At 38.0% G+C, this 288,358-nt stretch overlaps 2 protein-coding genes across 3 annotated transcripts; both read right to left on the bottom strand.

Moving 5' to 3' along the window:
- Nucleotides 1-93,500: 93,500 nt before the first annotated feature.
- On the bottom strand, nt 93,501-276,184 carry LOC131077994 (uncharacterized). Of its 2 annotated transcripts, none has more exons than XM_058015609.2 (10): nt 275,935-276,184; nt 275,778-275,840; nt 224,242-224,264; nt 224,065-224,144; nt 223,600-223,766; nt 196,551-196,646; nt 162,598-162,734; nt 162,369-162,475; nt 94,040-94,127; nt 93,501-93,883 (listed from the first exon to the last, which is right to left on the bottom strand). In XM_058015609.2, the coding sequence occupies exons 2-10, from the start codon at nt 275,806-275,808 to the stop codon at nt 93,818-93,820; spliced, it is 795 nt and encodes a 264-aa protein (XP_057871592.1). In that variant the 5' UTR covers nt 275,809-275,840; nt 275,935-276,184; the 3' UTR covers nt 93,501-93,817. The 2 variants fall into 2 exon arrangements, with proteins under 2 accessions (XP_057871592.1, XP_057871593.1); XM_058015610.2 differs by having other exon boundaries at nt 93,501-93,696; nt 93,827-93,883; nt 275,778-276,152.
- A 2,478-nt stretch (nt 276,185-278,662) lies between these two features.
- Nucleotides 278,663-280,627, bottom strand: LOC131875688 (uncharacterized). Its single transcript, XM_059220295.1, has one exon. The coding sequence runs from the start codon at nt 280,625-280,627 to the stop codon at nt 278,663-278,665; it is 1,965 nt and encodes a 654-aa protein (XP_059076278.1).
- Between the last annotated feature and the right edge of the window lie 7,731 nt (nt 280,628-288,358).

Here is a 288,358-nt window from a genome sequence, read left to right as displayed (position 1 = left end):
AAATAGAAACTTGTGTAGAGTGATAATACATGGATTGCACTTCATTTTGAGGTTGTAGTGTATAATTTTCAGCGAAATCAATGATAGAGACAATGGTGCCAAGAGGAAATGTGTCCTTACACAACTTGAATTGCTCATCTAACCATCGATCTCTATGTGTATGCATTATGTACTCATAAACTAGTTTCTCTTGAAACATTTTCATAAATTGAGCTACACATATATCATTTTTCACTAGCTCACATCTCTTCAAATCTTTTCCATCTTTAACTCCATATGTGAGTGTCTTGTATTTTCCAAAAGAAACTAGTTTCGTACCAATTTCATGTGTGCTCTCCAAATGTATGCATCTTGGTAAATGTTGCAAACCACCATATATAGCACAAGAACCTTCCAAATAAGGCATCTTATAATAAATGCAACCATCATGTCTATTACATAACACACTTGAAATAAATTCTCTTGCCAACTTAGGAGGTGCTTGTATATTACATTCCTGCAAAACATCGTTAGTGTGCAAAGTAGAACAAATATGACGAAAAATATCATAATGCATGGAAAATTCAATATGCATCCTACAACAACACGTGGTGCATACATGATTAATCTTAATATAAAAAGGTTTTGCCATTTCAAAAAATATTTGAGAAATTTTTATTTGAGGAAACTTTTGATGGAATCTTTCATAAAATTTAGTTTGTGTCATATCTAGATAGTGTTTCGCATGTGGCTCACAATTTTTAGACCCAATTCGCCTTCTAACAACATCTCTTTAGTTGGGCAATACTCTTGTGTTGTCATGCCAAAAATTTTCAATTAATGTTTTTAGTGCATCTACAACAACCTTGTCTTTGTGTGGTAGTCTACCCGAGAATGCCCAAAGAGAATTATTGTTAGGTTCCTCTATTTGTTCTCGCCTCTTTAATGCTTTACTTAATGTTGTTCTGCTAACGTTCAATGACTTGTTTTGCTTATCAAACGATCTTTTTTTATTTTCTTGCTCATTATGGTTGATATAATGACACATCGAGTAGCATTAGAATCTTTACTAGGTGATTTTGAACCAATAGATTGATATGCATCAAATAGATTTCTAACAATAGTTCTTTCACTGTTACTTTCAAATGATCTTAGGCCTAGAATTTTCATTGTCTCTCTAAAATTCAAATTTTTAATCATTTGAACAATTAATTGACATCTTGCGGTTTGATTTAAGTTTTTAAAATAGTTTTGCCATATTCTTTTAACCATTCTCCTACAAGTTCGTTCATTCATTTTATTGGGCATTGACTTCAATATATTCTCATCAATGTCAATTAGATACTTTGGTTTCCTACAAATGATTCTAAGAGGTGTTAACATCGGTGCATTATGTACATTCAATTCATCAAGTAGAGAAGGTGTAATATGTTCATCATTTAATTGATTATTCAATGCGGTATCTTCTTCAATTGCATTAGGTTCAAATGGTAAATTATCAAATGTTTCTTCTTCAATTGCATTAGGTTCAAACGGTAAATTATCAAATGTTTCTTCTTCAATTGCATTAGGTGCATTATATTCATTTGGTAAATCAAATTGAGATGTTGAGGTTGACATACCTTCTTCTCCCATTGTTCTTATGTCACGCAATTTCTTCGTACGCTGCCTTTGTCTTTCCTTTTGAGCCTCTTGTTGTTCCATCGTTCCTCGCTTGTTCTTTCCCATGGTTGAGATCAGTTGACCTAAATAGAATCATATTACATATATATGTAAAGAAAAGTTCAAAAATAAATAAATAACCATAAGTATGCATCTTATCACTATTTTTTGGAATCAAACTATTAAACAATTACAATTTAATCATTTGAAACAATGCAAAAACATAAAACTAATAAAAACAACAATTCAATCATTTGAAATCATGCAAAAAACAAAAAAATCACTTACTTTTATGTATACAACAGTGATAGAAGTGCAGACACAGTTCTAGTGGGGCCTTCAACGACCTCAAAAACTTCTTTTGAGGCCGTTGAGGCTCTTGGGCAACTAAAACTATGTCTATAAACCGCGTACGCGCTGCTAGGCCATAAAATGTTGGCAAGCCCAATGGTATTATCGGTTGATAAGTAGCGCATATGTGCTACTAAGCCTAAAAATGTTATCCCAGGGTATCGAATAATGGGAATAGTACCCCGTATGCGCTTATGAGTAATAAGTACTGTGTATGCGCTACTAAGCCTTAAAAAAGTTATAAAAGGGGTATGGAGGAAGGGAGAGGGAGAGAGGGAGAGAAGAGGGGGGGAAGGGAGAGAGAGGGAGAGGAGAGGGGAGAGGGAGAGAGGGAGAGGAGAGGGGAGGGGGAGAGAGAGGGGAGAGAGGGAGAGAACTTGGGGGGAAGGGAGAGGTAGAGGGAGGGAGAGAGGGAGAGAAGAGGGGGGAGGGAAGGGAGAGAGAGGGGAGAGGGAGAGAGAGGGAGAGGAGAGGGGAGAGGGAGAGAGGGAGAGAGGTAGAGGGAAGGGAGAGAGAGGGAGAGAACATGGGGGGAAGGGAGAGGTAGAGGGAGGGAGAGAGGGAGAGAATAGGGGGGAGGGAAGGTAGAGAGAGGGAGAGAGGGCAGGAGGGAGAGGGAGAGAGAGGGAGAGAGAGAGAGAGAGAGGGAGAGGGAGAGAGGGAAGGAGGGAGAGGGAGAGAGGGAAGGAGGGAAGGAGGGAGAGAGGGAGAGAGAGAGGGGTAGAGAGAGGGGTAGAGAGAGAGAGAGAGAGAGAGAGAGATGTTGGCATTATGTGAACCGTTATGTGGACATAATGACATTGTGTGTTGTCATTGATGTCAATATGTTGAAGAGGTGTGAACCGACATATGTGAAGAACCGGTATAACAGTGTGAACTGACATTTGTGCCAAAGTGAAACGGTGTGCTTGTTCAAGGTGAACCGGCATATGGTTATGGGAACCGACACATGGAAGCATTGTATGACTACCAGTTGGTAGTCTCAACTTTAGGGTTTCCGGTTGAAGTGCTTCAAATCTATGTGGCTCAACCAGTGACTTTGTGTGATGAGTTAGCATGATAACAAAGAACAAATTGTGTTGCCACGTAAGCCTTGTGTGCGTGCAGAAGGATCTTGCATGAAGATCTTTCCTATCTATCTCGGGAATGTGCGAAGACTGTAAAACGGTGATAACGTGTGATGGGTTATCAGCCGCCATGAAATCAGTGGAAAACGAACGATGGAGATTAATGCAGTATTCTCAATGGTCAGAATTGAACCATTTGAATTCCTTAACCTATTAGGTTTAGGGTTTAGGGTTTATGCTACCAACCTAACTGTTTTCCTATAAGGTCAATGTTGTGACTCTTTTTGATGTTGTAGGCAAAAGTTGTGTGTGAGTATCCAAGAGAAGGGATACATGATTCTTGCTAGACCAAAAGGAGAGAAGTGATACCTACAAAACCTACAGAGTGTAAGTGTAGAAGGTAAAGAGGAGGTTAAGCGGATTTGCATTGGCATTGAGTATTGTTACCAGATCATTGTAATACCTGTTGATCTCTAACCACCTCAATAGTTGGAAAATCCCTTAACAGGGTAGCCTTAACCGGCTTGTTGTAAATCCTTTAAAAGGGTAACTCAAAGCTACTGAGTTTGAGGTCCTTTAGCTATTGAGTTCTTGAAATCCTCTAACAAGGTAACCTTTAACAGGGTTTAACCCTTAACCAGGTATTGTAGCCATCCCTTAACCAGGTGATCTCTAACAAGATTGGTTCCTAGCAGAACCTATTGTAATGTCTCTAACCGGACAAGGCTCTTAACAGAGCGGACTTCCAAAGAGTTCAAAAATAGCTTGTGGGTAGTCATCCCCATCGTGGTTTTTCCCAGTTGGGTTTCACGTGAAAAATATGTGTGTCGTGTGTGATGCTTTGCTATTGTTTGTCAAGCATATAATGGTTCTGTGTTTTATGCCTGTCAATAAAACATGTTGAACTAGCTGTTATTATGATCTGATGATAGATTACTTGTTTATGCATAAGGGTGAAATGGTAGTGCGGTCTCGAGTTGAGTGAAAAGTTAAGTGAGTAACCGGTTAATGCTTGTCTCAGACATTCTTAGCTTTACCGATTGCACTCTATTTCAAACCGGTGTCACTGTCTGCCAGTCATTTGAAGTGTCTGCTATCAAACCGGTTTAGGACTATATTTTTGTCAGTATTGATTCACCCCCCTCTCAGTACTGGTTTGGTACTATTTGCTCATCATTGAGTTATCAATTGGTATCAGAGCATCCTCCAGGTCCTATGTATTTTAAGCTTAACCGCTTGAGGTAAAGATCCCAGTCAAATGATGAAGAGGGAAGGTCCAAAGTTTAACAGGAAAAATTTTAGTATATGGAAAGACAGGATGAAGATATACATCAGAAGCATGGGTGCTCAACACTGGAGCTATGTTGAGAACATCTATGTTTCCCCTACCGGTACTCTCATCGATGACCAAAATAGAGAGATACAGGAGAACGGGCAAGTCATGGAAGCCCTAATTAGTAGTTTATCTGACATTGAGTTTATTGATGTTCAGGATAAGGTAAATCCCAAAGAGGTATGAGATACTCATGAAAATATCTATGGCAGTGATGAACATGTAAAATAGGCTAAGGAAGAAAGCCTTAGAGTGAAGTTTGAAGATATGCGGATGGTTGAAGGTGAGACCATTCAGCAGTATGGAATAAGAATCAAAAATGTTGTTGGAGATATCAAGAGTGCAGGTGGTAAAATAGAAGATTCCACTATGGTTAGCAAAGTCCTGAGATCCCTATTGTCGGTCTATGCAATAAGGGTTGCTGCTATTCAAGAGCTGAGATCAATAAACAAGATTAAGGTATCCTTGGACTCCATCATAGCAAAGTTGACAGCCTATGAGCTAAATAGTTTTAATGGCAGTGTTCAAAAGATTGAGTCAACTTTTAAAGCTTCTGTTGTACCATCCAGAAAAGGAAATGAAGCTAGCACTAGTGGTGAACCAAGACAAAGCAGAGAAATGGATGATGAGGAGATTTTGATGGCATTTGAAGCTCTCCTTGCTAGGAAACTTCCTAAAGGAACCAGAAAATAGAAAGGGAAGCTACCTTTGAAATCTTTTCTTGCAACCATATAGAACATATTACTGTAAACTATCCTAATGGCGACAACAAGGACAAACCAAAAAGGTTCAAGAAATTCAAAGGAGGAAACCAAAGAAACTGTTTTGTGGCAGTTGATGAAGGTGTCACAAATGAAGAATCAGAGGATGAAGAAAATGAAGATATTGTGTTTGTTGTTGTCAAAGAAGATGTGTCAGACAAGAAGGCTCTTGTCTCCTGGTTTGATAATTCCAATGAGTGGATCATTGACAGTGGTTGTTCTCACCATATGACTGGTGACCAGAGCAAGTTTCTATCCTTGGAGGAGTATGATGGTGGTGTGGTTCGCTTTGGCAATGATGCACCATGCATGGTCAAAGGCAGAGGGTCCATCTCTCTGACTGGAAAGAGTAGTGCTGACAATGTATACTGGGTTGATGGTCTCAGACACAACTTTCTAAGTGTTGCCCAGCTGAATGACAGTGGCCTCACTCTGGAATTCAAGAATGGAGTTTGCAGAATCAAAGGAAAAGATGGTGAATTGGTGGCCACCGGCATGCAGACCAAAGGTAACCTATTTCATCTGAATGCAAGTATAAGTACATGTCTTATGGCTAAATTTCATGATAGCTGGATATGGCATAGGAGACTCTGCCATGTAAACTTTGATAACATTGTGAAGGCTAGTAAGATCAAGGCAGTTAGAGGGTTGCTGGTACTAAGAAAACCGGATAACACCTTGTGCAGAGAGTGTCAACTGGGGAAAATGTCTTCCTCAACCTTTAAAGGTAAATCTTTCATTGCTGACTACTTGCTTGATCTTGTGCATACTGATTTGTGTGGTCCTATGAAAACTAGAAGTGTGAAGGGTGATAGGTACTTCATGATTCTCACTAATGACTGCTCAAGAATGATGTGGGTCACATTCTTGAAAGACACGTCTGAAGCCTTTGTAAAATTCAAAGCTTTCAGAGCATTAGTGGAGAAGGAAAGCAGTAAAAGGATCAAGTGCCTAGGAACTGATCAAGGAGGGGAATTCACTTCCGGTGAATTCAACAAGTACTGTGAAGAACATGGCATCAAGAGGCAATTGTCTGCCCCCCAGACTCCATAGCAAAATGGCCTGGCAGAGAGGAATAACCAGACTGTGGTTGAAGCAGCTAGAGCCATGTTGATTCAAGGAAAGGTAGCTCACACCTTTTGGAGAGAAGTGGTGAGCACTGCAGTCTACACAATGAACCGGGTACTCATCAAGAAAGGTAAGGATAAAAATCCTTATGAGTATTGGACCGGTAAGACACCTGTGGTTAGCTACTTTAGAGTGTTTGGTAGCAAATGTTACATCAAGAGAAGTGAACACTAGAGCAAATTTGATGCGAAATGTGATGTGGGAATATTCTTAGGATATTCCACCAAGAGCAAAGCTCTCAAGTGTTTCAACAATAGGACTCAGAGAATTGTGGAAAGCATCAATGTAAGAGTTGATGAAACCTCTGAGAAAACTAAGGAAACCGGTAGTGAGCAAGCCGTAAGTGAACCGATTGCAACCTTCTGGGAACTGGTTGTCAATCAATTGAGTACTAGTAATAGTGTTCATACACTGGCAGATGTAGATGATGATACTGATGGAGATGAGGATGAAGAAGAAAAGAAAGAGGAATCTACCAAGACCATTCCTCGGTATGTCAAGCTGAATCATGATCCTAAGCAAATCATAGGAGATAAGGATGCAGGAATCCTTACAAGAAGAAAAGTCAGAGAAAACTAATGTATGATCTCTGAATTCGAGCCTAAAACATTCAAAGAGGCACGTAAAGATGAAGACTGGATCAAGGTAATGGAAGAGGAACTTGACCAGATAGAGAAAAATGGTACATGGTCCTTGGTACCCAGACCGGAGCACAAAAATGTCATTGGTACCAAATGGGTCTTCAGAAATAAGCTGAATGAGGATGGCATAGTGATTAGAAACAAAGCCAGACTAGTGTGCAAAGGATATGCCCAAGAAGAAGGAGAAGACTATGGAGAAACCTTTGCTCCTGTAGCCAGATTGGAAGGAGTTCATATGCTTCTTGCATATGCAACTTTTAAAGGCTTCAAAGTATATCAAATGGATGTAAAATCTGCATTCCTAAATGGTGTACTTGAAGAGGAGGTGTATATAGAGCAACCAGATGGGTTTACCCTATCTGAAGAAAGTGACATGGTGTGTAGGCTACATAAAGCCTTATATGGTCTAAAGCAAGCACCTAGAGCATGGTATGAATGCCTGCATTCCCATCTTGTGAAGATTGGATTTGAGAGAACAAGTGAAGATAGCAATATCTACTTGAAGTCTGAAGGAGATAAGATCCTGATCTGTGAGGTATTTTTTGATGGCATTATCTTTGATGGAGATGACAAGATTATAGGAGTTGAGAAAATACAACACCATAGGAGCCCAAATAATCTCTGCAAGCTGAAAAACCTGTTACAAGGAGAAGCAATGAAGCAAATCACAGAAGGAAAGAATACACAGGAAAAATATGCTCCAAAAGATAAGAGCTCAATAGTCTCCAAAATGTATTGTCAAAATAATCCTTCTTCATACAATGAAAAGAAAGAACTCAACCTTTAATAGGTCAAGAAACCCTAAAAGGGAAAACCTAGGTTTGCACATAATAATTAATTATATGCACCTAAAGTTAGCTTAAGTGTAAAAGAGATAAAGGGAACTTAAATAATTAAACAAATAATATTTAATTAATCAAGTAAATACCCGAATACTCTAACACCCCCCCTTAATCTAGACTTAGGGAGAAGCTAAAACCTAGAACAGCTACTGAAAGCAATAAAGATGGGTCCCGACAATAAGGCCTGATCAGGTACCCAAATACAATGAAATCTCTATGAATTGAAGAAATAGAGAAAACCACGTGGGAACAAAACTCTACTCCAAAAAGAGATGAAAAATAATATCACTGAAGCATGAAGAACTTGCAAACTCTGTCGAAGAATAACTGCCGATCTGAAGAACATCCACTGAACTAGAACATGACCAAGATAAACCTCCCCATAATGCGGAAGTGGGAGAGGGACAAGAACATTGAAAAGGATAGCCAAGAACACATCATCATGAGGTGAATGTCATGGAAAGAACACTCACTGGACAAAAGAATATGGCAAACAACAGGCAAACCTCAACCCCCTCATGGCACTTGATCAATAGTGCATGTACAACAAGACACAAAATATGCACGATTCCAAGTAAACAATGCATGATGGAACTTTATCTCAGTGCGTTTGCATAAATACAAGCTACAATGATAAGAAGATTGGAAAAATAAATGAGAATCAAAACAAAGACACCCTACTCAGAGAAGAGATCCCAGGACCTGAAACAACCACAATATCCACCAGAGTGCTGAAAAGCAAAAAACTAAATAAAATATGCATGGAGTAGAATATGGAAATAAAACTTAGATGGCTAGAAAGTACACAGCACACACTTTCCAAAAATATAAATTTTTTGAAAAACGGAGGTCGGATGCTCATTCTATGGCTCTTGGAGTGCAAAAACTAGACCTCACTTTGACTGAAAAAAACATAGTCAAACAACAAAATTAGATAAAACTACCAACACCATGAGGTCGACCTCGGAACCAGCTTCTCGACACCTATTTGTTTAAAAAAAAAAGACTCTGTATGCCCAAGATAGGGCCAAAAAACCAAACCCCCCCTGAAAAAAGCCAAAAAAGAGGTTTGGTGTCTTGTTTGGGTGGAGGTGGCCAAGAAGCGGCACTCCGGTGGTGGTCGGGTGGAGCTCCAGTGGCTGACAGTTGAGCTTGGTGGCTAGGTGGCGCAGGGAGGCTACGGGCAACGCCAGGGGGCCGGGTGAAGAGGGGTCGGGCAGAGTGGCGACCGGGGAGCAGAGTGGTGGCCGAGCGTGGGCGACGAGCTAGGGAGCTGAGCGGCGGCCGGGGAGAGGAGCGTCCGGCAGGGGTGGCGGTGCAGCGGAGGCCACCGGCGGTGACGGGGCCAGAACTGGCGGTATGGAGACCGAGGCCGGGCTGAGCACAGGAGCAGGCAGGCGGTGGCTGATGGGGAGCCAGGGAGGGCGGAGGCCGGTGGAGGTGCAGCTGGCGGTGCAGGGTCGCCGGAGGGGGCCTGGAGCCGGCAGCTGGTGGGGGTCAGAAAGAGGGCCGGTACGGTGCCTGCAACACGACAGGGGCCCCATCAGCCCCCTTTCAGGCCCCCACCAGCTGCCGGCTCCCGACCCCCTCCCTCCCCTGCACTGCCAGCTGCTACCACCTGCAACCTCCAACCCCTGCCGGCAGTGCCTCCACCGGCCTCTGCCCTCCCCGGCTCCCCATTGGCCACCGCCTGCCTGCTCCTATGCTCAACCCAACCTCGGTCTCCCCGCCACCAATTCTGGCCCCACCGCCGCCGTCGGCCTCCGCTGCACCGCCGCCCCTGTCGGACGCTCCTCTCCCCGACCACCGCCCTGCAGCTCTTGACCGCCGCTCAGCTCCCCAGCCTGCCACCCATGCCCAGCCACTGCTCCGCTCCCCGATCGCCACTTGGCCTGACCCCTCTCCGCTCGGCCCCTTGGCACCACCCGCAGCCTCCCTGCGCCGCCTGGCCATCGAGCTCAGCCACCGGCCACCGGAACTCCGCCCGGCCCCTCTCCACCCCTTTAGGATCTTTTTGAGGATGATTCTAATGATGGTGTTGATGATCCACCATCCCCACCTCCACCATCCCTAGCTCCACCATCCCCAGCTCCACCTGCTCCACCTTAGATGCCCAAGTGGGCTTGCCTTACTATTGCGGCGACAGGTCCTATGGCTGGTGATCCTTCAGATACTCATCGCACTCATTCTCATACTGTGGGTTCTAGTCTTTGAGTCATGCTATTTCAGATGATCCTCAGAATTTTTTTCAGAGGCAACAGGTCACCCTGAGTGGGATTGTGCTATGGAGGAGTATTCTTCTTTGATGAGGAATCATACTTGGGATCTTTGTCCTCTTCCTAAGGGCAGAAAGATGGTTAGGTGTCGCTGGTTGTATTGCACTAAATATGTTGCTGATGGTTCCATTGATAAGTACAAAGCACCTCTTGTTGCGAAGGGATTTTCACAAGTTGAGGGTATTGATTACTCCAAGACATTTGCCCTTTTTGCCAAGATGAATTCCATTCGCTTTGTACTATCTCTTGCAGCTTCTTGGTGTTGGCCTGTTTTTCAGATGGATGTGAAGAGTGCCTTCTTGCACGGAGATCTACAGGAGGAAATCTACATGGAACAACCTCAGGGATTTGTGCAGGATAGTTCTTTGGTTTGTAGACTTTGGCGTTCATTGTATGGTCTCAAACAGGCCCCTCGGGCTTGGTATGAGAAGATGGAATCTTTCTTGCTCTCCATTGGGTTCTCCCATAATCATTCTGATCACACCGTCTACATTCAGCTTCTTGAGGGTGACATCTTGATTCTTGTGCTATATGTTGATGATCTTCTCATCACGGGTAGCTCATCCTCTATGATTCAACATATTCAGCGTGACTTGATGGATCAGTTTGAGATGACATATCTCAGTCTGTTGCACTATTTCCTTGGTCTTCAGGTGATTCAGTCTTCTGATGGGATCTCTCTCTACTAGTAGAAGTATTCTCTTGACATGCTTCAGCGCTTCGACATGCTTGATTGCAAGCCTTCTCCCACTCCATTTTAGTCAGGGGTTGTTTTGACTACAGCTTGTCCCACTCCTTCAATCAATTCTACACTTTACAGGCAGTTGGTTGGCAGTTTGTTGTACCCGACTTACACCCATCTTGATATTTCCTTTGCGGTTGGTCTTGTCTCTCGATTCTCCCATGATCCTCATGAGAGTCATTGACAAGCTGCCAAACATATTTTGAGGTACATTCAGGGCACTAGTTCTCATGGCATTCATTACACATAAGAGGAACCTCACATTGTTGGCTACACTGACTCAGATTGGGCTGGTGATGTCACTGATTGGAAGTCTACTTCTGGCTTTGTTTTTTGTGTTGGCTCTGGTCCTATCACATGGTCTTGCAAGAAGCAGACTGCTCATGCATTATCATCTACAGAGGCTAAGTATCGAGCTACTGTGCTCGCTAGTTAGTAGATCTTATGGCTTTGACAGTTGATGACTGAGTTTGGTTTTCCTCTTGATAGTCCCACTGTTCTTTGGTGTGACAATCAGAGTACTATTCATATTTCCTGCAACCCAGTAGAGCATCAGCAGATGAAGCACATTGAGCTTCACATTCATTTCATCCGTCAGTTGATTTAGGATGGTGTTCTCATTCTGGAGTACATTCCCACTTCTGAGCAGGTTGCAGACATCTTCACGAAACCTTTTGCATCACCGCGCTATCTTCAGTTGTCCTCTATGCTTGGGGTGAAGGAAGTTGTCCTTGGGGGGTCTTTATGAGGCCTTCCTTCCTTCTTCTTCTTTCAGCATGTTCTTTTATCTCTTTTTGGAGAGGAATTTTTTCCCACTGGGTTTTCTCCTTTGTCTCTGTTTCATAGAGATTTCATTGTATTTGGATACCTGATCAAGCCTTGTTGCCGGGACCCATCTTTCATGCTTTCAGTAGTTGTTCTAGGTTTTAGCTTCTCCCTAAGTCTAGCTTAAGGGGGGGTGTTAGAGTAATTGGGTCTTTACTTGATTAATTAAACATTATTTGTTTAATTCTTTAAGTTTCCAATTATCTTTTTACACTTAAGCTAACATTAGGTGCATATAATTAATTATTATGTGCAAGCCTAGGGTTTTCCCTTTTTAGGGTTTCTTGACCTATTAGAGGTTAATTTTTCTTTTCATTGTATTATCTTTTTACAATACATTTTTGGTGAATTGGAGCTCTCATATTTTGAGAATATTTTTCCTGTGTTTTGTATGTTCTTCAGATTTTGCTTCATTGCTTCTCCTTGTAACAGGTTATTCGGCTTCCAGAAGATCTTTAGGCTACTGTGGGGTTGTATTTCTCAACTCCTATAATTTTCCCTTAAAAATTATCTCATCTGTAATCCGTGATATTTGCGTAAGATTTTAGTTATCTGGGTTTTATCTTTTTTTCCACAAAAATGATGATTTGTAACCTTAGATTTCTTGGTTTTTTGATTTTCTCCTCAAAATCGTAAATTCTCTTTTCGAGGGTTCCCATTTTAGGGTTTGACGGTTTTTTCCTCAAAATCGTGCTTTGTTGTAGTTAGTTTGGGTCGCACCTGCCAGGGTGAACATCTGCAACCGTGGTATCTTGCAATCAATTTTGGAGTTGGTACTCTTCTGCAAAAGGGTTTGCTATTTTTTTCCTCAAAATCATTGTTTCAGGCTTCAGTAATTCATGTGTGCCAGATCTCTAATTCGCGTGTGAAGGCTACATTAGCTTGGATGGCTTTTGGTATTCTTGGTCATTAAAAATTTTCACATCCAGAAGGGTCTCCACCACCACAAAGTGTTCTTTTCATTTGTGATCAAAAGACCTGCAATGTCTTTTGTAGGTGTGTGGGAGAAAAAGTGACACTAAGCAAACATGCCCTAATCTCACTTTCAACCACACACTTGTGGAATACGAAAGAGCCTAGAGGTATGACACAATTGGCTACTTCTTCTTGTGGAAGAGAGAGCCACGGGCTACCTATTAGGATTTCTATTCCTTTGTTGTAATTGAAAGATAAAATAATGCAAGCTCAATCCCTAACCCCAAAGTGCAAGTATGAACTAATAACAAGATTGCAGAATTGAACTTAAACAATGGAAAGCGGAAAGCTGTAAACACAAGGACAAGACAAGAATGTAAATGCGTACCCGGTGTTAAAATCTGAGTGAAAATGTTCGGGACGGGGGCGCGGGCGCCACTGTCCTGATTCTGCCCCTGAAACTGCTCCGGAAACTGCTATTTTGCAAAGTTGTCAAAAATGCTGAAAACTGCTGTCAAAAGGACCAGGGCGCCTAGCGCCCCTGTCCCAGGGACCAGGGCGCCCAGCGCCCCTGTCCTGGCAGGACCAGGGCGCCCCACGCCCCTATCCTGGTCTTTTGCTCTGAGATTTGGTGTGAAGTTCGGTCTTCGTCTGCTTCTTCCAGATCTGCAACTTGCGGCGTCGTCCGAATTCCGAAACCTGCACTTATATCTGAAAAGGTGTGGTGGGCGGCTATATAGGGTTTTGCCTTAGTCAAACCCCCGCTTCGGTGATTTCCACCTCCACGAATAGCCAAGTTGTATTGTAAATGTATTGTGTGTGCAGACCTAGTGTGTGTGCAAGGTCCTAAAATGCAAGAAAGCAAACTAGAGCAACCTAGAAAGTAAACCCTAATTGCTTGTAAATGATAATGTAAATGCTCTAAATCAAGATGCAAAGTGATCTAAAGCATGAATAAAGGATATATTGAAGCTTATGCAAAGACATGAAAACAACATGAAATCATACCCAACCCTTAGGGGAGGAGTACAAGCCAATCTTCAGTCGGTAATCTCCTATTGTTCTTCAATGTCTCCCAAGCCCTAAATGAATGAAATTGATGAATGCTTGATGGATGGATGTTGAATGTTATTGAAGTCTTCAAAGATCTGCTCTTTCGCTGCATAGAAGGTCCTCCAAAGCCAAAATTCCCCTTCCTTCAAATGAAGAAAGAGAGCTCTTATATATGAAACCCTAGGTCTTAATTTCAACTTTTGGCCGACCTAGAGATTGAATATCCCGCCAATTTATTGGGGTTAAGCTTTATTTTATGATTGGATCGCACCCCTAAAATTTCGGAAAAAATGTCCGGGACCATGTGCACTCCGGGCGCCATGGTCCCGACAACTTTTCACCAAATTTTCAGGGCCGTCGGATACGACGATTTTAGAGCGAATCCCGAAGTTACAACTGATTTCAAGATGTTTTGACCCCCGAAATCAAGCCCCCAAGTTCAAAATAGGACCTAATTAGGGTTTTTGATTAAATGATGTATTGGAAGAATAAAATGAAAGGGGCACACTTTAATGAAAGGGCCCAACTTTATGATGTGGGAGATGATAAAATAGAACCTTAGACCTAATTAATTTGATTAATTAAGTGCTAAAGGGGAAATGCAATGCAAAATGCAAAATGCGCCAAGGCGGGTGCTAAACTAGGTGTGAAATTGTACCACCCTAGCAAGTGCGTACAATTTACGACACTACAGTAGGGTAGTTGGGTATTTACTTGATTAATTAAGCATTATTTATTTAATTATTAAAGTAAATACCTGAATACTCTAACAAAGATGAGTCATGAGTTTGCAGATGAGATGAAGAAAGAGTTTGAGATGTCACTCATAGGGGAGATTAAGTTCTTCATTGGACTGCAGATCCAACAGATGAGAGATGGAATCTTTATCACTCAGTCCAAGTATATCAAAGAGGTGTTGAAGACCTTTGGCATGGAAGATAGCAAACCGGTTGGTACACCGATGGTGACCAGTTGTAAACTATCCAAAGAGGATGACTCGACATTGATAGATGAGAAGGAATACCGATCAATGATTGGTAAATTGCATTATGTAGTGCATAGCAGACTGGATATTGCACATGTAGTTGGCATTAGTGCAAGGTTCCAAAAAATTCCAAGAGAATCCCACTTGGTTGCAGTCAAGCGGATTCTTAGGTATCTGAAGGGAACTGTTGACTATGGATTGTGGTATCCATATAGCAAGGATTTCAACTTGAAAGTGTTCACAGATGCTGATTGGGCTGGTAATGTATATGACCAGAAGAGCACAACCGGTGGTGCATTCTTCCTTGGTGGTAGACTAGTCTCATGGATGAGTAAGAAGCAGAGTTGTATCTCTCAATCTACAGTGGAAGCAGAGTATGTTGCAGCTTTCATGAATTGCACTCAGATAATTTGGATGAAGCATGTATTAAATGGCTTCAAAGTTCTTGTATCTGAATCAGTAAGTATATTTTGTGACAATACTAGTGCAATTAATATCTCTAAGATTCCGGTTTTATATTCTAGAACCAAGCACTTTGAGCTTAAGTATCATTTCTTGAGGGAAAAGGTTCAGAACAAAGAGATTGCACTGGAACATGTTTCTAGTAAAGAGCAGTTAGCAGACATATTCACCAAGCCTCTCCCAAATACTACATTTATATACTTAAGAGGTGAATTAGGGGTACTGCCCCTTTAGGAGGTGAACTAAAGGTATATGCTCCACATCAGTCATGTATTGCATAGACAAATTTTTCTTCAGGATTGATGTGTTGAAGGATGCTACTCCTCAGGGGAGCACCATAATGGAACAAGGAAGCTTGTGCCTCCACTTTGGCATTGTTGTCAAAGGGGGAGAAGATGTGAAGTGGAGAAGATATCTACAGAAATTGGAGGAGAAGATGTGAAACAGAGAGATATCTTTGTATACTGCCATCAATGCCAAAGGGGGAGATTGTTGGCATTATGTGAACTGTTATGTGGACATAATGACATTGTATGTTGTCATTGATGTCAATATGTTGAAGAGGTGTGAACCGGCATATGTGAAGAACCAATATAACATTGTGAATCAACATTTGTGCCAAAGTGAAGCGGTGTGCTTGTTCAAGGTGAACCGACATATGGTTATTGGAACTGGCTCATGGAAGTATTGTATGACTACCAGTTGGTAGTCTCAACTTTAGGGTTTCTGGTTGAAGTGCTTCAAACCCGTGTGGCTCAACCGATGACTTTGTGCGATGAGTTAGCATGATAACAAAGAACAGATCATGTTGCTAGGTAAGCCTTGTGTGCGTGAAGGATCTTGCATGAAGAAGATCTTGCCTATCTATCTCAGGAATGTGCGAAGACTATAAAATGGTGATAACATGTGATGGGTTATCAGCCACCATGAAATCGATGGAAAACGAACGATGGAGATTAATGCAGTATGCTCAATGGTCAGGATTGAACCATTTAAATTCCTTAACCTATTAGGTTTAGGGTTTAGGATTTATGCTACCGACCTAACTATTTTCCTATAAGGTCGATGTCATGACTCTTTCTGATGTTGTTGGCAAAAGTTATGTGTGAGTATCTAAGAGAAGAGATACATGATTATTGCCAGACCAAAAGGAGAGAAGTGATACATGTAGAGTGTAAGTGCAAAAGGTAAAGAAGAGCTTAAGCAGATCTGCATTGGCATTGAGTGCTATTACCAGATCATTGTAATACCTGTTGATCTCTAACCACCTCAACAGTTGGAAAATCCCTTAACAGGGTAGCCTTAACCGGCTTGCTGTAAATCCTTTAACAGGGTAACTCAAAGCTACTGAGTTTGATGTGCATGTCAGACACTATGTTATGTTTTTTTAGAAAAAATAGGGTCAGTTTTTCGTGCGCGAAGGATTTGACCCCCTTAATCTTATCCAATTTTGAAAATTTTTAGTATTTTGGAAACTAGATTCAGAGTACTACAATATTTGTTCTTTGATTATCTTCATATCTTGAGTGGATGACTTTCAAATTTTGCCTCTAAGTTCAGGTTCACTTGATTTCAAAAAAAAATTCTCCACTTATACCCCCCATTTTGACCACCATCTTTGTGCACTCACCCCAATTAATGTATATTAATATGATTTGAATCAAATGTCTAAACTAATCGCTATTTTTGGAACCTATGACCATAATTAATTATTCCCGTGATAGGAATCATTCATTGCTTAATCTCGCACACAAGTTACACTATTCTTGTATCATGCAAATTACTTATACATTAATTACATTTATTGACATTTTCATCTCCATGCAAGTTACACATTTAAATAGTAATATGCAATTTTCATAATTGTCATTATTATGCAAGTTATATTTCAAGTTTTGAATAATAAATAATTTCAGTTATGGTTTTTATTCCACATAGTTCATCAAGTAGTTATTTCAATTAATTAAGTTTTGTTATGTCTAATTTTGCATGTTCAAGTCATAATTGTTTTCAAGCATGATGTTTTCATAAGTTTCTTAGTTAAGAAAACTAAATAAAGGAAGTTGGAAAACCAAAAACTAGCAGCGTTCGGTATATACAGTTCCTCTGGGTCATGCTTACGGGTAATGCCGTCATGTTGAACTACTGCACTTAACGCCTAATAAAGCTGCATCAACGACGTATGTGGCATCATCCCTATAAATCGTCGGGGAGTACTAAGGGGTACTTGGAAGTTAAAATCCAAGGGGCGGGTAATCCCCCTTGGATCGATAATCTAATAAGATAATCCTTAAATGATTTTTCATCCGCTGAGTTAAACCATAGTAAACTCCCTTAAGGTTGTTTGAGTGAAATGCTTTTATGAAATTGATGTAATCTCGGAAAATTGTTGGTGATTGGCAATTGGTCAAGGGTGACGCTTATGATAAGAATTAGGATCTAGTTGTTTTAGGCCACAAGCAATAGGCCATCTTGAGCCTTTGCTTAAGCGCTACCACCGTGGGTAGCAACCACAGAGAAACTATCTAGGACATTGACCCTAGAAAGGGTTGCGTACCCACTAATCAGTTTACATCAAACCATAGAGTAGAAAATAGAACTACATACTTTACGCCTTGATCCCGTGCCAAAATGGGTATGTAGGCAGTCTTGGGACGGAGTTGTCCCTAGTACTCAGGTGTTTGTGGGCGGGGTCTAGGCTTTGGTAAGAAGAAGGATTGAGTAGAATCCTAATTTGAAAGATAAGTATAAATAAAAGGAAAAAGTAATTCAATGCATACTCGGAAGGAATCCCGTATGGATTCGCTTGACTTCCCGAGGCTTTAAGCCAAATTTTGAGGTAGATTTCAAGCTTGTATTATGTTATTTTAATTTCTCCTAAGGATGGTGACCTCAGTGCACTCCTCTTAGAAAAGTGTACTACTTAGTGAGTGACTCAGGACCCGAATGGTCCCAATGAGTCTAAGTCTTTGGCCAGAGCACCTCCTATCCCAATTGGATAGATGCCTACCCCATATGGGTAGATGCCTATCCCATATTGGATAGATGAAACCTTATGTCCCATATGGATAGATGCCTAACCCGTATGGTTAGATGCTCATCCCGAATGGATGAATGCCTAATCCAAATGGATGGATGCTTAGAGTATGCAATTGAATCAAACACAAATGATTAAATTAAATGCAAAAAAAAAAAGAGGTCACATTTTGTTAAGTATAGTGGGTTATTACATGTGGTATCAGAGCAAAGGTTCAAATCTAGGCCTTGTGCTCACTTCAATTTACACAACTAAGGGAATGTCTTGCAATGGTAGAGATTAAAATATAAAATATTAAATCAAGAACTAACTACATAATTTAATTTTCAGGTAAAACCTTAGAATGGCTAGAGGAAGAGGAAGAGGACGAGGTAATGGAAGAAGTGCTACCACTAGGAGACAAAGGGAAGCTAACCATGAGGAAAATCATGAAGAAAACCGTAAAGAAAATCATGAGGAAGACCATGAAGGGATCAACATAACCTAGGGAATAACGAAGATGTGGTAGGGATAAAATCAACTTCTTGGAACAATCAATGTAGGACCTTAGGGCAAGGCAGAATGACATTAAAAATTGAAGTGGTACTGAAAATGGAAACCCTGGTAGCAATCAAGGGAATATGATGGGTAATAGAAAAGAAAATAACATATTGGAACTCTCTAAGGACTTAAAGAAAATCACCCCTCCTAAGTTCGATGGGAGGCAAATTGGTGAAGGGGCTGAGAATTGGTTAAATGAAATGGAAAAGTATTTTGAGCTAAGAGATTTTAGCAAAACAACCAAGGCCTTATGGGGTTCCTATCAACTCACAGGGGGGGCAGCTAGTTGGTGAACCAACACCAAGGAACAAAATGGGTATAGCAAGGATACAATCACATGGGATCAATTTGTTCACCACTTCCGAAAAATGTGGCTCCCTCAATTGTTCTTTGATGAGAAGGTGGCATAATTCCATAATCTACGTCAAGGTCCCCTATCAGTCCAACAATATTGGGATAAGTTCACCAAATTACTTAAGTACGTACCAATGTACCAGAAAGATGAAGAAGGCCAAGCGAGGAAGTTTATTTTGGGGCTAAATACCAACATAGGGGTAGAGGTCGACATGCATGGACCCAAAAACATGAACGAAGTACTTGAAAAGTCCCTAAGGAAGAGAGGAAGATCCAAACACTAGCAGGGCATAACTATAATGGGAACCACTAATTTAAAAGGAAGCAAGAATTCAAGGGGTACACAAACTTCAACAAGAGTCAAAGGGATAATTCTTCCGAAAGAAGACCACCCCCTAATCAATATCAGAGGGATGAAAATAACAATAATAATAGGGGCAATAATAATAGGGGCAGCAATAATAGAGGCAACTATAATAGGAATAACCAGAAGAATAGGATAACTTATCCACCTAGTGCCAATGAAACAAGGAATGATCCCCCTAGGAACCAAGGCAGGAGGGGTCCTCTAGGTGGATGCTTTATGTGTGGGGGAAACCATTTTGCTAGAGAGTGTCCTAGGATGCAAGGTCAGATTAGGGCCAATCAACCCCAACAAGGGCCCCAACAAAGGATTCATGTAGCAGTTAGGAACCGAAGAGGAAGATTCCATAATGTTCCCGTGGAAACCACGTACACTATTTGAACAACCAATTTCAATTCTAGTTGACACTGGGTCATCTGAATGTTTCACCTCACCTGAATTAGTAAGCAAATATACATAAAAATATAATCAAATGGAGTCATCATGGATGGTTCAATATGGGGATAAGGCAACTAGGGAAGTAACTAAGTGCTTGCCGAGGGCAAGGGTACAATTTCCTGAGTTTGAAACAAGGGTAGACCTCTATGTGGCACCCCTAGGATTATATGATGTAATTATTGGAATGAGTTGGTTAACAAATCATCAAGCTAATGTAGATTTCTATAGAAAAGTTGTTGAATGTTTGGATGATGAGGGGGAAAAGGTCAGAATCCAAGGAAAGTATAACCCCATTAATAGAGAAACCATATCAGCCATGCAATTAAAGAAGGGAATAAGAAGAGGAGGCCTAATCTATATGGTTGAAATTGATGAAGGAAAAGAGGAAGATACCCCAACCTTTGAAAATACCCCTTTCCTAAAGGAATTCAAGGATGTATTTCTAGAAGAATTGCCCGGCTTACCCCCTAAAAGGAAGTTTGACTTTTCTATCGACGTACTACCGAGAGCTGAACTAGTATCAAGGGCACCTTACTAAATGAACACAACTGAATTACAAGAGCTCAAAATAAAACTAGAAGAACTCTTAGCTAAGGGATTAATAAGGCCAAGTGTATCACCATGGGGAGCGCTAGTCTTATTCGTTAAGAAGAAGGATGGAACCTTAAGACTATGCATCGACTATAGGATGTTGGACAAGGTCACAATAAAGAATAGGTATCCCTTACCTCAAATAGAGAATCTTTTTGACCAAATGAAAGGAGCAATAGTCTTCTCAAAGATAGACCTCCGATTAGGATATCATCAACTCAGAATTAAGGAGGAGGACATTTCGAAGATAGCTTTCAGGACTAGATATGGGCATTATGAATTCACAGTAGTTCCTTTTGGTGTAACCAATGCCCCAGCTGCATTTATGAACCTAATGAATAGTGTACTCCATGACTACTTGGACAAATTTATTTTGGTATTTCTAGATGACATATTGATTTACTCTAGGAATGAAGAGGAACATTTAGTACACCTACAAATTGTTTTGCAAAGGTTGAGAGAACATAAGTTATATGGGAAACTGTCAAAATGTGCCTTCTTCGAGGAAAAGATTCACTACCTTGGGCATATAATATCAAAGGAAGGAATAGCAATTGATCCAGATAAGATAAAGGCAATAGTAGAATGGCCGATCCCTAAAAACGTTTCAGAAGTGAGAAGCTTTATGGGGCTAGCAGGGTACTATAGGAGGTTTGTGGAAGGATTCTCTAAGATAGCAAACCCCATCACCTCATTATAGAGGAAGGGTAAAAGGTTTGTGTGGACAGAACAAAGTGATAGGGCATTCCAAATTTTGAAAGGGAAACTAACTTTAGCACCCATTCTAAAAGTACCAGATCTGAATGGACACTTCATAGTCATAACTGACGCTTCTATTGAAGGTTTAGGAGGAATACTTGTCCAATATGAAGGGGTAGTAGCTTACAAATCCAGGAAGCTAAAGACTCATGAAGTTAATTATGCACCCCACGACTTAGAGTTAGTAGTGATTGTGCATGCCCTATAGAAATGGAGACACTTCTTACTAGGGAAGCCCTTTGAGTTAAAGTCAGATAACCAAGGACTAAAGTACATCTTTACCCAACCCCACTTAAATGCTAGACAAAGAAGGTGGTTAGAGTTTCTAAGTGAATATGATTTTGAAATTGAATATATTAAGGGGAAGGTGATAGTTCTGATACTTAAAGATAAGTACAGATGCCAAGCTAATAAGATGAGGGGGGAGGGGGTGAATCATACAAACTTAATCTTCCATAAAAACATCAGATTCAACCTCGGTAACATATGCTTCAGTAATATAACCAAAACTGCTAAACATGTAAACTCAAAAGCATATAAACATCATAATACTCATAACACTAGATTTAACGTGGAAACCCAAATAGGGAAAAACCACTGTGGGATTTCAGACCCACTAAGAAATATACTCTTCTAGAGTATGCTCGGTTAAAAGCAAATCCTGTTAAAGATTACAAACACATTGCTAGATGTGACCCAGTTAAGAGATTTCCCTCAGATCTGTTAGGATCTTCACCTTGTTAGAAGTGACCTTGTTAAAGGATTTCAAACACTCAATCAGAATGTCACCTTGCTAGAGGGTTTTACAAATAAGATTGTTAAGTCCACTCGGTTAAGAGATTTTCTGTCACTTCACAAAATAACAGTAATAAAAATCTATCTACAACTTCACATCTAAAATGCTAAAGCAGATTCTTATTTTCTCAATACAATTTAGGACTTATCTTGTCCATCTGCTGGGCTCTATACTTTGTTATTCAAATAGGTCTTCAAGCTTCTGTGCTCGGTAATCACTATGTAGCATCCATGTGCATACACTTGCCTGCATACATTGTTTATCAACAGTTCCTTATTTATAAACAATACCTAACCGCTTAATCTCCTTGATCACATTTCCCATGATCAATCATAGCCATCAGTTCTTCAAACTTTGACCAGGTTCAATGTATCCTTTGATCTGAAAATGTTTTACCTTGCCTTGGAACTTGCATATATTTCTTGGAACTTGTGCTAGGGTATTGTGGTTCAATCTAAGCTGTAGATCTTCCTACCGATTTTACTTTGCCATAGATTCTTTAACAAACTTCATTCACGACATACCAATCATTTAATCATAGCCAGCTCATCAACTTCCTTCATTAAATAATGCATGTAAACATTTAATGCATTCTGTTATTGCTCAATTGCAACTCGATAAATACTAAACTTCACTCGGTAGACATTCTACCTTCATTAACCAATAGCGATAACCTTAGGGTTTATCGAGTAGGTTCCTTAGGGTTTACCGACTAGGTTATTGCTCGGTAACATAGTATAGTATTAACCTTACAAATGTATGATATCAAAAAAATCTAAACATCATGATCTCATCATTGTCTAACTTGGTAATAGTTGCCCATTGAATAACTTATTTCTCCCCTTATTCATCATATTCTTTCTGTGTCTTTTACCGACATCTTTATACTCATCAAACCATACTTCTCAAGATATGGCAACATCATACTGAATTAGAAAAACAATTTCTTGACATCAATGAAAAAATAATAATATTAAGATAGTAAAACTTCCTTAATCAGTTATATCCATAATCATCAACAACCTTCTCAATATCCTTATTGAAATGCCAATAGAAGGAAAATAGGGTGGCAGATGCTTTAAGTAGGAGGAGACACTTGATGACTATAGCAACATTCAAAACTTCTTTCAAAAGGCAGATAATGGATGAGCAGGAGCATGACCCATGGTATGAACAAGTCAAATTGACTTTAGAGTACAATCCAACTGATCCTAAGGTTGAAGGGTATACATTAGATGAAGATGGGTTGCTCAGATACAATAATAGAATCTATATTCCTAATTCAGGAGACTTAAGGGAAGTAGTCTTGTCGGAGGCTCATAATGCCCCTTACTCAGGGCACCCGAGAGTTAGAAAACTTTATGCAGACCTAAAGAAGTTATACTTTTGGCAAGGGATGAAAAATGGCATAGTCAAGTATGTGGCTAAGTGTTTGGAGTGTCAAAGAGTAAAGGCATAACATAGACATCCAGTTGGATTGTTATAGTTACACGATGTACCTCAACACAAGTGGCAAGTTATTAGCATGGATTTTGTGCAAGGATTACCCATCTCACCTTCTAGGCATGATACAATAATGGTGGTAATTGACAAACTCACTAAGGTGGCACACTTTATACTAGGGAATCTGACAGATGACGCACCTACCTTGGCCAGATGCTTTGTTAAGGAAATATTTAGGTTGCATGGAATGCCAACGAAAATCATATCAGATAGAGATGCTAGATTCACTTCAAGGTTTTGGACAACTCTTCAAACAACTCTAGGAACTCAGCTAAATTTTAGCACTGCATACCATCCTGAAACCGACAGTCAAATAGAAAGGACAAATCAGATTTTGGAAGACCTACTTCGCATGTACTGCATGGACCAACAAAAGAAATGGGAAGATTACCTACCTCTGGTAGAGTTTGCTTACAATAATTCATATCAAACATCCTTGGGAATGGCACCTTTTGAAGCATTGTATGGTAGGCCATGTCGAACTCCTTTGAGTTGGGATAGTCTTGAGGATAGAGTAATTGTCGGACCAGATATGTTGAAGGAGATGGAAAGGAACACTAAGGAAATTAGACAGAGATTGAAGGAAGCCTCAGATAGGAAGAAAAGTTATGCAGACAAGAACAGGACACCAAGGGAGTTTGAGGTGGGAGAGAAAGTCTTCCTAAGGGTTAGGCCACACAAGAGTTCCATAAGGTTTGGGAAAAAGACTAAGCTTGCACCTTGTTATGTTGGACCCTTTGAAATATTGGAAAGGATTAATCCAATTGCATACCGGTTGGCCTTACCTCCCCAGTTGAGTCGAATCCATGATGTCTTCCATGTATCTCTTCTTAAAAAGTATGAACCTAATGAGAAACATATTTTGAATTGGGATGCTTTACAGGTCCAGGAAATAGGAGGAATAATGATAGAGCCATTCAAAATCTTGGAGAGGCGCCATTGCCAATTGCGCAATAGATAGGTTGATCAATGCAAAGTGCAATGGAACCAGTATGATGAAAATAATGCCACGTGGGAAGATACTAAGGAAATACAACAGTTGTTCCCTTTTTTGTTTTAAACTAATCATGAACTATACTCTTTTGGATACATTCAATAAGTGCATCGGGACAATGCACAAATTAAGGGGGGGAGGATGTCACAACCCTCCTTTATCACTTTTTGATTTGATACAATTCTATTATATTTTTGGTTGAGCTATTGAAAATGATTGAATAAATGTTATAAAAAAATAAAATAGACACACACACACACACTTGGAGAATATAATTCAAAAGGCATTATTTTTATTTTATTTATTTTCCACTCCCAATTATGGCACATGTTGTAGGAGGAATTAGAAGCTTCTAGAGGAATCTTCAATGCCTTGCATGTAACTCCCCCACTAGGTTTTTAATCAATTTGCATGAGTCCAATATTGGAAAAGAATCTCATTTTTAATTAAATTCTCTAGATAGTGGAATTGAGGTATTTTTCTTATAAATTGTAAGCAAGTTTTCAAAGAAGGGGGTTGATTATGTTTTGAAGAAAATTTCCCAAATTTCCTTGTTGTTAGTAGTAGGATCTTCCCTGGTAGTTACATTTTGGTTGTAGGATTGTTAAATTGTTTGGAAGATTTCTCTCAAGTTGCAAGGAAGGATCTAAGGAGGATAGCTAGAAGATTGGAGAGGATTCAACATTGAACTTCGATAAGCTAGGTTCTCTTCTTGTTATTTCACATTCACATATGAGAAAATGGTATTATCCAAAATATAGCTTCTAGATCTTCCTTTATAAAATTTTAGTGGTAAATCCTTCTTTAGGGATAATATTGAAAAAGATAGCTTTATTATTTGTTTAATTTTTTTTTAGAGAAGAAATATCAGATCTTGCTTGCATGTGAAAGATAGCTTTATTATTTGTTTAATTTTTTTTTAGAGAAGAAATATCAGATCTTGCTTGCATGTGAAAGATAGCTTTATTATTTGTTTAAATTTTCTTTAGAAAATATCAGATCTTCCTTTTCTTCTCTCAAATTCATTACTGGATTGGAAATTTAAATGTAATTCTTTTCTTACATTAAAATCTTACTTCCCTACGAACATAAAATGCCTAATAATAAGATATAAATCTCTCTATGAATAATCCTTCATGTTATTCATTCCTGTGAATAAATCCTTATTCTCATTTGTTTACATTAATATTTTTATTTCACATATATCTGGTTATATACTTCTCTCTGTGAATATTAGTTGAAATTAAGGTATAAATCTCTCTGTGAATATTAAATTCCTGATTATGCGAAATCAATTCAAAGTATTTACCCACCTCTGTGATAATCTAATTATCTGTTTTATTTGCTGAAGCAAATCTCTCTATTTTCATTCCCGTGGAATCAATTTAAACATTTTCCTGCGTCTGTGATAATCTGATTTTCTGTTTTATTTGCTGAAGCAAATCTCCCTATCTCATTTCATTCCTGTGAATAAACTCTTGTTCTTATTGTTATTATAACTTCTTTAATATCACTAAATAATATGGGAATGAAAAACCATTATATATATATATATATATAAAATTTAAAATGATAGTGAAAATATAAAATATTGTAGGGGATTATAAAAAAAACATGGTCTTCGGAATTTATTCTGAATGAGTATCAGGCAGTGTGCAGGGGGAGGCAGTTATTGTAACCATTAGGGAAGTGGTACCCTCCACTTCCCCTGCGGTCACTGTCATGGTAGTGACCACAGGGTAGTGGAGGGGACCACGGGGTCCCCTCATCACTGAGGGCCTACTTCTGCAGACCCGTAGTGGTGATGGGACTTGTGGGCCCCACTCCCACTTGCCTCCCCTTTTCTTTTTAAAAAAAAATCATGCCACTATAAAATTTAACTTGTGGCAATATGGACTTGCTTAAATTTTTCTTTTTAATCAAAATTTTAGTTTAATAAAAACTTAGGTAATTTCGAAATGTATTTATTTTTTTTGCAATTTTCTAAATTGTAAATTAAATTTTATAATCGTCCTTAGTTAAATTTATAATAATTAATTTCTTTTAAGCAATTTTCTAATTGTAGATCAAATTGTGTTAAATTTTACAATTGGAATTTTATAAAAACTACTTAAAATTCGTTGGGTTACTTAGTGGGCATTTTGGACTCATTAAAAGCAATTAATGTATATTAATATGATTTGAATCAAATGTCTAAACTAATCGCTATTTTTGGAACCTATGACCATAATTAATTATTCCCGTGATAGGAATCATTCATTGCTTAATCTCACACGCAAGTTACACTATTCTTGTATCATGCAAATTACTTATACATTAATTACATTTATTGACATTTTCATCTCCATGCAAGTTACACATTTAATTGTTAATATGCAAGTTTCATAATTATCATTATTATGCAAGTTATATTTCAAGTTTTGAATAATAAATAATTTTAGTTATGGTTTTTATTCCACATAGTTCATCAAGTAGTTATTTCAATTAATTAAGTTTTGCAATGTCTAATTTTGCATGTTCAAGTCATAATTGTTTTCAAGCATGATGTTTTCATAAGTTTCTTAGTTAAGAAAACTAAATAAAGGAAGTTGGAAAACCAAAACCTAGTAGCGTTCAGTATATACAGTGCCTCTAGGTCATGCTTACGGGTAATGTCATCGTGTTGAACTACTGCACTTAACGCCTAATAAAGCTGCATCAACGACGTATGTGGCATCGTCCCTATAAATCGTCGAGGAGTAATAAGGGGCACTTGGAAGTTAAAATCGAAGGGGCGGGTAATCCCCCTTAGATCGATAATCTAAAAAGATAATCCTTAAATGATTTTTCATCCACTGAGTTAAACCATAGTAAACCCCCTTAAGGTTGTTTGAGTGAAATGCTTTTATGAAATTGATTTAATCTCGAAGAATTGTTGGCGATTGGCAATTGGTCAAGGGTGATGCTTATGATAAGAATTAGGATCTAGTTGTTTTAGGCCACAAGCAATAGGCCATCTTGAGCCTTTGCTTAAGTGCTACCACCATGGGTAGCAACCACAGAGAAACTATCTGGGACATTGACCCTAGAAAGGGTTGCGTATCCACTAATCAGTTTACATCAAACCATAGAGTAGAAAATAGAACTACATACTTTATACCTTGATCCCGTGCCGAAACAGGTATGTAGGTAGTCTTGGGATGAAGTTGTCCCTAGTACTCAGGTGTTCGTGGGCGTGGTCTAGGCTTTGGTAAGAAGAAGAATTGAGTAGAATCCTAATTTGAAAGATAAGTATAAATAAAAGGAAAAAGTAATTCAATGCATACTTGGAAGGAATCCCGTATGGATTCGCTTGACTTCCCAAGGCTTTAAGCCAAATTTCGAGGTGGAATTCAAGCTTGTATTATGTTATTTTAATTTCTCCTAAGGACGTCAACCTTGGTGCACTCCTATCAGAAGAGTGTAGTACTTAGTGAGTGACTTAGGACCCGAATGGTCCCAATGAGTCTAAGTCTCTGGTCAGAGAACCTCCTATCCCAATTGGATAGATGCCTACCCCGTATGGGTAGATGCCTATCCCATATTGGATAGATGAAACCTTATGTCTCGTATGGACAGATGCCTAACCCGTATGGTTAGATGCTCATCCTGAATGGATGAATGCCTAATCCAAATGGATGGATGCTCAGAGTATGCGATTGAATCAAACACAAATGACTAAATTAAACGCAAAAAAAAAAAAGAGGTCACATTTTGTTGAGTTAAGTATGGTGGGTTATTACATGTTTGCCGACCCCTCCTCCGAGCTAGCAATCTGCCATGAGATAGGATACACTTCTCTAATGGTGACTATAAACTCATGGATTAGCATACGCATCTCACAACAGATAACTCCCTTCATTCCACGAATCCTCGGTGATAACATAGAAGAAGACCTCAGTCTTAGGCATATAACTGGAGGAAGATATAAAGTAACAGGCACGTGGTGCCATGGTATTGAGAATATCCATGATAAGAAGCAGATTCATAGTCGATTCATGCACTTAAACTGCATCTAGAATTACCATCTCTTTTAGACGTGTAGACATGAGAGAGAGAGAGAGAGTTAAATAAGAAGACTCAACGTAATGAAAAGAAGACTTGAAATCAACAACCATAACCGAGCCTCTATTTTTGGAGAGATCATAGGAGAATTGAGGATAAATAGCGATGCAAGATTGAAAAGAAAGACACACACACAAGGAGAGACGATAGACACACGGAGGGAAGAAGATAATAGTAGAGGAAATAGTGAGGATATTCATATAGTATCGAAGAGAGAGAGAAATAGAGAGTTGTTTAAGAATAAGAGTGAGAAGATAGATTGGTGATAGTTTTGCAAGCGTTCAAGGAAAGTGTAGGTCTATTTGGAGGAACCGTGTCAGAGATCTCTCAATCAGTTCAAGCGTACAAAGAGGTTAGAATCTCTTTTAGTTTGGTTATTATTTGAAATAAGGAAGTGAGAAATTAGAAGCTTTTTATATAGTGTACAATTTCTTATATGATTTTGCATATGTTATTTGTTTACTAAAAATGTGTTATTAATCTTTTGAAAAGATGAAAGGAAATCATAGGAGAAATAGATGTTATTTAATTTAATTGCTTTAAAGTGATATTTGTCAAAATGATTAGTTTATATTTTCAATTAAAGAACATGTTCACATACCTTATGCCTTATATGAAATAAAAATCATTCTTGTGTAACACCTTCTTTTACATTGTATCCTGATGCAGAGCATCCACATCCACACACACAAGCCCTACACCTTTTAGAATCTACTTCATATTGTTGAGGTTTCATAATGATTAAACACTTCCCCTTATGAAGGTTTTCCATAATATTTAATAAAACTCCACACATATTGCTCTTGCCTATGAACTCAATCATACCTTCTAGACCAACTAGGATAGGTTTCTTGGCATTGAGGACAGTCATAAACCAAGGGAGTTTAAGTTTGTTTGAAGGATACCATAAATTCCTACAGGGCCTTGAGACTTCCACACACCCTCTCAAAGCTCATATCAACCCTTTATTATCAAACACCATGTACTCTGATCCAACCCTCAACATGTACAAAAGATCACTATTAAACAAGAACTTACTGGCCTCTTTGACACACGTGCACTTAGAGATGAATAAATTTTTCAATTGGACACATTTTGCAGATCCCTCTAGTGGGACTCTAGAAAACTTGGGTATGAAGAACATATAAAAAAATCAGAAAGATCCAACAATTAAATATTTAGATATTGACACCGTATCGGGACTATATTTTCTTATGACAGTCAAACCTTCCCAAGACAGGTTTTCAGTCACTTTCATGCCTCAAACCACATGAAAACCTATCATGGAACCTTGAAAAAATAATGGAATGATAATATACATAATATTACATGTTTCCACCAATTTTTGTGGCTTGATAAACCAAGAACAAAAAGATATAGCATTATCTTTGTCTCGGTTTGCCTCAGTTGTGGGTTTTGACAATTTTTAGGACATATGACTCAACTGACTCAACCTTTACATTTTATTGGCACTATTGTCCTTATTACATCATGTTGGGTCTAAATAGACCTTATTTGAACAAAACAAAAACAAACTAAATCATGCCCCACATATGGGCCCTTGAAAAGATGAGGTGCTCCTGCACCATACTCCCCTTGGAAAAGAACTCATGCCCCATGAGTATCCATCATGAAAGGGATCTTGAATCATCTGATATCCTACAACAAAAAAAGGATAAGAACCTACAATCCAATTCACACAATAAGGATCAAAAAATAACTTTCCCATTGGTAGGCAACCGGTATGTGCATGTGTAGAAACTTGAACCGGATGGCTTGGTTCATGTGGCTTCTCTAGAACACTCTGATTTGGATCTCTTTTCATAATAGGTGTACTGATCTAAGTGGGTTTAGTAGGACACCAAATAGAACCAATCATTACCCCTACGCTATCCTTGTGGTCTACCTTCTCTTGTGTAGGTTTTGTTTCAATTTCCTTGGCTTGAACCAATGTCTTCTTACCAAACATCACAATCTTACCTTTACCCTTAACATCCTCACTCATGGGAAACAATGTATATTGTAATCCATTCTTCTCAAGAGTACAAGTGTTCTCCCTACCATTGTAGAGTGTACGGTTGTCATATTGCCATGGTCTACCAAGTAAGATTTGGCTACACTCCATGGGTAAAACATCACATAGAACACTTTCCTTGTATTCACCAACCTGAAAATCAATTCTTGCCTGCTTTTTAACCAACAAACTAATATCATCATTAACCCAAGATACTTTATATGGATTCTTATGAGGTATCCTCTCTAATTGCAATTTCTCAACCATTTCATTTGAAACCATATTATCACTTGAACCTGAATCAACAACCAAAGTACAAACTTTACCTTTGCACTTACACTTTGTCCTAAAGAGGTTTCTCCTTTGAATGGGTTCATGTTGTGTTGACATCTTCAACAAGGACTTCTTTATCATCAAACACTCACCAACTTCTCATGTACACCACAATTGCCTTTGGACTATCACTAACCTCTTCCTCTTGAGAATATGCAACCCTTCTAGAGGATGATGATGATGATGCTCCCTTCTCAGGACATTTGAAAGAAGGATGCCCATACTCATTACAGTTGTAACATCTCCCTGAAAATTGGTTAAAACCCCTACCAAATCTGCCTCTATTACCACCAAAACCACCTCTAAAATCAGAAAATGACTGCTCTTTACCTTTATTTACTTCACCTTCTTCCTCAGTGTTTGGTTTATGTGAAGGAAATATACCTCTACCCCTGCCATTGTTATTGCCTCTACCTCTTGCAGCCTTATCTTGTCTCCTCTTCATCTTTTCTTCCACCTTGAGAGGTAATTGATAACATTCCTTGACATTAATGGGGTTAGCCACAACCAACTCATCTTGAATATTAAATCTCAAACCTCCTAGGTATCTAGCAACTTTAACAACTTCATCTTCTTCTCTACTAGACCTTATACTCAACTTTAAAAATTCATCAGTATATACCTTAACATCTTGTTCCTTTTTCCTTAACCCTTGCAATCTCTTATACAATTGAATTTCATAGTCTTTAGGAAGGAAATTACCTTTTAGTTTAGCCACCATCCGATCCCAAGAAGTAACCTTGGTCTTTCCTCTCTTTCTTCTATCAGCTTCTTCAGTATCCCACCATAGGAGTGCATGCCCCTTGAGTTTTGTCTTTGCCAATCTGACCTTTTGTTCATCAGGTATGCCTTCTCCATCAAAATAAGCATCCATTGCTGCTATCCAATCCAAAAGTTCTTCCTCTTTCAAACTACCATCATACATTGGTATATCACCCCTTACCTTGTACTTGTCTCCTTTTACTACCTTAAGAAGTTTGAGTGTTCTTTGTTCTTCAGGGTCTATCTGCTCTTCAGTTTCATCCTTTGCCTCATGGAACTCTTCATCTCCTTCCTCTTCTTCACTAACATCCCCTACATCAAAATTTCTTCTCTGACTAGTCTCCAAGGCTTCAAGCCTTGCTAATAGGGCATTATAGGACTCTTGTAACCTTGTGTTCTTCTCCTTCAATTCTTGGATCTCCCTTGCTGTACCTGCATTCTTTGGAGGCATCTTGTCTCACTCCCTTCAACCTTCAATAATAACTACTCCCTTGCTCTGATACCAATCTGATGCAGAGCATCCATACCCACACACACAAGCCCTACACCTTTTAGGAATCTACTTCACATTGTTGAGGTTTCACAATGATTAAACACTTCCCCTTATGAAGGTTTTCCATAATATTTAATAAAACTCCACACATATTGCTCTTGCCTATGAACTCAATCATACCTTCTAGACCAACTAGGATAGGTTTCTTGGCATTGAGGACAGTCATAAACCAAGGGAGTTTAAGTTTGTTTGAAGGATACCATAAATTCCTACAAAGCCTTGAGACTTCCACACCCTCTCAAAACTCATATCAACCCTTAATTATCAAACACCATGTACTCTGATCCAACCCTCAACATGTACAAAAGATTACTGTTAAACAAGAACTTACTGGCCTCTTTGACATATGCACACTCAGAGATGAATAACTTTTTTAATTGGACATATTTTGCAGATCCCTCCAGTGGGACTCTAGAAAACTTGGGTATGAAGAACATATAAAAATATCAGAAATATCCAACGGTTAAATATTTAGATATTGACCCCATATCAGGACTATATTTTCTTATGACAGTCAAACCTTCCTGAGATAGGTTTTCAGTCACTTTCATGCCTCAAACCACATGCAAACCTATCATGGAACCCTGAAACAATAATGGAATGATAATATACATAATATTACATGTTTCCACCAATTTTTGTGGCCTAATCAACCAGGAACAAAAAGATATAGCATTATCTTTGTCTCGGTTTGCCTCAGTTGTGGGTTTTGACAATTTTCAGGACATATGACTCAACTGACTCAAACTTTACATTTTATTGGCACTATTGGCCTTATTACATCATGTTGGGTCTAAATAGACCTTATTTGAACAAAACAAAAACAAACTAAATCATGCCCCACATATGGGCCCTTGAAAGGATGAGGTGCTCTTGCACCATATCCATTCGAAAAATTGTTTATGAAACTATATTGCTTATGAAATTTTATTGTTTTCCAAAATATGAAAGATTGTCTTTAATTAGATGAAATAGACAAAATAGTTTTTATAGGGGAGATGATATTTCTATTTTTCAAAAGATTATATTCTCAATTGTATTCGTGTTTGTGGGAACCAAGCTAGGGATAGTCTTGTGTAGAGAAAGTTACTTTCCGGGACGGGTGCCGAATGTGGATTTTTAGAGAGAATAGTTGTTTTTTCCAACTATTTATTTGCTATGCATGGCATTATACTCGACTGAGTAATTATTTGAACCATTCATAGAGTGAATGGAACTCTTTACTTTATGCTCTCTATCATATCCTTGTTTGATAATGAATGCTTGTTTCTTAAAACATTTAGAAAAATGAAAATGTTTGTATCATCTAGGCATGCACCAAATTCCCTCTTGCCTTTGAATTCTTTGGTTAAAACAATTCGTGCAGGGTCGGGTATTCTTGATTGACCAATAATTCCGGGGAAGCGTAAGCTTTATGGTTGGGTGGAAAAAGCGCCTGAATCTTGTTCTTGTCTTCGTTAAAAGGAATGAAAGGAAGTGACTCAGAATGGAGATCGACGGATGCATCCCACCTTCTTTCTTTTTGTATATACTTAAGGCAATATGAAAGCCTATGTAGGGAATAAGGACTTATATGTTGAGAGATTTGTATTATTCATTTTACATGATAATGATATATCTATGAATATTTTATAAACTTTTTGATAATTCCCTATATTTTGTATGAAATAGACTTATTAATTGACTTATGGGTTTATTTATGAATAAAGAGTAGATTAGGTTTTATATCCTAAATTTACATCTTTATAGATGATGAAAATTATCATTTATAAGCTCACCCTAATCAATATTTCGTTCTTAATGAAAAATGAAAATATGATACGAATCAGGGATGGAGGGTTTTTACAAATAGCCATTCAAGTAGGAAATTTAAGGCATACAACCTCTCTAACTATAACATGCAAGTTGCTTAAATTAGTTTTTAAGAGATAAACTCAAAAATTTTAATGCTTTTGCAACTCAACAAAATATGCAAGCAAAAATATCTCATTCAAACATAAATTTTGTTTCAAATTCTTTTCTTCAAATACAAATCATATTTATTATTTAAATTAGCAACACAACACCTGCACAACATCTCTCAATCCTCTACTACCCTAATCTTGGGTATTGGATTCATCTTCTACAATCTCCCCTTGCAACCTCATTATTGGAACCCTTCATTTGATTTTACTTTCTCAACACTTCAGAATTAAATTTTGTTGTTCTTGGCTACAAGTAAATATAACAAATATTCCCAAATAAGGCATTGGAATCCTCTTGGCATCCACTTCCTGTAATGTGTCAATTTTGGAAAGTAATTCCTCAATTACATTTGATTTTGAAACCCCTGGGCTCCATAAATGCTTATGTAATCATTGTAGTAATTCCTTAGGTGCCCAATTCGAACCCTAACATGAGTGGGATGTGGAAACAATCCCCCAAATAAATAAAATTAATATTTAGCACTTATTTTTTTATTGGATTTGAACTTTTTAATAATTTGCCCTTTTCAACACATTATAATTTTTATTTTACAAGTCATCAAACTACAAAGTTTGGGCCAATAAATAAAATATCAAATATTGTGAGACATGGACCAACTCTGATACCATGTGAGATTTTGCCAAGATCAAGAGGCAATGGAAACCACAAATAAGAGAGACGAAATAGATAATAGAAATAAACTGCATTCTATCAAGATGAAAATACTGATCAACTGGATCATCAATCGATGTTACATACAATGAATATGAGCTTGCTTATATAGGCAAGGCTATATGGATATGTGAGCACACAAACATGACATGTGGCTCAATAAGAAACAAGGGTAGGTAGGAGAAATAATATAATAGTCCACATGAGGTGGATCACCCACTGAATGTGGAGTGTAACAACAAGATCAACACCATAAAAGGTGGAAATTCCTACACACACTATCCCAATGTTGGCACAAATACCCAAGTATCTCATACCCAAACTACTATGAAATGCATTTCCTAAGTAAACTTAAGTAAAGTGTAATAATATCCATGATGAATAATTATTTACACCAACACCCCCCCTTAAGTGCAACTTAGGGGAATGCACTTAAGTCTACAATGCAACTATGCAATACAAGATGAGTCTCGGCTACTAGGCCATGTTAGGTACCCATGTACAAATGCAAATGCATGAAAACCAATGCAATGAAATCTCTCACAAAGTGGGGAAAGAGAGAAAAACCCAATGGGAAAAAACCCTCCCCCAAAAGAGAGATAAAAACTAGATACAAAGAACTCTCATAGAAGTATGTGAAGGACAAAACCCCATGTGAGGAAAAAGTCCCCCCCATATGAGAGAAGAAGAAGAGAGACTAGGAAGCCCCCCCTCAATCTGGAATCTGCACCAATGATAGAAGCTCGAAGATGGATGAAGAAACTGCTCCATGAACATCGAACAACATTCCTCCCCTTAGGAAGAAAGAAAACCAAAGGTGTATCCATGAAGTCTTCCCAACCAGGAAGGGAAGATGAAGCAAAAATACTCATGATGAAAGGAATCTCTGAAAACTATTCAAGTGTCCCCATGTCGATGCTGAAAGGTACCCCCTCCAAAGGTGGTAAACTGTGCCACGCTACTGAAAAAGGTACTCCAAGATCTAGTGGAGATGAATGTAGAACAATATCCAAAGACTCATATGTCTCCTCAAAAGATAAAGAGACCTCCTCCAAGTGTTGTACAAACATATCCACAATCATGTCAACCTCTAAAGATTGATCATGTAGAGAATGCACAAGAGGGTCAGATTGATCCCTCACAACAATCAAAGAAGGATCATCTTCATCAAAGAGAAGATGAATGTCATCAATGGTATCTCCCAAATCTGCAATGTAGGAGTCCACAAACAAACCTGCAATGTCTGTCAAGTAGGCATCCCAATCAACTGAAGTTGGAAGACATGAAATATCCTACTGCACTGAATCATAAGAAGGCAAAACTGTCGCACTAGATGCATCATCAGGTGCAATAGGTGGTGTGATATCAATAGAAGGAGATGTAATGCAAGGCTCAAGAACAGGTTCACATGTGAGAATCCCCAAGTTCAAATGCCCAAAGTTCTCCTCAAAATATGAATCATCAACATAGGAAGAACCAACCTTATCAATATGACCAAAATCTGAAAAAGAGTACAACCGAGATGAATGATCAACCACCCCAGTCGCAATGATAGCTCCACTCTCCAAATTTCTAATGATAACTGAATCAGGTGTGAACTCCATAGTTTTCTTAGTTGCCCCATGTGTGATTTGATAAATGGAAAGAAGATTATTTGTCAAGTGGGGTACACACAACACATCATTGAAGGAGTTATCCCCAATGGTAATAAATCCTTTCCCAATCACATCCATGTATGTATGATTGCCCATCAAAATCTACGGCATGTGGCAAGGCTCAAATGTAGAAAACATAGACTGCGAAGATGCCATATGATGAGAAGCCCTTGAATCTAGAAGCCATCTCCCTGAATCATGACTTGTAGTAGCACAAAGAGCTTGTCCCTTTCCTTTATCTGTCCCAAAAGAGTGATCCTTTCCTTTATCCTTGGAAGAAGAAGCCGATGTAGACATTCTAGAAGGTAGGTTGATTCTATTCTTCTCAAGAAGATTCTTCAACTTATCAATATCCTTCTTATAACAATGATGTTCATCATTTCCTAACTTCTTGCAATATCCACAAAAAAGATTGTCCTTATATGATTTCCTCTTAGGTGAGAATGGTGAGTCACCTTGTTGTGGAGAGGAAGATTGTGCTCCATCTTGTTGTGGTTTAGACTTAGGTTGCTTTTGATTCTTGCCTTTTCCTTGATTACTTTGATTCCCTTTGTTAGCCACCAAAGCTTGTGACTTTGATGATTTGAGAATCCCCAACGTGGTCAACTTAGATTGCTCAAGTATCAACATCTCTGTGAATGAATCAAATGAGGGAGAAGTGTATGAGGAACCTTGAGCTAACCTATGGGTGTGAAAGTTAGATACAAAGGCTGCATACTCTAAAGGAAGCTTGTCCAACAAGTTATAAACCAATTGAGCATATGTTTTGTCAATTCCACAATCCTTTAGCTTTGCTCTTAGCTCAGTTGCTTTTGTGATATAATCTTGGATTGTATCAAAATCCTTGGGATCCAAAGTTGTGAGTTCACTATCAAGTTTGTAGCCCTTAATCTCATCAACTTGACCATACAATTTCTTAAAAATATCCCAAGCCTCTTTAATTGTTGTACACTTGTCAATGTGAAAAATGAGGTCATTTGATACATACTTTCTAAGTGTTCCAAGTGCCATAGCATTCTTAGTAAGTCATTCAATTTGAGCATTGGGATCAACCTTAGGATCAGGTGGTGCTGTAATAGTTTCATTTACATAATGAATGAGTCCTTTTTCCATTAGTTTACTCCATGCCTTAATTTTCCATGATGCATAATTATGAGGAGTTAAAAGTGGAAATTTTGGAGAACCCATAGCACCAAAATGAAAAAAACACAAGATAGAGAGAGGCACAATCACACAAGACACCCCCCCAAAATACTCAATCAAGAAATCCCCCCAAAATGGTGATTTTGGCACTTTATACTTAGTGCATACACAATGGGCCACATGCAAAATAAGACAAAGTGGACTTCTGATTTCAATTTACAACTTCTCAAAATGAGATCTAAGAGACTTCAACAAATACTGCTAGTGATCTAAACTGAGATCCAAGCAAAATGCAAGTACCAAATATGCCAAGAATGGACAAATATAGAAAGTACAATTTCTACTTAAAATCACTGCAAATAGATGGCAGATTATGAAAGTAGATGAAAAAATATGCACTTTCAAAAAAAATGGCACCTGAAAAGGAGTCCATATGAGCCCAAACGAAGCCTCCAAAGTTGTAAAAATCAGGATTTTGCGATTTCTGAAAAACCTGTATTTGAAAATTAGAAAAATTCTACACCACTATATAGATCACGAAATTCTACCCCAAAACTAAAAAAAATGCTCAAAAAAACGAGTCCGGATGAGTGAGATATCGCTATTTGAAAAATTCCCACAAAATTATAATTTCTGGAAACTTTCCGCCGCAGCGTCAAACTTCAAATGCCTCTAGATTTGGCCTCCGAAGTCCGATTTGGATGAAACAAAAGGAAAAACTGACTTTCTTGGTCCTCCTCAATCCAATGGTAACCTCAGATTTGACCCATCAAGCTTCAATAAAAACCTGCAATAGAAAGTTCCAAAATACACAATACCAAATAACATCAATTTCTCTCAATTAGCAAACCAATGACACTCTAATGGATCTGATACCATGTGAGACATGGACCAGCTTTGATACCATGTGAGATTTTGCCAAGATCAAGAGGCAATGGAAAGCACAAATAAGAGAGGCAAAATAGATAATAGAAATAAACTGTATTCTATCAAGATGAAAATACTGATCAACTAGATCATCAATCGATGTTACATACAATGAATATGAGTCTGCTTATATAGGCAAGGCTATATGGATATGTGAGCACACAAACATGACATGTGGCTCAATAAGAAACAAGGGTAGGTAGGAAATAGGTGTGGGTAGGTAGGAGAAATAATATAATAGTCCACATGAGGTGGATCACCCACTGAATGTGGAGTGTAACAACAAGATCAACACCATAAAAGGTGGAAATTCTCCTACACACACTATCCCAATGTTGGCACAAACACCCAAGTATCTCATACCCAAACTACTATGAAATGCATTTCCTAAGTAAACTTAAGTAAAGTGTAATAATATCCATGATGAATAATTATTTACACCAACAAATATAATAATTTAGCCCAATTTATATGTTGGCGATACTTCTATTATATGTTGGCGATGCTTCTATTACAAATTTCTCTACATGTATATTTTATTATTTTGCTCTATTGAATAATATATTGGATTATTTTGATGCAAGGAATTTTTATACTAAAAGTGTTTTCCTCATGTACATGTGTGTTATTCGATATTACTGATTTTATGTTCATATATAGATTTTTTACTTTTTTGTAGGTAAAAATATTTAAGAACTTGCACAATACTCTCCTTATTAGATTAGTGTAGGAAGTGTTTCCACATGTATTGCTTCCTTTCACTCATCACTATTAGGAAAGATGTGGACCTCAACCTTACAATTGTAGACGTATAAATCTGACCACTTTCCTAAGTGAATATTTAATATTCATTTTAAACCCCATTCTTCCTATTAATTAAATTCTATTTAATTAATTTCTTTATATTCATCTACTTGATTAAATAAATTACTCAATTTATTTAATTAAGTTCACCTAAGCCTTTTCTAGCCTTTGATTAAATAAATCACTTTATTTAATTAATTCTCCTTTCTCCCCTTTTAATTAAAATTATATTTAATTAAATTGATCCTTGCAAATAAATAAATCTAATTTATTTATTTAAATCCTCCACTTGTATTTATGCAAGTTGCATCTATTTGATTGAAATAAAGTAATTTTATTTTAATTAAACTCCTTTTTCCTCCACTTGCATTTTCCTACATCTCCCACTTGCCTCCTTAACCCCCTTCTAGATTCTTCTAATCACTTCCAATTTAGCCTAATCCATCTCCTAATTATTGTCACAATCCTAAGCAAAAGAGAAGTCACTTCTCCAAGCCTCCAAAGTCTTTGAAAACCATTAAAGGCTTTATGTCCTCAACAAGTTAACCCTCAAAGTCTTCTAGACCATTTAAGGCTTTTACATAACCATTAATGGTTAACTCAACCTTCTTGTATGATTAGAGACTTTCTCTCTAACTCAACCCTCATCTAACCCAAGGGTCTCATCAAACATTCATGGCTTTAACCTTGGTTATTTCTTTAACCCTTGTACAAGAGTTTACCTCTTGGATAAAATCTTTATCCAATGGATAACCCTAACCTAACCTTAACCCTTATCTCCTAGGGTAACCTTCATGTCTTCTCAAGCATTTAATGCTTCTTTCATTTCCTCTCAAGCAACCTCTTGTTGAAAATTGTCACCATTTCATTGGTGAGAATTGTGAACATGGATTGATTAACTTTCAATCCTAGCCCTTGTTAAGATTATCCAATCTTGACCATCCATTGCCCTATTTTCCTTATAAATAGAGATCTCATTCTCTCATTTTCAAATATCCAAGTCTTCATGCATCAAACTTATAGTCTAATTAACTAAGCATTTTAGCCTCTCTTTGATAAATTGTCTTAATAAGCATTTAGAAGCATTCTAATATCATAGAATACCCATGTTAGACTAGTATATCATTGCTAGGATAATTATCTTATATTATCATCATCTTTATAGTAGCTTAATCATCATAGATTCAATAGCATACATATCTAGGAATGCATTCATGCATAATAATCAAACATCACTCATTCTTGGAGTTATCATTCCTAAGTCACTTTGCTCAGTGATCTGAGAGCAAAGGCATTGACTTTAGGGATCCTGTGAGATAGAGAACAATGGGACACCCCTTGGGAAGTTGAGTCATTTCAATATAGTTCCTATAACTTGCACCAAGAGTCTCATTGGTGTGTGAGCCTTTTGAATTAGACTTTTATGTTTCTGTTCCCCTCATTTCCTGCACACAAAAATTACATTAGGTCATTGTTGATAGGTGATTGTGAAGGGGTTGTAGGGGGAACCATCCCCTAACAAATGGTCTAGGGGTTGTCTGAATCAGTAGGGGTTTTGGGGGAAGTGCCCTCAAAAGCCATAATTCATGTATATTTTACTATTGTAAATCGATATTTTTCATCATTAATTCTCAGATCTAATGGTAGAAATTCTCAGATCTAATGGTAGATATTATGTTGGCTTATATTTCCCTAGAAGACAACCCTATTTTTTGAGGAAATTTATAATGGATATGCATTATGATGTATTTTGAGAGTTTGATAATTGTTGTAACTGTCTGGGCCCTCCCCTTCCTAACTTGCCCCTTTGGAACTTTGGGTGGTGATACTATTGTGATAAGATTTCTCTATAAGTATATGCTAATCTTTGTGATTTTTGAATAATATATTGTGTAACTTTTGGAGTGTGGGATTTTTATCCCAAAAGGATTTTCCCTACATAAATAATTGTTTTGTGATATGCATGAGATTTATGTTTAATTTCTATAACTATTGTAAAGATCTAAATATTTTTGCATTACCCTCCTCTCAAGATTTGTGTAGGAAGTTCAGATGTTTCACTACCTTGAATTCCTTGCAATCACTAACATCATGGTTGGTCTCCTCACCACATGGTCATTCCTCTTCCTCTTAAAATGGTCATTTTTCTTAGCTTGATAGTGATAATTTTCCCTGCTTGGACCTTGTTATTTTGTTATTCATGTAGATCTTTCTCAAAAAGAAGAAAAATATGGTATCATTACATCTTGGAAGCTCATTTAAGATGGTTGGGGTCCCCATCTTAGTAAGGATCCCCATCCTTCTCTCGATCATATTAAAATATCTATCTATGTGATTGCTTCTTTTCATTCTTGAGGTTTATAATTTTAGAATACTTTTGGGGTGTGATGACATTTTACCTGCTCTTTATGTGAATATTACAATATATTTTTGTTTTATTAATATAAAAATATAGAAATATTCATCATATTTTTTTATAAAATTCTTGATTGTTAACTTGAGTTTAAAGAAAGTTATTAAACTTCAAGAATTAAATTTACACCTTTTTCCTTTCTATTCTTGTATAATATATCCAAACTAGAATTTTTTTTGTTCTTTTACTCAGCCTATTATGTCAAAAGAACTTAGTAGAATTCTGGTCACACAATTAATAAATCTACAAGACAAAAAATTGTATAACATTTTTTACTTTTAGTTGAGGAAGAATCTAAAAAATATGATTATTTGAAGGCATTTGAGTGTTATAGTGGTTGTTTCTATATGAATTGATACACATTCACAATTACACTTACTATGAAATGAGCATGTCAATAGGTATATACATTGAGTGTATTATGTAAACTAATATGAGATTTGAAAGAAACATAAACTTTGTTAAAGTTTGGAAACAAAAATCAAGGTACAAAGGTAGTCACGGAGGGCTTGGAGCACATTGTTTAGAAATGTTTAGTAATAAAAGACTATGCTCATGTTTTAATGACTCTCCTCTCTCTTCCTAAGGGATACATGCATTATTTTTCATACATTTTACATATAGGTAGGAATCTCGTCTACTTCTAGTTACATGCAATTGTTTCTTCTATCTAGTAACCATGTGTCATGTCTCTATGTACCCATGACCCTAGCTTGGGCTCAAAGTTATGCTTAGTCATGCTTTATTTTCTCCTTTGTATTTGAATTTAAATCACATAGTACATTGCAAAACTTGAGCAATGGCTAAATATAGTTAATTAGGGAATTTTTATTTGTTAGACATGTTTCAACTTTGGAATTGAGTTGCCTATTAGAATCTAATCGAGTGATGCTTTCACATTTTCAAACATAAACTTAATTCAAGCCCAAAGTTTTTCTATATTATCTACTTCACTTAGACTATCACATTTGAATTTCATCTCATGTCACATTTCACATTCTTAAACTCAAGAATGTGAATGTCATGACTAATCTAATTCTCATGTCTATTAGTTAAAAATCTCAAATCTAGCATTTAATCTATCATGAGTTATCTTGTAGAATCAAAGTTGTATTAAATTCTCTTTATTTAGATCCTCTTAGTCGTAGTATGAAGTGCTTACCATCTATATTATTTAATATAAGCCAATGTCCCTTAGCATTCTAGTTGATTGAGAGTTTCATGTCAACAATCAATATGTATTTGGATTGTATAACCAAACCCAAGGTCCGATGTATTATAGCAAATAAATTGTTTCACATTCATAATCAATGTCTTCCATGTCTTGGCCTAGAAACATGTGTGTTGTACCGTGTTAACTTTACTCTTGAGTTCACCTATGTTAAATCTATAAATAATATTATTGCACCTTGGACCCTATAATGACCCAAATGAAATAAATTATGAACTTAAATAATTTTTAGAAAAGGTACAAAAGCATTAAACAAGTTATGAATTCCAACTCTCCCAGCAAAATAATTTATATAAAATTATGCACCGTTGAGAGTAAATTCTAAATGAAAAGAGGATTTGAAATTTACCAAAACATGCAAACAAACTCTAGAATCGTATTATTAATGGAATTTGATAGTTTTCATACATAGTGGATTGTTTACAAGAAACCCACAAAATCATGTAGCTAGATGAAATTTGGAAATCAAACTAAAAGTTTACTACTCGAAAACCTTGTCGCACTCAATACTCAAAAATACTTCAACCACACATTGCAAACACACAAATTTGAAAACCCACCAAAATACAACATCTTTAGCACAAAGGAAATCTATGGATGAGATTGATCATTGAAGGCCTCCCATCCACAAGTGAAATGGAAACCATGAACATTCATGCACAAAACTTTGACTCCAATGGTTTATCAACCATTGAGAGTTCCATAAGCAAATGCTTTGTGAGATAAAATGGGATATGTTGGAATGAGAGCAAATTAATAATTTTTTGATTTTATATGTTGCATATGCCCAAATTAGGCACCCAAAATCTCCACACCATCATTTGGGAGGGTAAACCAATTTGAATTGAGAATTGGGTCTCGCTTGATAACTCTTAGTCAAACATAGTAATTTTCTTCTTTCTTAAAGATTCTCTATTAAATCTGAAATTAATTCCAATTGACCCCAAAGGATCCAATGCTCCTCTTGTGCTAGCACCAAAAAAATAATATTAAATTTAATATTTATTTGTCCAAAGGATGTAATTTGAGCTCAGACAATATAAATATTAAATAAATGATTCCTTCCAACGTATCCCATCACAACTGGCATACTATTTTTGGTTGATGAGGACTTATTATTTTTAGAAAGTGTTATTTATAGAAAATGAGATATGATAGACCTGACTTTAGTATTAACTTTAGTTTATTTTGAATTCAATGTACAAGGATTAAATGTATCTAGAAGTTTAGACTTGAGTAGTTTATTAACTCAAATATATCTAGACCCTTGTAACTAAAAGAGAAGTTATTTCATGTTCAATGGATCAATAGATCCCAAAATTACCACATAATCTAGTTGATTAGGCACTTTTATGTCAATGATATTATATTGTTCGCAATCTAACATTATCAACTCTAATTTAGTGGCTCCCTCATGTCTAAAATATCACACTTCTCAAATCCATCTATCCATGCAACTTGTTTCTACAAAATTTCTCTCTTAATTCATGTCATATTTTATATCAATAGCCCATAACCACCTTATTCACTTAACACCACATTATAACACTAAAACAATCTTCCAACACACTAAATTAGTACCACTCAAAACCTTTGTAACACTCACACACATATATATAACATAATTTAAACTTAACCATCTATTACCTTGCATTCATCTAATCACAACTACACCTATTAGGTAATAAAAGGTAAAAAGTGTGGTACCATCTATCCAACTCAGTGTCCTTTCACATGCTTAATTATTAAAACAAATGCTCTTAAATACGAAAGGTATCAATGGCTTCACTTGGATAAATTTAATTATTGTTAATGATATATATTATAATGCTATATAATTTAATCAAGTGTAATGACAAATGGCATATATGTGAGGAAAGCAAAACCAAATATTTGGAATAGTTGGGTATAGCTCACGCAACACCCACATTGGATACAATAGTTAGAGTAATATGATTAAGTGGGACATGGTATTTTTTTCATTGTTTTAAATTGAAAGCATCTTATGAAAAATAGTTGTCTTCCAACTTTTATTTACAATAAATAAGAAAGGATTTGAATATACTAATTGGATATGGAATATTTTTTTCTTTACATTTACTAATTCCATCATAAAATTATTATAATATTGTATATAAATAGAATTTAAATTGATATTTTAAATTATTGCAATTTGAATTTATATTTAATAATTTAAAACAAGATAGTGAACAAAATGAAATTAATATATTTTATTTTACAATTGGTTACATATCATATTATAGGAATGATTATTCTTCATTCTAATAATGATGAATGAGTGAATGTGATTTGAAACATCGATACATAATTCTTAATAGAAAGCAAGTTATTCGTAAGACTACCATCAATTATAAGTTGACACATAGCCAACTCTTATGCGTTGAGAATAAAGGAATCATTAGGTGAACAAGATAATGAATGAATACATGTTTTAAACAACGTCCATGAGGTCAAACAGCCTATGGAACCCACTCGTAGCCAATATATAGAAAAGCATGCAAAGCCCAAAACACCGTGCCTAAATATCCTTTTCTTTCTGCATCTTGGATCTTCTACTCTGTATCTTGGTGAGGAAATCTGCAACTCTTGTTATCTTTTCTTTTTCAAACAAATTACTCAAGTTGTTTACTTTCAGTGTCTCTATATAATTGATCTGAATATCCTTGTAAGTTGAACACTCCATGTTGTAATGTCATTTTGTCTCCACCACTTCTTGAGTGCAATAATCCTTTTGTCTGTCCACTCTTCTTTAGGTATCATCCATCTTCCAGTTTCACATCTAAATTGATACAAACAAGTTATCATCAGAGCAATTAACATTATTGTTTTTCATTTTATTTCCATTCCTATAGAATTCTTTTATGTATGATCATATCGAAAATTGAAATGTTTGATATAATACTTACTCTATTTTATTTCCATTCCTATATAATCTTTATAAATGAATAAAGATAACCAGTTCAACCTGTACCGGAGGTCCCAAGGACCGGTAATCAAATCACTTACAGCTTCAGTCACCGGCTAGAAACGGTCAATGTTATAATGTAATATAAAGCTCGAGTAGAGTAAAACCCACCCACTTATGGCTCAATCGAACGGTCATCATTTGGCAGATAGGCATCAGTGGTGAAAATAAGTGTGAAGTAGTAACCAGCTTGTTAGGGTGAAGTTAACGCAACATAGACACGTGTCCCTCGTGCGTAAGTTTAAAGCTCTTTGACAAGGGAATGCATGAGCATGGATTGAGGATCTAAAATGAAGTTTGACAATATACCAAAACAAACATCATTGTGATAAAACAAAGAGTTCAACATGGATGTTTGAATAACTAACACCACATGGGATGAACATGGCATCAACTACAAATGTTTGAATATGGTGAAACTTATTATGATTCTAATGAACTTAACATCTCAAGAGGATTGTAATGTATTGAAAATTATATAAGGTTTTATCATACATATTTCTAGATAGTCTATAATGATATAATGAAATTTCAGACATAAGGTTTGACATTAAGTTTGTAGCGCATAAACGAAAATCTCTTAGTTCTAGAGTCTGTAACTGTTTATAACGATTTACAGGCCTCCATTTTGTTATACATATTCTATGGCTTGCAACATCCATCCCAAATGAATTGCTTTTCTTATTGAAAAATAGAATGAATGTTTTTTCTCATTGAAAATAGGATTTTTAAAAGAGATTATTCATCATGTGCTCTACTAGCATGAAGTTATCTCCCCTAATATCCTCCCTAGATTAATATGCAAATGTTGTCTATTTGAAACAATTGCGTCTTGCCAAGAGCAACATGCAAAACATACAACCATTGCTACTGATATACATGGCATAACACAAAGACAAAAGGGCTACCACCACCTTACTATTATTATTACTTATCACTCAATAAATATAGTGGAAATAAGTGAAGTTAATTTAACAATAGAAGTTTGCAAGTTATAACTTTAATTATAATCTATATATTCAATATATAATATGGTCTTTAGAGATTTCTTTTAGTAGCGTATTGGTCACTTTTGTGCATGTATTTTTTTGTTTTATATACTAATATTAAGTGAGGGGTCATTTACATGTGGACAATGTTGATGTATGATTGTTGGGTGATAAGAAACAAGACAAGCTCAAATGCTCCATGGTGAAAGTCCGCGAGATAAATGGAAAGTTTATATAAAATGTAACACCAAGATTTGAATCGCTCCCAACAATACATTGTTGCACCAAAGAGGAATTATTCCATTCTTGAAAGCAATCACCATGGAAGCAACACTACTCTTTGCATTACACTCATCAACCTAATGGTGGATGACTACTTCATTATCAAAGAAAGCCAACTACGGATTATACAAGACCAAATTTAATAAGCAACATGACTAAACAACCAAAAATAGCATGCTTGTTACAATAAGGATAAAATTTATTCAATTCCAATCAAAGAGAAGCACTAGTACATTCTAAATTATTTTTTACTCTTACGTCTCCACCTTTAGCAATAAAATTACTTTGGACATTCCATGAGAGGAACAATAAAATAATTTTACGACATTCTATTATCATTTGGTCAAACACATGATCTAGAGAGTAATAGAAAGTGATCAAAAACACATCTCAAGAGGTGAGGTACAATTATAAGAATAATTGCATGTGCGTACACACAACACACACACACACACACACACACACACACACACACACACACACACACATTCAAGTAAATAAAAAATATAGCCTTTCAATGAAAATATGAAATTTCTCATCTTGACATGTAACTAAATAAATTAGATATCATTTTGTTTTGTTTTATATATATATTAAAAAAATTCTTTATCGTTGTACGATAGCTACAAGATTAATATTTCCTAGTCTTTTAACTAGTTACTATCAACTATACTTTCAACCATGTTGCTACTCCTCTATCATGGTAATGCAATTATAACAATTAATATTTGTTCAAGTCATTAATTTATATTGCAGCGATAGGTACTAATTTCTATGTGACCCTTGTTTGTAGATAAGAATAAACCATATATACCGATTTTTAATTTGTTGTTCTTAAGAAAAAATGTTGTAGGTAGGTGTATATTAATATAATACTATAAGTATTTCCATAGTGTTGCAATGTTGCAGCCTTGAGTGTTGGGGAATAGGGATAGGAAATTGACTAAATAATAGTTCAAGCATCTCAATATATGTTTTCCTTATTTAACTATTTTAATTTTAGATGTAGCTATAGTAAATAACTCATCTAATTCACATATGATGCAGAGGCAAGGGTTAGACTCAAAATGACAATCTCAACATATAGGGCTTCTACAATACAACATTCAAACACAACATGTTTTAGATATATTGACTAGTCTCCAACATTGATCTCTACAAGACTTAAGCCCTTTACACTAAGGTTTGGACACTCCTATGCTTGAACATCAACTTGGCGCTATGTGTACATGTTGACTTTAGGACTGAAACATCAGAACAAACATTCATTTTGTGATGTTAGGACTGCACTCTTAATGGACAAAAGGACCTAACTCTATGTTCTCAAAGCCATGAACTCTTAGGCTTGGTTGAGAGGATCCTAAACAACGTGGAAACACCTTTATACTAGCCTTACAACAATAAAAGACCTCTAAAAAGTCACTGTTTGCAGCAATGACTTGACTGGTTATTAAGACTGTGACACACAAGAAAATTAGGAGAGTCACCTCCACATGGGCTACTTCCTCTTCTTGAGACTTCCAAACACTCTCAAAAGTTCTATAGGGTCTCCTCACTCCTTCCTCTGACACCATACATATACCAACCATTCACATAGCCTTGCAAGGCAGATTCTCCTTTTCGTTGGTTAATTTGTGAGAGTCACATACACTGTCTAGGGATGGTCATGTCATTTTTTATGTTTGGTTTGTACAATGGTCTGCCACGCTTTGGAACAGATTTGAAACATCTCCTCACACCGTTCATTTCCTCTCCCAATCTCCAAAAGTTTAACCTTGCACTTATACTTTCAATTTCATTCCTTTCTCTGTGTTACCAGTCTGATACATCACAAATATCAGACAAACAGTCAATCTTAGCAGGCGCCACACTGATCTTGGAGCCCTGAAATATTTCATAGATTCACTTTTATATCATGCCCAACAGGTTTTAGAAGGAAACATTAAAGATTTCAAAGTGAATAAAGCAGATTATCAGACTGCAATGTGTAGAAATGCACAGAATTCCAATTCTCATTCAATCAAAATCTTCAAAAACAACAACCAACCCTTGGGTGGTGTGCAAATAGACTATTTATACCCATCCAAGTGGGTTACAACCACCAACCACCCAAAAACCAACTTACAACCATATTTTGAAAAATTTGTTACAAGGTTGCAAAAATTGTCATTACAACAATGACAACTTTTTGCAACTTTTGCAATTTTTGCCCAATGGATCTCAAACTTGCACAATTAGGTCCAAATACATCATAATGGCCCCAAATGGCCTAATTTACATAAAAGAACACAAAACAAACAAAAAACTTAAGTTTGGCCATGTAGACCATACACATGCTCCTAGGGTGCTCCTGCACCAATTTAACATTATTTAACTTACTGAAATATCACACGTAACTAGAGTAAACAAGTCATCCAATCCACATGTCTTGCATTATTTAACTTATTTCAATATTAGATGTAAGCATAGTAGACAAGTCATCAATCCACGTCTTGCATTACTTAACTTACCTTAGAAATTATAGACTTCTCAACTACAAGAGTTTTAATATTACTTCATAGCTTTCACAAAATGTAAGAACCACCAAATCATCCAACCCACATGTCTTTCATTATTTAACTTACTTTAGGAATGATAGCCTCCTTACCTATAAGAGTTTTAACATTGCTTCACAACTTTCACAAACATGTAAGATTATCTTTACATAGTGTTGAATATTTTTTACTCATACAAAATAAGATGTTCATATTAAGTATAATAAAATTGTATAAATATCAATTGTGAAGGGTTGGTTGATGTCATCTATTAAGAATGAGTATAAAAGTAGAGGTAGGCTCTAAAGTCTTCAAATGTGATGCGGAGAAGGGGTATGAATGGTGGAAAAATCTCAATCAACAACTTGGAAGAGTATTTTGGCCATTACACAACATACTTCCTTCACAAACCACCACTAGTCCTTGTAGCCCTCTTGAAGGGTCTATTCCCTCATAACTTTTGATGTATGAATGATAATTAAAATGTAAGACCAATTTTAAATACCCATTTTGGCCTTATTTAACATATCCCAAATTTGGGGTAGGTTGTTTTGTACGGAAAAACCCTAATTTTGATTGTCCTATTTCTTGACCCTAAGGCATGGTAGCAACAAATTGGGTTTTTCAACCATAAAATTCAAACCATATTTGATACCAAAATTATAAATACAGTTCTAAATACATATTTGGTTGTTTTATAACATATCTTGAAATGGGTAGGGGGTGTTCTGGAACACGGGACTCGAATTTGGGTCGTTCTCCCTCAAATTAGGCCTACTAGGGTTTCAAACCTGCACTTACAAAAATGATCATAACTTCTACAAATATTCATTAAATTAAACGAAACCAAAAGAAAATGAAACTAGATTAACTTATCCTTCTTTTCCTATTGGTTTCAAGCTAATACAGGTTCGTACAAGGACGTACAATACGCTACAACAAGACTATTACAAGGAAAACATGGAAATGGTAACTACTAAAACGTTCATAACATCCTCAAAACTCAATGAAATTGACTCAAACAAAAAGGAAAATAAAGTATATTTGATGGTATTTCATCCCCAATCATTTCCAGATCAATGTTAATTCATACAAACACATACAATACAAATAAATAGAAAGGTAATGTTCAAATTTGCATTAAAAATAGAGATATTTTATTATTCCAACTTCAAGGTTGTCAATAATCACCATCTCCAACCACCTCTCCCTCTATGCTCGACCTTACAAGGCTTATTTAAACATATACCAATGGTTCTCAACTACTTTTTGAGTTACAACTATCCAACTTCCCTCATTTACAACTTATGACTCTTCATATTCCATGTTTTGCAAATTTGACAAATTTTAGCAAAATGGACAACTTATGCAACTTGACTCTCCAATCCACCTAATGACTTGATATTTGACTCAAAAACACATGACATAGTCTTAAATAACCTTATTACATCAAAGACACAAAACTAAAACCAAAATGATGAAATTGCCTCATGGAGGCATGAAATCAACTAAGTGCTCCTGCACCATAGTGCTTGATGCTATGAAGGTGTGCATTGTGATGTTGACTTATCTTACACAATTTTATTCATTAGTAAAAAGATACAAGACAATATTGAACAATCTTGACTTATATCAAACTCATATGAATTACTTGACATTCCATAATATATTGTTAAGTACTAGACTCAGGTAACACCAAAGACATACTTTCTTCATTTAATTTACAACTTATGATTACAAAATGTGTCAAAAATTGTCTCAACATGTAAAGCATGTTGCCCAAAATTTTACATGTCCCTCAAAGGCAGGTTCCTTTTCACCCATTATTGGCTCTAAATGGCCTAATTTATCAAGTTAAAAATTTAAAGGATAATATATTAATTGGGAAATATAAGATATTATAAACAAATTTTGAATAAAACTTAAAGGAAAAAGATAAACAACCATTAAATAGATAAAGCATATTTTTATTTCAAAAAAAAGATTGAACAAAATTAATAAACTCTATAAAATCTATGTCTTCCATTCTAATTGCATATATTAAATTCAACTCTTATATAGATTTAAAATTCTAATATAGAAATCTTGAATTAAATCATCACTAAATTACAAATTACAAAATCTAATGTTTTTTATTAATATACTAGCAAAACAAGGGTGTTGACCCTATACAAAAACAAGTCAAAAAGGCTACAAACAACTAGTCAAGAACATATCTTTGACAACAAAGGCCAAAATAACCCACTTACAACATACTACCATAGCAACTAGTAACCCATATCAAGGGTGGGTAGAAGTTTCACCCACTTCTTGGGGAAGAATTTGGAAAGAAGAGGAAGAGTGATCTTTCATCCATCAACGAACAACAGTCCATACAATATATTATTTGGAACACCAATACAAGGGGGAGCATGAGGAATCCCCTTAGTGCAACTTCCATCACCAGGAGTAGGATGCTAACAAGGTGACAAATCCACCACTGAGGGTTGGAGTAGAATAGGAGCAATAAGAAGAGAAGTGTCCATGGGTCTAGAGAGGAACACACCAGTAGATGTAGTGCCCCTCCCTGAGTCATCCTTTATGAGAGAATGTGATAAACACTTTTAGATTTGTGCTCTGAGAGTCTCTTTGATATTAGTGGATTCATTATGATTTATGTGGATGAAGTTATGTTTTGGAATAATATGTTGATTAGGCTTATGCACTCACTATTCATGTATGGATTATATTGCTTATGAGCTTGTGATGTTATCTTGATTATGCTAACCCTATTCCATAATTATGATGATGATTGAGTTGATGATTGTGATTGTCTTCTATGTTGGAAATTGACACTTATCCAGGTTGTAGGTGTTGTCATTGATGGCAACACACTTCATGGGAGATCCGACAGGCATGTAATCGACAAACTTGGAATCGACATTCTAAGGCCAACATAGGAGATTGATTCGGCAAGCGTGGAAGCGACAACAATCATACCGTTTCATGTTTATATTTTGTTTGGGCCGACATGTGTCTTATCTTTTGAAATATGATTGTAAGCTGACATAAGGAATTTGTGTTTATTCATGTAAATGGGTATATAAGTCAATCCGGTTAGGTCATTTTGGAGAGATGACATATAAGGGATGTGATAGGTTATGTAATGTTATGTAGGTGAGATCTTGATCAATAGAATGCAAATGTAAGGATATGTAATCAGTCTTGATTATTTTTCTAGAGGTTTGGGAAGCGATCTAAGTTACTGGTAAAGGAGGCAATTTGTGCTATCATCGGTTTACCGTAGGTCGGACAGACACCAGGTAGGAGGAAGATTCTGAACAATGAAGTGAGCAAGCTAATCGTGCCACCTTTGACAACCGGTTGATGCAAATTAGCACCATCAGGGATACAGATGTTCAATTTGCAAGCATGGTAATTGGTTACAAGGTAACTCAATCCAAGCGATTGAACTCTATTTCTAGTTCCTATATCTACTGTGCACACAAGATGGTCAAGGCAAATGTAAAATATGATCTATGTCAGTAGATGTGCGATGAATTGATTTCAAATTTGGGAAAGATCAAGGGAGAAAAGAAAGGTACATTGCGGTATGGAAATCTCATTGTCTGTTTAATGCTTTTCTTTTTAAATGAGATACCGGGATTCAGTAAGAGGCAATGAGCCTTTGATATACCGATAGGAAAATAGATTAAGGATGTCTTGAGAAATTTGGGACAAGATAGAGACTCCATTACGTGGGGTTATTTCAAAGCATTTCAGAAAGCAATGAAGAAGAGGGAAAGGATACCTAAGCATATACTTGATAGATACTTTACCGACATATGCTTCATGGTCAAGAAGGATGAAATCTTAATGGAGGCAGTGCAACCTAGAACTATCTGGGTTACTGAAATGGGATATGAGGTTGATGTAGAGATCTTGGATCTTTATGCCAAGATGCCCTAGTTGATGAGAAGGAGAAAAATTTTGGTACTACAAAGTAGGAGGAATCTGAAGTGAAGATAGGTTTCAATAAGAAGAAAAGGGAAGGACAAATAAAGAAGGTTGTCCAGAAGATGTTCTCTGAGATCAAATAAATAATTGGTTTAGTAGATACACCTCCTCTAATGACTATATAGGCTTCTCTAGAAGCAAGAACTGGAAAGGGTATATTGAAGAGAAAGAAACCATAGACCTTTATTGCTCCTGTTGAATCTGGTTCTGAGACTGAGGAAGAAACCCCAAAGATTCCTAAGATCTACATGAGGATTCAGAGGAAGAAGCCCAAGGAAGGGAAGCTACAGAAAACCAAAGTCACTTCTCTAGTAGCTCAGATGAAAATTTTGAAGGAGAGGAAGCCTACTGAGAAAAGTAAACCAGTCAAGGAGTCTGCTCCCACCCCCGGTAAGAAGAAGAAATCAGATCTAGATAAAACTCTCGAATCTAGTAAAAGTGTTAAGGTTATTGGTCCTCTTTTTGTTACTGAATTAATTGATCAAATTAAAAAGGATGGAATTTTGAGTAACATTCAACATTATTATGTCGATATGGATGATATAGAGAAAAAGGAGATAGAGGAAGCAATTTTGTTATACTTAGACATATATAAGAAAGATTTACTTGAGATTGGGAAGCAAATACTGACATATTTGTATAATGAGTTAGATGCTAGGAGGTTATTTGCTATTGAGGAAGACAAACACATAAAGGTTCAGGAATTGTTAACTATTTATGGTACTATTACTGAAAAAGAGATGTAGCAGTGTCTAGATTTTGCTAACAAAACAATTTTCCGGAGTAGACACCAGCATATAAGTCTTATGGTGGGCAGAGTAAATGAGATTGTCAAGGAAATTCATTAGGTTTGGGTTAAATTCTTTGTTGATAAACCTGGTTTCTTTACATCACCGGATACACCACCTAAGTCTGACATTCCATATTTCTCGGTTGATGCTAAGGGTAAAGGTATACTAGGTGGAGATCCACCGGTTTTGGAACGGAAAATAACCGAGGATATTCCTTTGACAGTAACACATGTACATGATGTTGAGATCAACATATCGGTAGAAGATAATCCTCCTCTGATAATTGATGATACAATTAAAATTCATGAGGTAGAGGCTGCAGAAATAACTGCACCAAGTGGCGAAGCCATCCATGCTGAGGATAAGGTAAAGTATGCAGTTGAACATAAGGCAGAGGAGAAAGGTTAGGTTGAACAGACTGAAGTCAGGGTAACGACACCTTCACCGGCTATTGGTCCCTCATTGTCGGCACTTGACTCATCCAGTCAAGAAGGTTTTGGTCATTTTCAGAATAAGAATATTGAGCAACTGAGCAGTTTTGAATTGATGTTTGTTGCAACTCAGAAATTGAGGAAGGAAGGATCAGAGGATAAACAACTTATTGAGCAAGCTATTCCAATTTTGTAGTAGCTTGCATCAGAGTGTGAGATAGATTAGGTTGCAAGTCCATCCGGTAAGTTGAAAGGTTTGATTGAGCACATTACAAAAGAGTACAAAACTCTTCAACAAGTTTCAAACCGACAGTTGGTGGAAAGGTATAATACAGTTAGGAGGGTCACCTGTGATAATATGATCACATCCGACAAATCTAAGATGACAGAAGAGATGACAAGGATTGATGAAGCTCTTCATCAATACAGCCGCATATACCAGTCTTGCACTAACACAACTAAACTAATAGCAGACCTGGATAATAAAGTTAAGGTGGATAAGGACAAGTTGAAACAACTTGTAGTCACTTTTGATGGTACCGAGTTTTTGACCAGCTCTGTTGATGGTTAAATTTTGCTTTTAGAGTCTGACATTACAGCCCTGGAGAAGGAAAAGGACAAAATAATCCGACAGGCCAGAGAATTGAGAGGTTTGGTAAGTCCCCGACTTAATACTTTGTTACTTCATAAGCGGGAATGTATGGACCAGATGAATATGCCCACACCGACAACCCTAAGAGAAGAAGAATTGCACGCTTACATTCTGAACGGGCTTGTATCAATTTTGGAAACTTTAAAATCCAGATGGGATACTTATTTGGCATTTTTGAAGAGTGCTTATCCAGATATTTTCAAGTATATTTAGATCCGGTAATCACAATTTTGCTTTGTACATAATTTCATTGATTTCTTTTTTTTTTTGCCTTGGCCTTTGGTATTTCTATCAAAGGGGGAGAGGTTGGATGTGAAAAATATGTTAAGGGACATAAGAAGTAATGTATATCTCAAGGGGAGAAGTCTTTTGAGATTAGTTTTGGGAGATCAGATTTTGGACAGGAACCGATACAACACTTCAATGATCCATTTTCACACAAGTGTTGCCATCAATGCCAAAGGGGGAGATTGTTGGCAGTTTTCATGTATCTGGGTTATAGGTGTTGTAATTGATGGCAACACACTTCATGGGAGATCCGACATGCATGTAACCGACAAACTTGGAATCGGTATTTTAAGGCCAACATAGGAGATTGATCCGACAAGTGTGGAAGCAACAACAGTCATATTATTTCATGTTTATATTTTGTTTGGGTTGACATGTGTCTTATCTTTTGAAAAATGATTGTAAGCCAACATAAGGCATTTGTGTTTATTCATGTAAATGGGTATATAAGTCAGTTTGGTTAGGTCATTTTGGAGATATGACATATAAGGGATGTGATAGGTTATGTAATGTTATGTGAGCAAGATCTTGATCGATAGAATGCGAATGTAAGGATTTGTAATCGGTCTTGATTATTTCTCTAGAGGTTTGGGAAGCAATCTAAGTTACTGGTAAGGGAAGTTACAATATAAATCGGTACAGATAGTGCTTGAACCAGAACTCATCCAGCATAGCAGATGCACATTCTGAGTTCAATTTTTGTTTGTAATCCAATACTTTGGATCTGTAGTCAGTGAGGCTCCTTTTGTGATGAGCAGTGTGCCTTCCTGCATGTGCAGGCCCCTCTTGTAATATTTATTCAATTGGCCAGTGGATAGATATTGTGGGTCACTAATCCCACCGTGGTTTTTCCTCTTTGAGGTTTTCCATGTATAAATCTCTGTGTTATGGTGTTGATTCATGTGGTTGCATTAATATTACTTGTTACTTTCTTTTATGAATACCAGTTAATAAGTGGATTTGTTAATAAGGTTAAAAATATTATAACCGGTAGAACATTGATTCACCCCCCCTCTCAATGTTCTTGGATTCCAACAATTGGTATCAAAGCGTGTTGCCTCATAATAAGTCTAACATCTTGAGGAACATCCCAAATCCAGAATCCATGGAGATGAGTCTATAGAAGGAACTTGAAGTAGAACTTGAAGACTATGATGCTGAAAGGTTGAAGAACTTGAAGCTGCAAGATGAGTTGAATTCTGCAAAGGAATTCATCCTTACCCTATAGGAGAGGTTATCATCTGCTCAAGCTAAAAGGAAGGAACTCTTACAAAGTTTGGATGATGAAGAGAAGAATGCCCTTAAAGAATTATGTCAGAAGTTGAGTCAGGAGAACAATGTCATGAAGAATGAAATGCAATCCATGACCATGAGGATGTCCAAGGAGATTGAAGACTAAAAGAAGAATGAAAAAATTATTGCTATATCTTTGAAAGACAAATCCGAGGAATGCATTAGGTTGGTGCATGAGAATGATGTGTTGAGAACTGAACTGGTGCATGGTGGAATCACAATACTGGTTCCTACTTTTTGGTACATCCTAATTTTTGTTGAAATCATACATTTTTTAGAAAATATAATGATTTAAGCTTTAAGAGGTCCTATTTGAAGTAATTAATTGAAGAGAGTTAAATCAAAGGCTCTTAGATCAAAATTTCTTGGATAGAACCTCTCTACTTCTAAATCATACTTGCAATGGAGTCTCCTTTGCATCTATCAAATGCTGATAAAAAAAAAATTTTGCATTAGCTTTTAGGGGGTCAAATGAATTCATTTAGAAGTTTTATTTTTTTTTAAGTATTTAGTCCTTATTGTAAGCTTTCCAAATAGTATAATTTTTAATATATTTAACTTCATTAATATATTTTTATTTTATTTCTTATGAATGTAGGTTTTTCACCAATCATGAACTTCTTTGTTCAACACATTGGGAAAAATAGTAAACTAATTCAAAAAAATTCTGAAAATATCTATGTCCTAGGTATTGATGTCTTCTTTCTAACAAAAAAAATAAAATTGAATTTTGATATATATAGAACAATTTATGTGTTCAAACATACACCTATATCTATATTATAATTAGTCGGACTTCAAAACTTAATCAAATGAAAAATATTCAACATAGCACTATCAAACCAACTGCATGCCCTGGGTATTAATGTTAAAAACCAAAATTCAAAAGAATTAAGTATTTTATGATTTATAGAAAAAAAGTTATGCATTTAAGGATGCAGATCACTCTTAAAAAATGTTGTTTGCTGTAAAAAACTACTTTTTGAGGGAGATTGAAAAATGAATAAAATTTTATTCAAATTTTTTTGAAAAAAACATATTTAGAATCTACAGACAAGATGTTACAAATCACTACTTTACATCATCTCCAATTTCTTAACGGTTACATTTAAAAGTTATAGGTCTCAGAAAGTGAAGATTTTTTAAAAAACGTTCATCTAAGTGTCAAAGTTGGTCAAAAAGTGGGGACCAATATTGTGAGTTCAATCACTAGAAAATGAGCAAGAGTTGGAAAGAATGGTGACAATCCTAAGAAGTGATCTGGATGCTGCAAATGAATACAAAGAAAAGTTTAGGGTTAGTTCTGTAAAGCTTGATGAATTACTGAAGGATCAAAGAGACACTGGAGACACTAGAGTTCTTGGATTTGAGCATGGAGAAAGCTCCGGTACTGCAAATCAAGGGAATCCACCAGACAACCAGAATCAGAAATCACCGGTAAGGCAACCCAATGCACATAAATTTAACAGTAGATGCTTTGTTTGTAATAAGTTTGGTCATAGAGCAAGTCAATGCAGGACTAGAGAAAATTAGAATCATAATGCAGTTCCCGGACAATGTTCAAATTGTAAGAAGTATGGGCATAGGAAAAAAGATTGTAGAATGAATGTGAGATGTAATGCATGTGGAAAGTTTTGACATATGGCTAATCAATGTAGGTCAAAGAATGGTCAAGGACTCAACAAGGCAATTTAGAAGAACAATTTTACTTGCTATGCATGCAAAAAAAATAGGACACATAGCTAAATATTGCAGAAGCAAGAATACACCAGAAGGGAATGACACATCCAATGAGAAGGGAAAGCAAAAGGTTGATGAAATCCAACAAGCTCATGCTAAAAAATGGGTTAGGAAATCCGATGATCAATCGACAAAGGCAAATTCACCGGTTATTCAATCGACAGAGCAAAATGTTCCTACATCGACAGGAAACACATACGGTAACAAAGGCATTAGCCTTAGGGGGAGGCAAATCAATGACAAATTCTGCATTACCCCCAGTAGAGGTGTGAAAGATTGTTTCAGATCTTGGTGAAGACAGTTTGGAGGATAACCGGTGCTGAGATAATGAATTTTGAATTCGGTATGATATGCCGACATGCATTAATGTCAAGAAGAAATTAGGGTTTCGCAGGATAAAAAGATTAAGTTGCTTCATTTATGATCACACAACACTCAGAGCGAAGCAGAGAAAGTTTAAGGCGATCAAGGCGATTAAGAGCATTTTCCAATGATTTCCAGTATTTTCTGAACGAATTTTCAAAGGTTTTCACCAGCTTAGGTTGAGAGGTATTTTCTCTATTTTTCATGCTACTTTTTTGAAATCATGATGGCTTCTGGATTTGCTCTCACTCCGGTAGATGTGGCTACTCCTGTTGTGGTGGACATTAAGGATCATCCACATTCGACATTCAAGCAATTCCCTCAAATTGCAAAGGTCGTTGACTCCATCGACACATTTTCTAGGGTTCTTGACGGAGTTCTCTATGTGGAAGAGCTTATACTCACTGTACTCTGGAGGATCTGGGATCATCGAAGATTAAATCAATGTACTTGTCCACTTTGCTGAACAAGGATGGATTGATCAAACCGAAGTTTCAAATTCAAAAGGATCAGGGTTTCACCGATATTCTGGAGATGCCCGAGTTCAAGGATGAGATGATTCGGTCCGTGTTGAGCGGAGTCCATGGCGAGTTCATGTGGCTTGATCGACCCTACAAAATCACCAAAGAGGTTGATCTTTTGGTGCAACAACAACCCTAGCTTGTAACATTCTAGTGTATTCGTGAAAGGGACGATGTCATACCACTCATTGTGAGCATGATATGGTGTTGCGATTCTCTATCGCTTGCATGATCATTTATGATGTATATGTATCGTACATATGTTGTATTATATTTTAGTAGTGGATACAAGATTGCAGGTACTAGACATCGATTCCACCTGATCTCACATGTCTGAGCGTGTTTTATCCCAATGGCAAGTTGTCGGAGATGGCATGTGTTTCCCTCTCATACTTCAGGCTTAAGTTGATACCCTTGTCAATTTGTGTCTTGGCTTGAGTTGTTGGTTTGCATCATGTGGTATGTTGTTCAATCTTATGTCAGGTTGCCTTGTGAATTTGCAATTATTTATTAATTAATAATTAATCAATTTATATAGTTTAATTAGTATTAAATTAAATTAATGGATGACATTAATATTTGATATTAATGTGTGAATTATTATTATTAGAGATTTTTTATTTATTGATGTTTATTTCATGAATTTGTATTTACTTGATGATTTTATATTATTATTATTTTATGGTCTAATGTTTAATTGAATATTTATTATATGAGCTTTTGATTTATTGAATTATTAATTATTGGTTGAGTATTTTTGCCTATATGTACATTTATTTATTGTCTAATTACTGGTTGGAGCATTTATGCTTGTCCGTACATTTACTTATTCATTATCCATTTTTCTTATTTGTTTATTGTTTATTTATTTATCTTATTTATTGTTTTGATTTTTTATTTATTTATTTGTTATTATTTATGTACTTACCCCTTATTATGATTGGCCCTATTGGGAGTTGCGATCATGAGGATATTATTATTTAATTGCTTGTTTATTTATTTATATTATTTGTGGTTTATATTTAATTGGAACATTTATTTATAATGCCTTTGATTTAATTGGAACATTTATTTATAATGCCTTTGATTTATTTTATTGGGATTTAATTTATTATTATTATTTATTATATTATTATTACATTCTCTTATTACTAATTGAGTAATTAAATATTATATTTATACCTACCCTATTATTTTATTGGTTGAGATTTGAGGGTAAGTAAATAATATTATTTTATATTCTTACCTCAATTTTTGGAAGGGGGGTTGGTATAGAATATATTTTATTGAAATATTTTGATTAGCGGATATTTTTCTGTAGTTTTGAATGAGATTTTATCCATTGGCTTGGTGAACATTTTTGAGGGGTGCTTTTGGATATTTTTCTGCAACTTTTGGATTTTTGAATTGCTTGGAGTGAGAATTTCTTGGTTGGATTGGATTTTGGAAAGCTTGCTGGTTTGGGTTTTTTTTCTTCTACGATTGCATTACCATCACTCTACTTCCATGTTGGAGATCTTTTTCCATTCTTACATTTTGATTTTTAAAAAGAGTTGTTTTCTTCGTGACTACTAAAAGATTGTTTTGGGGAAATTTTTGGGTGTGATTTCACTTATTTATTATTGGTTTGATTGAAAGGAAATAAATTAGAAAATATTGCATTTGAATCTGGAATTCTGATTTTGTGCAGTGAAGGAAATGGGTGTTTTGATATGTAAATTTTATAGCTATGTTATTCCTATGAATGCTCTATGTGATGGTTTTTGAGTTGTGGGGGCTTGTATTGCCCTTCTATATCCTATTTCAAGTCCTCATAGTGTTTGGAGTCCTCATGTTTCATCTCTCCAACACATTTTTGTTCATGTAATCATCGATTGAAGTCAAATAATTGGTTAAATGGTCTTGTTGATCTCTTGTAAACCCCATTCTGCATTTGTGAAGGTCTCTTATGTGTTATGGGTTGGTTTTAGATCCTGATAGTGCTTCTGCTCGAACCTGGGCATGTTTTATTTGCTTCTTGTTCCATTTTCCCGAATGTTGCACCCAGTTACAAAAGTGCTAAAAAAGTGACAAAAGCGCCACTCTAGGAGTCAATAGCGCCAAAGTAAGACAAAATTGCCAAAGTAGGACAAAAGTGCCAAAACAGTATCAACACATTTTTGGTTAGGGTTTTGACTTTTCAGCTAACTTTTATTGATGGTTTTGGACTCTGGAGACTTTGTACTGTCATTTCTGATGATTTTAGGCACTCTTCTATTCCTCTTTGATGTATTTGAATCCTATTTGGGCTCCAACAAGTATTTTTACACTTGTCTGTTGAGGTATGGAATGATGCTCCAACAAGATATATGCATTCCTTATTGTTGAGGACGAGTATATGCAACTCCAACAAGAGGTTATGTTGTGCCTCATTGTTGAGGACTATGTGGTATTATTGGATTCATATTCTTGCCCCATTTATGTGTTTATATCACTCTTGAGGCTCTCTTTATTGTTGCATTATGATTCTTTGAGCTTATGGCATGATTCTTGTTATATGACATTTGTTTGTATGTTTATAGCTATCCTTTATGATTCAGTTGATATCAGATTTGTAATGACTTTTGGATTATTTCCTTGATGAGTTTCATGTTGTTTTTGTGATGTACTTGTTATGTGCTACCCTATGGTTTTGGTTCATGGTAGGGGGAGTGGGCTCTTGCATGTGTTGACCAAGGTATTGAGCATTAGGCCTCTAGGAGGGGATCTAGACTTGATGGAACCACATGAAGAGTTTTCTTGTAATTGCAAGTGATAGTCTTAATAATTGATTAGTGGGTTTGGGTATTTAGGAATTCACTAAACAAGATAATAATTGGTTTTGTGGCCCCACCTCATAGCCCTAGAAGCGTGCACGCTCGGGATGAGCTTGGGAAGGTTCGTTGGAGCGGTAAACCAATCTTCCTTGAATGACTCCAAGGTTGAGATGGTTCCACATGTCTACTAGGGTGAGGCTTGGCCCCTTCTTTTGTGAGGATAGCATGTGATGACACTCTTTCCCTACATGTGTCTATTATCCATATGCCTTGCTTTATCGATTGTGCCTTTGGAGGTTGATTACTTTGATTTAGGCATGTGATGTATTTTGATGTTGACTCTTATGTTGGAGTCTTATGGTGTCATGTTGTATCCTATGGTTGTTAGGTGTCAGCTTAGGTCTTGAGTGTGAGTTGGAACCTTATGTCATCTCCTAGCATGGGGGGTGGTTCCTATTAGGTTCCACATGGTCAGGTGGTTTGATGCCTTCTTCCATTGGGATATTCTTCTTGGATGTTAGCATGCGTGGATTGGATTCTTGGATCTTCATTATGTGGATATTCTTTGGAGTTGATTTCTATGTATTTGGATTAGAAAACAACATATCATGATGGTTTTTATATGTAAACGAGATTATGTATTCTTGAGACATGTGTCTTCATGTATTTGTAAATGTAATTGAAAAGGAATATGAGATAGTAGTTTAGGAGTAGTCCTCATTGTACATTCATTGATGTATTGGGTATTCATTATGTAATGTTAGATTATGAGTTCTATGTGGATAAGAAAGAGTTAGTATGTATGCATTTGTATTGTATTGAAATTGTAAGATGGGATTGCATGTATAATCTTATGGAAACTAAGTTGGAAGAATAGTAGTTGTTGTTATAGATCTTGTTTAAGAAATGTAATTTATCTAGATGAAATGGATCATGTTACTTAGGTGAATGAGCTAGTTATCTTAGAGATATGTAATGAAACTTGAAAGAATAATATAGTCCTATAGAAGAGAATGGTTATACAAACTATGATGCTTTTATGATGAATGAAAGAATGAATATTAGGAGTATTTGATTTGGTAGTTTCTAAAATAATTTAAAGAGTATGCTAAGTGACTAAGTTATACAAATGTGTTAAGGATTTATTATAGTTGTATGGAAGGTAAATGGATAGATGGATAATAGAATATAATGTTTTAAGATGGATATATGATGTGTTAGGATTTTGTCAAGTAATGACATTGAGATGCCCTAGGGAATGGATTTGCATTGTACGAGTTTATATAGAGATTGCGTTATGATTAAATGGTCATTCCGCTTGCGTAATATGATTCTATGGATATGTTCATGTTGATTTATGCATTCATGTAAATTGTTAATGGTGCATTGATGAATATTGGTAGTAATGTTGCATTAATGGAATGTTAGAAATAGCATAGAAGTGATAGTTACCTTAAAGATTTTTTTTTTTTAATCTCCTTTTGTTAGTAGATTTTGGTTTATTTCTCTAGGATATTTTGGCAGGCATCATAGTAAGAGGATCCATGAGCCCTGAGGAGACCACACCAGTAGCAAGAGACACAACACCATCCAATGAGAAATCGTCACCATCTTGTGAAGAGTCATCAAATGAAGAATCACCCTCCTATATTAAAATCCAATGTTAAACACCCCTATACCAACTTATAATTACTATCACCCCTAATTTTTAGTGCACTTCTCTACTTAAATTTGTGAATTATTTTCATTTAATTAATAATTTTATTTTTTTAAAGATTAGAGGAATCCATTATTGGCTTGGTTCCAAAAGAATCTACCATATTGTAAATGGTTTTGGACATAAACACTAGACAAACATGTAGTATAAGTGATTAAATTTTAAAAATTAGGTTGGGTTGTTAGAAGCCCGTGAGTGTAGGCCTATATGAGATTGTGAGAATCTCCCTTTCCTTTGTCTCTTATAATAAAACACCACCTCCCTAAGTAAAATAAATTGCCAATTTATGACTTCTCACATGATCATAATCAAACAACCATGTGACACTTATTCATAATATTTCTCTTCATTATTGGACTATACTCAATCTTACTAAATTATTATTATATATAAAGCTTTTCATTACGTTGTCTATGAAAAATAGCTTTAAAAAATAATAACAATGAATATACAATTAGGAATCATTAATGTATTTCTCCTCTTTTATATTTATATTGGTTATTTTTGCTCATTTGATGTGTTTGAGAGACATTTAAAATTTAGCTTAGAATATTTTATATTTTTTATATTTTTGTCTTTAGAAATGTTATTTTTTTTATTTTTTATTTTTGGTGGGGACAAGTACATTTAGATTTATGTCTTATAATTGAATTATACAAAGTAAATTTTAAAACTTTTAAATAGTATTATTTTTTATTGTATTAAATAATATGATTTGATTTTGTAAATTGTTATCAATTTTTTTATAGTTTAATTATTATCATTATTTTGTTAAAAAAAATAGTGGTCGCTTTGTGTTTATGAAACATTTGGAATTAAATATTCAATAAAAAACAATGAAATTATATAAAAATTAAATCTTACTATATCATTTATGAAATGAAGTAATTTTAAATCTTTTAGATAGAATTATTTTTAATTGTATTAAATAATTTGATTTGAGTTTTAAAATTGTTGTTAATTATTTTTGTAGTTTATTTATTATCACTATTTTATTTAAATATTAAAAAATAGTGGTTGGTTTGTGTTTATGAGATGAAGTTAAATATTCAATAAAAAGACAAAAAGTGAAATAGATTTCTTCTTTGACTCCTTTAAATCAAATTTTGATGGAGTGTTAAGAGGGAACAATGGAACTTCTAGTTTTAGATGTATTATTAGAGATTCATTATGAAAGTTTGTCAAAGAAGGATCTAAAAAATTCAAATTTGACACTAATGATGAAGCAAGTCATTGGTCTAGTTCTTGGATTGAATACAATCCACCTTTATAGCATTAGCTTAGTGACATTTCAAGGTGACTCCACGGTTATCTTCAATTTGATTAGAAAAGAGAATAATCAAATTAGTACTATGTGAATTAGCTCAATGATGCAAGATTTCTCTTATATCATAGATGCTCCTGCATCATTAAATGGTATTTTATTATTCTTCAAATATTCTTGGATCATTTTTTTAAGCCTTTCAAATTCAAGCCACACAATGTTTTATTAGGGGATGTAGCTAGATGTCTAGCTATGACATGCTTTCATAATGAATGTTTTATTTACCATGGGAAAAGATATAAAATTTAATATTTTTGCTCATAATTTTATTGATATGCATTTTCTCACTTAGACAAGATCTCAAATGCTATCATATATTTTATTATTTAATTTTCGATGCAAGCCAATAAGACGGCCTTAGAGTTGGCCCACATCTTGACTCTAACTAATCATTAGGGTAATGTCCCTCATATAGTGGCTGAAGTTTGTCTATCTTCACCACCTTGCACTAAGATTCCCTATTAGTTTCAAAAGCATGTTAATTCAAATTTCTATCCACATCACTCTCAACAAAGTCATTGGTAAAAAAACTCGAACCTAATCTTCAAGGATGAATTCTATTTTTCAAACATTCATAAAAGCATAATTCTCTAATTCTCCATTACTATTCGCTCTTTATAGATAGAGAGTGTTCACCTCATGATGATTCAAGATCCACCTTGCAAATCTTTAATTATTACCATTCTTTATTGTTCACCCTAGCAATCTTATATTATGCTATGATAAAAATAAATGAACTACTATAAATTGACGAACAATTACTATTGCAAACAACTACAAGTTTATAACTTTCTTTACTTAATATTTTTTATTTTATAACATTTTGATTGACTGATTTATTTATAAAACTAAATAATATATTTATAACCATGCCAATATAAAACAAACTAATGTATTTATAAAAAAAAATTAATCACATATAAACTTAATACTTAGATTTTTCAATATAATCTCATTTACATAACTTTAAAATATGATACTATTCACTAAACCTTTTAAAATAAACCATAATTAAAATAATACATGAATCTCTTTCATTTTAATACAATACAAACTAAACTAAAAACATGGAGATTCTCAAAAAAAATCCATCAATAAAATAATATTTTTATCTAACTTTCCATCTCATTGAAAATGCTTTTCTTTGGATTCTAGGAAAGCAAACCTAACTTTTTGATGATGAAAAAGACAAGTTAGAATTGTGACACTGGACTGAAATTTTGTGTACCAAGGAACTTCATTAGGTGGTTGTATGCAAAAGGCAAGGCACTAGCACTATGTCCACAACTTGTCCTCAGTGTGATGGTCCCAATGTTCACTTATATATTATTCTAGCTTTTCAAGGCATCATAGAATTTCTAAGCCACAAAGTGCATGCCTCTTTCAATATTTGGGTGTATCCCACTTTATTTTTGAAATTCCAAGTTGTTGAACATAGAAGAATGTTAATAGTGATAATGATTCCATAATTTTAAGTATTCAAAGTTTGGGGATTATTTGAGGCATTTGAATACTTACTAGGTAAAACTAGCAATTGCACGTGAAGCGCGCACAATGGGGAGTTGATAGGTGGTTTTTATTTTTATTTTTTAAAAACATTTAAATATTAAAAATAGAGCATGTGTATGGCAATGCTAACATTAACCTTTGCATGAGGAAAAAAAGTTAAATGACAACATTTAAAATGTATGGGAACAAAAGGTAGAAGATGGATGTGCAATAGATGAAAGACATCTTTTTTTTGGTAAATTTTTATGAAGCAATATTTATAAAGTGATGCATATAATAATGATTATTGATTCACACATACACATATTCAGATAATATAATTGGAGGATGTGTATGTTAGCATTAAGATAATATTTGAATTAAGAAGAAGCAATAAAATGTGATATGTATTAAGCAACATTCGAATGGCAACATTTTAAATGGATGCAAACAATAAGTAGAAGATGAATGTATAATAGACCAAAGGTTAAGATCATCTTTTATTTGAGGAAAACTGTTATAAATTAAAATGTATTAATTCACATTTGAATGGTAACAATTGAATGGATGCAAATAGTTATGAAGAGAATCAAATATTAAAGCGAAGAAAAGAATATATTGAGTGGAATATCAGTGTATTTTGACCTAAGAAGAATTGAAGTTGACTTAATTTAGAATGAACAATTGATTTGAATGACATACAAGTGAATTTAAAAAGTATAACTTTTGTGGTTGTATCTTAATCTTTTACATAAGGGTAGGAGATGGATGTGTAATAGATAATAGGTTAACATCACCTTTTTTTTTTTTTTTAATGACATGTAAGGGTATTTAAAAAGTATAACTTTTGTGATTGTATCTCAATTTTTACATAAGGGTAGGAGATGGATGTGTAATAGATCAAAGGTTAACATCACCCTTTTTTTTTTCTTTTTTTTTAAGTCACATTTTGGTGCAAACACCGGTAAGGAGAAACCTCAAAGAGATCTATCCTACCCGTCAGCAAGAGTAAACACAACAGATACATAGAGATATGATGGAGGCAATGCAGAACTAATGGAATTATATCATGAATTGTTAATACAATCAACTGGTAATTATTCGGGTTACATAGATTGGCACACAGGCCTGCAAGAACATACATAATAGGTCACAACCAAGACCTTGAATCAAGAGATTTATCTTCTAAGTTCCATCTTCTATCTTCTACTATTTGCTACCTGTTGTCTGTTGTCTTCCTATTGCTCAATTACACTGATATATATACACAATCTAAGGAAAATAGGTCGGCCCAAAGGATCAAATCCCAAAAAAGAAAACCTAACGTGTACAACCAACAAGGTCGGCCACACGCCAAGAAACAATGAGATCAACTTCCAAGGCTTCGCAGGCTTCGGAATGGGTTCTGGAGATCACCAGAATAAGTCTTAGGCAACCGATAACAAAGGAGCAACTGGTAGCAAGAAACTGTCATGGGAACCAGTAGCGGTATCTTGCCGGAAAGTGATCCAAATGCGATGTGGTTTGGCAAGAAAGATGATCAAGTCTTCGATTATAATCCAACTCCATAGGTTCTAGTGAGCCAAAACTGGTACACAGAAAGAAACACCGAAACTGTAAACAGGAAGCAAAACAACAAAGGCAAATGTGTTTTTGGTTGATGCAAGATTGCCATGAACCGAGGATGCTCCTCCATTAGACATCCAGGGTTGTTGAAACAAAAGTGAGTCTCTCACTTTGCAGGGATCAGAGGAAAACCAAGGTGATCTACCTCTGCCTGAGAAATCCAAGAAGAATCTTCAACTGGTTTGCCTTTCCACTTTACCAAGTACTCTTGATACTGACTGCTCCAGGTACTGTGCCCAATCCTACTATCCAAAATTTCTTCAATCTGATCTGGTTCCTTCCGGGCTAACTATTTCTCCCAATCTGCTACACTGTCTTCACTGAATTCTGGTTCATAATACTGATGAAGGTCTGCAATATTGAACACCGGTGAAATACTCAAACTATCTGGTAACTCCACTTCATATGCATTTCCAAAACTGAATTTCCTTAAGATCTTACAAGGTCCAAACTTCTTCATCTGCAACTTATTATAGGTTCCAACCGGGAATCTTTGTTTTCTTAAGTATACCATCACCTCATCGCCAACTTCAAATTCCTTATGTCTCCTCTTCTCACTTGCCTTTTCCTTATACTTACTAATCATGTCCTCCAAATGTTGTTTAACTTGACTATGCAAGGCCACCATGTGATTTGCAAATCCTCTGCTTCTGAACTTCTCCAGTCATCACTGCTAATTTTCTTGAATTCTGATATACCTCTAGGATGCATTCTGGTAACTATCTCAAAAGGTGTTTTTCTAGTACTCCTACTCACTAAATTGTTATACACAAACTCTGCTTGTGCAAGGATTAAATCCCAACTTTCGGTTTTATGTCCCACTAAACATCTCAATAGGTTTCCTAAGCTCCGGTTAACTACTTCTGACTGTCCATTAGTCTGTGGGTGAAAAGTAGAACTGAATTTCAAATCCGTCTGCATCTTCTTCCAAAGTGTTCTAAAAAAATAGCCAACAAACTTAGTGTCTCTATCTGAAACTATGCTTTTAGGTAATCCATGCAATCTCACCACTTCCTTGAAAAATAGGTTTGCTACATGAACTGCATCTGATGTCTTCTTGCAAGGTATGAAATGAGTCGTCTTAGAAAATCTATCCACCACCACAAATATTGAACCATTCCCTCTCTGTGTCTTAGGCAATTCTAGTATGAAATCCATGCTTATATCCTCCCAAGGTCTAACCAGTACTGTCAAAGGTTTATACAATCTCGCATTTTGACTACTACCTTTTGCAACTTGAAAAACTCTACAACTCTGCACATATCTCTTAACATCCTTATGAATCTGGGGCCAAAAGTACTGCTCACTTACCAAGGCTACTATTTTGTCAATACCAAAGTGTCCAGCTAAACCTCCACTATGTTTCTCTTTAATTAGATTCTCCCTCATAGAACTCTTAGGTATGCACAACTGAACTCCTTTGAACAACATTCCATCTTGCATGAAATAGTCCAACCACTTACTGCTATCTGCCATAACCGGTTCTCTACATGCTTTCTAAGGTTCTCCAAAATATGGGTCATCATCATACAAGGTCTTCAGTTCTTCAAAACCTAATACTGTCACTCTCATCTCTGTCAGCAAATTCCTTCTCCTACTTAATGCATCAACAACTTTGGTAGATTTCCTACTTCTATGCTTCAACACAAAGGTGTAACTTTGCAAAAATTCTACCCATCTCATATGTCTCTGATTCAACTTACTCTGACTGTTCAAATACTGCAAAGCTTGATGATCTGTATACAACACAAACTCCTAGCATAATTTAATTTCTCACTGAAATAGGCTACTTCTCTTCCTTCTTGGCTCAAGACTACTCCTATTGCTATTCCACTTGCATCATAATCAACTTGAAATACTTTGTTGAAATCCAGTAAAACTAACACATGTTGCTCTGTCACATTCTTCTTCAATAACTCAAAACTTTTGTTTGCTCTGGTGGTCCATCTGAATTCCTTCTTGTCTCCTCTCATGGTCTCGGCCATAGGGTTACAAACTGAACTGAAATTTCTAATGAAATTTCAGTAGAAACTAGCTAGTCCATGAAATGATCTTACCTCTCCAATGCTTTCCGGTGTAGGCCACTCAATGATTGCTTTCACTTTCTTAGGGTCCATCTTCAATCCATCGAAAGATATCACAAATCCCAAATAGACTAACTCTTCCTTCATGAAAATACACTTCTTAAGGTTTATCAACAACTTTTCTTCTCTCAACCTCTAAAAAACTTGTGTCAAATGCAACAAATGCTCTTCTTTTGTCCTACTGAAAATCAAAAGGCTGCGACTATTCTAGCTCCAAAATAGACCTGTCATACATCATGTTAGTGACAGGTTAGTCAATCACAACTATTAACTGCAAAATTGATGGTGTAAAATGCGCGACTAACACGCGTGTTAGTCAATCCATACTGTCTTTTTGGAGCTAGAATAGACACGTCCAAATCAGAATGTCATCCAAGTAAACAATAACAAACTTACCCAAGAATTTCTTTAATACCTCATGAAAGTACTAGGTGCATTAGTCAACCCAAAAGGCATCACCAACCATTCATACAATTCTTCATTTGTCTTGAATGTTGTCTTCCACTCATCTCCTTCTCTGATCCTAATCTGATGATATCCACTCTTCAAATCTATCTTTGTAAAGTATCTTGCTCCACTCAAACAGTCCATTATGTCATTCGTTCTAGGTAAGGGAAACTGATATTTCACTGTGATCTTGTTTATTGCTTTGGAATCAGTACACGTTCTCCATTCTCCATTCTTCTTAGGTGTCAATACTACTGGTACTGCACGGGGACTCAAACTTTCTCTGATCAAGCCTTTCTTGAACAGTTCCTGCACTTGTCGGTTCAACTCCTCATTCTCTGTCGGTGTCAACTGGTGTGCAACTTTGTTAGGCAAACTAGCTCCAGGAATCAAATCCATGCAATGACTGATACTTCTTACCGATGGTAATCCATCAGGTACATTATTTGAAATGATGTCTTCATACTCTTCAACAAATGTTTTATCTCCTTTGGTTCTTCTTCTAGTTCCAGTCTCTCAGTCTTCCTAGGAATCATGAAAAAACACACATTCTCATGTCTCATTCCATCCAGGAACTTGCTTCCATCCACCAAACAGATCCTAGCATTCATACAAACTTCACTCTTCAAAGGCTCCTCTAAAGGTAACAAGGTTTGCTTCATCCCATTTGCCACAATGGTGTATATGTTCTTCCTTCCATCATGTATTGCCTGTCTATCAAACTGCCATGGTCTACCCAACAAAAGGTGACAAATATCCATAGGCATAATATCACACAAGACTTCATCATGATAATTCCTAATTTTCAATTTCACCAAACATTGCTCACTTACCAACAACTCATGTTCATCCTAAATCCATGTTATCTGATAAGGCTTAGGGTGTTTCAATCTTTCCAAATTCAACTTATTCACCATCTCTTATGAAACAAGATTGTTTGAACTACCACTATCAATAACAAATTTACAAAATTTACCGGATACCTTACATCTGGTCTTGAACGAATTTCTCCTCTACAAGTGTTCCTCATCTTCTCCGGTATGACACAAAACTCTCCTCATCATCAACAGTTCTCCATCTTCCAGTTTGTTAGCTGATCTGGTGGGGCTTTCTTCCACCACTGCTGCTCTTCCGGTACTCTCTGTCTTCTTGCATTCAAATGCACTATGTCCTTCTCTTCCACACTTAAAACAAGTTCCTCTAAATGCTCTCTTATATTGTCTTCTGTCATCTTTTCCAAAATTCTCATTTCGGTAGCCATTCGGTTCTCTTCTCTGGTAGAAATTTCTATCATCCTTCCAATATAAATTACCTTCCCTTCTTACTTCTTTATCCTTGCTCTGATTTGTACAGGTTCTTCCTCCTTTAAATCTACTTCTAGTAAACCTTCCACCTCTACCTCTCTACCTCTGCTCATGTCTCTTATTTTACTTCTCTTTTGCTTTTAAGGCATACTGGTAAGCTTCTTCAACACTCTCCAATTTTATCAAATTGAGTTCATCTTGTATAGACATCCGCAATCCATTCAAATATATAGCAACTTGTTCAACTTCATCATATACATGTCCGGATTTGATATTCAACTTATAAAAGGCTTCGGTGTACTCCTTCACACTAGACTTCTTCTGTCTCAAATTTTGCCACTTCCGGAATAGGTTTGTTTGATAATCAACCGGTATAAACTTTGATTTCAACTTTGCAACCATCTGATCCCAAGTCTTAATTTTCTCTTTACCTCTCCTCTGTCTATCAACTTGAAGATGCTCCTACCAAAGAGATGCATGACCTTTCAACCGAGTACAGGCATATTTCACCTTCATTTCCTCTGTAGTGTTTTCAAAATCAAAATACTTCTCCATTTCTGAGATCCAATCCATCAATTCATCAGAATCCAGCTTTCCATCATATTTCGGTGGGGTAAAATGGGGTTTAGTATTAGCCCTACTGAAAACCCTCAAAAACCTTTCCTCATCTGGATCAATCGCTGATGGGTTTGCTTGTTCCATCGAGGCTTCTTCTGCCTCATCTTCACTTAGATCCTCAATATGTTGACCTCTTCTTTGTGTTGTCTCCACGGCTTCCAACCGGGCTGCTATATCTCACAATATTTCCATCACCGTTGGGTCTGCATTCCCACGCGCTCCACCATTCCTAGTTTCTCTTTGCGTCATTGATTCATGCTGGTCCTCTGCAATTGCATGTTGGATCCGCAATCCACCACCCTACAACAAAATTCAGGACACACAATCCTTTGGAATGAAACTTCTCTCTGATACCACTTGGTGCAACCACTGGTAAGGAGAAACCTCAAAGAGATTTGTCCTACTGGTCAACAAGAATAAACACAACGGATACATAGAGATATGATGGAGGCAATGCAAAACTAATGGAATTATATCATGAATTGTTAATACAATCAACGGGTAATTATCCGGGTTACATAGATTGGCACAAAGGCCTGCAAGAACATACAGAATAGGTCACAACCGGGTCCTTGAATCAAGAGATTTATCTTCTAAGTTCCATCTTCTATCTTCTACTATTTGCTATCTGCTATCTATTGTCTTCCTAATGCTCAATTACACTAATATATATACACAATCCAAGGAAAACAGGTCGGCCCAAAGGATCAAAGCCTGAAGAACAAAACCTAACGTGTACAACCAACAAGGTCGGCCACATGCCAATAAACATTGAGATAAACGTCCAAGGATCCACAAGCTTCGGAATAGGTTCTGGTAGATCACCAGAATAGGTCTTAGGCAACTGATAACAAAGGAGCAATCGATAGCAAGAAATTGTCATGGGAACCGGTAGTGGTATCTTGCCATAAAGTGATCCAAATGCGATGTGGTTTGGAAGCAAGAAAGATGATCAAGTCTTCAATTAGAATCCAACTCCATAGGTTCCAGTGAGCCAAAACCAGTACACAAAAAGAAACACCAAAACTGTAAACAGGAAGCAAAAAACACATATAAATGTATTTAAGGAGTCTAAATTTTGTGTTTGTATCTTTAATTTTATATTCTTTCTTTTACATATATAACACATATACACACACATACATATATGTAAATATACACATGTATGTATATATGTATATATACATGTATATGTATGTACAATGATATAGAAAAGTATTCAAACAATATAATCAGAGCATGTGTATGTTAGCGTTAAGATAATCTTTGAAGTAAGAAGAAGCAAGTATAATGCGACATGCAATAAGCAACATTTGTATGGCAACATTTTAAATGGATGCAAATAATAAGTAGAAGATGAATGTATAATAGATCAAAGGTCAACATCATCTTTTATTTGAGGACAACTATTACAAATTAATATGTATTAAGTCACAGTTGAATTGCAACATTATGATGGATGCAAACAATAATGAAGATAATCAAATTTTAAAGCGGAAAAAAGAATATATTGAGTAGAATAACAATGTATTTTGACTTAAGAAGAAATGAAGTTGACTTAATTTAGAGTGAACAGTTTATTTGAATGACATAGAAGTGTATTTAAGAACTATAACTTTTGTGGTTGTATCTTAATCTTTTACATCAATGTTCTTCTGAGGAAAAGTATTATACAATGACATGTATAAAGTCAGGATGTGTAATAACAGAAAGGAAGGATATAAAATGCAATAGTTGAATGGAAACAATTAAATGCATGGAATCAATAATTAATGGACATGTGAAAAGATGAAACTATTTTATTTGCAATGGAATTTAAGTGACACAAGTACGAATGAAAGAGTTAATTAAGTGACACAGTCAAGGCAGGGAGATCCAATGAAGGACAACCCAACCTTGCAGCTTAACACATAAACCATGCAATACATACTGGTAACCGGAAACAAGATGCCAGAAGTAGCAAAAAGAACAATCGGTAACAACACAGAACACATAACCGGTAAACAATGTGAATGAATCTTATTACAATCTGAAGGATTACACATGCCACATGTTGGATCGCAGTCCAAGATACAAATAACACTTATAACACAATTACAAGATCCACAGATCATCCTCATATCAAATCGGCTTCCGGGAATAGTCTGCCGGTTCAACCCTAATCCAGACTTCAGCCTTCCGACTTCAGTCCAACTGGATCAGAATTCAGCCGAATATACATCTTCACTCAATCTCATAACTCTGTCTTCTATCTTCTAACTTCTATCTATCCAAATGATTCGCAAACCTCCATATTTACTGCCCATAAATAATTACAACTTAATAAAGTTGGCTCAAAGACCAACTAGTTCATGAAACGTGCAATGGTAACATGTCGACTCAAATCACTAAGAACAAGCATGAAAACATAAAACAATGTGCAAACCTCTTGGAATACCGGCCACAGACCAAAACAACATCTCCAACGATCTGCAAGTCATGGAAATCAACCACAACTCGAAATCATCTTCGCTCAACACATTGTCAGACTAATCGGTAAGAACATATCGACAGGGACAATACCAGAGTCCACATCTCACTGAAAACAAAATCAAATGCTATGAAACTTGAACATGGTAAGGACCACGAACACAAGGGGATAAACCCAAAACCACAATGCTAAACACTCACACATGAAGAAATGCCATGATCTCAAGAAACTCCACTAAAAGTTGCCCAACCGGTAAGAACTAGACTGGTGCTCCTATGTCAGACTCTCAGGGTTAATTGAAAAGTGAGTCCCATCACTTGATCTGGTTCATCGATCGGTCAGTAGGTACTTGGAACTGCCTTAGGGGGTTCGACGATCTAACCATAGCTTTCGATTGCCTCTCCATGATGATCTACCAGTCCAAACTGCGGCTTGCCTCAATCAACGATCTGCTCAAGTCTCCACACACTAACTGCCTCAGATCAAGCTCTAGGATTGGCAGTCTACCTGCAAACCTTTCTCTTCCTCACGTTCGGCACTCTGAACAAGTCCATAAGTTGCCTCAATCTTCTCTCCAACTAGCCGGTGCACAAACAACAGTCTATCCAACAACAGGTTCACAAAAGTAGCTCTGATACCATTTGACACAGTCAAGATAGGGAGATCCAATGAAGGACAACCCAACCTTGTAGCTTAACACATAAACCATGCAAAACATACCGGTAACTGGTAACAAGATGCCAGAAGCAGCAGAAAGAACAACCAGTAACAACACAGAACACATAACCAGTAAAGAATGTGAATGAATCTTATTACAATCTGAAGGATTACACATGTCACATGTTGGATCGTAGTCCAGGATACAAATAATGCTTACAACACAATTACAAGATCTGTAGATCATCCTCATATCAAATCAGCTTCTGGGAATAGTCTGTCGGTTCAACCCTAATCTAGACTTCAGCTTTCCGGCTTTAGCCCAAGCGGATCAGAATCCAGTCAAATCTACATCTTCGCTCGATCTCATAACTCTATCTTCTATCTTCTAACTTTAATCTATCCAAATGATTCACAAACCTCCATATATACTGCCCACAAATAATTACAACTTAATCAAGTTGGCCGAAAGACCAACTAGTTCATGAAACATGCAATGGTAACATGTCGGCTCAAATCACTAAGAACAAACATGAAAATATAAAACGATGCACGGACCTCCGAGAATATCAGCCGTGACCCAAACACACCATCTCCAATGATCCAAAAGTCACAGAAATCAACTACAACCCGAAATCATCTTCGCTCAACACACTATAGGACTAATCGGTAAGAACATATTGACCGGGACAATACTAGAATCTACATCTCACCGGAAACAAAGACAAATGCTATGAAACTTGAACATGGTAAGGACCACGAACACAAGGGGATAAACCCAAAACCACAATGCTAAATACTCACACATGAAGAAATGCCATGATCTCAAGCAACTCCACTGAAAACTGCCCAACTGGTAAGAACTAGACTAGTGCTCCTGCATCATTAAGACATGAGACAAATGTATTCAAACGATAGAAACCTAATGTGGAACACCCATTAAATTATAAAGCATATTTGTTTAGAAGGAGACAATTTAATTTTAGACACAAACATTTCGTAGATAGAATTAGTTGCATGTGCTAGAATAGGAAGTGTTGCTTTGTGTGAAGGGAAAAAATCAGAGAGTTGAAGTAAGCTAGCCTGCAATGGAACAATAGGAAGGTTAGTAAATCAACGTTTTGAATCAAGAAGCAATAATTGCATTTAGATGAAATAAAAAAATGTGGTACGAACAATAAAATGATAATAGAATGTGGGTGAGGATGTGCTTACCTGGAAGGAGGCTGGAGACATTAAAGATGATGCATAGAATGGTTTGGAGCAATGTATGTGTGAAACCTGCAAGGAATTATGAAAACAAGAGAAGGAAAATAGAAAGGCTTGAAAAATATTGATGATGATCTTCAGGGAATTGATTTTTTTTTGTTTTTTGGATCTTTGTATGCAGTTGCAATCGATAGAACCCCTATTCCCAGCCAATGGTTCTCCATCCTTCGCCACCGATTGAGCAAGGAAGGATAATGCATATTTGCTGGAAACTCAATGGGAAGCACACATCGGTCAAATGTGCATTCTAGACAAGAATGGATGGACCATATGTAAAAGATTGAGCACAAAAAATGATACTGGTCAAGAGGTTCATATGATAAACGCATAGAGCCACATGTATAGGCAGGGACATATATTAATATAGATCTATATACAAATCTATATATACATCTCTCTCTCTGTATATATATATATATATATATATGTTGGCATATTGGCATAACTGATAATGTGAATGGATATTGGTATAACTGCTGATGATATTGATGAACCGGTATAAGGATTGTTGGTGATGATATAGTTGAGATGTTGTTTGATGACTTGATGATCAGTTTGTGTTGTCATTGATGGCAACTATGGTTACATTATTCTATCATGTTATCTAATTCATCTATGATTGACTGGAAAGCCATGGAATGAATTTGATAGTTAACTGGCAAATAGCACTTTAACCGGTAGATGTGAAACGTTGTTATGCTTAAGTAATTGGATCTAGAGATTGTTGAAGAATTTGGTGCTGCGGTTTGGGATATGTGTTTGTAACATTGTAATGAGGTTATGACCAGAACCACATCATGTTTTGGCTACCGGAAGTCATGCTTGTGATTTACTGATGTATTTTCTATAGGGTTTAATAACTGGTATTCAAATCTTATAACCTGTAATGATTTTGAGTTTGACAGTGTATTACATTATGTTTGTAAGATGGTGATGACGTGGCTAAATCCATGTGAAGTGTTTAAATGTTGTTTTGGCATGATTAACGATGGAATCTATTGGGAAACAACATAGAACATAGAAGAATGTTTTAAGGGCTTGATTGTTTATCATATCAAAGTGCGGTGATGATTTATGATCAATCAACGGATGTAATTGATTTGTAATTTGTTGTAATGATTCATATGATGATCTGTAATGATTTGTAAAGATCTGTGATGATCTATGATGTAAATATTAGTATGAGGTTAGGGTTTTGTAACCGACTAAGTTGTAAAGTCTATTTAATGTAAGTCTATGATGATTTACTGTGTCGGTGATCAAAAGAAGAGTGTGTGGCCGATCCAGTGTGTGTGTCTACAAGAGAGAAGTAGATTGGAGTAGAAAATGATCTGTACAAGCAAGCGGATAATGCTATTTTTAGATCATACATCTGTTGTTCCCTAACAGTTGCAACAGACTCAAAATCCCTTAACCAAGTAGGTCTTGGTAGACCTGATTGTATAATTCCCTTCACTAGGTGACTCATTAGCTTGGGTTCTAAATCCTTTCACAGGGTTACTCCTAACAAAGTAAAGCTCCTAACAGGGTCTTCTCCTAATCAGGCATAATTGTAAGCTCCTAACCGGGCTAGGCTCCTAATAGGGCACATTCCAATAGAGTGCAAAATCTTGTGGGAACCAATTCCCACCATGGTTTTTCCCATTTGGGTTTCCACGTGAAAATCCTGGTGTTCATATGGTGATTGATTTGTGTTTGTGTTAAGTTGATATATTTCTATTGCATGCAAGATATGGAATACTTGAATGAGCAGTTTGATAAATCTAATTAGTAGATTGATTTCAGTGGCTACCAGTACTAGTTATGATTTGTTTTGGTGAAGTATTGATCAGTTTGGTTTGAGATTTCAATTTGTTGTTTATACTAATTCACCCCCCTCTTAGTATTAACCAGACCCTCTAAATAACAATGGGTATCAGAGCCTTGGTCCTCTATGTGTAGAAGCTTAACCGCTTGAGGAAAAGAGTCGAAAGAAAATGATGAAGAAGGAGGGTCTGAAGTTTACTAAGGACAACTACACAATATGGAATGAAAGAATGAAGATTTATATCAAAGGTATGTGTTCTCAATTTTAGCAACATGTTACACTAAATATGTACCCCATACTGGTCCTCTAACTCTAGATCAGCTTAAGGAGCAACATGAAAACAATCAATCAAACATTTGATAAATATGTGAATTACTATGGAGAGCAGGAGAGCCGGAGCGGGAGCAGGAGGGGTTTCCTGCGAAGGAGTTGCAGAAGATGGGGAAGATGGTGCTGCGGATGAGGATGATTTCCTCCCTCTCCTCCTTTCACCTTCCATACCGTCTGATGGGGCTCTTCATGGATCTTCTTTGCTAGATTGGTGGGTGGAGGAGTTTGGTATAGAGGAAGGAGTGGAGGTTGCAGCAACGATGGACACATTTTGGCAAGGGGTTTTTGTGGCCTTTGTTTTTGGTCATCAGGGGTGTGCGGTGGTTCATGTCAATGGCCTTTTTTCTGCTCTTTCTTTGGTGGGGGGTGTTCTTCTGCCTATGTCTGGGATGGTGTTTGGGCAGATCTGGGACCCTAGCGGATCTCTTGTGGAGAGGCTCTATGTGTTCTCTCCTTTCCTTTGTGCTGAGGATTTGTTGCTGATTTGGCCTTTGGCACTCTGGTTCCTCGAAGGAGCCTCCTTTTTCGGTTTTTCTTTGTTAGGCTACTCTCCTATGGAGGTGGAGAGTTGTCTTTGGTGTGAACCTTTGAGAGGGCTTTCTTGTCTCTTGCTCTTTTCCCCTCCTTGTCTGTTAGAGGTGACCATATTTCGTATGGAGGTGGACATTTGGTGGAGGGGAAAAGGCTGGTTTCTGCTTGCTGCTGGAGAGTGCTGGTTGTTGTCTTTCTGCTTCATTCTTCATCCTATAGAGGTGGAGCTCTTTCCTATTGAGGTGGAGAGATGGAATGTTGGGGATTTTTGACTTTTGGTGCTCCTCTTGCTGCTGGGTATGGATGTTTGTTTCTTCTCTTATTGGAGTCTACTTGGGTGGGTCTAGAAGTTCTTTTTTCAAGACTCCCAGCTTGTCTCCTAGACTAGTTCCTTTCTGTTGTTTATTGGTTTGGCCTCCTTCCTTCTGGTTTTTGGGGTATTTGTTCCCCCTTTTTCTAGTTGTGGGTTCCTGGTTTATCCTATAGGCAGGCCGATTGCTAATAGTTTTAAAGGGCATAGTCTGTCTTTCTGCTGTCTTTGGTTTGGGGAAAATCCTGTGTTTGGAGTTCTGAGCTCATCATTTAAGGTTGAGGGTGCTTGGAAAAACCCCTGGTTGCTGGTTTTGGGTTCCATTTTAAAACCCAGTTTGAAGGTTGAGGGATCCTTTCAAAACCCCTACTGGCCAGATTCAAATTGTATGAATATCTGCTGTAATCTGGTGTTGTTATTGAAGGTTAGGGGTACCTTTCAAAACCCTGATAGTTGGCTGAGGGTGCTTGTTATACCCTCAATTATTACTGTTTCGTGCTATAGTTTGGAGTTGTAGCTTTGTTGGGTGTGGCGTGACTATGCCAGTTGTTGCTGGTTTTAGTCATCTTTGCTGGATTTTGGTTGCGGTTTTTCATTGTTTATTTCTTTTAGCAGCCTGCTTTGTTGGGTTCTAGATCCCAATAAAATCTATTGGGTTTCGGGTCCCTCCAAAACCTGTTGTATGGAGTTTCGAGTCCCCTCAAAACCTATTTTTCCCCTAATAAAAAACATGAAAACAATCAAGCACTGGAAGCCATTGTAAGTGCACTGTCTGATACTGAATACATTGATGTACACGAATTAGAAACTGCATTTGAAGTTTGCGAGAAATTAGAAATAATCTATGTGGTGATAAACATGTCAAAAAGCTAAAGAAGAGAGTCTTAAGGGTAATTTTGATGATATGAGAATGGTAGAAGGTGAAAATATAGGGTTTATGATGTTATATCAATTTCTTGGTTTTTGCTCAAAAAAGGTCTCCAATGGTATCACCCAATGGACCAATGTCTTTAACCTTCTCAAGGTTTCTAGAGCTTTCCCTAGATCCTTCCCAAGGATCTCTCCACTCAGGACAACTCATAATTGACAAAGAGTCTCCTTCCCCTAAGGTTCCAACCCTTCAACCAAGGACACCTGACAACCCCAAACCCCAAGCAACATGATATTTACTCAAAAGGTAGAATCTAACCTATGTGAGTGTTTACACATATGTTATATGTAATTTTTACTGATATTGACCCCTTATATGGGTGTTTAATAGCCCTTTGTATCTTTTACCCTTTTGAACCTAGGAAATAGGGCTACAAGCAATTAGCCCTCTATTTGGGATTTTCTTGATTTTTCTCACAACCTACCTGAACAACCCCCTGAATAAATTTGATATTAGAATACCCTTTTGGGAATTCTCCAAGATTCCAAACTTCTACATCTGGGTTTTGAGTATGGATGGTCAAACCCTACTGACCCTATTTAGTCTCTTCTAGCCAGTATTGGGGTTTAAGCTCTCAAAAGCTTCACCAGTGACAAAAGATTGAAAGGATAACAATTGACAAGGGTCTCCACTTGTCCAAAGTTCCTTCTCATGCCAATTTTGACTATCCTTCAATCTGTTGTTCAAGGTTTCCACCCTCTTTTCCTACTGCACATACTTGCCACATGAGCGATGCCAAGCCTAGGGCTTCATCTTAAGAAAGGAAAATGACACTTCCTGTCTCCAAAACTACTAGGAAAATCTAGTATACATGTCAAATGAACATCCTCCTAGGTTTCAGGTTGATCCCATAGAGAGATGTTGATTTGTGTCACTGTTTGTATCCAAACCTTGGTTTTGAGGGTTTTGTTAGGCCAGTGGGATATAAAATTCAGTTTCTTCCAAACCCAAAGGCTTCAAGACTTAAAATAAACTCCAAATTGGTACTACTTACTAAGATTTCCATTTGTCTTATGTTCAAAGTTGTTCTATATATTCTAGTCGGTTACTTCTACCGATTCTTTCAGTCGGTAAGCACAGTGTAGTCGGTTATAGAAGAAAGTAGTCTCAGAGCATAGTATACACCAAACACTCTACCGAATAACACTCTATGTCTACCGAGCAGCAAGAATGATATACCGAGTGAACACACACTGAGTGAAACGTGTTACCAGATTCACTGAACCTGGACATATATGGGAAACGTGTTACAAAGATCGAGGAACAAGTAACCATTATCACATTGGAAATTGCACTTAAAGATTGTGTATGATTTTGAGGTCATCTAACCAATGAAATATTTTGCATGGTTATTCATTCGAGAAATCATGTTTGTAAGATCGAAGCATGGACCGGATCACCGACATAAGAGATCTATGTATACAACATGAATTCAGGATTAGATAGATGTGCAAGTATATATGTGCATGTGTGTGTGAAGCAAGACATATACAAAAAGAAAAATCATGAGATATCACAAAGTGTTATGATTGTTACAGTTGACAGAGAAACACAGAGGTCACCGAGAAGGATTTCAGAGAACAGTCAAGGAACAGTGTAAACAGAAGGGTTTACCGAGTTAATATATGGATTACCGAGGTATGCTATAAGCAAGGTAATATCATTTTGAGCACATAGAATCTGCTATAACATTTCAGATGTAAAGTTGCAAATATTTGTAATGATTTATTGTAATATTTTGAAGTTGTAAGAGAAACCTTTAACAGGGTAAAAGACTCTAACTAAGTCTATAAATTGTAAAGCCTTTAACCAGGTGCGGCATTTAGAATAAGTGTTGTAAAATCCTTTAGCAAGGTAGATCTAACAGATCTTGATACTCCTAATAGGGTAAGCTATTAGAAGTAGCTAAACATGTAGCTCTAATCGAGCAACCTTTATTATTGCAGTAGTGAAGTTGTGGGTGTCATCCCACCGCAGTTTTTCTCTCTAACCAAGAGTTTCTGCGTAACCAAAATATATGTGTTATGGAGTGAATCATGTATGATTGTTATTCATTTGTTTTAGCATTGTATTATGTTACTGCACTATTCAGTTTATGCTTAACCGTAAAGTTATTGTTGAAGAAATTTTTTGAAGTACTGATTCACCCCTCCCCTCTCAGTACATTAGCTTTCCATATTGGGCCTAACAATTGGTATCAGAGCTTGAATCTTGAAAAAAGGTTTAACAACCTAAAGAGAAAGATCTTATCAATGGAAGGCTATAAACAATCTTGGAGAATTGTGTATCTGCAAGAAGAGTTGGATCATGCTAATCAAGTGATTGCAGACATGCAAAGACAAATGCAAAAATCATTGAAATTTAGAAGGAGATTATCTAATGATTTACAGGACTCTCAAGAGTTAGTAGAACAAATTGAGACATCATCTGAGAACAGTATGTCTGAAGAGACTGAAGAAATGATTGAAGTGTTGAAAGAAAAGAACAAAGCACTGACTGATCAGCTAAAATCAATGAAAAGAGAACATGAGCATTTCAGCACATAGATGACTGAAAATCTTGATGCATTGAGGACAGCCGAGGATAAAGTAAGAGATCTAGAAAGAGAGAAACAACAACTTGAAGCATTAGTATCTTAAAAGAATGATGAAATCATAAGATTGACTGGGATTCAACAAAATCTGTCAGATCAACTAGGTTATGCACATCATGAAGCAAATCTGAAAGATGATGAGAATCAAGCATTTAAACTTGAAGTATCAAGGTTGACCGATGAACTTGAAATAAAGAAGAAATCCAAAGAAACACTAAAGAAGAGTTATGAAGCATCAAAGATGTTGGATGAGCAACTGAATACAAGAAGACCCAACAAAGATGCAGGACTCGGTTACAAAGGAAAAGATTCTACCGAGAAGGGAATTCATACTACCGAGAGAGGAGAATCATCAAAGCAAGCTGGAATCAAGAAGAACATCAAAAGAAAGAAGCCTATATGCAACTACTGTGGAAATCAAGGTCATACTGCCAACATGTGCCAAAACAGAAAAGATAAGCAACCGAATGTCACTAAGTCCAACGATTATTGTTACAATTGCAATAAATATGGTCACACATTTAACCAATGCAGGACAAAGTCTGCTAGCAATTATAAGAAGGCAAAATTCAAAGGGTTTTGTAAAAATTGCAATAGATATGGACATAGTACTGAGAAGTGTTGGTTTAAGCAAAAGAACTATATGTGGTCTGCACACTGAGCAAATACTGGAAGCTACCGAACTCACAGAGAACTTAACCAACCATATGCTGCAGTACCATGGGATTACAATACAAGGATATGGTGTGAATGTTGTGGAAGATATGGACATATAATTGCCAACTGCTTTATAAGGTTTGGAATGAACAACTGAAGATCATGGAGAAATCTTAGTATGACATGTTTTCATTGTCACAAAGTTGGACACTTGGCTGGAGATTGCAGAGATCAACCTAGAGGAGACACTAAAGAAATAAAAAGCAAATTACAGATGATTTGGAAAAAGAAGGAAATTGTGTCAAATGAAGAAAGCACCTTACCTACCGAGTTAGGTGCACCTATTCCAAATTAATCAGTAAAGGTATGAAGGGACTACACTCTCTCAAAGATCAAATCTTAACAATTCCTATTTTATTATCTACTTAAGTCAAAATCTGCATAGTTAAAGATGTATTAGTAAGTTTGAAATTCTATCAAAGTCTTTTGAAAGCACTATACAGGAAACCTGTCAAGTCGGTAACTACAGGAAGCCTGTCTAGTCGGTAAATGAAGGAAATCTGGCTACTCGGTTAAAGCGGAGAAAGGAGAGTAAATCGGTTTAGTGGAACCGAGTACATTTAATGTTTTTGACCTAACCTGCACGAAGCCCGATAAGGTATATTGTGTACTTAAAGCATTTACGCGGTCATTTTTACTCACCAAGTTTTTGAGAGAATAGAGCAAAGCGAATCTAAGGCGATCAAACCTCCTCTGAAGTGAAATTCAAGGTATTTACATCAATCTCAATGCATTGTTAAGCTAGTTTACTGATCATATATGTTGAAGATTTATGTTTCATATTTGTTAAGAGGAAAAGCGTCTGTCATTTGAAAGTTTCCAAACCCTAAGGATCTTTTGATAATTTCTATCTGAAATCTACAATGGCACCGAAGATCCAAGAACCCGTTGTTGTTAGAATGTTGAAAAGCCCTCACTAAAATACTCTCTAACTCCCAAAGTAGCATCAGAACTGGATGACAAAACTCCATTTTCACTCATCCCGGATAGAGTTTTACTAGTTGAGGATGTTAGATTCTTCACCAAACGTTGGGTTGAAGAACTAGGTCATGTTGAAATCAAAGACACCTATGATGAATTGTGCACCGATGGGAAATTGGATAGCAAGTATGAGCACATTAAGATCAAGGGATTGACTGAAGCCCTAACCTATCCCCGTGTCTTCAAACCCCAGTGTGTCAAGTTTGTTCTGAGCAGAGTTCACGATGATTTCATGTGGTTAGAGGAGCAACCATTCAAAATCACCAAGGAAATCACTCATCTGATCACTGGTTACCCTATTTATGATCATGCCCAAGCTCAGAAGATGATATCACAAAAGGAATTGATCACCTTAACCGGAGTGGAATCAGATTGCAGAGGACTGAAATTGAACAATGTAACTGATGCAGAGCTAAAGTTTGCTATTAGAGTGATAGGTTATTGTTTCTTCCAATCAGCAAGGGAAAATAGTGTACTCTGTGCAGCAGTCGACTTAGCATACAAAATTGTGAAAAAGGGAATGAAAATTGATCTTTGTGAAGTATTGCTGAAAAACTTGTTTGAGAATCTGAACACCATCAGGAAGCTGAAGAAGAACAACTCGACCAATGCACTAAAGTTTGGATCACTGTTATTATGCATGTGTTTTCTATTTTGAAAAATTCTTTCCAACAGTCAGTAAAGTAGTTTGGGAGCTACACTGATCAGTCACCCATCAAATCAATGACTTTATCAAATGTCTAGGTGACAACTTCCATGATATTATGGATGATTATTTCAGCAAGTTTCAAGAGAAGAATTCCACCCTAGCTAGTGGAAAAATACAAAGATGACATATGTTTTGAAGTAGACACCAACTACTGCTATGTGAATGTTGTGGAACCAAGAACTCAATCTTTACCACCTATGGGTTATGAGGTTGACTTTGACATCACACAACAGTAGATAGATGCCTTTCTTACACTAACAAGGCATGCTACTGAGCTGAGGTATGGAACATATGAAGAAGTAAAAGAGAAAGTAAAGATGAGCATTGTAGTACCAAAAGCTACAAGAAAAGCAACAAAAATGATCAAGGCACTATTAGAGAAATTTGGAGAAGGTTCTTCCTCCACACCTGTCAAGGGAACGCTAGTAATCACTGAGGAAGAATCAGAAGCCCAAGAGGCTGCTATTACACTAAGTACCGAGTTGCCTAAAGGGAAAGTTCTGAAGAGGAAGAAATAGGACACATCAAAGGCATCACCGACTCCCTCAGTAAAGCGTCCAAACACAAGAGCATCTGCAGTGTTACCAAGTAAGAAACCAAAGACTGTTGTTGTTCCTAAGGTAACAAAGACTTACAAGAAATCTACTCGGAAACTCGTTTTGGCAAAAGAGTCTAGTGACACCGAATCTGAAGATGCAAGTAAATTTCAGATTGTCAAGAGCAAGAAGGTAAATGTACATAGTGTTGAAAATTTCTGTGCTAATTTGAAAGAATATGGTGGATTTGGAGGATTCGGATATGTTAAGTATGAAACCAGATCTTATGATGAGAAGAGACAAATAGAAGAATTTGTCATCTACACACTATGGAAATTCCGCTTGGTCCCATTAGAAGTATGTAAATCTCTTCCAAAAGAATTATATTTGCATATTGATAACAGGTGGAAATATGCAATGGACTCAGAGAAACAGATTAGAGAAAGGAGTCTGGTACATCTCTTTCCAGACATGTCGGTAGTTGAAATAAAAGAACATCTGACAACCTACCACACACAGTTCCTCGTCAAACAAAGAGCCTTAAAACTGATGAATGGTTTGTATATTGAAGTAGAAAATGAGACAAAAGAAAAGTGGCAGGAAATCTTTAGAGTCAAGGATGCTGGTGAGCAAGCTGAAGTTGAAATAGTTGATGTCACTGAGCAAGATCCTGATGTCACCGAACAAGACCCTGCTGACACCATACAAATTGATGAAGACATCATGGACACCGAGGCACCTGAACAGGAAATGATAGAAGGCAATGCCTATGCAAAACTGGTATCCAGTGAGTCAGTTTTGGAACAAGTTCAGCCTTATCCTCCGGTCACTCATTCTGTTGCAACCGAGGCCCCTAAGGATACTGAACAAGGGACCAAAGGTCACAAGTCTACAGAAGGAGAAGCTACTCCTCAGGCCATCGGGGAACAAACCTCTTAGGATCCTCCTAACACTGAAAATGTTGCAACTAAGACCCCGAGCACCGAATCACCGAAGGACTCAACAAAGGCTAAAGAAACCGACAAAAGTGTTGCCTCCACCGAGCAACCTACCGAGGATCCACAAGCCTCCCAAGCTATTGTATTGGTTCAACCGGCCAAATCTAAAGAAAAGAAGATGAAAAAGCATAGTTTCAACGTAGATATATCAAAACCAATAGTGTTGCCCAATGTAGACATATCAAAATTAAAAGGGCAAGCACTCATTGAATTTGGTGAACTATGCAAAGCAAAGGCCGAACAGGAAAAACAAATGGCCATACAAAAGAAAAAAAAAGTACTTCAGAAGGTAAAGACACTATTATCAGATATGCTACTTGCAGCTACAGTGTCAACAGATGCAGCCATCCATATTCAACTGGATGAACTCCTCAATCAGATAGAGATATTTGGAGTAGATGCATCTGAATATTTGAGCAAGTTAAAGGACAAAGAGCTCACTGCAAAAATGATTGAAGAGGTACAGAAAGCTATTGCTCTTGGCAAAGTTAAACTTGTCAAATTTATTGTTGAGTTGTCCCCTCAACTCAAGCACATTCTTTATTTATTTTAGAAACTCTGTACATTCTCTTTATTCATTAAAGATATCAAAAATAAAATAGAAGCAATTGAGAAAGAGATCACCGATCTCTCAAATAAGTTGACCACCGAGCCCAATTCTGTTCAGAATTTTTATACAAAGTTACAACAGCTCATGGCTCAACAATTGGAACTCAGGAATGAAGAGCACAAAATAAGGATGGACATTATGACTCTTCAAACCTTATTCATTCCACACTTGTCCTCCGTTCAAGAACAGATCAACCGAGCCACTTACCTATCTACTACACAGGAAAGTGCTATGGTTGTGAAGGAAGTGCTGAAGAGGTCAGAGCATTCATTTTAGCGGTCAACATTCAAGTTTGGGCCATTTGTTGTCAAGGTGTGAAGGGATGGTGAGTAGGCAAGGTGAGTTGGGAGAAAGATCTCCCTTTGGAATCTTGTGAGCTCTTTTGGGGAATGCTTTTGAGTTGTTTCTAATGTCTTTGAGCCCTCTACATCAATAGTTCTTTCTCACTGATAACCTTTCAATTCCTCACTGGCTTATCAACGCTTTCCACATAAATAGTTTTAATTACATACAGAGTTTCTGCTCTGTTTCACTTCTTATCATCTTCTAATCTCATATGAGAATTAGAAAGAATTGTAGAACATTTCTCAATGTTCAAATACAAGATACCATTGTACATTTACATATACAAACACATAAGTATCATGTAGAGAATAATTTGTTCATATACACAACACTAATGTGCATATAAAAGAAATACATAGTAGTATACTGTATAGAACTATACAAGAGACTAATTTGATGTTCAATAACATTTCACAAATCTGATTCAATCTGAGTAATTTATCACAATATTATCTCTGTAAAAAACAAAAGTCTGTGTACAGAATAGCAAGATGATAAATCTGGTTAAGCCAACTTCATACACTATCTCATAGAAAGCCTTCCACAAAATGCATATATAGTGTCTTTTGTTAACACACAGAAAATCTGCCATTGTTCAAAAACTGCCTTTCAAATAAAAAATTGCCTCTGTAAAATTGTCAACCAACCCAAACTTGGGTTAAACCAAAGTTCCTGTCTCATAAACAGAAAAAACCCATATTCGAATGTGCATAGCAACGACAAGCTCTTGGCTAGGGTAGAACCAAAAAACTTATACAAGTATGCAAAAGCCTTAGCCCGAAATACCCTGACTAGGGTTTGATAAATATTATAGTTACAAAAAAAATAAAATCATAAACCCTTTTCAAGAACCAAGATACACCCTAAATAGAAATATGGGTTTAACAAAATACAATGCTTTACACCCTTTTACAAATACATGACTCATAACCATTTGTAAACAAAACCCTTAACCCATTTCATTTCTCAGAACCCAAGTTCTAACCAACAAGAATGCATATACACAGAGAAGAAATCTTTTTCACAAAACTCACTAAACCCCCATTTTTTTCAAAACGAATCACAGTCCCCTTAATCTCTTACATAACTCAGGCAGGACAAATAACGATTTTGCTCAAATAGTTTGAATGCAAACAATAACATTGCTAAGTGTTGGAAAGAGATTAACAAACACAAAATATGGGTTTAGGAATGAAAACACCTGAAGACGTCTTTGAACTTCCTGTCATTGCCATGTTTTTCCCAATCAAACTGTCACGCATTGCCCATAAAAAAAACTGTCGTGCACACTCCCTGCAACTTCCTTGGCCGAGAACAAAACACTGAATGCCATGTGTGTGCCCTAGTTCGAGCTTGAGAGATTTCAAAACAAAAACAAAGCTTCGAAACCATATAATATGCCTCTACAAAATGTCGATGATATGTCATGTCCCACTCACCAAGTATTTTGGTGGGAAATAATAAAACAAAACCAATATCCCCGCTAAGTCCTTGTCGGTGGGGTGAATAAACATTATAACATGTTTCTTAGTCACTTAGGTGACTTAACCACTTAACCATCACCTAGTGACTTAGTCACAACCATATATGCACAATTTTGCCAAGGATTAAACCTTTCAATCAATGAGACTTTGATCAACGCTAAGCATAAAATGTCAATGCTTCAAATGCCAAGGAAAAATCACCCATTTGACACTAATGCCAAAAATGCCTTAGGGGTTAACACCCAAGACCTTACAACAAGCATACTTAATCTCAGACATGACTACTCTACTTCATAGAGTAATATGGAGTGATGATACTATTATCTTCCTAAAATGGGTATGCCAATTTAATTGATCATTTACAATGAGCCACAATACATTGACTGGGCAAAACTTATCAGTGATCATATGCATGGTTAGTTTGTCAATTTTCAGACAACACACAAGTTCCATATGTGCTCCTATTTGTTCTGTCATTACAAGTACTAAGACAATGTGACCAAGGTTAAGGACTTCTAGGGCCCTTGTAGCTACAACCCAAGTGTATGATTACTTTCCTGTACTTCAAGAGGAATGTAGAATGAGGGATTACAAAAGATTAAATGATGCTTTCTACATGTTTAATTCTACGAGAATCAAAGGTTATCCAGAAGTGAGAATCTCCCAAGAAGCAACTTAGTTGACCATGCAGTTTGGTAGTATTTTATCCAATTTGACAAATTTTTCATATGCCAAAATTGGAGGCTTTGATATCGCTCCATACAAATTGTCGAGATATGTCAGTGACTATATTGTTTCCTTGGAAGTGTGAAGACAGATGGGTCATTTGAGAAGGAAATGTCATCAACAAAAGAAAGCAGGGCACACCTTTCCTATGCAATTAACTCATTATACTTGCAAATCGCACGATGATGCCAAGAGTGTGGACAAGATTCTTTCTTAAGTCAATTTTCATATTTTTGATGCTAGACCTTCTGATAACAATTTTATTTATTTTTAAATAACTTATATATTGGCACATGGTATGAACATGAACCTCACCTTGAGGATTATTGGGAGAACTGTGTTGATGAACATGAGGCAAGGAGAAGAGATTAAATTTGGTTTCCTGTAGACCAAATGAAAGCTTTCTATTTGAACATTGATATTCTAGATATTTTTTATGACAATGCATATATATAATTGATGTAGAATATCATATAGTAAGTTCAAAACCTTTTCCCAAGGTCAAATGGTCGAAAAGCATATTTGATAGATCATCAATCCTTATGGATAAAAACAAGAGGTAGCTAGCAACCAAAATTACTAGCCATACTTTGAATAAACCTTTAGGTAGGGGACAAACTTCAAGGGAACAAAAATCAAGCGACAAACCCAACCCACAGAGGTCACCTGCTAATATGTACGCCACTAGAGTTAGGTCCTATATGAAAAGAGGTGATGAAGATGAGGATCTAGAGGACAGTAAAAGACTAAAGGACTAATGTGAAGGGAACATCGAGAAAGTAAGGAGAAAGCTAGATATAAAAGGGCAGTTAGAGTTGATCCCACCATTGCTTTAGAAATTGGTGAAGGGCAATATAAAATAGAGCCATCTACATCTCAAGGTCAGACATCCTCCCAACAATTGCAAGGAAGCCAAGGTGATGACTCCCTTCCCGAACAACAAACAAAAACACAAGACATTACAAAGAAGACACCTAACTCCTAGGTCACTTGTGCTAACAAATAGCCATTCAATTAGATTGGTTAAGAGAGATTGTGTAGAAGAAAAGGAAATACACCCAACTGATTGATCGCAATATTATATTCCGATTTTTAAGAGAATTACCCTTAATTATTATTTCATATTACTATTCATAAAGTGACCTCGCTCAATTAAAATAACTAAGGTTCAACTTTTAATTAATTAAATATAAATAATGTCAAGAAGCTTAAGATTATTTAAAATTTATTTAATTAATTATTTCTTTAAAGTACTCGACATACTCCACAAGAAAAAATATGTTAATGACTTCAATAAATGACTCATTTGAAGGAAGAAGACATTACAAAACTTAGCATTGTTCTTACATTTTTATTTTGATGAAAAACAAAAAAGGGATATTGCTTAGTCCTTTCATATTTAGATTCAATTTTCCAAATGAATGTTAAATTTACAATTAGATTGAAAACAATTGATAAACAATTACATTTAAAAATGTAAAATACATAAAAAAATAAATAATAATAATTACATTAAATCAATGGAATTAGTTTTCCAATCCATACATTCAATGCAATTTTTTTGAGAATAAAATATGTAAAAAAAATTGAATCAATGCTTTTAAAAGAAAATTGTGTTGGGTCTGTATTTTCCATGGATAAAATTTATTAAATACTGGTACAAATGTGTAATTTATAATTTACGACATTGCAATATGAATTGAACTTGTTTTTATCTATAAATGGAGGAAAAACTACTTATGACTTTTTTAAATTTAATTTTATACATAATTTAAAAGATTATTTTATAAATTTATGTGCTTTTCAGTTTGGAAATTTCCTCGAGTTTTTGTGAAATTTTGAAACTTGGTAAAAAAAATATATCTACAAATTTTTGCGGAATCCAAGTTTTTGAACTATAATTAGTAGAACCCAAATTATTGTTAATACCTAGTTAAATGATCCATAGATGCTCAAAAGGATAAATTAAAAAACAGAACTATAAGTGTGCACATGTAACCAATTGTAATCAGATATACCAAAAATTCACCTTACAAGTAATAATGGATATTTATCATGTAAACAAGTACAAACTACAATTTTTTAATTAAAAAAACTTTAATAATAGAAAAGTAAATGCATTCAAATAGCTTCTTCGTATTTATAACTTTATTCTTAGTAAACGGATACTCCAAAATTTAACAGAAAAAGATCCCATGCATTTTATATTTTGTCCCAAACCAAAATACTCTTCCAAAAATTTACTCTCATGTACCAATCACAAAATCAATACCATTCAACCAAGCAAATAGAGTTTTTTTATTATTTATAAAATACTACAATGATTACTAATTAGAAGAAGATAATGCTCTACTATACTTTTGTTGAGAATAAATGACTATGGTTGCTAGTTAACTCTCAAGTTAGTTTAAGTGAAATGTATCATAGTTTCCAATTACATTCAACGCAACTCCTTGTCTTTTGGTTACTCCTGAAACTTGCCCAGCATACAAATGCCTTGGTGACTAGTCTTGTACTTGCACCGAAAGGTGCTCCATAAATAAAAAGAGAAACTTTTAGAAGATATAAAGTGAATGAAGAAATGCATGAAATTATCTTACAAGCTCCTTTATAGGGACTTTCTTGTATCTCTGAGTTTCATACATTTTCAAAACATGCTGCACCAATGTATGATTTGATTGTTAGATTTCATGAATTTACAGTTAAATGACTAGCATAACCAGCATAATCAAAAACAAAAATGAGAAAGTAGAATGAAATGAGACAAGGCTGCCAGAATTATAAATAGAAAGTAAGTCCGGCATGAATCTCACCTTCCCCGCTATTGTCTCTCTTAATGAGAGAATAACTTCAGCCATTTCTTTTGGACATTCGTCTATCGGTACTCGATAAGTGCCATATCTGTCAACAAGGAACTACATATTTGAGTTATATACATCTAAGAATCAAATTAGATTATTTTTATGTTCAATCTTAGTTATACCAGTAAATCGTGCAAAACTGAGGACCATGAAGACTCCCCATATAATAAGGTTGACATTTAGTTCTCCTCAGTGTTATTTTTAGGTCATTCCTAGATTTTGTTAAATTACATTATATAATTTCAAAGTTTCATATTAAAAATTTAATCCATCCTAGTTTCCTAATTTCAGAAAAAGAATAACCAAAAAGCTACCATACGGAAAACTTGTCTCCCTGTCCCCTGACATCCCCATTTCCAAAACATATATCGAAGAGAATAAGGATAAATGATAATAATTGTTCAGTAAACTGCTACAATGGAAGCTTAATCAAAGAATAAACAAATATGATATAACAAATAAAGTAAAATGTAAGCTTAATCAAAGAATAAACAAATATGATATAACAAATAAAGTAAAATGTGATTAACCATCAAGACAGTAAAGAGAAGCATGTTGGAATTGAAATCAACAAAATCATATAACACATATAACACCAAAATTTATATGCAAAAACCCTTTTGAGGAGAAACTCAACCGACAAAGAGATCCTTGAGCTTGCATTAATCAGATAAATGTTATACAATGCAATCTACCCTAATCCTCATACAATATTCCAGCATCATAACATTGCTTCACCCACAAGATAGTGAAACTGATATGCCATGCCTCCAATTTATTGAGCAAAGGGATGAGGAAAACCACAAATGGTTTCCCAAAACCAAGTGTCACCAAACCATGGTCCAGTGTAAAATTTTTTTCCCAACAATGCATTTCAGTATAACAACAAATTTCACCAACTTAAAACTTTTTCAACTTCCATTACATGTATATAACTATCTTATAAACATATTCATTGATGATCAACATTCACATGTAATATAACAAAGTAGAACACAACATATATACGTGGAAACCCTTACGGGAGAAAACCACGGCAAAATAATGCTTTTATATAATTCTTCTATTACAATATTTGTAGGCACCAACCTACTAGAGGCACCAACCCCTAACTCTGTTTGTGAGCACCAACCCACTGGAAGCACCAATTCCCAAATCTGATTTCGTGAGCACCAACCCACTAGAAGCACCAACTCCCACTTCTGAATTTGTGAGCACCAAACCACTCGAAGCACCAACTCTCCAATCCAGAATTAGTGAGCACCAACCCACTTCATATAAATCTGAATTTCCATCTTGACAATGTTGCTATCTCAACTGATAATGGACAGTTTAATCTTTTGTATATATTCCTTCCTCACAAGCATATATTCTTCTTCATAAAACTGTTATATTATCTTCCACAAATCTGTTATGATCTTTTCATAATTCTGCTTCAAAATCTGCATTAAAATCTTTCTTAAGAATCACTTTTGTCTGATTTATTTCTGTTATTATGCAGATATACCAATACACAGTGTATCCTCTATCTTCTTTAATAAATCTGCTTCAAAGATTACTTTACAGTTTACTGTATAGTGTTCTTCCATCACTCTTCTTTCTTCACGTGATCTTCTTATATTTGCTGTCCCTTGAACCCTTTTTCAAATCTGCACATTCATGTCCATATATCTGCTGGTATATATGATATGTCTTTAACACACAACACACCTACAAATCTGGAATGATTTTCTTTGATAAAATCTGCAGTGAACTCTCTTCTATGCCTTCATTTTCAGATCTGTGTATGTCTGATTGATATTTTCCTTTTCTACACACTTTAAATGTATTTCACGTATCTCCACTCCATAATATATATTTTTATTTTATTCTTCACACTGCACACATCTGAGAACTACTTTATTTTCTGAGTTGTAATCTCAGAATTATTCTCTCACACTCTCAGCTTCAACATAATTCACACAGCACACCCTTGTGTCTGATTATATTTCCAGAATTACACCCTCTATTCTGTCAGCAACTTATTATATTTCCAGCATCATACACCTTGCCAACGCTACCACACATCACACAACATATATGTAGACACACATTTCTTCAAATTCCACACAACAAGATCAGATTCTATTTATATCTTTTATTTTAATGGTCATCCCTTCTCATTGAATAGTCACAATTATTTACATAACCTTTCACTGAATTCTTTTGTGAAGACATACTTCTTAACTAATAATAGTTTAATATAATTCTTGTAATAAACCAAAGATCGCACCCTTCCACTAATCGCAACCTTCAGGAATACCAATATTATCGAAACTCTTCACCGTATCTTCCTTTGAACCTAGTCAATGTTCAAATAAATATTATAAAATCGTTACCTTTGTTTCAACGTTATTTTAGTTATTGATAAATTTATCTTTGTTTGACCACCGATTTACTTTCCATCAGTTGCTTCTTAAATTCGATTTCTTATTAGAATATATCTGCCATCAATTATTTATGATTTCTCACATAATCGCTGTCTTCAAAATTGACTATCAACACATATTAACACTGAGTGCGTGGACTCCATATTAACTGATTACGAAGACTGTCCCAGACATATATTTATCAAAATTGTATGCCACGTAAATTCTATACTCCACTTCAACTTAATTTCCCAAATGGTATTGGGCCCCACCAATATTGTTTTATTCTTCTCTTGTTTTTTTTTTTTTATACGAAACAAACTCAGCTTTTAAAATGTCTTTTGTCTTTTGTGCTTTGTTCTTTTATTCCAACAGCTGTCCCCCTATCTTTGTCTTCTAGTGCCATTTTTCATAAAGTAATATGAATTAATGACTTCAACTTCTGATCTGTCTTTTGATATTTTTACTGGTACTATATATTGCTATGTTCTGTATATAGTAAATACTGAATATACTTCAGTATATATATAATGCTGGAACAATCAATACGGGTACTGTATATACTACAGTCTTCTGTATGCTGTCATCTTTTTATATATTACTGTGTACATATACATACACACACACTCTATATGTATACTGTAGCCATTTGTTGAGACAATATACATATCAGTTTGTTGCTTAGTAGTTCATTGTCTTTGTAAACAGGTTGCTGCATTGATCATTGTATACCCTCATCTTGTATATGGAGTTCATCTTCAATACTGATCACTAACCTGATCATGGAGATGCCTTCAATTCTGATCATTAATGGTTTCATGTCTTCTTCATATAAATCACAGCTATCCAATTCCTTAATCATCACCTTTGACAGGACTATTTGTCATCTTACATCTATGACATCAAAGACATCTAATTCCTTTGACATCAATGACAACATTTCCATCACAGCAGGTGTTTACAATTACCAGCGATTGAGGATTGACTTAAGGTCATTCTTAGTGAATGATAAGATTAGATCAGTGACATTCTTAGTGAATGTTGTGCCTTGATCAGGGACATTCTCAGTGAATGAGGGATTAAATTAAGGACATTCTTAGTGAATGTTAAGATTCCTAGGAAGGAGTTAAGGCAGAGATTTTATATCTCTGAAAGTTTATTCAACAAAGAGCAGATCAGATCAGGGAACATCACAGCTTATCATTCTTATATACTATCAAGTGGAAGACCAGATAACAAGTCAGCAAGATCAGAGTTCTATGCACTATGCATCATACCAAATACTTGAACAGTATACAAGTCTGCTGACTAGTTTTATTAATTATGGAATTGAAAGTCTCTTCCTTGATTGATTGCCATTTTGTTGGATATTGCTGAGAAGTTTGCTAGAATGATGTGTTGTCATTGATGTCAACATATTCTTCTGTGTATTCCAGTGTTGCAGTCAGATTGGATGAATTGGTTTGACTAGTGTGTTGCGGTTGAGTTGTTGTGGTTTAATGGGTTTAGAGATACTTATCTCTAGTTGATTCAGCAGAAGTTTCAGAGGTTTGCATGATGTTTTGATTGTGTTGTGTGATCTAGTATTATTGTTGGTTATTCAATTATTCGTGTTATTCGGTATTCTGGTTTGTGCTCCGGAATTGCTATATCTTGGTTTGCGGATTTGGCAGAGTATTTAGGACGTTCATATGTGTCCTCAATTCAAATGGTTTGTGATTTGGAAGTCTGCAAGTGAATCTTTTAGTTTGACAGTCAGTCCAACGTGTGTTCTTGAGGTTCGGTATATTGATGATGGAGATTCTAGTAAGTGGTGATGTTGTGGTTGTTTTTGGTGCGATTCATGTTGCTTGTGGATGTTTCTAGAGTGTGTTATATCCGTTTTGTTGGTCCACATTGATCATTGTGCGTGTTATTGATCATTTTCTTGATCCGGTGGTATGTGACATTCTTGGTGATTGTAGCGTGTTGCGGATGATCGAGGCATAATTCTTGGTGGTGTTTCTTGGTTGCGTGATTGATTTGGGTCGAGACTATGTCTTTGCCGACATTGTTTTGGTCCGCATCAGCATGTATGGTTGTAGCGTGTGAGGTTATTAATTTGTAATTTGTGTTGAGGGTTTAACCGACCTTGGAATATAGGATGATGATTTGTATAAATATATGTAATATTCATGTGAGAGATGTATCTGCATGTACAAATATTGTTTTGATCTTTCAGTTGCGAAGGAGAAGTGTGAAGAAGTGTGAAGAGTAGAATTTGAGTATATGTGCTTAATTGGAACTGTAACCAGGCATGGGAAGATGCTATTTCATCAGTTCATGATCCTCCGGATTGTTGTTCGAATCTTGTAAGGCAGTGAGCCTTCCTCAAGGTTGTAGCCCTTCTTGTATTTGAGTAGTGAGCTCTAGACAGTGTACTTGAATGCATGTGCATTCCCCATTGTAATATTTACATTCACTCCTAACGGGGTATTATCTCATTGTGGGTATGTTCCCACTGTGGTTTTTCTCTTAACCGGGTTTTCCACGTCAAAAAACTTGGTTTTATGTGTGTTATTGAAGTGGTGTTGATTTATACTTTTGTTGTTCATTAACAGATTTGAATTTAAGTTTGAATTGTGTTGAGTTTGAGAGCAAACTGATTCACGCCCCCCCCCCTCCCAGTTTGCTGCATGTTGCCAACACATATTTCTCTTCTTCGATTGACTTCCCTTTGTCTGCTGTTCGATATATTTTTTCTGATCTGAGTGTCAATACTTATTTTCCCTATTCCATTTTATATCCTCATATCTCTATTTAAAGGGAGGTGTTGATTCAAGGGAGGGACGACTTCTCACCAAAGGTGACATCCCTTTGTTAACAACTCCTAGCAACTTAATGTTGCCTTTGTATATGCTTGATCGCTGCTTTCTATGCTTGACTATCACTGCCTCATCAGCCTCTATCACTGCCTTACTAATCTCTGCTTTGTTAATGCATCGCTGCCTTGCAAAAATAATTACTGCTGATTAATCACTGCTTCTTCGTTTTTTATTATTGCTTATTAAACAAGGAGATAGCTGCATTAGTCTTCTGCAATCACTGCCCTAATCTCTGTAATTGCAGCCTATTAGTTGATTGAAGATCCCCCTTAAATGTAATCGCATCTTACTTCTTAAATACATGCCCTTAGTTTTTATCTAGAGGGGGTTGGCCCTAGAGCAAGGTAAATTTAATTTAATTTAAATGTTTAACAGGTCAACTAGCATGGAAAATGTTGAGTTCATCCTTCTTCTAAATAAACTCAGCCCTTTGTAACTTTGCAACACTTCCTTTGTATAAGCAATGCCTAGGGTATTAATAAGGTTTGTGATATGTTCTTTCTGTAAATGGCTGCTAACCCTACCTTGGCAGGGGTATGACATTGGAATGTGGGGTTTTTCTCTCAAATGAATTTTCCTCAAGTAAATTATTGTTCTATGGTATATTGCTTTTGTGTTTATTTATTTATACTTGTATGGTCAATTTAATTTTTGCACATACCTTCTATCATATATTGATGTAGGAAGCATATTACACACCTCTTCTTTCTTTCATTTGGTATGTAATATTCCCAAATGGAATATTGTGTAATATCTAATAAAAAAATGCTCACTTCACATATTTCAACACTTCCTAATTGAGTTCTTTTTGTCACAAATTAGTATTACTAGACTGTATGTCAAATTTCTAGGAATTCAATGCTTTCCAGCAACAAATACAATACCTTATACACAACACCCCATACAATTTATTACTTTTTCCCTATTCCATGAATTAGCCAAGAACAATTCTGAAGTTGCAAATCACCATCATATACAGAAACAACAGTAGTAAATGGCATTGTCCTAGCCACCAACAATCCAAAAAGCATGCTGATATAGCTGCCCCAACTTTGCAAGAATGGAACTAAGTTAACCATCCACAACCAGCACATATGGTGCTATGAAAGCCACCCAAAAACCTTAAAAAAATAGTGCTATGAGAGCTGCCACAAACAATGATTTTTCCATGAATACATTCCATTTCAATCTGCGAATTTGAAGCTCAAGCATGCAATCATACAATTTTAAATAAGGCGTTTCTGCCAGCTCATCTAGTCATGGAAATCAAGGGATTTTCGTTCTCAGATCTCTAATAACAGATGAACAGGATGTCCAATCTATTTGAGAGAATGACATAATAAATAAGCATGTATCCTTTGGCCAAAAGCCTTGTAATATAGATTCTTTGAGGACCCAACTTCCCCTCCAAAATAAAATCTTTTGAAATTCTCAAATGCTTCTTCCCAAACCACATAGGAGGATTAAATAAAACATTTGTTTTTAATTATGAGCAAGCACTCCAGGCACCCACATTATGATAATGTTTATTTACACAGACCATCACTCTAGGCATCTACTTACATAAAGCAGTCATTATACAGGTATAAAAAAATAACACACTTTAAGGTTATAAAATCATTTTCCTAGCATTATTTTCCCTAATCCCATGAGCAATGGGAAACAGGCTTATGGAACATCATAGGAATTTATTGGATGAGGGGACATGATGAGGTATAAAAGCTTGATCATCTCAAATCCTAAGTGTTAGGGACAAGGTATTTTTTTCTAATATTAGTTTGAATAGAAGGTTGCCTAGAAAGATATCTTGTAGTAGGAAAATGTACAGCACTTCAAGAATAGAGATGGAGAGGTTCATTGGCAATAACTTAGAGTTGTGGAAGATCAAGATAGAGGGTTGCTTCTAGGCAAAGATCTATGGGTTGCCATACCCAGATATAGACCCATTGCAATGTCATCAATTAATTGGAATATATTGGATAGAAAGGCGAAGGACCTCATTAGGCTCTACTTGGTTAGATATCGTTTTGTTGAACATGCTGAGATTCTGTTTTATAATTACAAAATATGCCAGAGTGCCATCCCATTTGTGCATCTAGACCACAATGTATCCATCATAGATAACAAATTTGAGAGAACTCCAAATGGGTCTCCCTTGGTCAAATTTGTATGTGTTATTCTTCATCCCACATCACCTATCAAGTGTCAGAAGTTGAAAGAATCTAAGAAAATCCTAACTTTGGGAGCATTTTGGTCATTCCTTACTACTTTTGCAATGTTGCAAACTTTTTGTAATGTCCCCAATTTTTAAGTGACAATTAATTAAATTGATTTTTATTAAGTTGTCAAAAAAAATGATGACTTAATATAAATTAATTTACTTAAATAATAAAATATTATTATAGTGTCACATTCTTAAATATTTCTTCAGTTATGTCAAGTCAGCCTATCTTCTAGATGCTTCCTGGAGATCTTTATAAGGGGTTTCTTGATGATGTATAGGGCATGATTGTGAATTTGTTATGAAAATTTATGATTTCTGGGGATAAAGACCTTCACGAGTTGACAAAAGGCTTGGACAAAAACCTAGCTCTTCCAAAGGGTTGGATTCGTGATGGAGTCTACATCTGTGCAAATTTGTAAAGTCTCCATTGGAGATAAATTTGTAAGGGTTTGTTTCAGAAATAAAAATATTTGCAGGCTGAGTTATTTTATTTGTTGCCATTGAGATTCCTGTTTTGCCATCTAAGGTTCAATGCTATGGTGATTTCTATTCAAAATATTTCAATTTAAGATTTGATTCGAACTTTAGTATTGGCCATTGTGTCGAAATGGGCAAATATATATTTGACAAAAGCCTTGATAATTGTATTAAGGCAGCTACTATTTCATCTTTGGCGGATTAATATTTCATTTGCAGAAGATTATCATAGCTATCTCTGGCTGTGAATATTGGTAAAGTCTGTCTTTGCTACTCAGCATGGGAGCATTCTTGGGAGCCGACATCTTTCCTACGGTAAGCATTCTAGTTCGAAGTGAAAGTTAGACAGATGTCAACAATAATCAGAGGTTCTCCTGTTGGCATTGATTACATTCTTGTTTGGGCGAGCTTTTGTCATTCATATCGGGAGGTCTATTCCATGAAGCCGTGAGTTTTCTGCAAAGACCTCAATTCTTATTATTGGGTGGCAATATTTTTTTCCCTAGGCACAGACCTGCCTCTTATAAGGTTGGTAAACAGAATGAAGGTGTGATTCCTCTGTATATAATGCAACCTTATTTTGGGCAGACACACATAGCAAGCTGGTAGATATATTTCTGAGACTTACTTGCAATCACACATTTCCACTCACAGCAACGGAAGCATCCATTGAGCTTGGTATACAAACACGGATATTACCAAATATTGCTATTTCTGTAGAAACAATTACTTTCTAACTTGGCGACTTCCAACGCCAAGTATAAATCGTAGCATTCCAAGACTGGTGAAAGCTGTGTAAGGTCAAAGACTACTATTCTAATTTCACTTCATATTGTTCCTGATTTCTTAATCTCCAGCATAGTTTGTTAATGTTCTGTTTGCAAAAGATTGGATGAATAGGTCTTATGCTTCATGCAAATTATTTGTAAAATTCCTTGGGAATACATTGCCAATTTCTGGTAGAGATCAATAAGGGTCTTTTTCAGTGGTATCAGAGCCACTTTCTTGCCAGCCTTGGAGGAGATTGCAGCTTCACGAAGACTAAGCTATGGGTCTAATGTCAAGACAAGGACAACCAGAAGAACCAGCCAAGAAAGTTGCTGGGTATTATGTCGAATATATGGATTTTATGTCTAATGTGTACTTTCAGCTGGACACACCCCTAGACCGGCATTTATGAAGAAGCAACCTACCTTGGAAGAAGATGGAATAAAAGACAATAAAGACATTTCAAGGAGGCATGAACATGATTCTAATTTTTCTGAGTTTGAGCAGCAGTCCTTTGTCATCACATGAACCTTGCATTGAGGACACTCAAGAGTGGATTGATAAGTATGAGGTAGAAGTTGAAAATTCAGATTTCTCAGTGTCTGATTTTGTATTAGCAATTGAAGAAGAGCATGAGGTAAATCATTCTACTCACTCTTACAATGGCAATCCTTTGATTGAGCATAATGTTGGCCTAACTTCAGAACATGAGTACTGGGGAAAAGATGTTGTAAAGGGAGCTGTTTGTAGATGGCATGATTATGAAGACAAATCAGAACATTTGTTTGAAGATGTTAGACCTCAAGAGTCACATCACTTGGAAGGTCAAATCAGGGTAAACGAAGACATGATTATTGCAACTCTAACTCATGTTCATGATACTCATAAGATGATGGCAGTTTATTTTTGGAAGGCTCAAGGGAGACACAAAGGCCTTAAAGGAGAACTATCTCTTGCACACTTACAGCTTGAAGGGATATATTTTGACGCATTAAGAAGAAAAGAAAACAAAGTTGATAAGCTTACCTATGAGCTTAAGGTTACTATGGATTATCTTGAGAGCACTTTGGGGACAGCAGTTGTCTGGGTGTTTTGGAGAAACATGGATCATCTCCTTATTATTGGAGGTTGGCATAACAATGGGGTACTACCATCAGTTATCCTTAAAGGCACTCCTTACATCATTATAAGTCTGATTCTCTGATTTATGGGTGCTGTTCTAGTTTACATAAGCAGCCTAGGATGGGCTGATATGTTTTTTCGTGCACCAATGAGGTATCTCATATTTGATGGATGTGACAGTGATGATTTGGGATCCATTAATCAGCTTGATAGTGAGAATATTTTCGATTGAAAGAGTTGCAGGCATCAACACTGTTAATTGCATCAGAGTAAAGCAGCGGAGTAATAGAGTCTTTTTCATATGGCTAGTTTGGGATCTTGGTGGTGCAGCAAAGAATTGCTCGATAACAAACAATGTTTGGGCCAGGAGGACCATAATGTCCCCAATTTTTAAGTGAATTAATTAAATTCATTTTTATTAAGTTGTCAAATTTTTTTTTTCAAATGATGACTTAATATTAATTAATTTAATTGAATAATAAAATATTATTATAGTGTCACTTTATTATATATATTTCTCCAGTTATATCAAGTCGGCCTATCTTCTAAATGCTTCCTGGAGATCTTTATAATGGGGCTCCTGGTGATGTATTGGGCATGCTTGTTAATTTGATATGATAATATATGATTTCTAAGGACAAAAAAACCTTCAAGAGTTGACAAAAGGTTTGGACAAAAACCTAGCTCTTCCAAAGGGATGGATTTGTGACGGAGGCTACATCTATGCAAATTTGTAAAGTCTCCATTGAACACAAATTTGTAAGGGTGTAATGTCCCCTCTTTAGACAGACCAGATGGCAATTGGAGGTTGGCCTATTATTGGTGGGCAGAAAATTTGTTGTTAGAATGGATCATAATAGCTTGAAACATTTCCTGAATCAGAAAGACCACAATGATAGGCAGTAGAAGTGGGTTAGTAAATTGCAGGCTTACGATTTTGACATCAAGTATGTCAAAGGGAAGAGGAACATAGTTGTTGATGCCCTATCAAGGAGGCCTCATTTATGTGCTATTGGTGAGATTACAGATGATTGGCACAGGCTAATTTCTGCCGAGTATGCGAAGGACACTTGGGCAGCTAGCATTGTTGATGGATCAGTACAGGATGACAGATACACTGTTATAAATGAGCTCATCATTTACAAGGGGCAGATATTGTTAAAGTTGGATCAGATTTATATATATGATATTTTTCAAATTTATAGTCACTCAGGTTTAATCCAATACTATATTACAGAATATAGTATAGATTACAAATGTCTTGATAAATTTTCAGATTGCAATGTAATATTGAATTATGCACGGTAGCATATATGAATCAGGATTTCCTTTAAAGCTGATCACACTATATATATCGAACTATTCACAGTTTGAATTATATTATATGTAACTGCAGATCACACAATATGCTCCACAATATCACAAACTTAGTGTATTGCAGATCGCTCACTTATGCCACAATGATAACGACTGCACTCTTAATAATAACAACTGCACTCTTAATAATAACGACCGCACTTGATAATATCAACCTCTTATCTATCAATCGAATGGAATAGAGCTGATGATATATGCACTCTATGGTCAACATAGAGTCACGGCTCTATGTGGAACAGACATGGTTCCACATCGAGTCATGACTCCTATGTGGAGCAATGACCATTGATAACCATCGATAATAATAAGCAACGTTTAATCAAATAATTTGTAATCGGTATAATTAGTGTGACTGATACTATGATTTGATAAACAACATTTAATCATCGCACTTGCTAATCGATATACAAATATAATCGATGCTATGTATAATCCGATTGTCATATAGATGATAACGGAGCAAATCGATCATCATATAATATTGTGATCTGTGATCAGAATACGGATATTTAGTGAAGTACGATCAAGGGTAGGAATAAAAGAATTTATCATACAAATGTCTAAGGTCGTTAGGCCAATTAGATATTTGAACAGTTAGAGTAATTCGATCGTTGCTACATATTTTTCAACAGATATTGTTGGTACCCAGGTCAAAGATGAAGAGGAAAATTTTAAGGGCCTTTCATGACATTCCCATGGTAGGGCACCCAAGATACTACAAAATTTACAGGCAGATTCGGGAATGTTTCACTTGGAAAGGACTCAAGACCGAGGTCCTTTAGTATGTCAGAGAGGGCCCTGTTTGTCAGCAGAACAACCAAGAACATTCCTTTCCAATAGGACTGTTGCAGCCCCTACCCATTCCTAACAGGAAGTGGGAGTGTATTTCTATGGATTTCATCATGGGCTTGCCCAAAGCTCAGAGTAGGGACTGTATTTTCATGGTGGTGGACAGGTTGACAAAATTTGCTCATTTTTATGCGATTACGACCACATACACAGCAATACAAGTTGCGGACCTGTTCTTCAAAGAGGTATTCAGACTCCATGGGTTGCCTCAAAGTATAGTTAGTGATCGGGACAACAAGTTCATGAGTCATTTCTAGCAGGAGTTATTCAAACTCAGTGGGATAGAGCTTACTCTGAGCACTAGTTACCGTCCACAAACAGACGAACAGACAAAGATTGTTAACAAGTGGGTGGAAGGTTACCTCAAGAACTACATAGCGGGGCAGCAAAAGGCATGGGTTAAGTGGTTACATTTGTGTGAATACTACTACAACACCACTTACCACATGTCTATCCAGATGACACCATTTATGGTATTGTATGGGTATGATGCACCTAACTTTTTGGATTTGTTACTGAGAGACAGTAGAGTGCCTAGAGCTAGAGACCTATAGGAGAGTCAGGACATCATGAAGTTTCTAAAGGAGAATATTCAAAGGGCACAAAATCAGCAGAAGCAGTATGCTGATCAAAGACGAGTGGAGCGTTCATTTGAGGTGGGTGATATGGTGTACCTTATGTTGCAACCCTACAAACAGTCTACTCTCAGGAAGAGTGGTGCCAAGAAACTCAAGCCACAATATTATGGACCATTCAGGGTTACAGTCGGGTACATAATGTTTTCCATGTGTCTCGTCTCAAGAAGGTGATTGGGCATAATGTGATACCTTCTACAGTGCTACCACCCCTTGATGAGGAGGGGAAATTGATTTTAGTCCCTGAGGCTATTGTTGATACCCATGAGAGGAGATTGAGGAAACGGGTTATCAGGGAGTATCTGGTGAAGTGGAAGGATTTACCAGTAGAGGATACGACATGGGAGAGTGAGCAAATCTTGCAGCCCCTAGCATTGAGGTTGCTTGAGGACAAGCAATCTTGGGAGGGAGGACTATAATGTCCCCTCTTTAAACAGACCGGATGGCAGTTGGAGGATGGCCTATGATTGGTTCGCGTAGGTCGACGGATTGTGTAGGGGATCCATTTAGGGGCTTAGACAAACACTTCAAGGCTTTGTGAGCCGGTTTGGTCAGTTTGGGATAATGGACTGGGAGTTGTCCAGGACATCAGGAGACCCTCGGGATCATTCGGGGAACTTTTGGCATAGTTCCTATTTTTTAGGAGGGTACTACTAGTTAGCTCACAGTGGACAGGCGGTGTCTTCAGACAAAACTTGAAACGGAGTCCAGATGAGCAAGTTTGGAATAAATTGGAAATAATTTAATTATTTCCTAAGTTTGATTTTAGTAAATTATTAATTAGGTGATTAATGTAATCACTTATGATTATAATAAGTTAAAATAAAGCTTTTGGCCCTTTTTCCCTAGGTGTTGCAACTCGTGTTATAACTTAACACATTTGGCCCCTTGTTGATAAATAAAACCCATCAAGTTTGCATCGATCCAATATGAAGGGAGATTTATTAATAAACTTGATAAGTTTATTAAAGAAAAATTAAGATTTTAAGCCAAGCAAGGAGGAAAAAGTTTGAACCTTTTTGGAGGGAGAAAGGAAATAGATAAAAGATGATTTAGGTGCCAATATTCCATTCTTTCCAAGTTTTCTAACCTTCATGAGTTTGGTGAAGGAGCTCTGGTTGTGAGTTCTTCAGCAATTGGGTCTTCAAGAACGTAGTCTCTTGGAGAAAACAAGTGGTGGACAAAATCCCACTCCTGGTGGATCAGATCTGCAACACACAATTTGTTTGGGGAAGTGTTGACGTGTATTTTATACACAATCATACACAGAATAAAATACCATTAGGCATCTTATCCTCTCTTGAGAAAATAGTCTCTAACTGCTGAAGATCTGCAAAAAGGATCAGTTAGATGGACTCCAAGGTTCTTTTAGTGGGGTCTCCACGTGTGGACAAGCTTTTTTAGTGGTATGATGTGATTTGCTGTTTCCTCCAAGGCGTCTTACGTATTCAAAGCTCGAAGATTTTACTAATTTAAAAGGAACTTTCAAAAAATGGCAAAAGGACAGGGTTTAAGGAAGTCTAATCTAGCCTAGCCCTATGAACGACTTAGCATGAATGAGATTTGGCAAGACTCAACCAACTTCAATTTTGCCATAAGATAACAACTCAATTGAAATTAGTGCGATCTTCTAAGGTAATAATGATGTTCAATGCATCAAAGACCAAGGACACTACTACGAAGGTACATATCCTAGATGCGAAAATGCTTGAAGGTTAAGGACTCAAAATGTTTTCCAGTCGACCACGCAAGGCGTTCCTACAATCAGCAAGAAGCTAGTGGTTTGGATAGCGAATCCTACCAAATATCAAATCTCACACTTAGCCTTTCAAATTAACAAACTACTATGATTGAGCGTGATTCAAGTACATCCAACAACCATGAAGAGAACTTATGAAATTTGCAACAAAACACCATAACTTCAATATTTTATTGATTTCCAAGTCATCATATACAACAATTGCTTGAATTTCTCTCTTCAAGACTCAATCTTGCTACAAAATAAAATTGCTTCTAACTCTAATCTCTCTATTACATCAACTATTATCTCTCACACTTATTCACTATTTTTCTATTACCAAATGAAATGAAAAATGGGGGTATAAATAGCATCCCTAGTTACAATGAAAGGTCCAGATTGAAAATAAATCAATGGACAAGATCATGACACCTAAACCCTAATTAGGGTTTGTTACAAATGACCTCCTTTTTACTGAACAACATTAAATACATAGCCAAATATTAAATTTGGCACAAAAATCTAGGAGGTATCAACCAATGAGAAATAAGATGTCATGTCATCTGTAACAACCTTTCATCTAGAATCTTATTCCCTTTCCAATTCTCTTTCTTAGCATATGCAATGAATTTTGTCACGATTCCTTCGATTTCTGTGATTGGAATCTCGGGAAGATTCTTGATACTCTCTTCTAAGTGGATAACCTGATCAAATGCATCTAGAAGAGCTGCGTCCCAAGTAGGTTCAAGTTCCTTTGTTCTGTCAATCAGGAGCATGATGGCATACATCTGATCATACTGCTCATCTGTAACATCTGCGTCCTTGCGAAAGATGATCTTGATTCTATCCTCAAATTCTTGTATATCCACATCTGTCTCGACCTCGATCCTTCTGCCAAGAATGGTACGAAGTACCTCAAATACTCTGTCCTGGATCGGATTGATCACCTCCTCAACTTGACCACATCTAACACTGATGTCCTCGAAGAGAACATTCTTTATATGGAGTAAGGTTGACCACTGAAACAAACTGTGAGAATCACCTTCTAAGATCCTCTCCTGCGTTAAAATTCTTCTGGATGTGTGTCTTATAACTTTCAAGACAGGGATGACAACGTCCTTGGCATGGGCAAATGCAGCTACTGTTGCCATCAATCTGTGAATAATCTCAAGAACTTGGATAGCCTGATGAATGATCTTCGACATCCTTGTAACAAACTCTATGGCCATTGTATGAGATCTATCCATCCAACTACATGTACGCTGGACCAGGTTCCTGAATCTTTCTGCTTCATTGATTGATTGAAGGGGCAATGCCTGCAATGGTGATCTAACTGGATCCTGACGTCCCAAAGGTTCATTGATGTGACTGAAATATGTCCTCCATGCACCGACCTCTTTCTCAAGCTTTCTATTCTTTTCTACTTCTTCTCTAAACTTGTCCTTCAATGCCTCAAATGTGTCGGTGGCATCATCTAAAGTCTGCTCTGCTGTGGATGGTCCTAACTCAATAGTCTGTATATGATAGTCTTCTGCTAGGATCTCACCCTCATATTTGTCTGCTGCCGGTGTAGCTATCTGCAGTTTTCTAGATCCAGTCTCATCTCGAATCATCTTGGACATCTTTGTAGCCTTCTTCTTCTCTGTTGTCATATGTGAACGTCCCACGAGACTCTCTAAATCAATTGCACTGTCCTCGTCCTCTATTACGATCACCTTAGTCAATCTTTCCTTCAACCAATCTGGGATATTTGATCTTGTCTCTTGAACTTGAATTTCTTTATGTACTATTTCTTCTTGTCTGGGAGGAGATGTCACTTCATTATCATTATCTAAATCATAGTCTTGGAGAGATCCATCGGATGAAACATGCTGTGCCTGTCCTTCCTCCTGTCTATCATTCTATACCATTGATTCCATGGACTCTTCCACTCGAACTGTTCTATCCTCTGGTCTGGAAGAAGTACCTGGTGTTTGATCTTTGTTAGCACCTTGCTTTTTCTTGGAAGACTCTTTCTTTTCTGATCTTTCCTTTCTCTTCGAACCTCTCGAATGGAGATTGCCCTCACTGGCACATCGAAGGTTACCTTCACCTGAATTCCTAGGATTAGGATTGCCTTCACTAACACTGGCTCCACCTTCGGCTGGTTTCTCTTCCAAAGTAAAAGACATGGCTATGCCTTGTTCTCTCAACTTCTGATGCTGAACGTCTACCCATCTGCGAGTACAAGACAAGACTGGTGCCATCAAATCATCTAAATCCACGGCCTCGGGCTCATTCCAATTCAAACTTATTGTTTTGCTTTCTCTATCATATGAAGATTGGATGTGCCTGCCGTTGTCCTGAGCTTGGTCGGCTACTCTGTAAATCTTACATTTCCTGATGAAATCCAAAGGCAATCTAGAATGTATCTTTCGTTTCACTTCGAGATCGTCTAGGAGATTCATCATAAAATCTTCAATCTGGTGCTCATGTCTAAATCTTCTACCGACCGTCTCCTCTAAATGTCCATGTGGATCAAAACTATTCCTCCAAGCGAAAGATGAAAAAGGATACAAGGCTAACTCCTTCTCTGCGTCATCCATGGCTAAGACATTAGGACATACCTCAACTGAATTACCCAAAATAATAGGTACCTGAACTCCATTCTGATGTCTGTGTCTGAATGCCTTCACATATGCTGCCAACTGCCTTGTTACTTCAAGTAACACAATTCTGTCTGTCGGGTACCTCGGCAACATGTATGGAGGTAAAGGACATCCATACACTCTAATGTAAGTGAACTTGGGAAACTGAATGAACCAAGCACCGTACCTCTTGATGAATTCCTGGGCATCCTGAGATAATCTGTTGTGAATCCCTCCTTGCAACGTCCTTGTGATGTTCATCGTGAAAGTATCATTGATTAACTTGTAGTTCTTCCCTGGTGGATGATGCAAGTAGGTATAGGATTCACAAACTCTGACCTCGCCGGGTCCTCTTCCAATCACTCCTCTGTGAGGTAGTCCTGCGTACTCAACGCTCTTGATTAAGGCATAGATGACGTATGAACTCATGTGGAAGGACTTAGTAGCCCTGAGTCTTCTCAACTGTACGTCTAAGCAATGGCTAATTATCCTAGCCCAATGTATTGTACCCTTTCCTTGAACAATCACCTGGATGAAGTAAAACATCCATTTCTCAAAATAGAAGGCATGAGGTGCTCCTGTAACTCTGTTGAGCATGGTAATCAAATCTCTGTACTCCTCTTGGAAATCAATCCTGTGTGGTGTGTTCGGTACTTTGCTCAGACGGGGACGACTCTTAAGTAGCCAGTTCTTGTTGATTATGCTTAGGCAAGCATCTGGATCATCATCGTACACTGATCTGGCTCCTTCAATGCTCTTGTATATCATGTCCCTGTGCTCTGGAAGATGGAAGGCTTCACTTATGGCTTCCTCTGAAAGGTACGCCAAAGTGTTTCCCTCATTGGACACAATTGTCCTGGACTGTGGATTGTAATGACGGGCACACTCGATCATCAACTCGTGGCACTGAATGGCTGGAGGAAAACCGGCCGCCTTAATGAGGCCACTCTCTATTATTCTCCGGGCGACAGGTGATGGCTTGCCGATGTAAGGGACCTCCCGGAACTTCTTTGTGCTAAAGTTCCCCAAGTTTGTATCTCTAATGTTGCTCCATTTAGACACGATCTTGGTCTCCACTTCTTCGGTCTTCTGATCTTCTTTCATGAGAGCCGAGCGACTAGTGGATGCTCCCGCCTTTGGGGTTGCCATACCTACACAACATTCCATTATAAGAAATAGATTTTGCAATAAATAACGTAAATAAGAGAGATAAATTTTAGGAAACCTCATGATAAGTCTCTAGAGTCATCATTTCCTAAAATACAACGATTGAGCCAAGAGAAATCCAAGAATCAAAATTTCAAAATTTGAAATATGACGATGAAGGAATAAAGCAATAACAATTAAATCGCCATACCTCGATAGAGAGCTAACTCTAGAATGCAAAAACAAAATTTGCCTAGGCAAAATTTGAGGTATAAAGTAATCTTCAATATGATCTCCTCAAAATTGACTTCGCCACCTCTGGAGAGAACGTGATCTTCAATTATCGCCTTGGACGTGGTCTCAAATGGATCTTCAAGTTCGCACTTTGGCGTGGTCTTCCAATCCTTAGCAAATTCGCCTCAATGTACCCTCAAGTTCGCGCTTGGTGTGGTCTTCAAATTCGCACCACCCTTGGTCTTCAACGTAATTCGCACTCTATACTTGATGATATACTTCGCATCACGTTTGGTTTGGATTCGCACCACCCTTTGATAACTAAGCGCGCCACCCTTGGATGAATGAAACTCGCACCACCTTTGAACACACTTCGCACTATATTCGCTTCTCCTTGATTCGCATGAAGAAAGGTAAAAATGATGTAGAAATGATAGTTTTTACCCCCCTTATATAGCGCGTTCATCCTTCACCCCTTAAGCCGACTTGATAAAAATAAAACCATTTTTTAAATGATTTGCAATGAAATGACAAGGCCGACTTGCCTAATTGAGCGCTCAAATCGATTTTTTATTAATTAATTAATTAATTATTAATGCCTTGCGTTTTTTAATTTGCAAATTTCGATTCTAATAAAGGCAAAATAATTAATAAATGTTTAACGCCATATTAAATGCTAAATAAATAAGATTTTCAAATTTTAAATCGATTTAGCATTTAAGGAAATTTGAATTGTTTAATTTGGCGCCAAAAATATGAAAATAAAGGGACGTACCTCATCGCTCTGGTCCCTTGGAGAGGGACAGGAGCGATCCATGATTTTGGTCTTGATTCTTGCGTTTTCAACGTTCAACTCCTTCATTTCCACGTTCCAAATCGATCATCTGGTGGTCCTTCGAATTTGAATTTCTTTCTTGTGCGAGCAAGTGCATCTCATGACCATTATCGCCCTGGTCCCTTGGAGAGGGACAGGAGCGATCCTAAGGTTTTTGCTTGAAATTCTCCATTTTGGTACGATCCTTTCCTTGTATCATTTTCCAAATGCCATTTAAAACCTTGTGCGTCCTTGTCTTAACGTGATTTTCAAAGAATATCATGTGTTTTGCCTAACATCGCCCTTGTCCCTTGGAGAGGGACAGGAGCGATCTCCATGTCTTCACGTTCATCTTGTATCTTTGACCTTCGAACTTCCATTGTAAGGCGAATAATATCATTGCTTGTCTATTCCACGTACGTCCCAATTGCTTTTACAAGGCACCTTTGATGTTATAAGGATCATCGCCCTTGTCCCTTGGAGAGGGACAGGAGCGATCCATGTTTTTTCCTTGACCTTGGCAACTTTACACTTTGATCTCCTTTGCGATGTCCTTCAAACGTCGTCCTTCGCACTTCCTAACCTCGCTTCGCTTTGATCTTGAAGGAACGTGAGTGTTTTTGATAGTATCGCCTTGGTCCTTGTCCAAAGGACAGGAGCGACGTGAGGCTTTTACATTATTTGGCGATGTTTGGACGTTCAACACTCTTGCAAATTATCTTCAAATGATGCCTTGGACCATATGCTATCTTAAGACGTCTTGACTTAGCTTGATCTTGAAGCAAAACAAGGAATCCAAAGCAAATCGCCCTGGTCCCTTGGAGAGGGACAGGAGCGATATGGTCCCTAGGTCCATTTTGGTGATTATTTAACGTTTGAAATCTTCATGCATCACCTTTCTACCTTTCCGTGGACCCTCTAAGACCTTGCGAAATCTTGTCCTTACGTAAATCTTGCTCAAAATGATCAATACATCTAACATCGCCCTGGTCCCTTCCTGAGGGACAGGAGCGATCTATGTTATATGGTGTCAATTTCTTCATTTTAACGTCCCTTGAGTGTTTGCGCATGATGAAGATGCCTTGAAATGTCCCTCGCCGCCTTGTCTTGACTTGTGTCGACCTTGAACTTTGGAGGAACGACCTTGAACTTGCGTAGGGAGTATTATCATCATTGTATCGCCCTGGTCCCTTGGAGAGGGACAGGAGCGATCCTTCCCTTGTGGCCACTATCTCACTTTGCCAGGTTCCAAGTTTATATTCAACGGACTCGTCCTTCTTCACTCTATTCGTCCATGCCTTGACATCATTTGTAACTTTGCAAGAAAAGCAATTATATCAAAAATCGCTCTGGTCCCTTCCTGAGGGATAGGAGCGAACTAGGCATTTAACACTATTATGGACGTCCCAAAAATCTTCAATTTATATTCAACGCATTCATCTCATGTTTTCCCTTGTTTTTGAACGTAAACTTGCCTTGACCTTTGTCTGGATTTTGCATAATGAAGGAAATCGCTCTGGTCCCTGGGAGAGGGACGAGAGCTACAAGGTACTTCGCCCTGGTCCCTTGGAGAGGGACAGGAGCGATTTAGTCAATATAGGTCATTTTCCTTCGTTTTTGCATATCAAATTATATTCATTTGGCAAAGCATCCTCCCTTGGACGTCCTCAAATCATTAAGCTCTCGAAATCTTGCAAGGACAAGGCGAAATTTGAATTGTAGCTCCGGTCCTTCACTGAGGGACAGGAGCGATTTTCCTCCTGGAGGCATTTCTGTGCTCATAAAAATCTTCAATTTATATTCAATAGAAAGATCTCGTCGTTCTCCATCACTTCAAACGTAAAATTTGTCTGGACTCTGCAAGGATGATGAGGTATTTGAAAATGAGCTCCCGTCCTTCACTGAGGGACAGGAGCGATTTTGCTCCTACAGGCCAAAATAACAAGATTTTTCACATTTTAACACTTCACGAGGCGAAAACAAATCAATTCCAATGCCCAGGATCAAAATTCAAAAAAGTCAAAATTTGGTCAAAATATTCAATCGGACAGAAATTCACATTGACGGTCAACACTTAGACAAATTTAAGCTCTGCATGAACATTCCAATTGAAAATTAGACCATTTTGGCGAATTTATTGCATTCAAAATTTGCATTCCAGAAAAGGAAGCTCAAAAGCCCTCAAAAAACAACTGGATTTTGGCTTGAAAAGGCAAAATTTAAAACCCTAAGGCTTGGCCCTAAATCCAGACAACTAACTAACTAACAAAACCCTAAAAACGAAAGCGAAAACGAGTGAAAAACAAGCAAAAAGAGGGGGTTCCCATTTGCGATGGGGCGATGTGTGAAATGATCACAACAGGAAGTAAAATAAATAAATTTTTTAGAGAAATAATCTTCAGTCTGATTAGAACAAGGCAGATTTAGGGTGTTTTAGTTGCAAATCACAAGATTCATTGGTGGTTGTCAACAATTTGGTGCTTCTTGTAGCCAGCCATACCATTCCAGCCAGCATACACAGTTTGAGGTTGGACGTTGGGAAGGATTAAATCCTCCAAGCAGTGATAAATGCAGAGTTCACAACTGCTGTAGCAGACCAAGCCTTAATAGATCATCTTACAGCAGGGATAGGGTCGCTTAGGGTAATTCCCCCCTCCACAGCAGCTGTACAGCACCCAGTTGGGACGTGGGAGGTCAAGGAGGCAGTTTAGTGCCAAAACGAGAAGAGTTCAGCATGTTAATTTTAAGGCAATTAGGTGTTAATTTGATCAATTTGAATATAATCAGACTATGTATAAATAATGACAGTAATGAAACACAAGAAACAAGAACAATAACAACAATAAACACAAGACACCAATACCCTAGGAAAACCTCCCTCCTGGAGGTGAAAAACCCAGCCTCAAACTTTAAGATGTATTATATCAATGGTAGGCAATTACAAAATAACTGAATTATTTTTGATTGTTGTTCTAACAGCAAGTTGCCATAATGATAGATGATGCAGCTTGAATCAGAACCTTGACAACTTGATAAGCCCTTGGAGTTCGCCAAAATGCAGACCAACAAAAGGTGTCTTTAACAGCTTGAATCAAAATCTTGTCAACTTGATAAACCCTTGGAGTTCGCCAAAATGCAGACCAGCAGATTCACTAAGGATAGCAGAAATAGATCGCATAAAATGGAAGAGCAGAGCAGATCGCTATATGCAAATGTGATTATTGTGTTTTTTTCATCTTGTTGTTATGTATATATACCCTTCTTTGGTGGTGGATCACCTTAGGTCGGCTTGCACTAATATTAATTATTATTAATTAATATTACCACGTTGAACATTGGTCCAGTCCAATCCCTTTAGCACATTACACTTTAGGGCCCAGCCCTATTACATATGAATTGCCTTTCGCACACCACATTTGGGTCTAGCCCAATAATAGTCACATTGAAAATAATACACGCATATTTGATTTTACATAATCCGAACTTAGCTAATATTTTCAACACTCCCTCTTAGCTAAGGAGGATAACTACCACATGTCATGATCCATTCATGACTTTCATCTTGCATTGCCCGCAAGAGTGAATATACCTGCAGTAAAACTCATAAATATCATTAACTCATTTCATGATGACCATCTTACATTGCCCGCAGAGGATGGTACCACCTTGCATTGCCCATAGAGGGTGGAAGAGGATTTTACACCTCAACCTTCTCCCGGAGAAGGATACACTGTCACCTTGCATTGCCCGCAGAGGGTGGAAGATGGAAACTGAATTGCATCACTAAGATTGAGACTCCCTCTCAATCAATGTTGAGTTCTCCACCATTCCAAGCTTCTCTCTGAAGTACTCAAACTTCACTCGAGCTAGAGGCTTGGTGAGAACATTAGAAACCTATTCATCGGTGCTGACATATTTCAGCTAGATAGCACCTCTTTGTGCCATATCACGAATATAATGATAATGAGTAACCACATGTTTTGAGCTGTCATGAAACGCTGGATTGTTAGACATTTTAATACAACTCTGGTTATCACAATAAATAACAGTGGATTCCCATGGTTGTCCAAACAACCCAGCAAGAAGCTTGCGGAGCCAAACTGCTTCTCTAGTTGCCATACTTGAGGCAATATATTCAGCTTCTGCAGTACTCAGTGCAACTGAGGACTGTTTCCTATTGGCCCAAGAGATCATAGCGGAACCCAAGCTAAAACAGATTGCTGAAGTGCTTTTCCTGTCAGTAACACTTCCAGCCCAATCGGAATCAAAGTAGCCTTCCAAGTTGATTGCCGAGTTTATTGAGTATTTCAGTCCATGACCAGTAGTTCCTCGCAAATACCTCAGGATGTGCGTGGCTGCCACCAAGTGAACATGCTTTGGCTGGTTCATGAATTGGCTAAGTTCACTCACTGCATAACAGATATCTGGTCTAGTGTTGACTAGATACATCAAAGATCCAGTCAGCTGCCTGTACTCTGAGGGATCTGCAAAATCAGAGTTAGCTGCAGAAATACTCAACTTCTTCAAGTTAGTTTCCATAGGAGTAGACATAGGTTTAAAAACTATCATACCAAATCTTTTCAATATATCAACAGTATATTTTCCTTGACAGAGAATAATTTCATTAGGTCTTTGCCACACTTCTAACCCTAGAAAGTAATGCATAAGACCTAAATCCTTCATTTCAAATTCAGTAGCTAATTCTTTCTTACACCTAATGATGAGACTGTCTTCACCAGTTAGAAATAAATCATAAACATATAAAACCAAAATTAACATTGCATTATTAAGTACTTTAAAATAAATGTTAGGATCAACATCATTTTTAGAAAATCCCAGACTAACTAGATACTTATCAATTCTTTTATACCAAGCTCTAGGAGCTTGCTTGAGGCCGTAGAGAGCTTTCTTTAATCTGCATACATGAGTTTCTCTATTGTGGATCTCATAACCTTCAGGTTGTTCAATATAGACTTCTTCCTTAATAATACCATTAAGGAAGGCAGTCTTTACATCCATTTGATGTAATTTCCAACCTTTGGCTGCAACAATAGCTATAATAGTTCTAATATAAGTATATCTAGCAATAGGAGCAAATGTTTCTTCATAATCTATGCCTTCCTTTTGAGAAAAACCACGAGCTACAAACCTAGCTTTATATTTCTCTATACTACCATCAGCAACATACTTAATTTTAAACAACCATTTAGAGGAAACAACAGACTTACCTTTAGGTCTAGGCACAACATCCCAGACATCATTCTTGATGATGGATTGATACTCTTCATCCATAGCTAGCTTCCAGGCTTGCTAGCTCATAGCTTCTTCTGTACTGGATGGTTCAGACTCAATGATGTTGCACATCATTGCAGAATAGTTGGAGAGCTTCTGAGGTCTCTTACTTTCTCTGAAGGTACCACTAGGAGCTACAAACTTTTCTACATCTTGAATTGTGCTTCTAACCCAAAGTGGTCTTTTCTTGCTAACTGCAATATCTCTAGGTCCATCAGTTGGAACCAGAGGCTCAGGAGGATCGTCATGCTCAATAGGTTCAGGAAGCTCAATAGACTCCCTCTGAATCTCAGGGTTAGTATCAATATCCATAATTTGATTATCATTATCTTCTTTATCAACAAGAGAACCTTTAGATTTATTAAAAGCAATATTTTCTTCAAAGGTGACATCCCTACTTACCTCAATGTACCTTTGTCCAGGAATGTAGATGTGAAATGCCTTGGAAGATTCACTATACCCAACGAGGATACCCTTCTTCCTAGAAGGCTCTAGTTTAGTCCTCTTTTCCTTTGGCACATGAATGTAGGCAGGACTCCCAAAGATCCTTAAGTGACTGATATCTGGTTTGACTCCTGTGAAGGCTTCCTTGGGAGTTATACTCTTTAGGACCCGGTGAAGACATCTATTCTAAATGTACACAGCAGTCTTGGATGCTTCTGCCCATAAGAAGGTCTGCAGGTCCTGATCGTGAATCATGGCTTTAGCAGCTTCAACAATGGTTCTATTCTTTCGTTCAACTACACCATTTTGCTGAGGATTGTAGGGAACGCAGAACTCCCTCTTAATTCTTGTTTCTACACAAAAGTCATTGAAGCTACTTGAGGTGTACTCACCTCCATTGTCAGATCTTAACACTTTAATTCTTTTGCCAAACATATTTTCAGCTAGAGCTTTAAATTCTTTAAACCTACTTAACACTTCATCGAATTCTTTAGATTTTAGAAAGTAAATCCAAGTCTTTCTAGAAAAATCATCTATAAATGTAACATAGTATAGAAATCCACTAGGTGAAGGAACAGACATAGGTCCACATATATCAGAATGAACAAGTGCTAATTTTTCTTTAGCTCTACTTTCACTTTTATGAAATGGATTTTTAAAGTTCTTACCTAATGCACAACCTTTGCAAGCATCATCATGAGATTGATTAAGTTTAGGCATACCTTTAACCATCTTTTCAAGTGAAGGAAGTGCCTGATAATAAAGATGACCGAGCCTTCTATGCCATACTTTGCTAGATTTAGGAGTTTCATGAATGAGTGCTCGAATGGGGTTAGCTGAAAGCTTATACAAACTATCATATCTATTTCCAATAACACAAGTAGACTTAATGCTAGATTTCTTAGGCCATGCAAGTACTTTACCTTCAGAAAATGCTACTTGATAACCTTTATCTTCTAGGCTAGAAATAGAAATTAGATTCCTCTTAATTCCAGGTACAAATAAGATATCACTAAGATGCAAAGACATACCAGATTCTAAATTTAAGGAGGTGCTACCAAAGCCTCTTACCGAATACTGAGCATCATCACCAATTACCACATGAAGGTTGGACTCTTTCTCCATCAAGTCTGAGAGATGCTCTCGATATCCCGTGATGTGCCTAGATGCACCACTGTCGATTAACCAGGTGTTACTATCGGTTGGCACATTGTTGGACAAGGATGAAATGAAGAGGTAGCCTTCATTGTCTTCTGAGTTTGCAACTTCATTCAGGTTGGCCACTCCTTGCATGGGTGAATTCTGACATTCTTTGGCATAATGTCCAAACTTGTCGCATCTGAAGCAACGAACACGTGAAAGATCCCTTGGCTTCTTCCGTGAATCAAAAGTTGGAGGTCTGAAGTCTCTATCTCTTTTGAAGTTGTTCTTCTTCCAATGACCTCCCTTCCTTTTGACATGTTGAGATGCAAGCACATGTTGATCTCCTCCATGAAAGCCTTTGTGCATTTCTCTGGCAACAAGGCGAGACTCCTCTTGAATACAATTTGATCGGAGGCGATCGAAGGAAGGAAATTCAGCTCTTCCACTTATGCTTTGAATGAAGGGATCCCAAGAGTCGGGAAGACCATTCAACGCAATCATGACAATGTCCTTGTCCACGACTTCGCTTCCAATGGCGCTGAGTTGGTCCTTCAATTCTGAAATCTTCATGAAGAAGGACATGACTAAATCTCCTTTGCACATTTTAACTTGAAGAAGTTGTTGCCTTAATGTGAGTGTCCGACTGATGTTGTTGATCTCATATATCCCTTCAAGATGTTTGAACATCTCTCGGACTGTCTTCAACTTGGAGATAACTAGAACAAGATGATCCTTCACAGAGTCAATAAGAAACTTCTTTGCTTTGAGAGCATTCTTCTTGAATTGCTTTAGTTCTTCTGGATCCGAAGGTTCAGTCAGAGCCATATCTTCCACGAACTGTAACAGCTCTTGTTCTTCAAGAGCAAGGAGAACACGAGCCTTCCATGATGTGAAATTCAGGGCACCTTCAAGTCTATCCTCTACTTTCAGACCTGTAACCATCTTGCAAAATTAAAACAAAAAACTGAAAGTGAAGGGCAACTAATAATCTGATTATATAAATGAACCTAAAGCTCTGATACCATGTTAATTTTAAGGCAATTAGGTGTTAATTTGATCAATTTGAATATAATCAGACTATGTATAAATAATGACAGTAATAAAACACAAGAAACAAGAACAGTAACAACAATAAACACAAGACACCAATACCCTGGGAAAACCTCCCTCCTGGAGGTGAAAAACCCAGCCTCAAACTTTATGATGTATTATATCAATGGTAGGCAATTACAATATAACTGACTTATCTCTGATTGTTGTTCTAACAGCAAGTTGCCATAATGATAGATGATGCAGCCTGAATCGGAATCTTGACAACTTGATAAGCCCTTGGAGTTTGCCAAAATGCAGACCAACAGAAGGTGTCTTTAACAGCCTGAATCAGAATCTTGTCAACTTGATAAACCCTTGGAGTTCGCCAAAATGCAGACCAGCAAATTTGCTAAGGATAGAAGAAATAGATTGCTTAAAATGGAATAGCAGAGCAGATCGCTATATGCAAATGTGATTATTGTGTTTTTTTCATCTTGAAGTTGTTATGTATATATACCCTTCTTTGGTGGTGGATCACCTTAGATCGGCTTGCACTAACATTAATTATTGTTAATTAATATTTACCACGTTGGACATTGGTCCAGTCCAATCCTTTTAGCATGTTACACTTTAGGGCCCATCCCTATTACATATGAATTGCCTTTCACATGCCACATTTGGGTCTAGCCCAAAAATAGTCACATTGAAAATAATACATGCATATTTGATTTTACATAATCCGAACTTAGCTAATATTTTCAACACAGCAGTGACATTACTCAGATCAGAATTTCATCAGCAGCAAACGGCTTGCCAAGACAACAACTTTTTGATTGTAAACTCTTCATAATAACAGCATTGAATTCCCTGGTAAGGATTACTGTGATGTTCTTGTAATTTAGAAATAAAATCAGTAGTTAATAGACAGCCTATTATTCAAGATTGGATATAATTGTTTGAATGTTTACGGTAGATGTAAAAGTTTCTTTTAAGCATTGTACATGGTCTTTCATTGAAGTTTAGCATTTCAAAAAAACAAAAAAAACAAAAAAAAAAAAAAAAACCTTACAAAAATTCAGACTTGCAAACATTATATTCAGGGGTTTCTAATACAAAGGGTTTGTTTCAAAAATAAAGATATTTGCATATGATACTTATGTGAGGAAAATAAATTTACATTGCTATTGCGTAATATTATGAGGCGGAGTTATTTATTTGTTGTCAGTCACGCGAGTCCGCGGGCCAGGTGACCCCTGCCGGGTCACGATGACCTTGACACGGTGACCTTGACCCAGGCTCGGACAGGTCAGGGGGCCTGACTCACATGACTCACCGAGTCAGCGAGTCACTCCCTGACTCGCCGAGTCCGAGGGTCGTGACCCGGACGACATAAGTTAAAACGTGCAATCATAAAAACAAAAAAATCAAAATATTTTTATATGATATTTTTTGCCATTTCCCTTTCTTATAACCCTAAAAGGGATTGGCATTCACTTTTATGAGTGGAAGAGAGGAAAAAAGAGAGGAAGAGAGAAAAATAGGAAGCCATAGTTTTGCAACCAGCTGAGAGGAAGAGGTGAAAAGCTTGCACAAATCACATTGGGGCAGCACTACAAATGCATTGAGAGCATCAAGGAGTCCATAGAAGCTCATTTCAAACACTTCTCAACAAATTTGAAAGAGTTAAGTGTTAATTTTAATTGATTATGTTGGTTTTTTTTCTATATTTATGGATTTTTCGTTTTGTTGTTATTTTTTTTTTAAGTTCAACTTTCCAAATCTATATTGCATACTTCAATCACAATGAGATAAATAGAACAATAGCATAGCAAACGCTAGATATTTTTTTTGAAAAAATTGTATACATGTATTTACAATTTTTTCTAAAAAAAATCTAGGGTTTGCTGATTTTTCTCAATTCTTAATTTCTTTCTTTGAAATATGAAAATTTTCAAGAAAAAACACAATGCACAAATTAGTCTTTGCTGTTTTTTTTTAATTAGTTTAAATTTAAAACTTTGTAAAACACAATGCTCAAATGGTGATTTGTAGAATTGTTTTATTGCAGCAGCCTTCACGTTTTGAAAACATTTTTTTTTCCTAATGGCTCATCCTAATCCTCCACAACCTAAGCCTAGGAAACATGGTCAACAAGATGAGGCATGGAAATACACTGAAGAATTCCCTGGTAGACAAAGAAATCAAACCAAGTGTAGTTTTTGTAAGGAAATTAACCATGGGGGGATAAATAGATTGAAATATTATATTGTTGGCATACGTGGTCATGATACTGAACCTTGTATCAAGGCACCTCCCAAAGCAATCCGTTTTTGTTACGTCCAATTAGAAAATTTTGAAATACATAAGCAAACAAAAAAAAAACAAAGAGAAGAGTTATGTCATATTGGTTCCCCTCCACCCACATCCGCATCTGCATCCACAGCTGCATCCATAGGTTGTGTTGGAGAGGGTTCTTCTATGCCTCCCTTTCGTCCTAGTGCTTCTGCTAGTGCTAGTACTTCTATTTCTGCTCCTACTAGTCACACTTTTGGTCCTAGAGTGCGAAAATCCAAGATAGACAATTTTTTTGTACCACGCACTACTCCTGGCGCACAGCCCTCGCTTGAGAGCATGTCTTGGAACAAGGAGGTCCATGATGTAGGAAGAAAAGCAATTTGCAAGTTTTGGTACTTCTGCAACATTCCATTTATTGCAGCTAGGTACTTTTTTATTTGATTGTTTTAAATTAAAATTTAAAATTTTATGGTTTGAAGTTGAAAATTGAAATTGAAATTGAACTTTTCTTATTGAATCTATTTCAATTTGTGACATGTCTCCTTATTGGCAAGGCATGATTGATGCAGTAACCATTTGTGGGGTGGGGTTTAAAGCCCCTAGTGATACTGAGTTGAGTGGCCCTCTCTTGTTGGAAATGGTAGAAGATATGAAAGTTGACCTAGAGGAGCACTGCCAATCTTGGAGCCACAAGGGTTGCACCATCATGATAGATGGTTGGATTGATAGGAAGAATAGAACACTCCTAAATTTTCTTGTTTCCAGCAGAGGTGATTGATCATTTTACTTCTCTAAATGCATTGTGATTGAAATTGAATAATTTACATTCTAATTTATTGATAACTAATTTGTTTTATTTTCAGGATCCACCATGTTTTTGAAGTCCATCGATGCTTCCTCACAGGTCAAAAAAGCGGCATAGTTATGTGAGGCTACTGAGGAAGTTATACATGAGGTGGGGGAAGAAAATGTGGTGCAAGTGGTGACGGATAATGCAGCAAGTTACATTGCTGCAGGTAAACTTTAAAAGTTTTCTTTTAAGTTTTAAGTTTTAACTTTTAAACTTTTAAATATTAATGGTAAAATTTCTTGATACTTATCACATCTAATTCTTTAACTAATTTAAAATTGTTGCAGGAAAACTTTTGATGGAGAGGCACCCAAAAATCTTTTGGTCTCCATGTGCGACCCATTGCCTTGACCTTATGCTGGAGGATATAGGTAAGCTTGGATGGGTGAAAGAATGTGTTGAAAGGGCCAAGAATATGTGCAAATTTATTTACAATCATGCATTGGTCCTTAGCATTATGAGGCAATACATGGGGGAAAGGGAGTTGGCTCGTCCTGGTATAACAAGATTTGCCTCGAATTTCCTCACATTGAAATCTTTGATAAAATCAAATCCATCTTTGAGGTGCATGTTTGTTGGTGAGGAGTGGACTTCCTCATCCTATGCTACGACCACTGCAGAGATGGATGTAGCAGATTGCATTTTTGATGAGCCAGATTTTTGGACCCCTTGTGCAGAGATCGTGCAGGTAATTTTATAAATTTATATGCATATTTTTGTTTTGTTTGTATTGTGCAACTTTGCAATTTTTCTTATTTTCATGCACACTTGTGACTTAACTATTTTTGTTTAACATTATTTGCAAGTCCCTGAGCCCCTAGTAGTTCTCCTACGAGTTGTTGATGGGGAGAAGCCCACTATGGGCTACATATATGAGGGCATGGATAGGGCTAAGGAGGCCATTAGATCTATATATGTTGGAGTTGAGGATAAGTATAGGCCCATTTGGGACATAATTGATAGAAGATGGCATAACCAGCTTCATAGGGCCATCCATACAGCAGCTTATTACCTCAATCCATCATTTCGTTTCTGTGCTGATTTCAAAGCGGATGAGGAGGTTCTTAGCGGGCTATATTCAGTAGTACAACGGATGGGCACTGATACCACAGCTACACTACTCGAGATGGATGCATTTAATAAAGCAGTAGGGGCGATCTTTGCCAGCCAATTGTGCAAAGAGGGTCGGACAAAATTGCAGCCAGGTAGAAAATTCTAAAGTTTATGACTTATGCATTTTAATTTTTTATTTTATAATCTACCTTTAAAGTTGGAAATGAGACTAATGTTTTTTCCTTTTCCTTATCTCAGATAGATGGTGGCAAATGTTTGGGCCTTCAACCCCAAACCTTCAAAAAATTGCCATCTGCATATTGAGCCAGCCATGCAGCGCTTCTGGATGTGAGCACAACTAGAGCATGTTCGAGCACATCCACTCGAAGAGGCAAAATAGATTGTCTGTGGAGAGGTTGAATGATCTAGTCTTTGTTCATTACAACCTCCGTCTCAGGACCAGACAAATTTTGGACGCTGACTCCTCTCGATCACTCTAGAGGAAGTCGACCCCGAGTCCGATTGGCTCACTGAGTCCACCGATCTAGTCTTCACTGATGAGGACCTTGAGTGGGTTGACTAGGTAGACAGAGACGCTGAGGCTATGGCTATGGCAGAGGAGGAGGATAGAGCACAATCAAGCACAACACCTATGGCTACTCAAACTAGCACATCACAGGCAAAGACTATGGCTACTCAGTCATCCAGCACCTACCTGTTGACACAGGAGGAGGGACAAAAGTCCTGCACAACTCCTTGCGAATATGATTATCTATGAACAACTTGATAATGATCGAGGCATGATAGTACTTGCCCTCCTTCTAGCGCCAATTTTGTTGAGCGCAGGAGGAGGGTAAAAAGCCCTGGAAAATTTCTTGAAATGCGATGTGACTTGACAAGATCGGACTTTCAAATGCTCAGCCCTCCTTCTAGCGCCAATTCCGTTGACGCAGGAGGAGGGACAAAAGTCCGATCTTGTCAAGTCACATCGCATTTCAAGAAATTTTCCAGGGCTTTTTACCCTCCTCTTGTGCTCAACAGAATTGGCACTAGAAGGAGGGCAAGTACTATCATGCCTCGATCATTATCAAGTTGTTCATAGATAATCATATTCGCAAGGAGTTGTGCAGGACTTTTGTCCCTCCTCCTGCATCAACAGAATTGGCGCTAGAAGGAGGGCGGATCGCGATGAATGCCTAACACCTGAAAATCCAGATTCTATCAGTTCATAATTTACAAGGAGCAATCTTAAAAACTTTTTCTACCCTCCTCCACGCTCGACAGAATTGAAGCAGAAGAAAGGTGAGCGAATACGAACTCTTGAATCCAAGGAAGATCAGTGGAAAGCTTTTTCTCAAACACTCGACGGAAGTGATACAAAGAAGGAAGGTGATCGCTGGATCGACAGTTGGACTTACGCAAGAAGGAATCAAGCTGGAACCAGTTGAACGTTCAAGTTGAATCCAAGATATTCAAGATCTCTCTTATTCCGGAAAATCCAAAAAAAGTGAAAAATAGAAAATCCAAAAAAAGTGAAAAATAGAAAATCCAAAAAAATCAAAAAATCAAAAAATCAAAAAGAAAAGATTTCTCAATGGAGCGACAACAGTTTCACGAGGAGCAACATGTTGATTTTCTTGAACTTTGGTGGAGATTAGATACACAACTTTATCCACAAAGATTGTCCGAGTTCGCAAGACCAGGGCAGTGTCGAGTCCACGAGACAGAGGAACATGATGAAATGCATTGCTTGAAGTACTTATCAAGGATGGAATCGGCTGCATAGGGAAAAATCTTCCTTTGGGATGTCCCAAGGCCAGAAACAGAAGAAAGCAACTTCAGTGTCCCAGAGAGCAAGGATCCTCTTCTAAGCTTCATGTGGATGATCGAGAGTCAACTCATTTTGGATGGTGAAATACGTTTAGAAAACATATTGCTACCATTGTGGTGTAGAATTCACAACTCACCTCACTCTGAATTTACTTGCTCAGTATGTGAAATGGCTATCAATCAAGTCAGAAACCAATTTGGAATGCCAACTTTGTCCGAGGAAGAATGCATCATGAACAAATCTTGGGGTGCACATCTCGCAGCCGAATTTAGGAGAACCTATGAACAAGACATTGCTCCAGCATCTAAATGTGAGAAGGATCAGTTGTATGTTGACGATACAAATGTACCTAAGGAAAAATTTATTACAGTGGATAGCTCGCCATGCCTTGCACTTGAAAAAGAATACCATGAAACAAAAGTTGAAGAATCAGTTGAGAATACTCAAACAGTGATAAAGGAAGATCCAGGAGTTGAACAAGCAATCATAGAAGAAGATGACTCATTCCTTGAAGAATTCTCGTTTATGCTACAAAAGGAGATCCCTGAGACTGAACTGCAAGAGGTTTCAAATGGCCTCATTGAAGAAGACAATCAAGTTGAGATGTTGAACAAAGAGATGCAAATCGTCATAAGTGAGCCCACGTATGAAGAACAATTCAAAGGGGCGCTTAAAGATTTCATCATTCTCGTGCTATTTGAGGAAACATTGAAGGATCTTGTAGAGGAAACACAAGTGGAATCACTGCCAAATTTTTTTCAAGATAAGCAAGTTACTGTGAGTGATATGATCCATCATCAGCTCCGACCTCCTGAGACTATGCTTGAAGAAAGGACATCACCTGAAATTATCTTTGATCGACTAGAGGAGATGTTTGAAGCTCGATCCATCAAGGAGACTCTCATTTTTGAGGATATGCTTACAAAATTTCATGAAGATGCCTGGTTTATGCAAGATATCTCAGTGAAAACAGAGAATCTTGAGCTATTCGAAGGGGCGCTGAGCTTGTTTCGAGAAGAACTTCCTAGTCAAGATCAACATGTTGTGGATGCTCGTGGAATAGTTCATCATCAATGGCGACCTCCTGAAGCAGCTAGTGACCTCGCTTTCGACAATGCAGTTCCGTATGAGCCTGAAATATGCCAAGTTGTCTCTTTCCTTAATCCTAGCCTTGAAAGTTATTATGATTTTGATTATGGGGATTTTGGGAAAACAACTTGCATCTGGATTGATCATGGTCCTAACGAATTGCCTCAGTTGATCATTTTAAGTGAAAGTCTGCTTGAGTATGAGAAATGCATGGAGAGAGTTTTCTTTTTTGTGTTTAAGGATAAATTTGCCCGACTGAGAACCATCACGTTTGCCATGCTCCTGTTACACAACCTGAAAAATCATGTGAAGTCATGTATATATTTTGCTTCTTTGAGTCGTGTCGAGTCTAGGACTCTTGTATATAGGTTTAGAGTAGGATTTCTTTTCGTGTCTTTAGTTAGAGGTCTTTTGAGCCTTGTTCTTAATTTGCCTTGAGTCATTTGACTCATGATCTAGTGTGGCTCAGGTATTTTAGTTGTTTGTTTTCTTTCGTTTGCTTTTTGTGTGCGCTTTAGCTTAGTTTGCTTTGAGTTAGTCCGTCGGTCGTTTGCTTTAGTTTAGGTGTCTTGAGTGGGAGCCTCCATCTTGTGAGAAAGGCGTTTGTGTTGTTGCTCGCACACTGGCAACATCCTGGATCTTATGTTAGACTCATTTCTTAGATATCTATTCATGAAGTGCTCAGAATCCGAGGTTGTTCCTCTTCAGCTTTATCATCTGATCAGGACTTGTGCTTGACTTGGAAGGGAATCATTTTCTGTATCTTGATGCCGACATCTGTTGATTACTATATCTTTACACATTAATAGACTCTGAGTCATTATGGTTTTTAGGCAAAACTGTGATTGGTGAAAAATCCAAAATCTGACTTCAGTGCCACTGCAATCCTCAAACCCTAGTAAGCTTCATTGCTTACGAGCCAAAGGAATTGACGGAATGAAAAAGCAGTATCAAAAGAAAAAAATGAGAAAATGAAAGAGAAAAATGAAGAAAAAAGGAAAAATGAAATGCAATGAAATATCAAAATTGGCTAAGGGGAATATGCGAGTAACTCCATTGGGGCTATAGACGCCTGGCTGGCAATGGAGCAATGTTCATGAGCTTGCGGCGATAACCTCGTCGGGACTATGGACGTCTGACTGGCAGCAGGGCTCTATCCAGGATGCTTTTGAAGTTCAGATAAACTACGTAGCTAATCACAGGGGAACCTGAAGGTTATAATTGTCTTGTCGAGAGGAATGAATACACTTGCACACACCTGAGTAATCAAAGACTAAGTGTCTAGATCTGGTCAAAGATTTTCCTTCCACTTTGAGTACATTTTCTAATCTCCTGATAAGTTGGGTTGAATTTTCCGGAGGTTCTAGGTGTCGATTGAGTCTTTATCTCTGAAATGTTTCAGGAACATTTATTCAAGGTGGCGCTAGATGTTGTGACGTTTTCACACATTGCCCCATTGCAAATGGGACCCCCTCTTTTTGCTTTTGTTTTGCCTGTTCTTCTCTCTGCTTTTAGGGTTTTGAATGAGTGAGTTGTCTGGGCTAAGGCTAAACCTTAGGGGTTTCTTTTAGATATTTTTCAAGCTGAGTCCAGTCAAATTTTGAAAGTTATTAAGCGTCCTCCCGAGGATTGAGATTGACTCAATAAGATAAGTCTGTCAGGAGGTCAGATATGTCTCAGGTTAGGTCTAGTCAGGTTTTTTTTGGGGTAAAATTCAAATTTTGTCTAAGTGTTAGCATTTTGAAGATGAAATTGTATATTCTTGCCTAGGTACATTTTGATCAAATTTCGGAGGCAAGATGATGCCTAAAACACAAAAAAATGCTCCTGTCCTTCACTGGAGGCCCAGGGCGAATTTCATTCTAAGTGCAATTTCTGATTTTGCAAGAGCTTGCTAACTGATTCCGGGCCTTGAAGATGACCTAACTTTGCCTTGTGAAATGATTGGAGACCTAAATTTTGAATATTTTGGCCAGAAAGGACGAAAGTGCTCCCGTCCCTCACCAAGGGACCAGAGCACAAATATTATTTTATACATATTTGTCACTAACTTTTCTATTTTGTTTTGTGCAGGGTCTTCCAGAATGATAATTGGACATGACTTGATACTTTTGAAGATTTTGAAGGCACAAAAATGGTGAATTTTGAAGGTTGAAGGAAAAAGTGGTCCCGTCCCTCTCCAAGGGAAAGTGCTCCCGTCCCTCTCCAAGGGACCAGGGCGAAAAGACTTATTGGAGCCATTCCTGACCTTGTTTGGTTAAATTGAGACATCAAAGACATGGTGAAGGACGAAATGAACATGATAAAGCATCCAGACTTGATTGAAAACAATGAAATGATGAAGTTTTTTGCCTAGAAGGTAAAAAGTGCTCCCGTCCCTCACTGAAGGACCAGAGCACTTTTCTTTATATGCACAATTTTAGACCTCTTTTGGACATTAACTTTTATTCATAGCATGAAGTAAGATGAAATCTTCCCCAGCAAAGAAATTTCGAGGTGAAAAGTGAGACAATTTGGCTTAGAACGCAAAAAGTGCTCCCGTCCCTCACTGAAGGACCGTGCCACTTTTTTCAAATTTGCACTATCTTTGCAAGGTTAAGGTGATTTTATGATTTGAAGAGGTTCAGGGAAGCATGTTTTGTCCATTGAATATAATTTAAGCAGTCTACAAAGGAGTAAATCAACCCAAATGACAAAAAGTGCTCCCGTCCCTCACTGAAGGACCGTGCCACTTTTTCAAGTTTCTCTTCATTGTTCGATATTTTATGATGAAACTTGACTTGGATGGGAAAGACGAATGATGTTTTATGCCTTGGACGCAATTGAGAGGTTTAAAGAGCAAAAAGTATGCCAAAATGACAAAAAGTGCTCCCGTCCCTCACCAAGGGACCAAGACAAAGTGCTCCCGTCCCTCACTGAAGGACCATCCCACTTTTCTAAAAATACAAATTTCTTGCAAAGGCAAGGCAAGTTGCGTGATTGAAATGAATGAGAGAAGGCAAGATTCATCCATTGAAGATAATTTCAAAGGCTAGCAAAGGACAGATAAGCTTGTAATTGCAAAAGTGCTCCCGTCCCTCACTGAAGGACCATGCCACTTTTTCGAAGTGCTCCCGTCCCTCACTGAAGGACCATGCCACTTAATATGTTATCTTCCCTTTCTCACCAATTTTGGACAAATTGAGGCCAAGGCACAAGTTTGAAAAGTGTTTAAAATGCCTTGAAGTGGAATTGAGATGCGAGAGTTGCAAATTTTGACGACAACTGGCAAAAGTGCTCCCGTCCCTCACTGAAGGACCGTGCCACTTTTTCCAAATATGACCATTTACCTTGCATTTTGAAATAATATTTTTATTACCAAGGCTCAAGATGGTGTGAAATGTGATATTCTACGCCTTGAGGGTAAATTGAAGATTAATATGATCAAGAATTCATGCAATGGACTCAAAAGTGCTCCCGTCCCTCACTGAAGGACCGTCCCACTTTTTTTGAAAACAACAAATTCCCTCCGAGATTATGCTAAGGCAACGTTGTATGAGGTGGGAAGAATCTTCTAAAACATGGTGAACGAAGGTTTGACTTCAAAAAATTGAGAATCCTAGCCTAAAAATAAAAAAGTGCTCCTGTCCCTCTCCAAGGGACCAGAGCGCTTAACAGGTGCATTCTTTATTTTTGCCATATCCCAACGTTAATATCCTCCAAATCGCATTAGATGCCAAATTGCCAACTTCGAAATATTTGAAAAAATTAAATTAAATTGGCATTTAATAAATTGATTTTAGGCCTTAAAAAATCGAACTTTTATTGTGAAGGCATTTAAAATTAATTTTTTTTAAAATTAAATGTGGAGCGCACAAGGCATTATTTGCCTTTATTTGACAAGTCGGCCTACTCCTTTTGGGTTTTTATTTATTATTTCACCTTTTATTTGCTAGGTCGGCCTCATGGGTAAGTGGAAGGTGAGCGCTCTATATATTGGAAGGTGTTTTTTCACAATTTAAATCATTCAATCATCCTTTCAAGTGCGAAATTGGAGAGCAATTTGAGGAGCGAAATCCAGAGGAGTGGAGCAAATTTCTACTAAATGTGGAGAAGCTAGTAGAGGGCGAAATTCAACTTGAAAGCCATCGGAGAGGAGAATTTCTTGCTAGATTGGAGGATAAATTCCAGATGTTTTGAAGGTATTTGAAGGCGAATTTCCAGATTTTTGAAGAGGAAGGTGGAGTTCTTTTCCAAGCTAAAGGAGGTGCATTTTATCCAAGGGAGAGCTTTGATCTACACTTTGCCTAGCAAAATTCATCTATTTTTACATCATTTCTTAGAGTTAATTCTCAAGAGGAGGTATGGCAAAATCATCTTGACACCCTTATTCAAGGTTTGATTTTTTTAGACATTTTTTAGAAAAGTCTAAGTATTGCATGGTTAATTAGGAAATGATAACTCAAGATTTATCATGAAGTTTCCTAATTAAAATCTTGAATCTTCCTTTTAAAGTTTAATTTTTAGATTTCAAGATATATTACTAATTTTGAAATGTTGTGTAGGTATCAAGATGGCGACTCCAAAGCCCGAAGGATCTACAAGTCGGCAGGTTCTCATCAAGGACGATCAAGCAAGGACAAGGGCGACCTCCTCCAGTCTAGCATCGACAAGGGCGACCTCTTCCAATCCAGCATTCCAAGACGAGGTACATCAACATCCTGCAAATCAGAGACAAAAGAAGTTAGAACAAGGGTTCATTGAAGAAGCAGATAATTTCAGAAGAGTTAATTAAAGATAGCTTCTCAACAACATCAAATTGAATATCTACCAAGCTACAAGTGTCTGACGAGATGGCATCCTAGTCATCACTCCTCCAGTCGGATTGGTCCACCTCAACAATGTCCAGATTCAATGTACCTAACTCATAGAAGGTAGCACAAACTTCGATGTACCTACCCCGGCTATCCATTGGTGGAATTTTCCAGAGAGGACATGTGTCCAAGCAATACAATTATTTCATTGGTCAAGCATTAAATGTTATGTAATGGTTGTAACAAACCCTAATTAGGGTTTTCATTATAAAATCTTGGCCATTGATCTCGAATTGATCTCAGCCATCGAATTGTATTGAGGGCACTATATAAGCCCCGACTCTTCATTTTGTAAAGGGAATAATATAGATAGAAAGCAGTTAGAAAGGAGTTAGTGAATAGAGAGTAATTAGAAGGTGATTAGCTAGTTGATAGAATAGCAATTAGAGTAGAGTAGGAGGACAAGGCAAGAAATTGTTGCCATTGATTGTAAACAAACTCCATTTTCATTGAAGTAATGGTGAAGTGTGTCGTTTCTTGCAATATACATGGTTTCTTGTTGAATCTTCAATCCTAGATGGTAGATGATTAGATGAATGGAAGAAATGTGCTTGATTGATGGTGGAATTCGTATATCCATACTACTAGCAGTTTGTTGATTGCAGACTTGCCTTGTGTAGTCAACTGGAATCATTCAGCTTAAGCTTAACTTCAGTTGTCGCTTCTTCATTGATATGCATCAACCTGATGGTGTCTATGCTTGCAGTGATGATTTGAACATCATAAAGCTTTCCTTCGAAGATCGCACTAACCTTGTGGAGATGTTCCTGGGATGTGTTGACGTGTATTTTGTACACTATCAAATACAGAATAAAATACCTAAGGGTACCTTATCCTCTCTTGAATAAAGCCTCTGATTGCTGAAGATATCGCGAAAAAGGATCAATCAGGATGACTCCAAGGTTCTTGTATGTAGGGTCTCTACGTGTGGATAAGCTCCAGTGATATGATGTGATTTGCTGGAATCACAAGGGGACTTACATTTGATGATTGAACTTCTGATCTGCTTTGCTGGAACACAGGCTCTTACTAGCTTAGATTTGAAAAAATGGAAAAAGGATGAGGGCGAAGAGAGGATCTAATCCTAATACTAAGAATGTAGGAGCAATGATTGATCTTTGATGAAACTCTAACTAGGTCTTGTTTTGACATCGCAGGACCATCTCCACAAGGCTAGTGCGATCTTCGAAGGGAAGCTTTATGATGTTCAAATCATCACTGCAGGCATAGACACCATCAGGTTGATGCATATCGATGAAGAAGGGACAATTGAAGTTAAGCTTAAGCTGAATGATTCCAGTTGACTACGCAAGGCAAGTCTGCAATCAACAAACTGCTAGTAGTATGGATGTACGAATTCCACCATCAATCAAGCACATTTCTTCCACTCATCTAATAACATGAAATCAAATACGAGAAGTATAAAGACCATGCAAATTGTCGAATCGACCCATAAATTTCACCATTTCTTCAATGAAGTTACAAGTCTTTTACAACAACCTCTTGGCAACAATCTTTGCCTTCTCTCTCTACTCTACTCTAATTGCTATTCTATCAACTATATTCTAACTCTTCCAACTATCTTCTAATTCTCTAGCTATTGCTAATTAGCCTTTACAAATGAAATGCCAGGGCTTATATAGTGCCCACAATACAATTCGATGGCTTAGATCAATTTGAGATCAATGGCCAAGATTTTACAATGAAAACCCTAATTAGGGTTTGTTACAACCATTACATAACATTTAATGCTTGACCAATGATAAAATTGTATTGCTTGGACACATGTCCTCTCTAGAAAAATCGACCAATGGATAGCCGGGGTAGGTACATCGGAGTTTGTGCCACCTTCCATGAGTTAGGTACATTGAATCTGGACATGCTGAGGTGGACCACACTGACTGGAGGAGTGATGACTGGGGTGCCACCTCATCTGACACTTGTAGCTTGCTAGATATTCAATTTGATGTCGTTGAGAGGATATCTTTAATTAACTCTTCTGGAACTATCTGCTTCTTCAACGAACCCTTTGCTTTGACTTCTTGTGTCCTTGATTTGCAGGATGATGATGTACCTCGCCTTGGAACGCTGGATTGGGGAAGTCGCCCTTGATGAAGTTGGTCCAAAGAAGGCCGTCCTTGTCGATGCTAGGCTGGAGGAGGTCGCCCTTGATCTGGCTTGATTTTCCTTGAGAAGATCTCCATTTGATGCCTACACAACATTTCAAAATTAGAAACATGATTTTGCAATATATAACATAGATTAGATTAATTTTTAGGAAACTTCATAATAAATCCTTGAGTTATTATTTCCTAAAAAACGATTGAGCTATTACAATTCAAAATTCAAAATTCAAAATTTGAAGGCTATGACGATCAACAATCAAAATCAAAACAATAAATCCATATCGCCATACCTCACTTGAGAGCTAACTCTAGAATGCAAAACAAGGAATTTGCCTAGGCAAAATTAATGTTTGAAGCCTTTTCCACGTGATCTTCAAGCGAACGTCCTTCCTATCAACTTCGTCACCCTTGGGGTCTTTGATGTGATCTTCAATATTTTTGGCAAGTTTGCCTTAACTCTAACTTCAAGCTCGCACTCCCCTTTGAAGATGTTTCGCACCACCTTTGCTTTCTCCAAATCGCATGTAAGAGATGATTGAATAATGATTTGAAAATGAAATTTTCACCCTCCCTTTATAAGCGCTCACCTCTCATTTACCTCTAGGCCGACTTTTACAAAATGAGGCAATTAAAAACCAATTTTAAATTAAAAAAACAAAGGCCGACTTTTATAAATAATTGAAAATTAAAACCCAAGCGCCCCATTTTATTATTTAAAATAATAATTAATTAATTAAATGCCATCGTTTTTTTTTTTATTAATAAACTCGATTTTTAAAAGGCAAAAAATTAATTAATTAATGTTTTAGTGCAATTTTTAAATGCTACTTAATTGAATTTTCAAACTTATCGATTTTTAGTATTTAAAATAAATTCAAAAAATGTTTGTTAGCGCCGAATTTAGAAAAGGTAAAGACACAAACCATTATCGCCCTAGTCCCTGACTGAGGGACAGGAGCGAATTACCATTTTGATCTTGATTCTTGTGCCTTTGACGTTTGAAACCATCATCTCCATCTTTACGTTGAAACTGGCATTTTCGCTAAGAACCTCGAGCTTGATTGATTCAATGTTGTAGATGGATGCCTCTTAAGACCATTATCGCCCTGGTCCCTTGGTGAGGGACAGGAGCGAACTTGCTTTTTCTTCCTTGGTCTTTCACCTCTTTAATCACCAATTTATATCACAAGGCAAGTAATGACTTTGTTCTTTCATTCCACGCATACTTACTTGTCTTTTACAAGGCGAATTTGATATTTGAATGTTCATCGCCCTGGTCCCTTGGTGAGGGACAGGAGCGAACTTTGAATCCTAGCTCAAATTTGTCATTTTTTAACCTCAACTCCTTGTTCATCACCTTTCTAATGACGTTTTCAATCTTGTGTAACTTTGATTTGATGTGATCCTTTAGAAAGAATGATTGATTTTATGAATATCGCCCTGGTCCTTGACTGAAGGACAGGAGCGAACTTCCATTTATAAGCCCATTCGTGCTTTGCCAATCTTCAAACTTGTCTTCAACGGACTTGTCATGCTCCCTTTCACTTATCTTTGACATGAAATTCGTTTCGACTTGGTGAGAAATTTGTCTAAGGAAGAAATCGCTCTGGTCCCTTGGAGAGGGACAGGAGCGCCTAGGACAATATGGCCTTCACTTGGCGTCTTGCAATCTTCAAATTATCTTCAATGGATTCGTTATGCCCCTTTTGCTTGCCCCAAACTTAAAACTTACTTGATCTTCGCCCAAAACCTGTCTTATAAGGAAAATCGCTCTGGTCCCTGAGAGAGGGACGGGAACTATCACTTAAATTTGCCCTGGTCCCTTGGTGAGGGACAGGAGCGATTTTGCTTCTAGGGTCAATTTTCCTCATGATTGCGCTTTCAAGTTATATTCAACTGATAAAATGTATCTCCTTTGATCCTCTCAATTCGCGAAATCGTTCAAATCTTTCAAGGACAAGGCAATTTTGGATTTCAAGCTCCAGTCCTTCAGTGAGGGACAGGAGCGATTTTTGTCCTCCAGGCCCAAATGCTTCACTTTTCACCATGAAATGTCTTTGCTAGGGAAGATATCATCCTGCTTCATGCTATGAATAAAAGTTAATGTCCAAAAAAGGTCTAAAAATGTGCATATAAAGAAAATCGCTCTAGTCCTTCAGTGAGGGACAGGAGCGAATTTGACCTTCTAGGCAAAAACTTCATCATTTCATTGTTTTTGATCAAGTCTGGATGCTCTATCATGCTCATTTCGTCCTTCACCATGCTTTTGATGTCTCAATTCGTCCAAACAAGGTCAGGAATGGCTCAAATAAGTATTATCGCCCTGGTCCCTGACTGAGGGACAGGAGCGCTTCGCCTTGGTCCTCCTGGGAGGGACAGGAGCGAAATTCGCTCTGGATCCTCAGTGAAGGACAGAAGCGAAATTTGACTTTTCGAACTCTCTATCAAGATAACTTTTATGGAATATAACATTTAAGTATAAGTACTTATACTTTAAGTTATATTCCATATATACTTTCAGGATGTTTGAGAGTGGTTTCAGACCTCCAGGAGTTATATTGCAAAATCTAGTTTTTGGAGGTTTTTCAGTTTCCAGACTTAGTCAAATTCAGGATCAGGACATTCCAGACTTAGCCAAATTTCAGGATCAGGACTTTCAGACTTAGCCAAATTTCAGGATCAGGACTTCACTCCAGTAGGACCTGCTTATCCATGATCTTCCCGACAACACTCAAAATGCAAAGGCTAACTAACAAAACCCTAAAAAACCTAAAGAACAAACCCTAAAAAGCAAAAAAGCAAGGGTCCCCATTTGCAATGGGGCGATGTGTGAAAAGGTCACAACAGGATGTCAAAGCAAGACTTAGTTAGAATTTCATCAAAGATCAATCAGTGCTCCTACATTCCTTAGTATTAGGATTAGATCCTTTCATCGCCCTCGTCTTTTTTCCTTTTTTTTCAAATCAAAGCTAGTAAGAGCCTGTGTTCCAGCAATATTCAAAGCAAATCAGAAGTTCAGTCATCCAGTGTAAGTCCCCTTGTGATTCCAGCAAATCACATCATACCACAGAGAGCTTATCCACACGTAGAGATCCTACAACGAAGAACCTTGGAGTCATCCTGATTGATCCTTTTCCGCGATATCTTCAACAATCAAAGGCTTTACTCAAGAGAGGATAAGGTACCCTTGGGTATTTTATTCTGTGTTTGATAGTGTACAAAATACACGTCAACACTACCTTAGACGCCTTTCTAGGAAGCAGATAGACGAGGCTGAGCTAGAGCTTGAGCCATAGACTTGTTTTTGTTTACACTTTACAGTTACATATATGTTTGCGAACATTTGAAGTCATGGATTTTATATACATTGGACAACATTTATAACTCTATATATTTATGTTTTCTAATTCCTTCAGCTACAATTTACATTTCTACGCATGTGATGGATGTATGTTTATGTATGTGATCAAATTAGCTTCTATTTGATGATGTTATAGTTTCTTTAATATTAATTCAATAATGGGTGTATGAAACAAGTTTAAAATCGTTAAAAATCTCTAAATTTCAAGCGTGTTGTTATTTTGCTGAGTCATTGCCAAGTCCGAGCCGAGTCAGCCTTGCCGAGTCAAAGCCAAGTTCGAGTCTGGGAACTTTGGTTGTCATTATGATTCTTGTTTTGCCATCTAAGGTTCAATGTTGTGGTGATTTCTATTCAAAATATTTAAATTTTAATATTTGATACAAAATTTAGTATTGGTCATTATATCCAAATGTTGGTGAATAGTATAATTCACGAAAGCCTTAATCATCGTATGAAGGCAGCTACTATTTCATCTTTGATGGATTAATATTTCATTTGTAGAAGATTATTGCAATTGTCTTTGGCGGTGAATATTAGTAAAGTTCGTCTTTTCTCCTCAGCGCAGATCCTTCTTACGAGTTGGCATCTTTCCTACAACAGGCATTTTGATTCGAAGGGAAAGTTAGACACACATCAACAACTACTCTCCTATTGGCATCAATTTCATTCCTGTTTGAGCGAGCTCCTATCATTCATATCAGAGGTCTATTCCATGAAGCCATGAGTTTTCTGCAAAGACCCCAATTCTTATCATTGGGTGGTGATATTCCTTTCCCTAGGCACAGACCTACCTCTTATAAGGTTGGCGAATAGAATGGTGTGATTCCTCTATATATAATGCAACCTTATTTTGGGTAGATAGGCATAGCAAGCTAGTAGATATATTTTTGAGTTTCTAAGACTTACCTGCAATCACACTTTCCACTCACAACAAAGGAAGCATCAATTGAGCTTGGTATACAACCACGGATATTACCAGATATGGCTATCTCTGTAGAAATAATTACTTTTTGACTTGGGAACTTCCAACGCCAAGTATAAATCATAGCATTCCAAAACTGGTGAAAACTGTGTAACTTTGACATCAACAATAATCTCCAATAATCTTGCTCTTCCATCTTTGACATCAATCTCGTTTGTGTAACTTTGACATCAATGACAATCTCCAATAATCTTGCTCTTCCATCTTTGACATCAATGATAACATTGTCTTCTTACCTTTGACAACAATGACAATATTTGCAACAAGTGATTTTTTTTAAGCCTTCAATACGATGTTTTGTTGACAAGCTCATTAACAAAGAAGGGTGGCTAAGTAAAAAGACAAATGGTTATGTTCTATTTTGACTTTAGCAAGGATACTAATAGATGGGATTCTTCTATGAGTTGTCTATGCAAGCCATAATCGATACATTTTGCATTATGAAAATGGCATTTCTTGCCAATAGGACTTAACTTGTATTTAGTTGTACAAGAACTATAGCATGCCAACTTTGCCTATGGCAATCCTTGTATGCCAAACAAGTTGTCCAACACATAAAACAAGATAATCCTTGATTGTGTCTTTGACTATGAATATGCAAAGATTTGCAACAAGGGATATCAAGGTTACTCGGGGATGCATCCCCAGACCAAAATTCCCCATCCCCATACCAAGGACATTTTGGGGACATCAGGATGGCTAGGGAAATAATACCTTCCCAAAACATCATAGAACACCTTTGTCATGCTCCCATTCAAAACCCATCCATATATGGGATGATGATGTCCCCACTATAGGAGTAAATAATCAATTTCATGTAGTCTCTAGATAGAGATGAAGCTGAGAACAAATAGCACATATTAGCAGTTATATACATTATTCCATAATGCCTTGTTACTGGACAAGTTTAATATTTAGACATGTCAGCCAATTAAGCATTCAAAGCAGGTCGAACAATATAACTATATAATTATAGACAACAACAATTAAAATAATCAACAATTGGTTGACACAAGGGAAAACTAATCATCATCTATGGAGTTATGAACAAACAAACAAATCGCGGGTTTAATGAAAAGATACGATTAAGGGAACAAGAGAAAACAACGATTTCCAAGAGACTAAAAGACATGTCTCTTTGACACCGCCTCACACATTCATAAGGATCGGCTGATGCCTGTTGGAGGATTACGGCACATCATTGAAATTAGTCGGGAACTATCACGGGGGAAGAAATTCACCGAACAGTTTGGAGGAAAGCATACACAAATCGGATTAGAAGAAGGAATTGTTATTAGTGTTCTATAAATCTAAGCATCGGCCATTAACGTGGGTTAATATTTCTAGTGGAACATCAAAATCGGCGCCTCTATATTTACAATTTTCAAATAGGGGAAGACACCACTACTTGAGATCTTGGACCATCATCAAATCAGAAGACTCTTAACTGCTCTCACATCATTTACGGCAGAAAGAGTAGAATTCCTTCTGTGTTGTAGATTCATCGCCCTGTCATTATATAAGTTCTAAAGTTATACCTGAAACAACAGTTATACTATATTCCAACAGTCCAAGTATTATTTACCAATATAACTTTTGATGAGCCTAAGTTTGGCATATGTCTCGGTGTTAATTCACAGCCATTCTACTGAATATCTATTACCAGTGTCCCTGTCAAAGAGGAGTCTTTGTTGCTGGTTTCAACATGAATCTCCTAAGACTAAGATAAGGGGACATCACAGTGGTATTAGAGCAAAGTCCTTCCAGCCTGTGGAAATTTAGTGAATGCAAACATATCAGCGAAGGAAGGGTCAAGCAGCCATGGTGGAGCAGTTGGCAAAGGAAATGAAGACGTTCATGGAGTAGACTAATGACAAGTTTGAGAAGACAAATCAGTTAATCCTTCGAGCCATTCAAAACATGAGCAATAACAATACTAGGGTCAATCCCAACTTGGGAAGAGACACACACTCCAACCAATCTGAAAATGAGCATTCATCCCAAGAATCCATCCTTAGACCGACTATGCCCTCATTCTTTCCAAGAGAAGAGCCCATGATAGAAGTGAGATAGTAGCAATATATGCAAGGCTAGACCCCGAAGTACAAGAGTGCATCCCTTTTAAAGAATATTATGAGGTTAGGACCCAAGCCAACCCAAACAGGAGGAAGAAGCATGTTGACAAAGATCTCAAAGCTAGGTTGAGTAAAATGGCATTACCATACTTTGATGGGACCGGAAAATCTTCAGCACAATCGTGGGTTCAAAAATTGGATACATATTTATCTCTCAGCCCAATGACGGAGGAAAACGCCATCAAGTTTGCTACCCTTCATCTAACAGGGATAGCACACGATTGGTGGCACCATGGTCTTGTCACTCAAGATCATTGAAACATTACTACGTATGGTGAATTCACTCAAAGGCTTATCTTAAGATTCAATCAAAGACATCTGGAGTGGTACTTCAAAGAACTAACGTTACTCCCACAACGAGGGACAGTGGAAGAATATGCAAATGAATTTCAGAATTTGGCAGTCATGGTCCCCAATCTCTCTCAAGGAAGGCTCACCTACTTATTTTTAAAAGGGCTCAAAGAATCCATTAAGAAGATTGTCAATCCGTTGGAGCCTCAAAATTTAAGTGAGGCAATACAAAGGGCCATCAAGGTTGAAGATAATTCCTCAAAAGAAAGACCAAGTTATATGACCTCCAAGACGCATTCTAGAAGGGATCGTAGGGATGAACCTCATAGGGAGAAAGGAACACCATGCTATTTCTGCAAAGAGACATGGAGACCCGGACATAGATGTCAAAACAAGGAAGGTCTTGGGCAAAGGGAAGTATTGAGGAGAAAGAACTTATGTTCTAAGTGCAAAGAACCATGGAGACCTAATCATCAATGTAAGAGAGGGCAATTACAACAGGTGAAAGAGTCCAAAGACAAAGAAGAAGGGAACTCATACAAAATACCAAGGTTGGAAGAGCAAGGACATGGAACATTAGCTGCAATTTCAAACGAACGTGAAGATAGACCATTCAAACTCAAAGGAACTCTTAGGGGACCAAAGGTAATCTCCTTGGTTGATACTGGGGCTTCCCACAATTTCATTAGCAAAAATTTGGTAGTAAGAAGGAAGCCGAAAGCTGAAGAGTTTGAGGGGTTTAAGGTGGCCTTGGCAGATGGAACCATCAATCATTGCCCCAAGGTTATGCCTCAACTAGAAATCAAGGTGGGAGAACATATTGTTAAAGGAGACTACTATGTGATTTCCTTGGAGAATGATATAATACTAGGGAGGCCTTGGATCTGCTAATTGGGTCGCTTCACTATGGACCTTCCAAATCTTGAGATTTGTTTCCAGCAAGATGGACAAGAAGTAATATTAAAAGGCCTACTTAATGGAGATCCAAAAGTAGTTTCTTGCAAAAATATAGAAAGGATCATCCGACATGGGCAAGGAGAATGGATCACTCAATGTTTGGTCTTAGACAAATCTGGTCCAAACTCACCCTTGATTCATATAGACATGCAGCCCATCTTGAAAAGACATAAGGGAGTTTTCAAAGACATTCCACATGGGATTCTACCAAGGAGAGGATTCGAACACTCCATAGAACTCGAAGAAGGGGCCAAACCAGTGATTACCACTCCCTATAGACACCCACGAAGGTTCAAAGAGGATATTGAAAAGACCATCAATGAAATCCTTAAGATGGGACACATTCAACCGAGCTGCAACCCCTTTGCATCATCCGTTGTCTTAGTCAAGAAAAAGGATGGAACCATGAGAATGTGCATAGACTACCGTGCCCTCAACAAAAGAACCATCAAGAACAGGTACCCTATACCAAGAATTGATGAATTGATCGATGAGCTTCATGGAGCAAAATATTTCTCTAAGATTGATCTATGGACGGGTTATCACCAAATAAGAATGAGGAAGGAAGATGTACCCAAGATAGCCTTTTGATGCCACTATGGGCACTTTGAATTTTTGGTCATGCCATTTGGCCTTACGAATGCACCAACTACTTTCCAATCATGTATGAACCATGTTTTCCGTCAACAGTTAAGGAAATTTTTACTTGTATTCTTTGATGACATCCTCATTTACAACAAAACTTGGGAAGAACACCTTCAACATGTGGAGGAAGTCCTAAGCATCCTAGAGAAAGAATCTTTGTACGCCAAAGAGTCAAAATGTGAATTTGGTATGAAAGAGATACTCTACTTGGGTCATAAGATCAATGAAGAAGGAGTGAGTATGGATGAGGAGAAGATCAAAGCTATTAAGGAGTAGCCTACACCCATAAGCTTGACCCAACTCAGGGGGTTTATTGGTTTATGCAGCTATTACTGAGGTTTTGTCAAAGGATTTTCCAAAATAGCAGCACCCCTCATGGACCTAACCAAGAAAGGAGCCTTCTCATGGAATGTTACAACACAACAAGCATTTGACCAATTGAACGAAACTATGAGTTCATGTCCGGTTCTAGCTATTCCGGATTTCACACTACCATTTGAATTGCAATGTGATGCATCGGGAGAGAGGATTGGAGCGGTCCTCATGCAAAGAAGACACCCAATAGCATTTGAAAGTAGGAAGTTGACTGAAATAGAAAAGCACTATTCAATTTATGACAAAGAGATGTTAGCTATTATGCATGCCTTAGCCAAATTTCGACAATATCTTGTATGTGGAAAATTTCATGTTAAAACTAACCACAATAGTCTATGCTACTTTATGAATCAAAAGGATTTAAATGATCGACAACAAAAGTGGATATGTAGGATACAAGCCTATGACTTTGACATTGAATATGACAAAGGCACCCAAAATGTAGTAGTAGATGCATTATCAAGATGGTCGTGTTTAAATACCATTACAAGCATCATGAAAGAATGGAAGAATGACATCCTCACAGAGTATGCCAAAGACTCCCTTGCCAACGAAATCCTAGAAGGGAGAATGCCAAATGATGAATACAAGGTAAATGAAGGCATCATCCTATACAAGAACAGAGTATACCTACCTACTAATTCAAGGATGAAAGAGAAGATTTTGAGGGAGTACCATGATAATCCCCTAGCAGGACATCAAGGTTACTACAAAATGTATAAGCAGATTCGTGAAAGATACTCATGGAAAGGACTTAAGAAAGATGTCCTCAAACATGTGCAAGAATGTATGACTTGCCAACAAAACAAGGTGGAACAAGGACACCCAGCTGGCCTTCTACAACCACTACCCATTCCCAACCAGAAGTGGGAAAGTACCTCCATGGATTTTATAACCGTACTACCAAAGGTGCAGGGTAAGGATTGTATTTATGTCATAGTAGATAAACTAACAAAATATGCTCACTTCTTTGCCATCTCTACCAACTACAATGCAGTTCAAATAGCAGAAGTGTTCTTTAAAGAAGATTTTAGACTTATGGTTTGCCAAGGAATATAGTTAGTGACAGGGACAGCCGATTTCTTAGCCAATTTTGGCAAGAACTTTTCAGATTAGCAAGTACAGAACTTACACCTAGTACCAGCTATCACCCACAAATGGATGGTCAAACTGAGATTGTCAATAAATGGATAGAAGGGTGTCTAAGGAACTACGTGACAAGGCAGCAGAAAGCATGGCCTAAGTGGCTGCATCTTGGGGAATACTGCTATAATAACACACATCACATGTCCACAGGGATGAATCCCTTCAAAGCAATGTACAAATATGAAGCCACGTCATTTGGTGACCTTGTCCAAGATAGTAAAGTACCCGGAGCTAAGTACTTTGTGCAGCAAAATATTGACATCATGAGGACCTTGAAGGAGAACATCCAACAAGCCCAAAATCAGCAAAAACTATATGCTGATAAGAACCGTGTGGAGAGATCATTTGAAGAAGGGGACATGGTGTTTTTGAGGTTACAGCGATACAAACAATCATCAATTAAGCCAAGTGGAGCAGAAAAACTCAAACCAAGATTCTATGGTCCTTACAAAGTCTTGAGAAGGATAGGGGAAGTAGCTTATGAAGTAGAACTCCCCGAAAGTAGCAAGATCCATAATATATTTCATGTATCCCGGTTGAAGAAGGTCCTAGGACATTAAGTTGTTCCATGTACACAGCTGCCGCCATTGGATGATGAGGGGAAACTCATGCTAGAACCAGAGATTATCTTGGATACTAGAGAGAAGGCTACGAAATAGAACCATCACCGAGTTCCTAATTCAATGGAAGGGCCTACCAATGGAAGATCCACATGGGAAAGGAAAGAAGATGTTGAGGCACTCCAGAAGGAGAGCCACACTCATATGTAAAATTTATACCATTATATTTCAAGTGTAAATATTAGAAAGATCTACAAATCAGAATTTTTGCAATCAAATTATTAGAATAGGCATAAGGAAAGGGGTATGGCTCAAGGAAGCCATCACCCCAGAAGAGTAGGATGACACAAGAAGGTCAATCCTCTCTAAGTGTAACGGCTCAAGGAAGCCAATGAGGATAGCTAGGCTCACGGAAGTCAGCACCTCTCTAGATATTAAGGCACAAGGAAGCCAAAGAAAAATGGGTGGCTAGGCTCAAGGAAGCCAGCACCCTAGTAGACTAGGATGACACAAAGAAGGTCATTCCTCACTAAAGAATAAGGGCTCAAGGAAGCCAAAAGGGGGGCAGCTTGACTCAAGGAAGTCAGCACCCTAAGTAAGAATAAGGGCTCAAGGAAGCCAAAGGTGGGCAGCTTGACTCAAGGAAGTCAACACCCTAAGTAAGAATAATGGCTCAAGGAAATCAGTCTCTCTCACGTTGGGCAAAGTGGCTCAAGGAAGCTAGTCCCTCCTAAGTTGGACAGAGATGGCTCAAGGAAGCTAGTCTCTCTCGAGTTGGGCAAATGGCTCAAGGAAGCCAATCCCTCCAAGTTGCAATATATGCAATAGAAACTAAGTAGTAACCTCTCTAACATTAATTATTACTTTGATTAATATGATTATATATATTGGTGTACTAATCTATGTGCAGGTTCATTCAAGAACAAGGAGACAAGGAGGAATTGCTTGAGGACAAGCAAATTCGAAAAGGGGAGACTGTCATGCCCCTATTCAAAACCGATCCATATATGGGACGATGATGTCCCCACTATAGGAGTAAATAATCAATTTTGTGTAGTCTCTAGATAGAGACGAAGCTGAGAACAAATAGCACATATTAGCAGTTATATACATTATTCCAATAATGCCTTGTTACTGGACGAGTTTAATATTTAGATATGTCAGCCGATTAAGCATTCAAAGCAGGTCGAACAATATAACTATATAATTATAGACAACAGCAATTAGAATAATCAACAATTGGTTGACACAAGAGCAAACTAATCATCATTGGTGGAGTTATGAACAAACAAACAAATCGCGGGTTTAATGAAAAGATACGATTAAGGGAACAAGAGGAAACAACGATTTCCAAGAGACTAAAAGACTAGTCTCTTTGACACTGTCCTGATTCTGCACCTGAAACTGCACCGGAAACTGCTGTTTTGCACTCTGGAACACTGTCGAAAACTGTCGGAAATGTTGCCTGTCAGGAGGACCAGGGCGCCCAGCGCCTCTGTCCCAGGGACCAGGGCGCCCAGCGCCCCTGTCCTGGCAGGACCAGGGCGCCCCACGCCCCTGTCCTGGTGTTCTGCTCTGCAATTTGATGCAGAGTGCTGTCTCGACCTATTCTCTCCGGATCTGTATCCTGCGGCGTCGTCCGAGTCCCGAAACCTGCACTGATATCTGAAAAAGGGGGTATGGGCGGCTATATAGGGTTTTGCCTTAGTCAAACCCTCGCTTCGGTGATTTCCACCTCCACGAATAGCCAAGTTGTTTTGTAAAATGTATTGTGTGTGCAGACCTAGTGTGTGTGCAAGGTCCTAAAATGCAAGAAAGCAAACTAGAGCAACCTAGAAAGTAAACCCTAATTGCTTGTAAATGATAATGTAAATGCTCTAAATCAAGATGCAAAGTGATCTAAAGCATGAATAAATGAGATATTGAAGCTTTATGCAAAGACATGAAAACAACATGAAATCATACCCAACCCTCAAGGGAGAGGTACAAGCCAATCTTCAGTCGGTAATCTCCTATTGTTCTTCAATGTCTTCCAAGCCCTAAATGGATGAATGGAATTGATAAATGCTTCATAGAGGGATGTTGTAAGATGTTGAAGTCTTCAAAGATCTGCTCTTTCGCTGCATATGAGGTTCCTGGAAACAAAAATCCGATCCTTTCAAATGAAGAAAGAGAGCTCTTATGTATGAAACCCTAGGTCGCAATTTCGTCTTTTGGCCGACCTAGAGATCGAATATCCCGCCAATTTCTTGGGGTTAAGCTTTATTTTATGATTGGATCGCGCTCTTAAAATTTCGGGAAAAATGTCCGGGACCGTGTGCACTCCGGGCGCCACGGTCCCGACAACTTTTCACCAAATTTTTAGGGCCGTCAGATATGATGATTTTAGAGAGAATCCCGAAGTTATAGGTGATTTCGAGATGTTTTGACCCCCGAAATCAAGCCCCCAAGCTCAGAATAGGGCCTAATTAGGGTTTTTGATTAAGTGATGTATTGGAGGAATAAAATGAAAGGGGCACACTTTAATGAAAGGGCCCGACTTTGTGATGTGGAAGATGATGAAATAGAACCTTTAGACCTAATTAATTTGATTAATTAAGTGCTAAAGGGGAAATGAAATGCAAAATGCAACTGCGCCAAGGCGGGTGCTAAACCAGGTGTTAAATTGTACCGCTTTAGCAAGTGCGTACAATTTATGACGTTACATTTAGCCCCCACTTTAGCGGTCATATGAGTACTATGTGCATATGCAAGTTAAAGTACAGAAAAGTAAACATCATTTGAAAAAAGGATATATCCATAAGTTGTCGGACGAAGCCCCCAGTGGTATCTGCAGTACACAGTTAGGAACCGCACCCTACAAAACACACGTTAGATCACAAAAATCACCTAATGCTTACTAAGGAAAGTGATGAAATTTGTGAGTAGCTGTATGCCCCCCCCTGTTTCGTCTTGCTTATTAGGGAGGTGAAACAGGGTAGCATGTTTACTTACGACAAATTGTGTAAGAGAGTATTGATGAGGAATGTTCACTGAAAAGGCTTCATCAGAGCACTTTTTGGAACATCCCGAGAGTAGGGGAATGAAAATACGATTCCTATGCAACAAACGGTTCGAAAATCGCATCTCCCAAACTCAAGTTATGATGAAATGAGTGAAAGAGGAAAATTAGGGTTTTGAAAGTAAAGGTAAAGGAATGAACTTATATACCTTGAAAGAGACATTTGCATTTGTCACTTTGTTGATTCTGAGTACTGTTCATTGCAGCGGAGCCCACATAGCCATCATCATGCCTTCACGACGACCGGAGCGTCCCACGAGGGTTGAGATCCTGCGCCAGGCCGTGATCGACGACGAGCCACTGGACGAGGTGAGTTGACTAAACTTTGACTTTTGATTTTTCGCATTTTGACTTTTCTGTGATCGTTTGCGGGCCTTGAAGGCTGACCCGGGCCCCACCCAAGGCGCCATGGTCCCTGTGGGGCGCCCTGGTCCCCCCAGGGCGCCATGGTCCCAATCAGGGCTTGGCATACGATGTTCGACAGTTTGCATGAGCGATTTTGATGATCGAGTACTGATTACGGTTATGTTTTTGTGTTGCAGGGCCTTCCGTACATGAGAGAGCATACAGCGGGACATATTCTTCACAGTTTGCGAGATCAGATTCCGCGGCTTACTCAGGCAGAGAGAGACACATTGTCGATAGTAGGATTATGGTATGTGATCCTCATGCCAGCCATTCGGTTCCATCCTGCAATGCTGATGGCATTGATGGAGCGATGGGATCCTGACACATGCACATTTCATCTTCCAGTAGGGGAGCTGACGGTTACACTCGAGGATGTGTACCGTATACTTCGTCTTCCTATCAGAGGAGCGACTGTTACATACGCGACCGATCGGTCAGCGGAGGATCATCAGAGGGAGCAGGTATATTGCATAGGGAGAGTCATGCCGAGCGAGACGAGAGGTCGCATCATGGTCAGCTGGCTCTTACATCCTACAGGGGAGGTAACCCTTCTGAGACGCCTTATGATCGCCATCATAGCACTAGCCATCTACCCTAATGGGCGAGGTACGCACATGCATGGGGGTCTCACATGGTGCATCAGAGCGATGGAGAGACACAGGAGAGTGTATGCTTGGGGTCGGAGTATGCTTGCACATCTCTATCACGACCTTGAGGAGTATGTATTTGGATAGGGTTGCAGTTTGATGACATGCACACTTCTGCAGGTATGGATTTTAGAGCACTTCACATGCACCAGGCCTGTTGGCTTTCCGCTGAGTATGGCTAGCGAGCGACCTAGGGTGTTTGCTTATCCACTTACCAGTGAGTGGAGATTTGGAGATCTGTTATATTGGAGAGTGATTTTTGATAGACTGACAGCCGAGGTGATAGTGTGGAGACCTTACCTGCGGATGCACAGATGGGATGGGATGGAGAGACAGTTAGCATGCTTACAGAGGAACCGCCTACTGCAGGGACGATATTCACACATCATAGTCCCTTTCTACTTTGACCGAGTACGGAGGCAGTTCGGGCTAGAGCAGTGTGTTCCAGCCGATGTGCCCATCTATACTCGACACTCACGGGTCCTTCCCAGACCTAGAGCAGTAGCGAGACCGACGATAGATGACATCGAGACTACAGATATAGAGGGATCTGATCAGGATGTAGTCACTGATTATTCTGCAGAGCCTGGAGCACAGCGCAGGTATGTCTCATGGTTTATGAGATCATATCCAGGTCCTATCTTTCCACCAGATCACCCGACAGGCCATCCAGGCCCATGGAGACATGGAGACCGAGATGAGGACTAGGGATCCAGGTCAGAGGAGCCAGAGGAGGGAGAGGGTCATGAGGAGGCGGAAGATCCCGATCCACCTACAGGCGATCAGCCCAGCGCCGAGGAGGAGGAGGACACAGATGGAGATGAGGACGAGGAGGAGAGAACTGATGATGAGGAGAACGAGGATGCAGATGAGGATGAGGATGCAGATGAGGGTAGAGATGATGAGGAGGAGTCAGATGCAGCTCCTCACCATTCAGGGGATGATACCATAGCTCTGGATCCTCCTCTTATTCCCCAACAGAGGGAACATGAGGTGATACGGAGACCTGTTCCTAGTACCGTCCAGCCTACACCCATCGTGCACAGATTAGTCGAGCGAGGGGAGCCTAGTAGATCCCAATCACAGATGCTACCGTATCATGATCCCTACTGGCGCGAGGGAGACCCAGGTATAGTAGGTTTAAATTGATTATTAATGTTTTGATGATATAGAATGGTACTAATACAAAAATCTATTCTACTGCCACAGCTAATGTGCGGGAGTGGCGTTCCCTGATTCAGCAGGCAGTGACAGACATTTCCACGATAGCACAGATCCCCAGTTCCTCACAGATTGCCTATAGGCCTCAGGGGAACGCGGGTCGGCATGAGGACTTGTTTTCCCCATTCCGAGTTCAGGTAGACATATGGAGGGAGAGAGAGAGAATCCTATCAGAGGACCTTCAGCGGGCGCGGCGAGATCTAGCAGCAGCTCAGGCCGAGGCTACCACCTATCGCGCGATCCTTATGGATAGGGATCGTAGGAGTTCCTCTCGGAGTCACTCACGGTCTGTATCGCGCTACACACCCATGGGTCCACCTTCACGGCCAGATCAGGAGGGAGCGTCCAGTCGACACTCTCCAGCCACTAGTCCTAGGGATAGGAGATGATTTTATGATGTAGGAGAGGTCACATTTTGGATGTATAGTGACCTATATTTGTATACGCTCCACACATATATATGTATATATACATGCTTTTCTTTTGTCTCAAATGTGTTATCTTTAATGCTTAAAACAATGTATATTTTGCTTTGATTAAATCTAATACATTTGGTAAATGTACATGTATGTTCAGAATTTAATTTCCATATGATTGATTTCTCAATGCACTATGATTAAATTGATACATGTGTGACTTAATTAAATATTTAATCAAGTACTACATTGATGATAGGGAAGAAATATGCATTAAGTCTAAGAATCATATAACTAATGTGATTTAATTTTGAACTTAAACACAACATGATACGATTCTACTTAACACATAAAGACACTGTATAATATGCTAGCATAATGGAAATGTAAATCTTTTACAACTTACATAAATGAATTCAAGACAAACCATGAAGTAAGGAAACACGCTTGTCAAGAACGAAGCAATATAGATTAAACATCATAACATTTAATTCTATTTTGCTCTAATTAGGAGATACTAACATATTACCCAATGTTGAAGAACTGAAAAGAAGATAAATAAGGAATGAAGAATTAAGCATAATATCTACGCAAGTGCATAGCATTTATAGGTTCTTTAAGAGGCGTACCGTCTACATCCGCTATTTTGTTAGCACCTGATCCATAATCTTCAATAACGATGTATGGTCCAAGCCAATTAGGACTAAATTTTCCCTTTTCTGCAGGTAAGGCATTCACATTGCGCTGATTCTCATAGAGGACTAAGTCACCTACTGAGAAGGAATGTTGAATAACCTTATCATTATAGCTTCATTGTAGAGTTTTGTGATACGCTTGAATATGCTCAAGAGCGTTTATACGCTGTTCATCAAGCATCTCAAGCTGTTGAAGTCGTTGTTCTCTATAAGAGTCATCATCTACTATACCTTTGAGAGAAACCCTAAGTGATGGAATCTCTAGCTCTAAAGGCATAATAGCATCAACACCATAAACAAGATTATAAGGAGAAGTTCCTGTAGCAATTCGCACACTCGTTCGGTAGGCCCAAAGAGCATAGATTAGCTGGTTAATCCAATCCTTACCATGCTTATTCACGGTTTTGCGAAGAATTTGTTCGATTATTTTATTGGATGATTCGGCTTGACCATTTGACTGAGGATAGTATGGTGTAGAAAATCGATGTTTGATATGATACTTCTCGAGGAATTTCTTCACGTCCTTGTTCTTAAATGATGTCCCATTATCTGAGATTATAGTAGAAGGTATCCCGAATTGAGAAATGATGTTTTCTAGAAGAAATTGACAAATCACTTCAGCAGTGGTAGAGCGAAGGGGAATAGCTTCTACCCACTTCGTAAGGTAATCTGTTGCGGTTATAATGAAGGTGTGTCCTTGAGATGAAGGAGGAGAGATTTTACCAATAAGATCCAAACCCCATGCGGAAAAAGGCCAAGAAGCTACTTGAGAAAGGAGTTCTTGGGCAGGAGCATGAATCAGATTATTATGTTGTTGACATTGATGACATTTCTTAACAAATGAAAAAGAATCCTTCTGCATAGTTTGCCAATAGTATCCCATACGAAGCAATCTATGAACCAAGGATTTGCCTCCAAAATGCCCCCCACAGGCACCTGAATGCGCCTCTTCAAGAGCAACGGGGATTTTTGATTTGTTAAGACAGCGAAGGAGAAGACCATCATAACCCCTTTGGTAAAGGACATTAGAAAGAATGATATATCTAGTAGACAACTTGCGGATTCTAGCCCTAGTGTTTCTATTAGCAGAATCAGGAAAGGTACCATCGGTCAAATATCTTACGATATGCGAGTACCATTCATCTGAGTCTATAAAGTCACAACAATAGCTGGAGAAATAAGGTTGTGAATAACAAATTTAAGATCAACCACAAGGTCCTCTAAAGATACAAGAGAAGCCACACATGCCATTGCATCCGCATGTCGATTATCTTTTCGAGGAACAGGTTCCATGGTATAAGAATCAAATTTTTGTAATAAAGAGATGGCAAGGTCTTTATATTGTGATAATTTGTCTTGTTTTGCTTGATATATTCCTGTTACTTGTCTTATAATCAATTGCGAATCTCCATAGATATGTATGTGTTTTATGTTCAGAGCTAAGGCTGCTTTTATTCCCGCTATAAGAGCCTCATACTCAGCAATGTTATTGGTACACAGGAAATTTAGACGATAGGATAAGGGAATGGGTTTCTTTGTAGGAGAAATCAGAACAACACCTGCCCCCGATCCCGTACGACACTTAGAGCCATCAAAGTATAACTCCCAAGTTTCATCTTTCTCTATAGAAAGAATGAAATCGTCAAGAAAAGACTTAGGGTTAGGGAAGGAGAAAGGTGAAGGGGCCTCAGCTAGGTGATCGGTCAACGCTTGCCCTTTAATTGCTCTTTGTGAAACAAATTTAAGGTCAAATTCAGTTAACATCATAACCCACTTAGCTAGGCGTCCTGATAAATCAGTTTTAGAGAAAAGATGCTTCAACGGATCAAACTTTACCATGACGTGGACTTCTGAGTTTAAGAGATAATGTCTCAATTTCTGAGTCGCAAACACCAAGGCCAAGCATTGTCTTTCTATCGCAGAATATCGGGTCTCATAATCGAGTAAGGTACGACTTATGTAATAAACCGGACATTCTTTACCATCTTTATCATGTTGTGCCAATAATGCTGCAAGAGCATGAGAGGATGCAGCCGTATAAATAAGGAAAGGTTTAGAAGGTTCAGCCGGTCGAAGGATAGGAGGATTAGTTAAATACATTTTTAAATCTTCAAATGCTTGCTGACAATCCTCATTCCATTGAAAAGTGATATTCTTTTTGAGAAGTTGAGTGAAAGGAAAAGTACGATCCACAAGTTGAGATACAAACCTACGAATAGCTTGAATCTTTCCTTGTAAGCTTTTAAGTTGAGACACATTTCTAGGAGGTGGCATGTTGACAATAGCATCTATTTTCTTAGTGTCCACCTCAATCCCACGATGCGAAACTATGAATCCTAATAGTTTTCCACTATCCACACCAAAAACACATTTTCGGGGATTCAAGCGCATGTGATATTTACGAATCCTTTCAAAGATTTGACGAAGGATTTTAATATGATCCATGCGAAGAAAGGATTTGGCTAAAATGTCATCAACATAATCCTCTAAAATCTTATGCATATAATCATGAAAGATAAGGGTCATCGCTCGTTGATAAGTTGCACCGGCATTTTTAAGTCCAAAAGGCATCATTATCCAACAAAACGTACCCCAAGGAGTAGTGAAAGCGGTTTTGAATTGATCTTGAGGGTTAATAAAAATTTGATTGTATCCTGAAAAACCATCCATGAAGGATAATAAGGCATGTCCTGCCGTAGAATCAACTATCATGTCAATGTTTGGAAGAGGAAAATCATCTTTTAAAGAAGCCTTATTTAGATCCCGAAAGTCGGTACACATCCTTATTTTGTAATCTGGTTTAGCCACAGTGACAATATTTGAAATCCATGGGGAATAATCAATAGGGCGGATAAATCCAGCCTCCAATAACTTTTCAATCTCGGTCTTAACAAGCAAAGCTACCTTAGGATTCATTTTTCGAATCTTTTGTTTCACGGGCTTAGCATCAGGAACTAAGACAATGTTATGAGTAACAATCTTAGGATCTATACCAGGCATGTTAGAGTATGTCCAGGCAAAGATCTCGGGGAATTCATGCAATAAATCTTCATATTGTTTTTGTTCCTCTCCATCCAAACATTTTCCAATTTTAATAACTTTCTCTTCATTGCAAGGATCCATCTTAACATTAGTGGTGTCACTTATGAGAAGATTACTTTGTTGAGGAGTATCCTTTAGCTGAGGGAATTCTTTCACAATCTCATCTTTATCCGTCTCTTTTCCAAAGTAGGCTTCAGTGTTCAAACAGTAAGGGAGTCCCCTATTGTGATGATAACGAGGAAGAGTGTCATATGCTCCTAAAAATTCAGCTAAAGCATCATCGGTAGGGAAAACGTCAAAAGCACAAGCACACGAAGGATCCCCATCAATGTACTCGGGGTGTTGCATTGATAGAGAGGTAGAAATAACATTAACACTAATGCATGGTCTTTTAGAAGCTTTAGTGCGCTTGCAGGGATTATAGCCAAGTCCAAAGGCATAACTGTGAAAATTAGTCTCTAGAGGAACTTTTATCCCTTGTTCATGAACACCGCAACCATTTCCATGATACCCATGCTTAGCAAAAATGCGAAAACCACGACCATAACGATCAGCCATTTCAGGAAGGGAAGGTGGTTTTTCATAAGACAAAGAATCAAACTCTTCATAATTAGAGGTGTGAGGAGAAGAAGTTTGAGAAGCGGCCACAAAATTATTACTCATAGGTTCGGGTAAGATTGATCGATTTTTAGCTTCTTCCTTCTTTTCAACTTTAAGCTCTCTAGAAGGAACCTTATATTCACCTACAAAGGTGGGATTAAAATCAAGAGATCCCCAATCGTCTTCTTCGAGGACCTTCCCAGGATCAAAATCCTTCTTATGTGTAGTTTCAAGTCGAGAAGAATCTTCTTCAAGAGCTCCAGACTCATCCGAAGAATTTTGATCATCGAAGAGCGAGGATTCACCGATAGGTATCTTATTTAAAGAGTCATCACTAGATGAGGAAGGCTTAGAAGAACCCCCCTTGGAAGTAGATGTTTGCAAACAAGCTTGATAATTAGTATCACCTATCAGGGTATATGTCTTATTGTTATAAATAAATTTAACTTGTCTATGCAATGTAGAGGGGACAGCTTGCATACTGTGAATCCAAGGTCTCCCTAGTAGCAAGTTGTACGTTAGATTTCCCGACATAACATGGATAGGTGTAGGCAAAGTAACAGGCCCCACTGTGATGGGTAAGGTGATAGTACCTAATGAAGTTTTAGCCACATTATCAAAGCCTCGAATAGGACGAGAATCCGGTTCAATTAAGGATGTATCCACATTCATCTTATGCAAAAGATTAATGCTACACACATTAAGACCAGAGCCATTATCTACTAGTGTTCGCCTTATAGCAGTGTCTTTCATGATAACCACAATCATCAAGGGATCATATTGATGTTGGATTTCACTAGTAGGCAACTCATCTTGGGTAAACACAATTTGAGCTTTAGGATTCATCACAGAGTTAACCAAAGATGCGATATTACTAGATGTGTTCGGTGGAGGAACATTCAAATCTTTCAAGGCATCTTGTAACATTCCATGATGAGCGGAAGAAGTTTGAATCAAATCCCAAAGGGATATCTTAGCAGGGGTAGCTTTAAGTTGTTCTATGAGATCATATTCCTTACTAAGAACTTGCGAAATACGGGGAGCTTGTGGAAGAATCGGTTGAGGATTCGGAAGAGAAACTGGGATAACAGGAGGAGGACTAGGCTGCCTATTATTTCTGGTATGATAAGTATGGGCAACCGCATGATAACTCTCTCTAGTTATTTGCTTGGCATAATTATAAGGACTTATAGGTTTTCTTCCTTGCACAATGATGATTGGTTTATTCGGAGTACGAAAGGAATCATGATCATACCCTCCTTGGACAGTAAGGAGAGGTGATTTAGGACCTTGAAAGGTGGGAGAAGGATAAGCACCTTGGACTTCAAAGAGAGGCTTTTTATGCTCATTCAAGTTTATCATGTTAACCAATTTAGAAGTTTTGTTTTTGTTTAGAGATTTCGATAAAGCCACAAAGTCATCAAGAGCATCATCCAACAAAGCATGATCATATCTATTAAAAGGTTTATCTTTTGATTCAAAAGGAGACATCTCCTCATAGAGGGGATTGTTGAAAACAACCATGTTACTAGATTTAGTGGAAGAGTTGATAGGAATGTACCCTTGAGAGGACTCATTCAACTTATCTTTCTCATCACAACGAAATGGCATAGTAACAAGGTTTATGAGTTTTTGGTAAAATGAAGGTTTGGCATCTTTAGGGTTCAAAAACTCATCTAAAGCTTCATCTAATTCATCTTGGCTATACTCATAATAATCATCATAAGCATGAACATTTTGCAAATAAAAATCTGACATTTTGAAATAAAAATTGCATGAAATTTAAACACACAATGCAAAGAAACACACTCTTTTTTTTTTTTTTTCTTTTTAATGAAAAATGAAATGAAAACACACTAAATCTAGATCTAGATCTAACAAATGCAATGCAAGAGGAAGCAATGATAGATTCACGTCGGGTTCACCAAAATGTGTGGGGGAAAAAGCAAGACTAGGTTATCATGCCCTAATCCTACCTCTTGTCACACACTACGGAATACGAAAGAGCCTAGAGGTATCGCACAATTGGCTACTTCTTTTTGTGAAAGAGAGAGCCACGGGCTACCTATTAGGGTTTCTATTCCTTTGTTGTAATTGAAAGGTAAGATTATGCAAGTCCAATTCCTAACCCTAAAGTGTAAGTATGAACTAACAACAAGATTGCAGAATTGAACTTAGACAATGGAAAGCTGTAAACACAAGGATAAAACAAGAATGCAAATGCGTACCCGGAGTCAAAATCGGACTGAAAATGTTCGGGACGGGGGCGCGAGCGCCACTATCTTGATTCTGCACCTGAAACTGCAGCGCCACTATCTTGATTCTGCACCTGAAACTGCACCGGAAACTGCTGTTTTGCACTCTGGAACACTGTCGAAAACTGTCGGAAATGTTGCCTGTCAGGAGGACCAGGGCGCCCAGCGCCTCTGTCCCAGGGACCAGGGCGCCCAGCGCCCCTGTCCTGGCAGGACCAGGGCGCCCCACGCCCCTGTCCTGGTGTTCTGCTCTGCAATTTGATGCAGAGTGCTGTCTCGACCTGTTCTCTCCAGATCTGTATCCTGCGGCGTCGTCCGAGTCCCGAAACCTGCATTGATATCTGAAAAAGGGGGTATGGGCGGCTATATAGGGTTTTGCCTTAGTCAAACCCTCGCTTCGGTGATTTCCACCTCCACGAATAGCCAAGTTGTTTTGTAAAATGTATTGTGTGTGCAGACCTAGTGTGTGTGCAAGGTCCTAAAATGCAAGAAAGCAAACTAGAGCAACCTAGAAAGTAAACCCTAATTGCTTGTAAATGATAATGTAAATGCTCTAAATCAAGATGCAAAGTGATCTAAATCATGAATAAATGAGATATTGAAGCTTTATGCAAAGACATGAAAACAACATGAAATCATACCCAACCCTCAAGGGAGAGGTACAAGCCAATCTTCAGTCAGTAATCTCCTATTGTTCTTCAATGTCTTCCAAGCCCTAAATGGATGAATGGAATTGATAAATGCTTCATAGAGGGATGTTGTAAGATGTTGAAGTCTTCAAAGATCTGCTCTTTCGCTGCATATGAGGTTCCTGGAAACAAAAATCCGATCCTTTCAAATGAAGAAAGAGAGCTCTTATGTATGAAACCCTAGGTCGCAATTTCGTCTTTTGGCCGACCTAGAGATCGAATATCCCGCCAATTTCTTGGGGTTAAGCTTTATTTTATGATTGGATCGCGCTCCTAAAATTTCGGGAAAAATGTCCGGGACCGTGTGCACTCCGGGCGCCACGGTCCCGACAACTTTTCACCAAATTTTCAGGGCCGTCAAATATGATGATTTTAGAGAGAATCCCGAAGTTACAGGTGATTTCGAGATGTTTTGACCCCCGAAATCAAGCCCCCAAGCTCAGAATAGGGCCTAATTAGGGTTTTTGATTAAGTGACGTATTGGAGGAATAAAATGAAAGGGGCACACTTTAATGAAAGGGCCCGACTTTGTGATGTGGAAGATGATGAAATAGAACCTTTAGACCTAATTAATTTGATTAATTAAGTGCTAAAGGGGAAATGAAATGCAAAATGCAACTGCGCCAAGGCGGGTGCTAAACCAAGTGTTAAATTGTACCTCTTTAGCAAGTGCGTACAATTTATGACGTTACACCGTGTTCAGAAGGTTTTAGTGTCCCTGTCAAAGAGGAGTCTTTGTTGCTGGTTTCTGTGTCAATCTCCTAAAACTACGATAAGGGGACATCACAACCTCCCAACATTACCTAGCAGCAACATACACCACCAGCACCACCAAACAGCAACAAAGGGGCCAAGAAATGTAGGGAATCATACCTACATATCACACCAGATCTGCAAGAGGTACAACTTGTACTTGGCCATACCTTTCCAGCTGGAAACCACTCATACTCCTTCAAACTCACATGCTAGGGCTGGAAATGAACATCAATGGGAATGGCTAGTGTAGACTAATCAATACCATCAATATTGGTGGTCAAACAAGGGCATCAATTGAACATATGTTATAACTTATATTTTAAGGTTATATAATGTATATATGCATGCTTTATCCATGTTTCTATATGAATATAATGTATATATGCATGTTTTCATATGATTATTTAAAACTTCCCTATATATTTTAAATTTTCCCTATATTTTGTAAAGTTATCCCCTTTTCTGTCCCCTCGCTGTACCCAAAACTGGCAAAACAAATTGTCGTCCCGGAAACGTGTCTCCCTGTAATGTCCCTGCTAATTTTCTGATATGAAATCCTAATATATTTCACTAAGACATTTCAACAAACACTTGGCTGTCATGGTTTATCATGCTGTTCACAGTTTCAGTTAGACTTCAAGGACATTCTGAAGCAATTTTTAATGAAGGATGAGCCTCATCAATGATTGAATATCATTGAAATAATCCTAAACAACAACTACAACATATTAAGGGCAGATCGGGCTCATATATGTGTCATAACTCCTTGCTGTCATTTAGTCAAACACTTGGCATACATCTTCAGAATACTGTCTAATTTAAGAAGCAGTCCTTACACTAATCCAATCCACATTGAGGTCATTACAACATGAATTTAGAGTACCGTTATATGGACTGATTACAAGGACCAAGTATCTGGTTTCTTTCTGAGGACTAATGACTGATAAAATTACACTACAAACAATGAAATGAGAGATGATGAACCTGGTAAAGTGTAGTCAAGGTAGGCGATGAGGGATCATGCCATATCCTCCTTGTGCAAGCTTTCCCAAGGCTAAATCAAATTTCTCCACAGTCCGCCCTGCTGCAGTATGGTGGATTACTGATGAACTGATGTAGACAGCCAATAACCTCCCCAATTTACCTCCCAAATGGATCGGTTTCTGTGCAGGGTGATAGCGCCTTACTGATTTGAGAGTTTGGAGGTCTATACCAAGTGATAACATCCAAATCAATGGGTCTCCCCTTTGCACAGGTCCGTCTAAGTCTGATCACTGATTTGTGATTGTATGGACACCAAAGCTCATTCAAAATAGTCTCACATGGATCGCCTTGCTCCCTATTGGAATTTCTGCCTTCCAACTTGAAATTAGGTGCATCAATTAGGAGTAACAAGCAAACTCGAGGGTTGGAAGATGTCTGCACAATTCTAGTATATGCCTGCAATACACTTTGATTTCATCCTCTAAGCCTCCATAATGGTATCGCCCTCCTCTATAGACAATAATGCTGTTGTCAAACAGTGATAACTTGCATCTAACATGTCTCCATGACAAATCGTGGCACAATAAAGTCTGAAGCAATCTCCAAACTGCTGTAACTGATATGAATCTCCAAATTAACTCTATATGAGAAGCTGAGTGCTCCACACTCTCTAAGAAACCCTTCAGAGGGTCTTTCACCTCCTCAGTTATGCTGACCAATAGGGAGGTATCGTTCCCTAAGATCTTCTGCGGACAAGCTGTGTTTCCACAACTCAACAAGAGATAACATAAACAACTGATGCCCATCCCTCCATTTCCCTCTTCTATTTATTCTTTTTCATACCCCATCATAAGATTCCTTCTAGAAGAGGGTAGGTACACTTTATTATTTTTAAGTGACTTTAATTATTTTTATTTTATACTTTAGTCACTTTATTAATTTAACAAAATATAAAGTCATCCCACGTGTGATTTAAATAAATATAATGAGACAACTTAATATAATATTAAATTAAATAAATTTCCTCCTTATTTCTCCTCAAACAATTTCAGGCTAAAATCGAGGACATTACACTCCCCATCCCAAAAACTTGGGGTAACATAGAGAAATATATATTTTGTAGATTTTTATGATCATGATTCATCATTGGCCTATTACTTGCTTATAGTTTGATGGGGGTTTGGGGGCAACACCAAATCAAGGTTGAAGATAGCACCCCTTGAGGGGGTTTGGGGGCAATGCCCCCAATGGGGTTGAGAGTCACTGCCCCTTATGGGGATCTAGAGGCAGCACCCCCAGCAAGGTCAGCAGCTCGAGTCTTGGCAAGACGAGTCCCGTTACCATGCACAAAAGTAACACCCCAGCATCTAGGAGAAAGTCAATTTCCATGCAAGAATGGCAACCATAACTCCCATTGTTGAACTACAACTAAAATCTTGTTATTAATTCCATTACAACAATATTTAAGATTCTGAAGAGAATAATAATTAAATATTATTCCCAACACCTCATGGACATCCAAGTACCAATTCCAAGAGTGTTTCACATACACAATACATAGGATTGCAAGGTTGACAGCACTTAATCTTAGCAATAATTTTACTCACCCCTCGTCATATAAAAAGAGTAACATGTCAGTCATCAAACTATGCAGTTACAAATTATAGAGAGCAATTTCAAAGTAAGGCCACTTTAGAAGGTTTACAATTGAAAAAACAAATAAAGTCCTAAAAATACTAAATTGCAAGCATAATATCATCTTACCCTTCTGGGCATATCACAGGACCAGAAAGCGCAGCAAATGTCAAGTCAGCTGCAGTAAACTGTTCACCACAGATGAAAGGCCGACCATCTGCAAGAACATTATCCACCTACAAGATGATAATTTTTCTTGAAAGTGAGAACTTTTTAGTTATAGTTTTATATGCACATGAGATATTTGTCCATAACCTTCACATATGAGTTGCTATTGGAAAAATACTTTTATTCACACCTCTTGAAATATCTGGCGTAGCTTTTTAAGGGAAGCCTCTTTTGCTCCTGGCCTTTTGCTGCCAATCGATTTATTTATACCTGACCTTAACATTGGCATTAAAATCCAAGCTAACCACCTTTGCCAGCTTGCAGCTCCTGCAATTCAAACTTAGGTTAAAGTTGAGGACCAAATGGGAAAATCTTATTTACATATATCATTTCTAATCCCATAAAGAAATACATGGTACAGAAAGAATTCATCATACTTCTATGATCAGTACAAAATATAAGGAATGCATGCATATTTAAAAAAAACTAACATTTTTTTCTTGTCCACCTAGGCATGGCAAGTTCAAAACCATTTATATATAATGTTAAAAATTAGGAAAAACGGTTGAACAACCCATTAGCCAAAAACTCAGAGTAATAACATGGCAACACAAGATCAATTGGGATTTAATGGGGAAATTTTGGGTTAGTGTTTGGGTTATGCTTGGGGAAAAAATTGGGTTAGTGAGAAATCAGAGAGAAAATTTGCCACAACAATGTAAAGGGAAACCCTAAAACCCTATTCTTTTTTACCATAACATTACAGAAAATCGTGAATTATTCACAATTTATCAGGTCGAAATTTGTTCAACCACTTTCTTCAGAAGAAACATTTATTAGATAAAAAAATCAGCCTGCATGCCAACTCAAAAATTTTCATGTTCATAAATTGTAATGCTGCCCAGAATGATAAGCCACTAAACATTTAGAATGATCAATAAGGGCTGAACAACCCTATTTAATCAGAAATGTATTTATGTCCCTAGCTTTTATATGTTCGTTGAGGGTATCAAATTGGATGTCTACTATGATATACCATCCAAAAAGCAGGGAATGATGATAGGTTATAGAAGTAAGATTGATTTGGCTTTGAAATACTAAGGCAATTGATGCTTCCTTGATCCTTCAAAAAAGATTTGAAATCTTGCTAGGGAAAAGTACCTGCAAATTCTGAGGGCATTTACACTGTTAGGTCTTTAAGAAAATGATTTCAAAGTTGTTCCAAGAGAAAAATAACTACCAAGCTCTAACAACCTGTAATATGCACCCTTGTCTTTTATTTTCTTTTGTTTTCTGTTTGATTGTGTTTGATAGAAGGAGATATAAGAATATAGAAATGCAGAAGTGTATTGCAAGATATACAGATTTATAGCAGCAAATAAACAAAGGAAATAACTTGCAAATACAATATTTCAAATGCCCACAAGCAGCTATAATTTGAAAGTCCACTACAGAAGTAAAATTAGAGATGCCCAAATGTTCAAATCTCCTTACAATCAAACGTTTGATCAACATACCCATTTGCTGGTTACAGAAAATATGAGGCTATGACAGCAATGACCAGCAACAAAATGCCCAAAAACCCTAGACGACACCACAAACTAACTCCAAGAGGTATGGCTACATGATAGGAACTGATAGCAAGAAGGAAGATGCCACAAAATGCAGGAAAATGCCTTAAAACTCCAAATCAACCTCCTCTAATGTCCTACCCCAGAATTTGAACCAAATATTTGCTCTACTTTCACTTGTAATTATGTCAAACAGTTGACAGGCATTAAGTATATACGATGTTTTGGTTGTACTTAATTTATAGGTTTGATAGTTTATTGCAGTTTCCAAATGGCTTGCATTGAAATAGAAATAAATGAAAATATTCAGCAACATATGAATTAACACAGTTACAAATTACCAAAATGAAATAAGCTTACTTGTTCAATTTACAGCTGCTTAAAATGATGCAAATCTTATACCTAACACTGCTGTATCAATGCTGCTAATACTTCTATCTTCCACAGATAGGATTCAGTCAATGATAATGGAGATCTGTTATGTTCCTGAGGATGCTGCTGCAGGAAGAATTAACAATGATTTAACCCAGAAAATTCAAACTCTCTAATAGTCTCTCAATCTGATTTCAAGATCTCAATGTTTCTTTTGACACACTAATATGCTTTCTTGATACTCCTTGCCAATTAAAGTTATAGTCTGAAATTATGATTGCAGCAGAACAAGCAACGGTACTCCACTGTGCAGCCACATGAGTATGGTAATAGTTTCTAGCCTCAGAATGAACCCAGAATAGCAAAAAGAAAACAACAAAGAGATTAAGTCACACACAGATCCAATCACCTTCCTCCACAATACTCAGCTACACGTCTGGGTATGACTGAGGCTATAACGCCAAATTACACTTGCATATATATAGAAATTCTTGTGTGTGAGTGTTGTGCGTTGCACACGCTCCCTGTCGCCAATAGGGTCCCCCTCTTTTTGGTCTTTTCGCCTTTGCCCTGTTGAGTTCTGCACAGGGTGTCTCGCGTCTTTTTGAGCGTAAGCCTGGGAATCCGTAGGGTGGGTTTAACGTTCGGGAGTTAAAATTTCAAAAGATCGCTTAAGCTGGTAAACGCTAAGTCTGAAGCTTCAAAGTGTCCTTTTTTTCCTTTTTTTGACTTGTAAAATCGCCTAAGTTAGGTGAGAAATGGCAGAAGCTTGCAAAATCCCCCAAATATGATGAAGCGTCTAAAGGTCGCAGAAGGACCCAAAATGCCGATTTTCGCCAAAGGGAGATTGAAAGGAGGAAAAATGTTAAAGTTTTAAAACTTTGCAAAAAGTCTAAAATCTCCAAACTTTGCAAAGTGCCCAAAATCTCCGAAGTTTGTAAAGTGGCTAAAATCTCCAAACTTTGCAAAAGGTCTAAAATCTCCGAAGTTTGCAAAGTGGCTAAAATCTCAGAACTTTGCAAAAGGTCTAAAATCTCCGAAGTTTGCAAAGTGGCTAAAATCTTCGAACTTTGCAAAAAGTGGCTAAAATCTCCGAAGTTTGCAAAGTGGCTAAAATCTCCGAAGTTTGCAAAGTGCCCAAAATCTACGAAGTTTGCAAAGTGGCTAAAATCTCCGAACTTTGCAAAAGGTCTAAAATCTCTGAAGTTTGCAAAGTGGCTAAAATCTCTGAACTTTGCAAAAGGTCTAAAATCTCCGAAGTTTGCAAAGTGGCTAAAATCTCCGAAGTTTGCAAAGTGCCCAAAATCTCCAAAGTTTGCAAAAGTGCCCAAAATCCCGAAATTCGCCAATAAGGCATAAAGTTTTGAAGTTTAAAGTTGGCAAACCACCTTATAATCCCAAAGTTGGCAACTGCGCGAAATTTAAAGTTCTAAAAGCCTTGCAATTGCTCTCAAACCCCCCCGAAAATGTGAAAATAAAATAGTAAGGCGTTAACTTAAAGTTTGCAGAATTGCCATTTGGGCTGAATTTCGAAAACGTCTAAGTATAAACTTTTTTTAAAACTTTTCAAATGCCCCTCTTGCCTGAAATCGCCAGAATGAGGTAAAGTTAAACTTTAACGTTTGCAAAGTTTCTTCACCTCGAAATTGGGCAAGAAGGGTAAAATCGCGCATAACCTCCAAGTTCGCATTTTATGCATTTAGCCCGAAATTGCCAGGAACAACTAAATTCGCGGAAGGAGTAAAAGCGTTAAACTTGGGAAATTTTCAAATCACCCTCCAGGCATTAAATTTAATGTTTGTTAAATTAATTTATTAAAATGGGATTAATGGTTTGCAGGTTGCAGGGCGCCATCGCAGATAATCAGGCGAAGGCTTGAAATGCAAATCGAAGAGAGATCACAACCAAGGCTAGGCACTGGAAGCTGGAGGAGAAAAGATGCAGCACAAGATCAAAGAGATGAAGCATTGGGAAGCGTGCCACCCGGGCAACAAGTTAAAGCTCACCACCAAAGACCGAAGAACACTCTGAATGCAACAATCATGCATTCTCAGGAAAAGTACACAGCTGGATTTAACTCCAGAAGTTCAGTTTCTGTAAACTGAAACTGTTTTATTGTAAAACTGCCTGTGGGTCTTGCGTAGGATATTTTTGTGGACAGTTATGTCCAACTACCGGATAGACTCAAATTGAATCCAAATAGTGGCAGGTAGTTGGGATAGTAGTTGGATAGATGACTAAGAGTTTAATGGGGATGGGTTAAGGCTGCCAGCTTTTGGATGGTAGGTTGCAACCCTTGGATGCAGTCAATCCTAGCCTCTAATTCAATATTGTAAAAACTATAAAAGGCAGAGGCCTTTCTTTTGAAAGGGTTAGATAGTTAGACAGTTAGAGAGAATTTTGTAGTTAGATTTTAGAGTTAGAATAGGTTAGATCTTAGCAGTAACATAGAGATGCTGCAGAAATTGTTGTAATAGCAGCTGAAGCAAATATATGAACATTGAAATATGGTGTTTGTTGTCTTTGTTTTAGTCTGTTTGCATGGTTTCTTTTAGCTGGTTAATTTTAGAGTGTAGGGGTTTTAATGGTGAAGTGTGGAGGGGTATTTGATGCATTTCTGGTTCATACCATTGGGGGTCTGCTGATTGTAGGTCACCGTGCATGGTTAGTCTAAACCCAAAATGTGCTTAGTTCAACTGCAGGTGTTCGTCTTAGGCTGCGCCAGAATTGGGTGCCTAAAACAAGTGTCTCCAGTCTGAAAATCCTCCATCCCTTGGAGCTTGCACCGTTTTTGTCTAGTTGTGAGGGTATCTCTGGCGAAACAAGAACTAGTTTATCAAAATTTGTCTACCCGCTGCATCAACTGTTATCATCCTTGTCCTTAGGCTTCCCGAACCCTTCCCTTTTTGATTTTATTTCGTAGTCTGAGAATCACAGCAGACCACCTTGTTGTGAAACGTAAGACCCCTTGTGCTCCCAGCAAATGACATCAATCACTGAGTAATCCCGCAGTCAAGACCTAACAACCAAAACCTTGAGGTCGTCCCCTTTGATCAACAAAACCAACATTAGGGATTTCCTTATCTCAAGAGAGGATAGGACACTTAGCGAGTACATTCTATTCTGCATTGGCCGGATGGAACAGTAGCAATGCGATTTTAGACACGTCAATAGTGAGCAGCATACATAAACTCATGACTTCCAAATGAAGAGGCTTAGATTCCAGGTCAACCTCCATGCAATAGATCAACCTTATGCCTAGAAAATAGTAGCTTATGTCAAGCTAAGAAGGAACACCAAGGCAATGCAGCACAAACGGATGAAAAGGAATCGACTCTCAGTTTTACAACAGCTATGATCTCTGTCCACGTTTAAATGAAAACACAGCAATATCAACCTCTTTGAAGGGCATCAAATCTGACAACATCTTTCAATATCATTCCTCCATGACCCAACAGGAACCTGCATTAGCAATCCCTACATGAGTTCCTTGCACCAATACTCATCTCCAAATGGGAGTGGAAATGCATAGAAGGAAATCACATCTCAAAGTAAAACCCAAATGATCAGCACTGATCATTTGTGCGGCAATATGATTAACCCAACCACAATCCTCTTCTATCTTTGCAGGATTAATATACAGTTTTCTTAATAGAACCATGCCATGAATATCAACAGGAAACTCCTTTAAATCGCCCATGAATTTAATCTTGTATTTTACTCAACCAGAAAATATTTCTTTCCACGACGAATATGAACATTAATATTTGCCTTGTCCAAACTATAAAAAGGTGTTCAATATCTTAATAATTATTTTGCAATGAACCCACGAATTCTTTTTATATTTAGCGTCTCATCAAAGTATACTTCATTCCTTTACAAATCGATGCATAATCTTCAAGGTAAATAGACTTAATACCATAGTAAATAAAGTTATAGAAGAATCACCTATAACATATTGATGCCAAGTATATATATTTCATATCCAATCATTATAATAAATTATAGACATCAAACTCTCCCAAAAGGCTATGCCCAGAATGCACATTAAAAAACCCTTATTTCTACTAATAAAATCAGGCTTCAAACTTATTTCACCAACGGTAAACTCGCACTGCAAATTTGTCTCAGAATGAGACTTCAAAAATTTGTCAAACTTATCCATTAAACCCTCCTATGAAATCTACAACTAACCTCCAACAATCTAAACAACAAAGTGCAGTTGCGAATTATGGATAAGCCTGCCTCAAAAGGGGAATTGGGTTTTCGTCCACTTCCGCAAAACCTGAGGGTTTCCGTCCTAGGGCTTGCTGAAATGCCGAAATCTCTCAGAGCTCTTCCAAAGGAATCAATAAACCAAGCATGCAAAAATAAGACTCAAACTGTGTTTTTATAAATCCCTAAAGAGGCTTCCAAAAGAAATTTCAAATTTCCCTCACTTTTTAATATTTGGCTTTTCAAATGGGGAAATAATAAAGTAACCCTTTTAATTCTTCATTGACATAAAAGTCACTTTAATGACCTTGTTAAATAATTATAATAAGTCGTCATTAAATTTATTTATTTTTTGACAACTTAAACTTTAATTGTTTAATTAAATTATAAGGTCAAAATAAAGGGGACATTACACCTCCTCAAACCCTTGTGCCAACACCAACAACATGTACGACCTGCTAGGAATGGTATGACCAGCAAGTACAAGGTGTGGCCTGCCCAAAAAGATCTCCAAAAACTGCAATAAACCCAGTGGCCCTCCTCCAACAGCCTCTCTGAACAATCTCTATCAATGTGAAGCTCTGAAACTGAAGAAGAATGAATTTCAAAACCATTAAAGTTTTGTTGATGTGTTTTATATGACATTTCGAACATAGAATAAAATACCAAGTGTTCTATCCTCTCTTGAACAAGGAAACCTCAAATGCTAAACTTCGTGATCTAAAAGCCATCCCCAAAGTTTACAATGTGAACAATCGACTTTATGTGGTGGATAGACTCAATGAATTGATGTGATACTGTTGGTAATCACAAAGGGACTTATGTTTTTGCTAGAACATGGAAACTAACTTAACTTCTCAAACAAAGAAAGATCAAAAAGGATAAAGGGATAGGAAATCTAATCTAAGCCCTAACAATGCAAGAAATGATTGTTGACTTAGTGAAACCAAACCAAGCTTTGATTTGCCACGAGGAAACAACTACACAAAGATGGTGCAATCTCCTAAGGGTACGCAAATGATTTTCATCTCACTTATGCACATCAACACCATGAACAATGAGCATAGAGCAATTGAAGTTAAGCTTTCAATATGAGTTTAGACTAACCATGCACTATAATTTGTAATCAACAAATTCCGAATGGCATGAACATATAGGCTTCACCATTAATCAACAACAATATCTTCCATTCACCATGCAACTTTATGTAAACAAATCTTAAACTTGAGAAGTAGAAGATGCAACATGTAGAAACAACACACAAGAATCCACCATATCTTCAATGAAAATCATATGTTTATTCCAACATAACCTTGGCAACAATTCCTAGTCTTCTCTTCCTACTCTACTCTAAATCTATTAACCTTTACAAATGAGAAGGCAAAACCCTATATACAGGTCTTGGTTACAAATGAATGGCCTAGATCGATTTGAAATCAACGGCTGAGAAAATTCAAAAGAAACCCTGATTGGGGTAGTTACAACTACCACCTACATTCATTTAATGTCCTCCAATGGGGAAATTACATGTCTTGAATGTACATCCTTTGAGGGAAAAGGACCCGTTAGAGCTGCATTTCCCAAGTGCCTTAAGGTTAGGGTTTATGTTTTACCTTGTTTTTAAAATGCATATAGGAATACCTTTGGTAGGCTTTCTTTTTGATCGGTGACCTACTTGTCCAGTTAAGGGTGGCTTAAGTTCTTTCCTCATGGGTTTTGTGTTGTTTGCAACTGGCCCCGTATTCTAGCGCTTTTATTTTATTCAGTTGTCCTGTCCTTTGTCGATCCTAAGTCTTTCATGTCTTTTTTAATGTTTTTAGGTTTTGTGCCTTGTGTTTGGCCCCATCCCCATGATGTCCTAGGGACATCTCTTATGTGCGCGTTCTTTAAAGTTGTTCTTAAGTCGGCCTGTGTTTTAATGGTCCTCGGCACTTGTTGAGGTATCTTTCATGTCTTGTCGAGCTTTTGAGTTCCATCTGAGGTGGCAACTTAAAGATCTTTCTAAGGGGTAACTCGATACTCGATGAAATCTTTTGAAGCATCTCACCAAGCTCCAAGTTGTTTTGTTTCATAGTTGTTATCAACGAGTTGATACTCGGGCACATGGTGAAAGCTTTCATATCTCTTGGCGAGTCTTGGGTTCTAACAGAAAGCAATGATCTCTATGTGCTCGGAGTTTGCTCAAATGTCTTTTTTGCCTCAACAAGTGTCCAGGGAAGCTAACCATAAGGGGTACGCATGGCATACTCGGAACTCGTTGAGAAGCTTTTCCTTGCTTCAACGAGTTCCCGAGGAGATGATATACAAGTGTTTCTCTGTAGTTGAAAGGGGTCCAATGTGCTGGCTCGGGACTTGTTGAAAGCTCTTGCTTCCTTCAGCGAGTCGCCAAGAAGGTAATGAATAGATGACTAGGGACTGCCTGGGACTTGTTGAGAGATTTCAAATGGTTTCAACGAGTGTTCGAGAGGGGAATAAGGATGCGATGAAGTTTGAACTAATGTTTAATATGTGTTACTCAGTGAGGCCTCGGGAGATTTTCAGCAAGCTTAAGTTGATAAAAATGCGCTCAGTCAAAAGGGATTTGAATTCCGCCAATGGTCGTTGATGCTTTTTGATCAACGGATGAAATTTAAACTTTTGTTTCCACCCATTTGTGCCATCAAAGCTCACACTAATTGCATTAATGGAGGAAAAGATTGAGGAATAAAAGCAATTGCTTGCATATTTTGACTCATTGTAAAGAATTGAAGAAAGCTACAAGGCGAGGAAAAGGTGAGCTAGGGTTTTTGCAGTCGGATTCAACCACTTCCAGTGCTCTCAACAAGCGAATTAACCCAGTAAGTCTGCCTTTCTCAATTCTCTACAACAAGTTTGTGGTAATTCTAAAAGAATTTAGGGTAAATAATTGAAACCCTAGGTTAGGGCATCCAAACAGATTGAATAGGTTTCTTTATAGAAATCCACAGAATGTCAACTTCTTTGAAAGCTTCAAGATTAGGGGAACCTAAGGCAAAAAGGCAAAAGAAAGAAAAAAAATTGTATTATGATTTGATAGCCCAATTGCTAGGGTCATCTTTTAGGCCGAAAATAGGAGCGGGTGTCCCCAAACTTTATGACAAACAAAGCAATTGCAAAGACAGTTACTCCAAGGTTATGGGGCATAACATTTTCAAGTTATTCTTCTTGAAGTCTGAATCTGTCCTACTATGCCATTAGTTAAGTACTGGGGTATGAAGGAGGCCCACTTATGCCAGAGGAATTGACTGTATTAACTTGTGATATCCAAAGAGCAGCTGATTATAGGCCCACTTATGCAGATGATTTATAGTTTCTCCACTATTATTATAAATCAATTCAGAAAAGTTATTGCTATTTTAAATAAGATATTTCAATGTTCATGATATATGTATCATAGCTAGATGGTTTTCCACTAATTCAGATTGAGTTTGCAAGTCTGGATGGTTGTGTCGCCACAACATTAAAAATAACTTTCATTTCCAGTGTTGTTATCTCTAAATGTTGATTTGTGTGGTTCTCTGCCAGATTTAGTATTTGATATGTGTAATTAAGAAGGTTTGTTTCCAAGAAGCATTTTACTATAATATCATTCTGACCTTTGCAACGTATGCTAACACCTTGCCCACATCACGATCTTACTGATAAATAAGACTCATGCATTGTCCATTGTGAAATTGAAAAATTAGAAAAGGTTTAGTTTGGGAGATTACAAAGGCTGGAGTTAAAGTCCTTGCCAAAGGGATTAGAGAGCATAGTTTTTGTCAATTGAAAGCTTCTCACACATCATAAATTTATTATTATGCTTTGGCTGCATCCAATTCAAAGTTTGGATTTTGGCACCAAAGGTATGGAGACCTAGATGGAATCTCTCTGCACTACAAAGAGTTGCTGGTTTGCATTCATTTCTGAGTGAGAAACAATTATGTTCATCTTGTCTAGAGGGGAAACAGGGTAGGAAAGCATTTCTTAAGGAAATGGCATGGAGGGCCATCTATCTCAAATTGGTGCATGCAGATATTTGCAGTTAAATGAAGGTAACAACATTTGGAAATTCAATGCAGGGAAAACCAACATTTGGTGCTTTAAAATTCCTACTTTTTAATGATATAATAGGAGGAAGCGCAGGTTTTTCTCAAACACAAGTGAGATTGATCTGTAATTTCCCTACACACATTGTTGTGAGAAATTAAATGCAGATTTTTTTACCCATGCTGCAACTACTCAAATTTATTCAAATGGTTGTGATTTTAGAATGTGTTACAATAGAATGCATATTAGAAAGAGTACAATGTTTCCTCAATCATAAACAACAAAGAGAGAGAAATAGGGGAGGAAAGAATTCATGAAGTAAATGGCATGGAGGGCCACTTGTCTTGAATTGGCACATGCGGATGTTTGCTGTTAAATGAAATGTAAAGACATAGGCTGTTTAATGCAGGGAAACCCAACATTTGGTTCTTTAAATTTCCTATATTTCTTTTTATGTTATAGTTGGAGGAAGTGGGTGCATTTTCTCAAACACAAAAGTAAGATTGATTTGTTCCCTACACCCACCCTTGTGAGAAATTAAATGAGGATATTTTTTAACCCGTGCTACTAAAACTTACTTAAATGGCTATAGTTTTAGAATGTGTTATGGTAGAATGTGCATTAGAAAGAGCACAATGTTTCTTCAACCATTAACGACAAAGAGGGAGAAAAAGAAACCATATTAACAAGAACTTTTATTTTGGAAACCCCAAGATGAAGAAAATCAGCTGGAAGTGTGTTGTGCGTTATGCACACCTCACCCCATTTTACTCAAACACGGACCCCCATGGCTGCAGTCTGCCCGATAGGAGAGGAGAAATCCCTGAATTTCGTCTGCATGGTCAAATCTCAAAATCGCGCTATTAATCCTTCAAAGGCCACAAGGAGGCTAATTCGCCCACTTCAAGTTAAAATCCCACTTAGAATCCAAATTCGACCTAAAAGGTTAAAACGTGAGACAAAACAAGTGAATACTGTGAAAATGATTGAAAGATTCATGTCGCGCGATATCACCGAAAAGGCTCAAACTTAAAACTCGCGAACTTCAAATCGTGCATTTTGATTCAAATTCCTGACTTCTCAAAAGGGTCTAAATGGCCAAAGTTCAGCATCTGAAGGCAAAATTAGGCGACAGAGATAAATCGTGAATTTCACAAAATCATTAAGTTGGGCGAAAAAGGTTTCAATTCGCACAAAATCTTCTTCTAATAGGCCAAAATTCGGAAATATAAGCAAAGGTTTCAAATCGGCTAAGTAGGTCGAAATTCCAAAAAATGCCTAAAGCTCTCAAAATCCCCTTGAAGCCCAAAGTTGGAAGTCATCAAAGCTCACATCTCGCATAATAAACATTAAGCCCGAAAACGATAAGTATTCAAAATCGTGCAGGCTCACTTTTCGGCCTAAAACCCCGAAATATGGGACAAAGTTGCAAACTCGGCTTTCAGGCCGAAATTGGCAAGAAGGATATCCAAGCTTCCAAAATTGCATTTCGTGCCGAAATTCCAAATCGTGCTTCTTCTAAATCACAAAAAATGATTCACAGGCCGAAAAAGTAAAACTCTCAAAACTTCCTCATAGCCCGAAGATCTTCCAAGTCTAAATCCACAAATTAGTTTAGAAAGCCGAAAGTCTCCAATTCTCGCAAAATAACCCTCCAGGTCGAAAATCACGCATTTTGGGCTTTATACCCGAAAGAAGAACAAAGCGGAAATCTCACATAAGGCTTCAAAGAAGCAAATTTCTTGAAATTGCGCCATTTCATTTAAGAGACCGAGCGTTGAAGGGCAAGCAAGAAACAAGGTAGTCTCGTAAAACTCATCCTTTGCCCGAAAATCTCACTAAAATTTCAATGGCTGACAGCTCACAAAAGCATTTGAAAATCGCGCATTAAGGCTAAGTTAGCCGAAATTTGAAGACTAAAATTCAGACATTTCAACCTCACAGGCCGAAAATGGGAGAGGGACAACATTCGCATGAAGAAGATGAAAGGAACGAAAATCATTTTCAAACTCGCAGAACCCTCTTGTTGCCCAAAAATGAAATAGAGTTGGCAAAGCGACCAATATAGCCGAACTTTTATGTTGAATGATTAAAACGAGAGGTTCACAAAAGATCTCTCAAAACTCGCCATTTACCTGAAATTTGGAGGAAACCAAGCGTAGTTGCCATTCTCATCAAAAACCCGAGTTTCTCATAGAAAATGAGCAAAGATAAAGATCAGTGATTGTGCCGAAATTGATAGTTTCAAAACTAAAACAAATCGCACATTCTAGCCTCTAGGGCCGAAAAAAAATGATCACGCAAATATCACAAAGCTTGTTAAAGAAAGGATAAAAGCCGAAGAATAGCATAAAGCTCACAAAACTCTTCATTAGGCCGAAAACTTATAAACGGGTTGAAATCGTGAAGGCCAAACAGTCTTCATTTTCCCAAAGGCGAAGTGTAACCAAGAGTTTTCAAAATAACTCATTAAACCGAAAACTTAAGGTTTTCCAAATTCGCAAAATTGGCTTGTAAGCCGAAATTACACAATAGGGCAAAATCGCACATTTTATCTTAAGCAACCGAGTTTTGTCATCCTGAAAGCAAGTCAGTAAGCCAAGAAGCTTTAGTGAACTCAAATCACCCAAGCATCATCAAGGTGAAGGTTCGGATTTCATGTTTGAAGAGAAGCAATCAAAAGATAGATCTCACAAAGAGCTTCTCGAGCCGGACGTTAGAAAACTTAATATTTGTCAAATTAATTTAATTAATTTTTCAAATTGATTAATTCAGGATTGAAATTGATTGTTCGCAGGTTGAAGGCATCATCAAGAGAAACCAAGAAAAAGTCTGAAACGTCAAGGAGACCTGATTGCAATTGACACCGAAGAGCTAAAGTGAGGACTTAATGCAAGATCGCAAGCGAAGCCAAGAAACAAAGAAGAGGAAATGTAGGAGCGCGAGATCGGAACCAAGCATTGAAAAGCATGCCCAGACCACAATACAGTTATGTCCAACCACCGGATAGACCCAAATTGAATCCAAACAGTAGTAGGCAATTGAGGGGAGTTGTTGGATGGATGACTGAGAGTTTAATGGGCATGGGTTAAAGTTGTCGGCTTCTAGAAGGCAGAATGCAACTCTTGGATGCAGTCAATCCTGGCCTCCAGTTTGACATGTAAAATCTATAAAAGGTAAGATGCCTCCCATTGTAAAGGGTTAGAGAATTTTGTAGTGGGATTTTAGATTTAGAATAGGTTAGATTTTAGGAATAACATAGAGATGCTGAGAAATTATTGTAATAGGCAGCTGAAATCAATAGATAGACATTGATTTGGTTTTTATCATCTTGTTTTCATCCTATTTGCATGGTTTCTTTCAACATTTTAGATAGATCATTCTGTTTTGGGTGTGCAGGTATCTAATGGATTCAGGCTCATACCATTGAGGATATACTGATTGTGTATCCTTTTGTATGGTTAACCTGAGCCTTTGAATCATGCTTAGTTCAATTGCAAGTGTCCGTCTGAGGTGCGCCAGAATTGGGTGCTTAGCCATGCTCCTGTAGTCTGAAAATGTTCCAAGTCCCTTGAAGATTGCACCGTTATGTTGTGACGTATTCACACATTGCCCCATTGCAAATGGGGACCCCCACTTTTTGCTTTCTAGGGTTAACCCTTTTGGTTTTGTTGTTAGTCGTTTTAGTGTCTTAGCCTTTGCCTTGAAGGGATTGAGTCATGTGGATCTCCTCAAGAGGTCAGGTCAATTGAGTGATTAGGGGTTATTTAGATCATTCCTAGGGTGTTTTTTGTGCACTATCCGGTCGCACTTCAAGTTGCTAAATCAAACCTTGGTTGAATGCATAATGTCCTCCTAGGTCCCATCCCTTACATCAAGGACAGAGCGAATTCTCCTTAAGGAGTCTAGAATGTCATCTTGATCCTCAAATGTCCTCAAATTTGGCTGTCTGGAATGTCATCCTGATCGTTAAATTTGACTAAGTCTGGAAAATTGAAGAATCCTCCAAAAACTAGATTTTGCATTATAACTCTTGGAGGTCTGAAACCACTCTCAAACATCCTGACAATATATGTGGAATATAACTTAAAGTATTAGAAACTTATACTTAAATGTTATATTCCATATATGAATCCTGACAGAGAGACTAACATGTCAAAATTCGCTCCTGACCCTTCCAAAGGGTCCAGAGCAAATTCCTCTTGAGATCATGTACCTTCCAAAGGTACCTAAGCGAATTTGCCAAGGATTGTGCTTTGATCCCAAATTTGAGCAAGGAAAACCCTTAGGATGCCTTCCTAGCATAGACCAAGGTTAAAACAAAAGTAAAATGAAGGATAAATTGAGTGAAAATATGAATTTCGCTCCTGACCCTTCCAAAGAGTCTAGAGCGAATTTCATTTAAGCTCCTGACCCTTCCAAAGGGTCTAGAGAGAATTTCATTTAAGCTCCTGACCCTTCCAAAGGGTCTAGAGCGAAATCCTTCAAGGGACCTCCTATCTCACTCAAACAATTGAATGAATCCCATTTCAAGTAGATTTGAGGGCGAATTGACTTAGTTGTGATAGAAGAAAGGTGGAAAAGACAAGTCCAAGGCAAGTTGAGTCTAGAGAAGCAAATTTCGCTCCTGACCCTTCCAAAGGGTCCATAGCGAATTTCATCTAAGCTCTTGACCCTTCCAAAGGGTCCAAAGCGAAATTCTTAAAAGGACTTCATTCCTCACCTAAGCCATTTAACTAATCTCATTTTGAGCAATAATGGAAGCAAATTGACTTGATTGAGGTGAAAGAAGGATTTGAAAGTCAAGTTTAAGGTGATTTGAGAGGAAAAGAAGTGTGAATTGAGCCTAAGGGAGCAAATTCGCTCCTGACCCTTCTAGAGGGTCCAGAGCGAATTTCTTCAAGAAGCCTTGTACCTTACTCAAACCTTTGAACTAACCTATTCCTAAGCATTTTTGAGGGCAAAAGACTTGTTTATGATGAGAAAAGGATGAGAAATGAATTTTTATGAAGGAAAATTAAGCAAAATGCAAAATTTGCTCCTGACCCTTCCAAAGGGTCCAAAGCGAATTTCATTATAGGTTCTGTCCTTGCCCAAGGTCTAAAGCGCAATCCTTCTTTTAGACCTTTTTGGGGGTCAAATAAATGATTTCTTCAGGAGAGAGGGATTGAAAAGTCAATTCTAAGGTTGAGACAAGTGAAAAGGGGTGTGAATTAAGCCTAAAAATGCAAAATTCGCTCCTAACACTTCCAAAGGGTCCAAAGCGAAATCCTTAAAAGGACTCCCTATTTCACCTTGTTTCAAGCTAGGATGGAGGCTAGTTGCATAATCATGATAAAAGGAGGTTTGAAAAGTTAAGTTCAAGGCAAAGTGATGACGAATGGAAGATGAATGGCATCAAAGGAAGAATTTCGCTCCTAACCCTTCCAAAGGGTCCAAAGCGTCCAAAGCGAATTCTCCTAAAACACATATTGGTTCCTTGATTAGGTCAAAGCTTTTGCTCCTATGGCATGATTGAGAGAAGATTGATGTATACTTGCCTTGAGAAGTGGAATGGAGCAAAGGAAATGATGAAATTGAGACTAAAATGGCAAATTTCGTTCTTGACCCTCTCAAAGGGTCCAAAGTGAATTTTCCTAAGACCCTCCCTTTTGCTTCAAGTATAGACTAATTTCATGCCTTAGAACCCCAATTAGGACGTTATCATGCCTTGGAGACAATTGAAGTAAAGAAAAATGATGAGAAAGTGAAGAATTTGTGCAAAATGCAAAATTCGCTCTTGACCATTCCAAAGGGTCCAGAGTGAAAATCTCATTATAGGTCCTATCCTTGGAGAGGGTCCAGAGTGAAATTAATCCTAATGCCTTCTTGTTGATGATTTAAGGTAAGAAATGCTATGTTACAATGAATATATTATGTATACTTAATCATCTTTTGTTTGTTTTGCAGATCAATAAAATCAAGTTCGAAGGAGATCAGGCCAGGACAAGGGCGACCTCTTCAAGTTTCATCATCAAGGACACTTCAAATGCATGAGAGAGGACTCAAGGTACTTCGAAGTTGAAGGACTTCAAGTGTTCAAGGAATTGCAAGCAATGGAGCTGACCATCCTCGAGGACCTCATTCTAACACATGGAGAAACCACGAGATGTCAAAGGAGGGATCTTGTAAACATTTCAAGGCAAGATGAGCTACTAGAGAAGGTGACTTGACCATGACTTCCTATCACCATAATGCAAAATCAAGAAGGGGGCTTCATCAAGCACAGGAGAGCCAAGAAAAGGTACATCGTTCCTCAAGCACATCAAGGACGGAGGAGGATCAACCAAGACCAGTGCAAGGGTACGTTGAAGAAGCAGATAGTTTCAGAAGAGTTAATCAAAGTTAGCTTCTCAGTATCACTAAATTGAGTATCAAAAGAGATATGAGCAAGTACCAGACAAGGTGGCATCCCAATCACTATCCTCCAATCAGAAGGCTCCACATCATAGTGTCCAGATTCAGTGAACCACGCTTATACACGAAGGCACAAACTTCAATGTACCTACCCTTGTTTCCCATTAGTTCTCATGCATTGAATGTAATTTTCTCATTGGCTAAAAGAGTTTGTTATAACAACCCTAATTAGGGTTTTCATCTTATAATCCTAGCCATTGATTGTAAATCAATCTGAGCCATTGAAATGTAAAGAGCTCTCTATATAAAGCTTTGGCTCTTCATTTGTAAAGGAGAATAGTTAGTTAATAGCTAGAATAGCAAATAGAATAGCAATTAGAATAGAATAGGAGGAAAAGGCAAGAAATTGTTGCCTAAATTGTAAATGAACTCCATTTTCATTAAAGTTATGGTGAAGTGTGTTGTTTTTTTGCAATATGCATGGTTTCTTGTTGAATCTTCGTTTTAGATGGTAAACAATTAAATTGAATGAAAGAAGTTACCGAATGCACTTGCGTGGAATCCGCCTAGTCCAAACCACTAGCCTCTTACTGACTGTAAGTGCGCCCTACATGGTCAACTGGCATTGAATGAGCTTAATCTCGAGTCGTTACGCATCTATTGTTCATGCATTAACCTGAATGGTGATCAGTATCAGATGGTGTAATGATTTGAACATATTCAAAGCATCCCTTAGAAGATCGCATTGAGCTGGTGTTGAATTGTTCAACCTAATGGTGAGAACCAACCCAGTAGGACTCCACCTGGTCGTTCATCTATCTTCTTGCATTCTAGGTCTTAAATTAGATTCTCTAAACCCTACACCTTTTGTTATTTCTTCATTCTCCCCAGTGAGTAGACAGGACTTGAGTTCCAGCAAATCAAGCTTTTAGGCATACAAACGTAAGTCCCCTTGTGAATCTAGCATAATCACATCATACCACAAGAGCTTATCCACACATAGAGACCCTACATATAAGAACCTTGGAGTTATTTCGATTGATCCTTAGGCAAATCTTCAGCATTCGAATAACTTTGTTCAAGAGAGGATAAGATAACTTGGTATTTTATTCTGTGTTTGCATGTGCATAAAAAACACATCAACACGTTCCTGCGAGGTTGTGAGCCATTCTGGCCAAGCAGGGATTGGTTTTGTTGAATCCGTCTACCCGCATACCAACCTTGTTAATTTTAGGTTTCCTAAACCCTTCCCTTTTGATTTCATTTCGCAGTTCGAGAATTGCAGCAGACCATCTTGTTGCAAAAACATAAGTCCCCTTGTGTTTCCAACAAAACACATCGACCGTTGAGTTATCCTGCAATCAAGACCTGACAATCGAAACCTTGAGGTCATCCCCATTGATCAACTAAAACAGCATTAGGGCTTCCTTATACAAGAGAGGATAGGATACTAAACATTCTATTCTGCGTTGGTCGGATGGAGTTGTAGCAATGCGATTTTAGCCACGTCAACAAAGTGCAGCTATGCATCTTCCTCTGATTAATGAAGCAAATACAAAGAACTCTAAGAGCACAAATTCACGCTCTATGTTGTTTCCTATTTCTTAATGCTGCTACAGAAATATATACACGCATGATTCATTTTTTTAAGTCTGGAAAACTAAACCTTCCTGTTACCATACCCTTAACACACAGATTAGACCTCAATTTCAAGCTATCACATTCCATGATTGAGATTTATAGCATCATTTTGTCCATCATTAACTTTATTTTCATTGAAATGAACTTCCATGATTGAGATTTATAGCATCATCTTGTCCATAATTAACTTTATTTTCATTGAAATAAACTAAATTTTTTGTTTCCTCTATAGTGATAAATTCTTCAAGATTTAATGCTATAGATGCATTTTGTTTTTTTTCTTGAATTGTTGATTTCATCCTTTTTTAATTTTCTTCTATACAACTGAATGTAACTAAGAATTAATATATAAACCATTCTAATCAGAAAGAGGGAATCTCTAAACAGTTTTACAAAAGCAAAATAACATAGCTTATCTGTTCACAAGGTTTTTGATTGATATGAATCTTATTAAGAGAGTTATAAATTGTGGGAAATATGGTGGCCGTCCATTTATCCATGGAAGTTAGCTTTTGTAATGACCTCCCACAAAAATTACCTTGTATTTTTGTATACTCAGATTCACTTTCCCTTTGTTGCTTATTGAATATGGAACAAATTATTTTATGTTAACCTGAACTAAGTCATTTATGCTATCCAGTCTTCCAACACCAACATCTTTTTGAGACCAATATGAGCTTTGGTACTAATATCTTCCTTTTCTAAGTACTCTTAGTGTAGGTGGATTGGCAAGGCCCTTTTTATTTCTGATCTAGGTCATTAGATCACAACCGGAGCAGTACACAATTTGAACAATATATACAATGTATAGTGAAAAATGCCCATTATTCATACAAGTAAAGTCTCATAGGCCAAATTGGCATGCTGGCCAGATCGGGACTCAAAAATTCACCTTTACAATTACTACCTATAGACTTTAGCACTGAGGTTAAATTTTGGTATTGAACCTCAAATTTCCTTTGGCATTCTACCTAGATGCACACCAAATTAAGAATTCTATGCTTGATCCTAAGTGGATCAAAGTAGGATATTTGTTTATTCAAAACACATTTATCAGGGCATGATCAAACAAAGACAACCCCTCATATATTTGGTGACTATATCATTATTCATCGAGATTACAAACAATTGTATATGCCAAAAAATGTAAATGAGTTGACTGTTATGGGAACGGCCTTCAAAATTTTCAAATAAGTACAAATAGAAGGTTCATTCATCATAACTGTATAATTTCTGCAACAGTCAGAAGACGTCTGAAGCATAACTTTTATAGCAGACAATCACCCTTTTGGTCAAGGTACCACCTTCCTTGGGCATTCATAATAGTCACAGATCCTTCTCCGAAGAAGCCCCACAGTAATGTCCCCACTTTGAAATACGATTTAATAACAAATAATAATGATAAAATTAAAATATATATATATATATTATATAATAATAATTAATAAATAAATAATAATGAAATACCATATTCATTAAGAAGGAGAACTAATAAATAAAAATATAAGTAATGTGACCAAACAATCATCCTACTTATCCACCGATTATTATTGATGCTTCCCAAGAATAATATAAATTGCCAAGGAAATTCATACCATTGGAAAAATGAAATCATCCAATTGTCACAATGAAGAAAAATGACATAGCAGGAAGGCAAGGTCGATATGGAACGATATTGAAGGATTAGCGAAGAGTAATAATTATGGTATACTTTATATTAACAGCAACGACAGTCCATATGAAAAATCGGTAGCCCAGCGATGGGAAATTAATAATCGGGAATACCGATCATAACATGGGAACTGTATGCCCAGCGATGGTCACCAATATAATAATGTCGTAGTTTATAATGATATCGGCTAAGGCAAGGGTGCATGTCGATTAATACGATGTCAAATGGTGATCAACATTCCTTAACCAGTGTCGTCAAGTATAAAAGACTAAACGATTCTATGCAATGATTCTAATATGGACTTGATCGGTGATTACGTGAAAGTTACCACTAATCGATTAAAGGCTAAAGATCAGATATCGACTATAAGGATAGTGATTAGGGAAGTCTAAACTGATAATAATATTTCTCATAATATGGTGCGGAGGCAATGATAAATAGACGTGTCCCTTGGAATACAACTCCTCAATCATGACCTCTTAAAGAGATATTAGTAGAGGATCGTAAGTCTCTTGAAGGGGGGGGCAATTATTAGGATAGTATATTCAAAACACTGAGGGATATTATCCGCCCTGCAACAGGGTGAAGTACTTACTATAACAGGGTGCAAAGGTCAATTGGGCATAATTATTCGAATAAGAGATAGTCCTCATATCTTCACTGCATGATCATATAGAAATCGTCAGGGAAAGAGGCCTGAGGAAATCACGCCACAGGCAATATCAATTCTTCTACCACATTAGCCAAATGCTACACCTACTCCGCATACACTATCAGAGGTATGTACGTCTGCCACAGGATACAGATAAACAATTAAGTTATCGTAGTACTGCATAATGTTAATGTACTCTTAATTTGGAAGGTAGAAGTCATCAATTTAAATTATAATCTGCATACTCTGAAACAAATCATAACACGCCATCCTTACATAGAATTGTAGTGTAGGGAATGTATCTCCTTAAATATAAATTCATAGTAGATCTTAAATCAATTCTTTATCTGTCTCAATTATATTAATAAGCAATATACTATTTAATTTAATTGGCAAACGAACAACGTAGGGCAAGAACAAATATTGATTTCTTACCAGTTAGTAAATTAGGAAAGGGTTGCGTGAATGAATAGGGAAAGGCCTGTGTAAAACCATCGGGCGTCTATCCCAAGATGGGTAGAGATCAGCGACCCGTGTAAGTCCTTGAGGGTGTCGTCCCAAAATTAGGCATGGGCTTGGATCCAAAAACCCTGAGGGAAGTCGTCACGCTGAGGTATCAAAGTGTCCTATTCAGAAGCGTAATATTTTCCGAACTTACATTGGTAATAAGGTTTAAAATTGAATCCCACTTTGAGGTTAATTTCTGTTTTACCTTTCTATTGTTTGAGAATCTAGAATTTATGATGTCTTAATTGGTTAAACTTACTTGGGGACATTACACATTCATCATAATTGTATAATTTCTGCAACAGTCAGAAGATGTCTGAAGCATAACTTTTATAGCAGACAATCGCCCTTTTGGTCAAGGTACCACCTTCCTTGGGCATTCATAATAGTCACAGATCCTTCTCCGAAGAAGCCATCATATACTTAGACTATTTGCAATTGCGTTATCTATAGTCACCTTCACACATATCAGTCTTTAGACAGCCATGTTAAAAAATGAGTGAAACATAATCATTGAATAGGGATGCAGACGCTTCTAAAAATTATTTATACATTTCCGTGGAGCAAATAAAGTGCATAGGAGGCTAAAAAGTAGATTATGCAAAAATGGCCCAAAAGTGGACCATGTCAGCCCTGTCATGCTCAAGTATGCTTATATTAGACTGGATATTGTCTTTTATATTCTCAGATGTCCAATGTGATACCTGAAATAGTTCTTGTGGCCATTCTGTTGGTCTCCCAGCAGTTTTATGGAGCTTTTTCACTATAATACAATGTTCAATGGCACCTGAGGGCTTGGAGAGGACGTCTCATCCCTGTGCCCCTTTCTATTTATAATATTTTGGAGATGTCCCAAAGATTTCCAGTTTTTATGAGGACTCCATGGTATCCCCTAGCTGTCCTCTAGAGACTTGGGGAGCATCTCCCACATCAAAAACATAAAAAACTGCAAAAAAATTCTAAAACAAATAATATGTAATGTCCCCTCTTTCTCAGTAGATCACTCAAATATAGAGGTTCACCTATTAGCCATCTCCGCAAGTGAATTCAGTAGATAAAAGATGATGGAGATGGCACATGGGGGTCTACACTTGACACTTGGGTGCTTGATAGTGTTATTATTTGATATTATAATGTTATTATAATATAAAGTCACTTTTTCTATAAATAGAAAAGGAATTAATTAAAGTGACTCTATGAAATAAAGTGCAAAGTTGAATTAAATTATTCAAAGGATCCCGTGGCACGTTTTCCTAAGCATAAAGTATTTTAAAAGGTGGGGCCAAGTCAATGAAATATAAGACCCTCAAGTTGGGCGATTTGGCAAGGAGTTTATTACATTTAATAAATTTCATTAAATTAAAACATGAGAACCCAAAAATGTGCGATTAGGGTTGGGAAGTAATACAGTAATGCGTGGGGCTTCATTTTTGGCATCTTTAAATCATTTTACAATCAACTTCTTGGGAATTGAGCTCTGCAAATGGATTTCAGCATCAGGCAAGCCTCCATGGAATGAAAACTCCTTGGGGATCATTGAAATGGACGTCAACCCAGTTCATAATTGTGGGGAATTTACACAGGATTCTTGTTTGTGCTTCAGTTGAGGGTTATACCAGCATACTCAGAGCTTCATCAGAAAATTCAGACTTTGTATTGCAAATTCAGGAGGATTTGGAGACCCCCACAGGCAGCCATACCATTTCTTGAGCCAATTGTGTCTCCTCCTTGTTGGCTGTACCACTTGCAACCCTCTAGATTCATCATTTGGACCGTACAATTTAGTAGGAAGCTGGAAATTGTTGTAATCTTTATTGTCATCACTTTACTACAAGGGTTTGGAGCATTCTACAGGCTACAGATGTCAATTGGGGTCTAGATCAAGGATTCTTTGAGGAAAACTTAAGAAATTCAATAATCTTGCCTGGAGGCCAGGCACATTCCTTAGCAATTTCAGTATATTTGTTTTTAGTAATTATTGTTGATGCAAATAAACTTCATTGGAGTCATTGGACACCCTTGGGCGCTCATCCATTGTGTCTTATTCAAGATTATTCAATAAAACCCCTCTTCTGGCTAGACTTTGGACTCTTGGTATGTTTATTATGCTTTGATGGAATAGAATTCTTGATTTTGGAAGTCATTATAATTGCTGTCATACAAATCAGAATTCTGAAATTAAATTCAGACAATTATATTCTTGTATTGTGCTTTCCAAATATTGGTTTATTGGCAATTGGTCATGAATAAACATTATGCAAACTACTGAAATCAAACCCTCAGCAGAACAGTCTCAAAACATCATTACAGTAGTATAGATTCAAGAAAATTTCAGTTCAAATTGGTTGGGGATCTTTCAGTGGTATCAGAGCATGATCATGTCAGCCAGAGGGTCCTCTAGACCATATAGGGTTTATACTCGCTGGAGAGTGCTTGGGCATTTGAATTTTGATACAGGTTCTCCAGTTGGTGCATTTATGGGTGATGTTCATGATGGTAATAGGAGTCCTCTACAGGAGGAAAGATAGGATCCTCCTGATACTGATGAGTTGTTGAGAGCTTTGGCTAATTCTCAACCTAGGATTGTGCAAGCATTAGACAGACTACAGGATACTTTGGACAAAATGAACTTGAATGGTCACAGAGATAGGCGTGGCAATCATGGCAGGTTTGTCTCTATAGTTGGAAGTCCTAGCAGTAGCAAGGCACCCTCATCATTGGGCAGTGCATCTATTTCACCTAGGCATGGCAAGGCTCATACTCGAACAGATGACAGGTCTATGCATCCCCATTTCATTCCTAGAGATGAGCCACCACTAGTTGACCCACAGGAGGGCATTGCATTTCAGGACATGGTCATGGCAACCAGTGATGAGTGGGCTCGTCTCACAGGGCATGTTAGAGATGCTTTCCCCTTACACCAATATTGTATGTAGCACAGAGAAAATATTAGAAATCGTAATGACAAATGGCCCGAGCAGCACAAAAATAATGATCTTAAGCGGGACCAATAAAATTACCTTATCTCCCTTCGATGGCAGTGGGAAGATTAGTGCACATGCCTAGGTGCACAAATTGGATATCTACTTGTCCCTTACACCGATGCCTGAGGATGAGGCCATACAGTTTGCGGTGCTACACTTGGAGTGTGTGGCGTATGATTGGTGGCGTCATGGTTTGGTCACCCAGAACCATGGTCTTATGCACTCCTACACTGAGTTTACTGAGCGACTGATTGCTAGATTTGACAAGAAGAACGTAGAGTTGTAAAACTGAGACCTTGCATTATTGAGACAGACTGAGCATGTTGAAACTTACATCAATGAGTTTCAACGTATTGCTATGATGGTTCCCAAGATGTTGGATAGACGAGTGATGATGCTATTCATAAAGGGACTACATGATAGGTTGCGGGGATTGGTCAAGGCTCTTAAGCCTAAGACCCTTCATGAGGCTATACAGACTACCCTGGACCTTGAGCCTACACCAACACCCCCTTCTAATCAGTTGGATAAGAAGTTCTCCAAAGGCTCTAAGCCTTTTCTGAGATCATCTACACAGCACAAGAGTGCACCACCTCCTCCTAGGATGGATCAAGAGATTCGTAATGAGCTGAGGAGGAAGAAGTTGTGTTTCACATGTAAGGAGCCTTGGGAGCCTGGTCACAAAGGCCTTGAAAAGGAAAAACGCACCTCATTGAGGTCTACTCTGATGTGGATGATGAGCAGGTACAGGATACAGTTTTTGAGGGCAGCCATGATGAGGATGAGCATGAGGTTCCACAGGTAGAGCTTGAGCAAGATGAGACTTTGGGTAGATCCAAAGTCACTAATGCTACTCTCTCAGGAATCCCTAGGATCCATCCCTTTCGGCTGAAAGGAGGTGATTAAGGGATAGTGTGTGACTTGCTTGGTGGACAGTGGTGCTACACACAATTTCATTGACGAGGGACTAGTTGCCAAACGTGGACTACAAGCTGAGGACTTTGTTGGTTTTAGTGTGACAATGGTAGATGGTTTTTCTATGAGGTGCACCAAGAGAGTTCCACAGCTAAGTATACAGATGGAAGACTATACTTTGATCTATGACTTCTATGTTGTTGGTCTTGGAGAGATTGTGCAGTGCTTGGTATCCAATGGCTTCAGTCACTTGGTAGATACGTTCAGGACTTAAGGAGGATGGAGTTAGAGTTTATGGCGGATGGTAAGAAGGTTGTGCTGAAAGATCTTTCAAATGGTGGACCTATGGTAGTCTTAGCACGCAAGATGGAGTTTTTATTTAGACATGGAGACGTTGCTTGGGCGACACAGTGTTACATTTCGTCCAAGACAACTTCTACACCTGATGAGCAGCCATATCATATGGATGTCCAAACTATTTTGGACAAGCATGGTGTTGTGTTTGGTGATCTTCCTTCTGGGAGACCTCCTGACCGTGGTTTTGAGCATGTGATAGAGTTAGAGGAGGGCACCAAGCCCATGATTATTGTTCCTTATCGTCATCCTAAGGCATTTAAAGATGAAATAGAGAAGACCATCTAGGAGCTATTCGACATGGGATTCATCAAGCCTAGTTCTAGCCCCTTTGCTTCTTCTGTGGTGCTAGTAAAGAAGAAGGATGGCACTATGCACATGTGCATTGACTACCGTGCATTGAATAAGAAGACAATTAAGAACAGGTATCTGATTCCGCGCATAGATGAGTTACTAGATAAGCTCCATGGTGTAGTGTATTTTTCGAAGATTTGATCTTCGATCAGGATACCATCAGATCCGTGTTCATGAGTAGGACATTCATAAGACAGCATTCAAATGTCACTACGGACACTGAGTTTTTAGTGATGCAATTTGGTCTCATTAACGCACTTGCTACATTTCAATCATGTATTCAATAAGCAGTTGCATAAGTATGTGCTTGTATTCTTTAATGACATTTTGATATACAGTAAGACTTGGGAGGAGCACATGGTGCATTTGGATGAGGTTCTTGGTATTATGGAGGCTCAATCTTTGTTTGCCAAGATGTCCAAATGTGAATTTGGGCTTACAGAGATATTAGACTTGGGGCATGTGATTTGTGCCAATGGAGTGAAGGTTCATCAAGAAAGAATACATGCAATACTTGATTGGCTGACACCTAGGAATGTTTCAGAGTTGTGGGATTTCCTAGGATTATGTGCATATTACAGGAGGTTTGTGAAGGGATTTCACAGCTTGTAGCTCCATTGACAAACCTCACACAAAAGAGTGTTTTTGGATGGACAGATGACGCACAAAGTGTATTTGACAGGCTCAAGCAGGTTATGAGCACGTGTCCAGTCTTAGCTCTTCCAAACTTCTCTCATCTCTTTGCTCTTGAGTGTGATGCATTAGGAGAGGGCATAGGTACGGTCCTTATGCAGAACCGCCACCCCATTGCATATGAGAGCAGGATTGAGGGATAATGAGAGATTGTACTCCACCTATGATAAGGAGATGCTCGCCATTATGCATGCTTTGGCAAAGTTTCGGCAATACTTAGTGGGTGGGAAGTTTAAGGTGAGAACCGACCACAATAGTCTGAAATATTTCTTGGAACAGAAAGAACTTAATGAGCGCCAACAGAAGTGGGTCAACAAGATACAGGCATATGATTTTGACATTGAGTTTGTCAAGGGGAAGAAAAATGTTGTTGCCAATGCACTTTCCAGGAGGCCTTTCGTTGCTACCCTATGTTCCATGAGTGAGATTTCAACTGATTGGAAGTCTCAACTTTTAGTTGAGTATTCCAAAAGTCAATTTGCATGCGAGATTATGGATGGACAGATCCAAGATGACAGGTAAACTGTGGTTGACAATGTGATATACTATAAGAACAGAATTTACTTAGTTCCTAGATCAAAATTGAAGGAACAGAACGTGCCATCCATGACACACCACTAGCAGGACATCTTGGGTACTTGAAGACATACGGGTAGGTACGTGAGAGACTCACATGGAAGGATCTTAAGGATGATGTCCTTCACTATGTTCGTGAGTGTATGACTTGTTAGCAGAAAAAGTCAGAGAATACTTTCCCAACTGGTCTTCTACAGCCATTGTCAGATCCTGAGCAGAAGTGGGAGGGTATTTCGATGGACTTTATCACTAGTCTTCTGAGAGTCCAAGGGGAGGATTGCATTTACGTGGTTGTGGATAGGTTAACGAAGTTTGCACACTTCTTCCCTATTGCAGTTGACTTCACAACATTTCAGGTGGCTGGGTTATTCTTTCGTGAGGTGCTCAAACTTCATGGACTTCCCAGAACCATTGTTAGTGACAAGGATAGCAAATTCATGAGTATAATTTGGCAAGAGCTATTCCGTCTTGTAGATACAAAGTTGACCCCTACTACCAATTACCACCCACAAACAGATGGATAGACAGAGATAGTCAATAAATGGGTAGAAGGGTATCTATGTAACTATATTCTAGGTCAGCAGAGAGCATAGGTGTGTTGGCTGTATTTGGGCGAGTATTGTTATAATACTACGCACCACATGTCCATTGGTATGACTCCCTTTCGAGCCTTATATAGTTATGATGCCTTATAATTTGTCGATCTAGCACTGGGTGATAGTAGAGCGCCTAGAGCTTGGGATTGGTTATAGGACAGTCAGGATATCCTTAAGGTACTTAAGAATAACATACAGCATGCACAAAACTAGCAGAATATGTATGCAGATCGGCATCGTGTTGAGAGGACTTTTGAGGTTGGTGACATGGTGTTTTTGCATCTACAGCCCTACAAGCGAAGTATACTCAAGAGGAGTGGGGCAAAGAAACTCAAGCCTCAATTTTATGGTCCATATAGAGTTCTGTGGAGGATTGGAGAAGTAGCATATGAGCTTGAGTTACCTTCTAAGAGCAAGATACACAATTTTTTTCATGTGTCTTGTTTGAAGAAGGCTTTGGGACAACATGTGATTCCATCACCTGATTTGCCTCCATTAGATGAGGGCCAATTGATTTTGATTCCTGTAGAGGTTCTTGACATGAGGTTGAGGAGCAGAGTGATCAGGGAATATCTGGTATGTTGGAAGGGCTTGTCTATAGAGGATGCCACATGAGAAGGAGAGGTGATACTTCAGCATCCAACTTTGTAGTTACTTGAGGGCAAGCAATTCCAGAAAGGGAGGACTGTAATGTCTCCTCTTTCTCAGTAGATCACTCAAATATAGAGGTTCACATGTTAGCCATCTCCACAAGTGAATTCGGTGAATAGGAGAATATAGTGATGGCACATGGGGGTCTACACTTGACACTTGGGTGCTTGATAGTGTTATTATTTGATATTATAATGTTATTATAATATAAAATCACTTTTTCTAAAAATAGAAAAAGAATTAATTAAAGTGACTTTATGAAATAAAGTGCAAAGTTGAATTAAGTTCTTAAAAAGGAACCCATGGCACATTTTCCTAAGCATAAAGTGTTTTAAAAGGTGGGGCCAAGTCAATGAAATATAAGACCCTTGTTAGGTCGTAATTAGGAATAAAACTTTTAAGTTATTGTTATGTCATTTTGTTATGTTTTGGAGTCGGTCATGTGGGTTCCTGTGTCAGTTACGACGGTTGGTACCTCGGCCAACTGCTAGATAGTATATATTGCCATGTAAGGGAACCCCGACAGTAATGTTGATGTACTGAACATTTTGGAATGCAATAGAAGAAAATATTTCTGCCATATTGTTGTGATCATTACTTACATTAATGTTCTGAGTACAATCGTAGTTGCCGGTTATATGTTCTATGCTTATTATGTTCATTCTGAAACCTTAAGTATCTCACAGTAGGGAACAAACTTTTTGGCGTCGTTGCCTTGAAAGAAATTGGGTGAACCTTCAATGATTCATGTCCGTAGATCCCATTAAAGGAGAGAAGAGGCCACAGGGTGGTCAAGACCAAGCGATTAGATGATCCACCGACCCTCGGTCGGAGGAAGCACAGAAACGAGTTGGAGCCTAGAAGTACTTGGAGTGTTGGGACGTTGGAGGTGCACATGTAGAGGATGCGTGCGTGTCTGAGAGTGTAAGGAAAGCACCGGAACGTAGTGGTCGGAACAGTCCACCTAGGTCTGACACACCTGGAAGTACTCGGGGTGTCGAGGACGCTGAAGGTGGATGTGTAGAGGACTCCTATGTAGCCGAGAGTGCGGGGAAAGCACCGGAACGTAGCGGTCAAAACAGTCGACGCAAGTCCGGCACATAAGGGAAATACACACGTACCTTTCGAGTGAAAACAATGTTGAACACTCAAGAGAAGCAGAAACTGTCGAAGTTCATGAGGGATGGATCAAAGGACCCTGTACGACATTGTAAGACATGTATAACAATATGGGAGGTGAACGGCCAAGATGACAGGGACTACTGGCTGGAGGCATTTCCCGCCACTCTTCGAGGGATTGCCATTGACTGGTACACAGACCTCGATGCCCAGCACAAGACGAGATGGAGTGATCTGAAGAGGGCGTTCCAGGAGGAATTCAAACTCCTGAGGGATGATAATGAGACTGTGGCTGAAATCTATAATACTAAGCAAGCAAAAAATGAGAGTGTACGCGCTTACAACCGTAGGCTCAAAGAACTATTGAACAAGATGGAGAACCAACCAGCCGACGGGTTGAAGAAGAGGTGGTTCACGGAGGGATTGATACCCTCACTGTGCAAGAAGATGAAAGTAGTGCCTCCGTTCTCATACGCCGATGCTTACAATCGAGCGATGGACATCGAGATTGAAAACAAAACCTCCTCCCGAGAGAAGAGGAAGACCGACGATGATGAGAGCATCGAAGGTAGCAGTGACGAAGAATCCAAAACCGTACGAGCCCTTTGATGGGATATGTTGAGAATGACGAAAGAATTGAAGGCTGAGAAAGGAACCAGCAAAGAAGGTAATGAACTATGGTGTACTGAGTGCAAAAGGGAGGGGCACACAAAAGGTAAGTGTCCTAGAAATATGTTTTGTGAAATTTGCCAAGTGCTAGGGCATTCAATCAAGGTGTGCTCGTACAATTTGAAGATGAGAAGTACACAAGTACTCTTCACACAAGGAGAGTCCAGCCCATCGAAATCACAGAATGTATCGCTAAGTGGTTATGGAAATCAACGAGGGCGAAACCAAATACAGTATGACTCCAGAGGACGTCCTATCATACAATGCCGACAATGTAGTGAATGGGGACACTTTGCGAGAGATTGCCAGATTGAGAAAGACAATGTACAATTATTGTGCAAATGGTGTGGACCAGGTGAACATGACATTGACTGCCCAAAACAGAAAGGGGTGAATATGTTGGACATCAAGGAGCCAGACGAGGAGGTACTAGCAATTACCAGATTGCAAAGCAAAAAGGTTGTGTACCCTGTTCCTCGTACGGAGAAAGAAAGGCTCCGAGAAGCAAAGGCTGATGTTGAACGGGTGATGGCAGAGGAACGACGGGCCTCACATGATGTTGCCAGTACTCCACTTCGATCAGGGTCCGAAAAAAACATAATCAAATAGATGTTGCAGGCCATCGTACCTGTACGGGTATTGCATCTTCTGCAAACAATGCCACAATTGAGGATGGCTCTTACAGATGTGGTTAGTGACAACACCGTCAACCAAGAACAGGCTCAGATGGCAACAAAACCATCTAGCACGAACCCCATGACAGAACCACCTGGCACATCTGCCACCGACCCCATGTTGCTCACTGTGAGTATCAGTCGGAAGTCGGTTGTGGTGGAAATGGAGATTATGGGACAGAAGTTGACGAAAACAATCATGGACGGCAGCTCGAGGGTGAACGTACTGCCAAAGGAGATATGGAGGGGTCTGGGCAAACCAACCCTCTGGCCACCAACATTCCACCTTGTTGGTGCAGACCAACACGACATCAAGCCCCTTGGAACGCTCATGGCACAAAAGGTTGTGGTTGGCACACAATATTTCTTTCTTGACTTCGTGGTCATCCCATTGGAGAGGAATGCGTACGACACTCTCCTTGGAAGGGGTTGGCTGATTGTGGCCAAGGCAAATCACAACTGGAAGAGAAATACACTCCATCGAGAAAGAAGGCCGCAAATATGTGATTGACTTAAGGAACCAGGCAGTGGGTGAAGAACTAGTATCCTCCGACTCAGAGTCTGAGGGTGGAGAGTTTGGTCTGGACAAAGGGAGGAAAGGCAAGGAACCCAACAATGAAGGGGTGCTCGAACTGGAAGATTGCTCTGAAGATGAGACGAGTTCCCTAAATGGACTATTCCACTGGCAAATGGAGGACTATGAGGTATTTTCACGAACATGTAATTTTCTTGAAGATACAACTCCTGGTGAGAGCAACTGATGAAAGCATGTCAAGTTATGAATGATACGTCTTGTAGTACGAAGATGGAAAGTGGAAGGGAAAAGCCCATGAAGGAAGAACAAAGGTAGTACAAACAAGTATGGAAGATTTGGCAAGAAGTTTATTACATTTAATAAATTTCATTAAATTAAAACATGCGAACCCCAAAAATGTGCAATTAGGGTTGGGAAGTAATAAAGTAATGTGTGGGGCTCCATTTTTGGCATCTTTGAATCATTTTACAATCAACTTCTCGAGAATTGAGCTCTACAAATGGATTTCAGCAGCAGACAAGCCTCCATGGAACGAAAACTCCTTGGGGATCATTGAATTGGATGTCAACCCAGTTCATAATTGTGGGGAATTCATACAAGATTCTTGTTTATGCTTCAATTGAGAGTTATACCAGCATAATATTCAGAACTTCATCAGCAGATTCAGACTTTGTATTGCAGATTCAGGAGGTTTTGGAGGCCCCAGAGGCAGTTGTACCATTTCTTGAGCCAGCTATGCCTCCTTCCTGACCGTACCACTTGCAGCCCTCTGGCTTCATCATTTGGACCGTACAACTCAATAGGAAGCTAGAAATTTTTGTAATCTTTATTGTCATCACTTTCCTACTGGGGTTTGGAGCATTCTACAGGCTACAAATGTCAATTGGGGTCTAGATCAAGGATTCTTTGAGGAAAACTTAGGAAATTCAATAAAATTGCCTGGAGGCCAGGCACATTCCTTAGCAATTTCAGTATATTTGTTTTTAGTACTTATTGTTGATGCAAATAAACTTCATTGGAGTCATTGGACACCCTTGGGCACTCATCCATTGTGTCTTATTCAAAAGATTATTCAATAAAACCCCTCTTCTAGCTAGGCATTGGACTTCTAGTATGTTTATTATGTTTTGATGGAATAAAATTCTTGATTTTGGAAGTCATTATAATTGCTGTCATACAAATCAGAATTCTGAAATTAAATCCAGTCAATTATATTCTTGTATTGTGCTTTCCAAATATTGGTTTATTGACAATAGGTCATGAAAAAACATTATACAAACTACTGAAATCAAACCCAACCAAAAACCCTCAGCAAAACAGTCTCAAAACATCATTACAGCAGTATAGATTCAAGAAAATTTCAGTTTAGACTGGTTGGGGATCTTTCATAATACACTAGAAAGAGGCCCACCAAGGCCCCCTACTCAAAACAAAAAATTAAAACCCATGTCTATTGTTGTGTTGCATGCACCACAAGAGGAGGAAAGAGTAAAAGAGAAGAAGAGGATGAGGATGAGGAAAAATTTCCAAGATATCAATTATATGATAACTCCAATTTCCGATCTTGTTGCTCAATGTGTGTGCTATGCATGATGCAGCATTTCATATTTTGGCATCTCTCAATATACATCATGCTTCGTGTTATGTCTATGATTATCAATGTATTAGATGGATCATGAAATCAACAAATTGTTACAGTAAATATTTTATTTTGGTTTGTTTATATAATTTTCACGTATTTTTGTTTATGTATTTTAAAATTTGAATATTACTTTCAGAAATTTTAAGTATTCACTTTTGAACCATCCCCAAAATCCAAAAACAAATTTTTCTATTCCCAAAACTCATACCTTTGTCCCTGAAACTCAACGAAATTTGATGTTTTCATGCACCATCTGGGAGGCCCAGTTTCCCGGCAAGGGCAGTGCAATGTCACTAAGAAGGCCAGGGTTTGAGCTCCAACAAGATAATCTAATCTATATTCATGTCAGGGCAATGAATCCTTGGTGATTTTGATAGTGTAACTCACCCTCTTTCCATAGCAGCAAGTGCTAAATGGAGATCCAATCTTGACTGGCATTCTGGTTCACACTTCAATGACTGGCCAATAGTGACACTTGGTAGGGTTCCTGTGTGAGTGTTTGCTTGGGTTTATTTGTGGCAATCAAAAAAACTGCTATGTTGCATTCAAAGCACTACTTGAGACAAAAACAAGTCAATCTTAATGTTTTACTGTCCTATTTGGAGATGTATCAATTCTGGATTATTCACAAAAAAATTGGCAAAAGCCCCAGTGCTAACTCTATGGAATAAACTATATTTGTTTAATTTATGGCCATATCATAAAACACTGGCTGAAGTTAGTATGGATAGCTTCTATCTTATATGATAGTAATATTGAATATATGCCTCACCTACAAACTTGCTTTTAGTAGATGTTATTTTAAGCAGAAACAACAATTCAAGAAACCATCCCAGATTCAGATCACTTCAAATTCATCTATATCAATTCAGCTATTTTCTAATATAGCAGAAAAAGCAAGTTCCATCTCAATGAGGCAATACAAATGGAAATATTACTATCCATACTTTTAGCATATGCTGGAATAAAGTACTGTAATCTTTGCAAACACTAAAACAGACTTATAATCAGAAGCATTAGGTTTTCACAATTCATATTAGTTATCTGTAAAATGTTTTTTATTGAAGAAAATTGTGTAGCAATTCTTACTATTGATTCTCATGCGTAAGTTATCCTGAAGATGGATCATAAAATGTCATAAAAAACAACAATGGTAAAAATTGCTACACAGTTTTGTCCAAATAGTTTTTACAAATTAACATTAAAATCATGAACTCTTAGGTAGATTTTGAGATATTTGATTTATGGTCCTGGTGAAAAAAGCTCTTACTTGCAGTTATAAATTTTGTTTTATAATGTGCTGCATACCTTGGCTCAAAATCTGGTAGCTGTGTTTGTCGTACAGTAAATAATAATAACCCCATCGCCTAACGTGGGGACCCACTATCTGATTAAATTTTGCATCTGCAGTATCCCAAGCAAACAGAAACTCAAGTTAAACTAATGAGTGAAAATATGACATGTATTCCAAACAAATCAGAAATATAGCATCTAGGATACATATTGTACATTAGAATATCTTTGTGCATAATTTAGAATGGCCACAACATATGTTTCTAATACAGGCACATCAACTGACGTCCAACAACTTCAACATTTTAAAACAGTGCAAAATGAAATTTGAGAAGTAGTCAATGGGCCCTTGGTGTGGTGAAGTTGAAAGGTTCTTAATGAGCCCACCAGGGATCAAGCCTTGCTAAGTGCAAGGTTCCGACATATAAAAGGGATGAGGCTGGGATCGTGGCTCGGGCGAATTTGCAGAATGGATACCCCTCAGTCCTTGGCTCTTAGCCAAAGATGTTCTCGTGCTCCCGTTACAGGTAGCAAAAACGAATTTGTGGATGACATCCATCAAAAAAAAAAATTGAGACGTAAAACAGTTATGCAATGTTAAAAAATGCAAATTCCAAAATGAAACAATGAAAGTTTATAGACATCAACCACCTCCTAGCTTTCTTCCTTTTTGCCCTTCCCTTACCACAACCCCCATCCACTTTCCCTAGAAACCTTCATGACATCATCCTACAATAACCAGTCCGTTGAAAAGTTGGACATGATATAAGAAAAGTTTAGAATTATTCTTTTAAGTTATGATTGAGCATAAAGCCCTTGGTTGAAAAAAAATCTAACCATTAAAATCTTACGTTAGAAGATTATGACAGAAAGAGAGCAAATGGAAATTACTACGATCTGTCATAGAATTGCAATATTAAGTATTTGGAGAGTGGTAATCATAGAGCAAGTGGCAGGTGAATTTCAGAAGAGATGCCCGGACTAAAACGTTAATAAAGCATTTAAGCTTTGGGCTGCTATGGACAAGGCTCATCAGCAATCTTCTTTCTAGTTATAAAAACAAACCTTTGACTCTATCTTGAGAGAATCGGTTTTTCCAGAAGATGGATTCTCTAATCATTTTGATGCTCCCATTTGAAGCTCTATGAGATGGTTGCTAGCCAGTCATGAACTTCCCATGGTTTCTCTAGCTTCATGAAAAATACAATCAAATCACAGAGAGTGCCCTTTCTTGTTAACTCTTTTAGGCATTTGCATCATAGCACAAGACTCAGAGTCAACCTAGACTCAGCATACTGGTTTTTTACTCTAACTCGGGCTCAGCACTTAGACTCAACAAAGAATCCTTAAATTGGAAAAACCATGAAATACAGAGATTTTTTAAATATTTCAAGCTTTTACTATGCACCCTTCACTAAATCAACTTTAGAGACGAGAAAATAATCAATTAGAAGCTACATCGATCACATATGTATATATGCTTCAACCAAATAAGTATAAAAGTAGATTCAACCTTAAGGAAACAATAATATATAAATATTCTCCAATGTTTTAAGCTATTTGCCTATTCAGGTATGGGTGCAAGTTCAAGGTTCAGGCTAGCCGAATTTTCTCAGGCTCCTCATATATATATATATATATATGCATTGAACATTCCACTTGCTATTCCCAAGGTGCCCCAAATACAGTCAAGCTTGCAAACATCAAAATGCTGGCAACCTTTAGAAGCTTTTAAAGGACATTGCTGAGGCTTAGAATCTCAAAGCATGACAATATGGTGTGTGCAAATGGCCTACAAAGGTAAGGACATTTTATTACTAAAAGGTTATTTTAATAGTTACCAAGAGACACAAGGGCATCGATGTTGTTACGAGGGTAGAGATGCCAATCAAATTAGGATACGAGTAAATGAATAAGAAGACAACTATTTTATCTATAAATGTAATCCACAAGAATTGTGGGTAGGGGAATAGGTATGTGGTTCATGCTCCTATAATGAAGTTTCCTAGCAACTATGGTTTTTTCACATTGAAGTTTAGCTCAAATGATTTGAAGGAAGCTCCTCTCATTTCATCCTTTCAAATAATTCAATATAAACTAGTTTCCTTTCAGCATGAAAATCGAATATTTCTTTTTGGGTTATGCCTAAATCAAAAATAGAAAATATGGATTAGGCAATACAGTCTCTGATGAATACTAAGAGGGGGGGGTGAATTAGTATGCCTAACAATTTAACCAAACTCTTAAACAATTTTACTGCAGACTGGTGTAGTAGTTTAAACAACAAACCAGTTAAAACATAAACAAGCCAAATAGAAAATAGAGCATTCACCCATAGTAGCACAATCACCATAACACAAGATATTTTGACGTGGAAAGCCAAATGGGAAAAACCACGGTGAGTAAAACTCACAAGTCAACTATCTGCAGAATAGTAACCAGACAGGTTAAGGCCTTACAATGAACAGATCCTATTAGGAATCCAGATCTCTGTTAGGAGATAAGTCCTGTTAAAAACTACCCTGTTAAAGGATTTCAAATCCACAACTATGAACCGTCTTGTAAGAGGATTTACAATAGGCTTGGCTGGGCCTACCCAGTTAAGGGTTTTAGACTTGTCGAAGAGATTAGTAATCAACAAATGAATGATCTAGAAAGTAGCATAGAATGCTTGATTAGATCCTTGACAGTTCTTTGTTAATGCATTGCAGCATTACTTCGGTCTTCTATCCTTTGCACTCACAATCTCTGTAGTGAGATACCTATTTCGCACAGACCTAATCTACTCTCCAACACTCGCACACATCAACCCTTACAAAACCCTAAACATGATGTGCTCACATAGGAATCTGATTTCATGTCGGTCCAATAAGATTAGACTACAATTTCCTAGGTACAATGCATCTAGACACATTTGGTAACACGACACAGAAACACCGCCAAAGTGTCGGTGGATGATAACTCATCACACTTTACAATTATACCGGTTTAACACAGTATACCGATTACCGGTTAACGAATAAAGACTGGAAAACTGGAACATAATGTTCCGATCAAAAAGATTAATTGCTGCTAGGGGTCCTCGTTCCGCTTGAGGTCTTCATACCTCTTGAGGTTTTTATACCACTACGACCGATAAGCTTCTTCTGCAAAACACCAATAGTCTTCTACAAACAAAGACTATACATACAATGGCATATAATAACGGTGTGAACAACACAACACATATTACCGGTTGAGAATAACTCATACATAAATAAGTGTGTGTCCATCAATGACAATCACAAATTAAACATCATACCGACAATCTCCCCCTTTGGCATTGATGGCAACACTTAGGAAAATTTGGCATCTAAGTGTTTACAAAAAAAATGATGTCAGATGCCATAATTCAAAATTGCTCCCCCTAAGCATATACACTACTCCCTTTGCAAAAATTACAAGTATGTGCATGAAATTTTCAATGCTACTCCCCCTTTGCCAACAATGACAAAGTAATGCAAACACTCCCTCTTTCACAGAAATTTACTAAAGTTATATTGCATAACAGAGTATAAGTTCATGACAATATAGAGTAAAACTTCTCAAAAATAGATTTAAAGTTTGTCAGAAAATTCTTCATGTCTGAAGACCATGAATTGAGAAGTGAGGCAGCAATTTCACTCTCGGTCTTCATCTGGAAAGCTAATTCTTCCATGGCATCGATAGTGCTCATCTCCTGTGTGATAGTAATAGCCTCTAAGTTCAGAAAGCACTTCTGAAGAACTTGCAATTTTGGTAATAGAAGCAACTGGAGCTCCTGCAGATCTTGAGTCCGCTTGTAGATCTCTGATTCAATCTTTGCAATTTGATGCTGGTGAGTGTGAACAGTCTGCCCATACACTGTGAACGAATCATATGGTAGTTTGAAGTTGCCAATATACTTCTTTAACTCCGATTGGAGTTGACCTTTCTTTTTCAGAGCATCATCACAAAATAGGTGAGGTTGGCAGATTTTGCTCAAGAGTAGGTTACCTTCACCCATAGCTAAACTTATATCATCCTTCTGCTTAATCAGTTTTGCTCTGTCTTCATCCATTTGTTTTACTAATTAAACTTTCAGAGCTTTTTCATGCTTCTTCTCTGCAGAAACCTGGGCAGCATCTTCTAAAGATTGCACTTGATCATCCACTATTGTGCAAAGAAGTTTTAACTTGGCCAGCGAGGAGTCGGTACTGGGGAGGTTAGTATCAGGGATTAGATTGGAAAGAGTGTCAACAACAAATTGAATGACATCCTATTCTTTCTTTTTCCTCAGTTCTTCCAATCTAACCTGAGCTAGTTGAATGCTCCTTAGTAGCTCACTTTCATCAACCAATTGAGTAAGACAGGCAAGAGTCAAATCGGTGGGACCGGTGGGATCAACCTGCTTAGCTTGATCTCCGGTTGCCTTAGGAGTCTGTCCTCCTTCCTTTGCCTTGATCTCCTCGTCTTTTCTTCTCCTGTTCTTCTTTTTCTTGGGCTTCCTTGGCGGCCTTCTCTTTCTCCTCTTCCACTCTCTTTTTCTCTTCTTCCTTCTTCTTCTCTTCTTCCTTCTTCTTCTCCTCTTCCTTCTTCTTCTCTTCCTTCTTCTTCTCCTCTTCCTTCTTCCTTTCTTCTTCCTTCTTCTTCTCTTCTTCCTTCTCTTCTCTCTCTTTCTCCTGTCTTGCTTTCTCTGCTTGCTCTTTTTCCGACTTTTCCTTCTCCACTTTCTCTTTTACCTGTTTTTCTTTCTCTGCTTTTTCTTTTTCTAATTTCTCTTTTTCTTGTTTCTCTTTCTCCTGTTTCTCTTTTGCCACTTTCTCATCTTTTTCTTTCTCCACTGTCTCCTCTTCAGCTTTCTCCTTCTCTGGAGTGGTGTCCTCAACATCGAGTGCATCAACATCAATGGGGTCATTTTGTTCTGCTATTCTTTCACCCTGACTATCGAAGATTTCATCCGGTTTGGCTATGGATAGGTCAGGCTCTTGCTCAGCCTGTCGATTAGCTTTGGATACTTTCTACATTTTGACAGTTGCTTTAACCTGCAGATGGGTGTCTTTTTCCACTTCAGAGCTTTTGCCTCCAAGTAGCTGAAGTCTTCTTTTTCGCATGAAAAAGATGCCTTTGTACCGATTAAGAATCTCAAACAATTTTGAATAAGAGGCATCAGGAAAATATTGGGCAAAAATTTCTTCCCTAATTTCTTGCTCCTTTTCAATGACAATGCACCATTTATTATCCAAATAATTATATAAAGAATTAGGAACAACAGATTTAATGTCAATCGGAGATCGATCATTATCACACAAATATTTAATGACCTCTAGCTCTACTTCTTCCTTTTCACTATCGCTAAGATCATCAAAATAATATTTTAGATCGTCAAGTACTTTCCTTTTAACATTCTTCATAATTCTTTGAAAATGTGTCATAGGCTAGTAAGAAGCAACATGTATATTTACCGGTGCAGAGGTTGTTGGTACATTACCGGTTGTCTTCGTCTTCTTACTTGATTGTCTTGTTTTCTTCATTTCTATCTCCAGTTCAGTGTCTACTGAATCCAGTGTGTTATTCCTCGTTTTTCTCTTCCTTTCAAATACCTTTGGCGGAATGGCCTCCGGTTTCTTTTTGGCTGGTGACCTCTTGGTCACTTTAGGACTGGCAGCACATGTAACCGGTGCCGATGCCGATGGCACTTCTTTCCTCTTCTTCTGCTTCGGTACTTCAACATATTTGATCCTCTCGGAGTAAGTACCAGTCCTCTTCTTCTTTGGATCCAGTGGTGAAGCAAGTAGGGTAGAGGCATACCCTGTGAGTATATCATTTACCACTTCATAGCCCATAGGCTCAACTAAATCTTCTCTAGGCTCAACCGCTTGCATTATGCAATGATCTATTTTGATTGTGAAATAGATATCATCTTCGTACTTTTTAACCAGATGACCTGATATTCTCATTCTCTGGTTCATCTTTAGTCTGAACTCATCAAAATAGCTGTTCAGAGTCTCCGGATACGCAAATCCCACTACTTGCAGACTCTCCTTTATTTGTCTGGAAACCGGTAGGTTACTCGACCATTGAACATCACCAACTCCTTGAAAATAGAAAAACAAACCGACAAGTGGTTGACCGAACTTAAACCTCAGTGTTTTGTCCTCTTTGATGGACTTCAGGTTCTCCATGAGTTGTTTTTGCATGCAGGTACATAAGTCATATTCTGCATTTTCCTTGATCATCCTATAAGCGGCATGCACTGCAGCTGTAGGAACAAAATTCATTCTACTAGCATAGAATACTCTATACCCAATCACCATGCACGCATACTTCACCAAGTCATCTTTTATGGTGTTTACAGTCCTTGCCCGCTGGTCGCTCACAGAACCGGTGAGCTCTGTCACTTTGGTTTTGGTGATCTTACGAAGAACGAGGACTTCTCCAACATTGCAGAAACCGGTCAAGGCATGGATTACCTCCAGTGTAATATCATGGGTTCAGTCAAGGTACATCTTGTCACCATGAACCCTACTTAGAATAATCCTAATGTGTTCTTTTGTAAATTCCTCGAGAAAAATACTACATTGTGAAATTTCTTCTTCTCGATCACGTTGTACTTAGGTTTAATCTTCTTATCATCTCCACAGAACAAACTCAATTGGGAGTGAATCACTAGATTCCCTAGGTCTTCTAGTTTGCAATCAATGTATCCTGAAACATCCCCTTCGACAATGACTCCGGCGGGAATTTGAGATAGGGCATAATATTTCACCTTCTTCCTAAGAAACTCAAATGATTCCTCAGGTTCGGTAGAACTAGAAGGGATTTTAGATGTAGAAGCCATATCTAGATAATTCCAAATGACAAGAATGTTTCAACGAGAAATACCTTCACACTCCGAACTAGGGTTTGCCGATGTCAAGCACAACACACTTCTCCAAGAGCTTACTTTACCGATCTGACTTCCACACTGATAGCTTGAAATGGCTGCAAAATCTTGTGCAAGATTTCTTTCTGAATTCTTTCGAATGCAAGATAAATCGCTCTTGTTGCTCTACTCAAGCTAGAAAAAAAAAACTCTTCTATGAAAATAGGTAAGTAAAAATGACGACGAAAGTCAATTTTAAACAAGCTCCTACCTACCATAATAAATGCATCACCGTTAGGGCACAAACCCTAACTTCACCTTTTACCACTTCGTTTCTTCTGTCGGTCGATAGGTAACCAATACCAATAAAGGCACTTTACTGATATACTCCAGGTGTTCGAAACATTGTTACCAATATGTTCTCCCTAAGCTTTTTGAAGCTTAGATTGCCGATTCAAGGGTCTCCACACTGGGTGCGGAAACTGGTACATCTTGTGGCTTCTCTTCAGATTTCTTTTTCCAAGTTTTATTCATATCCGCCTGAACGGTTTCAACATCGACCTTCCCTTCTAGGTCAACCGGTATGTCTCCCGATGGATTCTTTCTCAATCTGCATGCTCTGGCAATGTGTTTGTTGTGACCATTTCACACATCGCCCCATTGCAAATGGGGACCCCTGCTTTTTGCTTTTTGGGGTTTGTTTTCTAGGTCTTTTAGGGTTTTGTCTGTTAGCCTTTGCGTTTTGAGTGTCGCCAAGGGGATCACCTAGATAGCAAGTCCTGCTGGAGTGATGTCCTGATCCTGAAATTTGGCTAAGTCTAAATGTCCTGATCTTGAAATTTGGCTAAGTTGGAATGTCTTGATCCTGAAATTTGACTAAGTCTGGAAATTGAAAAACCTCCAAAAACTAGATTTTGCAATATAACTCCTGGAGGTCTAAAACCACTCTCAAACATCCTGAAAGTATATATGGAATATAACTTAAAGTATAAAAACTTATACTTAAATGTTATATTCCATAAAATTATCCTGACAGAGAGTTCAAAAAGTCAAATTTCGCTCCTGACCCTCAGAGAGGGCCCAGGGCGAGATTTTGATTTCCTTCGTTTTACAATGAAAAGAGACCAAGTTTTCATCATGAAGGGGAAATGAATAACTTTCTCCACCCACCTGAAGAAGTTTTGACTTGAAATAATGAAGGACCTTGTTGAAAACAGAAAAATCGCTCCTGACCCTCAGAGAGGGCCCACAGTGAGAAATCTTATAAGGGTCATTGCTAGCCTTATTTGGTCGATTTAAGATGTCAAAAGAGTGGTGAAGGATAGAATGAGCATAATGAGGTATCTAGACTTGATCAAAGATGATAAATTGAAGGAGTTTTGCCCAGGAAAGGAAAAATCGCTACGGACCCTCAGAGAGGGCCCACAACGATTTTCTTTGTGTGCACATTTTTGGACCTTTCTTGGACATGAATTTTTATTCATAGCAAAGAACAAGATGATATCTCCCTTGGCAAAGTGATTTTTAGATGAAAAGTGAAGCATTTTGGTCCAGGTGTCAAATTTTGCTCCTAACCCTCAGAGAGGGCCCACAGCGAGATTTTCAAATATGCATTATTCTTGCAAGATCAAAGTGATTTTATGATTGGAAGGGATGAAGGAAAGCATGTTCTATCCGTTGAATATAATTTGGAGGATCAACACAAGAAGAAATCAGCCCAAAATCAAAAAATCGCTATGGACCCTCACTGAAGGCCCACAGCGAGAAATCGCTCCGGACCCTCAAAGAGGGCCCATAGCGAGAAACCTAAAATGGGAATTTTTCATCCAAGTTTGAGGGAGGCTAAGGCTAGGCATGGGTTAGAAACGATGTTTGAAAAGCCTTGAAGTGAAAAGAAATCGTTGAGAATCAATATTTTGAAGGCAATTACAAAAATCGCTACGGACCCTCAGAGAGGGCCCATAGCGATTTTCCAATTTTCTCTCCTTTGTTTGAAGAATTGAGACAAAAACTTGCTTGGACAGGAGGAGGACGTGATGTGTTATGTCTTGGAGGTGATTTGAAGATTAAAAGATGAAGGAATTTGCCTAGAACCAAAAAATCGCTACGAACCCTCACTGAAGGCCCACAGCGAGATTTTCAAAAAATGCATGTTTTCTTCAAAATGGTGCTAAGGCAAGGTTTGGACAAGGAGAAAAGACCTCCAAGAGCATGATGAATATTATTTTGCCTTTAAAACTTGATGATTTTGGTCAAAAAATGAAAAAACGCTACGGACCCTCAGTGAAGGCCCACAACGAAAAATCGCTACGGACCCTCAGAGAGGGCCCATAGCGATATTGTTGAACAACCTCATTTTACCTTGTAACACCTAAGCGAATTTGGTTGGAGTGGATTAAGGAAGGACATTGCCAAATGATGAACAAAGTTTTAATGAAAAATGATGGAAAATCAAGCTCAAAATCAAAAAATCGCTACGGACCCTCACTGAAGGCCCACAGTGAGAAACTTCAAAAACACACCTTTTTCCCAAAATTTGACAAAGCTAAGTTTGCAAGTCCATGAAAGGACCTAGTTGAAACATCTTGAAGAAGTTTTGGAGGTTGAAAAGTGCTAAACTTGAGCAAAAAATGAAAAATCGCTCCTGACCCTCAGTGAAGGTCCAGAGCGAAATTTGCATTTTCACCTATTTTTCCTCATAAAAAAATGTCAAATTTGAAGTGCAACACATTAACGGGATATCAATTTACCCTCCAGGAGATTTTCAAGTTGAAATGTGGAATATTCAAGGCTAAAAATCAAAAGTCGCTCCTGACCCTCAGAGAGGGTCCAGAGCGAAATCCTCATGAAATCTCATTAACCCTTGTTTTAAAAATTAATATTCTCCAAATTGCATTAGGCCGCTAAAATTGCTAATTTTGAGGCATGTGGAAAATTAAGATTAAATTGACATTAAATTTTGGCATTTAATAAATTGATTTTAGGCCTTAAAAAAATCGAACTTTTATTGTGAAGGCATTTAAAATTAATTTTTATTAAATTAAAATTAAATATAGAGCGCACAAGGCCTTATTTTCACTTATTTTGCCAAGTGGGCCCCCCTTTTTTTGGAAATTTATTTATTTTTAACCTCTTTTTTGCCAAGTCGGCCTAGAGGGAGCAAAGGGGTGAGCACTCTATATATTGGAGGTGTTTTTCCACAATTCAAATCATTCAATCATTGCCTTAGGATCGAATTTGGAGAGCTAATTGGAGGTGCGAAATCTGGTTTGCTTGGAGCGAATTTATTTCAAGTGTTGAAGACTAGAAGGAAGTGGAGTTGATTCTTTTGAAGGCTAAAGGAGGTGCAATTCATCCAAGGGAGAATTTTGATTTAAATTTTGCCTAGCAAAATCCTTTTTTTTTTTACATCATTTCTTAGAGTTTAATACTCAAGAGGAGGTATGGCAAAATCATCTTGACACCCTTGTTTAAGGTTTGATTTTTGGACATTTGTTTTGGAAAATCTAAGTATTGCATGGTTAATTAGGAAATGATAACTCAAGATTTATCATGAAGTTTCCTAATTAAAACCTTAAATCTTCCTTTCTACTCTATATTTCTACGCTTCAAGATATATTACTAATTGTGAAATGTTGTGTAGGTATCAAGATGGCGACTCCAAAGGCAGGAGTATCTACAAGTCTGTAGGCTCTCATCCAAGAAGATCCGGTCCAGGACAAAGATGATCTCCTCCAGTCCAGCATTGACGAGGACGGCCTTCTTCGGACTAACATCATCAAGGGCGACCTCTTCCAATCCAGCATTCCAAGGCGAAGTACATCATCATCCTGCCCATCAAAGACAAAAGAAGTTAGAGCAGGGGTTCGTTGAAGAAGCAGATAGTTCCAGAAGAGTTAATTAAAGCTAGCTTCTCAACAACATCAAATTGGCATCAACCAAGTGTCCGACGAGGTGGCATCCCAGTCATCACTTCTCTAGTTGGTCCACCTCAGCATGTCCAGATTCAATGTACCTAACTCATGGGAGGTGGCACAAACTTTGATGTACCTACCCCAACTATCCATTGGTCGAATTTTCCAGAGAAGACATGTGTCCTTAAAATGTAATTTTATCATTGGTCAAGCACTAAATGTTATGTAATGGCTGTAACAAACCCTAATTAGGGTTTTCATTGTAGAATCTTGGCCATTGATCTCAAATCGATCTTAGCCATCGAATTGTATTAAGGGCACTATATAAGCCCCGACTCTTCATTTGTAAAAGCAGCTAATATAGTTAGAAAGAGTTAAAGAGAAGTTAGTGAATAGAGAGTAGTTAGAAGGTGATTAGCTAGTTGATAGAATAGCAATTAGAGTAGAGTAGAGAGAGAAGGCAAAGATTGTTGCCAAGATGTTGTTGTAAAAGACTTGTAACTTCATTGAAGAAATGGTGAAATTTATGGGTCGATTCGACAATTTGCATGGTCTCTATACTTCTCATATTTGATTTCATGTTATTAGATGAGTGGAAGAAATGTGCTTGATTGATGGTGAAATTCGTATATCCATACTACTAGCAGTTTGTTGATTGCAGACTTGCCTTGTGTAGTCAACTGGAATCATTCAGCGTAAGCTTAACTTCAGTTGTCGCTTCTTCATTGATATGCATCAGCCTGATGGTGTCTATGCCTGTAGTGATGATTTGAACATCATAAAGCTTTCCTTCGAAGATCGCACTAACTTTGTGGAGATGGTCTTGGGATGTCAAAACAAGACTTAGTTAGAATTTCATCAAAGATCAATCGTTGCTCCTACATTCCTTAGTGTTAAGATTAGATCCTTTCCTCGCCCTCGTCTTTTTTCCTTTTTTTCAAATCTAAGGCAGTGAAATCCTGTGTTCCAGCAATATTCAAAGCAAATCAGACGTTCAGTCATCAAGTATAAGTCCCCTTGTGATTCCAGCAAATCACATCATACCACAAAGAGCTTATCCACACATAGAGATCCTACAACGAACAACCTTGAAGTCATCCCGATTGATCCTTTTCGCGATATCTTCAGCATTCGGAGACTTTACTCAAGAGAGGATAAGGTACCCTTTAGGTATTTTATTCTGTGTTTGGTCGTGTACAAAAAACACGTCAACAGTGTCCCAGTTTGTTGCAATGATAGCATACCATACCAGGTGTTCTCCATGGTCCAGTGTTCACATTTCCATTCTTCCTCCTGCATGTTGCAGCAATGTGACCGCTACCACGACAAATCAAACAGGTTGCTCTCCAACTATTTGCCGCTCCATAATCATTTGACCAATGGTCATAGGTTCTGTACCGGTTTGGGTTCTGGTTCATAGGAGGTTCCGAGACAGCTCCTTTAGATCTTGGTGCATAACTTCCAGAGTTGTTCATAACCAACCTGCACTCAAAAGCTCTATGCCCAAACTTGTTGCATGCATAACAGTGACCATTAAATCTACCAGTTCTAGCCACATTGTTTTGTATGTAAGGAAAATTATTGTAAGCCTTGCTCCTACATACATTGGCAGTATGTCCTTCCTTATGATAGTTGAAGCATACAGGTTTAAACTTTGGCTTACCTTTGCTCCAGTTGATCTTAGGTGCCGATTGCTCCTTTGGTGCACCACTCTTGGTTCCAGAGGTTTCACCTTCCTCATATGCAGAGAAACCAAGTCCAGGGGTAACTTTTGATGGCTTCATTGTTTCCAGCTTTTGGTCCAACTTCGCAACACTCCGATTGAACTTTGCAAGTATTTCCTTTGTCTCAGCAAGTTCCTTGGAAAGAGCATCATTGGTCTTCATCAAGGTTTCATTCTGAGAAATGGCTACATTGAGGTCTGCTTGCATTTCTTCTTTCTCTTCCTTACCCTCTTGCAGATATGCGGTAATGGTACCAATCTCTTGTTTCATCTTAGAGATCTCGTGCTCCTTGTCCTTCACTAGACCTTCAGCGTTTCTTATGTTTTCTAGTTCCTGACTCATCCTAATAGTCAGTCCTTCCAACTCCCTCCTTAGGTTAGTTTTGGATTCATTTAGTTTCTCCACTTCTCCGACTAGGGCATCCATGCCTGCTTCATCAGAAGAGTTGTTTTCAGTAATTTCCATCAATTGCTCAGCAAGCTCTCTTCTTTTGGCTAAAGAGGCTTTATAATTGATCTTGAGTTCATCATAGGCTCTGACTCAGTCAGACGGTGAGTGAGTTCCCTCATGCTGTATTCCCCCATATCTCCTTTCAAGTGGTTAGACTTACAGAAAGGTTGGCTCTGATACCAATTGATGAATACTTAGAGGGGGGGGTGAATTAGTATGCCTAACAATTTAACCAAACTCTTAAACAATTTTACTGCAGACTGGTGTAGTAGTTTAAACAACAAACCGGTTAAAACATAAACAAGCCAAATAGCAAATAGAGCATTCACCCACAGTAGCACAATCACCACAACACAAGATATTTTGACGTGGAAACCCAAATGGGAAAAACCACCGTGAGTAAAACTCACAAGTCAACTATCTGTAGAATAGTAACCAGACCGGTTAAGGTCAGACCAGTTAAGGCCTTACAATGTTCTTCACCATAACAGATCCTGTTAGGAATCCAGATCTCTGTTAGGAGATAAGTCCTGTTAAAGGATTTCAGATCCACAACTGTGAACCACCTTGTTAAAAAAATTTACAATAGGCTTGGTTGGGCCTACCCGGTTAAGGGTTTCAGACTTGTCGAAGAGATTAGTAATCAACAAGTAAATGATTTAGAAAGTAGCACAGAAAGCTTGATTAGATCCTTGATAGTTCTCTGTTAATGCATTGCAGCCTTACTTCAGTCTTCTATCCTTTGCACTCACAATCTCTGTAGTGAGATACCTATTTCGCACAGACCTAATCTACTCTCCAACACTCACACATCAACTCTTACAAAACCCTAAACATGATGTCCTCATATAGGAATCTGATTTCATGTCGGTCCAATAAGATTAGACTACAATTTCCTAGGTACAGTGCATCAAGACACATTTGGTAACACGACACAGAAACACCGCCAAAGTGTCAGTGGATGATAACTCATCACACTTTACAATTATATCGGTTTAACACAGTATAACGATTACAGGTTAACGAATAAAGATTAGAAAACTGGAACATAATGTTCCGATCAAAAAGATTAACTGCCGCTAGGGGTCCTCGTTCCGCTTGAGGTCTTCATACCGCTTGAGGTCTTTATACCGCTACGACCGATAAGCTTCTTCTGCAAAACACCGATAGTCTTCTACAAACAAAGACTATACATACAATGGCATATAATACTGGTGTGAACAACACAACACATATTACCGTTTGAGAATAACTCATACATAAAATAAGTGTGTGTCCATCAATGACAATCACAACTTAAACATCATACCAACAGTCTCCTTTTGAGTTTCAAAGTAATAAAGCTTTAGAAGGTATAGGCAATGCTCTAGGGAAATGTGTAGAAGTGGACCACCAAGCTTTAAATTTATCCCATCATTTTTTCTCAAGTAGAGATAAGCCAAGATATAAAATTTTTGCTTCCAAGCAAAGTCTTGTGTACTCTCAAAATAAGAGGCTTTTTTCAAGATCTTGACCATGAAGATATCCCTTTTTGATGCTACTCCTACCATAAGATAGGGCATGTGGCAAATCACTACTTAGAGATCCTAAAGTATCATTTTTTAACAAACGGTCGAGAACAAAAAAGAATTTTTCCTTCATCCAAACCGTCTATGGTTTTTTTTACAAAAATAAGTTTCCTACATCTTGGATAAACTTTAAGGATCGAATGGAAGAGCAAGGTAAAGCTAAAATTTAAGAGTTTCAAATAAGGAAGGAGAGGAATGTTCAATCAAAATGCAAAGATTTTTATTTTGTGAAGAAATTTGTTTTATTGGAGAAAGAAAAAGACAATACGATTATCTCTCCAAATAAGGAGAAAGAAGAAAGGGGTATTCCAAGCTTCTCTTTGATTTGCAGGCCTTGTATGATTTAGAATTGGAAAAGGATAGAGAACTAGCCCACGAAATAGAACCATGCATTTTGCATGCAAAGGAAATTTTACATGATTCTATAATGGAGACTCCAACAGCATGCAATCAAGGAGATATTGAGCAATTGGTTGTTTAGCCAATATCAATTAGCCAATCAAAGAGGGGAAAAAGGCTAAAAAATTGGAGAAAAAAAGGCCTCAAAGAGAGGACAAGCTAGACATTAACGAAGGCACTCTCAAATGATGGTTTGAGGTATGCTAACAAGGGCAAGAGACAAATGCCCTTAGAGTGGAAAAAGAAGGGTTTTCCTTGGAATGGGAGGGGTTTAAAAGCCCCAAGCAAAAAACTAGAGGTAAAACATCAACTTGCTCTTCTCTCCTCATTTAGCTTTTATTCAAGAAACCAAAATGTTAAAATAATTCTTCTTGCTCATGCTCTTGGGCTTCTAGAAATCTTCACAAGGGCTAGTAGTGGATGTTAGGATTAAGGTTCCATCTACCTTGTGAATCCTATGTCATATTGCATAGTTCCAACATCCTCAAAAAGTGTCCTAAGGCACTTAGGGTGTATTGGGCAAATATTTTGTAATATTTATTCCCACTATTGTTTGTAAGACATTCGTAAGGGGTAATAGGTTCCACTAGCAGCAGTAGAGGTGGGTTGTGGACACAATAATTTAATATTATTTTCCCCACATGTGGAAAACATGTATGGAATAATTAATGACATGGGAAGAGGACAAATGAGTGACCTTTAGGCTTCTTGATGCAGCCATAACCGGTAAAAACCCTCAAAAGAGTCTATTACAAATGTAATTGGTAAAATTTTATGTATTTACTAATGATCAAAGCGATCACTAAATAGAGATACAAGACACGATGTTTCTAAAAGAAACAATCGTCAGAATTAGAAAAAAACTAATTATACAAGATTTACAATATATTGACCATTAAACAAAAAAGAAACAAATATATAGAAGATATTATTCTAATACCCTCCCTTAATGGTCAATCTATCTATTACACCAAGCAGCCCCCTAAACTTAACAAACTTATCAGGAAGTAGGGACTTGGTGAGGATATTTGCAGTCTGGTCCTCTATAGGAACTTACTGCAAGTCCACGGATCCATCCTCAACCAGCTTGCAGATGAAGTGACAATGAAGCTCAACATGCTTGGTTCTCTCATGGAAGATTGGATTCTTTGTGAGTTTCAACACCCCTTGATTGTCACAGTAGAGGGGTGTAGGACCGGCCGAAGACAGTTGGATGTCTGAAAGCATCCGTTGAAGCCAAACTACCTCACAAGCTGCTTTGACAGTTCCTCGATATTCAGCTTCAGTCGAGGAAAGAGCTACTGCCTGCTGCTTCTTACTGGTCCAAGTGATAGCACCTGTGCCCAAACTGAAGACATCTCCAGATGTAGACTTTTTGTCATCAACAGAGCCCGCCCAATCCGACTCTGTGAAACCAATGAGTCTGGGATCTTTGGTCTGTCCATAAAGGATACCAAAGTCGGAAGTGCCCTTGACATAGCGTAGGATTCGCCTCGCTGCAGCCCAGTGTTCTGATGTAGGGGCTGTCATGAATCGGGATATGTAGCTCACTGCATAGCTCAGATCAGGTCTAGTGGAGGTGAGATAGATTAAACTGCCTACTAGTTGTCTAAAGTCAGATTCATTATCAATTGGAGAACAGGATTTGGCCGACAACTTCAAGCCTCTCTCCATAGGTGTAGATGCAAGTTTACAATCCTGCATTCTGAACTTGTCTAGCAAAGCCCTGGCATATTTGGACTGAGAAATAAAGATGCCATGAGACTGTTGCCAAACCTCAACACCTAGGCAGTAGTGCAAAAGCCCAAGGTCAGTCATGTCAAAAGACTGGCATATATTCTGTTTGATTCCCTGAACCAAAGATGCTGAGCTGCCAATGATGATTAGATCATCAACATAAATAACCAAAATGATGATATCACTGCCAATAGTCTTGACATACAAATTTGAGTCAAAAGGACTCCTCTGGAAACCTTGATCTGTGAGGTACCTATCAATTTTTATGTACCATGCCCGAGGAGCCTGTATCAGGCCATAGAGTGCTTTCACCAGTTTGAGAACCTGGTGTTCTTTGTTGGCAACCTTGAATCCAGGAGGTTGTGTCATGTAGACCTCTTCCTATAACTCACCATTCAGGAAGGCACTCTTGATGTCCATCTGATGGACCTTCCAACCATACTGAGCTACCATGACTAGGACTAATCTGATGGTGCTCATCTTTGCAGTCGGAGCAAAGGTTTCCTCATAATCAATACATGGACGCTGAGAAAAGCCTTTGGCAACAAGACGAACCTTGTACTTATCTACAGTACCATCAACCTTGTACTTAACTTTATAGACCCATTTGCACCCAATGGGTTTCTTGCCTGGAGGAAGATTTGACAGAAACCAAGTGTTATTTTTCAGCAAGCTCTGGTGCTCAATTGCCATAGCTTGTTCCCACTCATGTATCCCTTTCGCCTCTATGTATGTTTGAGGTTCATACACACTATGACTGTTGGCCATGAGAGAAAAATTGACATAATCGGGCTGCTTGCTCTTTTTCTGAGCAGTTCTACCAACAATGAGCTAAGCATCATGAAGATCAGCAAGTGTCTTAGCCCACCATTTAGGCCGAAGAGTAGAAGTGCCAACATCAGATGCAGGAGGGGCAATAGGATCAGGTTCATCAAATAGAAGATCGGATGAAACTTGTGGAAAATCTGGTGGTGCAGCTGCCTGTCTAGGTGATCCTACACGAGAAGAAACTAGTGAAGGTGCAGGAGTTGGAACAGCTGGAACCCTCCCATCAAGTGGACCTAATGGAAGACGAACACCTAGGTCTGAAGCTTGCAAAGGCTGATCCTCTGAATCCACAACTGGAGGAGAGAGTTGAAATGGCGCTCGACCCTCATCAAAAACCACGTCCCGACTGAAGATGACACGATCTATCTCAACATCAACTAGGCGGTAGGCTTTGTGATTATCACTGTAGCCAGTGTGCATAGGTTTCTAACTCTTGGCATCCAGCTTGGTGCGTTTTGCATCAGGGATCCAAACAAAGGCAGTGGAGCCAAAAACCTTGAGGTGACTGATTTTGGGCTTGCAGCCTGACCAGGCCTCTTTCGGAGTCTTCTTCTTCATGGCCACAGTAGGAGACCGATTCAAAAGATAGACTACAGTATTAACTTCTTCAGCCCAAAATTTCTTCGAAACACTCTTGTGTTCAAGCATATAGACCGAGCCATTTCGGTAATCGTGCGGTTTCTCCGCTCAACGACACCGTTTTGTTGTGGGGTGTATGGTGTAGTGAGTTGCCGCTTGATGCCATGTTGTGCACAGAAATGGGAGAAAGCAGAAGAACAGAATTCTCCCCCATTATCAAACCGAAGAGTTACAATATGATTACCAGACTCTTTTTCTACTAATGCTTTAAATTTTTGAAACACAGCAAAAACCTCTGATTTCTAATGAAGAAAATACACCCACATTTTTCTACTAAAATCATCAACAAAAAGTAGAAAATACCTGGACCCAGTGATGGAAGGAGTAGCCATAGGTCCACAAATATCAGCATGGACCAACTGTAGTACCTTAGAGGCTCTCCAGGAGTCGCCATCCGAAAATGGAGTTCGATGCTTCTTCCCAACCTGACATGCTCCGCAATCTCCAAGGTTCTGGGTCTGGATTTCTGGCAATCCAACGACAAGATCTTCCCGAACAAGTTGAGAAAGATAGTGCACATTCAAGTGCCCATACCGCTGATGCCAAAGTGTACTAACAGAGGAGCGCTTGGCTGCCATGGCGAGCTCTGGAGAATCACCAGAATCAACTAGTCTGAATAGACCATGATCCTCAAGACCCACAGCAACAATTGTCTGAGTCTCCCAATCAATGATACAACACTGATGTGAACTGAAGGTCACGGCTAGCCGAGGAGAATGTCTCAGAATTTGACTGACTGAGAGAAGGTTGAGTTCCATTCCTAGAACATAGTACACATCGAGGAAAATTAATTTCCTCCTACCAGACTGAATCTGTACATTGCCCTTTCCGACAAAGGTGTACTCTTCCCCTCCTCCAAAGATAACTGAATCTGAGTACGGCTGAAAATCAGTGAACCAATCTCGGCGATGAGTGAAGTGGCGTGTGGCACCTAAATCTATATACCAGGCAGAGGATTTGACTTGGTCTGCAGGTCTTTTAGCCATGAAGGCGTAAAAGGAAAACTCGCTTTGCTCAGTGTGCTCTACTACATATGCTTTCGGTTGCGAACTACTTTGCTTAGCCTATGCAGCCAAGTGCTTAAGGCACTCAAGCTTCATGTGACCAAATTTATGGCAGTAATTGCACTGAACATTCTTCTTCGAGCCTTCTAATGACGGAGCAAAGTTCTTCTGCTGGTAAGGCTGGGAAGGTTGAGATTTGATTTTATCCTTCTGAAAGGATTTAGCTGCGAATGCTTGTTCTGAAGAGGATGAACTAGGACCACTGCCGAACTGCTGCTTCCACCGATCCTACTACAGAAGTTTAGCGCAGAGATCAGTGAACTTCAGATCAACACTAGTTGAGGTGATGTTGAGAAAATCGAAAAAATGCTCATAGGATTTTGGTAAGCTCTTCAGAGTTATCACGACCATGTCCTCCTCCATTTTCCGGCTGATGGCTTCCAACTAGTCACGGATTTCCTTGATCCGATTGAGGTGATCCTGAAGAGATTTCCTCTCATCCATGACAATAGAAAAGAGCATATTCTTCAAAAAGAAGGCTCTACTCTTATAAGACGTTTCATGCAGCGTCTTGAGATGCTCCCATATCTTGGCAGCTGTGTTGTCGGAAGGTATCTGAGGAAGCTGATCGTCGGTCACTGAGAGCTTGATGAGCATGACTGCTTCACGATTTTGTTCATCAAACTTTGTCTGGTCAGGACCTACTGTAGAGGGACAGGTGGCCTTTCCAAGAACTAACTGATCAATAACACGATACTCAAAAATGGTGAGCATCCGTTGTTTCTATGTGTTATAATTTCTGCCATTGAATTTCTGACTGCCCTCGAGCAAAATATTCGTCAAAGATGCCATGGCTGAAAACTGAGGTCAAAGCTAGTTGACCGGATAATGGCACGAATATCGAGGCAGAAAAGCGTGTGAAATCACGTAAACACGATGCGTGCAAGAAAACAGAGGCAGAAGACTGGCACTGATTTTGAGGCAGATTTCAAAAAAATCTGACAGGTACCCAGAAAAGCTGATGAAATACCAAAAAAAAACCCGTCTCTGATTTTTGTTTTTTGAAAATCGCGGGTTGTAGAGAGCAGAATAGAGGGTTTGAAATAAACCCTAAACATACAAACGCGGGTTGCAGATGGATCAAAAAAAAATCCCGTTACAGGTTGCAGAGAAATGCCACGGAAATCACAGGTCGCGAAAACCACGACACGTTTAGGCTGCAAACACCACACAGATGCGAGAGAAGATCACGAGGAAATGGTGAAGGAAGTCACGCGAGCAAGAAGATCGCAAAAAATGTGATAAGCAAAACCGACCGTCAAAAAACAACGCGATTTGATGAAAAACAAATCGCACAGGAATCCCACTCGGAAGGCAAAACGCCACAGAAAATATACTATTGTCGTCTTACAGAACATGAACTTGTCGCGCGATCACCGAAAAAGAATGGGTTGTAGTGTGATAAAAACGAAAGGATCCCACACGAAAAATCACGAATTACAAATCCAACCCCAAACCACGCACCTTTACAGGCCAGAAATAAGACTGAAAACCCTCGACGGGTTTTGGAAAGACAAACTGAAATAATTTCCAAAAAATTCACTAACACGAAATTAGGGTGAAAATTTTTCGAAAAAATTTACCTGTGGGCTCTGATACCATATTACAAATGTAATTGGTAAAATTTTATGTATTTACTAATGATCAAAGCGATCATTAAAATAAAGATACAATACACGATGTTTCTAAAAGAACAATTGTCAGAATTAGAAAGAAACTAATTATACAAGATTTACAATATATTGACCATTAAACAAAAAAGAAACAAATATACTGATGATATTATTCTAATAGAGTCAACCAACTTATGCAGCAAGAGAGACACAACGAAAACAACAAGAAAACATAACAAGTTCACATAAATAGATCATATTAAAGCCTTAGAACTTCCGGCAATTATCCTATTATCATCAAAGAACATCTAGTAGTTAACCGGTTACATGCAGGCTTCAAGCCAGATACAATCCAACCGAGACTCTAAGAATCAACCGGATCACAATATTCGAATCTCCATCCTTACTCTAAGTTCTACTTCCTTTGCCCCTACAAATGATTACATAATATCATATTTATACCCACCGGAACATATCCGGGTCAGCCTCATAAGATTACATTCACCAATGCAAGAAAATGAAACGTGTAATTAGGTCAGCCCTAAGATTTTGAGAAATCTTTCCGGATAAAAACAACCAAGCGATGCGGTTCAGCAAGAAGGTCGGCGACACGCCAAAGAACATCGGACAAGACCCAAGATGGATCCATAGGCCAAGAATCGCGTCGGTAATGAAGGAAAACCAACCGGTAAGCACAAGAACTGTCCCGGAACCCATAAACAGTCAACCGGAAGCGATAACTGACCTGAAAAGAACCCAAATGAACTGAAAATATGGAATCAAGCACATGAAACCGTCTGGAAACCGAAAATAAGATCTGCCACGAAGAACAAGCAACTACCTGTACCAACCAGTAAGAACACAGAAAAACTGCACAAAGAACTAAACAAGAACAAAATTGAAAGGAAATATTTTTGGTTGATGCAAGATTGCTCATCGACCGAGGATGCTCTTGCATCCGACAACCCAGGTAGAAAAAGATGTTCCATGAGAGGCGGCTCATGAACATCTAAGAGGATTCGGAATGAAGATCTCATGATCATTTCTGATCCAAACATCTTTATCTGCTAATCTCTGCTTTAGCTCTTCTGGTGCCTCAACCGGCTTCTCTAACCTCTGACTCCCTTTGTTTCTCTTTCTTTGCTTCAGATTTGCACATTGTCTCTGTTTCTGCAACTCTGATTTGGTTCTGCCACAAGACTTCATAGGGTTTGTCACCATCAGCTCTTTGTCGACCGGTTCCATCTATCCGTCAGGTTCATCCGTCAACTCCTTCTGCAAACTCATGTCACCCTCCAGTTTAACCTCCGCAATTGGTTCTATTAGATCTTTCTTCAAAACCTCCGATATGACCTCTGCAACCGGTTCTTTCAAACCTTCTGGTATAACCTCTGCCACTGGTTTCTCAGTATTGCAACTTCTCTCAGGACTCAGATTCTTCACCTCCTCTTTCTCCTTCAAAGAAATCAATGTGAACTTATGTCCATCCTTTTCAATAGTAACTAGGTTTCTTCTACAGTCATAAATAGCTCCTCTATCATACTGCCAAGGTGTCCCCAACAAGACATGACAAACACTCATAGATACAACATCACATAAAACTTCATCTCTAAAAGGCCCAATGTTGAAATTCACCAAACACAGCTCCCTTATCTCTCTCTTCTAATCATCTTGTAACCAACTCACCTCATAAGGACAAGGATGCTTAAGCCTCTTCAACCCAAGCTTCACAACCATCTCCTCAGATACTAAATTATCAGTACTTCCACTATCTACAAGGACCTTGCAACACTTACCACCTGATTTGCATACAATCCAGAAAAGACTCTTCCTCTGAGTAGATTCGGTATCCTTTCTTCTGAACATAGGGGATTCTCCTTGCTTCGGTGCACAATCAGATCTAACACCATCTGGTTCTTCACTTGCCACACAACTTCTTGCCATTCCTTGCTTACATTCATATAATCTATGTCTGGTTTCTCCACACTTGAAACATTTGCCAAGAAATTCTCTACCGGTACTGCTGCTACCTTTCCTCGGTGTCTTTTGTTCCGGTTCTTTACTCCACTTAGGTTTTGATTCCTCTTCTTCAACCGGTTTCTTCATACTATCACTCATCTTAAATTTCTCCTTTCCCTTATTCGGTTCTCTTCTTCTCACCTTCTCCTCAACCTTCAAAGCATACTAGTAAGCTTCTTCGACTGTGGAAACTTTCAACATATTCATCTCATCTTGAATGTTAACAACATGTCCATTGATGTACCTCGCCACCTTTTCTCTATCCATCTCTCTATGTCCAGATCTGATCACCACCTTCTAGAATTCCTCAGTATATTCCTTCACAGTCATGTTTCTCTGTTTTAGGTTCTACAACTTCTTGAACAGTTCCAATTCATAGTCTCCTGGCATGAACTTGGCCTTCAATCTTGTAACCATCTATCTCCACCGAGTGATCTTCAATTCACCATTCTCTACTCTGTCTTTCTGCAATTCTTTCCACCACAAGGCAGCATGCCCTTTCAAATTGGTCTGTGCCAACCAGACTCTCTGCAGGTCCTTGACATCCTCAAACTCAAAGTAGTCCTCCAACTCTCTGATCCAATAGATCAGATCCTCCGGGTTCAGCGTTCCGGAAAAGTTGGAAACCTCAACTTTATGAACTTTACTCGCTTGTGCCACTGCTCTCAGGAATCTTTCCTCTCTTTCATCTTCTGGTCCTTCAGCTTCCTCAAGCTCTTCACCGGCTTCCTCATATTCATCTTCAGAATCAGGGTTTCTCCGCAAACCAACCAAAGCATTTCGGATTTCATTCCTTACTTCATTCTTGAAGTCTTCCATCATCAACTCTACCCTTCGGGGGTTTGTCCTCCTCGGAGGCATCTCTTCTTCCACTCCAGTGAACTGCCTCAACATGGCGATCTGACTACCGATTTCAATTGCCTCCCCTCATCGATCTATTGAACACACGCGCAGCCTGCCTCCAATCGGCGATCTATCCACCCCAAGGAATGCCTCAATGTTCGCAAACGATTCTTCCACCAACCAATCCATAACCAGCTCTGATACCACTTGATGCAGCCATAACCGGTAAAAACCCTCAAAAGAGTCAACCGACTTATGTAGCAAGAGAGACACAACAAAAGCAGCAAGAAAACATAACAAGTTCACATAAACAAATCATATTAAAGCCTTAGAAATTTTGGCAATCATCTGGCAATCATCAAAGAACATTCGATAGTTAACCAGTTACATGCAGGCTTCAAGCCAGATACAATCCAACCGGAACTCTAAGAATCAACCGGATCACAACATGCGAATCTCCACCCTTACTCTAAGTTCTACTTCCTCTGCCCCTACAAATGATTACATAATATCATATTTATACCCACCGGAACATATATGGGTCGGCCTCATAAGATTACATTCACCAATGCAGGAAAATGAAACGTGTAATTAGGTCAGTCCTAAGATTTAAAGAAATCTTTCAAGAAAATAACAACCAAGTGATGCGGTTCAGCAGGAAGGTCAGCCACACGCCAAAGAACATCGGACAAGACCCAAGATGGATCCACACGCCAAGAATTGCGTCGGTAATGAAGGAAAACCAACCGGTAGCACAAGAACTGTCCCGGAACCCAGAAACAGTCAACCGGAAGCGATAACTGACCGGAAAAGAACCCAAATGAACTGAAAATTTTGAATCAAGCACATGAAACCGTCTGGAAACCGAAAATAAGATCTGCCATGAAGAACAAGCAACTACCTGTACCAACCAGTAAGAACACAGAAAAACTGCACAAAGAACTAAACAAGAACAAAATTGAAAGGAAATATTTTTGGTTGATGCAAGATTGCTCATCGACCGGGGATGTTCTTGCATCACTTCTCCAAGTGGGGGCTTGGAAGAGACAACAAGTGTCTCTTGGTATTCGATCTTTTATTAAATTTAATATAATGTTTATCTTGCAAGTTTGGGCTCCCAAATTGGAGGAAAAGTATTGGAGCCAAAATCAATTTCTTTTTGACTTCCATGGAAGCAATCCAAGGGTTGGGGTCATTTGGAATGAAGAGCCTTCTTTGGATGCCTTGTTTGGTGGTTTGAGAGCTATTGTCATCCAATATAAACAACTCTTTGGATGTAGAACTAAAAGAGGGACAGCTGAATGTAGAGTTACTTTGCAAGAACAAGGACAAGTGAGAAGCATAAGGAGGTTGTTCACAGGTACACAGATGCTGCCATGTTAGAGGCAAAGAGGAAAATGGAAGTGAATGTGTTGTAATCACATTTATTGTTGATAATGCATACTTGACCTCTCTTCTTGATGGAACTTTTTCCTAAAAGGGTTTCTCCACATAAATCTTTTGTTATGTGATGTTCTTGTGTTGCTGATTTGTGCCTCTTTGCTGCAATCTTATGGTGATAAATTCTTTATTTATTGCTGTTATAAGTTCACATAAGATAGTGTTAATAAGTATGACATGAAGGTTGATTTTTAGCATCATTAAAAAGAAGAATCTAATCATGCAAAAGTGCTTACAGAGTTGAATCCAGAAATCAACTACAATCAATAACATGGATTGTGGAAATCTGATAAACCTAACTATAGGATCTAATCATGGTATTTCCATATTAAGGCAACTTAATTTCAGATTTGCATATTAGTTTCAGATTTTCATGTTGTAGGTGTCCAAGCCCTGTATCTCATCCTTTGATTGGTTTATTGGATAGAAATTGAATTTCACAACCTTTGGTATTGAGCTTGTATATTTTTCAATAGTGGATACCTCAAGTACTTCAAGAGGCTTAGAGATTCTATGCTATCCTAAACGGCTATCTGTAGATGTTCTTTCCTTTTCAGCTTAATAGATGGCCTGTACCTTTAATTCTTCATAGGAGCATTTTCAAGGGCTTTATATTAATAAATATATATTGCTAACAATGTAATAAGAAAGAAAAAAGTGTTCATGGAGATTTCTGGCTATATGTGACAATGTGATTGATATGAATGCTTTGGAGTTATTGCTCTAGTCACCTTTTATTTTCCTACTCTCCCATTTCTTTCTCTTCTAACCTTTTTCTTAGCTCTGTCTTTTATTGTGCTTCTATGTCTTTCCCTGTTGGTTATATGTAACAGTGTAGGGAAGTAGTGAATGCCTTGTGGAATTCAGAAATTGGGATCTATGAAAGCTTAAACTACAGAAAATTGAAGCTGGTCAGATCAAATGTTGGCACATTATGATCTGGTGCTCCTTGTCCTCTATTGCTGCCATATTATGCCCCGCCTCTTCTAGGGTACCTCCTTCTAGCTAATATGATGATGAATATTTAGCATCTTCTAGGGATGTCACTGGATATGGTCTGAAAGGTCCATACTCTTCAACTGGCCTCATTTGGATGTGTAGGCTATGCTCTCAGGATGATCGAGGTTGGATTTGTAATTAAAAAAAATTTCTGGTTTGAAGGGATAGGACAAGAAATTTGATCCTTATTTAACAAGTATAAAGAAAATATTCATAATCTACCATGTTTTGGCCAGGTTAAAAAATCAAGCTCATAAAGAATACTTAAAACATGGTCCCAGATTATCTTAACCTATAGTTGATTAAGAAATGATAACTCCAGCTAAAGTAATGGTACTGGTTTGGGTGTAAGGCTTTCATCATTTGACAGAACGGCATGTTGCTAAATTGAAAACTGACCCCACAAAAACATTAGACCAAACATGAATTATTGAGTTGCTTTGGGAAGTTCATTGGCTATTCTGGCAGGCTTGGGGAATTTGAAACTTGCTGACATTCTATATTCCCTATAGATAGATATCAATTTAGAAAATTCCATTCAGAATCGTAGGAGACATTGATAGATTATCAATTAGCTATCTTAGATGATGAGTGACACAACCTAAGCTTCATATAGAGAGCATCAAATTTCAAGTCCAGGGAAATATTAAATGAAAATTAGATGAGAAAAGTTGTCAAGGCATTTAATTGTGGCTAATCTCTTAGAGTTGGTTCTTATATGTTTATAGATGGCTTGCAGTTAGGATTTTGAAGGCATATAATAAGCCTGCATCTAGAACACAGTTTGCAATTGGATCAACAAATCTTTTTGCGACACGATGGACTCAAAACATTGATTCTCTCCATCATAGCAACCATAGAATGAGGAAAATCATTTCCAATCAACAAATTTTAATTGATAGCAACTAAATATTCTGTTGTATCCAACAAAGATTCAAAAAGGTGGTCAGAAACCAGATAATCACCCCATTCTTGCACAGACTGCTTAAGGGCAGATGGATACAAACAATCTTCTTCAGATTTAATGTTCTGATCAGCAAACTGCAGGATGTCTGATGATTCATTCAACACTGGTTGCTTTTTTCCCTCACTGACTACAAGCTTGGGACAGCTGGTTCCCTGTCCTAATCCTCTAAGAAATTCCAAAAAGATTCAATCAGTCTACTCACTAAGGAAATTTGCATCTTTTTTAAAAACGGAAAATGAGAACTACAGATATAGCAAAAACTCCTTGAAGAATAGAATCCTAATTTTCAGAATCTTGGATCTTTATTCTTTGGCATTTAGGCAAGCATATTGTATGCACAACTAAAGTCATTATTTGAACTTGGAAATGGTAAAAACCATTTGATCAATTCCACAGCTGACAACTACATTGACCCTGTTTCTGCAAAGCAGATACTGTGAGAATGGAAGTACACAGTGCAAACCTTGTGTATAATAAATGAAATCCAGGAACATGCTTTGTCTCTTGATACAAAATTCCAGCACGGTCCAATCCCCATCTTGCCTGTCCAGAAATTCACCATTAAAAAAGAGACCTTCAATTTGTAGTACAAATTTGCAACTAATTATAGCAAAAGAAATTGGGAGGGCACAACTTGTACCTTTTCACAATAATGAGAAGGTCCTGAAAAGAGCTCCCAATTGTACAAAACCATAAGAAAAATATGGTCAGAATTGAAACGATGCTTGGCTATCAGAAATGAATGCAGTAATAAACTAGAAATTATGTACTGAATAATTGGATATATTTTACCATCAAATTGAGTGATCAGTGATGACATTGTAAGCTATGATCATTCTTCTGAGTTAAATTTGATCTATTTCTATTTTGTGTGTATTTTCATGTAAAATTTGGTAACAACCTGACCTATGAAAATCAATCTGCCAAGTAGCTTGACCAACATGAAATTTAGTGCTTCTACTACAAATATCAGTCATAATTTGGCATACTCTGTTATTTGTAAACTACAATGGTTATGTTGATTTTTTGTGACTACGAAGCAAAATAAAAGATGAATTCTAATTGCCAAAGGCAACATTAGAATTCATTAAAAATAGGGCTGGGCCCTATTCCAATATTATGTGAATCTTTATAGGGCTGGACCCTATCCTTATTGTATTATGTCCAAAACTAAAGGCCACACCTAGTCAAATGTATGGACCCAAAGTCATATCATTTAGCATGTAACTTGGGCGCCAAAGATAGGACCCATATGTGGCGTGTAAACTAAAATATTGTTTGGCGCCAAAGGTTATTGAGCCGACCCAAAAGATGGGTCTCACATCTTGCATATATATACAAGCAACAATTGCAAGTCATTTACATAATTCATCAAGGTGAAATACCTCTCTGCTCTATGCGAACTTCTTCAGTCATATGTGCGAATTATCTCAGCTAGTAGGTGCAAAGTTATCCAGAAAAGGTGCGAGATTATCCTTCTAAGGGTGTGAACTGTGTGTGCACTTGGAGCACAAATCTCATCTTCCAAAGGTGCGAACTGTGTATGCAACTTGGTGCAGACTTAAGGTGCGACTAAAGTGCAGATTTGGTGCAGACCTAAAGTGCACCAAAAGTGCAGATCTGGTGCGGATAAAAGTGCAAATCTAAGACTATCTTGTGTGCAGACCTAGCCATCAAAGGAGCATAAAACAGATTGTTGTTTGATCATCTTCATCAACCCTAAGAGATAAGTGTTGTACTCAGAATGTTACATCTAATTTATAATCAGATCTGAGGATCACTTCATGCTAGGTTTTTCCTCCAAGAGGGAGGTTTCCCAGGGTAACTTGTGTTATGTGTCTATGTTGTTTCATGCATTCAACTTCTACTATGTTTGTTTAAATGTTCATTATTAATCATTTAACCTACAGGTTAATATAAGCTGGAAATTAACATTATCAAAGATACAATTCTGATTTTTGTTCTTACTGTTAATCTGAGATTTTAAAATCAACAGGTTATACCATACAATAGTCATCAACAACTATTTTCTTTAAGCAAGCAATTAACTTTGAACTTGAAAGGAAATGAAACCAAACAACCATCATGAAAGAAGATTCAAGGATTTTTACCCTAAAGAATAATCATATCTAGCAAAAGTGAGGCAAAACATGACCTCATCCACTATCATCAATGGTGAATACAATCTTAGGACCCTTGGGCACACAACCAGTCTGAATCAACTAAGTCTGGTCCCTGGGATCACACAGAGCTCTCTTGCACACACTCTTCTAGCTTGATCAATTCCCTTTGTGATTCACTTCTAATTCCTTCTATATTGCCTCTTGGACATTTACAATGGAATCATATGCGTGTACAGAGCTATCAAGAATGTCAAAATTCACCAAACATCAGAAAGTAAGGAAAATTGAAATGTTGCTAGGCATTATGAACTGTTTCTGAATACTTGCAAAACTGCCACTTCAAATGGTGAGAAAACTGCCCAGGCAGTAACAATATAGTGCAATAACCTCCAATTTTCCTCATTTTTCTCCATTCTAATGCCTGCACCCTACACAAATGTGTCTTTTGAACTGTGTCACACTTCAACATGAAATCTTCTGATCATTTTACAAATCACAAACACCAATATGAAGGCTTTTGGTCCCATATGAAGACTCAAAATGAAGGATGGCCCTCTCAATGGACAAAATGGCTACCACTCCAACCAAGAACCTGAACAGCTTTATCGCCAACTATTTGAAGGTGTTTGAGGGCTTATAGCACTTGAACTTGGTGGAGGAACTTTATCAACACAGTTTTTTTCCACTCAAGAGGAACGATCCTGCTACTTCTACTAAACATTCTCCTTGCTTATATATTTGAGACCTATTGTGACCTTTTCACACATCGCCCCATTGCTAACGGGGACCCCCTCTTTTCTTGCTTTCTGCGTTGTTAGGTTAGGGTTTTGGTTGCTTAGTGGGCAATTTTGTGTTTCTCATGCCCGAGTCTCGGAGTTTTGATCATGCCTAGTGTCGTTTAGGGTTTTTGAAGTTATAGGATCAAGTGCGTAAAATTGAGATTTCTAAATGATCCTAGTTTTGTCTAAGTGTAGACCCTTTTTGAGCGTTAACGTGTTTTTAAATGTCCTCGTAGGTGATTTTAAGTGCTAAGGTGTTTTCAAGCCTTTTGGAATTGTTTTCTCGCTCCTAGAGAATTATTCAGGTTCTAATGTCCCCGATATAATTAAATAGTCAATTTAAATAATTTTTTGTACGGCCCTGTACTTCATAATATATTTCGGGCCCCTTTTATTAATTAGTTAGTTATAAACTTTTTTGGTGTCGGCCCATTTGTAACCCTTCGGGAAACTTCCTGGAGCCCATATATATGGCCAAGTTAGTCATTGTTGTAGGTATGCGAATTTGGTATCTTTTCTTGTTCATGTGAATTCCAGTTGGAGTTCTGTTGTCCACCATTTCGGAGGTGAAAGACCCTCCCTACTTGGTATCCGCAGTTTCGGTGGGATTCATCCCTCACCCTATTTTGCTTCTGTTTGGAGTGTGAAATCTATTGTGTGAATCTTATCAATATTATTTCTCCTTGTATGTGCGAATCTTCATCTAAGTCTTGTGTCTGGCATAACAATAATTCATTACACGCCTTTGTGCAACATTGAACTGACAAAGTATCCGGAGAGCTCTGAGGGCAGAACTCGGCGGGTATTCACCCACCGTACGGACCCCTACCATACTCCCCATACGGCCGAACAACATCTATCGGCGGGTATTCACCCACCATACGGCCACTATTGTACACCTTGTACGACCGAACAACATCCACCGTACGACTTTCCCAGCCAATGTACGACTTTCCCAACCACTGTACGGGTTCACTCCATCATACGGCAGACCACTCCACCGTACGGCAGATAGCCTCCGTACGGGCTTGGGACATTACAGTGGTATCAGAGCTAGTGATCTTGCCAGCCTGTCGGGTAGTGGATGCAGGTGTACACTAGAAGGAGGTACTGTTCTGCCGATAGAATGGGGGAACCACAGGATCCTACCAAGGAAGTTATGGCATTGTTAAGGGAGCTAACCAAAAGCCAAGCTCAACTCAACGAAAAAATGATCAAAGGGGAACAATGACAAAAAATCATGGAGGATACATTGTGACAATTGGTCATAGGTAAAACAAATGGAGATCATGGCGATAATTTGGTCACTGGAAGGTCAAACCCACAATGCTCCCATTTCCGGCCACTGATGTCGACATTTCCCCAGAGAACAAAAGCACCCCACGGGGAGCAAGAGGCCACTTTCCAGGATTTGCAAGAACAACTGAATCAAGATTGGAAGGATGCAAATCTCGAGGGAGACATATCCTTCAAGGATTATGTTGAACTCTGGATGAAATACTCAGGCGGTAGAAGTCGTGGCTACTGCAACTATGATATCAAACGGAAGGTTGGTAAGATTAATTTGTCATCCTTTGATGGGATCGGAGCAACCTCGGCACGAGCTTGGGTACAAAAAGAAGATACCTACTTCCAACTCAACCTGATGCCTGAAGATGAAGCTACCAAATTTGCAGCACTTCACCTCGAAGGAGTCGCTCACGAATGGTGGCATCATGGAATGGTCACCCTCAGCCATGATCAAATAACTTCATATGCCGAATTCATGGAGAGGCTTATAGACCGTTTTGACGGAAAGGACCTAGAACTCAACTTCAAGGAACTGGCTCAATTAAAGCAATCTGGGCTTGTGGACAGTTACATTGCAGAATTCCAGAGACAGTTCATGTTATTAATAGATATCTCGAAGAGGAGATTGGTGCTTCTATTCATGGACGGATTAATGGAACCACTGAAGGGTTGAGTAAAAGGGTTCGATCCCAACACACTCTCTGAAGTGATTAAGAAGGTGCGTGACATGGCAACCTCATCTTCTTCCTCCAAGAGTTACTCACATGACAAACCACCCCTAGCCCTGAAGAAGCCATCATTAGATGAAGCCACAAGGCAAGAACTCAGGAGAAGGAAACTCTGCTTTACTTGCAAGGAGCCATGGGGACCAGGGCACCGATGCTTAGCCATTGAAGTGGTATCCGACAGCAAAGAAGAGAATGAGGAAGATGGTCAGCAAAGCACGGGGGAGGCTAAAGAAAACATAGATTGTGTAGAGAGAATTTCCACACTGGTCCGTAGGGGAAGTGTCATTGCCGCTTTGACCAGCACTCCAGAGCGCATTGTGTTTCGGGTTCGCGGTACACTCCAAGGGCAACGAGTCATAGTCATGTTGGACAGTGGGGCCACTCTCAACTCTATCAACTCATCACTCATCACCAAGAGGGGTTTGCATACAGAGGAGCATGAGGGGTTCGAAGTCAAGGTAGCGGGAGGAAATCTATTGTCATGTACTCATCTGGTTCCACAACTCAGCATCACCATGGGAAACTACACAGTGACAGACGATTTCTTCGTGATTGATTTGGATGATATAGATGCCATCTTGGGCATTTAATGGATGGAGACCCTCGACCAGTACACACAAAGCTTCAAGAGGATGGAATTCTCATTTGAAGTGGATGGCAAGAAGGTGGTACTAAGGGGAATGTCCAATGGCCACGTGAGAGAAATCTCAGCGAGACGGATGGAGGCAATCTTCAGACATGATGACATCGTCTGGAAGAGTGAACAGATCGGGGAGCATCGGAGTCTACAATTGCTTGAGGGCAAGCAATTTTTGGGCCGGGAGGATTGTAATGTCCCCGATATAATTAAATAGTCAATTTAAATAATTTACTGTACGGCCCCATACTTCATAATATATTTCGGGCCCCTTTTATTAATTAGTTAGTTATAAACTTTTTTGGTGTCGGCCCATTTGTAACCCTTCGGGAAACTTCCTGGAGCCCATATATATGGCCGAGTTAGTCATTGTTGTAGGTATGCGAATTTGGTATCTTTTCTTGTTTATGCGAATTCCAATTGGAGTTCTGTTGTCCACCATTTCGGAGGTGAAAGACCCTCCTTACTTGGTATCCGCAATTTCGGTGGGATTCATCCCTCACCCTATTCTGCTTCTGTTTGAAGTGTGAAATCTGTTGTGCGAATCTTATCAATATTATTTCTCCTTGTATGTACGAATCTTCATCTGGGTCTCTTGTGTCTGGCATAACAATAATTCATTCCACGCCTCTGTGCAACATCGAACTAACAAAGTATCCAGAGAGCTCTAAGGGCGGAACTTGGCAGGTATTCACCCATCGTACGGACCCCTATCGTACACCCCGTACGACCGAACAACATCCACCGTACGACTTTCCCAACCACCATACAGGTGACCAATCACCGTACGACACCAAGCCTTCAGGTGACCCCAGTCATCGTACGTCTCAGCGACCGTACAGGTTCACTCCATCGTATGGCAGATCACTCCACCGTACGGCAAATAGCCTTCGTACGGGCTCAGGACATTACACAGGTTGACTTCGCACTTTATCCAGATAGATTCCCTTGTGTTACGCTCAAATTTCTGATGGATTTGCCTAAGTCGAGTTGAGTTTTATTAAGTTTCTAAGTTTCTAAGTGATTCTGAGTGGAAAAACCATCATTTTCCGAAGTAAAATCCATATTCTAAGGGTTAAAAGTGTTAATTCTTGTAACATTGGTCGTGCTATTTCATGATTCCGATGCATTAATTTGATTACATGTTAACATATATAATAATAGATTAACTATTAGTATATACGTTAACAAATAATGAATAAATCAAATTAAATTATTGCATTTGCCACCAGTTACACCATTACATGTTATCGGGTTGTGATTAGCGATTCTTAACAAATCGCACTCCTCACAATCGGGCAAATAAATGATCCTAATGCTTGTTAACGTGTTGTAGTGAGTAGTATGTAGGGAAGAGATGTGTCTTCCCACATAGGAAGACATCTCTTCACTACGTACCCCCTCATCCACTTATATAACATGCATACATTGAGGATGAACACACCAAAATCAATAAGTGTGGTGCATCCTTCAATTCACGCTATAGCAGATCAAATTCAACTTTCAAGTTCTATCTCCATCTCTCCTATCTTCTTGATCACAGAATTTTAAATAAACTTAGCGTGGTATCAGAGCGAAGTTAAGGAAGATCATATTAAAATTCTGTAACGATCTCATAGACTTTCACCCGGCCCTTAGTAGATCACATTCCTATAATCCTAATGGCAACCGGAGTTAGGTTTGAAGGTCGATTAGATGGAGCATCAAATTTTGTATCTTGGAAATTCAGGATCATGCTTGTTTTGAAAGAAAACAAAATTGACTCCCATGTCAAAAGTGAAATTCCTGAACCCTCTGATGATACAAAAAAAATTCAATGGAGCAAGGACAGTGTTGACGTGTATTTTGTACACAATCATACACAGAATAAAATACCAATAGGCATCTTATCCTCTCTTGAGAAAATAGTCTCTAACTGCTGAAGATTCGCGTAAAGGATCAGTTAGGTAGACTCCAAGGTTCTTTGATGTAGGGTCTCTACGTGTGGACAAGCTCCAGTGGTATGATGTGATTTGTTGGAATCACAAAGGGGACTTACATTGAACTTCCGATCTGCTTTGCTGGACACAGGCTCTTACTAACTTAGATTTAAAAAAAATGGAAAAAGGATAAGGGCGAAGAGAGGATCTAATCCTAATACTAAGAATGTAGGAGCAATGACTTGATTTTTTGATGAAACTCTAACTAGATCTTGTTTTGACATCAATGGAACATCTACACAAGACTAGTGCGATCTTCTAAGGGAGCTTTATGATGTTCAAATCATCACCGCAGGCATAGATACCATCCAAGTTGATGCATATCAATGAAGAGGCAACAAATTGAAATTGAGCTTAGGCTGAATGATCCAGTTGACTACGCAAGGCAAGTCTGCAATCAACAAACTGCTAGTAGTATGGATGTACGAATTCCACCATTAATCAATCACATTTCCTCCATTCATCTAATCATCTACCATCTAAGATTGAAGACTCCACAAGAAACCATGCAAATTGCAAGAAAACGACATATTTCACCATTACTTCAATGAAAATGGAATTTGTTTACAATCAATGGCAACAATTTCTTGCCTTGTCCTCCTATTCTACTCTAATTGCTTCCAACTATTTTCTAACTATTCTAACTATTTACAAACTATCTCTAACAATTGCTAATTATTCTTTAGAAATGAAATGCCTGGGCTTATATAGTGCCCACAATACAATTTGATGGCTTAGATCAATTCAAGATCAATGGCCAAGATTCAACAATGAAAAACCCTAATTAGGGTTTGTTACAACCATTACATAACATTTAATGTTTGACCAATGATAAAATTGTATTGCTTGGACACATGTCCCTTTTAGAAAAATCGACCAATGGATAGCCAGGGTAGGTACATTGGAGTTTGTGCCACCTTCCATGAGTTAAGTACATTGAATCTGGTCATGCTGAGGTGGAACACACTGACTGGAGAAATGATGACTAGGACGCCACCTCATCTGACACTTGTAACTTGGTAGATATTCATCTTGATGTTGTTGAGAAACTTGCTTTAATTAATTCATCTGGATCTATTTTGCTTCTTCAACGAGCCCTTGTTCTAACTCCTTGCGTCCTTGATGTGCAGGAAGATGATGTACCTCGCCTTGGAACGCTGGATTGCCCTTGATGATGTTAGTCCAAAGAAGGTCGTCCATGTCCTGGCTTGATCGTCCTGGCGAAGACCGTCCTTGATCCGGCTTGATTTTCCTTGAAGAGACCTCCATTTGATGCCTACACAACATTTCAAAATTAGTAACATGATTTTGCAATACATAACATAAATTAGAGAGCAAATTTTAGGAAACTTAATGATAAGTCCTTTATTAATCATTTCCTAAAAAAAGACTGAGCTAAGGAAAAACAAAATTTCAAAATTAAGGCAATGACGATCAATGTTCGAAATTAAAACAAGAGATCTTGCCATACCTTACTTGAGAGCTTAACTCTAAAATGCAAAATGAAAAAAATTGCCTAAGCAAAATTGACGTAAGATGGTCATCAACGTGATTCTTCTTCAAAATGACAACTTCGCCACCTTTGATATGTCCTTGGCAAGTTCGCTCAAATAGATCTTCAAGTATCGCACCACCCTTTGATAGACTAGCGCCACCTTGGATGGAATTCGCACCACACATGAAATACTTCGCACTATCTTCGCTTCTCCTCAAGATCGCATGTAGAGGGTTAAAAATGATTATGTGAAAATGATTGTTTTTCACCCTCCATATATAGCGCTTGCATTGCATTCATCCCTTAGGCCGACTTGAGGATATAAAACAATTTTTTAAATGATTTTTAAATGATTTAGCAAGGCCGACCTCCAAGTATAGCGCTTCAATTCGATTTTTTCTATTAATTAATTAATTAATTAAATGCCTTTCGTTTTTTAATTTGTAAATTTCGATTTTTAAAGGCAAAAATAATTAATAAAAGATCAACGCCATATTAAATGCCAAATTAAATAAGATTTTCAATTTTTTATCGATTTAGCATTTAAGGAAATTTAAATTGTTTATTTTGGCGCCAAAATTGGAAAACAAAGGGACGTACCTCATCGCTCTGGTCCCTTGGAGAGGGACAGGAGCGATTCACCATTTTTGTCTTGATTTTTGCATTTTTTACGTCCAACTCCTTCATCTTCCACGTTGAAAATTGATCATTTTGATGGTCCTTCGAATTTGATTGCCTTGCATGCGTTCATGGGTCCCTTTTGGATGTTCATCGCCCTGGTCCCTTGGAGAGGGACAGGAGCGATCTTCTAATTTCCACGTTCAATATGCATCTTCTATCTTCGATCTTCATTGTAATGACTTCTAAACGTCGTCCCTTGCCTTGCTTATCCTCGCCTTGCCTCGTTTTGAAGGAACATGAGTGCCTTTGATGAGATCGCCTTGGTCCTTGTCCAAAGGACAGGAGCGATGTGAGTCCTTTAGCCTGACTAGCAACGTTTGGACATTCAAAACTCTTGCATATTATCTTCAAAGAACGCCTTGGACCTTGTATAACCTTGTGAAGTCTTAACTTAGTTTGAACTTGAAGCAAAATAAAGAGTCCAAAGCAAATCGCCCTGGTCCCTTGGAGAGGGACATGAGCGATATGGTCCATATGTTCAACTTGGTGATTATTTTACGTTTGAAATCTTCGTATACCATCTTCAAAAGGCACCATGGACCTTTTATCACCTTGCAAAACATTGACTCAACGTGATTTTTGTATGAATTAGCCAATATATTCAACATCGCTCTGGTCCCTTCCTGAGGGACAGGAGCGAATTTCAAGATTTTGAGCTTGTCTTTGCCTTTTTCAACTTGCCATTGTCTTCATTGGGTAAAACGTGGTCCCTTGATCCTCCTCAATCACTTGATGCGTGATAAACTTTCAAAATTTAGAGCCTTTATACAAATTTCGCTCTGGTCCCTTCCTGAGGGACAGGAGCGAACTGGGAGTCTTAGTGCAAATCTTTCAATGTGACGACCTTTGTAACTTGTTGCTTGATGGAAATGCCTTGAGACGTCCTTGCCACCTTGTTCTTCGCCTTGAAGTGGTTTTGAACTTGAAGAAAAGGCAACATACTTATTGTATCGCCCTGGTCCCTTGGAGAGGGACAGGAGCGATCTTGTTCTTGTGGTCTTCATTTCACTTTGCTAGCTTCCAAATTTATATTCAACGGGTTCATAATGCGTCCTTCCATTCATCCATGCCTTGAAATCGGTCGTAACTTGGCGAGAAAATCATCTATAACAAAAATCGCTCTGGTCCCTTCCTGAGGGACAGGAGCGAACTTAAGCATTTTATTGTTTTTGATCAAGTTTGGATGCTCTATCATGCTCATTTCGTCCTTCACCATGCCTTTGATGTCTCGATTCGTCCAAACAAGGTCAGGAATGGCTCAACTAAGCATTTTCGCTCTGGACCCTTGGTGAGGGACACGAGCGATTCGCCTTGGTCCCTTGGAGAGGGACAGGAGCGCATTTCGCTCTGGACCCTTGGAGAAGGACACGAGCGAAATTTGACTTTTCGCACTCTCTATCAGGATAATTTTTAATGGAATATAACATTTAAGTATAAGTTATACTTTAAGTTATATTCCATATATACTTTCAGGATGTTTGAGAGTGGTTTCAGACCTCCAGGAGTTATATTGCAAAATCTAGTTTTTGGAGGTTTTTTCAGTTTCCAGACTTAGTCAAATTTCAGGGTCAGGACATTCCAGACTTAACCAAATTTCAGGATCAGGACATCACACAAGCCGGACTTGCTTATCCTGTTGATCTCCCCGACAGTGCTTCAAGTTATATTCATTTGATAAAATGTACCTCTTTGGACCTTTTCACATCGTCAAGACGTTAAAATCTTGCAAGGACAAAGCAAAATTGGATTTGTAGCTCCGGTCCTTCACTGAGGGACAGGAGCGATTTTTCCCCTGGAGGCATTTCTGTGCTCATGAAAATCTTCAATTTATATTCAATGGAAAGATCTCGCCTTTCTCCATCACTTCCAATTCGTAATTCATCTTGACCCTGCAGGAATAGTAAGATATTTGAAAACGAGCTCCCGTCCTTCACTGAGGGACAGGAGCGATTTTGCTCCTACAGGCCAAAATATCATGATTTTACACATTTTATCACTTCACAAGGCGAAAACAAATCATTTGAAATGCCTAGGATCAAAATTCAAAAAAGTCAAAATTTGGTCAAAAATATTCAATTGGACAAAAATTCACATTTCATCTTCAACACTTAGACAAATTTAAGCTCTGCATCAACATTCCAATTGAAAATTAGACCATTCTGGCGAATTCATTGCATTCAAAATTTGCATTCTAGAAAAGGAAATTCAAAAAGCTCCCAAAAGCGACTGGATTTTGGTCCGAAAAGACGGTAATTAGAACCCTAAGGCTTGACCCTAAATCCAGACAACTAACAAACTAACAAAACCCTAGAAAAAGCAAAGCAAAAACGAGCAAAACGAGCAAAAAACATGGGTCCCCATTTGCAATGGGGCGATGTGTGAAAACGTCACAACAGACAGTGAGAAGGCTCTTAAGATAATTGTGGATTCAGTGAGAGACCACATTGTGCCAGTTATTTCTAAATATGAGACGGCTTTTCAGACGTTCAAAGCCCTAGTTGACACTTATGAAATCATCAACACTAGCAGGGCTCTCACCTTAAAGAATCAACTACACCATATAAAAATGAATAAAGGAGAAATAGTTACATCCTATTTCTTGAGGATCACTGAGCTTAGGGATCAACTATCCACTATTGGACATCTAGTAGACAACAAAGAACTTGCTATGATGGCCCTAAATGGACTTCCTACCTCATGGGAATCGTTCATTCAAGGAATCAGTGCTCATTCCAAATTTCCTAAGTTTGATAGATTCAAAACCGATTGCATTCAAGAGGAATCTCGGCTTGTCACAAGAGGAATAAAACAAAACAATGGTAATGAAGACATTCAAGTTCTAAACTCTAATTCCCACAAGAAAGGAAAGAAGAACTTTAAGAGAAAGAGGGACAACGGCTCAAATGGAAAGAGGTCTTCAAAGAAGAAGAGAGACATTTCTGAAGTACAATGTTTCAAATGTGACCAATATGGGCACTATGCAATGAAGTGCCCAGACAGGATCAAGCAATAGGCTTCAATGGCAGAAATTAAGAAAGGGAGTGATTCCGAGAAACTAGTCTTCTACTTAGCCCTCTCTAGTCAAGTCACCTCCAGTTCCAACACATGGGTGATTGACAGCGGAGCATCTCGACACATCACTAGATTTCTTGAGCACCTAGATACACTTGTGGAAAATTCAAATGAAGAAGTGACAATTGGTGATGACTCAAATTATCCAGTTATGGGAATAGGAACCTATAATATCAACCTAAAGTCAGGCATATCCTTATAGCTGACTGGAGTTCTATTTGTAATTGGTATAAAGAGAAACCTTGTCTCATTTTCTGCACTTGAAGATAAGGGTTACAGATTAACCTTTATGGAAGGAAAGGTACTTGCTTGGCCAAAGAACTCCACCATCAAGAAAGCCCACACCATTGGAGTAAGACAAGGGAGCCTCTACAGACTTTGCACCACTCCACCTCTAGCCTTGATTCATGAGACTCCAGATTCGAATGAACTTTGGCACAGAAGATTAGGGCACCTTCATTTCCATGCCCTACCTAAGATAGAGAAGATGGTGATTGGCTTACCCAATACTAAAGGGTCTTTCAATTCTACCAATAGTAAATCCAAAAATGTATTAGAATTAGTTCATTCTGATTTATGTGGACCCATGTATGTACCCTCCTTAGGGGGATTTTTATATTATGTAATATTTGTAGATGATTATTCTAGGAAGGCTTGGATATACTTTCTGAAGTACAAAGAGTCTGAATAAATCCTTTCTAAATTTAAGGAATTCAAAGCTCTTGCAGAAAACATGACAGGTAAGAAAATCATAACCTTAAGAACAGACAATGGGGGGGAATACACTTCTGATATGTTTAAAGATTATTGTACAAATGTTGGGATTAAGAGGGAGTTAACTGTACCTTATAACCCACAACAAAATGGGGTAGCTGAAAGAAAGAATAGGACTATAGTAGAAGCTGCTAGGGCTATGTTGTTTGACCAAAATATAGAAACCTCATTTTGGGCTGAAGCATCTAGGACAGCTGAGTACATTCAAAATAGATGTCCTCATTCTCTTCTTGATAATAAAACCCCTGAAGAAGCCTTAACTGGTAACAAACCTGACATAAGCCTTCTCCGGATCTTTGGGTGTCCATTCTATATTCATGTCCCCAAAGAAAAGAGATCAAAGTTAGAACCTTCTGGAAAGAAAGGAGTATTTGTTGGGTACAGCGAAACCTCTAAGGCTTACAGAGTATACATACTTAGTCAAAGGCTAATTGAACTAAGCAGAGATGTCATCTTTGAAGAAGACATAGCATTCAGGAGGTCCAAAAGCTCTAATGAATTAGAACACCAAGATCCTCCTACAAGCATGGATGAGGATTCCACCCTTGAGATTCAGAGGGAGACCCCTGAAAATGCTGAGCATGAAGTTCAAGACTTACCTTTAGAAGAACATTATCCCGAAACTAGGAAGAGACCACTTTGGGCTAAAACGATGCTTCAAGAAGCTAAAAATTATGCTGCTCCAAAGAGGACCTTCAGAGAATGTAAGAGCCCTGACCTATTTTCCAGTTATACTGCCTTGATGAGTGAGATCATTGATGCAGAACCTTCCTGTGTTGGAGATGCTCTCAAGCATCAAGTTTGGAAAGATGCTATGTCAGAAGAGTGTCAGTCAATTCTGAAAAATGATGTCTGGGATATTGTGCCTAGGCCTAAAGGGAAATCTGTGGTATCTTCTAAATGGCTCTTCAAAATCAAGCATGCAGCAGATGGCAGCATTGACAAGCACAAAGCAAGGTTTGTTGCCAAAGGTTTTTCACAGAAAGAAGGTATTGACTATGAAGAGACATTTGCTCCTGTTGCCAGATACACTTTTGTCTGAGCAGTTTTGGCTATTGCAGCATCTAAAGGATGGAAAGTCCATCAAATGGATGTTAAGACTGTTTTTCTGAATGGTAAGATTGAAGAAGTTTATTTAGAGCAACCTGAAGGTTTTGTGATTCATAAGGCTGAATCACATGTCTGCAGATTAAAGAAAGCTCTATATGGACTGAAACAGGCCCCCAGAGCATGGTATGAAAGAATTGATCACTATCTCTTGGAATTAGGGTTTTCCAAGAATGAAGCAGATCCAAATCTCTACTACAAGGTAATCAATGGTGAATTATTAATTCTTATTCTTTATGTTGATGATCTACTAATCACAGGAGAAGATAACTGTATTTCTCGATGTAAGAAAGAATTAGCCTCTGAGTTTAATATGAAAGATTTAGGAATTCTTCACTACTTCCTTGGATTGGAAGTTTGGCAGCAGGCAGATGGTATAATCCTTAATCAAGGAAAATACACCATTGATATATTCAAGAGATTTGGAATGATGGATTGTAGATCCATGACCACACCTATGGAGACAAATCTGCACAAGCTAAAGGAAACAGCTGCAGAATCAGAGTTTGCAGATCCTACCCTCTACAGACAGATTATTGGATCTCTGATGTATCTAGTAAACACAAGACCTGATATATGTTATGTTGTTTATGCACTAAGTCAGTTCATGTGTGAACCTAGGGAAATACATCTTGTTGTTGCAAAGCACATTTTGAGATATCTTCGAGGAACTATTGGTTTGGTCTCAAATATAAACATGTAGACCTTGACCTACATGGATTCACTAATTCCGATTGGGTTGGAAGCGTAGTTGACAGGAAAAGCACATCAGGATGTTGCTTCAGTTTAGGATCAGGAATGATCTCATGAATATGTAGAAAATAGTCTTCAGTTGCTTAGAGTTCTACAAAAGCTGAATACATTGCAGTCTCCATGGGAGCAAGAGAAGCTGTATGGCTCCGGAAATTGCTTGTAGGACTGTTTGGTCAAGCCCTTAAATCCTACTGTCATCTATTGTGACAATCAGAATTGCATCAAGCTTTCAATGAACCCAATATTTCATGACAGGTCTAAACACATTGAGATTCCTTATCACTATGTTCGAGATATGGTGGAAAGGGATGTGATCCAACTGAATTATATTAGTACACGTGATCAGATTGCAGACATTCTTACCAAGCCTCTCTCCAGGATCAAGATTGAACACTTTAGAGATAAACTTGGTATGGTTGAAAATGTTATTTAATTTTGAGATAGAGTCATTTATTCTGATAACTAATGTATTTAAGATGTTTAATGTGTGAACTCTTTTATTTGTCATGTGTGTGACTCCATGACTTCATGGGCCCCCTATGAACATTATTGAAGGGTGACGACTTTTCAATAATGAACACTTGTTTCAAATTGATATTGTAAGGTGATGATTTTACAATTATCAATTTATCTATCTTGATGGATATCATGTGACTTGATATCTGTGGACATGTCATGATAGTATATATATCTCCGAGGCATTATGGTAGATATCAGTTGGTTGATATCATTAAATAAACCATAATTATGATAGAGATCTTCATGGTGAATATTATGAACATAATATTCGTGGACATGCCATGAAATCATTATCAGTATGGTAGGCATCATGTGACTTGATGCCAATGCACATACCTTACTTGATAACTATGAGTTATGGTGAGTATCATGAGACTTGATATTCATTGTTGAACCATATCTCTGAATATCACTATGGTGTGATATCTCTTCTCTTCACAATCAATGGATGAATTGTGATGTTTTCTCTAACATGAAATGTGTCCTCCCTAGTTAAGAGGGAGTGTTAATTCTTGTAACATCGGTCGTGATATTTCATGAATTCGATGCATTAATTTGATTACATGTTAACATATATAATAATAGATTAACTATTAGTATATACGTTAACAAATAATGAATAAATCAAATTAAATTATTGCATTTGCCACCGGTTACACTGTTACATGTTATCGAGTTGTGATTAGCGATTCTTAACAAATCGCACTCCTCACAATCAGGCAAATAAATGATCCTAATGCTTGTTAACGTGTTGTGGTGAGTGGTATGTAGGGAAGAGATGTGTCTTCCCACATAGGAAGACATATCTCTTCACTACGTAACCCCTCATCCACTTATATAACATGCATACATTGAGGAGGATGAACACACTGAAATCAATAAGTGTGGTGCATCCTTCAATTCACGCTACAACAGATCAAATTCAACTTTCAGGTTATATCTCCATCTCTCCTATCTTCTTGATCACGGAATTTTAAATAAACTTAACAAAAAGGTCAAAATTCCATGCTAGAGGTGCTTTTCCCCTCATATTTCTAACTACCCATGGTTTTCCCCACTCAAAATCCGGATTGGACAACCCCTAAAATCCATACTTGCCTCATTTTTCCACCACTGTTAATCCATACTAGGGTTGTTTTTCCCCTAGGAGCCTTAAAATTTGACTAAGTGTCAGGATTTATCTTGACTACCCACGTTTTTCCACTAGGGAGGTATGAATAGGTTGTTGATGATGTTTGCATTCATTCCACACCTGGGTCGATTTTCCACTAGGTATTTGTGACAAGTTTTTGAGAATTTTTGTCCGGATTTTCATCCAAACTCAAGTCGATTTTCCACGGGGAGTCCATTTCATGGTTTTCAGTCCGGATTTTCATCCAAACTGATGTCATTTCTCCACCAGAGGGGTATTTTTGGGTGATAACTTAATTTTTGAGTGGAATTTTCATTCCACACTCATATCGATTCTCCCCTAGCCCATTTTTATGCACATTTGATAAGTTTTTTTGTCCGGATTTTCATCCAGACTAAGGTTGATTTTCCCCTAGGGGGGATACTTTGGCGATTTTAAAGTGATTTTGTGAGGATTTTTTTTATCCTTACGGGGATCGATTTTCCCCAATTGGCTCATTTTGATTTAAATTGAAAAATTTTAATAAATGAGCCCCATTTTAATTGTTTTTAATAAAAGGCAATGATTATTTAAAAGATGAAAGCAATTAATAAATGATTTGCAATGAGCATTCAATGATTTCAACCTTCTAGAAGCAAGTTAGTTTCACCCAAGCAAGTATAAGAGCAAGTGTTTTATCCCACATTGCTTGTGTAGTGAAATTTGGTGATGAAAGTTAGTTTAAAGGGAGGAGTCCAGCAATATTTTATTATTAAGTTTGTCAGGTGGATTCCATGCAAAAGCGATTTTCTCCATTGTTGGCGATTTTGGAGTTGGTGTTTTGATGAAGTGTTAGATTGAAGACTTGTTCCTCCATTCCAGCCAGCTGGACAATCCACTCCTTTGCTGCCATTGAGGCTTAGTGACTCCATTGTTCTCAGATTTTCGATTTTGAAGTTCGCCATTTTGGTGAAAATCGCAATTTTTGGTGAAGGCAATTTTCTTTTGTGTTTGGAGTTTCCATCCCAAACAAAGGTGATTCTCCTTGATATCGCCAGGTTGCTTGTTGGTTGCGACCTCCATTGTTGGCAGATTGAGGTGCATTGATGATCATTTTCAGATTTATAGATGATGGCGCCATAGCTGGAAAAGTTCGATGTTTATTTCACAAGTGTTGGAGCATATTTTGGTGAATTCCCTTCACACTTGGTGGCTGCCATTATTCCTACTTGCTGTCATTTGCTTCAGATCTGAGCCTAAATGCCATTATCAAAGCAAGGTGACCTCCATTGTTGGTTGTACATTCATTTTTCAGACCTAACTTTTTGCCCAGCCAGCTGCCATTTTGGTGATTTGCATTGGGAGGCATTTTTGGAGACATTTTGGGATCATTTTCAGACCATTTGAAGGCTGTTACAGGTCTGCAACTTCGCCATGGCTGCTTGTCTTCAGAAAATTTATCTTTTACCAGCCATGCCTATGTTCCCAAAATTGATTTGTTTCATCATCAAGACAGATTTTTATCAAGTTTGTGCATATTTTAGATAATTGCAACATGTTTTGAGAGGTTAATTTATTAGTTGCAGGTTGTCTTCAGATTTGTGACCTCCATTGTTGACTGCGGAAGGTGTCTTCAAACATTAATTTTGTGAAAACACAACCTTTTATACCTTTTCCCTAGTCACTCTTAATCTTTCTAAGTATAAGGAGGTGTTGGATTTCACGAGGGTTTCATACCCTAGTCTTGTCACATTTCGTATTTAAATTGTTAAGATCTACCTAGAGTGTAGACTATTTTCCTGACTTCATGCTTTAATTTAGCTTAAAATCATTAGGAAGTCAGGAATTCTATTAAGAATATTGTATTTTTTCCTAAGTTCTAACTTCAAGCTTCGTACAGGTGCGATGCCAAAGTCTGGATTTAAAGAAAGAAGAGAACAGCACAAGATACTGGAGACTGGATTCTATCCAGAATCCAAGATGTCATCCAGATGGAAGGAGATTACGGATACAAACATGCATTTCCTGAGCCTGAACCTAATGGGACAATAGATGTTCGGAGTCGAAAATCAAATTCCTTCCCCATCATATGTAAACATTATGAAGAGTGGTATTTTTCAAGCCGTTGGATTTCCACAGTCCATACAATGCAGTGAGTTTATCCTGGAATGTGCACAATGTTCCTCGTTCGTGAATGATCAAGACTCCTAAGGGCGTTGTCATTGCCTACTTTGCTAAGGATGCGATTGCTGAGGTGTTTGGAATTCCACGCGGAGCAAATATGAAGCATGCAACTAAGGATGAATATGAAGAGCGGTACACGAAGATGATGGATGCGTGTAAGAGTATGATAAACAAAGAGTGGATGATTGATCCTAGGCTTCATCATTCCAAGGCTCCCAAGACACTCATGTGCACAGACTTCAAAGAGGAGTATAGTGATTTAGTATTCCTGCTTAACAAAGTGATGGGGATGCCGCAGGGTGCAATATTCGATGGATGGATGTTCTACTTCATCCAGGATTGTCTTAGAGGGACATTGATAAATTGGTCTAGAATCATAAGTGACAATCTATACTTTCAGCTGAGGAATGTAGAGCGGTCCAAGTCATTCGCCATGACTTCCTACCTAGTATACCTGCTTGCACGGTTTGTTTCAAATAAAGGATTGATATGCAAAGGTGAAGTCGGGAATGGGCAAGGACAATTCAGGAGTCATGAGTGCTACTCCCAACTGAACTTGTATAGAATTGAAGGTTATAAGAGAGTGAATGATGTATTCACCATGTACATCACACAGATGTTGCAAGGCGGAATCCACAGAAGATTGTCCAAGGAGGCAACAGAGCTAATAGAGAAATATGGATCATGGTATATTCAGTTTCCCACTTTCACGTACCTTAGGATTCATGGGTTTCAATCCGAACCCTACAGGCTTCCTAGGTATCCGTCCGACAGAATGATCTTGTTGGAAGTGGTGAGACAGCTTCTAGAGTTTGATTCTATTCAGAGAGAGAAGCATAGGACAGGCATGGCATTTCCTATTTCAGTTGGGAAGACATTGGAGGTTTGCCAGTTTGCCTTAGTCGCCAGCACTACAAGTGAGGAGCTTGCATTCTATCGATTTGCAACCTTCAACAAAAGAGAAAGATTTGATCTCGATAAGAAAGTTGGAAGGATCAGGGGAGAGAAATTCATCCACAAGGTAGACATAGAAGATTATTGGGCCAACCTGATGGACGAGCAGGCAGTGAAGAGACGAATGTGGTCCAAAATGTCAGTGGATTTCATGAGGAAGTGTGGAATTTTCCTTATTCCGGATCAGGTGTTAGACGACAAGGATCATACGCATCCATAGTATGAGAATGAAATGAAGAAGGCAATCTTATTGCCTAATTGGTCAGAATCAGAAGAGATTGATTTGAATGTATTGATGAGAGAGGTCTTGAGTTTATCCCATACATGGGTAGATATTTAGATGAATAAGTTAGTTGATATGGGTGTTTCCTTCACTTATGAAAAGATGAAGCCGGAAGAGTCTACTTCCGAAGATGATCAGAGGACTGTTGGCGGCACATATAAAAATTTCCATTCTATATGTCTCCTTGTTTGAGTTATGCCCCCATCGGGTCCGTTGGTAGAGTCATTTGCTTAAAATTCCCCATGTAATCCGGTCATTGCTATCTTGTTTAAGTTTCACTGTGTTGAACTTGAACCTTGAACTTGAACCTTTTGGTTCAAGGTTCAAAGTTCAACGGGCGTTGTATTAAAAGTTTTTCCTCCCACGCGGCTTTAAGTCTTCCCTAGTCCTTGTCGGCATTTTGCATTCTTTGAACCTTGAACTTGAACCTTTTTGGTTCAAGGTTCAAGGTTCAAGATTTGTCATGTTTATGATTTATGTCGCGATGGTTTCGCAAGGTTCAAAGTTCGATGTTTAGGCTTCTTGGAGATCATGTGACTTGGCATTAGGTGGCGGCACGGATTTTAAGATATGATAAACGACGGCAGAGAAGAGGAATATTCTTTCTTTAATGATTTGAAATCTGTCATTTATAGCAAGTGTGGTGTGAGGATCCATATTGTTAGATACGAAGTGACTTAGCATTTAAGGCATGCTCGAACGCGATCATTTTAGAGTAAGGTCGCACGAGTGAAGAGTAATGGGGACAGTTCATGGTAATCATGGGTAAGATTTTCTCGGCTTTTAAATTGAGTAGTTGTCATGTCAAGATTATCATTTTTGGATAAGTGTTAAGAAGAAGTTTTTGGAGCGAGAAAAAAATAGGCTGCGACAGGGGTTTGCAGATGACAGAGGAAGGTATGTTCAACAACTTTCCCAATTGTTGCAGTTTGTTTTAGAAAAGATCTGGGTATTTTGTTAGCTGTTTGTTTCCATTTTCCCTTTTCTTCTTTGTCTGGGCTGATTGGAGAAAATCACGAGCTAAGCATGAGGCCCACTCTGCCTAAATTAGTGAGCTCTTCTTCCCTTGTAAGTTCCTTACCAGAGCTGGGTGATATAGCTTTAGTTCAACTAGATTTAGATGATTTCCTAGAAAGAGTACGGAACCCAGCCACTGATCCTATGATGAGAGATATTGCACAGAGCGGTTTATTAGAAGCAGCCGCATTTCCCACAGCTGCTCCTTGCCCTGAATTGGTTTTAGAATGTATGAATCACTATGATAAAGGTAACAGATGCATAAGGAAAAATAATGGTGAGGTTTTGTTATCCATTGATAGACAAACAGTAATGGCTGCCATGGGTATCCCACATCGGGAACCCGATGAAGATTGGACAATTGGAAAATCTTATGGAATTTTCTCTAAGAAAAAGCAATATTACAGAACTGTCATTGCGCGAAATTGGCTTTTGAAGTTTCAAAAAGGGGGCTCCAGGTTGCCAAGACCCTTAACCCATGAGCATTTGATCCCTGCAATCAGAGATTTGGTAATATTGTTGAGCAAAGTTAAGGGAAATTCACACTCCTATTGGGAAGACTGGATTTATTTCTTCATCCAGGTCACTCTAGACAAAAATCAGTTCATTGACTAGGGAACCGTTATTGTAGAAAGGTTGCACGAGGGTTTGAGTAATTATCCGGGAATGTCGAATTTCTATATGTCTTCATACCTGTTATATATGCTAGCTTGTGTGAGGGAATGGTCTAGATTATTCCATGCTAAATGGGTTCAAGGCATTAAAATTTATGAGTATCACCCCCATTTGACTTTAAAAGGACATGTTGATGATTATCTTCGCTGGAATGACATTTTTGCTGGGAGGTTGACCTTTGAATTACAAGACAACTTGCATAGGAGAATGTCTGTAGAAGCGGTTGAACTAGTTAATATCTATGGCAGTTTCTTTACACAATTTAATCACTTCACTTACATAAGGGTTGGAGGTTTTAAAGGCGAACCCTTTAGGCTACCTAGGTATGTTTCAGACTCCTGTATTTTGATTGAAGTTCCTAGACAACTAGCCTATGTCGCAAAGGATTATGGTGAAGATTATGGCACAAATGGAATTTTTCCCGTCGATTTAGGCCATTACAGTTGTAGGTCTGTCTCTGATGCACTGAATCTTGAGCTAGAGTTTAAGAGATTTCATTTGAAAACCTTTGTGAAAAGGGATAACTTTGATAGTAAAGGTTTTATTGCCCAATATTTGAAGAAGATAGTGCCTGATCAACATGTGTCCCAGTTGGAGGATTATTGGGACGATTGCCCAGATGAATTTGAAGTGAGAAAGAGGAGTTGGTCCAGGTTAACTTTGAAACAGATTCATGACATGAAATTGCCAATGGATACTTCAAGTGTCACTACTGATAATGAAGATGTATTGGATTCGGAGTTTATGAAACGGGTATATAATGAACCTCTCCCAGAAGTGGACTGGAGTAAAAAGATGGAAGATAGCATTCAGACACGCACTTTCAACGTAATTCACAGAACAGAAAATTGGCTTAGGATTTGCCGATTTCATCCGGTGAGAGCAACTAGTTTAAGAAACAAAAATGGGAAGAGGAAGACCGCAAGCAAAACTTTTGTTTTAACTAACATCCCTGTTTCTGTAGCAGGAAAAAGGCAGGCAAAGATTACAGAAGAGAAACTTGACACCGAGGTTGCACTTTCTATTGGTGGTCGGGTTACCAGGTCAAGGTCCAAGAAGAGTTTTCAGCTGCCAGTTGCCCATCTCATTCTTGATTTGGACGCAAAGGAAGTACCGTGCAATATGGCATCCCCTATTTCCGATGCAGACAAGGTTTCAACTAACGCAGATGCTACTATCCAGGACTCAGGGACGCTTGATATCCGGTCTCACGTAGACAGTGCTACACTACCACCTTCAGAAGGATCTCCCCCCATGCCATCTAAGGAATTGACTCTGGCACCTAAGTGGTTAAGTGACTCAATTACCAGGAAAAGAAACATGGTTCCTATTTCGGTGTTAATGGAGGATGCTGTGAGTAAATGTCTGGGAAAATCCACGAAGCCTAAAAGGATAAAAATGGAGGCTATGATTGGTTTTGACGAAGGCACAAAACATTCGACTGCGGACATTGCCAAACCCACATCTGATAAAGGTGTTGTTACTGCTTCAGAGGCGGATTATGCCATTGAACGAGTTGATTTGGGGGTCGGAACCAAAGCAGTGGATGTGAAGCATTTGGAGACTTTGACCAAACAGATTATCTCTCGCACTTGGAAGGACAAAAAAGACAAGGCTGAATTAAAGCAAAATTTAATGCAAATGGATCAATATATTCATGCTCTGCAAAACAGTCCATTGCCATTGTCTCAAAGCTCAGTGCCCTTCAGTTCAAAATCGCCAGGTAATCAGAAATTCTTTGATGAGGTTCAACGAAACAAGATGATTGCCGAGGTTTTCTCAGAATGGCTCACCTTGATCATGCATCAAGGAACCAATTACATAACAGATTTAGTCCAGATTTTCAAAGATGCTAATGAAGTTACCAAGGAGTTGGATGCCGACCTAATCTCGTGGCAAAAAGAAAAGACTAAATGGGCAGTGATTTCGAAGCAAATGCGCGATATTCAGCGTTATGGCCTGATGAATTTTCTTGTTGAAAGACAAGTGCCAGGGTTAAACGAGGATGTAATGTTTATTTGCAAAGAGAGCATTGAGTGGCGCAACCATATCATTGAACAGGGTCATAGTGAATCAGCCATTCTACGAGGCGAACTAACAACCTTGAGGATGACCATGCAAAAGGATTTGCGCTGCGTAGATGTCCAATTGCTTAAGGAAGATAGCCAAACTTTGGAAGATACTGCAGAGATGATTAATCAGTTTAGCAGCCACATTAAACAAATCAAAGTGGAGAAATCCTTGGCTGTGGAAAATTTTACGAGGATTTCCAAAGTGGAATCAATGCTCACAGTTTGTCTGGATCACTTGGATTCACACAGGGACAAAGTGCAGATGATGAAGAGAAAGAAAGAGCTCTGGAAGCAAAGAGTAATACACATCAGCCTACTGCATGTAACTGTAATTCAGGAATTTTCAAAGGTGCATCGAGAGTGGAGTGCGGCAAAGGCGGTTATGGTGTCTGTCCAAAATAACAACCCGAGCAATCCGATCGAGACCAAATCGACGGCATGACTAGCACTGCTGGCAGTTGTTTGCCAGTGAGTCTAGTTGTTTCTAGTTTCAGTTAGGGTAGTCTTTCATTAACTCTTTCGAGTTAATTTCACCTATGGTTAAAAACTATTGGTCTGGCGACCTATTTATATGTTTTGTAATGACTTTATTGGGGTTCACTAAGTTTTTGAAAACTATCTCTTTAAATTGGCTGAAAAACTTCATGTATGTGGAAGGTAGATGATCATCAATGAATGAAAATCTTATTAACAGTTATCTTTGACTTCAAATCTATGTGTTTGATGTTTGGAATTTGATTTCTATGAGAATCTGTTTCAAGGAAAGATCTGTTACAGCTTTCTATGTGCACAGAAAATTATCAGCGAATTTCATCTTTTAAGCTTTTCATTTTGTTTTAGTGTACATGTGAAGTCTGTCGGCTTTATGCAAAGAGTTATATATGAATCAGTGCTTGCGTTCATTTTGTGTTGACTGGTGAATGCAATTACCTTTTTGTGCTTTCTGGTGAAAAGCATAATATTGATTGTGTGTAATTTGGAGTTGACTGAATATTTATTAAAGGGAGTTGTACCTTAATTCAAAGGTTAATCAATATAATGATTATCCAATTGTTTGGTGGAAAGTTTGTCTTTCATTTCTCAAGCTATAGACAATAAAGATTAAATAAATAAAGGAAGACAAATCTGTTTACCAACAAGGACTATCAGTGATGTCAAGATTCATGCAAACAAAGAGAGTCAAGCTCCCAAGAGAAGGAAAAACACGCCAAGAGGAGTCAAGGCCAAAGGGAAGAAGATTGAGGAGGTGAAGAAGAAGAAACAAAAGACTATCATTCCTCCACCTATCATTACTTCACCACATCTCAATGTCTCATCAATTAAGGTAATTGAAATAACGGAGCAGAATAAGGAAACCCAGCAATGTTCCAACACGGTGATACTACCAGAGAATATTCAGGAGTTACATGCCACAAGGACATCTACTCCACCAAATGAGAATGATGATCAGTCAAGATCCCCTATTGTCCTTTTGGAGGTTAGTTTGGGAAATGTGGTGTCATAACCCCTCTTTGGACATGGGATTAAATAAAGACGATAATTAAAACATTTATTAATTAACATTAATAATATTGGAAAATCGTCTCATTTATGAGACTTCACGATTTTCCTCTAATATATGCTTATTAATGTTTATTATTTGTTATGATTATTATTGTTTTAATATAACGTTCATATTTCAATTATTAATATTATATTAACTATTAAAGAAGTTTTACCATAAAATACTATTAAAACATAAAATAGATCTATTGATACATAATATAATATTATATTTACCCTATAATGTGTTATTCAATATAAAATATGATATTGGTATACAATATAAATTATCAAAATACATTACAAATCATTAGTATGGAATAAAACCACATTACCATACGATATTAACCGATATAAAATATATAACATGCAATATAGATTATTTATATCAAAACATTATGATTAATACATTATTTATAATGTATTACCTCCTGTCAGCGCATTGGTGATAACATTATGATTAATACATTATTTATTACCTCCCGTGAGCGCATTGGTGATATGCGATTAACCAAGGGGTAGTGCAGATCGGGCAGGGAGCGGTGACTCCAACAGTCACCACCGCTCACCTTCTCCCTCAGCAGCCACGTCCTTTGTAGGGACCGCTCCAACACTTTCCCCCCGCTGGTATTAAAGAACAAACCGTGAGGAGGAAGAGGAAAGGAAGGGAAGGGAAGAAAGGAATAGCGGCAGGGAAAGATGGCCAGCAGTCACACTGCTTAGGAAATACGTACGGTATGAACATGAGGATATAGGATTGCTATTAATACAAAATGGTACTGCTAATATAATACAATGCTGTTAATACAGTAGGATGCTACTAATATAATTTATACATTTAAATTGATATACTGTTAAGGCTGCTAATGTAATACAACACATTAACTTACTCACATATTAACATGGTAATGCTATTAGTGTAATATAACATAAAAATGTCAAACTAACGGAATGATGTTAATAAAATCTGAAGCTAATATGTCTCGTAAAATCTGATATAAAATTGCTAATATAGTATGATATTATCAATGTAATACAATACCGAAATGTAATATAATAAAATGTAGATAACATAAAATAATGCTGATAATATAACACAATATGATGATATTAGTAACATTGTTAATATCAATGTGATAAATGGGTTCAGCAATAACCAACTACTGACATAATGTATATATACATATGTTTCTATGCAGAAGTTAATATTAATGAAAATATTAACATAGAGTGTAATATATTTAATAAGGATATCAAGCCAGTGGCAGACCAGACCTGACATGCGTCAGATCTATCTGCCAATATCAGGCCCTAAACACATTACTATAATATAAAAGTATACAGTAATAATATAAAGGATACTAGCAAATCCATAAATGATTGGTAATACTATTTAGTTGTATAGTAATAATATAAAAGGATACTAGTAATCCATAAATAATTGATAATACTATTTAGTTCATATATATATACTCAAATCAGAATAAGAGTAATATAATGATATGTAAATATAGGTATTAATAATAATAGATATTAATAAAATAGTTAAGGTTACATAATACTTTAGAAGTTACTTTGTAATATCATGCAATAATTTATACAAATAATAATTAATAAACGCGTAAAAGAATTATATGAATCAGAATAAGATTGGGTATTTAATATGGTAAGTTAGCAAGTACTTGATAGATTAAAGAAAGATCAAATATCACAGATTTGACTCATGTAAGAGACTTGATTCTTAATCAAGGTTGTCTAAGTCATTAGTATTTTGAAAATAGTTTGATTATGGTTAAAATTAGACCAAATCTGATATGGGGACATTACATGTGGTATACGATTTGACCAAGAATAATCCTGATGATGACGATGATGTTATCTCGGCATTGAGAGGGTTTGAACGAGAGATGTGTCTCGATGATGGTATGGAGATGGCCGCTATTCCTGATTGGCCGATGAGGAGTATGGAAAAGAGTAAGAAAATGATAGAGGTACAACCTATTGATAACATTGATGTTTACCTAGCTAGGAGCAGTAAGGAGAAAGAACCCAAGAGAGCTGAGATTTTGTTGCACGTAGCTAGAGATGAGACAGGAATGCAGGTAGCGCAGGTTGCTATTCCTATTGGAGGTATGACGGCGGACATTGCTACTCCTATGGATTTCTAGATTACTTCAGTTGCCCTTGGTCGTACATCAAGAGAGCAAGAGTTTCAGGAGGTTGGTGATAACCTCAAGGCGATCAACGCAAGGTTAGATAGAGAAATAGAAGAGAAGGAGAAGTGCAGAGAAGAGAATATCAGACGTAGAGAGTATATTGCGGGGATAAGACGTGAGAACCCCACCCTTATTTCCCCTATCGCGGTTGATCATGGAACGATAGATACACTCTCGGAGGTGGAAAAGTCAATTGAGGGTGCAAGAAAACAAGCGGATGATTTCCTTACTCAGTTTGTCTGTCCAGGCATATGATAGGACAACAGGGCTCATGTTTAGAATCCAGTATTTGGAGGGAATTTGGGAAGAATTTCGGCCTATCTAGGAGAAGACTATTCCACGCCTCAAAGATTTGAAGAGGATTCCTAATTCCACCTTGGTCAGCGAGAGCATTGTGCACAGTGGAGACAGATATGATTTTAATGGCTGGTATTGTTCATTGGCCATGAAAAGATCAACTTATGAGAACGCCCAGTTGAGTTGTATGGAGATGGAGGGATTGATTCAGGACATTCAAATGAAGATCCTTGCCTCAATTGAGAAGTTATTGGGTGTTGATGTTAGTGATGCTAGTGGTTTACACTTAGCCGAATTAAGAGACAAGATGAAATTTATGTATTTTTGTCAATTGGACTCTTTGAAGAAGAGTCAGATAGATGACTTGGACTCTTTGTTGATTCATGCTCATAGTTCGCAGAAGCTCATGCCAGATTGGGAGAACACTTTGGATGCTTGCTCGGATTCACTAGACGTGATTGATTTGCAACAGGATACCTTGCCTAGCACTTCCATGGAGTTAGATTCTGTATTGGCTAGATTCTTGGAATATGCTAGGAGATAGAGAGAGATGCAGAGAGGAATCTTCTAGAAGATTCCCTATTTAATGACTAGGTATCTTTTTATTGGGCCATATGTTGGTGGCACCATTTTTTATGTAAACCCTAATTAGGGCAATTCTAGGGTTTTGTTGGCAGGATCTTGGTTGTTGATCTTGTATCAATCTTGGCCATCCATTTTGTAAGAGACTCTATAAACCTCCTTGTCTCTCATTTGTAAGAGAGAGTTTTTGTAGAATTGTTGGTATATGCTACAGCTATTATGAAATTTATGTATTTTTGTCAATTGGACTCTTTGAAGAAGAGTCAGATAGATGACTTGGACTCTTTGTTGATTCATGCTCATAGTTCGCAGAAGCTCATGCCAGATTGGGAGAACACTTTGGACGCTTGCTCGGATTCACTGGACGTGATTGATTTGCAGCAGGATACCTTGCCTAGCACTTCCATGGAGTTAGATTCTGTATTGGCTAGATTCTTGGAATATGCTAGGAGAGAGAGAGAGATGCAGAGAGGAATCTTCTAGAAGATTCCCTATTTAATGACTAGGTATCTTTTTATTGGGCCATATGTTGGTGGCACCATTTTTTATGTAAACCCTAATTACGGCAATTCTAGGGTTTTGTTGGCAGGATCTTGGTTGTTGATCTTGTATCAATCTTGGCCATCCATTTTGTAAGAGACTCTATAAACCTCCTTGTCTCTCATTTGTAAGAGAGAGTTTTTGTAGAATTGTTGGTATATGCTACAGCTATTTGAATCTAAATAATTGTTCAATTGTTGGTGATTTTGCTCTTCAAATGTTGTCTTTGCATTCATGGTTCTCAATTCCTCCAAGTTAGATTAGCATTTTTTTTCATGTTTATTAGATTAAGTGGAAGATTTGTTGAATATATTTGTGTGGAATCCTTAATCCATACCACTAGCCTCTTGCCGCTGGTAAGTGCGCCTTGTGTGGTCAACTGGAAATTTGAGTGAGCTTAACTTCAATTATTATGAAACCTTTGACAAGCATCAACTTGGATGGTGTCAATGTGTGATGGTAATAGTCTGAAAATCCTTGAGTATACCTTAGATGCTAAGTTACTGGTTCGGGTTTGGATTTGGGTTCGGATTCGGGTACGGATTCGTGGGTTCGGCCAAAAAAAATAAAAATTTGGGTACGGGTACGGGTTCGTCCGTACATATATACATATATTAATTATAAATTTATATATATACACATATATTATATATATTTTCAATATATACAATCCATACAAAAATAATTTTTTATTGTTTTTTGACCCGTGGGCCCCATTTTTGGGAACCCACGGGCCTGGGTTCACCCGGGTCCTCCTGGATTCACCTGGGTCCTCCTGGATTCACCCGGGTCCTCCTGGGTTCGACCTGGGTTCCCCCTAGGAAGGACCCAGGTCGAACCCGGGCCGGACCAGGACCGGGCACGAACCAGGACCCGGACCCAAGCCAAAACCACAAGAACCAATAACTTAGCTTGTGTCCATACCTGTTTGTGAGACCCTGCCTAGTTTGATTCCACTAGATTTGTTCATCATTTCCTACATTCTTAGGCCTAGAATAGACTTCCTGAACCCTATTCCTTTCGCCCATTTTTTAGTAAGAATTAAATCCAGAGCCATATTATTAAATCCTAAGTTGTCAGCACACCTATTCCGCATATTCCATGATCGAAGAAGATAATCCTAACATTTGCGTAAGTCCCCAAGTGAACACAGCAATTCACATCGACCATTGAGTTACCCACTCGTCAAGACCTAACATGTAGAAACCTTGGAATCATTTTAGTTGAGCTTATCCTTAGCATCTGAGGTGATTTTGTTCAAGAGAGGGTAAATTACCTTGGTATTTTATTCTAAAACGTTATGTGCATAAAACACACATCAACAAGACCTTGGGCTGCTCCTTCTTGCCCTTGTAGGCATTCAACATGAAGCTTTGTCCACGTTTGACCAAGTGCTACTTGTTTTCCCTTTGATAATAAGCAAGTTTCTTGTCATACATGTAGGAGCTGCCAAACACTCCACACACACATCCAAAGGAACAAAATCCACAACCACTTTATCAGCAATTTCCAGTCAGCAGCCTGCTCCTCCTTGCACTTTTTGGCATTCAACATGAAGCTTTGTCCATATTTGACCAAGTGATACTTGTTTTCCCTTTGGTAATAAACAGGTTTCTTGTCATGCATGTAAGAACTTCCAAACACTCCACAGACATCCAAAAAACAACATCAACAACAGCTTTCTCAACAATTTCCAGTTAAAAGAAAGCTTCAATTCAAGTTGCTTATTAATGGACAATGAGAACCCTCTTTGATCCAACCCAAAGCATAAGGCTTGAGATTTCGGTAAGTTTTTGAACTAAGATTTTCAACCAAATCTTGTGAAACAAGATAGCTTGCAAACAAGAACCAAAAAGTGCATCAACTTTAACATTCTTGACCTGAATCTTAATGCTAAAAAAAATTGATTAGCTTTTTATCTCTTGTGCTGTAAAATTAAAATTAACTGTCTTTGTAGTACAAAAAAACTTGGAATCTTGAACTGCAATTGATGATAGTTCCCTTTTCAAGAACGGTGGGCATAGTGGTTTTCTTACCCTTTTTACCTTTCTGATATGGGCACTTTTCTAGATGTAACTTCTAATGGGTTTCATCCGTATAACCATTTATATCAAAATGGTTTCAATGTTTCACAGCCTTTATTTTGGTACTTGTAGCACTTTCCTTCTTTGTCTTGGCCATGGCTCCTTTTGTCTTTCGAGAGGATGGAGGACTATCTACTTCAAGATAGGAAGCCTCCAATTATTTCATCAACACCTCTCCATTTTGCACATTCTTCTCCATTTGGACCAGAGAAACGAGACTCACCAAAACTCAGCAAGTTGCGAGGCAAGCCATGCTCACCAAATCTGGGGGGGCTCGGGCTTTGACTTGGCTGAGTCAAAACTCGGCGAGTCTTGGCAAGTCTGGGCCTAAGGCTCAGCCATTTTGAAAAAAAAACTCATGAAATTTCAGTTCTTTTTTGGTTTATGACAAGCCCCCAGAATATACATGAAATATAACATTTAACTCCCCATCTTTGTCTTCAATTCAGTCACATTCTCTTCATCAGAATATATACAAGAAATATAACATTTAAGTATAAGTCACATTCTTATAGTTTAAGTTACATTTTATGTATATATTGGCAAGATGTTTGAGAGTGGTTTCAACTCTAGGAGTTATAATGCAAATTTTAGGTTTTAGAAGATTTCATAAATTTTCAGACCTAGTCAAATTTCAATAATCAGCAGGCTCCTATCAGCATTCTCTCACTCTCTTTATCTCCTCAAAACTCTAGACCTATCTCTCTCCCTATCACTCTTCCTCTATCTCCTCTCTCTACCTCTCTACTCTCTTCTCCAAGATCTAGACCTATCTCTCTACCTCTCTCTCCTGCCCTTAGACCCCTACAAGGGGTGTTATATAATGTCCCCATTTAAAATTTACCTTGATTTAGTCCTAAAACAACAATTCTAACTTAAAGTGAGAATCGTAATACATTTATAAATATCATCTCATTAATTCGGAAGACATTTTATTATAATATTTAACTCATAATGCTAAGAATAGTTAGGAAGATAGAACTTATCTTGATAGCTTCCTCTGATTTCACAATGGATTTATGCTATCTTACATCTCCCATAAAATGGATTCCTATCTCCTTACAGATCTGCTATAGAACTTCTTAGAATCCCCTCACAGGTCTTTCATAAAGTTCTTCATTATCGAACCTCAAATTACCACTGCTCTTACAATCCTCCATAAATCTGAAATAGTCCTATGTACACTCCTCTTCATTGGATCTGCAATCTTATTTTCTTACCTATCAAATCTACTTCTTCCATGTTAACGTGCCTTGTGAGGGAATGGGCAGAGATTGTGACCAGGTTCCTTGACTACTCTGTGTAAGGGCCATCCCAGCTCTCGATGCCACTTTGGTCATCCCAAGATGGCTTACTTACGAGCCCCTCGTCACCCCTCCATCACATTCCATACCCCTCCTTCACAAGGGTGTATTTTCATGATGTAAACATTATGTGAATGTTATCTAAAGAAACACATTTAATGGTTATATTGATTATGCAAAACTTAATATACAAACTTAAACATGATTAATTTGAATCTGATACATATACATTTTCCTTAGGTGCATCATATCCGTAAGTTTGCTGGAGAGAGTATTGAATTCTGTAATACAGTAATTGAATCTGAACATATTTTCTAATGTAAATAGCAGAGAAGTACTGAATGGATACAACATACCCGTATGAAGAACAGAAGGCAGATTACTTATTCTCTTTGGTGATTGGCTGTGTTTATTCCTGTGATTTCTCATTCTTTTGTTTCTTGATTCATGCCTTTGGTTGATGATAATAATTGGTGCCTTATTCCTTGACTGCTGTGTTAGTTCTTAGACCTTCCTTTTCCTCCAAATGCAATCCTTCCTTATGTAGCTCTCAAGGAGGATGTAAAGTCACAACCATTACATAAAAATATCTTTTCGACAAAGAGGTGTCCTTTCCCAAAATAATTGTTGTTTTGTTATTCTTTGATTTATTCATTAACATTGCTGCTTACTATCCTATTTGTGTTTATTATTAATAGACACTACTTTATCGCTGCCTTAACTGAACATAGGATTGCAGCCTGTAGAAGTATGACGTGGAGTTTTAAGACTTTGGTACCATATCATTTCCTCTAAGGAAGCGATTAAAGTAAATAATCTGGTGAGTTTTAGATGCTCATTGCCACCTCAACTTTAGTCAATGCAGCCCCTAAGTCTTCCTAAATCTGACGTAACATCAAATTTGTTTGATGTAGTTTTAAGGGGACCAAATCTGACACTATTCTGACATCCTCTGTGGGTTGTCTGCTGGAGACAGGGACTTAAGGAATGAAATTACCATTAATGTTCCATAACACATTTGGTTGGTGAACAATTACTAACAATCTGAAGCATTGTTTCAAGCTGGTGGGTCTGGGATGCACAGTGGACTGAAATATTAATACTTCATCTCTGATCTGACTATTGTTGGCGGCAATATTGTACATGGAAATAAAACTAGTTAATTAAGTTGTAATTGTGTTGGTTAGTTGGCAACCAAGGGGTGGTAGTTGCGGTGCGACGGTTGGCGCTCGCACCCCCTCGACATCTTTATATACTTGTCTGATATCTATGGCTTTATTATTCTGCATTACGTGCTTTATGTTTTAAGCTATTCACCCGAGAGGGTAAACATTTAGCGCCGTTGCCTAGACGTACTCGGGAACGGAAGACACGGATGGCACACGGACACGATGGGCCTACCCGTTGGTGAGATAAACCAAGAGGTCGACGATGCGCGAACAAAACTTTACAAAGGAGAAGACACCGCAACGAGAGAATTTTCAATTCTGCTCCAGGTAGCCATCAAGACCTACGTCCGACGAGAGGCGATGGAGGCGGAAATCCCACCAAGTGTCGTGTGGACAGCGTTGGAGGTGAGCCCGGCAGTAAACCGGTTGATGAACCATCTTCCCCAATTGCTTGCACAGGCATCGCTGGCACAACAAGCTCGCCTGGAGGAGATTGCCCAGGAAGAGCGACGCCAACAGATCCTTCAACAGTACGAAGATAACAGCCGACGGGAAGCAGAACAGGATGGCGCCAAGCCAGGGAGGAATTGAACCTTAAACCTTCTATATTCAAATAAAAGTGTCATTGACACGAGTTGTATCTGAGGAAATGAATTAATAAAGACGTGTTTTGATTTATGTATTGTGAATTATGGAAATGTACGGCAATTAATGCCCAGCTTATTGAATAAAGATAGAAATAAAAAAGCAGAAACGGATGAGTGGGAGGCCGCACAAAGGGCCTTGATTCTGGAGCAGCAAGTAGAACGTAGACGGAGGTGTCACGGAGGGTGTAGAAGCCAATGGAAATTTCTACCCGTCGCCAGAACACCGTAGGATGCAGAGCCACGAAGAGTTTCTAGAGGAAACAAGGTTACGACGGAGTCTAGTCGAGGAGACTCAGGATCAATTTAGAAACTTATCCCTTACACCACGGAGTGAGGATCACCAAAGGGAGCCAGGAGTGGGTGCGGGTGAGAACGAAGGGGAAGACAACCATACGGCTGTAGGTGCTACACATGGCAAGCAAAACACCGTACCCCCAGTCACCCACGCAGGACACACCACCGGCGCCGGAGGGAGTGGCGCAGGGGCACAGACATAGCCACAGCCACCGCATGGGAGACAACCCCCATCAATGGCGAGTAAACAAAAACTACCAAAGTTCAACGGCGACGGGAAGGAAGATCCCGTTCGCCATTGTCGAACGTGCGAAACCATATGGTCAGCAAACGGTGTTACCAATCAAGACGAATGGGTAACACAATTCCCAGCAACCTTGAGGGGAGTGGCCATAGACTGGTACTCAGATATGGATAAGGCCAAAGTCGGCACATGGCCCGACCTGGAGAAGGAATTTGGGATAGAGTTCCGCCTCCTGAGAGATGACAACGAAATAGTCGCCGAAATCTATGGAACAAAGCAAAACAAGAACGAGACTGTCCGAGCCTATAGTCGGCGGCTGAAGGAACTGTTGGGAAAAATGGAGAGTCAACCAACGGATGGGTTGAAAAAGAGATGGTTTGTGGAGGGACTGAAACACTCCCTCCTAAAGAAGATGAAAATTGTCCCACCGACATCGTACGAAGACGCATACAATAGAGCGATGGATCTCAAGAGCGAGACCAAGACATCGAAGAAGAAAAAGAAAAAGGATAGATCGTCCGAGGAGGATGACTCTTCACAAGAAAGCAGCAGCGACGGTGAGACTGGCAAGCGGGTGCAAGCGCTCCAGAAAGACATGGAGCGAATGAGGAGGGAGTTCAAAACAATGAGAAGCACCGGTCGAACTGAAGGGGACATATGGTGCACCGAGTGCAAAGAGGAGGGGCATACAAAGGGTACTTGCCCGAAGAAAGCATTCTGCGAGATTTGCCAAGTGATGGGACACTCCATCAAGGAATGCCCATACAACATAAAAACCCGAAGCACGCAAATGAGCCAAGTGTTGTTCACGGAGCAGGCTACAACATCCGCACCAGCGGGTACGGCCCAGCAAACCAACACAACGGCATCATCTGGAGGTTACCGGGACAACAGACACGGCGGCGGAAGGAATAGCAACAATAACAATAACGGAAGCCATATCCAGTATGACGCCAAGGGCCGGCCAATTATCCAATGTAGGGCCTGTAATCAGTGGGGGCACTTCACCCGTGATTGCACGAAGGAAGCCACCCCTCAGCACCTCTGTCGATGGTGTGGGCCAGGCGACCATGAGGACGCAAATTGCCCAAAGGCAGGGGTTAATCTCCTCAACATTGAGAAGGCTGAGAAGACTAGTGAGAAAGAAGTACTGGCGATCACCCGCGCCCAGACGAAAAAGGCCACTTATCCCGACCCCCGTACGGAGAAGGAGAGATTACGAGAGGCAAAGGCCAATATTGAACGTGAGATGACTGTCGAACAACGGGACAACGAGGTGGCGAGTACATCATCCCGTACGGAAGCGGAAAATAACATCATTGGGCAAGTACTGCAGATGGAAGAACCTATAAGGGTAAAGGACCTTCTAGAAACAATGCCACAGTTAAGAACCACCATTTTTAGTTCCATACAAACCACTGCGCAGGCACCTTTGCGTGCCACACGGGTGGAAGTTCCGGTCAGCCCCTCGGCTGACCCATGTTGGCCTTAAATAGTGGTCGGCATCCTGTTGTAGTAGAGATGGGAATTCTCGAGGCTATCCTCAAAGACACCATCGTGGACGGAGGTTCGGGGGTGAATGTACTGCCAGAGGATACGTGGAAGAAGCTGGGGAAGCCAACACTATGGCCACCCACGTTCAACTTGGTAGGTGCAGACTAGCACGGCATCAAGCCACTCGGCACCCTGATGGCCCAACCGGTCACCATTAGCACGCAACCTTTCATACTAGATTTTGTGGTAATCCCACTCAAGAAGAAGGGGTACGACGCCATCTTAGGCAGAGGGTGGCTGGTTACAGCAAAGGTGAACCACGACTGGAAAAAGAACACCCTTTCTATGGAGAAAGGGGGGCGGAAGTACACCATTGATCTAAGGACCCAGGTTGTTGACGAGGAACTGCCATCATCTTCGGAATCGGAGGATGAAGGAAAAGGCGATCCGAGGGACGAAGGACGGGGCTGTAGGGAGCCCAACGATGAAGGGATTCTCAAACTAGGAGAGTGCTCCGAGGATGAGACAAGGTCATTGAACAGGCTCTTCCACTGGCAAATGGAGGATTATGAAATGTTCCAGAGCTACAGGCTCGAAGTAGAGGAACCAGAGCAAGTAACAGAGGAGGTGTACCTGCCAGAATACAGAGAATATTGGAAGGGAGACGCCCCAAACCTCGGTGACATAGATAATCCCAAGATCATTTGTGTCGGCAACAATTGGAACCCTGTGTGGAAGGCCCCAGCCTTCAAAATCTTTATTATTCTTCTTCTTCTTATGTACAGGAAGGAGACCATGGTCCCTGTAGAATTTGTGGTTCCAGGTCTTCGAATGGGCATTGAAAATAGACTTGCCACCAAGGGGTCCAAATTGAAACCCTACCACAAGAAGCGCACAAGGGACCCGAGAGGCCGGAAGGACACCCGAGTCCGGAGGGGAACCCAATAGGATGGAAGGGGACTCGAGAGGTCGGGCAGGCGACTTGAGAGGCACGGGACCAACGTGGGAGATTCTTGGGCGAGGAAAACCGAGAAGGATGAAGGGCAATCCCAGAGACAGGGGACCCAAGCCGAAGACTCTCTAGACAACTAAATTAGGAAATTGAAAAAAAAAAAAAAATTACAGTCGTACGGGTCCGTACGGCAGTTGACCGTACGGCTTGAAAAAATAAAATTTAAATAAAATTTTTTTTAAAAAAAGAGAAGAAAGCCACGGTGGAACCACTGTACGATAGCAACCACCGTATGGTAGCACCACCGTGCAGTGGCAACACCGGCGGTGGAACCATCGTGCGGTGGCAACACCGGCGGTGGAACCATCGTACGGTAGCACCACCGTGAGGTGGCAACACCAACGGTGGAACCATCATACGGTAGCACCACCGTGCGGTGGCAACACCGATGGTGGGACCACCATACGGTGGACCACCATGCGGTGGAAACCACCGCTGTCACAAGGAATAAAGGCGTGGAGTGCGGAGACATAAACGCAGCACCGCACAAACAAACACAACCGTACAATGGAGGGGTGTTGACCGCACGGGAAGGTGGCCGTACGATTAGAGGTGCCAGTGCTATTGTTGACCTTACAGGGAGGTTGCATGGCCAGGGTGCCATCGGGAACATTACAGGAAAATTAAAAAAAAAAAACGACAACCAGATTTAAAATCATTGGATGGAGTCTGGAGCCAGGACACTGCAAATTTAGAGTGGAGAAGAAGGGTTTTTGCATCTTAAAATATCACTGAAATGATGTGCGCCATGGACTTTCGTGTGGTTCTGAGGGTTGTAAATTGGTGTTGGCCCGGACCTCGCGAGGGGCACTGCCCCTCGACCCTACTGGGGGCATTGCCCCCAGACCCCCAGTTTATTTTTGAGCTACAATACACTTGTTGGAGTTGGGCGAAGGGCATTAGAGATGTCACGGTAAGTGTTGTGGTTGTCCGTACTATGAGAAGGAAGCCTGAAGCTAAGCATTGGTGAGGGAAGGCATTTGCAAGTCCGCGCAGTTGTATGACACCAGGGAGTTATTCAGTTCAGTTTTTAGCCTTTGGGGAGTGTGATGGAGGATTTGAGGTGTCTCCTCGCCTTTGTGCCAGAGGGTTGTGGCCACCTCCAAGCAAGAATGGTACGCTTTGAGGAACTCGGAGTATGTCTCGGCTGGACGAGAGGTTGCCTTGGTGGATGCAGAGAGGGCTCGGGAGGAGCTGACCACCAGGTTGGAGGCAGTAGTAGCGTGAGACTTAGCTCAACGTACTGTTGTGACGTATTCACACATCGCCCCATTGCAAATGGGGACCCTTGCTTTTTTTTGCTTTCTGGGGTTTGTTTTCCTAGGTTTTCGAGTTTTGTCTGTTAGCCTTTGCTTTTCGAGTGTCGCCAGGGGGATCACCTAGATAGCAGGCTCTGCTTGAGCTAGGTCAAGTTGGTGAGTGATGAAGTCTGGAATGTCATCCTGATCTTCAAATGTCCTAAAATTTGGCTAAGTTTGGAATGTCCTGATCCTGAAATTTGGCTAAGTCTGGAATGTCCTAATCCTGAAATTTGACTAAGTCTGGAAAACTGAAGAATCCTCCAAAAACTAGATTTTGCAATATAACTCCTGGAGGTCCAAAACCACTCTCAAACATCCTGACAGTATATATGGAATATAACTTAAAGTATAACACTTATACTTAAATGTTATATTCCATAAAATGATCTTGACGGAGAGACCAAAATGTCAAATTTCACTCCTGACCCTTCCAAAGGGTCCAAAGCGAATTTCGCTCCTGACCCTTCCAAAGGGTCCAAAGCGAAATTCTCCATAAGACATTCTACTTTGACCAAAACCTAGAGCTAACGCATTCCCAGGCTTGAATGAAGGAAAAAAAAAACGCTTGTTTGAATGAAGAAATGTGAAAATGAAGTCAGGATCTTGGCTAAGATTAGGAATTTCGCTCCTGACCCTTCCAAAGGGTCCAGAGCGAAAATCTTTATAACTCTTGTTTTCCTCCTTATTTTGGCTAGGCGTTGGCTTGATGGGAGATGAATGGGTATGTTTTTGCCTTGAGAGGGAGTTTGATTGATTTTGAAGAACAAGATTTTGGCCTAAAGGAGAATTTCGCTCCTGACCCTTCAAAAGGGTCCAGAGCAAAATTCATCATAAACTTCATTTGCTACCTTGTTTGACCTCGAAACCTTCTTCCTTAGGTGGAAAATGATCTAAGTTTGCTTCTTGAAGTGGTTTGAAGTTTGAAAAGTGAGTAATCTAGCCTAGAATGAGATTTTCGCTCCTGACCCTTCCAAAGGGTCCAGAGCGAAAATCTTCTTAAAACTCATTTCCTCATAAGTTTGACTAATTTTTGATTTGCAGGGTATCTTAGAAGGAAGGATGGACATTCTTGTTGCCTTTGAAGTGTTTGAAAGCATTGAGAAATGAAGGATTTTGGACCAAAAGGGAAATTTCGCTCCTGACCCTTCCAAAGGGTCCAGAGCGAAATTCCTAAAAGCTCTTATTTTTGCAATGAAGAAGATCAAGTTTTGATTTGTTATGACGTGGATGGAAGAGAAATAACTTGTCTTTGCCTCTTGATGTCGTTTTGAAAGGGAGAAATGAAGAATCTAGCCCAAGTCAAGATTTTCGCTCCTGACCCTTCCAAAGGGTCCAGAGCAAAAATCTCTCTAAGAGACATTTCTTTCCTTATTTGGCCAAATTTTGGTGTCCAAGACATGATGAGAAGAAGAATGAACATGTTGGAATCCTTGGGGATGTTTAGAAGTTGTGAAAATGAAGGATTCTAGCCAGGAAAGGAAATTTCGCTCCTGACCCTTACAAAGGGTCCAGAGCGAAATTCCTTATAAACCTACTTTTTGACCTTTCTTGGACATGAAACCTTGTTTCTAGGGCAATGAAAGATGAAATCCTACCTTGCAAAGAAGTTTCAAGTTGAAAAAATGATGATTTTTGGTCAAGAATGAGAATTTCGCTCCTGACCCTTCCAAAGGGTCCAGAGCGAATTTTCTCAAAACCTCTTTTTGCTATCAAGTTTTTGCTAGATCAAGTGTGGGATAAGGTAAAATCAAGATGAAGTTGCCCCTAAGACTGACTTTGAATTGCTATAAACCATGAAAGATGAAGGAATTGAGCCTAAAAGTGATTTTCGCTCCTGACCCTTCCAAAGGGTCCAGAGCGAAAATCCTTAAAATCATCTTTTCTTCCAAATTTTGAGCAAAGCCAAGCTTGGACAAGGGTGTGAGAAGGCATTTGGATTGCCTTAGAGTGGATTTTGGTTGCCAAGAATGCAAATTTTGAAGCCTAATGAAAATTTCGCTCCTGACCCTTCCAAAGGGTCCAGAGCGAAATTTCTAAGATTCCCCTTTTTCCTTGCAAATCAAGACAAGATTTTGGTTTTTATACCCTGGAGAGGAGTGAGACAAGATGTTCTAAGTCTTGGAGGTAATTTGAAGTTGAAAGGATGGCAAAATAGCCCTAAAACAAGATTTTTGCTCCTGACCCTTCCAAAGGGTCCAGAGCGAAAATCCTAAAATCTACCTATTCCTTTCAAATTTATGCTAAGCTATGTCTAGACCAAGGTGAAAGATGCCCTTAAGATTGCCCTTGAGTTGATTGTTGTCTCTAGGAATGATGATTTTAGGCCAGAGGAGGAAATTCGCTCCTGACCCTTCCAAAGGGTCCAGGGCGAAAATCCTAAAAACTCCTATTTTGCCTTGCAAAATCAAATCAAACTTGGATTGGGTGAAAGAAGAGAACTATTTCCTAGCCTTGTGAGGTGGATTGAAGTTGGAATGATGAAAAAATGAGCTACAAACAAAGAAATTCGCTCCTGACCCTTCCAAAGGGTCCAGAGCGAAAAACCCTAAAGTCACCTTTTCCTTCAAGATTTGAGTTAAACCAGGCCTAAACAAAGGTGAAAGAGACTATTTAGAATGCCTTGAAGAAATTATGACCTTCAAAAAATGTGAATTTTGAGCTCAAGTGAGAATTTCGCTCTTGACCCTTCCAAAGGGTCCAGAGCGAAATTCTGGATAGGTCCTGTCCCTGGCTAGGTTGTTGAGCAAAATTGACCTTTTTCGCCTTGTGAGGATCAAACCAATGCTAGCAAGTTGAGAAGTGGATTCAAACTGAAGGAATTTTGATGAATTGAAGTGAAAGAGATTGGAAAATTGGCATGAAGAGTGAATTTTGCTCCTGACCCTTCCAAAGGGTCCAGGGCGAAATTCTTGAAAACACCTATTATTCACCTTGTTTAGGCTAAGTTGAAGGCAAAATGCAAAATTGTGATGGCAGACCTAGGTTGTGAAGATTTTGATTCATGAAGCAAACAAGCCTAGATGAGAGGTTCAAATAAGCCTTGAAATAATTTAAGCCCCCATCACTTTGAATATTTTAATGCCTAAGGAATGAAGATTCATCAAGCTTTAATCAAGCCTTAACATTTCCTAAGCTAGCCTATAGCCTTTCACTAAAATTGCCTATTACAAGACATTTGGAAGACTAAAACAAGTTCGCATAAATTAAGGCATTTATAATTTAATTAATTAATTTCTAAGCTTTGAAATACATGAAAAATCCACCTTTAAGCTTTGGAATTAATTAAAAAAAATAAAAAATTATGCTTGAGCGCTCAATATTTCATTATTTTGCCTTTACAAGCAAGTCGGCCATCCTTTAAGAGGGGTTTTATTTTATTTTATTCCCTATTTGCCAAGTCGGCCTTGAGAGAAAACAAGGTGAGCACCCTATATAAGGGAGGTGTATTTTGACAAATTCAAATCATTCTTTCATTATCTCTCATGCGAACTTGAAGAGCAGATTTGGAGGTGCGAAATTGAGCAAGTTGGAGGATAATTTCCAGATTTTGGAAGGTGTTGAAGGCGAAATTCTTTTTGAAGGCTGATTGAAGCTTAATTCATCCAAAGGAGGTCCTGAAATTCAGATCAAACGTCCTTGTCCAGCAAATTCTCATCTGCCTTCATTCGTTTTTCAAGGTTGATAGCTAAAATTCAAGGAAGAGGTATGAAGAATCAGATTTTTGAAATTTTTATTCAAGATTTAGTTTGATTTTCCATAGTAATCCTTTGAAAAATCTAAGTCTTGTACAATCTGATTTTAATTTAATTTGAAAATTCATAATTAGATTTATCATTATTTTCAAATTAATATTTAGTTATTTCCTTGAAAGGTCTCAAATCTCCTATAATGAAGATATTATGCTCAAACCCTAACTTTAAGCTTTTGTGTAGGTATCAAATGACGACCCCCAAAGCCGGAGGATCTACTACTCGATAGGCTCTCATCAAGGAGGATCAAAGCAAGGGTCCATTGGAGAAGCATATAGTTTCAGAAGAGTTAATTAAAGTTAGCTTCTCAGCATCACCAAATTGAGCATCAACCAAGTATCAGACAAGGTGGCGTCCCAGTCATCATCCCTCCAGTTGGATTGGTCCACTTCAGCATGTCTAGATTCAATGTACCTGACTCATCAAGAGATGGCACTAACTTCGATGTACCTACCCCGGCTATCCATTGGTCAAATATTCCAGAGAAGACATGTGTCCAAATAATGCAATTATTTCATTGGTCAGAATTAAGTTTGTTGTAACAAACCCTAATTAGGGTTTTCATTGTAAAATCTCAGCCATTGATCTAAGCCATTAAATTGTATTGTGGGCACTATATAAGCCCTGGCTTTTCATTTGTAAAGGCTAATAGTTAGTCAATAGTCAACTAATAGTTAATAGTTAGTAAATAGAGGCCAGAATAGTAGAATAGCAATTAGAGTAGATTAAGAAGAGAAGGCAAGACATTGTTGCCTTAATTGTAAAGACTTCTTTTCATTGAAGATATGGTGGAATATGTTGTTTCTTTGCAATGTGCATGGTCTCTTGTTGAATCTTCATTTTTGATGATAGATGATTAGATTGAGTGAAGAAAATTGTTGAATGTACCTGTGTGGAATCTGTCTAGTCCATACCACTAGCCTCTTACTGATTGTAAGTGTGCCCTACGTGGTCAACTAGCATAAAATGAGCTTAATCTTAAGTCGTTACATGTCTATTGTTCATGCATTATCTTGAATGGTGATCATTGTCGGATGGTGTACGATTTGAACATATTGGAAGCATCCCCAGAAGATCGCACTGAGTTGGTGTTGAATTGTTCAACTTGATGGTGAGACCCAGCCCAGTAGGACTCCACCTAGTCATTCATCCATCTTCTCGCATTCTAGATAGTAGAGTAGACTTCCTGAACCCTACATCTTTTGCCATTTGTTTGTCTTCCAGTTAGTTAATAGGACTTGTGATTCCAGCAAATCAGACGTTCAGGTCATTGAGTGTAAGTCCCCTTGTGATTCCAGCAAATCACATCATACCACAGAGAGCTTATCCACACGTAGAGATCCTACATAACAGAACCTTGGAGTTACTCCGATTGATCCTTCAGCAAGATCTTCAGCAGTCGGTAACTTTGTTCAAGAGAGGATAAGATACTTCGGTATTTTATTCTATGTTCACATGTGCATAAAAAACACATCAACATGTACCAAGGAGTTGGATGCCGCGAGGGCAGCGCGGGTGGCTATCGAGGACAAATTGGCTAGGGAGACAGTATCATTTGAGTAGCAGTTGGTGGAGGCTGAGACTGAAACGCGTGTTTTGCAGACAAGTTTGGTTTAGGCACAGGAGGACTGTGATGTCGAAGGAAGCAATAATGGTGAAATCCGCACTTGAGCATCGGATGGTAGCAGATAAGGGTTTTTAAGCGAGGACGCAGCAGGTGTATAAGTTCCGGGCTCAACTGGCGTCAGCAGTTCTGTTTAATGTCATCTCTATTTTGTATTAAGTCGTCCGGAGACAACTTCTTTTCTTTTGGGAGGGGATGATGTTGGCGGCAATATTGTACACGGAAATAAAACTAGTTAATTAAGTTGTAATTGTGTTGGTTAGTTGGCAACCGAGGGGTGGTAGTTGCGGTGCGACGGTTGGCGCTCGCACCCCCTCGGCATCTTTATATACTTCTCTGATATCTATGGCTTTATTATTCTACATTACATGCTTTATGTTTTAAGCTATTCACCTGAGAGGGTAAACAACTATCTGCTACAGTATTTAGTATTCTTTATTTTCTCTCTTGTTCGATCTGGATATTTTATTACTGTCTTTGTTTCTGGTGCATATATATACTATTGTTGTGTAGTCATTGATTGTTGCATTATTTAATTCATTGTCCCTTATGATGCAATTGATATATTATTGTTGTTGCTCACTGCTTACTGCCCTTAGGATTTATCTCTGCTTATGTCTGTTGTTCCCTCCAAGAATATTTTATTCCATTCCTTTATATCTCTCAATGTGAGGGAGAGGTCACACCTCTTCATCATGTATGCCCTTTGGCAAGAGGCACACCCTTTCACCATTAGCATGCTTTGAAAGAGTGCAACTCTTCAATATTTCTGCCCTTTGAAAGGGACACAACCTTTCACAATCAGATTTGCACTTCTTATTTAAATCAAGTCTGCACTTCTGGTTGTAGATTCCCTAATTATCCCCCTTCAAATGAGTTCTCTTCTCCCTTTTATACCTCATATTTTTGGGAGTCACAACTTATCATATCATGCCTTTTGATCATTCATTAAATCCAATCAAATTTTAATTATATTTAATTATCTTCTTTTATATTTTAATTTAATTTTAATTTTTATTCTTTTGTATTTAAATTTTATTATTATTTATTAATAAATTATATTTCAAAGTGGGGACATTACATGCTACCCTCTTTTGGTGTTGTCCCCAAACCACCATCAAACTATAAGTCTAAGCAAGTAATATGCCAATGATGAATAATGATCATAAAAATCTACATAATGTGTATCCCTTGTTGCAATCTCTGCATATTCATAGTTAAAAATATATTATGGCTACTACATCATCTAGAACCTACCTTAGGCGCCTTCGTAGGAAGGATGCAGGCTCCTCTAAGCCATTGATTTCTAGTTATTGTTTTGATATTTGTTTGGAACTTTTGATGTCATGGATTTCATATTTCATGAGTTTTGTATGCAATTGACAATATTTATATATCTAAGTGTGATATTTCCTTCCGCTACAATTTGTGTTTATACTTCTGTGATTGATGTATGCTTGTGTATGTGATCTAGCTTCTATTTGATGATATTGTGTCTTTAAGGTTTATTCTATAAAGGATGCATGAAACAAGTTTTAAATCCTTAAAAATCTCTGAATTTCTTGGTTTTTTCACTTAGTTGTGTTCTTGCAAATTTTTTTCACCAAGTCCAAGTCTGAACCTGAAACATGCTTGCCAAGTCCGAGGTGAGTCTGAGGCTCGTAACTATGATTTGGATAAACCTTCTTTGAAACTCACTTGTGTACTCTTGCACACTCTATACTTTCTATTTCAAGAATTGTCACTCCACGCATTGTTCTCTCTATGACATACTAGATAAAATTGATTTTAAATCAGTTTGTTATATTGATACCAAGAACTAAAAGGATCTTATTTTCTTAAAGTGAGAGACTCTTAAACCAAGTTAAAGTATGATTTGCCATTCTCATCTAGCAAAGGAAATGTTTTGCTAATGCATACTAAATATGCCTCCATCTAGCAAAGGAAATGTTTTGTTAATGGTTAATGTTCTCCACGCCTAACTCTCATTCAAATGATGGAATTCCAATATTTGCTTCAGCCTTGAATTGAAGTCTCTTTGGCAGAATTGATTCACCATGGTATTGCTCCTTGAGAGGAATTTCCCCTTTTTCTTGTTATTTTCCAATGAGCACATCTTCTCCATGAGAGCCTCCATAATACCCTTTGTAGTCTCTGTTGGCTGAGATTGCTTGCAGCATTAGCCTCTAACTTGAAAAATCTTGATACTTCATCAGAGTTTCATGCATTTTTTGTCATGCTTCTCAATTCTCTTTTTTAGCTACAGGATTCAATGTCTCTTGGAAAGAAAACAAAACATTTTAACTTAATCTTGTTGAGGGCATCAACCTACAAAATCAGTCACAACAACTTCCACAAATGGATGGAGATTGTTTTGAAATTAATTTGATGCATAAGCTACAAAAGTTTATGTCATGCAATAGTCATCAACCAACAAATGTAAATGAAGAAATCTTTCAGCAATCAATTGTTTTTGAACTTGAAAGAAAATAAGAGCAAACAACCATCACAAAGGAAGACACAAGGATTTTTACTCTAAAGAACCTAAATTCTGAGAGGACAACAAAAGTAAGGCAAACACCTTCTTATCCACTATAGTCAATAGTAAATACAGTCTTAGGCCTCTTGGGCTGTAATGTCCCCACTTTGAGCTAGAATTTAATAGTAAATAATAATAATAAAATCTAAATATTAAAAAATTAAATTAAAATATAAAAGAATATAATTAAATATAATTAATTAAAATTTAATTAAGTTAATGAATGGTCAAAAGACATGGAAGGAAAAGTTGTGACTCCCTCAACAATGAGATATAAAAGGGAGAAGAGAACCTCATTTGAGAGGGGGATAATTTGGAAATCAGAAGTGCAGATCTGATTTAAACAAGAAGTGTAGATCTGATTATGAAAGGTTGTGTCACTTTCAAAGGGCAGAAATAATGAAGAGTTGCACTCTTTCAAAGGGTGCTAATGGTGAAAGGGTGTGTCTCTTGCAAAGATCAGAAAATCGCCAAGGACTTGCCAAACTTGGCGAGTCCGAGTATGATTCATGCCCCCCGAGTCTGGTGAGCTCGGACTCGGACTTGTCCGAGTCCAGGGGCGAACTCGCCAAACTCGCCGAGTTGGCCAGTTTGGCATAAACTCGCCAAACTCGGCGAGTCTCGTGCCTGGGACTCGACCGGCGGCAAGGCCCAAAAAAGGCCAAAAAAAATGCATTTTTTAAAGTTTTTTTAAAATGAATAATCTCGTCTCTGTTCACTACAACCTCCGCCTGAGAATGAGAAAAATTAGGGTTAAAACATGTCAGGGAGCACGCAAGGGGCGCTGCCCCCAAACCCTTGTTGAAAAATATGGGGGGAAACTGCGTCAATAGAAGTAGGGAAAATTTAACCTCCGAGTCTGACACTGATTGGATCGACCAAGTAGATATAGGGCCTGAGACTATAGCCATGGCAGAGGAGTGGAGAGCACGAGCAAAGATAGGAGATTCAGAGGTAGATAGTGACACAAATGTTCCTGATGTTGGTGAGCATGGCATGGTGTCACGAGGAGCGGCTATGGCAATCGAATCATCTAGGACCTACCTTAGATGCCTTTGCAGGGGGCCGGGGCCGGCCCCGGAGGGTGCAAGCTCCTTTGAGCCATAGGCTTGTAGTTGTATTTACCTTTGGTATTTGTATGGAACATTTGATGATGATCATATGATAACATGGATTTTTATTCCATGAGTTTTGTAATATTGTATACATTTGACAATATTTATAAATCTATGTTTGTTATTTCCTTCACCTACAATTTGCGTTTATGCTTATGTGATTGATGTATACTTGTGTATGTAATCAAATGAGCCGAGTTTGATGATGTTATTGTGTCTTTAAGGTGTATTCAATAAAGGGTGCATGAAACAAATTTTAAATCTTTAAATTTCTTGAGTTTTTCACTTTCCCGAGTCCAACCGAGTCTGAAGCCGAGTTTGACTCCAAGTCCCAAGTCCGAGTCCGGGTCGGCCTTGCTAAGTCCGAGCCGAGTCCGAGTCCCGTTTCTTTGGTCTCTTGCCAAAGGGCATACATGATGAAGAGGTGTGACCTCTCCCTCACATTGAGAGATATAAAGGAAAGGAATCAAAAGCATCTAGTGACATCACCATCGATCAAATCAGATCAGAACTGTTATTAAGTTATAGGCAGTAACATCCTTGCTCTTGGTGGTATGCATGGGGATGTGCTTAATATATGAAGCCTGGTAATGTTCTTATGCAGAATTTAATAGTAATATTAATATGGACTGCAATATGTATCATACTTAATTTCTTATATATTCATAATACATGAGAAGTCAATATACTTATAGTCTAGTTCTTGTTATTTCTGTCACTACCTAAGAAGAAGGGACTGAATTGTTTCCAAAGGGGGGCAGTCTAAATCCAATCAATAGGATGATTCCCAAGACAGGTAGGGATCAGCGTCCCGTAAACTTTGAGAGCATGGTCCCAAGATAGGGTAAGGGCTTGGATCCATAAACTTTGAGGGAGCCTATTGTGTTTGGTATCTAAGCGCTTACAACAAAATCATTTTCTTCTTCCTTAGGACTGGGTAGTAACAAGGGTTGAACATGCATTAAGAATTATGGATTAGGGATAGTAGAATTAATTATCTAGTATGATAAATTGACAATTTATTCATTAATGATTGATTAGTTTTTTGAACTATGACAGCTTCAAGTAGGGAACATCACAGATTTGATTTATGTTAAAACTAAGAATAGAATTGTCTCCTAATCAATTTAGTTTAAGTCATAAGTATATTGAAATAGATTAATTATGGTTAAAACAGTCCTAAACCTAGTAGGGGAAATTACATGGGCACCCAACTAGCCTGAGTCAACTAAGTTTGGTCCCTAAGATCAGACACAACTCTCTTACACACTCTTCCAGCTCTGAATTTTGCCTAACAAAGTCTGTCGTTCACTTGGAACAAAAGAATTCCCATGTAATTTAATTTTAATTCGGTCTATATCGCCTCCTGGGCATTCACAATGGGCTATCATGCTTGTGCAGACCAATTGTGAATCTCATAAGTCACTAGAAGTTTGGAAGGAAGGAAATTTAAAGCATTTGTGGGTGTTACAAACTGTTTCTAGACAGATAGCAAAACCACCACTTCATGCAGTGAGGAAACTGTCAATCCAATATAAAACTACCACCTACTGAAACCAACAGTTTCGCAATGTAGGCATGGTAACCTCCAAGTTTCCTCATTTTTCTCTCTTCTGATGCCTGCACCCTGCACAAATGTGTCTTCTGAACTCTGTCACACTTAACCATTAAATCTTCTGATCGATTTTGCAGATTGCTCTTGTCCATTTTGCTGATTTTAGTTTATACTTATAAAAATAGTGTTTATTTTTTCATTCGGAAACAAGTGTCATCTTAGCTTATACAGTCCATTTTTTCAAATGCACCATAAGTTATCAAATACAGAAAATAGGAAAGGAGAAAATCTCATATCTATCAAATGGACAGAAAAATGGTCCTTAGAATAGATCAACATCTAGCATCACAAATACCAGCATCTCTCCTAATGAGGGGGTACCTGAATCTCTAACTGGACAGCAATATCATCAAAAACTGGCTGCCAAAAAGAATTTAGAAAAAATGGGAAATCTAAAAAAATGGGTATAAAGAATGCTCCATATCGATGGAGATGAAGGATCAAAAATCAATGTCACAATCCCCTGACATAAGCAGAAGCTCAAAACCACCCAGAAGAACAGTTTTTCACTGGAACTGCCAAAACAGCAGACGCTTACATGTACTTGAGGAAACGTTCAAACAAACATTGACAGTCATTAAGTCCAAAAGATATGTTCAGATGCATCTGGCCCTCATTTTATCCATACAAACCATTACTGAGTTTTAGATTTCACATATTTGAAATATAAATTTATTCTACTTAATAATAGAAAACAGTTGCATCGACTCCAGATCTCAATCATTATGATAAAAAATCAAATTGCATTTGATATGTTTGCATGCACAATGCGGGAGTGTGATTTAGTAAATTTGTTTGGGTTTACTTTTATAAAAGAATCAATCACACTTGAGCCTTATTTCATCATTAAACTCATTCGTGACTGTGCCCCTTTTGGCCACTCTACAAAATTGCCTGTCTGCCTAGAAATTGTTTTGTTTTTTAAGTAGAAACCAGCGACAACTTGATGTATGGCAATCATTCCAATAGATCAGCTTTGCCCTTTTTGATAGATTGTATTGATTTTTCATCCAAAAATCATAAACATTTTGTATACAAAAACCATAAAAATTTCATAATGGACTGTGGAAACATTATCTCTTTAATTTCAACTACTCCCTAATACTCTTAAATTGGCTTCGCATCTTTTAAGCTCTCTGGATCTTCTTTTAATGCACAAACATCTGCTTCAAACTTTGGGTTTTCTTGCAATGCATAAATGGATGGCAAGGTCTTTCCCGCTAATTTATGAAACTTGGCTTTAATATATTTAAAATTTTGAGGCTATTTTTGGGACAATTCTGCTCAACTAGGTCTGACCCATTTGATAGCTTCCCAAACGCCTATTACTTTGCAAGAATTGGTAATGACTGTGTCTACTCTGATCATTTCTCCAAGCTGGTGCTGATCTATTTGAAAGTCGGGATCTATTTTCAACACAAAGATAAAAAAATATTAGGTCAGGTTCAACCAATCTACTAAACTAGATCTGGCCTAATTCAGCCAACTCTTGTTATTCTGCTAAAATGGCTTTCTACTTACGCAAGAATGAGTGCCAGCTGGGCCTATGTTCATCATTCCTCCGATTTGGCTTTAATGATATAATCTCATTTTTTAAAAATTTTAAGCTTCCACAGTTCTCTTGCAAAAAAGTGTTTCTGAATAAAAATTGTGCAAAAGCATTTTTGAAGACTTAAAAATCAATTGTCTGAAGCCTTCCAATCTGCTAAACTAGCTTTGATCTTTTCATAGTTTTTCGCATACGTTTTCTGCTGTTAAATTGCTTTCCAGGTGCTTTAATATGTTGGTTAACCTTCTTCTCATACAAATATGTCTACTCAGATTATTCCTCTACCCTGGCTTCACTATATATAAAGGGCGTATTTCATACAAAAATCAATTATAACATGGTCCATATCAACTCATTTGCTAAACTAGCCAAGACCAATTTGATAACTCTGCTAAATTGGCTTTCCTGCTATTTCAAGCTTTAGGTCTCTTTCAAGCAGAATTTGACAACAAATTGTTCAGTATAAAAATTTCATTTCATTTTTCGATACAAAATTCAATAATTACTTGATCCAGCCTGATACATGAGGCTATAAGCTACAAAGTTGGCTTTCCAGCTGTTTCTTTCAACGCAAAAGATCGATAACTAGTGGATCTACCCTTACCATTCTTGTAACTTGCCATTGGTATATATATGACACTTTGGACCCATTTTGATACAAGTTTAAACAATACTATAATTATGCTAAACTGCCTCCGACCTATTTCAAGAACCATCTAAAACAAATGTTACTCAGCAGCTTCACTCTGCTAAACATGAAACCCAAAAGAACATTAGGGACCATGTTTTAGGCAATTATGAACAATCTGGAAAAATATCTGCTCAATGTCAGTGATCCATCCAAACAATTGAGACATTTTCCGTGCAATTACTACCCACACTGCAATCGAGACAGACAGACATGAGTTATTGGATACTTATATCGTATCATACACCCTTTTTTTTCACAGATGGGCTGACGCTAATGATGATACAAATTCTCAACATAAAATAAGAAACTATATGAGTAAATAATTAGGTACTTGCCTATGGAGATGAGGTGAGTTTTCGATGCCATCAGTCCTGCTCAGATCGATGAAATGTCTCTTCCTTCACTCATGCAACAATCCCAATAATTTTAGGTCAGGGGGGTTCGTAGCGGAAATTTAAAGCCACCTGAGAATGCAGGCATATGTTCTTTTACCTTTCACAGGTGTTTCCGTATAATCAAATAATTTGACTTGATAAAAATAGTACCATGTCTGGCTATATCTTTGAAAATACCAATGCACTTCAACAATGTTTTGAATTTTGACTACATTATAATAAAATAATACTGTGTCTGGATAGACATAGACATGTGAATGGGATATGCAATTCAATTGTGTCAAACGAGGTTAATGGTGCATTTAATGTGTCGACCATTTGTTCATAAATGTTTCGTTCAACCCTCCATCTTGTAAGGGAGTGAACAAGGGGAGAAGGATTTAATACAGGCTTAGAGTTTGTCTATAGAATTTTAATTAGTATAAAATAATTAATATAATATTTTAAATATATTTATTAAAAAATTTATAAGATATCAATTTTATTTTATTTACTAGCATTTCTATTTATAGAAGAATATAAGTAAAGAATGCATAAGATATCAATTTGAAGTTATTTTATTTACTAGCATTTCTATTTATAGAAGAATATAAGTAAAGAATGCATATCATATGTGTTTATTATTTCACTTAAAAAATATTGTATAGTAAATAATATTAAATTATTGTAATATTTTTTATATTTTTATATTTTCATTATTATATTATGATATTGTAATTAATATTAAATCTTTATTAAGTTTTGATTATATTATTATGTTTTAATGTATTCTTATTATTATATTTTTATATTTCTATATTTCTATTAAACTCTTTACAAAAGTTTTTTTAAAAATAGTACCAAAATATTATATTGTAATTATTATGTTTTAATATATTTTTATTATTATATATTTATATTATGATATTGTAATTAATATTAAATTGTTATTAAGATATGATTATATTATTATGTTTTAATATATTCTTATTATTATATTTTTATATTTCTATATTTCCATTAAACTTTCTGCAAAAGTTAAAAAAAAATTAATACCAAAACATTGTTATTATTATTCATATTAAACTAAAGTTGATGCAAGGGGTTGGTCTACCCCTCAACAAACACTAGAAACCCACTTGAATATTTATGCAAATCTAATTTCTAATCAAAAAAATAAAGTTTATTTAGAAATCAAATTTATGCATCCAAAACTTGTGAAATTAATATTGAGATTGAAACCCAATTTACATAACAAAGAGCCAACTCTATTGGCTTCTTAATACATCATTCCTATCTAGTTTACCTTCTCAATAGCCATCTGAAACACACTCCAAAACACTCAAGCAATCTTATCACAGCAACAAATATGATGGATTTGAACACCAAAACTATACAAACTCATAGAAATTATCATTGAAATTGTGAACAAGTTTGCAAAACAATGAGCCAAGTCTATTGGTTTATCATCTCCACATTACAATCAGATATTCCTATAATAGCAAGTGATCTTTTATTGATATTCTTCCTTCTAACAACAAATGGATGAAACAAAATTTAAGGATTTCTCATTGAAACTTCAAACAACCTTACAACACAACTAGGTGAGCCTATTGGCTTCAAAATACACCTTCCCAATCTAATATTGATCTGACATGACCTGCAACAATGGTGAATTACAACAGCATATCACCTTCAAGCATGACCTTCTTCCTTTCCCCTTTGTTCTCAAAATTGCACCTACAACAACCAACAACGAAATTGAAATTCAACAAGCATATACCAACCCCTGCATTTCATTTCATTTGTGGACTCATAAATGGTACACCCAAATCAAATTCCCATTCATTTGCATTTGAATTTCATTTAGAAGCTCCATTAAGGTCTCTTACACTTCCTCTTACTAATGCTAAGGTTAGTCACCCATGTAAGACCACTTTCACTCCCACTTGACCTATAAACTTAGAAACCCGGAATTGCTCCTTTGGTAAACCCAAATTCTAATTAGATGCTTGTCATATAATGTAACCTCCAAGAATTTGAATTTAAATTGCATTTAGGCTCCATTTGAGGTGTAGGTGGGGTCCACAAGCTCCTAACACCCACCTTGACAATTTTGAAATTCGCCAAAGTGAAATGCCACCAAAATACATGAAATTACAACCATAGGTCTATTTCAACCCTTGCCAAAATATTTATAAAAATATTTGGCTTATTGAATACCAAAAATCCAACTAAACATAAATGTAAATCTTTTTGGTTATGCAAGATTGCCATAATATAGGATGCTTGTGCATCAAAAGCAAAAAAAACTTTTGAGACTACACTATTATTAGTATATTATCGTAGCATTATGTTTTTATTTTATATTCATTCTTATCCTTATCCTTAGAAAAAAATTGAATTTTATGTAAGGACACTTTTAATCTCCTATAATTAATAAAAAAAAATTATCTATTACTATATTATATATTTAAAACAATGTAAAAAAAAAATTGTTTTGCATGCATTTAAGTGTCACAAACATGTCAAATTAAATGCTTATAGCTTTTATTAACGAAGGGTGAATGTAATACACCTTCGGTGTAATTGGAGTTATTTTATTTTTATATCTAGAATAATTTCAAAATTGAAATATTTAACATACTTTATTTAAATAGATGTATTCAAGATATATATGCTAGTTTATTTTATTTGTATTTTTATTTATATAATATCTTATTTTTATATTAAAAATAGGTAGATCAAAAACAAAAACATTCAACGATAGTATCAAAAAACAGGCCTAGCCTCACCATGAATTCAGAGTATCATGTAAACAGAATAAAGAAGAAGCTAAAGGACATCTAGTGTAAGACATCATAATGGGTATCAACCCAAGCAATCCAACCAAGAGGACCCTCCATCCAAACTATGATCTTACACTCCCGGATTTGTGTAAGCATGAATATCTCATTTTTCCTTGAATTAATATTCTTCCTGATCTCTTGGTTCAGCCTTTTGCAAGTTCGTTCAAACATTTGAAGGTCATCGAAGTTCCTCCTCCACTCGTGACCATGCTTTAGCTCATAGACAAAAACAATGGCGTGCCCATCTTTCAAGAATCTTCTCAACTTGTCTTTCTCCATCATCATTGTTGTGTGGACCTGCAGAAAGATTTTTAAAAAGGTGAGTTTTTGAAAAAACTCAGTAAGAACTCTAGGGTTGCTTTGATACCTTTCCTCGTTCCTACACTTCCAAATCTGCCAGAGGATGTTAGAAGACAGCATATTCCAAAATAAATTAGCATCCTTTTTAAGCCCATCAATATGACCAGTAACAATTTCCAGAATGTTCACATTTAAAGGATAAAAAATACCAAACATATTCCATATTTCTTTAGCAAAGATGCAATCAAAGAGGATATGTCTACCCGTTTCAGGAAGCTTGTAGAGACTGCAAATGTCAGTAGTGTGACCATCTTGTCTAATAGGGAGTCTGTCAAGTATAATCAGCCACCTAAAACATCTGATTTTAGGCTCAACAGGGCCTTTCCAGAGAATATCAAAATACTTTTTCCAAGACACAGCATCAAGAGAAGAGTACCAAACAGTATTGATATGATTAATAATATTTTCATTATGATCAATGATTCTATAGATATTCTTGGCTTTGAGATTAACCATGATGACCCCATCCGGCCATTTGCACTTTAAGTATCTATGAGAGTCCACATGACAGTCAGAGGGCAGGTCCTTAGTAGCCTTGACAATCATATTATAAGTCTTCTTTTGGGAGTCTGAAATATTGAATCTGTTCTTGAGCTCATCCCAATTGATGAGTTTATCATTTTCAAAAAGATTGGCAAGCTGGGAGATCCCCAGTTTAGCCCACAACCTAGCAGAGCATCCTTGGGAAAGGGCCAGGGGTTTACCAGCCCAGTGCAAGTTCCACCAAATGGATCTTTCACCATATAGATGCTTAGCATCATGGAAATCCTTATTGGTGATAAAATTCCTGACATGGTCCCAGGCTCTCCAGATGGATCTGAAAACAACAGAGCCTTGGACATTGACTGGGAAGTTGCCAACAATTAAGTCACAAAATGGGAGATTCCTCCAAGATCTAGCTTTTTTAGGAAAGCCTCTTACAATATTATGCCTAACCAGCACCTTCCATGGATCGTTCCCATCCATAGAATGAAAGATCCATTTGGCGGATAAAGCAATACCTTGAGTTTTAAGGTCTTTAAGCCCCAACCCCCCAAGGAGTTTGTCAGTATGACACCAGTCCCATTTGACCGCATGCCTTTTTCTATTGCCTTTACCATCAGACCAGAGGAAGCTCCAAATGGCCTTTTGAATTTTCAAAATTTGGTAGTTACTGAACATCCAAGCAGAGGAGTAGTATATGCTATATGAGGACAACATTTTTTGACAAACCTGAATTCTGCCAGCAAGAGATAAAGATCTGTTATGCCACTTATTTAGCTTCTTATCAATTTTTTCCTTAATCCAAGACCACATGTCTTTGAGGGAAGGCTCAACAGAGAAGGGGATACCTAAATACTTAACAATCTTATGAGGTCTACCCCATTGGAAGTTATATTGATTGAACCAAATAGGAGGTTGCTCTTCCCACCCCAGGCAGATGGATTTGGATTGGGAAATACGAGCACCAGAGATAGAGCAGAACAAAGTAAGTTTGGTTTGCAAGGCTACAAAGTTATTGTTGGAAAGCTCAAAAAATAAGGCAGTATCATCAGCAAACTGACAGTTTATAAGCTCATCATTGTTAGGGAGATAAAGACCTCTAACATCAGGGGAAAGCATATTGTCCCTGAGGATGTAGTAAAGGGCTTCTGAAGCTATGACAAACAGAGCAGGGGCAAGGGGACATCCTTGTCTGATAGACCTACCAAGGGGAAAGGGATTGGAGAGGGAACCATTGACCTCCACCTAGGCAGAGACATCATTAAGCAGAACCCGAACCGAGTTACAGAAGAAGGCCAGGAAACCAAATGCTTCAAGCATCATAACGATAAAGTTCCATTCAACCCTATCATAGGATTTTTCAAAATCCAGGAGTAACATCGCAGAGTTCTGATGAGAACACTTCGCCCAATCCATGGCTTTCCAGCTAGTAATTAAGTTTTCCAAAATATATGTACCTTTGATAAAACCAGTCTGGGTAGCACAAACAAACTTAGGAAGGATATGAGCAAGTCTGAGGGCCAGGATCTTGGCCAAAATTTTATAGGAGACATTGAGGAGGGTGATAGGCCTCCAATTTTTTATAAGAGCTTTGTCTCCATCTTTGGGAAGAAGTTTAATGATGCCACTGTTAATCTCAGGGCCAAGGGAACCATTAGCTATGGCCTCCACATAAATGTCATGTAAATCCTTATAGATCCAACTGATATTGGCCTTATAAAATTCAACAGGGAGCCCATCAGGGCCGAGGGCCTTATCATTATTGAGAGAGTTGATAGCTTTTTCAACCTCATCCAAAGAGATGTCCTTATATAAGAGAGTAATATCATCATTATCCAGCATATTGGGGATAAGAGGTTTACACTTATTCCTAAGAACAACAGCCTCCATAGAGTCTTCAGAGGTGAAGAGATTCCTGTAGTAATCGGCAAAGGCTTGGTTAATGATAACAGGATCCGAGATATCCTGGTTGTCAATAAGGAGTCTGTCAATAGACTCCTTGGTTTGTTTTTGTTTTAAAAGGTTAAAAAAGAATTTGGAACCACAGTCTCCGTTCTGGATCCAATGAGCACGAGATCTAATTTTAGCACCACAGATTCTAAATTGTTGATGCTTCCTCAGGGAATCCTTAGCAGATATCACCTGGGAGACAAGGTCAATATTGGAGGAATCATTCTGGACATTGCTCTCGGACTCTTGTTTTTCAACGAATCTGTAATCCTTAGCATTCTTTTGACAAATGGTTTTGAGGAGACATTGCCAAGCTGGGAGATTGACCTTCCATCTGTCAGTCATGGAGAAGTTAGGGAAATTGACCTTATTGATATTGCGAATAATCTGGATAGCAACAAGGATATCTTCATCAAGAAGGAGACTGGTATTCAAAATGAACTTGGGATTAGTCGTCCTAGGGTGAACAGGAGCGAAATTGAGGCTAACACGAGTAAAAATGGGATGATGATCAGAGAGAGTGGTGGTCGTAACAAGGACAATGTTATTCTGGTTGTCAGGAAGGAAGGAGAAAACATTGTTGTTGCCATAGAAACGATCAAGTCTGGAATAGATTCGAGAGTGGCCCTGTTGGAAGTTGCACCAAGTGTGCCAAATCCCAGGGTTAGATGCCTTATTGCCAGCTAAAGGGTCAAACAGAGTCTTAGAATTAATTAACTTGTTCCAATGAATCTTTTCATTATCTTTCCAAACGAAGGGATTACCTCCAGATTTATCTTGTTGGGACTCAACCATATTAAAATCTCTGCCAACCAGCCAGGGGATATCAGGGAGGGTAGTCATCCATTTCCAAAGGTTAGCCCTCTCCTTAGAGTCATTGGGGGCATAGACAAAGCAAATGCCAAAGATATTATTATTATGATTAATGATAATCCAGACAGCTCTCTGGCAGGGAGAGGTGCCATTGGCAGTAATATAGTTCCCCCATTTGGGGCTTGTGAGGAGAGCAATTCCACCTCTGCCTGTATTGTGATTAGTGCAAAACTTGATCGCATTATTCCATATAAAGTTAAGGTTGGTTTCAAGCATGAAATCGATGGCTTTAACTTCTTGCAACATAAGAAAATCCATAGAATTAAAAGAACTAAGAAAACGCTTAATAACAAATTTCCTATCCGAGGATTCAAGACCCCTCACATTCCAAGATAAACAATTCATGAGGAAACATTAGAGGGAGTAAGGCACACAACACCAGCTTCATCAGCTGAGGGTAAAGACTTAGTAGAACTATCCCCCGTTTTCTTACCAGAGGTTTTATTCTTAGATCCTGGAGGTCTTCCCCTGCGTTTCGAAGCAAGGGTATTAGATTTAGGATCATCTTCATTTTCGGATTGGGAATCCACTTCCATCGAAGGCATACTGGGGAGATTGTTAATAGCAGGGATGATTTCAATAGAACAATCATCACTTAGTTCCTTAAAAACTTTTTGCGGGAACTTCTGAGATGCTCCTAGAGAGATATTCAGGTCGGAATTGTTGGAACAAATAGCAGGGGAGCAAGGAGGGTTGTCACTGCTAAATTCACCACAGAAGGGATAACAAGAGGAGTTTGGGGAAGGAGATTTTCCGAGGAGGCAGGATTCAAAGTTTTAGGACGATTAATGTTATTACCCTTGCACCTTCTTTTTTTGTTGACGGTTTGGAAGCCATCGTCAGTGTTTACCTCATCAATAGCCATGTCCGAAAAAGGGAAAGAGATTTGAGCGATATGGGAAACAGGAGAGGCTAAGTCAAGAGTAGGAGGAGGTTTGGAGGTAGTTTCCTCTTGAGTGTTTTTGTTAACCGAAGGAGGCAGATTAGGGTTAGCGGGTTGAGGGAATTTAGCAGGGTTCTGATTCTTTTTAATAATGGGGCAATCCTTTCTAAGGTCGCCCTCTTTCCAACATAAGAAACAAGCATTTAGACCTCCCAATATTTCAATAGGGCACACAAAAGTTTCTTCCATGATGTTAACAAAGATGTCAGCAGGGATTTCCTTCCCTGGTTGCAAAGAAATAAGGACTCTGGCATCCATATGCGGTACCAGCCTAACAGTATCATCCATTCGGATGGTTTTGCCCAACGGTTCAAGCAATTGAGGCAAGAATCGCCATAAAAAGGGGGGGACATTTTTAACCATTATCCATCTAGGGGCCGAAAGGGCAAGAACTTCTTCGTGCACAGCCTCGGGAGTCCAAGCCAAAGCACGGAAAGAAGTGGATCCAACAATCCAATATTGCTTCTTAAGGACTTCAACTTGAGATTCATGATTAACAAAGAATATCACAAATAAACCCTTTTGGATCTGCCGGCAAAAAGAAATGTGAAAGCCCATTTTGAGATTCCAAAAATTATGAAACCAGTTGTCAAGAAATTTCCGAGGAGGACACTTATCAAGTTCAACAGCAAAAAAGAAAATCGCAGTATTCCTTAACCTATTCTTCTCCTTAATAATCTCAGCAAGCATTTCAGGATTAGGAGCGATGGAGAAAGGGGCCAAAGGAGTCGTAGAGCACTTACTGGGAACGGTGGCATCGCGGGCACTGGCACCTGCAAGGTTAAACTTGGCTTTCTCATCGACAACACCAGTTGTATTGGCCACTGCTTCTAGAAAACATTTTTGGTTTACAGGTAGGGTTAGGGGTATCAACAGAGACGCCATTAATGTTGGCATCCTTCGGCACAGTGGGAGAGGAGTTAGGGGGTATGGGCTCTGCCGAACGGCAGAGCGAGGGAGGTTGAGAACCAAGTAAATCAACCATATTAATGGAAGGGTTGGAGAGGACTACACCTGGACTGACATTGCGATCGGGGACCTCCAGCTGTCTCTCGTTGCTCCGTTCAAACCTGTCAGAGATCGTCACCTTAAAGCAGCCTACGCTTTATTCCAAATTCGCAGAGTTCACCAATCCTGTCTCTTTGTTGTCCTAAATCTCATAATATCTTATTAGAATAATATGTTATTTTATGATCATCGTTGGGGTTAAAATTATATGTAATCGTAGGGTTAGAGTTAGGGTTAGGGTTAGGGTTTTGATAAAAATTACAGTCAAAATTAAGGATAGGGTTAGGCTTAGAATTAAAAATATAGCTAGAATTGGAATTGTGTTTAGAACTATGGTCAAAATTAGGGTTAAGGTTAGAATAAAGGTTAGGTTTAGAACAAATTATATTTACAACAATTGTTGCTATATCAAGTTGATCATCTTTTCCACACTCTCCTTCATATATGTTGGTCAACAGATTTGTCGTTGCAGTTTGCCTTGAAAAATGATCCTAAATTATCTATTTAACAACTACAAATGAACCAAAAGTTGAATAAATCACTATTGGAATAGTGATCCTCCTTTTAATTTTAGAGGTATAGCTCCCTCATATGATGAAATTTGGATTTTAATGGATGTGATTTTAACCAAAAAGTGAAAAGGTAAAATGTTAGATCATAATCTTATTATGGATCAATACCCTTATAACATTTTTTATTATTCTAATATAAAGTTATAAAACCTTGTATGTTATTTTCTTTACTAAGCATATCCCATTTGAAATAGTTATAATATAATAACATATTAGATTTTAAACTATTTATGAATAGGGGTTATTGAAATGGTGTGACTAGCGAAGACACTCTTCCTCATGTATTTAAGAAGGTTCTCTCTCATAAGGGAGTGTGTTATTTGAAGATTTATAGTGAGTTGTATCACTATGCACAAGAGGTATTATTGGCCATGTGGAAGTATGTGGAGTATCCCCAGGTTCAAGTCTATTTTATTATATACTATATTTTGTAAGTGTTTTAATAAAATGATGTTTTATGCAGTTTTTTACTCAAAAAGGTTTTCCCCATGTATATCTTGTGTAATATCTTAAGTTTATGTTTGTATGATGTTTAATTTTTTTATAGATCATTACTATATGTAGTAGCATGTCTACTTTTATTTTAAACAAGACAACTAATTATTCATGCTTATGCTCATGAAAATATATGTTGATCTTCTTGCTACTTTTATGAGGAATACTATATGATCTTTGGCAAATAAAAAATGCATAATATTATGGCTTTTCTTTGCACCAAGAATCAAGTTTAATTGATTACTATGTTCTTGACTATATTAGTGATTCTATTTTAGATTATCCCTTCAAAACATATTGTGCAAGTGTTATTACATGGATGGTACAATACTTTAATAAAAGGATATCTTATATTGTTTCTTTGAATCAAAAGGGTGAAATATGAAAGTCGCTCATGAAGAATCAATATGACCTTGAATATTTATGGAAGAGTTCCAGTTGGATACTTGTAAAAATACCATCTTACTGTATGATAATTGAAGTTATTTTTCTCTTACCAAAGAGAGAAAAGAACGTTGAAGATCATGGACACCTCACTAAAGTGAAAGTATTCCATCATAAAAGTTCTCTCCAACTCCATCATAAAAGCACATTGAAGATCATTGGTACATGCTATGTATTGGAATCTTAGTCATCACTTATTAAAACCTTTGTGCAATGATTGGCTTTTAGGTGATGCCATTAAGGGGGGGTGTACTTGACACCACCTAGAAGCTAAATCCTAGATGTAAGACCTAAAAGATATATTATAAAACTACAAGACATTATATCCTCCAAATTCAATTCAATGTTTGGCCATAAGGAGTTGCCATTGAGGGGAAGTGTGTATAATAATGGCACCTATAAAAGTAATACCTCAGACATAAAATAAGACTTGTGGGCATTTTAACACCTCGAAATGGCATCTTAAGTCCTATAGGCATTTAGTAAAATCTCCTCTATGTAAGTCCTCCACTTGTAGAAGCATTGTATTAGGTCCTATGAGTACATTGTATTAAGGCCTAAATGCACATTGTATTGAGTCTTATGGGCACTATGAACACATGGAGAGGCTAATTTGAGGAGACTACAACTCCAATATAATTTTTTATGAGACCTCATAGCATCATTTTTAAAACACTAGGATTATAAATTATGACAAGATGATCTTCACGTAGCCCAAGATGCATGATCTTTGTGTTGGCTTATAATTGTGTCCATGTTTATCATTGTTAAAGAAGACCTACATTACTAGAGTACTTCATTTTTTCTTTTATGAAAATTGACATGTGATGCCCCCTATTAAAATTAAGGGGGAGTGTTAGAACATAATGTTATTAGGGGTCATACCCTTATAACATTTATATATTGTTCTAATATATAAGGTCATAAAACATTATATATTATATGCTTTACTAAGCATATCCCATTTGAAATATTTATAATCTAATTATTATATTATTAATTATTTATGATGAGGGTTATTGAAAATTTGTGATTGGTAAAGCCACCCTTCCTCCTATATTTAAGAAGGTTATCTCTCATTTGAGTGTGTGAATTTAGATATTTTTATTGTGTTGTATCAATATGCACAAGGGGTATTATTGGTCATTCAGAAATATGTGGAGGAATATCCCCAAGTTCAAGTCTATTTTGTTGTAGACTATATTTTATAAGTGTTTTAATAAAATGATGCTTTATGGGGGTTTTTATCCAAAAGGGTTTTTCCCATGCATATCGCATATCTTGTGTAATGTCTTAGCGTTATGTTTTATGATTCTTAATTTATTTAAATTATATGTCTTGTTTATAATGATTAGCATCCTAAGATCCTAATTTCTAACATAAAACAATAAAGGAAATGAGAAAGAATTTTTGGAAAATGAAATGATTTAAAACAGGTAGCAACTTAAAGGTTTACTACTTCCAAAATTATGAATATGCATATATAACACCTCAAGATTTACAGTTCAAGATAGTAATCAATTCACATATTAATATACTATGTTGAAACCAATTTACTAACGTTCAAGATAAATTCAAAATATAAACTAATATAAAAAAAAGAACACCGCAAGTGGTTATCACACACATAGGAATAACAACTTCAGAATTATCGACATTACTTAATTCCCCAAAATAAATTATTTACTTTCAAAAGGTTCATAAATTAACAAGTTCATAAGCGTACAGACTTTCATGCCAAAAGACTATATTCCACTCCTAAGTATGACTCTCCTACCGAGCTACAAAAAAAAGACATTATTTTAACAATTAGAAATCTCTTTTATAGCTTATTCTCATCCCTATAATTCTCTTCAAATTCCTTTTTTTTTAACAAATTCACTAATATGCATTCCAAAAATTGCCTCTTGGAATTCTCTCCTATAATGTTCCTTGTAGGAACCTTGAAATAAGTTTATTAGATTTACAAGAGATTCCACAAATGAACAATTACAAATCAATAAGATACTAAATAATAATGGCGGATATAATTTCCTTGGATTTCTGATATAAAATCTAAATTATATGCACCAAAGATGATCCTTAATCAAATTAGATTGTTGCTCTTGAATAATATCCTTAAATTAAGCACAAACTTAAATATATGTCTACTACAAATGATATTTCTATTCCTAATTTTTTACCTTTAAATCATGCATAAGTTTGAGTATTATTTCTGCATGTAAGTGCTAATATTATAGGCCTAAAATTGATTGCCTTTCCTAATTCGATTTCCTTATAAACATGCAAGTTATCTTAAAAGCCATGTCTAATATAATATTAAATTTCTTATGCTTCTAAGAATAATTCCTTGCTAACCCTTGAGCATTCCACATTGTGAATATAGTAAATAAAATAAATTCTTCACACACCTCAACTCCAATTCCACTTTCTATATATTGATCTTTATCTTCCTCTCAAAAGATGTGACTCTTTATCAAGAGACATCATATTTTTTTCCAAAGATGCCTCAAACAAACAAATATTTTTCTTTATTACTAATGTGCATATTTCATTTGTAGATTA

The sequence above is a fragment of the Cryptomeria japonica genome, chromosome 5 (genome assembly GCF_030272615.1).
Source record: "Cryptomeria japonica chromosome 5, Sugi_1.0, whole genome shotgun sequence".
NCBI lineage: Eukaryota > Viridiplantae > Streptophyta > Pinopsida > Cupressales > Cupressaceae > Cryptomeria > Cryptomeria japonica.
The sequence above is the reverse complement of the archived record's forward strand: the minus strand, read 5'-3'. Positions and strand labels throughout refer to the sequence as shown.

Bases quoted from the DNA above. Each gene is read 5' to 3' on its own strand.
- LOC131077994 (XM_058015609.2), bottom strand. From the start codon at position 275,808: ATGGCATCGAAAACTCACCTCATCTCCATAG. The intron at 223,767-224,064 runs GTTTGCACTGTG...GGAATTTCTTAG, and splicing joins TTTCATTTATTATACACAAG to AGGATTAGGACAGGGAACCA. The intron at 196,647-223,599 runs GTGATTATCTGG...GGGATACTGCAG, and splicing joins GCAGTCTGTGCAAGAATGGG to ATGCAAAATTTAATCAGATA.
- LOC131875688 (XM_059220295.1), bottom strand. From the start codon at position 280,627: ATGCTTTCCCCTGATGTTAGAGGTCTTTATCTCCCTAACAATGATGAG.